At 39.7% G+C, this 288,358-nt stretch overlaps 2 protein-coding genes and 1 long non-coding RNA gene across 8 annotated transcripts; 1 reads left to right on the forward strand and 2 right to left on the reverse strand.

Moving 5' to 3' along the window:
• Nucleotides 1–13,868: 13,868 nt before the first annotated feature.
• On the reverse strand, nucleotides 13,869–38,224 carry LOC116897322. Of its 5 annotated transcripts, none has more exons than XR_004387414.1 (4): nucleotides 37,875–38,224; nucleotides 20,680–20,807; nucleotides 18,831–18,880; nucleotides 13,869–15,329 (listed from the first exon to the last, which is right to left on the reverse strand). XR_004387414.1 is itself a non-coding variant. In XM_032899076.1 (4 exons), the coding sequence occupies exons 1-4, from the start codon at nucleotides 31,823–31,825 to the stop codon at nucleotides 15,195–15,197; spliced, it is 351 nt and encodes a 116-aa protein (XP_032754967.1). In that variant the 5' UTR covers nucleotides 31,826–32,661; the 3' UTR covers nucleotides 13,869–15,194. The 5 variants fall into 5 exon arrangements, 2 of the variants coding, with proteins under 2 accessions (XP_032754967.1, XP_032754966.1); XR_004387415.1 differs by lacking the exon at nucleotides 37,875–38,224 and adding an exon at nucleotides 25,955–26,085; XR_004387416.1 differs by lacking the exon at nucleotides 37,875–38,224 and adding an exon at nucleotides 23,195–24,052.
• A 34,921-nt stretch (nucleotides 38,225–73,145) lies between these two features.
• Nucleotides 73,146–217,506, reverse strand: Mef2c (myocyte enhancer factor 2C). Of its 2 annotated transcripts, XM_032899079.1 has the most exons (12): nucleotides 217,018–217,506; nucleotides 166,681–166,873; nucleotides 149,570–149,773; nucleotides 116,027–116,086; nucleotides 115,746–115,883; nucleotides 108,357–108,543; nucleotides 106,119–106,166; nucleotides 87,054–87,226; nucleotides 85,462–85,485; nucleotides 84,442–84,571; nucleotides 83,749–83,884; nucleotides 73,146–77,944 (listed from the first exon to the last, which is right to left on the reverse strand). In XM_032899079.1, the coding sequence occupies exons 2-12, from the start codon at nucleotides 166,732–166,734 to the stop codon at nucleotides 77,623–77,625; spliced, it is 1,476 nt and encodes a 491-aa protein (XP_032754970.1). In that variant the 5' UTR covers nucleotides 166,735–166,873; nucleotides 217,018–217,506; the 3' UTR covers nucleotides 73,146–77,622. The 2 variants fall into 2 exon arrangements, with proteins under 2 accessions (XP_032754970.1, XP_032754969.1); XM_032899078.1 differs by lacking the exon at nucleotides 115,746–115,883 and having other exon boundaries at nucleotides 115,943–116,086; nucleotides 217,018–217,306.
• A 20,516-nt stretch (nucleotides 217,507–238,022) lies between these two features.
• LOC116895703 lies at nucleotides 238,023–274,571 on the forward strand. The gene is made up of 3 exons (XR_004387304.1): nucleotides 238,023–238,071; nucleotides 238,458–238,584; nucleotides 274,464–274,571. It is a non-coding gene; the product is annotated as an uncharacterized LOC116895703 (long non-coding RNA).
• Nucleotides 274,572–288,358: the final 13,787 nt, after the last annotated feature.

Consider the following 288,358-nt stretch of genomic DNA (forward strand, 5'->3'; position numbering starts at 1 on the left):
TGAGAAGTCAGTCTTGAAATATTTCTGGATAAAATATAGTCAATGACTTAAATTCTCCATATAGCTCTCTGACTGCAGGTTAGATACTCAGAAAGACTAATTGTTAAACCACGGGGGCACCATTTCCTAGCATATCTTTAACCGTAATTCCTAGTATTCTAAGGTAACCAATGAAGCCTTCAAAACTGCTCCTAGGGGCTCAGGACACAGCTCAGTGGGCAAAGCATTTGTCACACAACTGTCAGGGCTAGAGTTCACATCAGATCTCCTGAGCTAATGTAAAAGCTGGGCAGGCATATAGTGAGAGACCTTGCTTCAGTATGAGTTGTAGAGGGACAGAGGAAGAAACCCAGTGTCAGATTCTGGCCTCTATGTGTACCTCACACATGTGCACCCACACATGAAAACACACCACACAAATACATGCATACACACACATATATGCACCCTCACACATATGCATACACACGTGGGAATGCACCATACAAGCACATGCACACTTACATGCACCCACACATACATGCATACACACACACAAACACCTGAGAATGCACACACATGAGAATACAAAACACAAACACATGTACATTCACATTCACCCTCACTCATCTGTACCCACACATGAGAACACACTACACAAACACATGAATACACACATACACACACATGCACGCTCACACATCTGCATACACACATGAGAACACACCACACAAGCACATGCACACACACATGCACCTCACACATCTGCATACACACGCATGAGAACACATTACACACACATGTACCCTCCCACACATGCACCTACATATAAGAACACTTGCCACATGCAAGCGTCCAACACACAAGTGTACATGCACACACATGCACATGAACACACACACATAGATATATACACACATATGCATCACACACACTCACACATAGAGTGGCTGACCCTTGCCAAGTGAGCTAAAGGCTGTAAGTTGATGGGAGCACTACTAAATAAAATGTTAATTTAGTCAAGGAGCTTAGATCTAAAAGATACTGACCTTCCTTTATGTCATTGGTCAGAAATTAAATTTATAAGCATTTCAGTCACTGTCATGAGCAGTGAACTTCAGTGAATTAGATACTTTAATGAGGTTAAATAATACAGAAGATTCCCTCCAAATATTTTATTTGAAATCTTGTTGTGCAATTGTTTTACCATTCTGACGATTCAGTCCCAAGGTGTCCAGTTACTTTGGCTGACCCCCAGTGTGTGGTAACCAACGGCTGCTCATCTGCATCCCCCAGATCTCAAAGCTCGTCCTACAAACAGGTCTGAAAGCTTGCTCAGGGGCTCCATCGAGTCCCTCACTCCCAAAGAACTATTTTCTCTAGGAAACACCACCTCAGCAGCTTAAGAACTCTCCTGTGGAGAGAGCCATTCTCTCCCAACCAACCCCTTAGCCAGTATGGCCCGTGCTACTTCAGAAAAAGCAGTCTTTATTAAAACTTAATCCATTCACTCATCAACACGTAGCATGATTTATCCTGAGTGCCTGTGTCTGGGGGAAGGAATGTGGGGTATGATCAGTAAGTAAAAGATATGACTGGTTTAAGCTAGCTGTGGTGGTACATACCTGCAACCCCAGTCCTTGAGAGACTACGGTGGACAATTGGAAGCTTAAGGTCACTTTGGAATGTCAGGGCCTAGAGACCCTGTTGAGGAAAAGGGGGAGTGCTAGTTTTGAGGAGAATATAATAGGTAATTGAAGCAAAATTAAACAAATTAAACAGCTCTAAACCAGGCAATGGTGAAGCACGCCTTTAATCCCAGAACTTGGGAGACAGAGGCAAGCAAATCTCTGAGTTCAAAACCAATGTGGTTTATAGAGAGAGGTCCAGTGTCCAGAGCTACGCAAAGAAACTTTACCTTGGAAAACCAAATGGATAAATAAATAAATACAAGCTTTATAAATGGCACATAAGAAATACTTTCCACAAAAAAAACATATATATATATATAAAAAACATAGAAATAAATGTGTACATATAATATTCCATTGTGGAAAGTTATGTATATGTGTGTATGTACATATATATTTATTTAGCTGTCTGGCTATATATATGTATATGAGGATATACACATATATGTAAATATATATAAAATCTAGCTAACTAGTGAGATAGGCTAAATAAATTTATACCAATATAGTTAATCTAAGGCACATGCAATCTTTGTAGGTTCAAACATCTTATAATTCACTGGCCCATGAATGAGCAGAAGAAATAGTGTCACATTGACAAAATAACAAATTAACAATGAAATTAAATTTTTCCATGCATAATAAACAGATTATTTTTAAATTATAGATGTGCTTACAAGCCAATTATGAAAGATAATGAACAAGTAGGATCAGTGAAACATACATTCAAAGTTCACTTAAGAATGTATGTATGAGACCAGGCATAGTAACATAGCCCTCAGTTCTAGCACTCAGAAGCCAGAGGCAGGGGGGTCTCTTCAAGGCCAGCCTGCTATACACAGTGACATCGAGACAAGGCTACATGGTGGAATCCTGTCTTAAAACCAAGCAAAAAAAATGTGTATACTCATTCATCATCCCTGAATTGCATAAAGCTAAGAAGTTCATTAAGTACAAATCCTTACAATAGATTTAAAATTTACATTAATGTGCATTTCTATATATATATATATATATATATGCTTCACTTAGAATCATCAGTTGTTTTCTGGCTAATTGTCTGGGTGTTTGACAAAAATGCAGTAAGTAATACAAAAATCTAAAGCAAATAATTTATTATGGCAATATTAAATTTCAATTTGCGTTCAAAACAGAATGTCATCTTCCAAAGCGGTTGAAAAAAGCCCACTTCTCTATCACTGCCTCCTTGTACGTTTGTATATGTGCCTTCCTAAACACTCCTCCGTATTAGAAAAGCATGCCTTCTTAAAGGCATTTAAGTTGGCAGAAATGATTTTAAAGAAGCACACAATTAACTTGTGATAATGACAGGTATGTGTAGACTCAAGAATTAATGAAAGGCAAAAGCATCTTAAGCCAATAGGCTTTTAATGTTATCAGTTTGATTTTTTTTTTGCAGGAAATGTAAGTCATTTATTTTCAAATGGAGTGATTAAAAATACTTTCTGGGTATATCAGTAATATTTAAAATAAGATACTTGCAACTTTCAAATACTGCTTTGCTAGTCATTATTTGTCATTAAACAGAACTGTATATTTGAGAGCTTCCCAATAATAGCCTTTAATTAAACCAAGGACTGACTGTTGGAGGGCTTCCGTTGCCCTTTGAAGTTCTTAATTATTACTTGTATCTAGCCTTTTATGGTACACTTAAGGTTAAGTAATTTAAATATATCTTGAAAAGAAATATGAAGACTTTGCCTTTTTTAATTAAATATCTGAATTTCAGGATTTGAAAATAATAACATATGTTTTGATTTTTTTTCATGGCCGAATGGCAAAATGCTCACAATATTAAACAACAACAACAAAAAAAAATGGTGGCTTTTTATGGGACTAATCGCTAAGCAGATGCATGTAAATGAGCTATTTTCTATGCATGGCTTCCAAAAGTGCTAATTAAATAGTTGGTATTCAAGGCTATGCTCACTCATTGTTTAGTGACACACAAATCCAGCCATGTGTACCAGCAGACATTTTAAGTTGAATGTTTTCTCCTCTGCGGCCTTTGTCAGGAAATGGTGGGCACCATGATGCGAACGCTGGTGCAAGCAAAACATTGAAATATGCTTTAATAATGTTTTAACCATGTAGTGACACTAGTCTAGCTTTCTAATGAATTTTTAATTTCTTTTTTCTTATAGGGGTGGTATGAGTTATCGCTGATGCATATTAAATCATATACATGAGTCATTTTCTCTAAATTTGCATAAAATGGCTAAATGCTAATGTACCAAATGGAGCTTACTGTATGTGCTACAGCAAATATTCCCTTGAAGATTTCCTGCAATCAATCTCCTGTATTTCATTAGCAACCAGATAAGGTGTGGTCTGCAGAATGAAAAGGAAAAGTGTGTAGCTCATGAACTTGAGGCTTCTGATGATTTCTACATGGTGATTAGAGTGGATTCTGCAATTAGGATTTATGTAGGTAAAACACACACTTGCTTCCTTTAAAGGCACAGTGCAACCACAGTTCTGCGAGCAGCTTCGGAATAGTGAACAATGAAAAGACACCATTCAACTACAGTGATTTTGCATATCCAAAATTAAATGAAAGAAAGCTATACTTGAAATTTAGTACCATTTGATTGATAGAGCTCTTACTCAAATTTTACAATTTTTCCATTGTGATTATAAGAGAACTTTAAAAAATAACCATGGGGGGGGAACCTTTTCTTTCCTAATTTCCTCCTTTTCCTTTGTCTTCTAAGGATGAGGAATTTTGGCATTCATTCTTTAATTTTTCCCTTTTTTACCACCAAAATACCTTTTATTAAAACCACATTAAGATCACATGCTGTACAAATCACAGCAAGGTGGGAGTGTTATAGGCAAGACAAACAAACACATCTCCTTGAAGAATAAACTTCCCACTATTCCACTCACCAACCTTCTCTCTTATCCCCCATATTTTCACCATCTGGAATACATTTTAATCTGAAAAAATTGGGGAAGGGGGATGGCTATTTAAAAATAAATGTATGCTTTGCCCTACAGTTATTTTGAATTAGTCTTGATAAATAATTAAGGAATGCATAATATATTATTTAGAGTCCATGGTCTTAAGAATTTGAGTGGTATTTCAAGTACAATTATAGTCATTTATTTATCAGTAGAAAATTTACATAATCACACTTCAAAATCCAGTGGACTGGAGAGATATCAGAAAGACACCCATGAATGTGGTAATGACTCTGAGCACTACATTAGTTAATAATGTAGTGGCGCTCAGGATAGTCTAATATCTAGCACGGCTGCATTTGATCACTTGTAACAATAAAAGCATAAATATTTTCCCATTTCAAGTTGCATTTTCTGCAGAAGAGCTTTTTATTGTACTAAATGCAATTTGAAAATTCAAAATTGAATTAAACAATCTGTAATGAAATAGAGCTAGTTGAGTATTAACCTTTAATAAACAAAGCCAAATTTCTACTTCCAGCAGTAAGAAAATCATTTAGTCAATTGTAATTGGTTAATGTGAATACATTTTACTGCGTATATTCTACTGTAACGATATAGATCATGAGACTAAAGTCTACGAGGGCAGAAATGTAAGTTCTTTTCTTGTTCGTGAGCATAACTAATGGAGATGGGACTCCCTGTTGAAGAGGAAGCACACTTTCAGTTACCTCAGTCCTGGTGTGAATGCTTCCTTAGCAGGTAGTACCTCTGAGACAAATTGGTAGAAATAGTGCAGTGTTTGTTCCCTGCTGTTTGAGTCACTGGAATTCCATGTTATATCTGCAAACTGAGACTTCAGTTTGAAAACAGTTTGAGACTTCAGTAGGAAAACCGGCTACAGAGCAATTCCTAGTGTGATTCTGGAATAACTGAGCATTTCTTATATTAGCCTAATTATGTCCAAACTGTCCAGTCATTTTATAAGTCAATGCAAACGGTAATTTGTTAATTCCTATTTCCTTGCTGGGTAGCTATTTCCATGGTTAAAGCCATCCATGAGGCATCCACTATAAACTCTAAAGATCAAGATCTATTTGTTTGTTTGTTTGTTTGTTTGTTTGTTTTTGAGTTGGAAATGATGTCTTACACATGTAATCCCATTACTTCAAAGGCTGAGACAGGAGGATTTCTGTTAGAAGCCATGTTAGGCTCCATTTTGAATTGCAGGCATTCGTGCATTACAAAGTAAGATCTTGGTTCAAAAATAAATGTTTTTCTATTCTTTTCAGGGCCTCTTGTCATCAATTAGTCATGGCCATAGCTTTGTATTTAAAGCTCTTAAAGAGTTTTCAAGCTACCCCACATTCTGGTCTACACTTTCAACCTCACGTGCCTAGTGCTAGCTAGTGATAATTTAATATTGTACTACACTATGTGTTTTAAGGATGATGCAATAGATTAAAATCATTTTAAACAATGTCTATAAAATATATGCTTTTGAAAATGTAAAGTCTAAAACCTTTGAGGTGGGTTCTTCCTCAATACTCTTATATTAATGTAACTGTTTCACCTTCCTTCATAATACTCGCTGAATTAAAAATAAGAACTAAGTACACTTTTATTATTACTATACAAGAAATTTAGCCTTCACAGGAAGCTAGTTGGTAGAATCTGAATTTCAATGATATTAAATCTGTTATTGTCTTCATAGAGGCATTAATTCCAAATAGATTATAGAAGGTTTTTTTCATTAGAATGGACTTGATAAATATATAAACTTTGAATATTTATTCAGTGAAAATATTTCTTATCATATATGTCATTAATCCATAAAGTCTAATAAATTTTACTCTATGTGTTGATAGATTTTTTTTCTCTAAAAGACAAAGATTTAAAAGGCACTATGTTTAATATTGGCAATTTGTTTCATATAAAATAATTAGAAGATAGTATTTTTTTACCATTTTGTTGCTTTTCCACACAACCTTCCTTTCCATTAATTCCTTAGCCATCAATTTGCAAGTTTTACACCAGTTTTACAGTGATCAGTAACTACCTCACACAGCAATTAATAATAAAAGACAAACATTTTAACCTTGTCAAGTACGGGTTTACATTTTTTTAAATGCCCAAAACTAATCTGCAGTTAAAATTATCCTGATAACTTGTTTTCCCAAGGCAAATGACTATTAAAAGAAACTCATAAACACAAGAAATCTGCCAGATAGCTACTTAGTGACAGAAACAGATGGGTATTGTTGGCTGTTTTAATAACGCAGCATTTTTGAAGCATTTTCCCAGGCTTATTTCTAATTTGCCCTGCCATATAAAAGTCACAAACTCCTTTCAAACAATAATCAGTTTGAAACTTATGACAAGAGGTTGTTAGTAATACTCTGAAAATTTTACCTGTGAAATACTGCCATGGGCTACTTTTCCAAAGTAACTGACCTTGGCAACACAATAGACCGGCGACCAGAAAGCCACCGCCTTTGGGATTGGAAAGACTCCCCTGAACACACAACATCCTTCACACCTGTGTTTAATAAAACGAAAACTGCTCTACATGTTGGCCAATACCCTTCCATGAGTGTCATCATTATCGCATGTACATGCTAGGACTTCTCTTGGTGATCATTCATGCCCATCCCAACAGCAAGACCCAGCATAGCCTCCCAGAATGATTGACTGTCACCAAAAGCCACAACCAAAGATGTTCCCATTTTCTGTCTAGTTCACTCATCCAAGGCGCCCCTCCTTTTCAGGATCATTGAAGGGCCTAAGACCCGGACCTGAGCCAGGGGAGGTGGATTTAGGCCAGTTAAGAGTTAAGATGTATCATTAGCTGCGCACAGCATGACTTCCCCTTAATCCTGTCTGCAACTTACAACAAGTTTAAATGTCCATGCATGATGTTATTAACTGGCTTTAGTAAGTGCTTAAGACCCAGATTTTTTTAAGTAATCTCTGAGCAAGTTCTACTGTATCCATCCAACAAAGAGATAAATAATTGTAGCAAATCTGATAGAGTGAAGATGTCCCAAGTTCCCTTCGGTGAGTTGGTGCGACTCCTGGAGAGGATGTAAATAGGTGCTTCCTGAACCAAGTCCAGGACTACCCTGAACTAATTTTTCTGATGGGGATTGGGGTATACGTTTCTGTTAGCAGCAACTATCTTTAAAAAAAAAAAAAAAAGGAAAAAGGTATAAGGAGGTAGAGGGAACATCATCATTAAACATGAACTACTGGGAAGTGGGACAAGCAGAGGCAGTAGAAAAGCCCCTAAACCATAGAGAGCGGACCAGACAAGGAAGGAGCTCTGAGGAAGAAAACACCTGCCTGACAGAAACCCTTATCCAAACTAGACTAACTCCCAATGCCACCCCATCCGCAAACGCAACTCAGGGATTCCTAAGCAAATGCAGAGTGGGAGAGGCACATGCAAGGCCCGGTCCCTAATAACCCGCCAAGGGGCAAGCAAGTCACATTCAACATCCCCTGCGGATGCTCTCAGACCGCTCGGCAGGGGAAGGGCAGCCTGGACTGCACTGCCCGGCGAGGTCCTCAACCTCCCGGCGACAGGGTGCGAGCACCTGAGCTCCGCAAAATAAGGAGGCCTCCCACCCATCCACCGGAGCCCAGCACGCCCCTCGCCTCTCTCCCGTGCACCAGCCGGGAGCGCGCGCGCCGGCGCACTAGCTCCTGCAGCTAGGGCAGACGGTCTCCCGGGAAACACCAATCAGACGCTCGCTTTCTGTCGCCCGCCGCGAGTAGGGAGGACTCAGGCTGTTGGCCAGCGCCGACGGCCTTGTGATGCCCAGCGGCGCGGCGGACCCGCAGCCTCAGCCATTGCCACTGCCTGGCCCAGCCACTTCCGCAGTCAGTCACAGCCTGCTGTCTGCTCTGCACACCGCCCACACCAAGCACCTTGAGAGGCGAAGCCTGGCTATTTTTAGATCTCTAGACTGCGTTGTGCAGACTCTGAGCTAAAATCGAGTCAAACCATCAAACCCAGTGATGCACTTCTCTTTGAACCGATATGGTTCAGAACTCCCTATTTCTCTGAATAAAGTCGATTATCTGCACTTTTTAAACTCTACCCCCTGTGGTCTGGCAGTTGGCTGCAAAGCAGAAAGCCACATGCTTCTGCCTCAAACGACAGCCATCACCTTTCTAAGGGAGTCTACTAACTCCTGCCTATAGCCCTGTTTGAGAGCAAGCAAATATTCCTTAACAGCGATCATAACTATATGCTTTTCATTTCCATTCACTATTTTAAGTTAATTCCACAGGAAAGTCGAACAATTTCCAGAGGGGATGAAATAGGTTCTCTAGGCAAATAGGAATGGATGCTTCTGCAGCAGCTTGTTTAACTTGGAGAGGGGTGGGGGCTGGGGTGTGAACAGAATAACAAGATAACAAAGCCATCCATTAATCCGGAGACACTGAAGAACTGCCTTACACGCTCCATTGTTGTAAGATCTATTTAACACTCTCAAAGTACTGGTAAGACAATTGGCCTAGTATTACAAATATCTTCTACTCAACAACTTTAATTTTAGTTTTTAATCACAAGAGACATTTATCCTTTTGTCGTCCATTTCACCACCACCGCCCAGAATACAGCATAACATGGTGCGTTTTATTTTAGCAAATTTAGGAAAATGAAAGTCACAGAAAGATATAAAATGACCTCCAGGAATAGTTGCACATGCCTTTGGTGCCAGCACTCAAGAGGCAGGTAGATTTCTGATTTCAAGGCCAGCCAGAGCGACACAGAGAAATCCTGTCGAAGAAGAAGAAGAAGAAGAAGAAGAAGAAGAAGAAGAAGAAGAAGAAGAAGAAGAAGAAGAAGAAGAAGAAGAAGAAGAAGAAGAAGAAGAAGAAGGCGGCGAGGAGGAAGAGGAGGACGAGGAGGAGGAAGAGGAGGAGGAGGAGGGGAGAGGAGGAGGAAGGGGAGGAGGAAGAAAAGTAGGAGGAGAAAGGGAGGGAAAGGAAGAAGAAGAGGAAATAAGTATCAACATTCTGAAGACACAATGGTATTTCCACAGGTTACCCGTAGGAAAATACGTGCACATCTTTTCATTCTTTATCTAGCCATGTTGCACATTGGATTGGATTTTATGTGGATGGCCATTTTGCTTGCATGCTTGTCTGTGCACCACATCTGTGCCTGGTGCCCAAGGAAGCCAGAAGAAAGCATCAGATGTCCTGGAATTGGAGTTGCAGATGGTTGTGAGCTGCCATGTGGGTGCTAGGAATTGAACCTAGGTCCTCGGGAAGAGCAACAAGTACTCTTAACCAGGGAGTCATCTCTCCAGCCCCCTATCGAGCCACTTTTTAAAATAACACCTTTTTAATAATAAAAGTTCTTAAAATGATGAGCTACCTTAAAATGTTTATGTAGCCTATGAATAGAAAGTGGTTTTCCATTTGAAATGTAAGCATTCCCACCTCATTATTTAAATGATTTTTAAATTTTCATCAAACAACACAAAATCACATTAGAATTTTACATATTCTCAAGAAAATCATATTAATTCTTAAAATAAACATAAAAAACACTATAACACAAAATGTAATGCTTTAAGACCTAAAAAAAGCTATTTTGAAAAAAAAACATTTCATTTTTAATATAAATAGTGTAGTTATCTTATTATTTTGCATATTCATAGCAACTTGAGAGAAGGAAAGGCACTGAAAAATGTACTCATGCCTAGTTTGCCAAGATATTACAGAAGTTGTCTATGTATCTGTGTTTCGACTTCTATTCAACTTCCATTTTTGTTGCTGGGTTGGATTTTTATTTGTGTTTAATGTTATATCCTTTATAATTTGATTATTAAATGGCTTTTCATTCTTAATTTGCAGCCTTACAAAATAAAGCAAGGGAAATAAGTTGCCTGCAGCCCTGCATTTACTTTTAAAGGTATCACTTTGTCATTCTCTTTTTAAATATTTTACAAAATTATTCTAAATGTCAAAAACTGCAGTCGATGCTCCTATTTAGGAATACACAAAATAATACCTTTGGCATTGGCAACTCGGATGCATTATTCAGCAAAATAGCAATTACTCATTGTTTTGCACTTACACATGAAGAACCATGTGGCACTTGGTGACACAGGAACAAAACTGCAAAGTCAATTATATTTCAAATACACCTCTCAATAAAATATCAACTTCTTTTACTCTTTCTGAACTGTTTCGTTACTCTTTCTGTCTCCAGTCAAATAGATCATGTGTACACTAACCTGAAAGATAACTAATTGATAGACGTGTGGAAAACCACTTTAGAAACCATAAAAAGGAAGCATCCAGGGCACTACAGCACACCAGTATGCTCTTGTGTGTTTTGGGAAATATACCTCTACGGTGTTTGTTTACTGTGTCCATCCCAGTGTCCAACTTGGAAAGAGCACTATGCTGAAACTCAAGGCAAAATTTAAGTTGGAGTCACACTAACAGCTTCTAAGCAGAACTCCAGCAATAAAATTCAATTGGAGTCCATTCATGCTCAATCAGAGTTTCAGATTGAAGCGAGTTTTTGTTTTTAATCTATTTTAATGGCACCAGAAGCATTTTTGGAACTTCAAAATCCAAGTAATGAACTCTACTCTTCAACTAGACATGTGTCCTGAACGTCTCAACAGCAAATTAAAATGTTTGTCTAGATAAAATAACTTCGTAATGAATTCTCTTATTTCTTCTCATTTCTTTTGTATTTTCTGCAATGTAACCCCTTGCAATGATATTAGTTCTAGTGTGGGAAAATATTATAATTGAGATCTGGTAAGTTATTTGCAGACTTCAAGTTTTTCTTTACACTGTGCTGACATTTAGTACAGCCCTGGTGAGGAAAACAATACAGCCATTCATAGCCCTAGACGTAGATTTCAATCGACTTAGACAGGCACAATGAAACTTGGTCATTCACTGGTTACCCATATTGTGTTCTCAAATTTTCTCTCAGCAAAAGTATAATGACTCAGTATTGTATGGTGGCATAGACAAGGGCTCGGAACAAGAGACACTAGTTTTGTCTGACGGTGTGAGAAAGTCGTGAAGGGACCTTTTCTTCCAGATGGTGTTAAATTCAGCTGCCTTTTTAACATTGGCCTTGCACAGCAATCTGCTGCTCGCCTTTCACAAAGACTGCCTTGGTTCCCACTAGTTAACATGCATACTCACGCAACCTGCAACTTCACTCCAACTGGTTTACAATGCAGTGGTATGCTAAATAAACTTGATCCGGTTTCTGCCAATGTTAAAACTGGCTTTCAAAGAACTACTTAACTGATATTTACACTTCTTTTGACTTAAATGTGCATGCCTTTGGAATATTTTGGATTTCAAAGAAATATCACCTTATGATAAGGTCACTGTAGAGATTATCTTGGACACCGTTAGACTCATGCTCAGATATGGTACCTCCTTCCACACATACAAATAAAACAAAATGTCAGAAGTTTGATGTGTAATAGAAAAAAAGAAAATTTGGGACATGTTGCAGCAGGAGCAGTGGAACAGCAAAAAGTAAAATGAAAATAACATTGAAATGTATTTTTATTGATCGATAAGTTATGTAACATTAGTATGATACAAAGCAAGTTGGATATGACAATGGCGAACACATAATTTTAATATTGTTTATTTTCCTTAGATGTTATAGTTAACATATTTACATAAACAACCCAAGATGTAGGCAAAAACTTCAGTAATTTGACCCCATTGAGTGCTTTGAGTAAACAATAGGTTCCCCCAGCAAACATCTTATTGCCTTAATTGAACCTCCTTGAGAAAGAAAAGCACGCACTTTGTAATGTAAATGTTAATTGTAGTAGACAATGGTTCTAGGTAAATAGCACCCCTGGACATGAAGCAAATGAAAGGAACACAGGCACTTAACAATGAAAGCTTGTTTGCACAAACAGTGCTTTAAAGGTAAATAAACAAGGGTCTTCTCCACAGTCACTACAGCCGTAAAACTTTGGCACGTGCTCAGCAGCCAAATTGAGAATTTACGTTATTAAAGTCTCTTGGCTTTTCTAAATGGGAGTACCAGTGGCTTTACTGGTTCCTCTAGTCTCCACCCTGTAAGAGGTTGAAGCTGTAAAGAAAAATGTACTGTCCCTGAAGAAAAAGTATGCATTTGGGAGTCTCAGTAATTTAGGCCATGTGGAAGATAACAGGCAGTTTGGGGATTTTTTTTTTCATCGCCATCCTTATATTTATGTGCAAATGCCTACACAAATGTTTGCCTGATAAAATGTAACAGAATATGAGGAATTTCAAAAAAGGACTACCATGGTTCCTCAAAACCCCAAAGTTTATGCTGGGACTAGTTACTTTTGAAGAGGGGAGGAGGAGGAGGAGGAGGAGGAGGAGGAGGAGGAGGAGGAGGAGGAGGAGGAGGAGGAGGAGGAGGAGGAGGAGGAGGAGGAGGAAGAAAGAAAAAAAAGCACATTCTGCTAGGGGACTATTTTAAAACAAGTTCTTTAACATACTGTGGTTGCAACCAACTTTCTATAGACTGATGACTTTCCAGCTTTATTTTCAGAATGTAGATTAGCATCAGGAGGCCAAGTCCTTGTGTGTCACACAAGGAAGTAAACAACCCAATGAAGTAAGTCATAGTAAGGAGGGCTATGAGATGTGGCTTTTAAATATAACACAGCCAAAACAAAAGCCAAAGGTGGTCACAGGCCCTAACCACATACTGAGGACTTCTCTGAGGAGGGCATGCAGTCCTGGGATGGTCTTGGCACTTGCTTTCCTTAAATAATGAAAATTTCAACCAAAGGAGAAAACCAAATTTAATCATGGCCAGATTAAACAGAGGTTTAAAAAAAAAATAACAGAGACAGTATGCGTAGCAGTCACCAAGCAGTTGGTGTTGCCATTTGGAAGGCTGCAGATGGCTGTGGGTGGGAAATGCCTTTACTTTCTTAAGGATGGAGATGAGTATGGTGTGTGTGCGCTTGATGTTTTTTTCATCCCCCTACCCCCCAACAGGGCTGTCTGTCATAGGCTGCCGGCCAGGCTTTACCACTTGCCCCCGAGCGTGGGAATCGGAGCGTCCTGCCGTTCACATCTCCTGCTTTCCGTTTAGCGGAATCAATTAGGCAAGACAGACCCTCAGATTCCCCACCCCCTTCCATTTTTGTCAGGTCTATATACGTCCTAATTATTTCAGTTTGGGATGCCAGAGCTGTTTCCTGGATAGACCTGATCATCCTTAAACAAAAAGAGAGGAGGCGCACACGTGGGTTGTGGCGTAAATGTCACTTTCATTTCCAATGCTAGGCGCAGAGTAAGACAGAACATTTTTTTAACACTTTGACAAGAGGGGAGGCGATCTCGTCTCCATCATGTCTTTCTGCTTCAGTAGCTTCCTCAAGGAAACCCTCTTGGAACAGAGAAGCATCTGTCCTTGTATTTTGAATAGAAGAATAAAAATCAGCCTTTGCCCCCACCCCTTTTCCCTGCTAGCTCTAAGTCCTCGGTAGAGATAAATTATTAACCTCCCAGTATAAGCTTTCTGAAAGTCTAACTTCACAGAATTTGATGTACACACCAAATACATAGAAAGTTTCCAGGCACAAGCTTCATTCAAACTTGGGGGAGGAGCCTCAGATGGGAACTGCCCAATCTACATAATTATGAAATCATTTTTTAAAACGAGGTACCAGGCATCGCTATAACAGCTTTCTAAGAAAAAAAAAAATCCCATAAGTAAACGTTTGCTTCAAAATGGAACAATATAGAAAATACATGCATCTTCGCCCATAAAAATACCACACAATTTTCCTCTCCAGTTGTACAACCCCCTCAAAACCTGGCCCCTTAGGATTTCAGTATGTGTGTCACTTAAGTTTCCTTGCATCCCACTTTCAACCATAAGAAAAAAAAAGTTAGATTCAATAAGCATTCCTGACCTTTCTGGTTTTTACTGTCTCTTGGCTGTAGTCTTTCTTTCCGGAGCACTCCTCGGTGATCTTGAAGGAGTTTTTACTTTCGGTTATCTAGCTTTATGAAGACCAATACACTCATACAGCTAGATAACCAAAGATAACAACTCGCTTCCCTCACAGGCTGTCTTCCTCTGGCTGGACTCCAGATCCGGATCCTCGTTGGTTTGGGGGGAAGCATAGTCCTCAGGGAAGGATATTCGCCGCGTTTAAGATTCTCCTTTCATGTAAACATGACCTGGTTTCTGTCTGGGTGTATGCGGCTAGAACATCCAAATGAGATCTGTTGCATTCAGAGTTTATTCCAAACTTTTTCTTTCCCCTTCCAGCAAGTAATCTCCAGCATCGTTAGCCAACAATTCGTCTATTAGTATCGGAAAATAAGACCAGCGACTAAGGTGCAGCAAGCTGTTGGGGGTTGAGCAGCAGCGTCCAGCTCTTCGCAGGCCTCTATTTGCATTGTAAATTGCTTCATTCTCACGTAAGATTCTTTAGCCTTCCTCTACTGAGATGTGTAAAGCCATAGGCAGTTTCCAACGCCGGTTAAAGAGGAAGAAGGGGAAAATCCCATTCTATAGAAGTGACAGCTGATTCAAAGATCTGCTCCGGATCACTGGGTTAGGCATCATGAGCTTTGTACCAAGTGCTGGCAGCTTGATTGCACATATCTTGTATATGAATGTTTTAGGGGAGATCCTCGATTTCTCAGGACTTCTAGGCGGGGAGAAGATGCGTCTTGCTGGCGTACTGCTGCCCCGGCCTGAAAGAAGGAGAAAAGGGCCATCATTGGAGGGGCTTTCACCGCCAAATTGTGGACCAGCCCGGCAAGGTCAAAGGTTTCGAGACCGCGGGAGACCAAGGTAATGATGATGTCATGAGAAATCTCAAGTACATGGTTATTGATATGCATCAGTGGTCAGCCAACTGCCCCACGCCTGCTGCTGGGAGTAGCACAGGCGGCGGCGGTGGCGGCGGCGGCAGCGGCGGCGGTGGCGGCGACGGCAGCAGCAGCTTTGCAACAATCCCTATATTCTCAATCAACATTTCATCCACTAGCACTACGGACTGCTCCTTGAAAAGCAACCCGCGGCCTTTTACCTCCTCGGCGCTAGTGTAGATCGCTCTAATATCCAAAGACTGGAGAAAATCTCTCTCTAAGGACAGATAAAAGCATTTCAGGTCTGGGGAACTTCTTTGCCTGCATTTCTCTTCTGGCAGATTGCATAGGCAGGCAGATGGAAGGCACTTTACTATTGCTTAAAGCAGGGCCTCGCTTTCTGGGGCTGGGAATCAGCTCTGTTATTACGCAGTGAGTCGATGTGTGGTTACATTGACAATTTGCTTTGGTGTTATGTTTTTAATGGCTTCACAGCTCAGCCATGCTTTGTATCTGTGTACCGTGGCGATGGGGCAGCGTATTTTGTTCTGTAAGTTCAGACTGCACGATCTAAGCAGTGAAGCTTCCCTTTTTATAATGATTTGCATATATAGGGTGTGTGGGTGTGCATGCAGCACAGGTAAACATCGCAGCAATAGTTTCAATGTACACAACTCTGCTGTAGTAAAATGCTCAGCCTTTGTCTACTGTTTTAAACATCACTTTCACACTGGACAATAATGCACTAGATTTGCTTATAAAATTACAACAAAAGTATTGTCTCCTGAACATGCAGATCCAACACCTGGATGGGAAGAGAGGGGAGCTACCACACCCCCTTACCCTACCCACTCATATTCTTCTATCTAGAAGCAGAAGGTTCATTAATGAATTAACTTCATTCATTGTCTTGGAAGTTTTTAAAGTGTGACTTTAAAATCACTTCAAAGAGTCCTTTTCTTTTGCATTCTTTATAACAGATAATCTGTCTAGCACATCTAACATCCAATATCTAAGATGCCGATGCCTTTCGACAACACATTTGTGGTAGTCTACATAAGAAGCTATTTTTAGTAGGCTTGCTTTTCTTTAAGTTGGATGCTAAAGGCGAATTAATAATTCTACATGTGCATTGCACGTATCACGTACCACGAGTGTCTCACAATGCTCTTGCTTCCACAATGTCTCTATTTTCCCCAGTGGCTAAAACACTTTTAGATTTCCATTTTTGGGAACATACATTTTTCTCAGTAATTCACTAATTTATTCATTTAAGATGTGAATAAGAACCTGCTTATTGAATCACATACAGAGCCCGAAAATATAAACCCTGTAAAGAAGAGACTGACAAATTCTTTTTTTTAATGCTAGGTAAAATCTCCAATGAAGAGTTTAAACACAATATCACGCCATTAAGATATGGCTTACAGTTCAGCAACAGAAATGCCAATTTGTCCTTAGATTAATTTGTTTACTTTTATGATAAGCATTCTTTAGCTGGTTATTGAGAAAAGGCTAAGATGTGGAAAGAGCTCATCTATATTTCTTATCAAATTATAAACAAGACTTCAGGAATTAAAAAGCACCACAATCCCATTCTAAAAGCGTGTTCATGTGAACCCTATGGTCATAACATAAACAAGTCCCTGAACGAATGCCACTTCTGACGCCATGTAAAAATCCTAGTGAACTTTGCAGCGTGGAAGATTACAGAGCACCGTGGCCTTGCTTTCCAAGAACTAGCAGCAGAGCAATTAATGATTTGGCTTGTATTACATAAAGCAAGCATGTGATCAGATAGTCAACTGTGTAAGCCAAAGCCCAAGAAATCAGAAACAGTTTTAAAATATCTCTTTGCTTCATGTGTATCTAGGTGTGAGAGGGCAAGTTATACATACATATATATATATATATATATATATATATATATGTGTGTGTGTGTGTGTGTGTGTGTGTGTGTGTGTGTGTGTGTGTCTGTGTATATAGTATTATCCTCATATTTCCTGAGTTTGAAAATTATTATGTCTCTATTCCCATACTTAACAATACAATGTGTTTTTAGAAACAGTATCTACAATGTGTTAGCACACTGCATATCTGATCACTTCTCCCACTAGAGTCTGTAGAAGATGCTGTAATAAACACCACATTCTTAGGGCAACACTAGTCATGCCAACTTACTACAAGACTGGTCTCCATGCTTGGTGTTCAGCATGGGAACTCCAATGAGTGAAATGAGCCAAGATCAGGATTATGGGAAGTCTGTTCATTAACCGTGTAGTCAATTAAATATGTTACTTCTTTATCAACCTCTCAGGCACACAGAAGAAAATTAAATATACTAAGATTTAATATCAAGTGCCTTCTTATTTATAATATTGCCAAGGTCTATGACATGGTTTATCATATGTATTATACATATATACACCCCACAGTACATTACAATTACATATCTCCAAGGAGTCCTAGCAATGTCATGTGTGAAGAGCGGCTCTTAGCAACTATACTTTAAACTTGGATTTTTTTGCTTTTAAAAGATTATCTAGCTGAACTACAGAATATCCACTTGAAAATCATTGTAGTGAAGGATATACTGAATTCAAGCGGCCTGCCTGCTTATTCTCCAATAAATTCCCACTAGTAACTAGTAGATTAGAGTGTGGCAGTGGTGCTTGCTTTCAGGTCTTTTATGGGTCTCCAAATGGCTGAAACATGACTTGAAACATTCTGGTTTACTTGGGAACAAAACAACCTCTCCTGGTTTAAAGTAAAAAAAAATATATATATATATATATATATATATATATATATATATATGGTTTTCCTCATATGTGGGTCAGAAGGATGCTATTTAATTAATTCGTATATGCTCGGTTTATGAACAATCCTTAGAACATCTCTGAATCCTATAGACATACATGCAGAATGCATAAAGGACTGGCCTAGCATCAATGCATTTAAAATATTTGCTTTGTAAGAATTACAAGTGTGCAAACTGTAGTTCTCTGTCAATGCTATTGTCTTTTTTTTTTTTAAGCCATTTTATTTACACCAGTGTCCATGGTCCAGTGATGAACTCAACTGGCTTTCATTATAATAAAAGTATCTTAACGATTTCTTCTAAGTACGAGCTTCTTTCTTAAGGCTGTCTCAGGCTTTATTTGTGTTCTGCTTTATGCACATACATATATGTGTATATCACATGCATACAAAGGTTCCTCCAGGAGAAATAACTGCACACACTGAAACTTAGATGTTTCTGGAATTCTATCTGCTGCAGGAGGAGATGTGTGAGAGATTGCAGACCTGTCTTCCAGTAAACAATATTCTATTTTCACTTCATTCATCAGTCAAATTTTATCAAATAAAAAAATTTTAAATTACCTTTGTTTGATTGAATAGCTTGTTCAGGATATGCTTCTTTGAAGTCTCATCTGAAAAATAGGCAATAAAACAAATAATCATAGTTTTTATAAATATGTATATATCATTATATAGGGATATGACTTAATTTAAAAGATCACAATTACTTTTTTTTTAAATGCCAATAGATTATATAAAACACCAGCACTGTGTATCTTGGGCCTCAGCACCTACAGGGTTAAATATGCTAATTTGCATTTAAATGGAGACATGCATGATAATGGGGATGCAAAATATGCAGGATCTAGAGGGGTTTGGGAAATTAATTTTTCTTTCTCCTTTTATTTTTAGCTTGGAAAGAAGAGAGACTTAAGAAACATTAGGGATTTGAACCTTGTAACCTCCCATACAAAAGAGAAGGGAGAGCCCCACCATGCAAGGATTTTAAGTCTGGAACCAAGTCTTGTTTTCTAAATGTTTAAGGGACTGGATTTCTTGGCCTTTCAAACAATGAGAATCCCACGATAAATGGCTAATCCATTAGAAAGATGCAAATAGTTTACTGTAAGGCCACAGTACAGTGAGATGTGCATTCATATCTATGGCTCCTGATTGGCTCTTTCCTTCAGTAAATCAATGAATAATGTACAACCTGATTGCTGTAAAGTAGTGGATTTTTGAACCCTTCCCCCACACCCCGCGATCCAATATTCGGAAGTCTTAGATACTCCCGAAAATAGGTTGAGTTTTTTAAAAAATAATTCTTTGATGCTTACTATTATTTTGGACTGGAGGGGTGGAGCTGTTGTTTTGCAAAATGAAAGTACTACACCGGTTCAATTATGCTGACTACAGTGGCTTGTTCCTACCAGCGCCCTAGTTACTGGTGCCAAGGGAGAGGAAGGGTGGTGGGCAGGTGTGGGCGCCAAGAGAGAGGGAAAACGATCTGACTCCATCCTTGTGGGCCCAAGACAGCCGCAGCTTTAGCCCCCACCCCCACCCCACGGCCGTGGCCATGACAGGGCCTGGGGTCTAACTTCTGATCAATTCTACTGAATTGCCCTGACCCCTCCAGACAGTGTTGTATTCAAGCACCGCCCGCACATTTGCAAGAGAAAAACGCTGCAGATCCTAATGGGGAAAAAAAAAAAAAAAGCTAGGTACTCCTTACTCAGGATTTTCTGCACATCACCGAGGTCTTTCCTTCAGTTGTTTCTGGGCTCTTAAGCAAAAAGCTGCGCTCCGATTCCAGAGGCATTTGAAATTGAATACTTCCAAGTCCCAATAACTAACCAGGAAGGTCGCATTAAAGCTAAACTTGGGCTAACCCTATAAAGCAGTCTCTCACCTACAAAATCCAAAAGGCGGAAGAAAAAAGGGGGGAGGAGAATCTACCAGATGCAGTGAGCTATTTTACGTAAGTTTTTCCACCAGGATCTAATCAGAAGGTGGCTTCAGTGCCAGGTACCTGAAACTTTGGGCGATTCAAAAATAGCACATTATTCAAAATGAGAATATAGCATTCAAAAATGCAAAACCCAATTTCGCTTAGCACGGCATCTAAAAGAAGGTCCCGCCACCAACACCATAAATTACGTACAATTTTTTTTTTCCCTGTGCGATTTTTTTCCTGGCATCTTTCTACGATTAAGGGTCAGCCCAAAGGATAATTATGAGTCCTGGCTCGGACAACTCACGAGATCAACAGGTTTGGCTTTGGAGACATACAATCAATTAGCTGAAGCAAAGCCCCGGACTGGCCCTCGGAGCGGCCCTCACCAGGCTCTTGGTGGGGTGCGGGACAACCACCGGCACTGCCGGCCTGGAGCAGCCCGGGAGCTTACAGTCTTCACGCCGCCAAGATACTCACTTGATCTGTCTGCGCCAAGCAGTGTTGTCCCCAAATTCAGCCGGACGGAAATCGAGGAGCCAGGCAGAAGACAAGATCCAGTCACAGCAGAACGTGGCCACAGCACACAAACAGGCTCCTTTAGGCGTCTCCAAAAAAGAAAGGAAAAAAAATTTTTTTTCTAGACCAGTCTTCTCTTAGTATATTTAAAACTGCCGCTCAATTCCACATGGTGGGCGATTCTTTCTTGATTGCATCTAAAATAGTTTCTCTTCTGTGGGGGAGAAAAGGGCTCTAAAGACCAAGGAGGGGGGGAAAGCCAACTTTCCCCCCCACTCCAAGCACTTGCTCCCTGAGCCTCGGAGTGCAGAGTGAAGTGGTGTGTGAGGCTCGGCAAGTTTTTGGGGGGGCTGTCCAAGGTCTAGTCCAGCCCCCTCTGCCGAGGAGGACGTGCTCTGAAACTCAACCAATTTCCCCACTGCTTTTGTTACTGATGAACTGAAGCCCTATTGTTCATCCATTGCCACGGTCTTTTTCAGTCCCCACACTATGTTCTGCGTTGCCAGAGATAATGAATTTGCACCCAAACCTCTCATAGTTCCCTCCTGACAGACGGAACAAATTAGAAATGTCTCGTCTAAAGAAGGGCAATGGCTACATTTTTCTAGGATGCAAAGCACACGTTTCTTTGGAAACTTATTTTGCCTCTTCTTTTTTCTTACCCTAGCTTTTCTCCTCTTGGTTTCTTAAAACTATATATTTTTTAAAAAGAATTCCCCTGTCTTGTTTTCCCAGTGCTACATTTTATTAACTTGTGGGCCGGCCTGCCTTCCTTCCTTCCTTCCTTCCTTCCTTCCTTCCTTCCTTCCTCCCTCCCTCCTTCCCTCCCTCCCTCTTTTTCTTTCCTTTCTTTAGAGGTTCCCTTTACAATATTATTTACAAACTTGGAGAATGACCTTTTGACTTGCAGACTTTTTTTTTTTAAGAAAGGTCCTTTGGTTCAAGTCCCCCCCCCCAACACCCGGCCTTCTGATTGTTAATGTGTTTCGCTAAAGACAAGAAATACATTATAGGAATACATTATAAGGATTTTTTTCTACCCTAACCTCCAGTTTTATTCAAAAGGTACCAGGCATGATAAAGGTTGAGAAGAAAAAGCCCGTGTGTGTGTGTGTGTGTGTGTGTGTGTGTGTGTGTGTGTGTGTCAGAGAAGACGCTAAGATGTGGGAGGAGGGGCTGAAGTGTGTAGAGGGGAAGGTGGGGGCTTTCAGGGAAGGTGGGTATCCTGCAACACCAGCAGGAGGCTGTCAGGGGTGCGGGGCGTAGGGGGAGGGGGCGGTGCAGGAATCTGTCCGGAGGAGGGCCGTGTGCTCCCTTGGGCCTGTTTGCGCGCCCGAAGCTGGAGGGAGCCTCCGCGGGCTACCTAGGAGCCCAGGGCTGTAGTTAGAGCCCGCGCACGCTTGCGACCCAGGGCGAGGAGTGGGTGGTGCTCTGTAAAAATTCGACGACCCCCAGTATGTAAATGCGGCCCAGGGAGGAGAAGGGAGGCTGTCCCGAGAGCAGCGGGCGCGCCGCCCCGCCGCCGGCCTCCGGCTTTCCCGCCAAGTGCAGCCGGAGGACAGCCAGCCAAGCCTGCCCTTGGCCGAAGGGTCCCCGCCCGCCGCGCGCGCCCCCGGCCTCCGCGCACACGCACAGGCACGGCCCCGGCGCACGCGCACACGCACGGACACCCGCACACACTCCCCTTCTAGGCGTGCGGCCCAGTCGCCGCGAGCAGGTCAGGAAAACAAAGCTGGGACTGCGCGCTAGGAGCAGCCGCGGCCGCCCGGAGACGCGGACACTGCGGCCTCTGGCGCCCCTTCCTAGCCGGCGGGCGGTTTCGTGCCCCTAACTTTGCGGTGGCGGAGGACCAACCCTCGCAGCCGGGAGCCGGTGGCAAGGGCAGGCGAGGGCGGCTGGGCTCAAGGAGGTGCCAGCGGCCCCCGCCCGGTGCGCGGGCACAGGCGAGCGGGCGCGGGGGGAGAAGGGAGCCTGCAGGCTTCCCCGCTGAGTCTCCCAGCGCCGCTCCCTGCTCGCCGAGGTGGCTGAGCCCTTAGAAGAAAACACCAGGCCCCTAATCCAAGCTATAGCCAAGGAGATGGCTCCCATCTCTTGTCCTCTTTCTTCAGACAATGCGATCTGAAGGGCCTAACAGTTCAAGGGAAGCCTTTTTCAGGTTTATCTCTTCAAAGGGGGAGACTCAAGCCCTAGCCCGGCTGGCTTGGCCGGCTAAGTACCCAGATTTGGCCATTCAAACACTAGTAACAGTCTCAAGTCGCCTTCCTCTTTGCTGACCAATCTAAGCACCCTCCAGCACACACACACACACACACACACACACACACACACACACACACACACACACACACACACACTCCCACTACAGTAAAATTTGCGCCCCCGGCACTACTGTTAATGAAGCTGACACGCATAATTTGCTCACAGGTAAAGAGGTACCAAAAAAGAGAAGCCCTCGCCATTTGGTTGGGCAATTTACCTGTCCCTACTGGGAACATGTGTAGCATATCGTGTTTTAGGAATGCTTTGCTGGTGTCTGTTGTCTCCCTCTCCTCTTCTTGTGGAGACAAGAAAAAATAATGTCCCATTGTCAATCTTCTTTCTGACAAGCGACCCAAGCGTTGTTCTAAGACGCTTGGGATTCGTTTATTTTGTTATCTGTTGTTTTCGGCTTGTTGTTTTAGGTGTGTGTTTGTTTCTTTTCTATTTTCTTTCTTTATCCCCCACCCCCGGGAGAGAAAAAAGAACCTGTATTTGGTGGGGCTGGAGGAGCAGAACCTGAGTCTGCGTACGTGGCAAGGCTGGCAACTGCCGCGGGGCAGAAACCAGGCAGCCGCTCGTCCTCCCCTGGGGCTGGTCGGGCCGCCCTTGGCAGCTCCGGCTGGGGCTCCGCCACTGAAAATACAGCCACACAGGCTTTCGGGCTCCACCGGCTGCCGCTCCGTGTTTTCCCCCATCCCGGCTTCACGTTCAAGGTTTAGCTGCGAGGTCACGTCCATTGACGTCAGCTCCCTGTCTCCCTCTACGTCCGGCTACATTTACATACATCAAGGAAATTAGGGCATTAAAAAAATATGCAAATCCTGCACGAAGAGGAGCGGTGCATTCCTGGAGCGATCGCCTTTTATTGAAGCTTTTTAATTAAAGGGGCCAGTTGGCTAGCCCCTGAAACAACCGCCAAAATTCCCCAAAAGAGAAAAATAAATGCTGTAGCCTTCGGAAACGGTTGTTTCGGCTCCTGTTCTGTGGGCGGCTGAGGACCGCCGGCTGCCCTGCTCCGAGAACAGGTTAGAGGAGGCAGCTCCGGCCCATGCATAATCAGGGTTCCGCGGCGCCTCCATTCCACCACCACCACCACCTTTCCTCCTCCTCCTGCTCCAACTCCCCTTGGGTCCAGCGTGTATTATTTTTAATACTGATGCATATGTAAAAGATATATTTGCATTTTAAAAATTCCTTGAAATTTTCTGGTTCTACGTTGTTGTTGATTCCCCTCCCCCTCCTTTTTTTCTTCCTGTTTTATTCTGTCTATCTGTGTCCGTTGTCCTCTCTATCTGTCCTTCTCTGCTTTCTTTTTGGCTAAGTGTCTGCTGCTATCTCTCGCTAGATTATCCACACCGTTGCCTCCCTTCTGTTTACTTAAGCTTACAGATGTGTATATGTGTTTTGTATCCAGTGCCAACTGGAGATCCTAGTTTGATCATAAAAGAAACACATGCCTTTTTGTCTTTCTTTACATACCCCTCCATAATGCCTACTGGTTAGAGGCTCAAAGTTTGATTGTCTGATTAACTTCATATTAGTAGAAACACAGGTTGGAGCCAATATATTTGAGAAAAGTGTGTGTGAGTGAAGGGATTCCAAAGATTACTAAAGAATTGCATGGATTAACTGAGGGAATGCGGTATTCACCACCTATTGCTTTCTAACGTCTCTTGCAAAACAAAAATCTATTTTAAAATGTGTAGGCACAGCTATGGACAGCCATCTGAAAGGAAGACATTTTCAACCATGTTGTATGTTGTATCACGTCTGCATGATTTAAAATGTACTGAGTTTTATTTTAACCTCAATCCGGATGGAAGCACATTATCTCGATTGCAAAACATCCTTAATTCCAGACTTTGAAGTGAAACCACACAAACAAAACAGCTAACTCCATTAAAGCAGGCGATCTGCTTTAAAAACATACAGGCCTTGAGCTGGATTCCAAGTAATAGGAATCTTGTTTATAGGATATGGTTTTTTCCTTCTTGGCAATATAGCTATTCGGCCCAAGGACTATTGAATATATGTATATTTAAATTACATATTAACATTCCCTAAAGCTATCATGTAAAAAAAGACAATGCACAATTGCATAACCACAAAGAACAGAAAATGTGCACACACATGCAGCCTTTTCAATGAAACAAGTCCGAGTACATGCACAGGTAATTAGTTTTCTTCTGAATGACTTACCTGCACAGATACTCAAGGCAAGCCTCAGCCCTCCCCAATGGCTTTTGTGTATAAATATTCACATATATCTCCTCCCATTTCAAACCTACAGCTGTATGCCATCTTTCTTGATGGACACTCTCAGCATCCATTTTCAGCACCCTTAATTCTTATGGCATTTTCTAGCCTTACCTCTGGCTATAGTTTTTCCAAGCCTACACGAAAGTGCTCATATGATATGTCACCCAATAAAAAGTGGTCAGATGGCTCTGCGTAAAACATTAAAAAATGGAAACACATCCACCCTTCAGCTTCACCCTTACCTTGCTATATATAGCAAGATTACGTTTCTTGAGGTGAAATTTCGGCACATTTTATGAATAATTGCAGAATTCCTCAACTGGTTACAGAATTCCGGCTGGGGTCGGGGAAACCTGGCCGAATGAATCAGTTGAGCAGGCTGAATGCCTGAGTTTGGCTGCAATTCAATTGTGCGTGGCTGTTTATTCTTGCCTGGGCTCTGGCATGTACCTGCCCGCTTTTATGCAGGCTCAGGACAAACACACTGGCCACGTTGCAGTGCATAGAGTGTCAGTGCATGTATTTAGAGGGAAGTAGCAAAGAATGTGGACCGTATTGCTGTATGAGCATGCATGTTTGTACAAATGCATGTGCACGCGCGCTGTGTGACAAGGGACAGAGAGAGGTACACCTCTTATCTCTGATCTCTCTGTAATCTTTTCTGTTTCTAATCTCCCTCTTTGGAGTCACCATCGCTGGTGTGCACACTGAGGCTTACCCCGAGGGCCCATGGCTTGGTGGCTTCCTGGCTCGAAGAGTGATGCGAAGGAGGGTGGGTAGCGCCGCTGCCGCCGCTGCCGCGGGTCCCGGTGCTCTGTCCCAGCACAGCAGCAGAGCGCGCGGTGTCGGAGCCCCCTCCCTCCCGCCCTCAACCCCATCCTCTCCTCCCCTCCCCTCTGTGCCTCCCTCCACCCCACCCCACCCCCGCCCCGCATTACCATATGGAGGCCGAGTCCCTGCGAATCACAGCAGCAGCAGGCGGTATTTGAATAAGCCCCGCAACCCTAGGCGGACCCCAACTCCTCCACCAGCAGCGTGCTCTGCACCTAGGGCCAGCGCGCTGGTCTATAACCTGGTAGTACGGACACCTCCCTAAAGTCCCTAATGCCTAATGCGTAGGGGAGAGGCCAGATTAAGGTGCTGGGCCTCCCACTTGCTATTTTCATATTAACTTGACTGATAGAATCAAACAATAAGTTATACAAGAAAGAGAGCGGGAGAGAGAAAGAAGCAGGAGACAGAAGAAGCGAAGGAAGTGGAAGAGGCGCTCTAGAGGGAGGAAGGAAGACAGGCGAGAAAGAGGAAAATGAAAGAGTTGAGTGAAACGGAAAACGGACAGGATGAGACAGGGAAAATATAAAAAGACACGAATCTGAGCATTTCGAGCTAAAAATACCATCTCATTGAACTTCACAACCTCCAATTAGAAACGTGTCCGTCCTACCCCACCCCCAGAGATGAATCTGCTGTCTCGATCAGAAATGATTTTTTAAAAATTGTGTAAAAAGACATGACTTTAAAGAAAAGAGCCGACTGTAAGAAGCATAGCAAAAGGCATGACGTTTAATGAAGATATTTATGAACTCTTGCTAAAAAGTCAGCCTCTCTGTGAATTTGCAACCTCTTGCGCTGCGGGTCCAGAAGTGATAAGGCCTCAATCTTGACACCAGAACAAAATTATTCGAACATACTTGGAATTTTAAATGAGATTTTCCCCTATCTACTAGTTTTATATTTGTTAGAGTTTTCCTCTCTACGAATGTTTAACTTTTACACAAAAATGCAGTAGTATAAGTCTATTTTTTTCCAGTCACACAGCAACCTCTCGAAGGAAGATATTGTTTTACAATCAAATTAAATGGAGAGTTAGTTCTATCTCCACACTACCTCTTGCGAATGCACAAGATTGTGAATTTAGGGTGTTTCTTGCCATTTTCCCTTGCCACCTTTTAACCAGAGGATTTCCCTATGCAAAGAAATCCTAATCTCAATAAAACCAGCTGTCTATAGGATGTAACCATTGTAAATGTCCCGTGGAATCTGCAAGCCAAATACACCCCTCCACACACACTCACAAAAAGAATGCCTCTGTTTAATAATCGCTTACGCGGCATATTGAACCAAAGACAGGGGACCACAGACATCAGAGAAAGGAACACAATTTTCAATACCTAGAATTTTAGTACCGATTCCAAAGATGAGCTAATACCATCCAATGGAGATTAATACTTAGCAAGCAATGCTTCGGGGAGGATGGTGAGGAAGACTAGTGTAGTTCAAAATTTCCTTTCTGGACCAGAGCAAAAAGGGAGGCCCTGCAATCACATTCTGCATACAGATATGTGGGTAAGACCATAGGTAACTCAAAGTCCAGGCCTAGCTTGTTCTCTCTCTCTCTCTCTCTCTCTCTCTCTCTCTCTCTCTCTCTCTCTCTCTCTCTCTCTTCCTCCCTCCCTCCCTCCCTCTCTCCCTCCATCCTTGTCTTTTGAGATAAGGAATATTAAAACTCTGTGAGCAATTCCTGCGAAGCTAGATTTTGAACCTCTTATTTTTTCTTAATTTTCTAATTCGAAGTACAACCGTGTCTGAATTCCTTAATTTAGGGTTTGATCAAGCTGCGCCCGATAGCTCCGATGCCACTCTAGGCTTGTGAAGGGAAAGGAGGGAACGAGCGGGTGAAGCGGGCTTTCAGTTTTTTCCATTAGGGCGGCCTTTGGGCCCCACCAAATTCGTCTCTCCTGTCTCTCTCCATAGACCGACCACTGGTGCTGTGGTCCCAGCCAAGAGGACTAGACAAGGGTTCTAGAAACAAAATAAGGGAACTGCCACAATCCCAGAGCTGAAAGGCGTCTAGGAAATCGCCCGGGCCAGAAAACTGAGTGGTGCTAGGGGCCAACGTCGGGCTCCAGGCTCCTGCCAGCAGGGAAACAGCGACACCTACTGGCCCCTTGAGCACCACGCTTGGGGTCGTCGGAGCGGCCCTGGCCTGGGAGAACCAGAATTCTCTGGACATGGGGGGCTTCAAGAGCTTTATGTTAAAGACTCTCGGGACTTCTATAGCCATTACTGTACAAAGAAAGGAAAAGCTATATAGCTTCAAGATGGCCCTAGGGGGCCTACAGAAGGGACCTGATTGCACAGGCAACACACAAAACCTCTAGTCGAAAATCCTTTCTTCTGGAAGCCTAGGGACCTGCAAAAGCTGTTGACCACAGCCTAAGGGAGACCCAGGTGAATGTCGAAATCCTAGTTTGCTTGGGTTTATATTACAGTCCCCTTCACCCTCATATCTTTCCAGCGACAAGTGAAGACTGTATCTTTGCAGATGCCTGGCACTGCAGGCCTGCCAATTGCTTAAGTCCTTCTGGATGGCATGTGCACCTTTATTGTACCTCGCTTCACCCAGAAATTGACAGCCTTTCTTTCATTAAGAACTATGATATTATTAATTCCCCAAGTTAGGGCAAACTTAGAGAGAGGGTGATGTTTTGAGATCTACACACACACACACACACACACACACACACACACACACACACACACACACAGCGTGTATAGCAAAGTAGATACGTTAAAGAATATGCACTTTGTGTAATGTATGTCTGACTGCAATGTGTGTGTGCTAGACTTTGTCTTATGGGTTTTCCCCATAAAACCAAATGGCCATTTCCTTTGAGAAGATGTGGTGGGTGCAGGTGGTCCTGGCAGTGAGTAGAGGAGGGAGGGGACCCAGCATCCCCTCCCACTCCGTGTTTCCTTTTCACGTACCAGGTTCTGAGGAGGCAGGGGCCTCTGAAACCTTACTATGGTCCAGATACTAACCAGTTCAAATATTAGGGCAGATGCCTTCCTTGTAGAACACTGGAGCATTTGAACTAGCTGAATTCTTTGAGGTTTCAACTTAAAATATCACTTATTAACAAATCCCGGTTTTTAATACAATAAATGCACCTGTTAATCAAAGGTCGAGACTTCCTATCAAATGCTCTTGTCTGTAGAGTACTGAATGGAACAAGGGTCTAACACATCTAACACACGTGGGGGAGAAGCCTTGGTATAGTCAAGTTATGGTCTTTATTTTGAACAATTGCAAAAGTTTCCCAATTTCATTTTTCTTTAAATAAAACAGGAAACTCTTAGTTTCCCTAAAAGCAGAAGATTAAAAATTTTCTATGTTCTTTTTATTTAAAAATGTCTCTCAAACGTTCAAGAAGCCTAGCTCTGTTTTATAAATGCGGTTTTTGTTCTAATTTTCTCGAAAGTGGATAGGAGCCTGTTCGGTGACATATACATATGCTTGTGTGACCAGGACTAAAGTAACGCTGCTGATGCTGACTAGGACAGAGCCCTATTCTTATGTCATTCCTTCTCAATGAGCCTTATATCTTGCTGTGTATTAAAGTTTCTTCTTGAGAAATGAAAGCCTTCCTAGGAAAGAGGAGGAAAGAAAAATGACTGCACTGGACAATTAGGCTGCACTGAGCATACAAACACCCATCAACCAAACCCAGTCCACAGGCTTCTTTAGGTCTTTCAAGCATCCTGGAAATGGCAGTGTTTCTTTTCCTTTCTGTGTGTGGGATTTTAGAATCTATCTTATTTGTGATCCCCAAATCATAGCTAGAATGGATTCTGGTTTCTTCGTCTTTGGTATAACTCTAAACATTATTTAGCTCTGATGTGAACAGAAAAGTGGATCGTGTGTGCTTTAAAATGGTGGAATTTCTCTGTGTCAGCATGCCAACTGGTACCAAGAACTCAGCATATTATACCCTGGGCCGTTGAAAGTTGCTTGATTTAGAGCAGAAAATTAGGTCAGTATAGTAGTTTATTTCATAAGAAACATGAAAACGTTTGCTATAAAAACATAGATATGAGTGGTTATTGTGACTTGTGCGAAGGGTGGAGACGGAGTCCTGGTGTGTTTTGGTCTCCCTTGATATAGCCCTCCCTTTAGTATAGAATTAAACAAATGACAACAGACTGAACTCCTAGATTGGGTCTGTGCCCTTTGTCACATGTGTCCATGGTCTAGTGTCTCCAGGAGAGGTTCGCTTATCCCATCCCCTTCGTGTTGAGAACACGAAGGAACGGGTACAAGGGTGGCAATGTTGATCAGAAAACATTATGTGAAAATGAGATGGGTACATTTGAAGTCTGCTCACATCCATAGTTGGTTGTCTAGGGCGGGAGCCTTGGTGTGTGTAAGTTGGCAGTCTGAGGTGAATGAAGCTCTTGGGAAGAGAGGGGGCTTCCTGAATTTTGAGTGGCTTTCCCTTCAGCTCCACGGAACTCCAAGAACACCTGTGTGCATCTACTTGAAGTGTGTGTGTGTGTGTGTGTGTGTGTGTGTGTGTGTGTATGTGGTGTATGTGTGTGTAAAACATTTGATCAAAAATACATTTGTCAAAATCGGTCTCATTATCTGTTGGAACCAGGTATCACGTCATTAACTGCCCAGGATAACTCAAGAGAGGAAGCAGCATCGTTAGCTCTGATAGCTTCTTTCATTTCTCTGGCCCTTTACAGAACTCCTTTTGAGTAGGGCGAGGCTGAATTTTCTCCTCTTCCTTTCTTGATTCTGGCATACAAAACCATTCTCCCACTTGAGCCATCTGCCGCAGGTGTAATGGATGGCAGGGGGCCCGACCTAACTACACTCCAGTCTCTTCCAGATCCTCCCCGCTCGGCACCAAACAAATGAGTCCTGTTCCGCCGCTAGGGTGCCGAGGTGGAAGGTAGATGCTGGCTCCAGCCTTTGGAAACACTCGATGCTTAGAAACCAGAACCAGCTGACAAAACAGGCAACACACGGCGCCCCCCACCCCTGCTCCCCAATCTACACACAAATGGAAGATACATACGTAACACTTAAAAGCCCTTTTGATTCTCTCTTAATTCTTGGTAACTTCGAGCTGTCTTACTGATTACTTATAACCCCCCCCCACACACACCCCACCCAGTGTGTTTGCGTGTACGGGGCACGCATGAATGTGCGTGTGTATTAAAAAACCGCTTATTGGTAGGTCAGCAGCAGCTGATCAGTCATGGAGATCCAATAATCTTTTTGATTACATACGAATTTTCGTTAAAGTCATTCTTTATAAAAGGAAAATAACACTATTCTGTACAATCTAGGGATCCCAGGTTAGGATCGAGGGGATGGTAGAACCAAAGAGCGCCCACCTTGCCAAACTTTCCCTTTTAAAGATCTGAGAGCAGAATACTTTCTCACTTCCAGAGGCCAAAGCGTCCCTCGAGCCAGGGTATGGAAGGAGGGGAGCTACAGATAGTTAGGGAGAGGGCTTTAGAAGTTACGGCCGTCGCGGATTCCCTACGCAGGTTGGGAAGCAGCCCTGTGCGGCAGCCTGTGTTAGGAACTACGAGGAGGGCGAACGACACCCATTTGTTCCGGGACCCTTGTATTGTGGCCCTTCGCGACCTTCAGTCGATCCCAGTTTTAACCGCTGTTGACTACCACCAGACTCAAAGATTTGGGCGGGGTCTGGACCCTTCCAAGTGGGAGCTCCTCCGGCCCCCAGAGTACTCACCTTTGGCGAGGCCTTGGCAAATCACCGCCCAGAAGCATCAAGTTTCCACTCCCAGATGTACCAGATCCAGATTCCTTCCTGTCTTCCAGTCACCGCAGGCCTCTCTCTCTCTCTCTCTCTCTCTCTCTCTCTCTCTCTCTCTCTCTCTCTCTCTCTCTCTCTCTCTCTCTCCTTTCGGAGGCAAAACAGCTTGGTTATTCAGAAGAGGGGGAGGGGAAGGGAGAAAAGAAAAGAAGGGAGAGAGGGAGAGTGGAGGGTGAGGAGGAGAAGAACCAGAAGACAGTGCGGGCGTTGGTAGAAAAGGAGGAGGAAGAGGTGGAGGGGTGGGAGGGGTAGGGTGGAGTAACAGAAGATGGGGTGGGATGTGACCGCCAGGAATAAATTGCTCCCCACCCAGCTGCAGTGCGACGCCCCCAGCGTCTCTGGGGAGCTGGTGCGTCAGCTCCGGACTGGCCTAGGCGGGGCGGTACAAAAGCTAGAGCCGTAGGACCCCCTGCGAGGGCTTCCACCCAGTCCAGCCAGCCCTCGAGGCCGCTTCCCCAGACAGCCTCCGTGCACGGGCAAGGTGGCTATCCACGGCCTTCACGCCACCGGGAACTTTTACTTCACCACCGGAGCCTAGCCATTCTGTTTGGTGTCAGAGTAGTGCGAAAGCCCGCAGGGCATCCTCACCCTCTCACCCTGGCGCCCTAACGCCCTAGCCAGAGCGGCTGCGGTCGGCTGAGTCGTGTTCCACCTCCAGCCCCCCTCCCCAAATGCCTGGGTTAAGCCCGACCCCCGACTCTCTGCTTTTCACCGGGCATCCCTGCCTCTTCTAAGCACCTTCCTCTTTTTTTGCTTTCTTACTCTCTCTCTCTCTCTCTCTCTCTCTCTCTCTCTCTCTCTCTCTCTCTCTCTCTCTCTTCCCCCCCCGTATGTGTGTGCGTGTGTGTGTGTGTGTGTGTGTGTGTGTGTGTGTGTGTGTTTGTGCTCACGCATGAGCGCAGCGCGTGTGTGTATTTACGCGCGCAGCGCACGTTCTGGGCAAGAAAGAAGGTAAAATCCAGCACAAAAGTAGCTTTGGTCTCCAGTTTCTTGGAGATACGAGCAAGTTAAACGTATCGAGTATTTGACATAACATTTCGAAGTAAAAAGAAAAAACGACACAGGAGCTCCCCGGATCATTTAAACTAAGGTTTTACACTGCAAGGGTCATTTATTATTGTTAAGTAAGACGAAAATAAGCTGAAAATAAAAAGCGATCGGTAGTGCAGAAAGCAGGATATTTTGGCACCCGTCCGAAGCTGGGAGCGTTTGGATTTTCTTCAGTAGGAACTACCAGGATGGATAAAGGTGGAAGCCACAGATCCACACAAAACCGCTTCAGTACGTGATGGGATTAGAAATAGGACCTTGCTTTCCCCGACACAGACAACCCATTAGTTCTCTGTTAAACGCATTAAACCAGCCCCGTACAATGATTTCATGGACGCCTTTAATGCACAGACACGGGGGTACCACGGAGGGTGCACGCGATCGGTTTGAAAAATTGTGACGCATTCATAAAGAGAAAAAGTTTAAACATCGATATCTAAACACGCGAGTGCGTTTTCCCAGACAACCATCCCTAAATACAGTGAGCTCCCCATCTTCATTTCCTTGCTGGTCTCTAGATCCGACCTTGTACAGTAGGCCGCAGGTTCCACATAATTCTACGTACACTCATCTGAATGGCACATCATAAAATGTCAGAGTGGGGGAGGGAACCCTTAAGGGGCGTGGAGAAGAAGCCTTTTATTAGCAATTATATTCTCCCAAAGCTGTTTAATTTCAATAATAGCAATGGTGTCGCGGTAACCATCTCGTTTCTGCCATTACAGTGAGACTACCAAATGGATCGCAGCACTGAGGGGTTTGCACACTTAGTTGACGGACTACTGTTGTACTTTATGCACCTATGCTAGGGCAGGAAGAACTTCCTGGACATTATTTTGTTCAGCATCTGGTATAAGGACTCACTTGCCTCCAAACTTCATTTCAGAATAACAATGACAAGATGTGGCTAATTTATGCCTACCATGGACTTAAAGTAAAATGGAAAACGAAGTTGTTCTTTGAAAAATTATGTTAATCGAAGGCAAATAAAAATATTTCCCTTGAGCAGAATGAGCTGACTAGGAACTCTATAAAGCAGAGGTCGTATTTCACCGCTCTGACTGGGATTTCCAAGATTCTGTGGAGAGCAGCAATAGGAAAACAAACGAAGAGCAAAGAGCCCAGCCTGTGCCCTTGCATCACGGTGCCAAGAACAAACATCCCGGCCACAGCGGTGCCCCCCAGATGCTTCATAATGCTGCACTGATATGGATCCGGTGTCTGTGGATAAAAGTTCTGCATCCCACAGCATCTCCTAAACATTGTGAAGTGAGTGTTTGTATAAGGACAACATTCAGACTACAGTACAATGACAGGCCAGAGAGAGCCTTTATTGTGTGTCATTTAACAGTTGAGCAATAATTAACCACCCTTGCTTGTTGAATACTAATTGTAGATGTTTGGCTGTCTTTGTTTGAAATTATGAGACACTCACACAGGAGGTAAAAGGGTGTGACAATCACAGGTTTAGATTGCAGATGTTTAAGTCATAGAGAAAGCCCACAGGTGCCTTCGGCTGGGTTTAAGAAAGTCCCCACAGCTTGCAAAACTTCTCCTTATACCTGAGATAGACAACTTCATAAATTGCACTCCAGTTCTTCTATTCAACTGGTATACATTGTCAGAGTTGCTTGTGCACACTCCCAAAATGGGCCAGACAGCTTACAGTAGACACCAGATAGCGGCTGACATCTCAGAGTCACACAACCCGCCTGTTGGCAAGCTGCAGAACTGTTTGTGAGGAAGTCAGTAAAGCCCCAAGGTATGTCTGGCAGTGTGCTGCTGGCGCTGGGAGCATGGCTTCCATGAGAGACTTGGAAATGTGACCTGATTCTGTGAGGAAGAGGGGGAAGAAGAGGAAAAGGGTTTCTCTCTCCAAATCCTGTCACTGACCAGACAGTTTTTATGTTAGACTGTTCTCCCCTGTCGCTACAGAATATTCCACTGGCCTAAAAGACCTACAGTTGAGGTTCATGTAGAGAGTCAAGCTTGCCCCCAAATAGAGATAGCTATGGAGTGCTGCTGTCTATTCTTCTCACTGATGGCTCCTGTAAAAAACAATGGCTTTCGCCACAGCCAGGAAAGTCAGAACATTCACTACCAAGCATCACTGATTATGGCATAGCAATGGCGCCAGTTGAACCTTTACCACCACAAGAAACGCTTTTCCTGCCAATCTCTCAGAGACTTGTAAGAAAAGTAGTTTACAAGTAGTCACTGCTGATAGTTCTTACAATAATTAACACAGAGCTCAAGGGCGTTCTGAGGTCATAGAAATATCAACAGAGAGAGATTGCCTGTTTTCTAGCGGCAACTCTGTAAGTGGGCATAGTCTACAGAGATGGGACTTCATTCGTGTGATGGAACCAAGCCTTTCTAACCCGTGAGTTTTTGCCTAAATTCACCAATCTGAATTAAGGAGCCAGGATTCACAGCCCCCCTGTGTATTGCCACTGCGTACCCAACTCTGTGCCCTGTGTGCCCTGTGGTCACCATGTGGATATTCTGCCACAATTCTCTTAGTGTTAATTTTTTTAATCTGCCATTTTGATCACCTTGAATGAATATTCCTTTCAGAAATCAATGGGGAAGTTCAAATTTAGGCCTCATGTTCACCAGTTAAAAGCTATTCTATTTTATCATAAAAAAAAAATTAAGGCCACTCCCCTAATTCAGCATGTGACTTTTTAAGGCTCAAATAATTCCTTTGGTTATCTAAGGTTTCAATATCTGTGGGTGTCAAATTTCAGAATGGCAACAAAGTGGTGTCCGAAGGGATTGGTGATTGTGGGGTGGGGTCATTATTCTTCAAGTCTTCTACCTTTCTGCCTAATGAAACACCGGTTGGCCCTGTTGGAAACCTTCTCTAGTCACCAAAATTGGTGTAATATATTCCACTCAGGGCTGTGCCTGCCACTTTACCTCTTAGAAAAGGTCCTGACTCAGTTCTTGCATTTAAATGTAGAGACTTCTCTCTGCACAGATTATTAAAGTTATAATACTCTTAAAGGAGTACACACATCTTACATCACTTTGGATGCTACACACACACACACACACACACACACACACACACAATTTAACTTTTTATCTACACTCACACTCATGCTCACGAGAGGAGGGGTTCAGTAAGCTAACACAACGCATCAGGATAGAACCCCCACAGCTTCTAACAAGGAGGGCAGCACTCCACACCCCCCATTTGCTTATCCTGCTTGGAATCCAGGGCACCTGCAAGGTCCTCAGGTGAGCGGCTGAGGAGGAGATGGCAGGCTGTCTGGCCGCTTTCCAGAGCACTTTGAGCTTGGCCGCCATTTCCCGTGTACTTTTCCTTCAAATCACACCTGCTTGCCACAAATCCCGTATACCTGACACCAGATGTAGTCGAAAGGAAAAGAAAAGAGAAAGCCTCGCCCTCTCTAATTCCCTTTGGTAGGAACCCAGGCCACCAAATCCATTACATAATTCCAGCTCAGGCTGACACCTGTGCCCGCACCAGAGCGGGGTCCGGTTGCAACGCCTGCGCTGGGGACCCTGTCTTGGCCACAACACCGCCCAAAGCAAGCCGTGGCTGAATCAAGTTTGGGGTAGACTTTTTTGAAGGCTGGGCTGGATCCTAGAAGGGGATGTTTCAAGAACCCCCACCCCAATTTAGAGTTATGATACAAAAAAATGATGTTTCAAAACCCCGGTGTCCGAAATCCCTCAGTGTTCCAGCTTCGACGAATTTCGGGATCTCTCCCTCCCACCTCAAGAAAAGTGGACTTTTTATCTGCTGCGGGGGGGGGAGACTTCTCCCGCGTCTCCTCATCTGCCTTTTTTACTCCCCCCCCTCCATACTAAGGATGTGCACTTTGTTGGCGCTCACGGCCTAGCACGTAGATGCGGTTAGTAGCCCGACTGGGGCTCCCCTTCCTCGCGCCGCCCCCCGCACCCCCCGAAGACGGACAATGCCATTATCTGCCATTATTAACCAGTTCAAGGGAAGCCTTAGTCCAACCACAAACGCTCATCGTTTTGTCCGCCCGTGCCTGACCGGTTTCTGGGAAAGGTAGTTTAGTGAGCACTCGCGAGCCCATTCTCTCACAGGTCGAAGGCCCAAGTCTTTGGGGGACCAGATAAAGAAACTCCAGTTCCCAAGTTCACAGTCCGCCTCCCCATGCCTTCTCAAAAAGATTTCAAGTGAGCTAACTCTTGAGATCGGAATTAAAATTTCCATATCACCCCCCCCAAGGAAATTAAGAATACTTGCGATGACCCACCGACTGAACACCGCGTCAAAGAAGCACATTGTGAGGATTTACAAATACGACCAAGTTGGACAGTTATGCTGAAATACACTCGGGTTTCGTTTTATACAGTTCTTAGGAATTTCGTTGAGGCCTGGAGCTATGGCTCAGTCTCCCCAGTTCATAGGAGGAAATCTTTTGGGGGACTTCGGTTGAAAATAATATAAAATTATAGCTAGACCTTAGATTTTCCGAGAACCTCACTCAAAAGGTAAAAATGTGCACTCAGCAAGAGTCAGAGAACTTCCCAGGACACCTCAGGCCGTCTCCTGCACACGCTGAAAACAGGGTCGATTCGTGCTGTTCATTACCGGCTTCTTTTCCCGGTCTGTATGAAAAGACATGAGAAACGCTGTCGCGTATATCCTTTTCTTCTAGCAATTTCAAATACCTCTCGGAAGGTCCCTGCACTCTACGCCCTTTAATAAACAATCTGCCCCGTGAGCCTAGAACATTGTAGACCAGCGACCTTCTGGCACAGCGACAGGCGCTGGTGAAATTCCCTAAGCACCGGGATGCTGGCGGGGCCAGAAAGCACGCTGCCCAGCCTGGGAGAGCTAAGAAGTAAAGCCGGTCCGCAGAACCTGTGTTCTAGACGAACGCTGGCTTCACAGCAATTTTGCAAGCCCCACCCAACAAAAGTTAAAGCATGATGGCACTATACCTTGCCCCGTGTTACTCTGGCGCCTGTTTCCCAGTTTGGACATGCTGGAAGTGTTGGGTTTGGGGAGGTTTGCTTTGGCTGGGTGTGAGTTGTCTATATAAGCCCTGCTGCAAGTACTGTACGGAGGAACCCGCCTTGATGGACTCGGGTGTTAATTAACGCGAAGCTAATTTGAGCTCCAGGAGCTGGAGGCAGCAGGTCGAGAGGCGAGCCGCGAGGGTCCAGTGACCTCTAGTGGACAAGATAGGATATGCAGCACGAGCGAGTCGGCGCACCATCCCCGATGGAAGAGAGGACCGAGCTGCTTTCTCCCAATCTAATGTCAGCGGGCAACACAAATGCTCGATTTAAGGGGCAAAGAGAAGTCCGAAAGAGATGGAAAACCTCTTCTGAAGAATCTAAAACAAGTGAAACACACACACACACACACACACACACACACACACACACACACACACACAGGACTTCACCCTTCTTTAAGGCAAGCGACAGAATGTGTGCAGAAAAGGTTTGGAAAATAAGTATAAAAACTTTGCTTTCTTAACATAGAGGAAAACAGTTCCCAAAGCGTCTATGAGAGAAAGTGGTCAGACCTGGATAGAGTTTGTCACACCTGTTCTTGTTTTCAGAAAATGTTCCGGGAGGCTTCCCTAGATCTATAAGAGGAAAGCAAACGATGCATGATTTTTTTTTTCTAACTTCATATTCCTCGGTCAAGCAAGGCTGGGCAAGGTTGGAGCAACCGAAGCACGAACAGCCTCTTGGCTTAAAAATAATTTAAACCCACCAATCACGCGGTTTATCAGTTAGCTAAATCAGTGTCCTTAGTTATTTTGAAAAAAATATTGTCCTGGAATCGCACAAGTTGAAATCAAACCATGAACCTTGATAATTTAGGCTGAATTCTTGTAAAGAAAAAAAAAATCTGATCTTGCAGTTAAGCCCCCTCCTCAGTTGTGGAACTTTTGAGAACTCCCAGTTTTCCTTCCTTGGGCATTCTTCCCACTCCCTAAGCTGAGGTATGAATTAGTCTTCATTCCAGGACACTAGGAGCCTGGAAAGTCCTGTGAACAACCAAGTCGGTGAGCAACAGGACGAGAACACCACATGCGAGCTTTCCTCTTCCTAGACGGTTACACATGCCCACCAAGGAGGAGAGCCTGGAGCACAATCGTCCTGCTGCGCTCGCTCGCTCGCTCACTCACTCGCTCGAATCTACCTCCAGAATATTGTCTGGGGTCCTATCTGAGAACAACCATGAATGGGGGACATCTTTGGTGGAGAGTACAGAGTTTGGTCACTGCAGAAGGAAGAGTTATCGGTAGCTGAGGCTGTTCCCCTGAACTTACCTTTGCTTTGACTGAGTTGCAAAGGCCAAAGGAGCGGAAGGTCGCCCAGCCAGTTAGTTGACTTAGAACACCTCTAAGGAAAGGAGTAGGGGAAGGGCTGAATTTGGGAGATTAGGCGCTCCCACACCCGGATCGATGGGCGCCTCAGCAAAAGTCCAAAGTGTAGCCTACACTAGCGGATGGGTGTCACATCTTAATGAGGGCCAAACTGAGAAAGGCAGGATAAAGATGAGCCCACAGACACAGAATGTTTTAAAGAGTCCTATTTCTTTGCGGACCAAAGAAGACGGATTGAAAGCTGTTGAAGTGAAACATCGCATCCCACCGTTAAATCTATGTCACAACAAAACACAGCGTTAACAGATTAAACTGAATTGTTAAAAAAAAATCACCAGTAAATTAACCAATAAACAACCCGATTTCAAAACACACATACGTACTTTTATGTCTGATCGTGCCAACGGTACCCAGAAATACTATGTAGAACTAGAGTTAGGCAAACCTACAGACTTCCGACTCAAACAACTATGATAACAAAAAACCCGAGGCAGAAATAGATCGCAAGAGTTCCGCTTCTTATTTTAACCTCTGTGCCCAGAGGAGGAAAGGAACTGAATTGCCTTTGGCACCACTTGGGGGCACATAGGGTGGGTCTCCCTGAGTTGGCAATCCAGGAGACTAGAGAATCAACTATGCCCTCCTTAATAGCCTGTAAAATGGAGTCCACAGGGTTGGGCTCTCAAGACTTTAGGGTTTCGTCATTTATCGTGGCTGTCAGGCTGCCCTTTCTACCCGCTCTACCCGAAGCTCAGTGAGTACTCTTTTCTGTATAAGTTAGATCTGGGCAAAGCCAAACCTTACTGAACAGACCCCAAAGAACTCTTATCTCAGACCAGAACACAACAGGAGTGCTGACTGCACCTACAGCTATCTATCGGGTGGCACTGACCAATGGCACAAGCAGGCAGCTGTGAGAGTTCCTTCACAGCAGCCCTCTGGTCTGGGTTGTTATCCCCGGGGCTGAGTAAAGGTCATAGGGTTTACCTCTCAGTTTGCAACACTTAGGAAAGCCATTTAGGGGCTGCCTTCTCAAACGGTTGTGCTGAGAACATCCCCAGCCTAGAAAGACTTAGAAAGTCTTGTATATTTAACTCCCCAAAATTCAAAACAGTGCAACTGTCCGCCCTACCAATTTCCGGAGATCCTCCATTTGTGAACCAATGATTCCCGAACATGTTCCTTGGAAAATTAGCTTAAAAAAAATCTGAAGTCCAGGATAGTAAGACATGGGGTAGTCATAGGACTACTTGGTGAGCCAGAGCCAGGTAAGGCCCTGCCGGCCAGGTACTCAGAAGGGCGACACTGCCTTACTCTGTCTCTTAGCTATTGGGTTTTCTTTCTTTCTTTCTTTCTTTCTTTCTTTCTTTCTTTCTTTCTTTCTTTCTTTCTTTCTTTCTTTCTTTCTTTCCTTTCTTTCTTTCTTTCCTTCCTTCCTTCCTTCCTTCCTTCCTTCTTTCTTTCTTTCTTTCTTTCTTTCTTTCTTTCTTCTTTCTTTCTTTCCTTTCTTTTTCCTTTCTTTCTTTCTTTGGAACTTGAGTTACAGATTTTATGTGTATGGAGATTTAAAAAACACATTGAAAAAGTCTTGTGCTCTCTTTCTCTTTGGACTTGTACTTACACCCCCACTCCAGCATTACCCCAGTGAGGGAGTCCTCCACTCAAGCCTCAGAAGGTAAAACTTGCACTCAGCTTTACCCTTTACTCTTATTCCACCTTGAACAGAGACGAAGATCTCAGCACAATAGTTTTTTGATTCCTTCTTAAGTGCAACTTGGAAGTTAAACCCACAGTTGGCTTAGATTGCGGGTCCCAAAATTTTGATAGAGCGAGAGGATGTCACGTACTTCTCACAGTCTTTGAGAACAAAACTTTAGTAAGCAGAGTGAAGGAGAGAGAAGGAGGAGACAGAAAGAGAGCTGGGAGATGGTGGGGACAAGAGGGAGAGGGAGAGGGAGGGAGGGGGAGGGAGACAGAGAGGCAGAAGGGAACTGCCCTAGACTGTGTCCCTTTGGCGCACTCCCTGACAGCGGCAGGGATCTTCCCACTTCCCCAGGCTGCATTCCATCTCTGCAAGCCCATCTCTGGGTCGCTCTGAGGAGAATATTGAGTGTATTCCACAGTGAAGTTCCAAGACACATTTAGGATGCTGAGCTTTGGGCTAGGACTGTAGAGTGACTCACTGGCTGGGATGGCTGGGTTTTTACTCTTCTCCACCAAGGGCCCTAAGAAGGTGTCCAGCAAAGTGGAGGACCTGAGACCACTGGCCACCATCCTTGTGAGCTAAGAGAGTGACAATATCCTGCTAGACCTCTACTCTAAGTGATTTCCCCCTCACATACCCTGCCTCCCCCAGAACCACAAACCATGCATAAAGCAGAATTTACTTGCTTGTATATTCCTACTGTTAGGAAAAAACTGCTTTGACTTTATTTTTATTCCATTTAGTTTAAAGAAATCAGATCGGTATCTGACTTATAAACTAAGCAGCCCATTTGTCATCTATTTAAAACTTTTAACTACTACTCATTGAATTAAATGCTTTTGTTTTTCTCACCAAGTTTTACACTAATTTCAGAACCGCTCCTCTGCCAGACTGTCCTCATTTCTTTATGTAGCAGCTGGTCTTGAACTCTTGATCCTCCTGTCTCCAATTGGTGGGACTGCAGGTGTACATTACCATGGTCCTCTATATTCTTGCCAAACTTTAAACCTGAGGCACAGAACGTGGAATTTCTTACAAGTAGAGAGCTAGTCAGTGAACACATCTATTGTACCCTTAAGTGGATGCTCAGATGAGGACAGAAACTCATGTTTGCCTTTTAGAAAAGAAAGTTTCAGTTAATAAACTAGGTCAGATGGATACTATAAGTAGATTGGATTGAGCAAACCACCAGCATGGAAGCCGTGGCACAGATTTGTATTTGCAAGGAAGCCAAAGGTCTTGTCAGGGGCCAAGTGATTCCCTGAGGTACCATTAATAAAGTCTGGTTACTCATGCCTTCGTGCATTTAGAAGAAATCCAAGCTGGGTGTGGTGATACACACCCTTAATTCCAGCAGTCAGAATGCAGAATCATGTGGAATTCTAGTTCAGCCTTGTCTACACAGGGAGTTCCATGTCAGCCAGAGCGACAGACACAGTGAGACTCCACCCAGCACCCCCCAAAGAAAAGATATCCAAACCATTACTTTGCTATGCTTATTGTTTTGTGGTTTTTTTTTAAATAAGACTTTAGGATTTTGGAAAACAGTAGAATAGTGTTAAGAGTGAAATAAAATACCAGAACTAAATATTACAAAGATATTTTTTTCTAAAGTTATTGATACCAATAATTGAAGCCAATGATGCCATGACACATTCACAAAAGAAAAGGAAGAGGAGGAGGAGGAGGAGGAGGAGGAGGAGGAGGAGGAAGAGGAAAAGGAAGAGGAAGAGGAAGAGGAGGAAGAAGAGGAGGAGGAAGAGGAGGAGGAGGAAGCACCTTGGGACCCTGGTGTATACTTATAACCCACAGATGCTAAGTCAGACAGCCTGAAGTCAAAGGACAGCCTAGGTTGGATGGGTAAATTCTAAGCCAGCCTGAGTTAAGAGTGAGAAGTCTTAAACTTAGTGTAATAGCATTTTATTTTGAAAATGAATCTGGTAAGGTTTTATAAGAAGAGTGTTTCATTTAAGACAAAAGAGATAATATTGAAAAGAAAAATCTATCCTCCAGTTATACATCATGAAATGATAATAAAGTAAAAATTTAAATTTTAAATAAACGTGTTGATATATGCAAAGTATTCATCTGGACAACTATGAGCTTATTTGAATAAAGTCATTTGCAACAATATATTTGGATTCTTTTTCTATGCCTTTCTCTTTTTTTCTCTTTCTTGTGCTTCTATTTTGCCATCTACTTCCTGTTCCCCTTTTGTTCCTTGTGATCTATTTATTTCTGAAACATAGGAAAATGAACTTCATTTGTCTATTTTTTCTCACATAATGTTAATTTTGAAAAACAAAACAAAACCATAAGAGATGTATTCTTTTCCCATTTTCTTTTTTTCTTTTTTCTTTTTTTCTAGACATGGTTTCTCTGTGTAGTCCTGATGTCCTGGAACTCACTCTATAGACCAGGCCAGTCTTGATCTCCATAGAGAGACCAAAAAAAAAAAAAAATCTCCTGGTGGTGTATTGTGGCTTTCTCAGACTTGGAGTGAGTGGCAGAGTGGTGTCAGCTGAGACAGACTCGTGTGTTGAGACAAAACATGGGATGAGGCAAGACCCATGGAGGACACGTGTTGGAGATTTGGAAGACTGTGAGAGGGACGTGGGGCTTGCCTACAGACCTATCTATAGAAGATTTCTTGTCTCATACCTCTGTTGATCTTCATACTTTGCTGAGAGAGGCCCAGCTGAGAACTTTTCCTGGCATTCCTGTTGGCCATATCCTTCTTCCTTCCATTTGGCTGAGGTCTGATTTCCTGTTAGGTCATGTCACCACGGCTGCTACCCAGATTCTACCAAACTGGACTACTTATAAAACATTTACAAGTGAATCGAGCCACTGTTGACCTATGAACTGAACTGCTGATTTCCTGACAAGACAGTTGACATGTGCTCCATTTTTTTTTTTTTTAAACAGATCCACTTCTCCCATATCCTTTCTTCTCACTACCTCTAGTAGGTAATGGGCTAAAAGGGAGGTTAAAGCATTTAAGAATCATCATTAAAAACAAGTTTAAAAAATTTAAAATTATACATACACATCAAAATTAAATTAAAGATGACATTCTTTCCGAAGGTAATGCGCCTTTAATCACATTGTCTAAACATTGCCTCTCGGTATTTCTTCATCTCACAGACTTTGAGAACTTCATATTGAACAACTAAAAGGATTTTTCTTATGATATAATTGTCAAGACTCCGTTGTCACTTCTAAAATCGAGTAAAAAATTCTTTAAGCCTTTTAACATTTAGAGAGAGGACACTTTCTCTCATGTCACCTTTGATCCTTTATTTTTTTTTGTCAACTTTTACTTCCCTTTCTTGTGTTGCGACCCCCACCCCTTCTTTTATTTGTTCATTCTTGCTGTTTCCCATGTTGCTAGAAATCAAGAAAATGCCAAGAAATGGCAGCAAAAGGAAGAAAGGGAGACTGTGTTTCAGGCTTCAATCTGACACTAAAAAAATAGCTTGTAAGGGGTAGGTCAGTCTGGGGTCTGTTCAGTTTCTAACCTCTCTTTATTCTGACTAAGGAACTAGTGGCAACAGGGTTGGCCCTAAGGTTATGGATCTCAATTATTCATTAGTCACTAGAACTAAATTATCATTCAGAGGCAGATGACACACATGTTTTCTTGAACAATTATTATCACTAATCATCTTTTCCTATAGTAATTTATATGCTCTCATTATTAACCCTTGATTTCTATGTAAATCCTCTTCAGATTTTTTTAAATTGATATGTTTACCTTTGATATGTTTCTTTGTGTTTTCGGACTCTTAATATGGCTCTTGGTGGTTGGGTTTTCAGACTGGGCTGAATGTTGACATGCCCACACAAGACATCTCACACCAAGTGTATTCTGTATTTGCAGAGTGGACCACCTTCTCCCACCTTCGGCCATATTGTATCCATATTTTTTATGTCATTGTCCAAACATTGACTCTCATGCTTACCCTTGCTTAGTTTTTATCCTGTGCTACATTTGGCACTTTAAATACTTTTATTGGTTGTTTGTGCCTTGTCACAGGGACTGTCACTAACACAAGCTTTGCCTAAATAGTGGCCTGGAATACATTTATTTGCTGTATGGATGATTTTTCCAGATCTTGTAGACACCTTGGTTATTTTCCTGTTAATATTTTATTATAACTATATGGGTTCTAGGTTTTTGTTAGTTGAAGAATACTACTCTTCCAGGAGGTTATTATTTTTTTTTTAAAGATTTCGTTTGTTTTCATATGCATTGGTGTCTTGTCCATATATATGTTGGTGTGAGGATGTCAGATTCAGTGGAACTGAAGTTACAGACAGCTGTGAGTGGCCATGTGGGTGCTGGGAATTGAACCCAGGTCCTCTGGAAGAGCAGTCAGTGCTGTTAACTGCTGAGCTATCTCTCCAGCCCAAGGCAGTTATTTTTTTATAAAGCCAGTTTTTAAGTAAACTTCATAAAGAGTTCTTGAGATTAGCTCGTTCGTGGGAGATGCAGCTTGGTTGGAGACTGACTTGTAATTCTACTAGTTTGAAATATTCCTACTCTGATCTAACAGCTACAGAACAAACTGTGTTACAAGATGAGGAGAGAGAGACAGGTATCTTAGAAAACAAGCATTCATACGTAAGGGGTTATGGACTGAACCGCTTCATTCAAATTCTGGCTCTCTGCTTTACCAGCAGATTCATGGCAAATTACTTTACTCCTCCATGCCTCAGTTTCCTCTCACGTATAAAATGGGTATAATGATTGTGTCTACCTCATAATGTTGGTTGTGGAGAGTCCACAGTTAATACAGGAAAAGCACTTAGTACTTGCAACGAGAGGGCCAATGTCAGCAGCTATAATGATGATGGCATTCACTTATTTCTTCGAGCACCGGAGTCTTGATGCTGTTGGCTATGAATAGCCTAAAAGGGCTTTAACAAAGCTGATTTTCATTAACTCCATGGTTACACATTATATACAGATGTTTGCAATTGTTCTCTTACCTTTACAAAACAGCTTCTCTAAGTCAGGTTTGTGAAAATTCTGATTACACCAGGCTCCTTTCTAAAATGTTCAGTCTGTATTTGATTCTGGTCAGAAAGTGTAAGGGGAGCAGTTGTCCTGAGTCTTTAAGAAGCAAGAAAGGTAGGTTCAGGGTTAATCTTTATCAAGGTGATAAAGATGATGATTGAACATCAAGACGAAGACATCACCATTTATGCCAGCATGCACATATATAGACTTCAGAAGTAAAGGCAGAGAAAAAACACAAGGAAAAATTTCTACATTGTTATGAGCTCCAGAGACCAGAAGCCAAGGGATTCAATTCCCTATTGTATCATTGGAGAATGAATCATAATATCACACCATCTCTTCTTCATTTTGACATTTCTGCAGGAAAGGAGACCTTGATGTTGACTCTAAGCTGAGGGAGATGAGGATATACCTGGAGACCCAAGTGATTTCACACTCAAAGTTGCATTTGGATAACCCATAGGCCTCCACTCCAGAGGTTTCTTTTGTCAGGCCAGGTGTGGTGTCGTATGCCTTTAATCTCAGAGGGCAGAGGCAGAGGTGGAGGAAGGGGTGGAGGTGGAGGCAGAGTCAGAGGCAGACAGACTTTTGTGAGTTCAAGGTCAGTCTGATATAACATATACATAGCAAGTTCTAGGACAATCAGAACTACATGTAGAGACATTGTCTCAAAGAAACAATAACAAAACTTCCACTTTCCCCAGCTAAACACAGGAAAAAATACATTCCATTTCAAAAATGCATTTTTAATTAATGTCTAAATCAATACTGCAACAATTTACAATGTCATTATAGCATGCTAAATGAAAATTAAGTTAAAAGGGTATCTGTCTTAGTTAGGGTTTTACTGCTGTGAACAGACAGCATGTCCAAGGCAACTCTTATAAGGGCAACATTTAACTGGGCCTGGCTTACAGGTTCAGAGGTTCAGTGCATTATCATCAAGGCAGGAGCATGGCAGCATCCAGGCAGACATGGTGCAGGAGGAGCTGAGTTCTACATCGTCATCTGAAAGCTGCTAGCAGTATATTGGTTTCCAGGCACCTAGGACGAGAGTCTTAAAGCCCACAGTCACAGTGACACACCTATTCCAACAAGGCCATACCTACTCCAACATGGCCACACCTTCTAATAGTGCCAGTTCCTGGACTGAGCATATATAAGTTATCACAGTATCTAAATTCAAAATCTAAAATGTAAAAAAAAAAAAGACAAACCAACAAACATATAGGCCCTAGCAAATATAGCGTAGTAATATTTCCTTAGTTTTACATCATTTTCTTGAAAACTATGCTCAACATTTAATTGAAATAAATAATACAGCCTGCTGTGGTTTACATTGAAACTTTCAGTTCTTGTGGCCTTGATTTTTTCCTTTTTATTTGTTTGAAGTACATTTTCTCTTTACCCAGCATTCCACCTTGGTGATATTACTTAGGATAATGCTGCTCATAGGATAATGCCACCATACTGACTGCTCAGAAAGCAGAAGCCAGGACCAGGCCAGCAGAGGTATCTGGTTGGGCCTGCCCAACAGGAGCTGGAAACTCAGCTATTTGATGTGACCAATGACATTTTTGTTTCAAAGTGCCTCAATGGCTGTGCTTTATAAAGCATTGTTTGCCTTTCAGAGTTTAAGACCTATTTATTTACTGCAGAGATAGCAACAGCTCCAATGACCCTTCCATCTCCCTGAACAGACGGAGAACACGGTTTCTCTACAGTGCCCCTATCACTTTCTTCAGTGAAGAAAAACCGGCCTAGAGACATTTAAATACTTACTTACCTGAGGAAATAGTAAAAGCTTCCTCAACTCTGTGCATTAGTGGCATTCTCCATCTTGAATTTTGTGATGAAAAAATTGGAAAGTTATCAAGCTATTACTTAAAATCCTTAAAAAATAAAAAATAAATAATATAATAAATAATAAATATTAATCTAGAAGACTACAAATGAACACATGAGGATACACATTCATTTGTTTGCCGTTCTCATTTAATCTTTAGATATATTTGTGGTAATCATGCAGGCTAGCTAGTACCTGGCCTTCAGTTTCTCACAAGCGAACATGATAGGTATTTTTAAAAAATACACAGAGGAACCCTGAAGTGGAAAATTCTGGTTTCTTTGGAAATTCTGTTCTGTTAAATGATGTTTTGCAGGGGAACACAAGTGAAAGGATGTTTTGCCAAAGCAGCCATATGAAAGGACATGTGATGTTTCATAAGAGTAGAAGTGCAACCCCACAGACAATGGGAGCTCCAGCAATTGATTGGTTTGGTTGGCTTTGTTTTGCTACTCTTTGCTAACACTTTGCATGTGTTCTGTCACCTTACACGGCATTGCTGAGCTCAGCTTGTGGTGATGCCATGGGGAGAAACTTGCCAAACAACTTTATGTGAGGTTCCTTTGGCTATTTGCCACTTCCACAGCCTTGGGCCCGCTGAAGAGCCTTTCTGTTTCTTCTGCATTGAACTACCCGTGCTGGTTTGTGTGTGGTGGCTGCCGAAAGTACTGGACTGAAGCTGCTGATTCGTATTTAGTGTTTGTTACTGGAATGAACTGCTGATATCCTGAAAAAGATTGGACTCACCCCCAAAGACTTATTTCTAAACAGGTCTACTTCTTCTATGGCCTAATAACTCCTTTCCACTACCTCTGGTGGGTGGTGGACTAGAGGAGAGATTGAACGTTTATTAAAGTAGGTTGGAAAAAATATGCCCACAGAACCCTGTCTCTGAAAAAAAAAACAAACAAAAAAAATCAACAAACAACAACAAATGAACTTATGAACTCTGGCTGCATTCTGCTTGTATATTTGAATCCTTACGGCCATGGTATACAAACATTGTTAGACTGGCAGAGATTCCCTCAGAGAAGTTATGGAGGAGACTAGATAAAGCAAATTATTTGCATCTCTTTTAAAAGGTGATGTTGCACATGACTTTAATCTTCAATCCCAGTGTGTGTGCGTGCGTGCGTGCGTGCGTGCGTGCGTGCGTGTGTGTGTGTGTGTGTGTGTAGGGGGCAGAAGCAGTTGGACTCTGTGAAGTGGAAGTATTGTGCAGACTGAGAAATACAGGACTGGAAGATGGCTCAGCAGTTCAGAGGATTTGTCATTCTTATAGAGGACCCAGAAGCAGTTCACAGCATTTACATGGTGTCCTACAGCAATCCATAACTCCAGTTCCTGGGGATCGGCACCCTCTCTGACTTCCTTTGGCACCTGCATGCACACATTACGCATATGAATGTGCTGCCCAAACACTCATACACATAAAATAAAATAAACAAAAACCAAAATGCCCTGAGACATGGGCAAACCCTTACATGAGCTAACTTTAATTATATTTGTTCATATGGCCTATTTAGAAACTTATGCAAATTATAGAAGTGAACCATTATTAACTTCTCAAAGAATAGAGATGAGAAACTCTAACTTAAATTATCCATATGTTCACAGTACTACCAGTAAAATGTCAAAATTGGATCACTTCAGTTTCATTTTACTTTAGCATGTATAACCATGGAGTCTACAACATTTGAAATTATTGGAGTTGAGTATAAATGAAAAAGTAATGCTACTTTGCTAGGTTACTAGGTTGATGTGAAGTCTTAGTTTCCAGAAGAAGTCAAGGAGGTGGTTCAAATCTAGGTAATGATGCTGTAATTTAAAATTAGTTTTCAGCTTGGAGTATAAAACATTAAGGTATGCAAAATAGTAAGAAAAATAATAGAAATTCTTACAACCACCATTCATATGCAAAATATATTTGCTTCTTTTTTTAAAAAAAGTTAAAAACTATTGATGCCTGTGCCCTTGACCCTACTTGCCCTTGGAGGTTGGAGGTGAGGTATTGCAGAATCAATGGTACAGACTCCAGGAGTAGGTGAGAAACACCACAGCAAGCTCATCTGAACACCGCTGCAAGCTCCTTTAATTCCCTCCACCCACACCCCATTGGCCCAAGAAAGCACCTCTTCTAAACAGCAGTTCCCAATTGGCTGGCATTGTTTATGCCAACAATCCTTGGTCTCTCAGGAAGATCTCAATTAGATCCCCCCACCCCCAGGAGAAGTCACTGTGGCTGGGTGGCTCCCCAGCGTTTAGGTAGAGGAAGCTGCACTGTTCCTCCTACAAACTATGTCTTTCAGAAGTTACAACCTTTCAAAGGTGTAGACTTCTGTTTATTTTGAAAGTATTTTACTACATGTTTATGAATTTACTACTTATTTATGAATCTAGAAACTTTCGTTTTAAATATTTGTTTATTATTTAATTTCCTTTTTCTTTTCTTTTCTTTCTTTTTTTTTTTTTACACACCAGATTTTATTTCCCTCCCCCTCCTGGTCCACCCATTCACCTCGTCCCCCCACCTCCTTTGTTTCTGTTAAGTCTTCCTCCCTTTTGATTTCCGATTTTGCTATTTTGGATACTGTCTCTGGGTCCTTTAGTTAGTTTAGCTAGGGGTTTATCTGTCTTGTTGACTCTCTCAAAGAACCAGCTTTTAGTTTTACTGATTCTTTGTATTGTTCTCTTTTTTCTATTTGGTTGATTTGGGTCCTGAGTGTGACTATTTCCTGACATCTATTCCTCTTGGATGAGTTTGCTTCTTTTTGTCCTAAAGCTTTCTTTCAGGTGTGCTGCTAAGTTCCTAGTGTAAGATCTCTCCAGTTTCTTTACCAGGGGACTTAGTGTTAGGGATTTTCCTCTTAGCACTACTTTCACTGTGTCCCATAAGTTTGGGTATAATGTGTCAACATTTTCATTAAATTCTAGTAAGTCTTTAATTTCTTTCTTTCTTCCATGACCAGGTTATCATTGAGTAGAGAGTCGTTCGGTTTCCACGTGTGTGTGGGCTTTCTGTTGTTTCTGCTGTTATTGAAGACCTGCCTCAGGTGGTCTGATAGGATGCATGGGGTTATTTGATTCTTCTTGTATCTGTTGAGGCTTATTTTGTGACCAATTATATGGTTGAATTTGGAGAAGGTACCATGAGGTGCTGAGAAGAAGGTGGATTCTTTCGTTATAAGGTGAACTGTTCTGAAGATATCTGTTAAATCCATCTGGTACATAACCTCTATTAGTTTCACTGTATCCCTGTTTAGTTTTTGTTTCAATGACCTGTCCATTGGTGAGAGTGAGGTGTTGAAGTCTCTCCCTATTATTTTATAGGGTTCAATGTGTGATTTGAACTTTAGTAAAGTTTCTTTTATGAGTGTGGGTGCTGTTGCATTTGGGGCATAGATGTTCAGAATTGAGACTCTCTCTTGGTGGATTTTTCTTTTTGATGAATATGAAGTGTCCTTCCTCATCACTTGATAACTTTTGGTTGAAAATCTATTTTATTGGATATTGGAATGGCAACTCCAGCTTGTTTCTTGGGAGCATTTGCCTGGAAGATCTTTTTTCGTCCTTTTACTCTGAGATAGTGTCTGTCTTTGTCATTGAAGTGTGTTTCTTATATGCAACAAAATTCTGGATCTTGTTTGCGTATCCAGTCTGTTAGTTTATGACTTTTATAAGTGAGGTGAGTCCATTAATATTGAGAGATATTAAAGACAGATGACTGTTGGTTCCTGTTATATCTGCTTTTGTAGGTGGGTTTATGTACTTGTGGTTCTCTCCTTTAGACTTTGTTGTGAGATGTTTAATATCTTGTCTTTTCTTTGGTGTAGTGACCTTGCTTGTGTCAGAGTTTTTCTTCTAGATCCTCTGTAGGGCTGGATTGGCAGATAGGTACTGTTTGAATTTGGTTTTGTCCTAAAATATTTTGGTTTCTACATCTATGTTGATTGAGGGTTTTGCTGGGTATAGTAGCCTGTGCTGTCATTTGTGTTCTCTTAGAGTCTGAATGACCTCTGGCCAGGCTCTTCTGGCTTTCATAATCTCTGTTGAGAAGTTTTGTGTAATTCTGATAGTATGGTACTTGGTCCCTTTCCCTTGCAGCATTTAATATGATTTCTTTGTTCTCTGTGTTTAGGGTTTTGATTATTATGTGATGAGAGGATTTTCTTTTCTGGTGCCATTTGTTTGGTGTTCTATAGGCTTTTTGTACCTCTATGGCCATCTCTGTTTTCAGGTTGGAAAAATTTTCTTCTAAGAGTTTGTTGAAGACATTTTCGGTTCCTTTGAGCTGGTAATCTTCTTTCTCTTCTATTCCAATTATTACTAGATTCCCTGGATGTTTTGAGTTAGTAGCTTTTTTTATGTTTTGAATTTTCTTTGACAGTTGTGTCAATCTTTCTACAGTGTCTTCTACACCTGAGATTCTCTTCTGTATCTCTTCTATTATGTTGGTGATACTTACTTACATCTGTAATTCCTGACCTCTTTCCTAGGTTTTCCATTTCCAGATTTGCCTCCATTTGTGTTTTCTTTATTGTTTCTACTTCCACTTTTAGTTCTTGTATCACTTTATGCAATTTCTTCACTTGCTTGATTGTGTTAGCCTGTATTTCTTTAAGGGATTTATTTGTTTCCTCTTTTAAGGGCTTCTACCTGTTTACCTGTGTTTTCCAGTGTTTCTTTCAGTGATTATATATATCCTACTTAAAGGACCCTATTATGGTCATAAGATAGAATTTTAGGTCAGCTTCCAGATTTTTTGGTGTGTTGGTGTATACAGGGCTTGCAGTGCTGTGTGAAAAAGGGTTTTTTTTCTTTTTTATTGGCTATTTTTTATTTACATTTCAAATGTTACTCCCTTTCCTGGTTTCCTGTCCATAAGCCCACTATCCCATGCCCTCCCCCTTTTTCTATGAGAGTCCCCCCCCCCAAGCAAGCTTCTTCCCGCCCTGACATTCCCTCACACTGGGGGTTTCAGCATTGGCAGGACCAAGGACTTCTCCTCCTATTGGTGCCCAACAAGGCCATCCTCTGCTACATATGCAGCTAGAGCCATGGGTCTGTCACTGTGTACTCTTTGGGTAGTGGCTTAAGTCCTTGGGCGCTCTGGTTGGTTGGTATTGTTGTTCTTATGGGGTTGCAAACCCCTTCAGCTCCTTCAAACCTTTCTCTAACTCCTCAGTGGTGACCACATTCTTAGTTCAACGGTTAGCTGTTAGCATTTGCCTCTGTATTTGTCATGCTCTGGCATAGCCTCTCAGGAGACAGCTATATTAGCCTTCTGTCAGCATGCACTTCTTGGCTTCATCAATGTTGTCTAGGTTTGGTGACTGAATATACATACATATACATATACATATACATATACATATACATATACATACATACATACATACATACATACATACATACATACATACATACATACATATATATATATATATATATATATATATATATATATATATATATTGGATACCAAGGTAGGACAGGCTCTGAATGGGTGTTCCTTCTGTCTCTGTTTTAATATTTGCCTCTCTATTCCCTGCCAAGGGTATTCTTGTTCCCCTTTTAAAGAAGGAGTGAAGCATTCACATTTTGATCATCCGTCTTGAGTTTCATGTGTTCTAGGCATCTGGGGTAATTCAAGCATTTGGGCTAATAGCCACTTATCAATGAGTGCATACCATGTGTGTTGTTCTGTCATTGGGTTACCTCACTCAGCATGATATTTTCCAGTTCCAACCATTTGCCTATGAATTTCACAAAGTCATTGTTTTTGATAGCAGAGTAATATTCCATTGTGTAGATGTACCACATTTTCTGTATCCATTCCTCTGTTGAAGGGCATCTGGGTTCTTTCCAGCTTCTGGCTATTATAAATAAGGCTGCTATGAACATAGTGGAGTACCTGTCTTTTTTTATATGTTGGGGCATCTTTGGGTATATGCCCAAGAGAGGTATAGCTGGATCCTCAGGCAGTTCAATGTCCAATTTTCTGAGGAACCTCCAGACTGATTTCCAGAATGGTTGTACCAGTCTGCAATCCCACCAACAATGGAGGAGTGTTCCTCTTTCTCCCATCCTCGCCAGCATCTGTTGTCACCTGAGTTTTTGATCGTAGCCATTCTCACTGGTGTGAGGTGAAATCTCAGGGTTGTTTTGATTTGCATTTTCCTTATGACATTTCTTTAGGTGTTTCTCAGCCATTCGGCATTCCTCAGCTGTGAATTCTTTGTTTAGCTCTGAACCCCATTTTTAATAGGGTTATTTGTCTCCCTGCAGTCTAACTTCTTGAGTTCTTTGTATATTTTGGATATAAGGCCTCTATCTGTTGTAGGATTGGTAAAGATCTTTTCCCAATCTGTTGGTTGCCGTTTTGTCCTAACCACAGTGTCCTTTGCCTTACAGAAGCTTTGCAGTTTTATGAGATCCCATTTGTCGATTCTTGATCTTAGAGCATAAGCCATTGGTGTTTTGTTCAGGAAATTTTTTCCAGTGCCCATGTGTTCCAGATGCTTCCCTAGTTTTTCTTCTATTAGTTTGAGTGTGTCTGGTTTGATGTGGAGGTCCTTGATCCACTTGAACTTAAGCTTTGTACAGGGTGATAAGCATGGATCGATCTGCATTCTTCTACATGTTGACCTCCAGTTGAACCAGCACCATATGCTGAAAATGCTATCTTTTTTTCCATTGGATGGTTTTGGCTCCTTTGTCAAAAATCAAGTGACCATAGGTGTGTGGGTTCATTTCTGTGTCTTCAATTCTGTTCCATTGGTCTATCTGTCTGTCTCTGTACCAATACCATGCAGTTTTTATCACTATTGCTCTGTAATACTGCTTGAGTTCAGGGATAGTGATTCCCCCTGAAGTCCTTTTATTGTTGAGAATAGTTTTAGCTATCCTGGGTTTTTTGTTATTCCAGATGAATTTGCAAATTGTTCTGTCTAACTCTTTGAAGAAATGGATTGGTATTTTGATGGGGATTGCATTGAATCTGTAGATTGCTTTTGGTAAAATGGCCATTTTTACTATATTAATCCTGCCAATCCATGAGCATGGGAGATCTTTCCATCTTCTGAGGTCTTCTTCAATTTCTTTCTTCAGAGTCTTGAAGTTCTTATTGTACAGATCTTTAACTTGCTTGGTTAAAGTCACACCGAGGTACTTTTTATATTATTTGGGTCTATTATGAAGGGTGTCGTTTCCCTAATTTCTTTCGGCTTGTTTCTCTTTTGTGTAGAGGAAGGCTACTGATTTATTTGAGTTAATTTTATACCCAGCCACTTTGCTGAAGTTGTTTATCAGCTTTAGTAGTTCTCTGGTGGAACTTTTGGGATCTTAAATATACTATCATATCATCTGCAAATAGTGATATTTTGACTTCTTCTTTTCCTATCTATATCCCTTGACCTCCTTTTTGTTGTCTGATTGCTCTGGCTAGAACTTCCAAGAACTATATTGAATAAGTAGGGGGAGAGTGGGCAGCCTTGTCTAGTCCCTGATTTTTGTGGGGTTGCTTCAAGTTTCTCTCCATTTAGTTTAATGTTAGCAACTGGTTTGCTGTATATGGCTTTTACTATGTTTAGGTATGGGCCTTGAATTCCTATTCTTTCCAGGACTTTTATCATGAAGGGGTGTTGAATTTTGTCAAATGCTTTCTCAGTATCTAATGAAATGATCATGTGGTTTTGTTCTTTCAGTTTGTTTATATACTGGATCACGTTGATGGTTTTCCGTATATTAAACCATCCCTGCATGCCTGGGATGAAGCCTACTTGATCATGGTGGATGATTGTTTTGATGTGCTCTTGGATTCGGTTTGCCAGAATTTTATTGAGTATTTTTGCGTCGATATTCATAAGGGAAATTGGTCTGAAGTTCTTTCTTTGTTGGGTCTTTGTGTAGTTTAGGTATAAGAGTAATTGTGGCTTCATAGAAGGAATTCGGTAGTGCTCCATCCGTTTCAATTTTGTGGAATAGTTTGGATAATATTGCTATGAGGTCTTCTATGAAGGTCTGATAGAATTCTGCACTAAACCCGTCTGGACCTGGGCTCTTTTTGGTTGGGAGACCTTAATGACTGCTTCTATTTCCTTAGGAGTTATGGGGTTGTTTAACTGGTTTATCTGTTCCTGAGTTAACTTTGGTACCTGGTATCTGTCTAGGAAATTGTCCATTTCCTGTAGATTTTCACGTTTTGTTGAATATAGGCTTTTATAGTAAGATCTGATGATTTTTTGAATTTCCTCTGAATCTGTAGTTATGTCTCCCTTTTCATTTCTGATTTTGTTAATTTGGACACACTCTCTGTGTCCTCTCGTTAGTCTGGCTAAGGGTTTATCTATCTTGTTGATTTTCTCAAAGAACCAACTTTTGGTTCTGTTGATTCTTTCTATGGTCTTTTTTGTTTCTACTTGGTTGATTTCAGCTCTGAGTTTGATTATTTCCTGCCTTCTACTCCTCCTGGGTGTATTTGCTTCTTTTTGTTCTAGAGCTTTTAGGGTGTTGTCAAGCTGCTGACATATGCTCTCTCCTGTTTCTTTCTGCAAGCACTCAGAGCTATGAGTTTTCCCCTTAGCACAGCTTTCATTGTGTCCCATAAGTTTGGGTATGTTGTACCTTCATTTTCATTAAGTTCTAAGAAGTCTTTAATTTCTTTCTTTATTTCTTCCTTGACCAGGTTATCGTTGAGTAGAGCATTGTTCAATTTCCACGTATATGTGGGCATACTTCCCTTATTGTTATTGAAGACCAGTTTTAGGCTGTGGTGGTCTGATAGGAAGCATGGGATTATTTCTATCTTTCTGTACCTGTTGAGGCCCATTTTTTTACCAATTATATGGTCAATTTTGGAGAAAGTACCATGAGGAGCTGAGAAGAAGGTATATCCTTTTGCTTTAGGATAGAATATTCTATAAATATCTGTTAAGTCCATTTGGTTCATGACTTCTCTTAGTCTGTCTACGTCTCTGTTTAATTTCTGTTTCCATGATCTGTCCATTGATGAGAGTGGGGTATTGAAATCTCCTACTATTATTGTGTGAGGTGCAATGTGTGTTTTGAGCTTTAGTAAGGTTTCTTTTACGTATGTAGGTGCCCTTGTATTTGGGGCATAGATATTTAGGATTGAGAGTTCATCTTGGTGGATGTTTCCTTTGATGAATATGAAATGTCCTTCCTTATCTTTTTTGATGACTTTTAGTTGAAAATTGATTTTATTTGATATTAGAATGGCTATTCCAGCTTGCTTCTTCCAACCATTTGCTTGGAAAGTTGTTTTCCAGCCTTTCACTCTGAGGTAGTGTCTGTCTTTGTCTCTGAGGTGTGTTTCCTGTAGGCAGCAGAATGCAGGGTCCTCGTTGCGTATCCAGTTTGTTAATCTGTGTCTTTTTATTGGGGAGTTGAGGCCATTGATGTTGAGAGATATTAAGGAATAGTGATTACTGCTTCCTGTTATATTCATATTTGGATATGAGGTTATGTTTGTGTGCTTTTCTTCTCTTTGTTTTGTTGCCACGACGATTAGTTTCTTGCCTCTTCTAAGGTATAGCTTGCCTCCTTATGTTGGGCTTTACCATTTATTATCCTTTGTAGTGCTGGATTTGGAGAATGATATTGTGTAAATTTGGTTTTGTCATGGAATATCTTGGTTTCTCCATCTATGCTAATTGAGAGTTTTGCAAGATACAGTAACCTGGGCTGGCATTTGTGTTCTCTTAGGGTCTGTATGACATCTGTCCAGGATCTTCTGACTTTCATAGTCTCTGGCGAAAAGTCTGGTGTGATTCTGATAGGTCTGCCTTTATATGTTACTTGAACTTTTCCCCTTACTGCTTTTAATATTCTTTCTTTATTTTGTGCATTTGGTGTTTTGACTATTATGTGATGGGAGGAGTTTCTTTTCTGGTCCAATCTATTTGGAGTTCTGTAGGCTTCTTGTATGCTTATGGGTATCTCTTTCTTTAGGTTAGGGAAGTTTTCTTCTATGATTTTGTTTATGATATTTACTGGTCCTTTGAGCTGGGAGTCTTCACTCTCTTCTATACCTATTATCCTTAGGTTTGATCTTCTCATTGAGTCCTGGATTTCCTGTATGTTTTGGACCAGTAGCTTTTTCCGTTTTACATTATCTTTGACAGTTGAGTCGATGATTTCTATGGAATCTTGTGCTCCTGAGATTCTCTCTTCTATCTCTTGTATTCTGTTGGTGAAGCTTGTATCTATGGCTCCTTTTCTCTTCCTTTGGTTTTCTATATCCAGGGTTGTTTCCATGTGTTCTTTCTTGATTTCTTCTATTTCCATTTTTAATTCCGTCAACTGTTTGATTGTGTTTTCCTGGAATTCTTTCAGGGACTTTTATAATTCCTCTCTGTAGGCTTCTACTTGTTTATTTATGTTTTCCTGTGTTTCTCTAAGGGAGTTCTTCACATCTTTCTTGAAGTCCTCCAGCATCATGATCAAATATGATTTTGAAACTAGATCTTGCTTTTTTGGTATGTTTGGATATTACGTGTTTGCTTTGGTGGGAGAATTGGGCTCCAATGATGCCATGTAGTCTTGGTTTCTGTTGCTTGGATTCCTGTGTTTGCCTCTCGCCATCAGATTATCTCTAGTGTTACTTTGTTCTTCTATTTCTGACAGTGGCTAGACTGTCCTATAAAGCCTGTGTGTCAGGGGTGCTGTAGACCTGTTTTCCTGTTTTCTTTCTGCCAGTTATGTGAACAGAGTGTTCTGCTTTCGGGCATGTAGTTTTTTCTATCTACAGGTCTTCAGCTGTTCCTGTGGGCCTGTGTCCTGAGTTCACTAGGCAGGTCACTTGGAGTAGGAAGGTTTGTCTTACCTGTGGTCCCGAGGCTCAAGTTTGCTCGTGGGGTGTTGCTTATGAGCTCTCCGTGGGAGCAGCAACCAGGAAGATCTGCGCCGCCCTCTCCGGGAGCTTCTGTGCACCAGGGTTCCAGATGGCGTTTGGTGTTTTCCTCTGGAATCAGTAATGTGGGCAGAGTGCAGTCTCTTCTGGTTTCCCAGGTGTGTCTGCCTCTCTGAAGGTTTAGCTCTCCCTCCCACGGGATTTGGGTGCAGAGAACTGTTTATCTGGTCGGTCCCTTCAGGTTCCGGCGGTGTCTCAGAAGCAGGGGACCTGCTGCTGCTGTGCCTTTATCCAAGGGAACCCAGAGACCGTATACAGTTTCCTCTTGGGCCAGGGATGTGGGCAGGGGTGGGCAGTGTTGGTGGTCTCTTCTGCTCTGCAGTCTCAGGAGTGCCCACCTGTCCAGGCGGCAAGGTCTCTCTCCCACGGGGTTTGGGAGCAGTGAGCTGCTGTGGGCAGGAATCCGAGGGTTTGGTGTACCTCATTTTTAATAGGGTCATTTGACTCTCAGGAGTCTAATTTCTTGAGTTCTTTGTATATTTTGGATATTAGCCCTCTATTGCATGTCGAATTGGTAAAGATCTTTTCCCAATCTGTTAGTTGATGTTTGGTCCTAATGACAGTGTCCTATGCCTTACAGAACCTTTGCAATTTTATGAGGTCCCATTTGTCGATTCTTGACCTTAGAGCATTGGTATTTTGTTCAGGAAAATTTCCCCAGCGTCCATGTGTTCAAGATTCTTCCTCACTTTTTCTTCCATTAGTTTGAGTGTATCTGGTTTGATGTGGAGGTCCTTGATCCACTTGTACTTTGTACAGGGTAACAAGAATCGATCAATTTGCATTCTTCTACATGCTAACCTCAGGTTGAACCAGCACCATTTGTTGAAAATGCTATCTTTTTTCCACTGGAAGGTTTTAGCTCCTTTTTCAAAGATCAAGTGACAAAGGTATGGGTGTTCATTTCAGGGTCTTCAATTCTATTCCATTGATCTATGTATGTACCAATACCATACAGTTTTTATCACTATTACTCTGTAGTACAGCTTGAAGTCAGGGATGGTGATTCCCCCAGAAGTACTTTTATTGTTGAAAATAGTTTTCAATATCCTGGGTTTTCTGTTATTCCAGATAAATTTTCAAATTGCTCTTTCTAACTCTATGAAGAATCGAATTGGAATTTTGGTGGGGATTGCACTGAAACTGTAGATTGCTTTTGGCAAGGTGACCATGTTTTACAATATTAATCCTGCCAATCAATGAGCATGGGAGATCTTTCAGTCTTCTGAGATTTTCAATTTCTTTCTTCAGAGACTTGAAGTTCTTGTCATACAGATCTTTCACTTGCTTGGTTAGTCACACTGAGGAATTTATGTTATTCATGACTATTGTGAAGGATTCATTTCCATAATTTCTTTCTCAGCCTGTTTGTTCTTTGAGTAGAGGAAGGCTACTGATTTGTTTGAGTTAATATTATATCCAGCTACTTTGCTAAAGTTGTTCACCAGGCTTAGGAGTTTTCTGATGGAATTTTTGGGATTGCTTAAGTATATTATCATATCATCTGCAAATAGTCATATTTTGACTTATTCCTTTCCAATTTGTATTCCTTTGACCTCCTTTTGTTGTCTGAGTGCTCTGGCTAGGACTTTGAGTACTATATTGAATAAGTAGGGAGAGAGTGGGCAGCCTTGTTCTAGACCCTGATTTTAGTGGAAGTGCTTCAAGTTTATCTCCATTTTGTTTGATATTGGCTGCTGGTTTGCTATATATTACTTTTACTATGTTTAGGTATGGGCCTTCAATTCCTGATCTTTCTAAAACTGTTAGCATGAAGGGGTGTTGAATTTTGTCAAACACTTTCTCAGCATCTAATGAGATGATCATGTGTTTTTTTTCTTTGAGTTTGTTTCCATAGTGGATTAAGTTGGTGGATTTCTGTATATTGAGCCTTCCCTGCATACGTGGGATGAAGCCTACTTGATCATGATGGATCATCATTTTTTATGTGTTCTTGGATTCAGTTTGCCAGAATTTTATAGAGTATTTTTGCGTCAATATTCATTAGGGAAATTGGTCTGAAGTTCTCTTTCTTTGTTGGGTCTTTGTGTGGCTTAGGTATAAGTGTAACTGTGGCTTTATAGAAGGAGTTGGGTAGTGTTCCTTCTGTTACTATTTTGTGGAATAGTTTGGACAATATTGGTATGAACTCTTCTATGAAGGCTTTATAGAATTCTGCACTAAACCCATTTAGACCTGGGCTTTTTTTGGTTGGGAGACTTTTAATAACTGCTTCTATTTCTTTCTTTTTTTTTTTTATTATTAACTTGAGTATTTCTTATATACATTTCGAGTGTTATTCCCTTTCCCGGTTTCCGGGCAAACATCCCCCTCCCCCCTCCCCTTCCTTATGGGTGTTCCCCTCCCAACCCTCCCCCCATTGCCGCCCTCCCCCCCCACAGTTTCTTAAGAGTTATGGGACTGTTTAGATGGTTTATCTGATCCTGATTTAACTTTGGTACCTGGTATCTGTCTAGAAAATTGTCCATTTCATCCATATTTTCTAGTTTCATTGTATATAGGCTTTTAGAGTAGGATCTGATAATTTTTTTTAATTTCCTGAGATTCTGTTGTTATCTCTCCCATTTTATTTCTGATTTTGTTAATTTGGACACACTTTCTGTGCCCTCTGTTTAGTCTGGCTAAGGGTTTGTCTATGTTTTTTATTTTCTCACATAACCAGCTCCTGTTTTTATTGATTCTTTGTATAGTTCTTTTTGTTTCTACTTGGTTGGTTTCAGCCTTGAGTTTGATTATTTCCTGTCTTCTACTCCTCTTGGGTGTATTTGCTTCTTTTTGTTCTGGAGCTTTTAAGTGTGCTGTCAAGTTGCTAATGTATACTCTCTCCTGCTTCTATTTGGAGGCACTCACAGCTATGAGTTTTCATCTTAGCATTGCTTTCCTTGTGTCCCATAAGTTTGGCTATGTTGTGCCCTCATTTTCATTAAATTCTAAAAAGTCTTTAATTTCTTTATTTCTTTCTTCACCAAGTTATCATTGAGTAGAGTGTTGTTCAGTTTCCATGTGTGTGTGGGATTTCTGTCGTTTCTGTTTGAAGACCAGTCTTAGTCCATGGTGATATGATAGAATGCATGAGATTATTTCAATATCCTTGTATCTGTTGAGGTCTGTTTTGTGACCAGATATATGATCAGTTTTGGAGAAGGTACCATGAGGTACTGAGAAGTAGGTATATTCTTTTGTTTTAGAACGGAATATTCTATTGATATCTGTTAAATTCATGTGGTTCATAACTTCTGTTAGTTTCACTGTTTCTGTTTAGTTTCTGTTTCCATGATCTGTTTATTGATGAGAATGGTGTGTTGAAGTCAAATTCTTTTATTTTTGACTGTGGTGCAATGTGCGCTTTGAGCTTTAGTAAAGTTTCTCTTATGAATGTGGATACCCTTGCATTTGGAACATAGGTACTCAGGATTGAGAATTCATCTTGGTAGACTTTTTTTTTTATGAGCATGAAGTATACTTTATCATCTTATTTGAAAACTTTTGTTGGAAAGTCGATTTTATTCAATATTAGAATGGTTTCTTCAGCTTGTTTCTTGGGACCGTTTTCTTGGAAAAATTTTTTCCAGCCTTTTAGTCTGAGATAGTGTCTATCTTTGTCACTGAGGTGCATTTTTCTGTATGCAGCAAATGCTGGGGTCTGTTTACATGGTCAGTTTGCTAGTTTATGTCTTTTTATTGATGAATTGAGTCCATTGATGTTAAGACATATTAAGGAATAGTGATTGTGTTTCCTTTTATTTTCATTGTTAGAAGTGGAATTATGTTTGTGTGGCTCTCTTCTTTTGGGTTTGTTGAAAGATTACTTTCTTGCTTTTTCTAGGGAGTAGTTTCCCTTCTTGTGTTGGAGATTTCCATCTACTATCCTTTATATGGCTGGATTTGTGGAAAGATATTGTGTAAGTTTGTTTTTGTAATGGAATATCTTGGTTTCTCCATCTATGCTAATTGAGAGTTTTGCTGGATAGAGGGAGAGCGAGAGGGAGAGGGAGAGGGAGAGGGAGTGAGTTGGGTGTGTGCAGGATCTAGTGTTTGTGTAGAGGTTAGCTCTGTGGCATTTCTTCTTGCTTTTTCCTTGAGGCAGGTTCTTCTTGTATTTGGGTTGTGTTATCTTCAGATAGCTGAAGTATGAACTTCCAGGGGACTTGCCCAGCTTTGCCTGCCAACAAACATGCAGATATGCTCTACATGAAAGTTTTTAAAAAATAAGTTTTTCAAATTTGTCATAAAGAAATTGACTCTTTTTTTTTTCTTTTTTTTTTTTCAAACCCTTGTGTCGAGGGCTGACTTTCAATAGATCGCAGCGAGGGAGCTGCTCAGAAATTGACTTTTGTAGATGAAATATAAGTTGATTTGCTCCTTTGGTGAGTCATACCAGGTGTTAATGTGAATAGATACAAATACAGTAACATTCTAAAATCACATAAAAGGACTCAAAAATTACAATATATTTTAATTTGCTCTTGTCACTCATTGATTAACTGAAAGACATTATTTGGTGAAAATTTATTTTATTCCATTCTAGCAGCTAGTGTTCTGCAGCGAACATAATAGAGGAAGCTTGGTTTGGGGTCAATTACCTGTCAGGTATGCACATTAGGTCAGTGCATAGAGTTGTTAACTCAAGGACAGGAGTTTCTTGCTCAGTAACAGCAGTGGAGACTTTAAAGTCCCAGATTAGGCATCTATGATCCATCATCTTTTTTTTATTATTAGCCAAAAACCAACCTGTAATGAAATGGACCAACTTTGGCCTTTGTTATGGTATCTGTATCGGACTTGTGTTACCTCAGTCCATGCTGGTGGATGTGGTGCCTTGCGAGACCCCATCTCCCTGGAGATGTGGACTATCTTAGCAATGATCATAATTTCTTTTTCCTTTTCAGTTCGTCACCTTGCGTTTATTCTTGGAAGTTGTTGTCTCTCATGAAGGTTGGATACTTAGGTTATTGACACAGACCGAGAGCCAGGAAAAGCACATGTCACCTGGGGTTTAGAACTCTTGTCTAAGGGAAGGATAATAGCTTCCAGTGCAGCTCATTGTGGTGATGGGTCCTAAGTAGAAGCTCCCAGGCTTTCATTGAAAACAAATAATTGCTCCTTCCCATTGGGTACCATTGTCTCCTAATGTAGCTAGTACATTTTGGGAAAGCTGTGTGAAGAAGGTTCTATGAGTTATTGATTTTGCTTCTTGTGGCAGAGTTAAAGATAACAAGGCATCCAAAAGGTGACTGCTACATTTCTCATGTAAAGTCAGATGATATTTTATTCTTGAAAGTTGAATAATTTATATAATGTATATCGACCATGTTCAACTACCAATGCTATTGGTCATATTCATCTACCCATACCTCCTTTGTCTGTGCTCCTGCACCATATTCCCACCAACTTCCCTTTTTTCCTTGTTTTATTTTATGTTTTGAGGGAGAGTCTCACTATGTAGTCCTTACTATCCTGGAACTTACTATAAAGACCAGGTTGGTTTGGAACTCACAGAGACCTGCTTGCCACTGTTTCCTAAGGGCTGGGATTATGTTTTTTGTCCTCTAAAGTATTTTTTAATAATAACCACAAGCCCAGTTAATGCTGCCCATATGCATATGGGAATATGCAGCAATCCTCTGGTTCAGGTTAGGATTAGTTAGCCTCTGGGGCCTGAGTTATTGACCAGTGGTCATTTTCCTAAGGGGAGTGACCTCTTAGCCAGTTTCCAGCATCCTATAACTCTTCCAGTATGGGTAGGACCTCTTTGTAGATCCATTCTGGAATTTTGACTGGTTTTTGTCTTGATCAGGTTTGGTGCAGGCAACGGCATCTAATGTCTACAAGCCAGCATTTCAGAGCTCTCTTCCTATTGACTTTTATATTCTTTCTGCTCCCTTCTTCCACATGTATTTGCCTAACTGAGCAAAATCCCCATTACACAGATTTCAAATACTAATCTTCTGATGGAATCATGATTTTACTTTACATACTATAAATGACACTGTCAAAATTTGTGACATATCCTTTTCTCTTTAAAATTTCTTATTCATAGAATTTGGCATTTATAAACTTTTACATACATTTTATATACACTATACATACATTCTCCAAGTGTATGTGTACACAATGCTTATTGACCACTCTTTCTCCCTACTACTTCTCTCTAACTTTCCTCTTCCTCCAAATTCCTTTCTCTCACTCATTTCTGTTTTGTGACTTGCTGTGTTTAACCGGGTTTCTCTAATTTTGAACCCATAGTTCCTTAGAAACTCCTGATAGGGGTGTTAATACTTTATAAAAATAGTGCATAACATAATTTAAAAAATAATTAAAAAATTTAAATGTCAACTCCCCCTAACTCAAGTATATTTCCCTATTGATCATGTGTACTTTCCCCCTGAAGTTCGTATGTACATGAAATTCAGAGTGGTTTCAGAGTACTTAAGTAGGTAGATCTTGGACTTAATTTCACTAAGTGAAATTTCCCTCAATCTGCCCTTTATTTTCATCGATGCTATCCTCTAACCCTCATGGAAAGGTGGAAGGATGACCAGTTTTGTAAGAAAGTGGTTTGATGTAACTGGCTGCAATGACTGTCACTTTTGCTATTGCACATATTGAAGCTTTTACCCAGGAAGGAAAATAAGTTCCCCTCTCTTTTCTTGGATAATCTATAAGCAAAAATAAGTATTCTCACTTTCATATTCTCTTTTTATATTTTGAAGTTTAATATCATATTGCATAAGAGTTGATAAGAATATGGTCTAAGGGCTTTGCTAGTACTCATTACTTATTCAGTATCCTGGAGCAAATAGTACCATTGTTCTTGAAGTAGTCGATTTATTTGATGTGTGTCACCGCATGACGCATCAGTCTTAATGTAATTGTACTAATTCACTTATGTTAGTGTGTCTGATAATTTGACTGGGAATAAATTGACATACTTTATTTGTGGTAAAATAATAAGGCAGCATTGGGATGGGAATATTTCTAAAGCATTTAGGAAAACTAATGCTTTTCAGAGAATGTTTTTTATTGGGGCATATGAACTGTGTAAAAAGTTTCACTATGACATTTCTATACATTCATATAATACACTATGATATCAACCACCCTGATTGTTATTCTGTCTTGTATTCTTCTCTCCACAGGTTTGTAGGTCTCCTTTTAATTTCTTGTCATTCTTTTTTCTTTCTCCCTAACTTCCACACATGAGTGAAGACATGTGCTACTGTTGGGGAACGTGGAGCAGGCTTGTGGTGGCTTACTTCATATAACATGATGATCCCCATTAACCCATCTGACACCAAGTAAGATCATTTCTTATCTTAAATTTATAAACTTTATCACTAAAAACTTGCAAATAGACAAAACTGAAATTAACCAGACTCAAGTCTACACAACTCAGCAAACTTCTATCCAGTTAGAGTTGGTGTTTAAAATGGATGCCGTGGCGCCTCATGTCAAAATTTACATTTTCAGGGTGGAATAGATTTTATTCCCTTAGCCAATACTTCTTCATGATTGCCTAAATCCCCACGCTGATTTAAATCAAGGAAGCTGTTCACCTTAACAAAACAAACAACTTCTTTTAGTTCGTGTCTGCTCTGGAAGAATAATGGTTAGTGTATCGAGGCAGGCTCTATTAACGTCAGCAGAAATCTCTTTTGAGTATTAGTCTCTAGCATTTCATATGCTGTTCTAAACCAGAGGGCTAGCTTCATAAGTGCTTCAGAATTATTCTCTAGATTTTGTTCTTTATGCAAATGGGTGTTTTGTCAGCGTGTATGTCTGTGCACCACATGTGTGCCTGGTGCCCACAGCGCCCAGGAGAAGATAGAATTCTCTGGAACCGAAACTAGACAACCAAAAGTCATGTAGGTGCTGAAAATCCAAACCCAGGACCTCTGGAAAAATAGTCAGTGGTTTTAGCTACTGAGCCATCTTTCCGGCCTTGTCAAGTTTTTAACTGAGGTAAATCATAGAAACAAACGCACAGATCTTAAATGTACAATTAACCCCACAGTTTCTTTTTGCATCTTCTGCACAATTCCTTGTCCACAGGCATCCACTACTCCAGTGACTGTAAACACAGATTAGATTTGTGTGCTCTGGAGCTTGAACAAAGGGAACCTTATAGTGCCTGGGTCCCTTCACACATCCACTGCACTTCTCATGTGAACTACGTGGGAGACTATTTTAAAAAAACAGTTTAAAAATTTATTTTACGTATATGAGTATGCTGTAGCTGTCTTCAGACACACCAGAAGAGGTCATCAGATCCCATTCCAGATGATTATGAGCCACCATGTGGTTGCTGAGAATTGAAGTCAGAACCCCTGGGAAGAACAGTCAGTGCTCTTAAGTGCTGATCTAGAGCTCAAGCCCCTAAATGGGTGACTTTCGGAAATTACAATCAGATTTGCACCCTCGTTGGTTGTATTCTGGATTATGCAACTATTCATATATAAATTTAAAATTCTAAATTCTATTCTTTTTATAATAGTTTTTAATTTTGTAGAATTATAAATCATAAGCACAATAAAACATGTCTCCTATCATTTGAATCTATATTGCAGAGTAACTTCTTGGTTAGAAAATGTATTTATTAATTTTGAGACAGGATATTCCTGTGTAGTCTTGGCTGTCCTGTGCAGATCAGGCTGGCCTCAACCTCACAGACATCAACTTGCTTCTGATTCCCAAGTGCTGGAGTTAAAGGCTTGTGTCACCACTGCCTGGCAACTTCTTCTTTCATAGTTCATAAAATGTGTTATTAAAGGAAAGAAAATCCTGGGCTTTAATAAATTAGGCAAGTTTAAGGCTTGGTGCACATATTAAAGTAGATACTGTAAAGAATATACCATTAGGAAAATGGAAAACATTTTTAGGACTTGTTTCTTAATAATCAAACTCAAAGGTAAATATGATAACCAGATGCTGAGTTCAGGGAAGAGAAGATAAATGTAAAATTCTGAAGCAAGCAAGGTATCTTTTGATTTGGTCAAGTAAGTTCTTTAGTATGTTCTAAAGGTCAAAATTTGTGCATGCAAAGTGCAGAAACCAGGATCAATCATCGAGAGGTCAGGACAATGCGTAAGAACCAAATACAAGCTTGAGCCTTCTAAACTTACTTTGAAAATGTAACGTACAAACTGTGAAGTATCAGAGGGCAGCACCGTCTCCCTACTATTTTAGCTGACAGCAAGGGCACATAAGTTGGAAAAGATGACATTTTCATGCTCAAATACTATAGCTCAGTGGATTACCTACAGGAGCAGGTTGCAGGGCCAACACAAAATGGCAGCTGTAAGTTCAACAGAAGCCTAGCTAAGGTCTGTGTGTCTTAAACTCTTGATATTATATATCTAGATAGGGTGAATAGGTTCTTGAGTAGAGGGAGTAATTAGACCTCATAGGATGAGTTCTGAATGCAGGTTTTAAAAACACAGACAGGTGACTGGGAATTGTGATTTCATCAGAAGAGGCTGATTAACTGATGCTCTTGGGCCAACTCGTGTAGTCAGTGAAGGATCAAACCCCCAGTCCTATGGTTAGGGGTCCGTCCTCTGAGATGACAGCTGAAGCCTTTGTCGTGGGAGATCTCAGGAGACAAACAAGCTTTGCCCCAAGCATGGCACTTCTCAAAGCCCTTTCCAGCGAGGAGAGCTTTTACTGGATGAGATCATTTGTGGTTTTGGGAAAAGTTTTTTCTCCCTCAAACTGGAAGGCTTTTCTGAAAATAGGCAGCAAGATGGAAATATAAAGGTGCCGTTTAATGGTACACATCATCAGTCTTTCTCTCAGTCCACTTTCCCCACTCCATCCTGCCACTTTGGTAACTACTGCCTGGTCTCCTTCTGTATCTCCCTAATGATTTTCCGTGTAATAGTTCCCTTCCCACATTTCTTGTCTAAATGCAACATAAGCTAAATACTGGTTTTGTCGGCCAGCTCTGCTGCAGCATATTTTCTCCCCAGCACTGGGGAGGCAGAGGCAGGAGAGTCTCTAAGTTCGAGGCCAGTTTTGATGTACAAATGGAGTTGTAGGACAACCAGGGCTACATAGAGAAACCCTGTCTTATAAAACAAAAAAATAAACAAACACATCTAGCCATGCGTTTTGGTAATTTTTTTTCATGTCAACATATAGGAGTTTCATCTTTCTTTCCTACTGTGGATTATTCCATCATCTAGATACATCATAATTTACATCAATATTTCTCAGTAGAATGGCCCTTTCCTTATAGCCTAATCAAAATTAGTACACACTTAAACTTTAAAATACAAAGTGGCTTGCATCTGCAGCAAAACTCATAGGATATCTATGTAATAAATGCCCAAGGAAGCATTTTCTTTCTAAGAGTTTGCTTCTAGAGATGATCGTGTGTGATGCAGACAGCACACTGGCAGAGAAGGGCAGGACACTCCAGACACAGCATAACCTTTTCCTTGAGCATAAGAACCACGTTTTGAGCATCACTATCGCAGGGCCTACCAAATTGTAGAATGAATACAGTGTCCCCAAGGGAGTAAGAAGAGCAAACTGTAGTCATCACAGGGAAGTTCTGACTGTGCTCTCTGCTGGGCTTTGGAGTATGATTAAGCAATATATAGGAAGAGGAGAGACCCTGAACGTATAGTAATTAGCTCCTATCATCTTACTTGAGCTTCAGAGTGAGTCACGTGAGTCAGCGACAGGGAATCAACATAGTAATCGATTGTATTAATTTAGTATGATTCCACTTGTCAGGAGCAAAGTCAGTCTAACTTTCAATCAGGGTGTGGGGATATTGCACAGTATAACTGCATACCAAGGGAAATTCTGGTCGAGTCCAATGCACGGAAAACAGTTAGTACATGTAAGTAACTTCTTGCTACCCACTAGCTTCTCTTCTGTTTTCCCAGGTTGCCTCTGCAACTGTAACTGTGAAGACAGTCTTGTTTTCTTTTTGTAGAGGAGGGCCAGACATGGGATATGACAAGGGTCCTATGCCCTCACTGACTTCATAGGGTCTGAACAAGCTTACTCCTAGTTACTATTCATCTGGGAATTGTCCTTCTGCTCCTTATGTTCCTTCCCTTTCAATCTGGTGTTTGCAATGAAGGTTATTCTCATCCCCATTTGGCCAAGGACAGAAGTTAGCTGCTAGGAATGGGCACATCAGGGCTGTGGGTTATGTCTGGGGATGTTATGGAACTGACGATGACCTGAGGCCAAGGTTGTGTCAAAACCAGAAACTATGTGTTGGGCCCCCAACTATGACCTTCATGCTTTTTCTTAACCCTTACGTCTCAATCAAAGGTCCAGGAAAGCACCTCTAATGGGAAGATTAAAGAGTAGCCTTGTTTTGGGAAGTAGAGAGACAGTCCTGAGAAATACAGAATGAGACTGTGAGATCACCTTAGTTCTTTTACCATCACACCTGGATTACAAGTCCTTTTGTAAGGTTAACCCTTAAGAAAATGACACAGTAATTTTTGAATGAAATTTGAAAAAAATAATATTTTAAATTTACAAAGTAAAAATTCATATATTCTGCTGGATAGATTTCCATGGACAATACTAATAACTGTATTTAACCAAAATACTCCAAACTATTGGCCGAGAGAAACCACATCCTATTTGGGCTTTGGGGCACACAAGCTTCTAGGCCTTGGTGAGGATGGCTCCTGTTCGTCTTCTGCTCTCTGTCTCCTGTGCTCTACAGTGCAGAGACACCATTTGATGTAAAAAGGCCTTCCTTTGGTCCTTGAGTTTGCTAGCGACTCAAGCTATCTTTCTGTTTTGGTTTGTTTTTTAGACAGGGTTTCGCTTTGTAACACTGTGCTGGAATTTGCTATATAGACCAGGCTAGTATCGAACTACTATAGAACCACCTGCTTCTGCCTTGTGAGTGCTGGGATTAAAGCTGTGCCTTATCACATCTAGTATTCAAGCTAGCTTTTACTTTAGCTACTAAAACTTTTGAGTTTAATTCCTATTTGCTGCTTCAAATTTGGTAATACCAGCCAGATAATCTCTTTTGGTCTCTCTTCTCTCTCAAAACAGTTTGTCAAAATGGCTGTCTGAGCTATTCCTTTCAGCAAGCAAAGTGCTTATCTTCTTTCTCTCTGCCACAGTCAAGTCCTTGACATTGCTGTGTGGGTAATATTTTCTTGTGTCCTCTTGGACCTTGGCAGCCTCGGTTTCCCTTTTGTCTGATTGTTTATTCTTGAGGTGTTCACTGTTTATTTTCATCTCTGCAGATCTTGTCCTTTCTACTTCCTCTCCTAGGCTCTCCCATTCCTCTCCTTTCTCCTTGAAAAGGTCACTTAAAGGTATTGCTTTACTATTATCTTTGCTAGTAACAACCAAAACGTCATCTTCAACATTAACTGAGTTTAAGCTTGTGTTTATAATATTCTCGTGGGTGGGTATGAATCAATGTTAACATGCTGGAATAACTATAGTCTCATGACGCGGTGACTCTATTTGTAGTTTCAAGATCATTAGTATTCTAGTCATTGAAAGCTTGCTACTGTAAACTTTTATAATTCCTGTGTAATATGGACCAACTAGTAATCTAACCATTTGCTGACAATTTTTTTTTTTTTTTTTTACAAATTAACTGATTTTCTTTTTTGAGGCAGGGTCTTACTATGTAGCCCTGGCTGGCTGGCCTGGAAATAACTAAGTAGATCAGGCTGGCCCCAAACTCACATCAGTTCATCTGGTTCTGCCTCTTGGAGCGTTGTACTTTAAAGGCAGAGACATCCACACTGCTAGTTAACTGGTTTCTTAAATCCACAGATATGATCTAATCAAGTCCTCACCCAATTCTTCCACTATTATTTCTCATATCTGTTTTTATTCGTGGCTCCCCTTTATTGAAATAGTCTGGGCTAGAATTCTTGTGTTTTTGCATCCTGGTCTTTCATTGGAGTGTCTTTGTATCTGCTGCTCCTTCTTAAAGGATTTCCTTACTTGGCAGTAGCACCATAACAGCAGAGACCAGTGGAAAGTGAAAAAGTGGGGATCCTTATCATAGAAGCAGAAAAAGGTATCTTTCCTTAAAGGTATTAAGGCAAAGGCCTTCTTCCCCTTTTCCAATGTGTCCTTTTGCTTACACAAATATTTACAGTGTCACTACACTTTACCTACAGAACACAAGCTCACAGTAGCATTATTAACACTAGTGTCAAGCCAAGGCAGGGCCGTGGGCTATGAAGTCAGCCTGCTTGGTCCTTCTGAGCCTTTCTTAACCCTGACCGTCTTCCAAAAAGCAAGGCGAGGCTGCACAAGCCAAGCAGATTTTAAAGTGCTTCCTCTCCGAAGACTCTTCTGACAACTTTCAATGTCACCTTAGTCCATGAGTTTCCTGAGAGCAGGGACTACATAATCATGCACCCTGGAAGTTACCACAGAAGTCACAGATAATTATTGCTTAATAAACCTTTGCTCGAAATCAATTAAGAGAGTGATTCTAAATTCAAAGCCATGTGCAAAGTTTCCATGAGGCCCTTGCATTGTTTAGACCAAGAATCACCGCTAATGCATAAGTCCAAATTGTCTAACTGTGGGGCTGCACCTCCCTTTTAGCTTCTGTATCAACTCATATTGATCTCTTCAAGGACGCTCATTTTAGAAATTATAATTGGATTATGGTAATGTATATAATGTGTAGTTTTAACAATGTCTGTATGAATCTGCTGTTTTAAATTTCAAATATTTAGATATAAGCTTATGTTTCCAATATTAAAAACAGATTTATTTATTTATTTTTTATTTAATGTATGTGAGTAACTGTAGCTGTCTTCAGACACACCAGAAGAGGGCATCAGATCCCACCACAGATGGTTGTGAGCCATCATGTGGTTTCTGGGAATTGAACTCAGGGTCTCTGGAAGAACTTCTAATCAACGAGCCATCTCTCCAGCCCCTGTTTCCAACTTTTTTTTTTTTAAACATTTTGATTAAAAAAAGAAAGGCTTCTAAAAACACATTCTATACATTTTAGTTAAACAATGATTTATTTCACTCGAGTGCTTATCGTGAAGAACCTGGCAAGTTCTGTCAACAGACAAGCAAAGATCTTCAGGGAACTACTTTGAGAAAGAAGCTGAACTAGTCTGTAAAAAGCTTCAAGTTCCCACACTGGCTGAATATTGCGTTATCTTAAGAACTGTTACCCAATTCACACCTTCCCACACATACCCATCTTTCCATACATTTTGAGCTGAAAACTGAGAAAGCTCATTTGTACTTGGGGGAAAGGCTGCTTTAAAAAAAAAAAAACACGATAAAGTGGAATAAATTTAAACAGCAAAACATTAATTAAAAAAAAAACGCACCACAGACACTGTATCACTAAGAAAGCCAGTAACTTTACTGAATTGTCTGCAAAATACAAATTATACCTTATTTCCAGCAGGAGAAACTTTTGAACATTTCCCACTTGAATTCACTACAGACAGCTGAATTTAAGTCCCTTGAGATACACGCGTGTGGTTAGCTTAGGTATGCCATCTTGTCATCCAGTGGCGACAAAGTCCAGCTTATGCCGCTGTGAGCCTCTATTGGAATACTTGTTGCAAATGCTTGTATGCCCTCATTTACAAGCTATTTTAATTATTGTCATTGAATGGAAACAAGTCCCCAGAAAAGGAAAAAGAAGAAAAACGGTACGGCAAACCATCTGAAGCAATCCAAGCTCGATGCCTACGGTGACCCTTGTCTGCTTACTCTAAGAGTGCACTGACGCATTCAAACCACAGCCAGAATCCACCGCTTAGCCAACCTCTCTGAATTAAATTGAGGTATCAATCAATTTGAGGTATGAACAGGGAAGGCAAAATGCAATACCCGATTATGAATAACCAAGATGGACAAATTTAATGCAGAAGATAATGCGGCTTGGATGGCTCCACATCTTTGGTTAAAACATAGTAAGAAAAGCCTTTAATTACATCTGTAAGTCTGAAGGATTCTAACAGACACCAGCATTTAAGCAATCTTCAAAAGATCTGTAGTGGCAGGAAATTAACGCCATGTAACCGACGACACCATAGCAGATGGCACAGACAAGAACAGACGAAGTATGCCCTGCTTAGGCAACAGCCTTTACTGGAGGTTCAAGTGGCTTCTTTTAAACAATTTTTTTTAAAGAACGAAATACAACGCTTTTACTCTCTGAAGGGGCGGAAAAAAAAAGAAACCCAAAACAAAACAAAAAGCAAAAAACAAAACAAGGGGGATCAAGGGAGCAAAATGCTATCTCAAAAAGGGTGAGTGTGTCCAAAACCAAATACATAGACGTGTGAGAGGGCAGACACGCTTTTCAAAAGTGTATTGAAATTTGTTTTGAAATTCTCACGTTAGTTAACCTTTAAATGATCTAAAGATGACAGGCATTTTCATATTCATCATTACAAAACATTAAATCCCACCTTCGGGAAAAAATAAGCGTTTTTTACTAAAAACCACAATTTTAAAAAAGGTTGAATTCAACAGCCTCCACACGCCAATGTGCACAATCCACAGACTGAATGGCTTGCTTGCGCGCGATGTGTACACCACACGGGCCGTGCGACTTGCACAGGCTGCGACACCGTCACCAGTATTTCTCAGCTTACTGCTACCGAAACTGTTTTAAAGTAGGATCCGGTATGACAACACTTGCAGCCATGTAAAATGCCACCTACGCTCCCTCCTACTTGCAATGATGACTGTTGGCTAAAATGCTACTCTCGGCCAGGTAATGCAAAATTATAATCCCCCAGCGCTCTGCCCCAGACTTCTGGATCCAAAGAAGTTTGTGTGATCAAAATCTACACTAGATTTGCAAATACAGTAAGTGGCCAAGTTACAGAAAAGGCAAGGGCAAAGGTAGACAGTGACTGTTTCTGGAACATGACTGGTCACAATAAAAATTGTGCTTCTCGTTAAATCACCTTTACAGATCTTAGAGTATCCCTTTGCTATCTGCTGCTGCTTTGAAGGCAGCGGTGGGAACCAGGTGACTGGCATCCACTTTTCAAGTGAATCTGTTCTTCTTGAGTTTGTAAAAAAAAAAAAAAAAAAAAAACTATTGTCAGAGCTGCTATAAATAGAGGATGCTTCTGCTGGTACAGAGCTCGCTCTATCTTTAGCCTTAGAAACGTACGCTCGCTTTGTTTGCTGAGGCAAATGGCAGGTAGAAATTTAATATGGCTATTTCTTCATATTTTTATATGACCCTTTCCCTACCCACTGGTAAGATTCCATTGATGGTGATGAACAAGTGCATTTCGAAACGACAAGGGACATTTGTGATTATGCTTGCATATTTAACACACGGCAAGTTATAAACATGGATTCTCGGGATGGGATCACGTCCAGAACGGGAACAATGTCGGGTTTGCTCTTTCACTTTACCTGCGTGTTTGCGTGTACATGTGACCATGCAAACGGGTGTGCAGGTAAAATCGTGTTTGTCAGGATGATTTCCTGTTTCGCTTCTGCATAAACACTAGTCTTCATGTTCCATGGATACCTTTAGTAGTGGAATATATATGAAATGGTTGATGTCTTTATTTTGTTTTTAATATATAAAACATTACTACAAGGCAGGCTAGCATCCTATACGGACACAACCGAAGGTGCATTGTGGTCTAATTCTGGATTGCAGATCAAGGTAAGAAAAATAGAGCCTCGTTAATAAGGTCTTTCAGCTTCTGCCACCCAGCGGCAGCCTTTTACAGTGAGAAACACGTAGCAATTATGCAGGTAAAAGGGAAAAAACTGGATAAGCACGTCCTACACGTGACCTACATGTGACTGATACTAGTGCATTCTTTGTTCTGCATGTCAGTATTGACGACAGGATGAATAGACAGATCTTCACATTCCAAGAGAAGGGGGTCATCCCTAGCCTGAAATATCACTTCCACACTATATATTGACTCTTTATGGCACTCTCTTTTTTTTAAGGGGTCTGAAAATTAATCCCTTACACATGAATATTAGACAAGAGTTAAATTATCTTGAAATCGAAAAACGGGACATAGAGAAAGTGTTTTTTTTTTTTTAAATGGGATTTCTTGAAATGGCTGTTGAATCTCTTTATTGAAGAAAAAATAGGTGACATACATGCTTTACGCAGAAGTGACATTGGGGGTACTGACAGTCCTACACTGCTGACAAGATTGTTATGGGTCAGTTAAAGTCATGAAGGGGAACACCAAGTAACTATCCTTTAACTGTTTCCTTCCTCTCCAGCACCCAGTCTTTTCACATTGTTCTCAGGAACTCTGTAACTTAGCCATCAAGTAAAGCACATTGGTTGTTCCTAGGGCCCCGGCTTGCAGGACTTATGCTCCAACACAGCTTCTTACTCTGGGCATATTTCTAAGAAACATCAAATTCAAGGCTGAAAATGAACTATGTGAATTTAGAATATGGGCAAGTTAGCATACGAACTTACAGAATTCCAAGATGTGTGGTGAAATGGAGAGATCTGAAAGGGGCCCTGCTTTTGATAAAATGAAAAGAAAAAAAAATAACAAAACAAAACAAAAAAAATAGTTGGAAAGAAACCAATCAGTATATACAATGGATGTCAGTTGACCCGATAGTTTGCTGACGTTTTAAAAACAATTCAGGATGTTACAATGTAGTATGTTCTAACCCCACAGCTTATCCTTTTGACAGCTGACCTCAAACTTATAAAATGTATGCAGAGTAAAAGAAATCAGAAAGAAAATAGTTACTCAAATGTGCAACTGCACAGATATACCCCCCTCCCGCTATTAAGAAAACAAAACTTCTGCCATTACCATAATATTATATATATTAGAAAGCTATACACAAGCATGTTAATTTCACAGATTTTTAAAAGATTCTTAATATTTTATATAATTAGAAATACACATTTCAAAAACAAAACTTCTACAAAGAGAAAACAGTTATGTTGGTTAGCAAAGCATGGAGTTCCTCATGGCTTAGGGTAGTGCTTTCTATACAAAAAGTCCTTGGTGGGGTTTACAGGACTGTTTAAAATAGTAGCGAAGCTATTGAGGGGAAAAACACATTTTGGCTTAAGTAAACTACAAAAAGCCACAAATGCTTTGCAAACTCTTTCTTACCTTTTATATGAAAATAAGCAAAATGTAATGTACATATTTTTATATTTTTATTTAATAAGAGATGCAGACCCAGATTTATTTATTTAATTAAATACGTTAGCTCTCAAACACCACACTTTTTTTTTTTCCTTTTCTTTTAAAGTGGGTATGGTCCTCTTTGAATGGTTTCTGATCCTTTTGCATGAGTGCCATACGCCAATGATATATGCCTGCAGGTTTGTGAGCGTGCTCAGATGTTAGGTGACCGGCATGTTCCTAACATTAACCAGTGGCCACCCCTTGCCGGGTCTGTCCGAACGTCTATACATTTTTCTATATGTTGCATAACAGCTGCTCTCTCTTTCAGTAAAGATCTGCCGCTTTTGGCAAATGTTTCCTTTTGTCTATTTACATGTAAATAACGTTGAACCTGCAACATGACACTATCTATTGTAACATACATTTTGCAAAGGGTCACAACAGTGAAAAGAAGTTAGCCTTAAAATCTATTTTGTACAAGTGTTCTGTTGTACAACTCAAGTGCTAAGCGTATCTCAGCATTTCTGTTTATCTTTATACTGTATCACTGAGGCAATTTAAAAGTACTTTTACAAAACAGAGTACCTGACTTTTTTTTTTCCACACACGGCACATATAATGCATATCGACCCCCCTTCCCCATTAAGGTATAGCACACACACACACTGCAAGAAAAAAAAAACTATTAAGTAATAATGGGATCATGTCGCCCATCCTTCAGAGAGCCGCATGCGCTTGACTGAGGGACTTTCCCTTTCGTCCGGCGAAGGTCTGGTGAGTCCAATGGGGGAGTGGAATTCGTTGCGGTGATCCTCCCGGTCGCTCCCGTCGTAGGAACTGCTGCAGCTGCTCAGGCTGTCAACAGGAGACCTCCCCGCCTCGTGGCGCGTGTGCTGTGGGTATCTCGATGGGGTGGTGGTGCGGTCTCTAGGAGGAGAAATAGGTTCTGACTTGATGCTGAGGCTTTGAGTAGAAGGCAGGGAGAGATTGGAACTCTGAGATAAATGAGTGCTAGTGCAAGCTCTGTAGGAGGAAAGGAAACCCAGTTACAGATGGAGGAGGCCTGCAGGCCCCAGGAACTCACATTACAAACACAGCAGCTTAAAAGACTTGCATAGACTCCAGTGCGTGCCCACAGTGCAGCGAGGCACGGCGGGGCGGCACCGCCTAGAGACGAGAATGCTCCTGCCTGGTGGTAAATACACCACTTAGCTGGCCCAGGCTTCGGGGTCATCTCCAGCTCCTAAAATACTCTGTAACTGTATAGATAAATACTCTGTAACTGTATAGATAAATACTCTGTAACTGTATAGATAAATACTCTGTAACTGTATAGATAAATACTCTGTAACTGTATAGATAAATACTCTGTAACTGTATAGGCTACCCTTTCATAAAGGATTAAGACACGGTACAAAAGTCATTCTGCGTTCATGGACTTTCCCCCTAGACTAGTTCCGTTCTTTTCTGAACCTTGGGAGACAGTGTTTGACTTTGAATGGCACTCTCTTGGTTTATCAATGTCTGTGTATTTGAGATTATTTTAAAAAAAAAATCCATTACTGATAAGAATTTCTCTCCCACTGATATGCCCATATAACTGGAGATATATATTACTAAGGGAAAACGAACAGTAAGAATCTCAAATGAACAGAACACATCAAACGCCGTATAATTATATATAACTGATGTCAGGCTTGGGGGGGAAGGAGGGAGAAAGATTGAATATTATATGCAGAAAATTTAAAAACTGGTTCAAAAATCTTCTCCCTAAAACTGATACCTAGCTGGACTTTATCATTTGCAGCTGTCTAGGATGAAAATCCTGTCTGTAGTTCCCAATTCCTTTAATCTTAACAGGGCTAAGCAGCAGTGACGATGGGTGCTTAAGGTAACGCTTGTCTTATTTATAATAATGTTAACTGGTGGATCTGTTGTTTGTGAAGGAAAGCATGTGGAGAAGAAGGAGGAGTGTGCCATCACTATGGCTCTAATCATCACTGATTTGCAGACAGTGCATTCTGGGAGACTCTGGACAACAGTTAGCCTCAGAGAAAAGCTTTAAGTCTTAAGTGTGGACTGGGGATCGGTGACTGAGCAGGCCGAACCGTGCTCACTGTGGCATCAGCATTACAATTTTTGTTTGTTTCTCTGTTTTGCTTTGTTCTTGGTTCATGACATGCACATCCAGAGTCAATCTGATCCAGCTACACCATCAAGAAGGTACTGCAGTCTCTTTAATTGCGGGATACTCGCGGAAAATAATTATATGTACAGAGACACCGGTTTTAAACAAAAGGAAGCAAGCCTACCTATTAATGCATGCAAGTATGCTGCTCCCTAACGGAGAGAACTACGTGTGGGCTAGTGTCTTTCTGAACAGCGAGTGCATTTCAGAGACTGCAGTGGGATAACATGGGGCTGGACTTTGGGGGATGTGACACAGGGTTAAGATGTACAGAGATAGAAAATTAGTCAGAAACGAATTTATCTTTGAGTAATGTTTTATACAAAAGCACCACCTACTGGCAAGGGATGACTTTCCCCTTCTTATTAGTAAATGAGCTAACATGGAGGACATTATCAAGGGGGCTCTTTGCTGCTTTAACGAGGCCTTCTGGTTTAGGCAGTCTGCACACTCAGATACAGATGCCAATCCCAGTGCACACAGTTTTCAATCTCTGTCTATCCGTGGAACTACTTATCTGAAGCTTATTATTTTAGTCTATATTAGTTCTCTGATTTTCTAAGACTTTTAATTAAATTGTCTTTAAATCAAAGCCGTATTAAGGTGGGAGACAGGAGAACACCTGTATTTCAAAGGCTCCATAATAGTGAACTATTTTATACTGGCTCAAAGTTACTTCACAACTCATTTTGATGTTTGAGGAAATCCTCTTTTGACTTTTAGAAGAGTTTTCCTGCTCTGGGTAAGAAAAGCCATTTCACTAACATTTAACTAAATGCTTCTGCCGTGGATCACACCAGCGCTTAATAATGAATGCCAATAAGGAGCTTCGAAGTGACACAGCTTATCAATAAATACTTTCCTTCACTCTGGGACATTCAGCTTACACTCCTCTAAACACAACAGAGTGGGAACCTCCTAAAAGTTCAGTGAGTAGGGTTCCATAGGTAACTCGTCTATATAAATTAGGTTGAAAGTAATAAGAATGAGATGACGTGTCTTTGATGTCATCACAACCTCTCCTTTGTCCCCGTTCCCAATATCAGTGGCCACGCAGAAGTTTCACAGTGTCTTGCTCCCCACAAAAGACGGAGCGTCTATTTGTTGGTAATTCTTTACCATGACTGGAACACCTTCTCTGGTGGCGGGATTTCATTTACACCTAAACACAGACTTATTCTGAGCTGGGTAGCTACTGGAACTAAGTCTGCAGCCCAGAGCTCTACACGGTGCCTTCATCTCAAATTCACTTCACTGTGGCATGGACTGCAACAGATTGGCCATCTCTGCTACCAGAGCTACTTTCTTGCCAAGAGTAGGCAGCATTAATATCACTTAACTGTAATACGGTAGCTTGTTCTCGCGAACGAAATACAGCCACAGATAATTGTGAGACTTGAGACTACAGGTGCGAGTGAGAATGAGGTAGGGGGAGGGCGGGTCAGGCACGTCGGTACCTTGTCACGTCCTCTGAGCTACTTCTGACCCCGCTATGTAGCGTTTTAATCTGAGAAAGCTACCGTTCCTTCAGATTGCTCAGAGATAAAATGTGGATAGCTTTATTTAAGTTCCTCTCACTCTGACACCCCAATAAAATTAGGTTTTCTTACTCTATTTAGCTTTCCCCTCCCTGTGAGGCAGTCTCATTACATATGCCAGCCTGGGCTCAAACGTTTCATCCTCCTGTCTCAGCCTCCTAAGTGCTGGGATTATAGGTGTGCATGCATCACTCAGCCTAATTTTTTTTTAAAAAGATTCATTTGTTTTTATTGATGTGCATATGTGTATGTCTCTGTGTGAGTTTGGGCACATGTGTGCAGGTCCCTGAGGAGGATAGGAGAGGGTGTTGGATTCTGACATGGCTGTTCTGAATCTTCTGCTAGCCTTGTAAATACCTGTGGTTGCTGAGGCATCATCTGACCAGGCTCTGCAGCCCTGGCTGGCCTAGTACAGGCTGAATAGACACTAACTGGGGACCACACCCAGTCCTCGCGCCTAACCTTTAAGAGTAGTATTTACTCAATCTCCCCTCTGCCCCCAGCTCCTTTCTCAGTATGGGTTGAGTCTTGTCATCATCAACAAGAACAAAAAATGTTGTCCCTTTTCTGGAAAATACTGTCCAGAAAGTGGGTTGTCCTTTTCTAGACAGCAATCAAAAAGCATCTGAAAGTCAAGGGTTGTTCCTGTAAAATGTTGAGTTCCTCTCCAGGCACGTATCTTTCTACATGAAATTAGTGTGTACTCATCGTGTAAGTTCAATGCATAAAACGCATGCTCCATAGTTTATAAAGCTTTGCCTTGTGGGTAGTGCTGTAAAGGATGAAGTGAACTTCTTTCCACAGACAAACATAAAGAGTTCTATTCTACTTGTGCAGTTTGGAGAGAGAATTTTAGTGGCCATTTTAGGTTTCTGGGAGTACTGACTTTAGTGGAGCTAAAATTGATTCCATTCTTTGCTGAAAATATAGTTCCTATGCAGAGAATGAGCACGAAGCGCACGTCCCTGGGATGCTTTGACTCGGGAAACATCAATCCCTTTAACCTTGACTGATTCATTCTCTTGGAAACTAAAACAGTTTATATACTTTATTTTACAGAAACGTTAGAACTTGGGGTTTTCTACAGTTTGCATGGAGACGAGACCGTGTCTGAGGACACCTTTCAAAAGCCATTGGTAGGGAGAACAGGTACAGTGACAGAAGAGGGGGTGGTGTTGACGGTGAGGTCATGCTCTTACTCTGAGGTGTAGGGAAGGGATTAAGAGCACGTGCACATCATACACTAAAGTCAAGCTATGCAGGCGATTTGGTTCAGAAAGAAACGGTAGGGATGGAGTCCTTGGCTGCTTCAACCCAGCTTTCCTTGGGTGTTGGGCTCCATCGCTCCCTCTTCATTTAAACCTAGCAGAAATATTTCCTCCATGTGATAGGTTTTTAAATTGTGGGTTTGGTCAAAATAACAAATATATGTATAATTCATAATTAAAAATTATCTGGTGTTACAAGCAAAAGAAAAGCGGTGTTCTAACGAAGTGGCGTGGCTTAAGTGTTTATTGTGTATTTCTTTATTCTGTGTATGGGAGTGCAATTGTATGGACACCTACAGTACACAGTTCTTCTACCACGTGGATCCAAGCAAACGTGTTTCAGGGTTGTTACGTGAGGTTTGGTGCTTGTCACCAATGGCTAACATTGAGCCATCTGGTTGATCATTATGGGCTTTTGACATGGATAATATCTTGCAGGATGATGGAATTTAGTACTATGATAGGTGAATTTTGTGAAAGAAGAGAAATGAACAATTCATTTTATTACTGACAAGAAGTTGACCAGTGTAATGCTATGAATACCTATAGAAACTTGTGTGGATGGTATTACGTACTCAATGGCAATTTCCAGAAAAAAAAGCTATTGCAACCAGAACCTACTTACATAATTAGCACTGGAGGGAAATTTTAAATGTCTTAAAAAGAGAAACTCATTGCAAAAATGTAACATGTGAAACATGTTAAGAACATTCATATATCCTTAATGTTCACACGACTCCAGCGATCCGTCAGAGGGATGGCCATAGCAAGCAGTGACTGTCCAGTGGTGTCTCTGGACTCTGATCTATGTTATATCAATATTGAATGATGCTCAGTGGGGGAGGGGAGCCAAGAAGGGACAGGAACAATGAAGTTATAGTAACACTGACGCCTCTTTGCATTCCTGCCTCCCTAGGCATTCAGATACAAGACTAGTAGTCAATATTACTAATCGGTCACTAAAATGGCTTAGTATGAAACTGAAAGTGGGGTGTGTATGTAGGATCTTTCTAAAATAACACAATTTATTTTTAAATTGCTCTATCCCACTTTCTTTTGAAGATTAACTGAGTTATGGAATTATTAGCTCAAATTAAACTGAGATGTCAGGTATAACTCTTATATGAAGGGGTGCAAATTGTGAATTCAGGGCACTTTTGAGTTTGAACTTCTCTACAGAAAAATGACAGAAGTCATCTATGACAAAGATATATCTCAAAGCAACCACAAGGGGGCAGAAAGATACATACTTTGACCAGAAAACATCAGAAGTTATTTTTATGCCCAATATTCAGTAATTAGTATTGCATGTGCTAATTAGTATTTGTGCATACATTTTAACACAATGGCTACAGCTAGACAACTATGCTATTATATATGTTACACATATTTAAAGCCCATATAGAAATTCAACAGCTGATTCTATGAACTGTCCACATGAGAGGAAATCATGTACTTTGTACTAAATGAGAACCCTAGCCCAAAAAATGTAAAGAATTATAACTATAAACACCTTCAAATTTTCCACAAAAACTTCAGAAATCTAACCCAAACCGCCACTGCTGACAGAAGTAGAAGGAAACAGACCCTCGACCGTTAAGGAAAGACTACATTGGTTGTGCCTCACTGTTAGCGCTTGCCCTTCACTGACAAACAGGGGAAGGAGTATTTAAGCTACTTGAAATAGGTGACTGGAAAGTGGCTTTCCCAGAAATAAAATGTTATACCCCTTAATGGACACGAAAGCACATTGCTAAAGACAGGCCTTTGTCATTTAAAAGACAGTCTCTGGTTATGATATAAGTATTGCTTAAAAGCATAACTGTTGCTTACCCCAACTGACTGAGGGCAGATGGCGGCATGTTATGTAGGTGCTGCTGCTGCCAGCCAGTGACGGAGCCGAGGTGGAGCGCACTGGCAGTATTGAAGCCAGACAGAGATGACAGATCTGCGCTGCTCAGAGAGTACTCTAGACGGGGAGCAGAGAGGAGGCAGGCAAGGAGAGACACTTAGTGTGGAGACTGTCGAACGGTAAGCAAAATTAAACAGTTTCAACTTCTAAAACATACTCGAGTCAAAGTTCTCAATCTGAGAAAAGCAGGAAATAAAACACCGGGGATAATTTGAATTTAAGAAGAAAAAAATATTATCCATCCGAGTAAGAATGCCACAATAGATTCAAACGTTAGTGTATTACACTAACTGTGCTTAACAGGGTAAAGCATTTATATATTTTATGGTCTAGAAATAGGCTTTACATTAAAAATCCTCAAGAAAGTGAGCTTTTTGCTACATTAAAGAAGTAGTAGCTCAGTTTCCTCAAAATATTGAACTCAATTTGGGTAAATAAAACTTCCCAGCACTTATAAAGGAGCACTGTGGAAAACTACATAAGACAGAGGTGCTGGTACCATGCATTCTGGACACGGGCACCACATGATGTCCCAACAGGGCAAGGAAAATTACTTTTAAAATATGCTTTATAAAGTGTTTACCGTAATACTTGCACATAGCAAAGCTACTCACCGGTACCATATGTTGTTGAAATGGCTGACGGATATCCTCCCATTCCTTGTCCTGGTAAAGTAGGAGTTGCTACAGAAACCACTGGGGTAGCCAATGACTGGGCCGACTGGGAGTTATTTATCCTTTGATTCTTTTAAAGTAATAAAAGGACATTATTGGTGGCAGATTTTAAAAAGTTAAAAACATTAGGTCTCACTATTAGTTTTTCACATAAAGAAATAAGTTGGTACAAAGCTCATGAAATTAATCATTTAACATGTGTCTCTATGAACTCTGCCAACCCCTATCATTTACAATCCTTCAAGAGACCAGCTGTTGCCATAGTAACCCATTACATCAGTATCTCCTAGGCAACTGAACTAGTAACAAGTACCATAGCTTTATTATGGGTAAAAACAGACTATGTTGAGAACTGATGAAATATGTATACTGTACTGCTATTGTTTCAGTTTTTATTCAAATGCAAATTAAAAAATTAAAATCAACCACGGTGGGTTTTATGATCGGTTCTACGTACAGCAGAGCTGACAGATATGGTTTCATGCTATCTTATTACCAGCAGGTGGCGCTATGACCACTTTCTTCCGCTTCTAAACTTCCTTACAAAAAGATGGCCAAGTAGCTAATGCCAGTATTTAACTCCTGATAGCCAGGAGGTAAAAGATGCAGGCGCTTAAAATAATGCTATTTTAAATCTTGAAAAAATAAGCGTTTTACTGTTTAATAACTAAAGACACATTTTTGTGTCTGGATTTTAGAGTAAGTTCAGTCTTACTATTTAAAATATGGCCTCTAGTTAAAAGGTGGAGACAGAGGAAAAAGGCCCAGAGAAACCAGGTATGCTTTTCCACAGGCCGTCAGTGATCCTAGAATCTAGTGGTGTTTAAGCATAATCAATACCCTCTTTCAGTGAGGTAAGCTGTAAAATCTTTGCATTTGATCACAGCTAGCACCTTTCACTGAATGAGTTTTGTCGTCTTCCCGAACATGCCCTTCGAGGGACACCTCCTTCCCACTTACCAACAGCAAGTCCACATCCTCAGACTGAGAGCATGGGGAAGGAGGGAAGGAGTTTATTAATTAGTGTCTGTAAATATTTATAACTGTGAAAATCTTTCCAGTAAAAGGAAAAGCATTTTCTGACAGACACAACAGTTTAAACAGCTTTGCAAACCGGATGCCAAAGACAACTCCTTAACAAAGACATTCTTTGTTCTGTAGGGAGGTGTTCCTCTCATACCTGACGATGGTCTATCTGGTTCTATCTATGTGCTTGTAGCACAGGTCAGTGTCTCCCTGTTTCCTGTTGTGCATCGTATTTGATAAAAGGATAACAGGAATGTACTTTAAACCCTACTTGCTAGAGGGAAAGGGAGTTATACCTGACAGTCAGAGATAGATAGATAGATAGATAGATAGATAGATAGATAGATAGATAGAGAGAGATAGATAGAGAACGAGCTGATCTGTCACTTAGAAAATCCATGGGAACATGTCAGTTTAAGGAATGTGGGATAAATTTGCTGACAGACACTGCTTGGCACGCCTGCCCCACACTGACTGCATCACTTGGGAGGTTTTGTTTCTTAGTCCCAGCCTCTTCTAAGGGGAATGTTATTTGATTTTAGCTAGATACACAAAATGAATATAGTAATAAACCAATCAATTCATAGGGCTATTTTACTCCTGAGCATGGCACAAAGCAAAGAATTCTAAAAAAGCAATACAAAACAGAAAGAAAGAAATGTTTGTGGAATAATTTAAATCTATCTGCTTAAGTCTTTGTTATACATGTTCTCATTGTTAAGTTTTGCTGACTGGGAGAACATTCTGTCGTCCCCCCCCCTTACCCCCTCTCTCCCTGTCTCATCTATGTGCCTACCTACCTTTGTTTTTGAATTTGATACCATAATATTCTTTTCATCTTAAGCATGAGTCTCAGAGCAAGAAATGATACAGCATGAGATTTTATACATGCTTAAATTTATATTTTCTATCTCTATATTTTGACTGAAAAGCATGCTACTACGTTTTTTTTTTATTTTGGTTTAAAATGTAACATTGGTTCTCAAAATTTCTTGGCTTCTGAGAGTAATTTTCATAAAATAAAAGAGGCAAAGATTTACTGAGACAATGCAAAGACATATGATATATTAGATATTAAAGAAGTGATATTTAAGAAAGGATTTCCAATGAATGTAAGATATTTCATCTAGAAATCAGGGAAAGTATTTTTGACTGTCAGCCAGCATCCTGAGAACATAAATAGCCCAATAATGTAAAAATTCTTTCATGAAACGTCTCATAATTACTCTTCCTATAGAATATGATTTGATCAGGGCTAGAATTATTTTTCTAAGCATAAACAGACAGCCTAGGAAGAAAGGCTTATCCTTATTTCAGAAAGACAATTCTGAAGAAGAGTTTATTGGAATTTTTAGTATAGGAAAGGAAAATGCAAAATTAGTGACTACGACCCCATCAATACGATTAAAAACACCCTCAGTCCGTAGTGCTAATTGTCTGGGATGTCATACAAAGTTCATATTTAGACAATTAGTAGATACAGTTAGATACTATCAGCATGTATTAAGAACAGAATTGTGCATTACCACTGATGGCATTGTGTTCTTGCTGCCAGGGGGGATGAGGACGCGGAGATCTGGCTTACGATTATTCATTCCTAGATTCATAGGGGGAGGAGATTTGGCTTGTATATTCTTGTTCAGGTTACCAGGTGAGACCAGCAGGCCTGGTGAGTTCCGGGGGTTGCCGTATCCATTCCCTGTCAACACAAGCAATGACAGAGCTCAGGGAGAAATCGAGGCTCACATGTTTTTTTTTAAAGAACAGCCTATATGAGGATAAAAGGGTAAGCTTAGCTGTCATACAAATCAACACATGAAGGCTGACTGATTTAACCTCGTCATGAAAGGCAGCTCCCCCTTACCAGTTAATTGTTTCTTATACCTCTGAAAGAATATTACAAACTTTTTTAATAAGAAAGCAAATCTTTGTTAACTTGATCAGAAATCTGAATATCATATGCTTTTAAAATTTATTATTATTATTATTGTTATTATTGTTATTACTATTATTTCTGTCCCCCCGGAAGAAAGTGAGACAGCCAGTTCAGGATCTAAGAAAAGCGCAGAAGCAGTCCTCCCCTTAATTGACGAGTTTGGCGGAGGCTGCTAGAGTGACTCACTCTTTCAGTTCTTTGGTTTGGGTTTTATTCTGTGTGTCTGTGTGTCCTTAGATGAAGAAGGGACAAGGCACCAAGGCTGTAATTTCTAGGGCGGGCGGGAGGAGGCAAAACTGTACACACATTTTCCTCTTTACTCTCCTCCACTCTGAAGTGATCTCTCTCTCTCTCTCTCTCTCTCTCTCTCTCTCTCTCTCTCTCTCTCTCTCTCCATGGTCTTTCTTGGAGTTTGCCCCTCCTCACCAAGTTCATTCAGCGCACAGCCTGAAGCCTTGCTCGATTTCCTGCTCATGAAAATCTTCCAAAGTGACAGTCTTCAGGCCCTGGAGCTTTGGTGCCTCCGGGGAAGTGCTGACTCATTCAGACACAGGGAGAGTCACTAATTGTGACGACTTAAGGTTCTTTTAGAATCTGATATTTAGCCTCCTCCTAACAAAGTGGGTATTTGAGAGCCTCCATTTCCCACAGTTAACACACGCTACCCCCGATAGAAGGAGCTAAGGAATTGGTAGGAAAGGCATCTTGAAGGGGAGTAAGAGCCAACCTGGAAAGCTGTTGGTTTCCTGAGGGAGAAGAGGAGAAACCCACTGCTGGATTCAATAAAGCTTCCTCGAAGACTCGCCAGTTGTCTTCCAAGGATCATTAAAGGAGACGGTTAAATTTTCTTACTACAGCCATCATTATCCTCACTGTGAAACACACCTATCTATCGCTCTCAGAAGAATGAGACCATGTGCTATGAAACTTCTGTGCACTTAAGCAATGAATACTGGTGGAACATGTACAAACATACACGAACATCGAGGGCTGGTCCCTGAATGGTTGGACATCTACAGGCACTGGAGGAGGTGGTCTTGGGAAAGCCTAGGTATGTGGATGATTCTTGAGACTATAGCAGTGATGTCAGAAAGAAAACAAGGAATTGGGAAGGGAAAGCACAAGAATGTTTCAAGGAGATATGTATGGACACATTTTGCTACGTGAATATTAATTGTAAAAGTCATGGTTTCATTATGGCATGGTCAAACATTTAGACAACATACTTTGATATAGTCACCCTCTCTTGTTCCTTCTACCCCATGTTGGCTCCTTTCTCCTCAAACTGTCCCTCTGGGGATGCTGAATTAAAATATATTTGGGTCACGTGGTCCCAAACACTCGTGTTCTTCAGACCCCATCAATTTATCTGCCTTGACTCGTGAGTGAGTGCGCTGAATGTATAAAAACTCTGTAAGGTTCAATCTTGCAATTGGATTATGGATAAAAATTAACAAGTATCTTGAGGCAAAATGAAAATAAAACAAATGAAGCTCCCACAAAACACGTGCCAACTACAAAGTTGTTGTTTAAGAAATTTGTACCGAATTCGAATACAAATTAGTCTTCTATAATAAAACGTCAAGAAAAGTTGCTAAATTATAGCTAGTTAAATATGTCAAACCCCAAATTATCTGTTACAGTTAATTTGGACAGTGTTTGATGGTAAAAGTCCTTATATGAAACAATACATTTACCCTTTCTCACTAAGAGAAATATAAACAAATTATATTGTCTAAGAAAAATAATGGATGAGCTAGGAAGCCCAAAGGAGTTGTGTGTTTAATGGGTTCCTGGAACATTACTCTGTGTTAGGGCCTTTGACCGAATTGTAGAGTCGCCTACGTGACAAAGAAAGGGGAAGACAGAGACATCTGTGGTATGCATTGCTGCCTGCTCCAGTACACACACACACACACACACACACACACACACACCCACACACCACACACACACACCACCTCACACACACACACACTCCACACACTCACACACACTCACACACATACACTCACCCACACACACACACACACACACACACACACACACACACACACACACACACTCACACACACACACACACACACACACACACACACACAAATATACACACACACACAGACACACACACAACACACACACACACAAACACACACACACAAATACACACACATAGACACACACACACACACACACACACACACACACACACACACACAGACACACACACACACACACACACACACACACACACACACACACACACACACACACAGACACACACACACACACACACACACACACACACACACACACAGACACACACACACACACACACAAACACACACACACAAACACACACACAACACACACACACACACACACACACACACACACACACACACACACACACACACACACATACACACACAGACACACACATAGACACACACAGACACACACATAGATACACACACACAGACACAGACACACACACACACATAGACACACACATAGACGCACACACAGACACACACATAGACACACACAGACACACACACACAGACACACGCACACAGGCACATGCACATGCACGCGCAGAGTGTCACGTGTCACGTACATGTTAACCCTCTGTGCAATCTCGTTTAAATAAACAATCAAATGGAAAATTAGCCAAGTAATTTCAAAAGAAGAAGAAGAAATGTCAGTTAAGCAGTGCAGTGAAGCCTGAACGGATGAGAAGAGACTAAAAGCCTGCCCGGGTAGATGCTGATGCTGGTTTGCATGGAGGAGTAATTCTGCTAAAAGGAAGTAAAACCACTTCATGACATGTGCTGTCCTAAGATAGGACAAACATGGGGCCAGTGTGAGAATGTGGAAAGCTTCACAGAGACTGCAAATGTCTCTTCAAAAACATTGTCTATGGTAAACTCAGAGACAGTCCAGAAAAAGCCCCAGTCTTTCTACCCACATTTTAAAGCAGCGATTTGGAGCAGCAGTCAGGAGGGAAAAAGGAAGCACACATATATGGTTTTCCACTCAGTAAACACCTCAGAAGTCAAAAAACCGAGTCGTTCTTGAAATATGTACTGCTATTTGGAAATTACACCATTTTAGAAGATTGGTTACATAGTTTTAAGGTGTCACATGCAGGTTAACCCTGTGTGAGATCTGGTTTAAATAAACAATCAAATGGAAAATTAACCAAGTCCTTTCAAAAGAAGAAGGATAAATGGCAGTTAAGCAGCTAAGCACGACACTTTTTACACTTGTATTTTTGGAGCATAAAGTTATTTTTTATGGACAAATAAATGCTATTTTTTATGAGTGAATTTCTGCTATTTTTAGAATATTGTGCCAGCTAGCATTTTGGAGCAGTATAATAACCATTTCTGTTTCCAGCCACCAAATTGTTATTCTTTTGGCATAATATAGATTCAGGAATGTGAGACTGCGGACCCTAGACCAGTGATATTGAAACCTATCATTTGGAAGTCAATGATGAATACATGTGTGTGGTTTATGCTAAGAAGAGGCTGCATTTAAGTTGGCTGGGAAACCACAACCTCCTTCTTACTCAGAAAGCTTTGGCGTGTGTGGAGGCCGCTGTCCCACCTTAAGATAAATTCACCAGAGAGCACGGTCACATTTAACTGCAGGGGCCCAGGAGGTGGGAAACACCACCTCCCAACAACCTTCTAATATACAGATTCAACTTTCTTGATGCTATGTTTTAAAATTATACTCCACTTGGACAATTATCAATTTAGACATGACCATATGCAGATGTCACATTCTCCTGACCACTTAAAAGGACAAAAATTATAACGTATGGTAAATGGATTTCCTGATTATAGATTATAGGAAAATGAGGTACAGACTGACTTTAGAGTCCAATGAAGCTTTTATAGTTCATTTGATTAAAAATATTGTTTCTTACGAAACAATTTAGGCTTTCACGATGTAGTCACACGAAGGATGACAGATTCCACCTCTGCTTCTACAAGTATGTAATAAACAACAAAACCAGCGTACATATTCAAGATTTGAAATATAGTGGCAATTTTTCCCCGCAGTTTGGTTTTACTCACTGCTACTTTAGGAAGCTGTAAATTCAGAGCAAGCGCTCCTGGCCGCACACATTATAAGGCAGGTACTTGGCTTTGCTCGCACAGCCGAGCGTGCTGAGCTGAGCCCACAGTTCTACAGCTTTCGTATATTTGGACATTACGAGCCGTGCCATTTTCTTTGCTTGCTTTTTTTGTTTTTTGTTTTGTTTTGTTTTAACTTTCAATTATATGCACTAATAATTGAAAAGTTGAAACTAATATTTGGGCCCATGGCTAATTCTTACTCTCTTCCTTCCATCTCTAAATCCTACCGGATATGAAATCTTGTCCAATTCTCTTAAGAAATAAAAAGGCCTGTTTGCATTTTTATTGTTATCATTTTTATATTGGCTTCAATCCCCATTTGGCCAAGCCTTTCAAAGTCTTCCACCCATCCTTTTATTTTCCAGTTGAAGGGTTTCTCTCCACATGCTAAGTTGAGCTTCAGGAAAGTCTGCCTGTATGCAAACTTCCGTGTAAGTGTGTGATGTTGACCAGCACACTTGGGGACATCCTTCTAAACTGGCTTTTCTGTCCAATTCTTCCTTTCATAGATGCTTGGCACAGTTGAATCAGATTACTGCCTGTATCTCAGGGCTTTCTATATTCAACTTGCTCTGACTAACCTAATTTCCAATGGCCACAGTCAGGTTCACAGCCTCCGAAGATGCCTAAGTCTTTGCTCTGTTAGTTCAAGGATTGGCAGTGTTCACCCTTCCTGTGTCACTTGGATTTGTCTTTTAAGGATTGGCTACAGTGGCAGCTCTCTCAGGGTGCCTTTCAGAACCTCTGTCTACATCGCACTGACCCTTCTCTAACTTTCTGCTGCAACTAGAGGCAGTGATCCTACGTAACTGCTAGTTTGTGTAATGTTTCATATGTTGGAGAAACATGCAAAGGAAGCTAGAGGGTTAGGAATTACTCAGAAATGGCACCCAGAGATAAGTTACTAGGGAACAGGAGGTGACAACTGAAAATGCAGCCATAACATGTTAAACTTAGTCACCTAGGGTTTCTCCTCTGTCTGCTACTTGCAAAACTTTTCTATTTGGATCATCTTTCCATGTTGGTGGCCAACTGTACCAATAAAACAAACTATCAGCTCATCTACCGAGTTTGTTTATAGGAGGTAACTGTCTGTCATGCCCATCTGCCACTCTGTCGTGCATGGCAACGTGCTACTTGGGACAGGGTGATGTAAGGTAGGCATTTCCTTTAAGGAAACAGAGACTTTAAGAGGACTCTGAGCTTTCCTGTGACAAGCGTTTTTACTGCCATGGATTCTCTCTTGATGTAAGTCTCAGAAATTTACTTAAGCAAAACTTTGTTGAAAATGGTGGACAGTGCCCACTAAGAAGAAATAGGGCTCTGTTAGAAGGTTAAGAAAGACTTTTCAGAGACAGGGAGTACAAAACCATGAGGTTGCTGGATCCTGACAATTTGAGAAGGAAAATATTCTGGGAAGGCAAAATACTGGCTGTTTTAGAACATGGAGTTTTCATGAAAAAATGGGATTAGTCAATGCAGTATCATGGAACATGTTAACTTTATACTAAACTCTTACCGTCCTGTAGAAAGTGCACAGCCTATGAAAGCGTCTGAGTGCTTAGCACTGGTGTGTTATGAAACAAATTCTTAAAAGGGGTTAGGCTACCCTCAGGGAAGCTGAGTAGGATGCACAGAACTCACTAAGCGTGAGGTCCAGATGAGACAGCAGAGACAAGGAGTTTACTGGCAGTCAGGAGCTGGCCATGAAGAGGGCTAAAGCAGATCAACTCAGGTTCTAATGCTGCTTCTATCAAAGTTCCCTCAACTGGAGGGAGCTTTTGCCTTCTCAGTATTGGGTTAGGCAAGAGAAGCCTCAGTGGGACTCGAGGCAGAGGCACACTTTGTCAACTGACCGTATAACAATAGCAACTGTAGCAAACACCTGGAAGCTTTGTCTGTCAACCCTCTGACATCGAGCATACACATTATCTCCCCACAGCAGTGCCAGGTACCTCATAACATGAGACTGGTATCAAACATGGACAGACGGAAAAGACCTTTAATCCTCACAGGAGTAATGCTGTGACATATTAAAAGTACCTCATTATTTGCATAATGAAAGAAGAGCAAAGAACAGGGAGGCCTAGTGACCCACTCAGCATCAAAGAACCATACCCTTACGGAGGCATGACGTCAGCTCGAGCAGTGTGTCTAGGACCTGCGTATGCTGCCTTGTTCCCTGAAGATCAGGCTCTAGAGTCAAGGCTTTTACATAGTGTCTCACTCTGAAGGATTACAAAGGAAGAGAACTGTGAGACTGGGGACAAGGGACTTAGCTAAAGGAGAGGTGGAATTTTGAAGGCCACATTACTGGGCACCACAGATAGTAAGAATGATACTGTGGAGGGTAGCCTAGGAACAGAACTCCTGCCTGGGAATGGAGAAGCCCTGGGTTCAACCCTTAGCATCACAAGCTAAAATCAAGCAAGGCAAAATAAGGCAAACCAAACCCAGACAAATTAAGACTGGTTTGGGAGACAATTTATATAGAAAGGCAGAGAATGACGACGCAGAAAGCTGCATTTCTGGTCTCCCTGAGAATACTTGCAATAGACAGGGTATGATGGGTTTAGATGTACGATGCAGTGGAACAGCTACTTAGTGCATTGTGTTGGGTGGATGACTGAATATACATTACGACATTTCGTAAAATTTTTATCAAGAGTAAAGATATTTACCAATTTACTGTCAATCAAAAGGAGCAGCTTCTATTAGAGCCACTTAACAAAACATAAAAGTGCCTAGTATCTCAGGGTACCCATTATTAGCTCTTTTGAAAACAATTTCTAACTTAGAGGTGTTATCAGAATTTAGAATCCCCTTGTGTGGTGACTCGTCAGTAGCATCTGATTTGGGGGAGTTTGGGGGAATCTGCCACAGGGAGACATTAAGGTGAACACACAGCTAAACATCTCACGTATCGATTTGTTGTGCTCTCCTCTGCTAAGTGTTTGACCCACTTAGACTTCTTGTAATTTTAATTTGTTTGATGCTGGTGATTGAATCCAAGACCTTACATATGCTAAGCACATGCTCTTATGAGTTATGCCTATAGCTCCTTAATTTTTCTTTTATTAGAATCAGTTTGAAAATACTTTCCATACATTGCCTAGTTAAATAGGAGCTGCCGTATTTATGTAAACACTGTCACCACCATCATTGAATTTTACATTCGACTTTTAAAAGTTTTAAGACTGCAAGTTAGCTTCTTAACAAAAGGTGTTAGCTTTTGTCTCAAACCTGAATACATCTTTAAATGATGACCTCAAACTGTATATAGTCAACTTGGAAAGACTACCCCATACTTTACTGAAAAGACATTCTTGAACAAATTCTGGAGGAGGATTTGGCTTTCTAGATTGCAGTCTTATATTACTGTGTACTGAATGCCTGAACCCCATTAAGAATTTTAAAAAAATGTGTTTTTCAGCTGTTGTAAATCAAAATAAGGGGTTTTATTTTAATTTTTTAAAACAGAATTCATTTTTGTGGATGGCTCTAAGAGAAGAAGCAACCATGTGACATTTTAGGACTGAGGTCTGGAAATGATGAAGGTCTCAGCATGCTTGCTGTAGATGGATTAAATCAGATCTCTGGTTCTTGTCCTCCTAAAGATTCCTGATTACAGATTCCTATCCTCAGAATCCCGTTTCTCCTCTTTCTGGGGCTTCTCAATGAAAGTAGAATAACATATAACTGTTATTATATTTTATATTATATGTTAGAATATTTATATATTACAAGTTAGGGAGAACGAGACAGACGAGAAGGAACAATGACTTGTGTGTGCATGTGTGTTGTGTGTGTGTGTCTGTGTGTGTCTGTGTGTCTGTGTCTGTGTTTAAGACGCAGAGGCTAACATCATGCTTCTCTCCTTGTTTTAAGAGAGCGACTCTCACTGAGCCTGGAGACCACCGAGTTGGGTAGATTGCCTAGGCAGGGATCTTCCTGTCTCTGTCGCCCAAACCCTGGGGTTACAGGCCTGCCCGCCCTTCACCTTAGTTCTCGAGATCTGTCTTGGCTCCTCTTGTGCCAGACATTATGGACTGAGCCTTTTCCCCAGCGTAGCACAGTGTTTTGCTAGAAGATATTCTGTGAAATTCATGATGCTGAAGCGAGTGGGTTCCCCAAAGAAGGGGAACCCACGTTAAAGATGCCTATGCTCTCTTTTGTCCTAATCATCACGAGGGTCTTGCTCTGCCACCCAACTTTTAATGATTGAGGAAACTGAAGCTAAGGAGGCGTCTGTGATCCCTGGGCAGCGAATACGAGAGCTTTGATATAAATCCAAACGCCGGCCTCCGCTGCTTCACTACAAAGGCCAGATGTTTGAAATTTAGCATGCTCTGTGTAGTTGCCTCATCTCTGCAAAGGCCTTCATTCGTAAGGTGGAAAGAAGAGAACAATCTGACTTTCCCATACGCTGAGGCTCTCAGAATATCCTCATGCTTTGGGTACTGACTTACTTAAAGGGTAGTTTTTAATGGCGCCACAAAAATGGCATCAAACTTCACTATCTTCAAAAAAAAATTCCATTTAACCGTGAATGATAGATTTATGACTCATTTAACTGTTCACTTCTTGAGATTTTTTTGGGACTGTCTCTTTGATAAAAATGAGGGGGTGTTTTCATTATTGACACAATCATTCATTCTTTCAGTCATTTTTTCTAAACAAAAATATTGAGACAGTGTAAATTAGGGAGAATGTGACAGAAGAGAAGGCATAATGACTTGTGGTTTTAACATTTACACAACTGCTTTGAACACATCCGAAGTTCATAACGTTCAAAGAGAAACGCGTGGCACTGCTCGCTGCACTCGCACGCTGTCTCAGAGTTAATATTGTACTCGCTTCACCCACACTTCCAAGGATGCAGCTTAGACCTGGCATTGTGTGAAGACAGTTCCTGTGCTCCTACTGTGTACTGTGACTTAACGAAGCCCCACTTTTTCTCAGTAAGAAAACCAAGGATGTGGGTATTTGTGACACTAAGAAAAGCCAACTTTTACTCACAAGCACATACTCTAGGGAAGGAACTGTGTTGGTGCTTTTGCTTCCTATCTCATGCAATTGACTCCTGCATCAATTTCAACTTTAAAGAAGCTTCAATATCAGGAGGCCGTGGTTCAAAAGAACCTCTCATGAATCAGTGCCTTACCTTCTATGGGCTTTGGGTTATTTTATTATTTTCAATGTATGCCAATGTATGCATATTTTCCCAAAGCAAGTAATTTCCAAGGCAAAACTCCACTTTATGACCTTATTGTTTTCATTAAACTTAATATTAGTGCTAACTAAAAACCGTTTTTTTCATATTTGCTATGCAAATGAGCACTATCATATTTGAATATGTAAATCAGCCACAGACAGACTTGCTCCTGCTGCTGTAACAACTGTGTTAATCCATCAGGTTCCCCTTCTGGTTCAGAAAAAAACAGAGTCCATTCTTTGGCATAATGTGGATGAAAAATTGTGAAGGGATGACATCGTGCTTAGGAAGTCATTTGAACATCAATACTTGAGTTCAAACAATTGAAACGGTGCCATCATAAGTAAACCTTGTGAATCCTTAGCGTCCACGGACACGTTTATGCAAACTAAGACTGTTGCTCAAGACTTTAGTATCTCCAGTTCTACTTCTTCAAAATAACCAATGTCTTCCAAACAGGAGGTGCCATGATGGCATACTCATTGAGTCGAAATCAGCTGAAATATATTATGTAAGTCTAACTACAAAATTTAAGTCCTTGGAAAAATAAACTTTCCAAATTTAGAAAACTATGCTCTCGGCTGTCTCATGGTGGCAAATGCAGAAGCCCATAGAAGGTAAGGCACTGATTCATGAGAGGTCCTTTTGAACCACATCCTCCTTCAGCAGCTGCTGTCTACTTATGCATAATGTAAATTCCTCAGGGTCATATATGCATATATATATATATGTGTGTGTGTGTGTGTGTGTGTGTGTGTGTGTGTGTATGTTATCTACAAATACAATCTCAGGGTGAGATGGTTCACTGGGTAAAGTTGCCTACTACTAAGCTGGCCAACCTCAGTTTAGTCCCTGAGATCCACAACTCTTTTCAGTTGTCCTCTGTAAACCAGGCAAGTGCCATGGCCTTCCCCCTAATGCACAAGTAAATAAATAGTTGTAACAAAATTTATATAAAAACTAAATATAAGCTATGGGAAGCAAAATAAATAAATAAATAAATAAATAAATACACAAGTACATAAACCTTACGGTGATGTCATAATAGGACAGAGAGAACCAGAAAGATAGAGTAGTGGACCAGGTAATTTAAAAGGCATTCATAAGAAAGGGAGACTCAGATTTTAAGGAGAACTAATATTTTGGGGGCATATTAACCGTTTAAACCTAAAACAAAATTACCAAAGTTTTATTAGTAGTCACACTCTTATATTAAATTCATAGGATATCTATGAAGATGTAACTTTTCATAATGCTTTACTAAACGTAAATGATAGGCAGGTAACTAAAAAATACTGTGAAAGCTGGGCACAGTGGTACACATACATCTGTAGCCACAGCGAAACAGAAAGATCAGAGGTGGGAATCACTTTAGTTCGTGAGCTGTGAGTAGCCTGGGCCACAGGAAAACACTGTTATAAGCAAACAAACATAGTTTGGGAATGCAGAACTACTGATCAAAGAAGGTATCCCAACATCTGCTTGAAGATGCTAGAGCAATGGTTCTCAACTTGTGGGTCACAACCCTTGGGAGGGGCTATCAACCCTTTCACAGGGGTAGCCTAAGACCGTCAGAAAACACAGATATTTATAGCATGATTTATAGCAGTATGATTCATAGCATTACTGTTACGATGTTGTAAGTATGGTTGATGGTCATAGCATTAGGAAGGTTGAGAACCGCTGCTCTAGGAAGCTATGACCTGAGATTTTCCTTTCTTTCTATGGAAATCGAACTCCTTAGGTGCTAAAGCAGAACCCAGCAGTTCAGGTGGGCCGTATGTGCTGAGCTAGCTGTGGTGTTTTCCCTTAAGTCTCCCTTTAGACTTGCCTTCCCCAGACTAGCATCAACCCCTGGAGAAGGGTGGCAGGGCTCCGCTTTATCTACACCCTGTCAGGTCTTGTACATGGAAAGTGGACACTGATTTTCCTGGCAGGGATTGTGTATCGTGTGCTCTAGATTATTCAATCAGAAGACCAAGTGTGCCACCCCCTTAGTAAATCTTGCTAACCTTGATTTAGGTTAATAACAAAAAACCCAGGATAGCTAAAACTATCCTCAACAATAAAAGGACTTCAGGGGGAATCACTATCCCTGAACTCAAGCAGTATTACAGAGCAATAGTGATAAAAACTGCATGGTATTGGTACAGAGACAGACAGATAGACCAATGGAACAGAATTGAAGACCCAGAAATGAACCCACACACCTATGGTCACTTGATTTTTGACAAAGGAGCCAAATCCATCCAATGGAAAAAAGATAGCATTTTCAGCAAATGGTGCTGGTTCAACTGGAGGTCAACATGTAGAAGAATGCAGATCGATCCATGCTTATCACCCTGTACAAAGCTTAAGTCCAAGTGGATCAAGGACCTCCACATCAAACCAGACACACTCAAACTAATAGAAGAAAAACTAGGGAAGCATCTGGAACACATGGGCACTGGAAAAAATTTCCTGAACAAAACACCAATGGCTTATGCTCTAAGATCAAGAATCGACAAATGGGATCTCATAAAACTGCAAAGCTTCTGTAAGGCAAAGGACACTGTGGTTAGGACAAAACGGCAACCAACAGATTGGGAAAAGATCTTTACCAATCCTACAACAGATAGAGGGCTTATATCCAAAATATACAAAGAACTGAAGAAGTTAGACAGCAAGGAGACAAATAACCCTATTAAAAAATGGGGTTCAGAGCTAAACAGAGAATTCACAGCTGAGGAATGCCGAATGGCTGAGAAACACCTAAAGAAATGTTCAACATCGTTAGTCATAAGGAAATGCAAATCAAAACAACCCTGAGATTTCACCTCACACCAGTGAGAATGGCTAAGATCAAAAACTCAGGTGACAGCAAATGCTGGCGAGGATGTGGAGAAAGGGAACACTCCTCCATTGTTGGTGGGGTTGCAGACTGCTACAACCATTCTGGAAATCAGTCTGGAGGTTCCTCAGAAAATTGGACATTGAACTGCCTGAGGATCCAGCTATACCTCTCCTGGGCATATACCCAAAAGATGCCCCAACATATAAAAAAGACACGTGCTCCACTATGTTCATCGCAGCCTTATTTATAATAGCCAGAAGCTGGAAAGAACCCAGATGCCCTTCAACAGAGGAATGGATACAGAAAATGTGGTACATCTACACAATGGAATATTACTCAGCTATCAAAAACAATGACTTTATGAAATTGTAGGCAAATGGTTGGAACTGGAAAATATCATCCTGAGTGAGCTAACCTAATCACAGAAAGACATACATGGTATGTACTCATTGATAAGTGGCTATTAGCCCAAATGCTTGAGTTACCCTAGATGCCTAGAACAAATGAAACTCAAGACGGATGATCAAAATGTGAGTGCAGATCGCTCATGAGAGACACAGCCAGAATACAGCAAATACAGAGGCGTATGCCAGCAGGAAACCACTGAACTGAGAACGGGACCCCTGTTGAAGGAATCAGAGAAAGAACTGGAAGAGCTTGAAGGAGCTCGTGACCCCATATGTACAGCAATGCCAACCAACCAGAGCTTCCAGGGACTAAGCCACTACCCAAAGACTATACATGGACTGACCCTGGACTCTGACCTCGAGGGTTGCAATGAATATCCTAGTAAGAGCACCAGTGGAAGGGGAAGCCCTGGGTCCTGCTAAGACTGAACCCTAGTGAACTAGACTGTTGGGGAGAGGGGCAGCAAGGGGGGGAGGGTTGAGGGGAACACCCATAAGGAAGGGGAGGGGGGAGGGGATGTTTGCCCGAAACCGGGAAAGGGAATAACATTGAAATGTATATAAGAAATACTCAAGTTAATAATAATAAAAAAAAATATCATTGGTATTTAGTTTCTTAGATAATAATTAAAGCAAGGCTGTAGGATCTTTATTTACATTTTGGAAACTTGCAAGGTAAAACTGAAAGTAAATTTTGAGTTTCTTTTTCTTTCTCTTCCGAATAATATAAGCTAACAGAATAATACTTTTACAGCAGAACATAACAATTAGCCCATCTTCCCTCATATGCTACCTAATGATATTTTTAAGATAAAAAATATGGTTGGTAATACACCTCAACCCTCAAAATAAATTGAAATTTAAACTATATTTTTATACTAAGATTATTTTTCTTATTGGAGAGCAATCAATTGGTATATTTCTCTTCTGGAACACAGCAATTTGAATTTTGTTGTTGATTTTTTAAAAGCAAAATGCCAACATATTAAGCCATCGTTGTAGGATGAAATTTTAATCACTTTATCAATTTTTAAAAATCATTGAGTAAGAATGTATAGACGTGTTTGGGGAGATAAAAGGCCACCTCAGAACTCTGTAAGCATTCCACATTCATGACTCTTCTAAGTCCATTCTACGTTGCAGTATTAGTTTTTTTCTTTTCGCTGCCATGTGAAAAACTGCTTTTCAAGAGAGTTTCTCTGTGCAGTCAGTCCTGGCTGTCCTGGAGCTTTCTCTGTATATAGACCAGGCTGGCCTCAAACTCAGAGATCTGCCTGCCTCTCTGCTACATGAATTTTAAGAAGTATAAACTTTCGCGATCATGCTAGCACAATGCATTGTCTGTAAATGGATTAGAACGGTAATTGTGTCTTAGCTTCATTGTGAGTACTCAGCTCAAGGTATTATGAGGGAAGCTCTTCCTAGGCCTGCCTCCAGTCTGGAAAGCGGTCTCTGTTATTTATCTCTCTGTGTATCCATGGCAGTTCTTTGCCATCCATATATCTCCACCTACTTAGCTGATGTAAATTAAGCATTCCAGAAGTGGCAATGCTTGACAGCCAAACTCGTAAAACAGTAAACAATTGACAATCAAAATAAGGAAACAGCTGTTGGTTTCTTTTTTTTTCTTTACAAAAAATGATATGTAATTTACAATGAATGCCAATTAAAATTATTAACCAATATACATAAATTTTCTTTGTCTTATTGTCAAATAGCTATGTGAATTACCACAGTTTCTTAATTTTTCCAAAGGATTTCTGAAGCTCCCCCTGACCCAGATTAAATCCTAATCGTGAATCATAAGTATGTGAGACTTCTGCACTGTAAAAGGTAAGCATATCGACAACATAAAACCAGAAGGTATTCGTGTGATAGTGCTCGATCCAGCACAAGGGATTGCTGTCCTGATGGTTATTTCCATTAAATGTAATGATTACAACCAAACCCCAATGGAACTGGATCTTACAATCATCAATAACCACTTAGATTAACATATTAAGAGCTTTAATGTACAGATACATGACAAAATGTAATTTTAAAAGCAGTGATGTCTCACTTTGGTTGTGGAGAGGAAAGGGGTAAGTCGTGGATGAGTAGCTGTCAACTGAGAGCTCGAACAGTTAGTCGCTGTTACTAATGTACTATAATGACTTGCTGTACATGTCCCTTGCAGGAAGAGCACAAGCCCATTTCATTACTGCTTCAGTATGGCTTCCCTGCCTCTTGGTAATTATTTCAGGATAAGTGATAAGGGGCTCGTTGTTTCAAGCAGTGATCTGTGACGGTATGAGATACCAATCCACTTTTTCACTCTCTGCTCTATATTAGCTATTTCGTCCTCCCCCAACCAAAGTGTCAAAGAATGAAGTAAACCCTAGCTCTATCAGCCAATGGGGGCTCAGGCATTTTATCAACGTTCACTTTATATTAAATGAATAAAAAACAGATCGAGGGTTTTCATTTTGAAAGTCAGAGTTTCTTTGAAATTCTTACTTTCAGCATTTATATTGTAGTTTTAGATCTCCGAGATTGGTGCTTTAGGCAATGAGCAAACATTTACGGAGCACCGTCTGTGGGTAACATTTATGCATTGAGCAAAGACACAAGCTAAGCCTGGTCTGCCCCAGATAGCAGTGTCCAGGAGAGATGAGTGCAGAGACTGTAATCATGGCGCAAAGAGAGACAGTTAATGTCAGTGCAGGCTGTGGGGCAGTCACAGAGGGGAGGTGCAGGACTCTGAATGGCTGGACTGGATTCTGACTGACAGTGCTCAGGAGATCCAAGCAAAGGACAGGAGGAAGAGTTAGAAATGTGTGGTGTGTTGAGGATGTTACTGCCTAGGAAGTGACAGCACAGTGAGGCAGTTAGAAAAATAGTTTCTGGGGATGGACTTCTTGGGCTCTACCTTAGACCGTTAACTAGCTTCCCCATGCCTTGCCTTACCCATCTGTACAGAGGGCACAATGGGAGCATCTACTTAAAAAAGACAGCTATGAGGTTGACTGTTACATTTTTCGTTTTGTAGAAATGCCCACTATGAATTATTCAAATGCTTGTTATTAGTAAATTTAGAGTACAAGATGCTTTCAATGGCAGTGCCAGAAAAGGATGCAAGCTCTGAAAGTAGGAGGGGTCAGACAGAGATAAATGGCTCATGGTTGATCCTGAGAGTTTAGCACATGGAAATGTTGACATATATCTAGTTTGAGGCATGGAGAAAGTCTGATTAGACACAGGGAGACGAGTGAGGAATGTTACACGGACCAGAAAGATGGAGACAGTCTGAGAGCGGTGCTGTGAGTCTGAACCAGGACACTAGGATGGGAATGGAGAGAGAAGGGTTGTCCTAAGAAGTGTCCTGGAAATAGAGTTAACAGGACTAGGTGGACTACAGAGTAATGGCACAATGACTCAGAGACTAGGTGGGAAAATGTCTCCATGTAACCAAGCTGAGACAAGAAAGAGAATGCTTATCTACTTGATTGGGATTTTTTAAGGCACACAATAAATGTTACTTCTACTCCTTGTGAAACTATATCTCTTTTTTTTACTTGATTTTGAAAAACTAACAACAGAGGGTAAGAAGTATATAGTTTGGCTGCAGTCTGTCATTGGCTTTGCAGTTTCTAAGTCTGAGACCTTGAGTAGAAGTGACAATGTTAAACCTTTGGACAATATCTTTTGGTAATTTCGCTTTAATTTTCTTCACTGGGAATGCAGACTTTCTGGCTGGCCTTGCTTCCCCTTGGTGCTATGTGATTCTCTGACACCAGCACAGATATATTCGGTCTTGACATATGACACTGGCTGGCATCAAAAAGAAGGTGGCGATGAGTGAGCTTACAAGCAGGACATGGCTATGCTCAAGACTAAATGGCATCTGCCACAGGTGTTCCTTGGAACCAGGCTCAGAAAGGGCTGCTTGCTCTGTCTAAAAGAAATTAAGTAGTTTTTATTTAGTGATGTAGAGACTGAAAATTATACATGTGTGACCATGACATACCAGAAAATCCTATCTAGTAACGGGGTACACCCACAGATTTTCCTTTGGATCCCTTGTGTTTCTGTATCTATATGTATGTTTTTGTGTAGGCGTCGTCATGGGGTCAGTGCCACAGTCAATGTCCAGGAAACAACCTTGAGCATTGGTCTTTGCCTGAAACATGGACCTCATCTATTGCCCACTGTTCTATGTGTCTGACTAGCTGGCCCGTGGGCTTCTGCACATTGTCCTGTGTCTGCCTCCCACTTCTTTACAGGAACATGATATCATTACAGACACCTCAATGCTGAGACTGCCAGGCATGCTTTGCCAGCAGTTTGCCCCCTGAGCCGTACCCTAGCCTGAGTCACTCTATTTTTAGATATAAGGAGTCTCATGCCTGTGGCACAGGTTCGGAGGCAGTAGGATGAATTTCCTTAACTCCTGAGACCTTTTGAATGATCCTACACTCTGTGTAGGGCAATTTTTATATTTAGAATACTGAATATCTCCTTTATTCTTGGAGAATGGTTACATCTAGTAAGATGTCTGACAACTAACAATAAGAGCAAAACTGAACAACCAACCACCTTTTATTTTCCACATCAGATTCGAAAGTAGCATTGCTATTTATAGTAAAAGACCATTTGCACCCAAGTTTAGTAACCCATTGCTCCCACTACTGGCTGTTCCTTTAATAGTAATCAAGCTGGCTTCCTGAACTACCGGACACAGTCAACGCATGGAGACTACTCTTGGGTTATGTTCTGGTCCTACCCAACCAGTATGTGACTGCTAGTCTCACCACTGATCATAACCAGTGTTTGGCTAGGACTTCATTCCTGGAAACACCTGACTGAACCTGGTCTGGTTCTTGAACTTTGAGCTTACTCTTTGAAAAGTATTTTCTGTGGAGAAAAAATTGAATATGACAAATTCATTGCCTAGAAAAATACTATTGAATCTATTTACTAGTTTGGCTGCATCTAATTTTTTTATAAGCTATGTAAAATACGAAGCTACTGCTATTCATCCTTTCTATCTACTTTCTGTGTAGTTCTGGAACTTTTTCTGTACCACTCACGGAAGCAGTAAAAACCTAATACCCAGAAGAGATACCACCTCCAACAGATGTATGTATAAAAATGTTTTTGTATGCCAATTTTCCTTATCTTCTTTCTTATAATTAGCAGGCTATTATATTTGACCCGAGCAAAATGTTTTAATTAGGCTGTCCATGCATATTTCAATAAACTTGATTTTTTTGACACTTCAAACATAACCTTGTGTCATTCATGCCTGCCTCCTCCTATTTTAGATTTATAGCATGTTCCAGCTGCAGAATTACCATGGTTACTTCTATGCCTCATACTAAACTAGAGATGGCACTTAAAAGTCCTGTGCTACATTATGTATTTGCACTGAAAAGGAAATCGACATCTCAATAATTCCAATATTATAAATTTCTTTGCAAATATGAAGACACATGACAATGAGATAACTGGTCATTGTTGATGATATTCCTAAGAGCTGAAGTGTATTTGAGGGGTTTTGTGGTAGTGTAGTCTACTGATATTCTGTTATTGCCAAATGTGATTTGATTACCAGTATTGTTGAATGACTGCAATCTTTCTTCTGTTATTTCTTTATGTATCCTTCTTTAGAAATATATAGAATATCAGTTCGTTGTGTGGACATAATTGATTCAATTAGGGACTGATTAACAGAGAACATAAGAACTATGGCCTCTATAAGGTACTATTGTCTAACAGTGGTATCAGGGATTGAGGTGATCTGATTAGAACCTACACTTCTCTGCAGACCAGCTGAAGTTATTTGATTATTAGACTTCTTTAAAATATTCTTTTACTGCATAAGTAACACAAGTAAATTCTCTTCATTAACAAATTGGATATAACAGTTCTGCTTGGCTTCCGTTGAAGTTTTATTAAGGAAGACTCTAGTTAGTAACTAGTCCTTTAGTAAGAAACTAGTATTTCTTGGAAATAACCCAACAGACTGGCCCATAACACATGCTGCAGCACTGAGGTCTATGCTCACCTGCACTGGTGCCTGCACCGGATGTGAGGTCTCCACCCATCAGACCACCTATGGAGAAGAGAGAAAGATCAAAAGGAGAAAGGCTAGGGGCCAACAGGACGAAGCACAGAGTCTTCACACTCAGTATTTGTCCTCTTCTGAGACACTAGCGTAAACCGTGCTACCTTAGTCACGGGGCTGACATTTGTTTTATTGTGACATGCTGTGTTCAAATGTTAAAAATACATTCACTTACTGACATTTTGAAGAGCTTTTCTCCACCCCCGCCCCCCAGGAAAGATTACATTAGAAAAATACAGCCTTATAACAGTCTCCTCATTTTTACTATTTCCAAGTCTGATTTTCTCAAGAGATACTTCACAGAAAAATTCCACTTCATTTCTACCATGCCTTGATATCCACATATCTGATGTCTAATTTTTCTATATATTTTCTAACATTATTTTTGGTGCAAAATTAATTGACTAGAATTTTTATTTTCTCATAATTGGCTAATATACCTAGCTGAATTTCACTTAATGGCACAACAAACAAGTTTTCTTTGCTACAGGTTTGCAATATACTAACTAATTGCTTATTTAAGAACAACACAAAAACTTGCACTAGCAGGATGACTCAGCAAATCTTGGCAGTTACCATAGCCAAGCCTGAAGGCCTGAGTTCCATCCAGGTCCTGCATGGTGGAAGAGAACTGGCTCCTTCTCAGTGACCTCTGATTACCACACAAGGGCTGTGGCTCCCAAGTCCCAGTGACAAAGAGATAAACGAATAGATACATACAAAATGACAATGTTTCTTTATAAGAGTTGTGAACTTTCAGTAAGATTGAAGATAATCATTTGAGAAATTAGAAAGAACAAGATCCAGGAAAAGTAGTTGAGATTATCATCTATTGTGATTTCTAAGTTGTTTGGAAGCCACACTTCATAGCTATCAATTGTTTCCAGCTATTGAAATCACAGAAGATGTTTCTAATATTTTAAGGACATGTTTCCTATTTCCCGGCAAATACAGTTTTGAAGACAAAATACCAAAATAGTGAATGAACACGAGTTATCAAATAGGATATTCAAAAGTCTAAATACGAACTGAAAGGAATCTATATGACAATTAAATGTATATAAAAATTCAGTCATATTATAAAGGAGAGAATGGCACAGCAAAGCCCTTTGTAGATATTTCCCTGGTTCAAGATTTATAAAATCTTCTAGAGGAAAATGTCCTTCTGTCAATAAGCCGCTCTTAGTACAGTTAAATGTGCCTAAGCTATTGAAAGCACCCCGTAGAGTACTTTCTTAAAACCAGAATGTAAATACACAATAGACTGCTGTATGAGATTTAGAAATACAATTATTTTTGATGCTGCTTCTGGAACTCTGAAGGAAGGGCTTAGTTATATTCAGTACACACTGAATTAGCTCCCACTGTGAGCTTGGCAAATCAAATGGGCATTCTTCCTTTCAAGATTCTTCAAGTCCAGTGGAGAAAAGACATGTATTCAATACAGTACATCATAACATATTTAGCTGGATTCACATACTAAGAGTGTCTGGCTTTTTTCCTAGCAATAATTTCTTGTCTCTAGGCCATTGAGAATTGGGCAGTGATAAGGATATTTTATAATGTTGAGGCAAATCTGTGGCAAGTGGACTTGAGCGTGATGTGCTAGTGGCTGCACTTCTGATTTAGCTGTGTTTTAATGTCATACAACTTACACATTTCATACATGCTAGGCTACCAGGAGCACACGTCTTTTCTGATGTATATTCTTACTGGGATAAGGTACCTCAAAATAAATAAATAAATAAACAAACAAACAAATAAATAAATATTGACACAAATGATTACATACAGGGATAAAATGCTACTAGATAACACAGAGGGCAGTCTCACAGTGACACTTTAGTAGGAAGAAGAGAGAAAAGATTCTTTATGCAGAGGGGACTACAACGAAAGTGTGTAGACTAGATATTTGACACGCTGTTCGAGAAAGGGTGAGCTTAGATAGCAACTGGAGGAGAAAACTGACAGCCAGAAAAGACAAAGTGTGGGTTATGTGATACACTGAAAGACAGTCAAGAACTTGTGCTGTGTCACAGAGAGTATTTAGTAAGGGGTGGATGTTGAGCAACAAAAGAATACAAACAGGAAGACAGCGCACTTTCTAAGTAAGAAAGCTCTCAGTACACGTGGTTCCTTCCAATGCCTCGGGAACGTTGTGTCCTCCTAAGGACCTACCTGTGTTACCTGCACTTGGAGGTCTATGTGTCACACCAGGAGACATACTATTCCTCTGCAGAGAAGGGTGGGCCAGTGGCAGGAGATTAGGGTTTCCCAGTGAGCTGACAGGGTTGCTGTATACCAAACTGTTATGGCTGGACACTGGGATGGTAACTGGCATCTCAAAGTTGGGCGGTGGAACAGCCTGAGGGGAACACAGGAAAACCATGTAAGTAAGACAGAAGGACTCGAGCACAGACAGCATTAACCTGGCCAAGGAGAATTCCAAATCCCAAATCATGCAGTGTGGAGATTACTCCCAGGAAGGGGGGAGGGTTGTCTCAAGATGTGCAACCATAGATTGATTTCTTCCCTGTGCTTAGAGCTCTTTCTCTGCAACCGTTAGGAAGCGTTTCACTTTTCTGTGAAACAAAGCCCTATTTCATTAGACGCCATTGTCTTTGAATTCCATTCTATGAAGTAATAATTATTCATTTGTGATATCTGAATCGGGTGCCAGAAATGACGGTAAGATCAAAGGTACGTGACTGTGATGACTTCACAGAGAAAAGGGGGATTAAAATGCAAAGCTGATCCTTTGCTTTAATTGCTTATTGAAGCATATTTATGCAGAAGTTTAATGATATAAAATCATCTTCAGGCATGTGAATAGCACATATAGTTTAATTATTATTTTTAAAAATCTGTCTGTTAATAGCGAGTCAGGAGATAATAGCCATTTTATGGTACAGGTTTCAGGGAGTGTGTATCACTTAGTAGCTCACATTTTAAAGTGATATCTCAGGAAACAGGCAGTGCCTCACATTTTGCTGTATAGGTACTGCCCCTGCCTCATGGCAAGATCTATATCCCAAATGAGAGAGCTGGCAAATGTTTAGCGAGCTGAAGCTGTGCGGATGTCTAATTAGAGTGATCCAGGCTCCAATTATTGATTTTTTGCTATTATTTTGGCAACTTAAGCAAAACTATGTTTCTGTTTCTGCCTTCAGTAACTCATCATAGTGGTAAACACTCTTGTCTTTCTCCTTTTGTCAGCACTACGAGTGAAAATACTGTTCAAAGACATGCCAGAGGACTCGTGGTATCACGGCATATAGCCTTTATCATGAAAAACTGGGCTTGTGTGTGTACACACACAAAAGATTCCTAGGAGCCCTCTGAGGTTTTCGGTAAGAGGTTGTCCAAGTTTAAATGTGTGTTTGTTTGTAGCTCACATCTAGTTTGTTCTTGTTGCCTTCATTATTACCAGTTGTTTTCTTTAGTATTTCCTGCAGCTATCTGTAACTGGTCGATTGGCTGGCCTGAATCATACATGTGTCTGCAGTAACACTGTGCTTATGTTGTGTTAACTATACTATGTTCTCTGTTTATATTTATGCCCTCATAGTCTTCATTTCATGCTTTGACTTCCTTCTGTGTTATGGATACTATAATATTGGTAAAAGCAAATGTTTTACAACTTTCAAATGACTTTGACTTTTCCTCATTTTTAAGGGAAATAAAAATGCTCATGTACCGTCCTTTAGGTCATTTGTGGATTGTATACAAGATAATAGAAAGTGACTTTTGGATAAACCCTATAATCATGGAGTATAAATGCATGGTGATATATCAAAGTGTGGATATATGCCCACATATCCAAAGCCCTGTTAAACAATAAAAATTATTAATATATGCTGCAAGCATCTGTAGAGATAAATATATCCTTTCACTGACATGTCATGTGAGAATGGAAGCCAACTATGAAGACAGTACAGTACTAGGGCTCATCAGCTTCCACCATCAGCAGCCTGCACCATCAAATCTCTTTCTCCTTGCCCTGAGCTCCAAATACATCAACTAGGCCTTCCAGCCACTGGTACAGGCAGCAACAGCAACACAAGTGGAGTAGAGAGGCCAAGGGCTGTCTTGCAGCAGCATCTTTCTTACTGGATGTTTGCCGGGGCTCCATTCACCTACAGATATACTTTGAATAGCTCTCTCTTGCTGAAACAGGGCTTTCCCTCCTCTAGGGATTTCTTGTTCCTCTTGTGTCCTTAGGCCTGCAGATAATAGCGACTTCCAGGCTCCAAACGCCAACATACTTTGTTACTCCCTCAGGTTTCCTTTAACCCTATCTACATGTAGCCCTTTTAACAAGCTTTCTTCGGGTACATTTTGAGTTTGGCAACTGCTTCTGGCTATGACTTTAGACCACAATATTAACTCTGCAGATTTTGAATGAGGACATTTTGAAATTCTGGGTGGGCGTGTGAACACCCTCATTCCTAGCTACATCATGGTGATTCCTACAGTTGCCCTCTGATAGACCAACCTACTCTGGGCTTTACCTTTCTGCTTTTTACTTTCAACAGGCACCACTCAGGACCTTGATCTGTTAAAATCACACGTTAGATGACAACAGCCCTCTCTCAAGTCCCCACGAGGGTACCCATTTTACCTAAAGGAAAAGTGCCACTTCCTCCGCATTTGGGCCTTTACCGACCTCCACTACTTACGCCTACCAGCCTGCCCTTGCCTCTTTTCTTACTCTTAACCAGATACCCTGATTAATTCCAGCACGACGTCTAAACCTTTGCTCAAAATCTGGTCGTGCGGAGAATGTCCACCTTGACTGTCCTATTATCCTGCTCATCCTTACACCCATCTTTAGATCTCTTTCTCTTTTATTCAAGTCAAAGACAGTTTTGATGTTGGTTGGTAATAGTTCTCCCTCAAAGTACTCAAGGTCTGTTGCTACCAACAATTCGAAATACATTCTCATATTATTTGGATATTTTTTTCTTTAAAGGAGAAGTTTTGGAGTATATACCCCATTCATATAAAAGTGTAAGATTATCACTTTCTGCATATTTTTTCTATTGAACAGGCACTAGGGTGTAATTTATTTACTTGATATAATTTAACACTGTCATTATCCCTTCATTGTGTATAATTTTTCCTTTTTCAAAATAGTAAAGTTTAAAAATGGCCAAACATCATTAAACTAGTGACTGAATCTGGTTTTGCTCTTAGTTCACTGTGCAGTACAGGTGATTATTTTGGTGCAAATCTTGTAGTTAGTGATCATACAGTTCACATCTATTAGGTAATAGTAAACTACCATCTGTGGTCCACATGACTAACAGTTGACTACTACATCTGAGGCTGTGGGGAAAAGTCAACTTTAAAAACTTTCTTCCATATTGATTTAAAAGTCCATACTTTAAAACTACCTTTGGGTTGCAAACATTAATCTGCACTCATTGTTCCTACCCAGGCATCCTCTACTCTCATTGGGTCATTGCTACAGAGCTCAGTATCTCCTCATATTGAATAGAATGTTGCCTGGGCCTCACTAGAGGGCCAAGCCCTTCTCTCCTCCCCTAAGAGATTAGAGGCACTTTCACAACATAGAAGATATTAATTATTATGCAATGAATGAATAACCAGTTCAGTGCAAGTCAGTAGACTCTTTTTTCCTTCTAAGCATTATCCTGAAGAATGAATGAGTTCTAGCACATTGAACCGTAACAACTTGAGGAGGATTGCTAAAAAATTCATTTCTGATTAGTTAAATGGGAGTCAGATATATTCTGATACCAGAGCATATCAAAGAGTTTTGAATTCATAATATACAGCAGCGTCTTGGCGTCCTCCGTCCTTTGTGTCACTGCTGCTAGTCATATCTGGGATTATCTACAGCGCCTTGAACGTACACTACAAGCTTAAAATGACCACACTGAGATGCTATTCTAGAAATTCAAGATTAGCCTTTCCCCAAGAAATCAGCCATAGCCTCAATCACTAATACCTTGTTACTAAATCAGGAAGCCATTTAAAGTTCCCTGACCCTAATCTTCTTATCCACGGAAAAAGATGGCTGCGTAGACAAAGGCCCTAAGCGTCCCTAAGTACTTGGGAAGCAATGTGAAGACAGAGTAACATATTTTGAAGAAATTTGCATTATTCTTTTTCTTTTTGGCTTTTAAAATTAGGAAGCTTTAAAAGATCTATTTAAAAAAATTTTTTTTTTGCCTCAAAAACAGAAGCCACCCCTAAAGTTAGTCGTCGTGTGCCGGTCTCTAAATGTTTAGAACACTCGACTCTGGGAAGTAGAGTTTGGAGTGATCACATGAAGTGCTGTGGGAAGGGATGGCCATCAGGAAGACAAGGGGCTGAGCTCTTGTTTTCAGAGGGCGAAATACTTGGTGACAGCAGGACATAGTCCCAAGCTCCTCTCAGGGACAGGATGCAGGTGGCCCATGTCCTAAGCAATGTAGGAACGATGGCTGAGAAGCTTGTAGCTGCTGTCTCTGAACCCTGGTTCTTGAATGATATATGAGTCAGGGGGACATATGAACCCTTGATTTCCCCCAAACTTTCCATGAAGAAAAGTCAATAAAATCAAATAGTACGTTTTTGATAAAATACTACTTTTAGTGAATGCTCCTTCTTTTGTCCATGTAAACAACTGAACTGAATCAATCCTCTGCTTTATTGTTTTGCCACTAATTGGACTACCAAGCGGCAGAGCTCCTGGTAGAGGAAAAATATTATAGAGTTGTGATGACAAGTGACTACCGACTGCCCTTATCTCGGTTTCTTCATGGCTTCCTCGTGGCTGTAGCATGTATCACATCTGTCCCTCCCTGTACGTCCTCAGTGTCTGGACTTTCATCCCTGCCTGAGCTCTGCTGAGCACCTGCTCTCCCTTTCCCTGTATTCAATGCCTACACAATTACGGTCAAGTGAGAGCGTGTCCATCCTGACCTAATTTCACTACCCACTTGGGTGCTCATCCAGTCTGCTACTTCGTCATCTCTGATCATCTCCACCCACTATATGGTCCTCCAGACCTATGCAGCCAATCATTTCCCTTTCTTCAAGCGTTCTTCCTTTGCATATAAATCAAGTGATTTTCAAATTCATTCCACAGTTAATTCTGGGTACAGCAATGCCGCTGTCTTCATAGTCCACCATTTCTGAAGAAAATACAGATGTCTCTGTCTATTTGCTCTCTCCTCATTTCCTCTTTCTACTTCTCATCCACTCGGGTCTTTTTGCTAATCCCCGGCTCCTCCAAATGGGGCTGTTTTTGCTTGCCACGATGCCCAGCATGAACTGTAGCAGAGCCAGCAGGAGGAAATGCTGGTCAACAAGACTCCAAACCACCCATGAATTATTACATGTAATTGAGGAATAGGGGCATAAATTATATTACCCCAACAGGTGACTTCAGTATTAAAAGTTCTATATTAAAAGGGAAACATTTCACATTGGTTCTTTGAAAGGAAAAAAACAGTCTTGTAATGTTTTTGAAAGGGTTGGAAACACTCTCTGCACACAAAGGGCAGAGTGTCCTTGCATTGCTGTAAATGTTTTAGCAGCTGTGGAAACGGTCAACAGAATGAACTCCCAGCAAGAGAGAGCAATGTGCAAAACCTGGGCTTCTCGCTGTGGACACCGAGACACTCAGGAAGACCTGGAGACTCCATGGCCCAGCGAGAGGTCGTGCGGCTCCTTTTCCATGCTGTGCCCACAGACTCTCTTGTGTGTTTCACCTCCCGCCACACATTCTTTTAACACGTCATGTATCTTGACTTTGGACATTTTGCATGACACAGGGAAATGTCTCAGGGAATCTAGATGAGTAGCCCATCTTCTTTCCCCTTAAAACACAGGGACCTGATCTGTGGATCCATGATCCACACATTCTGACACTTTGGGGGTTCAGCTTTTCTCCACATTTAGGCTCCCCTATGCTGACAGTTACCAGCAATATGGCAGGCGCGTGCTGCTTTCTGAACTGTGCAGAGGAGTCCTGTGGTCCGTGGGTGGGCACTGAAGGTGTTGCCTTGCAGTAGCCCCTACCTTTAAACCTTTGCGCACACAGCTTTCTAACAGTTTTTTTCTGTATATAGCAAGAAAACTCAGGCTATGAGAACTACAAGTTCAACCAAAGAAGCAGTTTGTTTCTCTTTTCTGAGTAAAATCAATTCTGATGGCTATTTCATCTTTTAAGAATTTTGCATACAGTCCGTAAGCACGTATGGAGTTCTCTGATGAGGGAAACGCTGTGAACATGTCGTGTAGAACACTGAAGGGTAACGACCTTTAAGACTGGGAGGGGTGCATAAGAGGGTTTTGAGGAAGGAAAAGGAAGAGAGAAATGATGTAATTATATTATAATCTCAAAAAAGTATTTAAGGCATGAAACTTTGAAATAAGTTGTCCTCTGACAGTATTTCATTTAGCAAAAGAAAAACTAAGCATTCATAAAGACAGAGTTTCTAATCAGCACTATAGTTTGCAAATACATTTTAAAGGGTTCATTTCAACCAGCGAAGGCTGACTGTGGCCTGACTGTGGCAATGTTTAATTTACTTTGCGAGTGCAGTGTGGATATGGTTTACAGCTTTTGGCCTTAAACATCTACATGTATAATCAACAAAGCCCAATTTCATGGCAGATCTGCTCATAGTACTCAGGATTGGGCTGCTCTGCTAACTTACCAGAAGTGTGCTTTTTCTGACAAGGAATTATAGTGAGATGCTTGTGTACACATTAGGGTTCAGGTACTAATATTATTAAAAGCATTTGAACCTTGAGTGTAATCTTTTATGCCATAGAATTAACATTGTTTGTTTGATTGTTGACTAAATGTAACAATGAGGCGGGCATCTTCTCCCTATACATCTGAACCAAAAACAATAATGCATGCATAGTTATTTTTCTTAACCATCTGGCAAGGCATATGATTGATTGTTAGAAAATGTCTTAATTGGTTAAGAGAAAATTGAGCCACATGTTAAAGCATGGAAACTGCCGGTATAGGCAAAGCACATAATACCCTGAGAAGAGCTTTCAAATCACACAGACGTTGAAGTCTTACCGTTAGCTTTCATGCAGTCTGTTCCCCGCAGCGCATTAGCTTTAGCCCTTCAGTGCTGTAGGTGAATGTCGTGTGTGTGGGGAGGGGCTGATGGATCATTCCGAGACTAGCCTTTACTTAGTGATGTCTGTCGGTGTACATGATGGAACAGCAGTTCCACTCCTGTATCCGGTCTCTGCACACAACATGTATGCGGAAAGCGATTCTCATGTTTTAGTGTCCTGTGATGACCTGCATGAGGCCGTGTAAATTCAGGGCACAGCACATGGATCTTTCTCTTCTTCCTGTGAACTCTTCTACCTCTGAGTGAACTTCTCCATGGCAACTCTTTGAGTTGATGCAATTTCAGTATCCCACAGGGGTTGCTTTCTAAATGCGCTGCCTGTGGGATGAGATGGCTACTTCATCTGTCTGACTTTGCGATGCTTCTTAAAGCAAGCCACCACTGAGGGGGTTAAGGGATGTTACTGCAGCGGTTATCAGCAGACCGGCCATCTACCTTGGGTACTTACAGGAATTTTATGACTCTTGATCATATTATCAAATTCTTCATTAATTTTTTTGTATTTTTCTTCAGTGCGTGGGGTGAGTGCATAAGAGGAGTCAGGATCAGGGCTTTCAGAGCCTTTGTTTTCTTTCTTGTTCAATGCCTGCCAGGTTCAGAGAGATATCAAGAGTAAAAACAATGAAGGGTGTTCCGAGTACTTACACACAATCTTTGCCTGCTGATCATTAGATCAATATCTTCGTTAATTTTCCTGTACTTGTCCTCAGACTCAGGGCTGTGACCTACTGAATCGTCTGCATCGGGATCTGGGCTGTCACAGCCATTAAGGCCCTTCTTTCTCAATGTCTGAAATACATAATGTGCAAAGTTCAAACCTAGACAAAGGCTGTAAGAGACATTTAGCGATGTTACAGAAATTCAAGCTCTCCAGCATTTCAGACTATTATATACGCTAGACTACGTTTGGGGAGAGAAATCATGAGGAGAGAACGAGCCATTTCCACAGAGTACTCATCACTACCTTAACAAAAGGAACAAGGAACTGTTTTGTTTGCAGCTAAATTCAGTCAAGGAACAAAGAAAGGTAAAATATCTTGATACAGCACGCAGATAGAAGTATGTAATGAAAAGTAATTACAAGATGCAAAGTGTAATGTGATACAATACTCTTTCCCACAGAAATACAAGCAGTCAGGATGCTGCAAAATCATTTCAGAATCTATGCCAAAACCAGAAGAAATAGCGCAAATGTTATCTCTTGATTTAACATAGTGGTTGGAGTTGCTATCCTGTCTTGCCCCTGGTGCTTGACAGCAAAAGGGCATTAAAGAAGCCAGCTAACCACCAAGCACTTGTGAGGAGGACGCTCATTTGGGAGAATTATTTTTGCTTGTTAGAGTTCTGTGTATCTGTAAGATGCTGTACTGAAATTTCTAATATTGAGAAATTATCTCCCTAAGCAAGAGTAGGAAGCAGCACCGGGTGGCTGAGCTTAGGGCTTCATTATCCTGAGCTGGGTAAGGACAACAGCACTGTATATAGACAACCAAGTCAGGAGTTATCAAACAGCACGCATTCCTCCTGGTTTCAGCAGAGTACGAATCAGCCTGAGACTCTCCTGACACATGAAAGTGAAGTCAGTGGCTTCTCGCCAGCCTCCTGTCTCCCGATGTAGGTCTGCTCTAGTTTTAGCTGTCACTAAGGGATAAATACCAATAAAACAGTGTAACAGTTTGGAAAACTATGAGTCAGGAGTCCTGAATTTTACTCTTTTTAAAAAACCCGTTTTTCAACCAACTATGTACAATCAATCCAGTGGACAGAAATAATGTGGTTTTGGAGCTCATAAAACCTCTGATTAACCATATAACTTGACATGTTACTAATTAAGAGACTCACACACCATTTCTTATTTTTCCTGGTACTACCAAGGTTGGTTACATAGAGATGGACCGCTGTCTCTCACTAATGGAAAGTCCTCAGAGCTGATCCACATTGGATAGAGGACTCAGATACAAATAAAGCAAAAGCTGAAACACCCAGCCAAGGGTCTGAAAGCTGAGGTAACACTGCATCCTTGATTTATGCATTTGAGGACAATAAAATGATGTCATTTTCAAGGGAGTATCCAGTTTAAAATCCAAATCCATTGATTTTTATCACCATGCAACAAATATAATACTGCTTAAAATTACTTTCAGAGGCAGTGAAGGCTTGTACTTAAAACCAAACTGGGAGCTATCATTTCTCAGCATCTAGGACATAGTGCAGCTCTGTAAATATTTATTAATGTTATAGTGGTATTATATAACAAACATATGGTTACAGCTTATTATGTGGTAAGATGTTTGAATATTAAAATGAATATTTTGACACAAGATGATGAAATATACATTTATAATCTTGAGGAATTTTTAATTGGTGGGGCCACCTGTCCCCCTCTCATGAATTTACAACCATGTATTTTGGTCTAGAACAAGTACTCATTGAGGTCTCCCACAATAACATTAGAACGGACATCACAAAACACTAGGCTGCTAATTCTAGTTACTAAGTTCTTACATTTTAAACTCTTTCATTAGCATTATTTCAAGCACAAGAGCATTCCACTTGGGGTATTGTATGTTTTTGCATTGGCCTCTATAGATTCTTGAGCTTTTAAGGGAACTGAATGTCTTGCATTACAGTCAACATATCTATATCTAATCTACTTCTAATCTATAAAATGAAGAATTCACTCACAGGGCTGGTGAAATGTCACTGCCACATAAGCATGAGGATTTAGTTCCTCTATTACAGACTAATATAAAAAGCTGGGCTCAGTGTGTGTGTCTACAACTCCTAGACTTGGGACAAAGGGTGCTGGAGACATATAGATCCTTGGAGTTAACTGGCTAGCTAGTTTATCTGAACAGGTTAGCTTCAAACTCAGTGAGGGAACCTACCTCCAAAATCAAAGGTGGGAGGATATCCTACATCAACCTGTGGCATTTACATGCTCAAACACACACACACACACACACACACACACACACACACAACTCAACAACACCTCTACATGTGTTCATTCATATACCTTCCCCTAACAAGCACTAAACACACACACACACACACACACACACACACACCACACCCCTCTACATGTGTCCATTCATATCCTATCCCTCCCCTCACAAACACTTAACACAGACACACACACACACACACACACACACACACACAAGATATAGAACACATATAATACCTCACATATACAATTTAAAAAAGAATTAATGTTCATAGAGAAAAGTAGGTAAGATCAAGAAAATATTTAGTAGTGTTCAAAAGTAACATTTATATTTCCATAAGGCGCATTAAGATAGCCTTATAAAAAACCTTTAACTTAAAACCCTCATATGATGTTAATTTAGTCTTAATAGACGGTAGATTTTTTTCAATGTGTATTTTACCCAACAAATCTTATTGTAAAAAATATCGTTGTTTTGATATGCAGATTTCTGACAACAGAACGCAAGGGTTAGGAGAGGCCTATCAACTGTCATGACAATCCATCTGGCACATGCATGTGTGCTAAATATTCTCACAAAGCTTTTGGGTGGGCAGATACCGCGGCTTACAAAAATTAAAACCCTGCTTATATTTCACTGAAATACCTCTACAAATGTTAACTCATTCTCTCTCACAAGTGTTTCACTGAGAGTTTAGGAAACCTTAGGACTAGTCTCAGACCGTACTGCCAAGCACTGTAGCTGGAGCTTGGTCACTGCTTGGGGACAAACTGTGGCTTTTCTTTCCCTGTCCAAATATTTGATTTTTAAGGAACCAGGAACGCAGACTTCGTCTCTTGCATTCACGTTCACCTGCAGAAGTCTACTCAATGCTATATAAATTAAATTGAAATGTTAAGGACTTAAGTTTGGGGAAATTCTTAGGATGAAAATATGAAGAAAAATCTATACTTCTAGAAATATTTTTTTTAGACAAGGTTTCATGTAGTCAAGGATGACCCTGAACTTGCTCCATCATAGCAATGATCTTGAATTTCTTATCCTTCTGCCTCTGCCTTCCAAATGCTAGAAGGTACGCATGATTGCTTTTGGTTTGTACTATGCTATGGATCAAACTCCGAGCTTTGTGCTTGGCAGACAAGACCTTTACCAACCCAGCTACACTCTCATCCCTTTGGTCAAGAGTGGGAAGGTTTGCTGGTCAACAAAACTCAGTTCATAGAGTAAGAAACCAAACAACAACAACAAAAATCACTAGTCACTTTGTACTTGGGGCAAGATGTGAACTATTGAAAGCAAACAAAGCTGCAGGCATGGCACTGTAAGGAGGGGAAAGCAGTCACTGATTCTCTCCCAGTGAATTCTTCTTGTGTCGGGTGACATTATCTGGCAATAAATATGACTGGTGTGGAAGCAATGATTTAAGCTAAAAAATTGTGTTATTTAAAAAGGCTTTTTTTGAGACCCAGAAACACAAAATCCGAGAGTGAATTAATACTGAGTTCTAAATTCCCATAATCACATAACCAGAACACTGGAAAAATTGTTCAAAAATATTATCCTCAGCTGAGTGCTTGCATAACATATTTCTGCCAAGAACAAATGATTATGGTGGAATTATAAAGCTTGGAAAATGGAAGTGGTGGCACCGACTTGCATGCCATAGTGTGAATGCAGAACCAGAGGAACAGTTTTATCTTTATTATATTAAAATCTACAGCTGTTTAATGATGACAAAGGAACTACTGTTAACTCCAGCCAAGTCTGTCTATTCACAGTAATGAATAGTCAATATGAAGTAAGGGGCTTACTAAATGGATCCGAAGCATATTCCTTTAGGGCTTTTCTAGCAAAATCATATTCTCTGCTGTTGGCCTTGAAAATGTCTCTGATATTTTTATCTCTGGAATCTCTGGTCAGGTCATGCGTATGTTCATTCTATAGATGAGTCGTATATATGGTATCCCTCAGATGAGGGAAACAAGATTTTGAAGCAATCTTTTCCTGTGTTCAAAGAGAAGGCAAGGTATGTCCTAAAACCACCAACTTCTCTCACGACATATCTAAAGAGACTTTACCCCCAGAGAACTCTGCAAATCTTCAGCGACACTGTATACTGGAGCTGGCTTGCCACAGAATGACACCTTTGGGATAGATCAATTGACTGCAGAGGCTTCTGGGGGTATATTCACATAGTGGCAACTGTCACACTGTGAGCAGAGAGCAGGCGCTCTTAGAGAACTGATTAGATTGACAGAAGGTGTCATACGCTGCACAAGAGAAGGGAGAATCCAGGCAGGTAATCCAAGCCTCATTTGGAATCTCTGCTCCCAGACATGCGGACATATGGACACACATTACTGCTTCTGTCCATCAGGAGAGCCTGGAATATGCACAAACTGATGATGGTAGATGACAGGTGCTTCAAAAACTCTAATGAAATCGATGTAGGGTAACAGATTCTATTCCATTACCAAAAGGAATATAAATGAAAAGGAACGCCACATGGAGTCTTATGCCTTGTCTTACACATTATGTTATCAACTGGGCAATCTCTTTCCTATGTAATAATTGAGCTATGTATTTTTTTTTTTAGTCTTAGTTTTTTTTTTGTTTTTTTTTTAACAAAATCTCTTCTCAGTATAAAAGAGGTAACTTAAATTCTTGGTCCTTTTCAATTCTACGACACCATATATCTCTCATCTTAAGGCTATTTAATTAAAATTCAACATTTTTCCCTCAAAGAATTACTATCTTATATTAAAAGCTTTAAACTAGCCAATTTCTCTCGTTGTATGTAGTTTCAGTCCTGAACAACGTATGTTTTCATTGTCTTTTTACTTTTATCTGCGCCTAACTATACAGACGGAATTTAATACCCTTTTGTGAAAGCCTCCAAATTAGTCCCATTAACCTTTGTTAAAATCCAAAGACTCATGCTTTCTTGCATAACGGTACTTTCTGTCTTCGGAGGGTTCATGTGTCAAGAACACATGCAGGAATCATTACTGTTAGCTGCATGCATGTTGCATTCACACAAAGAGCAAGGAAGAAAATCCATCCACTAAGGGAAGACAGCTTTCTTTCTCCTAGTTTTAAATCCTCTGGGCTTGACTTCAGAGCTGAGGAGGGAAAGCACTTGTGGGACAAACTCAGTGGGCTCCTGCACAGGAAACCTTGTCAGTAGGTGGAGCAGTGGGAAGGAAATGGCCACTGTGTGCAGGGCCTCCTAACACTGGTCCAGGACACGGCGTCATCTGGGACTGGTTACCCTAAGATGTTCCTTTAAATACAGAATTAGGAATATAAATTCTGAACAGAAGTATAGTGTGTATCTCATTTTATGATTTCTAACAGAGCTCTTCTACGGGCAAGACTAAGAGCCGAGGAATTTCTCTCCTATAAACAAGGTTTTAATAATCAAATCAAATGGAGTTTTAATAATCAAATCTGTAAGCATTGTCTATACTGCATTTCTGTATATCACAATTCTCTTTTGTTATTATTCTGGAAATGGAAAAGATACAACAATATACTGGGAGTTTATTAAATCAGCATTTTTGTCTTTATTAGGCAAGTGAATCATGTATAAAAATTAACTCATAAAGTATCTATTTGTATTAAAAATCTAAAAGAAGTTGAAAATATAAAACTATTACACAGTTTATGTCTAGATTAATATTCGTTTTAAGCATATCTTCCCTTCTACTGATGAAGTGTGTGTGTGTGTAGGTGTGTGCACAAAAACATAAATACAATCTGCTGCCAGTGTATTTGTTGTCTGGGTCTATATTGGTTTCTGACCTGAACAGTTTGTTTTGGATGACCAATAAGGGCCTCATCCCCAGGAGAAGCAAATTCTTGTACTCCCACTAGTCACTAGTTGCCTAGAGTTCTTTGTCTCGGGGTGGAAGCCCGTGAGAGTCTTCTCTCTTCCACAGTAGCATGCTGTTACTGCCGTTCTTCTTGATTGTTTACACTGCCATTTTTAGGAGAGACAGTTACAGTAAACTCCCTGCACTCTCGCATTTACAGTGCTTCAGCTCTCAATTCTATGATGCTCTCTGAGCCGTAAATGCAGGAGCTGTGCGGTAGATGTATCCACTGGGGCTGGACTCTCCTGTCCATTGATCTTCACATCGTTCTTAGTTGCAGAGGAACACGTAACACTGAGGTTATTTGGTCATGTCTCAAGGAGTCATGTCATTTTATATTTACCCAAATTATACACAATACAGAAGTACACATGTGTGCATATATATATATATATATATATATATATATATGAATGATATATGTGATACTATATATGAAACTTATGCCACTCAGGCTGACAATACTCCTCATAAGAACCATAGACTAATGAAGACCCCAGTACCATGTGTGAGATCCCCCCTTCTATACTTGGTCAAGGGGGTACATTATAGACTATGATGCAGTCCTTCAGGTTGAAGGTAAGCCTGTATTCTTGAAGACTCCTCACCCTTAGGCAAAGGACTTGGCTGATTCAAGGTAGATCTAACCAGAGAACCTTTTTACTCGGATTTAGCATCCATGATTTCAGAAAATGCTGTGCAAGCTGCCAAGAGAGGAAGCAGCGACAGCCCTACAGAGCTGCAGCACCCATGAATTATAACAATGACCATCAAGGCAAGATCTGAGCGAAGGTGCAATATGTGGCCCTTATATGGTTGGGGTAACCCACAACTGTCTCATTGGACTTAAGGTCCTTTCAAAAGGACGGAAGTTATACCTAGTAGTAGAAACCTCCCAAATTTCATAGGCTAGTGAACTAGTGAGGTCATGGACCTGGGTAAAGAATCTATTACCATCATTTTGCTAGACCAGCATAATTCCTTACTACATTCTAAGTCTCATCCTTACGTCCACAGATAAGTGTTAACTATCATGCCTCACCAAAGAAGCCTTTCTTAATCAAACTGCAGAGCTGTGGTGCTCAGTCCCAGTGGATGACTTATTAAAAAAACTCCTTCATGTAAGCCGCAGGAAGCATTTGAGAAGAGGGACAGACAGATTATAGAAGCTAGAGGATCACGAAGTTTGCTATGAGACTGTGACTCCTAGAGATGTGAGAAGCTCCTCGTATAAAATCTCACCAACATGACTGCTTAAACATGAGCCTAACACGGCCAACAACAATAGACATGTCCAAGTGGACAGAAAAATGCCCATAATGATCAGCCTACACTACAGGCAACTACAGAATTCTGAGAGTGGGAGAGATAGTCTTCCCTAGGGAAGAGCACATCCACTGGTACAATATTAAATGGTCAGCCCTGAAAACGTACAGACAGGTAACACTCTAGAGACTGAGCAGGTTATACTTAGAAACATGCATGTATATTAAAATACATATATGAGGCAATGACTTTGAAAGAGAGCAAGAGGGTTTGGAGGGAGTAGAGGAGAGGGAGACAGGATGCATTATAACCTCAAAAGTAAAATAAATAAAAGTCAGTTTGTCTTTATAACAAATGGAGACTACTGTAGATTTTATTTTTGGTTTATGTATATTTCTCAGTGTGGGTTTGAGCATGTGAAGTGGGTTAAGTGCCTGTGAAGCCAGGAAAAGGTGTTGGCTCTCTTGGAGCTGAACTTGGAGCCATTAAAAAGAACAGGATGCGTCTAGCCCTGCGGCGACTTGATGTGCAGATGATACCTCAGGGGGGATGGGGGAGCTTCTCCTTCTCAGAATAAGGGGAGCAGGGAATTGGGGAAGAATCTATGTGTGGGGTGACTGGGAGGAGAGGCTGATGTTGGGATGTAAACTGAATAAACAAATTCATGAAAACAAAAGCCAAACATTTTTTAAATGACAGTGTTAGAGGGAATAGACAGATGGGTCAGCAGGCAAGAGTGTTCGTTGCTCTTCCAGAAGACCTGAGTTTGGTTTTCAGGACCCGTGTTGGACTAACAGCCCTGTAACTTCAGTCCTCTAGCACTGGCCTCTGCTGGACCCCACACGCAAATGCACGCATCTCATGGCTCCATGTAAAACTAAAAAATAAAGCCTAAAAGAGATATTGGCATTGAAGGTTTTCTTTTTTTCAGTAAACTATTTTTCAGTAATACAGAGGACATCAATTAAAATTTGAATGGCTCTAAGGTATCAAAATATTACCCCCCCTTTTTTCCCTATTGGTCACAGATTATTTCACGTAAGCATTCAAATATGACAGCTCATAGAATTATTTGGACTGCAGTGTAGGTGAGTCCAGGGGTCATCTGGGTTTCCTCCTGTTTCCATAAGGTGGGATATCTTGGTGCAGAAACAGTGGCTGAGCCATCCCTCCAGTGGGGCTCGAGGAGTAAGCCCGCAGCCTGTTCCTCCTTCAAAGCACAGCAGGCATGACGTCATGCCTGCACTGTGAACCCTTCCCATTACTCAGCTCAAGCAACTTTTTTTTTTTTTTTTACCACTCATGCATGGGCTTTATTATACACATTTCCTGTTATATCCTTAATCACTCGTTATCCATCATTTATGAGTTTGTCTCCTTGGGTGCATTAAGGGGCTTAAGAGGCCCTTAACAAAAGCTTTTCCTGGTTTTGTTTGTTTTGTTTTGTTTTTAAATTCAGCACACAACAGTCTGATATATTTTAGTGCTCAACTCAACAAGTGCTTCAGAGCTGAAGGAAAGATCCCTTTCCTTTTTCCTGTTAACTTTTGCTGGGGTCTCCCAACTGAACTGAAGCTGTCTGACTGTGAGGCAGAGACACCGGTGGGATCCAGACCACTTAATGTCCACTTGCTAACTGCTACTCTGTCTTAGGTGTTGCCTCTGCTCCTCCAGATGCAAAATGGCTGTCTGATTATAGTGTTCACATTGTTGCATTCTTTCTTGCTATTTCTGGGAACTTCTTAAAGCATAGGCCTGTTAACTTGTTATCCTTTATTTCCTATGGCATGGGACCTAGGACATGGCAAAAGCCAGATGGTTGGGAAGTAATTGAGAGACTGAAGTGTATACAGAGAGCAGGAAAGAACCTACAAGCATCTGTCAGAAGGGGGAAGCGCAGTGCTTTCCTTATGAGAATTTGCCTCTTCTCACTACTTTATTAACTACGTCATACAAGTTTTAAAACTTGCCATCTTAGTATCTTTTAAGTAATTGTTACAAAGTTGTTATTTTTTGTAATGTTTAGTTTTTAAGTCAGAAAACAGCATGGGGCTGCTCATAATTTGTGATTTGAAGTTCCTTACAATTAAGGAATTTAATTGCATAGCTTGATGATTAGTGGGTTGATATAAATTTAAATCTCAGGATAGGTGACCATGCTACAGTGGTGAGTGAAGGATGTTGTGAGTATATAATTTCTAGAAGGCAGAAGGAAAGTGAGAATGAATTCATCATAGCAAAGAAAGAAAGGGACAGGTATTTTAAGCAGAATGGAAATTATAGAAGAAACAAAAACCAATCAAAGGGAAGAGCAGGGGGAAAGGTTTGTGAATGTGTACAGTACACAAGGCCAGTGAGCATGTTTCCACACTCTTGAATATAGTCCGTCTTCCTCCAGAGGGGACAAAAACTGCTGGGTAGTCCCCTGTTGTTCTGTGCTCTGGGATTAGCCTTATTCTGAAAACAACTTAAGCTGGGGAGAATTTGCAAATATGAGTAATTCCAGAGCAAATCAGGTAGTGTAGACTTCTGGACTAACTGGGCAGTGGCTTAGAGCCCTCAGGGTTTCTCCACCACAACCCTTCTGGAACTCAGACCCCTTGTGGCTGGGATAGAAGAGTACTGAGTTGGGAACTCGGGCACACTTCAGCCGAGAAGCTCTCTGACATCCTGAATCCAGCACCATTGTGAAGCTAAATACAGGAAATACGCTATGTGTCAAAGAATGTTCATAAAGCAAGTCAAATTCAACAAGGACCTGAAGAATAGCTGATGCTGACAATTTCTCAAAAAGGGAAGAAGAAGGGGGAAGAGGGGTAGGAGGAGGGTGTGGAAGGAGGAGGATTAGGAGGAACAGGACTAGGAAGAGGGGGGAGGAGGAGAAGGAAGAAGAAGAAGAAGAAGAAGAAGAAGAAGAAGAAGAAGAAGAAGAAGAAGAAGAAGAAGAAGAAGAAGAAGAAAGCCACAATGAATTCAACAATTAAGAAAGAGAGGAAAGGAATAAATTAACAAAGATCAGGAAGCAGGTTTTGTGAGAGTCTGAAACGTGATTGTAATTTCACGTATGAATCTTTTTAGACTGTGGCACTTCCGCTGCAAATCTGTTACAGGGGAAAAGGCTGAATCCAAAGTCATTGGGAGCTTTAAAAATAATTCTTCAGAGCATCTTCTCATATAAACTATTCACATTTCGTACTAGAAAAAGTAGATGCATATGCTATCTTCAGTAACTGCATTAATTTTCAACGTTCACTTTCGTTTCTTTGTAGTTTCTTGTCTAGTGTGCGTCTTCCATTCGGAAGTAGGGTTGCTGCATGACGTCATTTGAGAGGACAGTGGCCTACACCCTACTCTCTCTTACCTGGCAGTGCGACACTTCTGTCAGTCACTATTGGTCCCACTTTCTCCTAGACTGAGGAGATCTCTATTTATTTCTCCTTCCATTTTATTCCTTGATTCCAGCTCGTCCCTTATCCAGTCCCCTCTCAGAAAATGTTACAACTTAGCTGTCTGAGCCAGAATCCCAGAAATCATCCCCCATGTTTTAATCACCTACTCTCATCTGTTGTTCATCTTGTTCTTCTGTCACCTGTCCCCACTCTGCTTGGTTTCTGACCCCACTTTCCACACAAGCACCCGTTATACATCAGGCAGGGTCTAATTAAAATGAAAACCCAATTGCATCATTGCTGCTTTTTATAAACCATGGAGGCCACCAACAGCCGCGTCCCACACAAGCATGTACAGCACCGTCTCTGGCAGCCTCTCGCTGTGAGTTCTTCCCTTGCTTTCTAGAACACTGTGTTTTCACCAAAGGGGAATCATTTCCCACACCTGTAGGTATTCCCAAACACCCTTGATCCATGCCCTTCATCCCTGTCTGCGATTTACTTGCTTAATTTTCCCCCTCTGTTTTGAGGGCCTTAGTCAACTTAGAAGAGCTGATCCCTAGAGTTTGGATATTTCTTGCTCCTGAGATTGATTGATTGATTGATTGATTGATTGACTTTCTGTGGCTGCTATTCCCGGAAGTTACCACAAGGAGAATAAAAACAGTCTGAAAAAAAAACAAAGTATTGCAACAGGTGTTTCTGTACCTTTATTTTTGGTTTCCCTGGGAAAACTCTTGATATACAGTGAAAACTCTCTGTTGGTTGAATTTCTGGTCTACTTCTAGCTTATCAGAAAGGCAGAGGATAAATAGATTTTTCTTTGAAGCAAAAAATAAAGATGTGAGGCTAGCGATGGGTTCACTGATATCTGAGGACATTTGCTAATACTTCAGAAGGAGTATTCTATTCCTAAGGCGTTGAGAGAGTCCTATGACGTAGAAGCTACATCTTTTCCTTGCCAAAAACGCTTCTACCGCCAGCCTCTTTGAAGGCCAAAGAGAAGTAAGAGCTCTAATGGGCTTGACTCTGGCCCATTTTCCCTCACCCAATGGGAAATCCCTCTCCTTGCCCTTCATTTATAATATAGTTTTTAGGACTCCGGTTACAGGCTCAACATAAGCTGGTAATAGACCTCAATCTGGGAAAGACATGAATTATTTCCCCAATTTCTTTTCCATTCCTTGAGTTCTTCCCTGGTAGGCATGGAAGAGTCAATGCCAGTTCGCAGGCAAGCTTCACTTACGACATCATCACTCTCTTCCTCCTGCCACACGGGCAGTTATCACTCAGAAAGCAGCCTGTTTCCATCAAATGCTGGCATTCCATCCCTGTAGAATGGTTTTGGTTATTCTACAGTAATTTGACAGCAAAAGTAGGGAAGGGCTATTTATATAACACCTCTCCAGTAAGTATAGCATGAAGACTTTGCAGGTCCTGAATTCTAACATTCCAGAGACTTGCATTAATGACTGTAAGCACAAACTAGCAATAGCAGCCCCCGTCTCTGACATGTTAGAAAGTAACGAAGGTCTGAGGAATATATAGTGCCACTGGGGTGGTTTAAGGACAACCTGTCAGTCATCCACTGTGGATATCCAAGGAAGGAAATCTGCTTGTGTGAGAACAAGCTTCCATGTCAGAGAAAACTCCTTGCCACTGCACCCTGGTTTTGTCCAGCACATGGATGCAGTTTAACTAACACCGTTGTTAATAAAAGAACAATGGCATTTAAGACTTCTGTAAGCATGGCTCTTTTCTAAAGTGGAATTACAGCGGGACCCGAAAGCCCATAGGGAGCAGCTGTTAGATGTGAATGCAGGGAAGGCACTGTTTGTATACCTCTAGCAATGGCCACTGCAGAACTCTGGGATCCCCATTCTCATGTAAAAGATAAAATAGAAAAAGGAAGAACAGAGCATGGGGGGCGTAATGGAGGGCATGGGATGTAGGTCAGTGGTGGAGTAGTTGACTAGCTTTACAGGGTCCCTGGAAAGGCAGTTAATATATCTCTTTTACGTGTCTCTAGAATTGTATACTTAGCATTTACTTCATGTCTGTATGCTATGTCTGTTATTGCTCTTATCTCATCTTTTATTTTTTAGATTGTAAGATGAATGCAGACAGGACGTCTCTGGAGGGCTTTCTGGTCTTGGCAATTAGCAGAGTATCTGACAGTAGGATGTTACAACAAATCAGTTAACTCTTCTAGACAGGAGTTGTACAGAAGAAAAGTGCTAATGACAGCTTATGAATACAGCAAGGAGCCTCAGACAGGCTAAGAAGCTGCTAATGGCTAGAAGCCCAGCTTCCTTCCCCTACATGTGGAGCTTTCCTTACAAAAGTTATGTTACATGTCAAAGGTCAGCAACCTTATGTTCTGGGTGCACCACTATCACCACCACCACCACAACCATCACCACAACCATCACCACCACCACCACCACCATCACTACCACCACCACCACCACCACCACCACCACCATCACCACCACCACCACCACCACCACCACCACCACCACCACCACCACCATCACCATCACCACCACCACCATCACCACCATCAACACCACCACCACCACCATCACCACCCCCACCACCAGCCCCACTCCCACCATCACCACTACCACCATTTTCAACATAAAAATCTTTCCTGGGACTTTGTTAATGTAATATTAGTTTTCTCATCTAACACTGTTCAACTTGTAATGGGTTGTTAGTGGTTGGTTAGCCAGGCCAGCTAGCTAGGTAGACCAAATCCACTGGACCGCAGCAGACCTATCTATGAGCATGGAATCAGAGAGGTCAGACATCGGAAAAGGCTATGCACAGGCTCAGGTTCAGAGGGTTGGCTTGGAAACAGAGATTTTGGTTTACAGGGTGTTGTCAATGGTGAGTGAATAGAACTCCATTCCATTCATCCACACGGATTGCAGCAAGCAGTTCCTACACACGGGACCTCTGGAAAGCAAAGGCTCCCTTCTTTCTCACAGTAACTTTATACTGGCATCTATATCTTACTTCCCCAATCACAATGTAAAACACAGTGTCTGGACTCACAGGGGTGTCAGAGTCAAGTCTTTACCACACAGCTCTTTCTCATCACCACTAACTATGTGGACCAAGAATAGGTGTTGGGTTTTCTTCAACGGTCTTGAGTAGATATCTCGTAGAAAGAAGTGTCACATGCTTCTACTATTTAATGGTCAAGGGACATTGGGTAAAAAATAAGGTGCTTTAAAATAAACATGCTGCAAATCCTTCCAAGATATGCTTAGTTGCAGACTCCCTTATGGAGCTGCACGTGCCAAGCACGGTCCCCATTTCTTTCTTCATGTTCTCCCTGCAATCCTATTATGACTCTTCCCACTGTACCGCCACCTACTTCCTACCAAGGCCTCGTTCCAAACACAGCTTCCAGGGAGCACAGCTGTGCCTTTTAACTGACTTTCTTCATACCTGGGAAAGAACAGATCCTGTAGAATTTCATGAGTTAATGTAGATTTTGAGTCCATTAATCAAAGGGTCACTATTTGCTTTCTTAACAATATAATTCTTTCCATCTGGCACTAGCTAAATAACTGAACAGTGCTTCTAGGACCAAGATCAAAAGTGCCAGTAGCGATTCTGAATTAGGACTCGCAGCTCAGCTTTCCAGAGGGACTTGCCCTGAGGTTGGTTGGATCATTTGTTATTTGGAGGCTCCTGTCTCTTAGGTTCATACTCCAGTTCCTGTTGTTTTTACAGTATTAATGTGGAGAGACAGTTTTTATTAGCACAGGCAATTATAAATTGAGCATACGGATTAGAATAAATAGGATGCGATAATAGAACAAAAGAGCCTGAAAACATCTAATGCATTCATTGTAGAAACTTGCAATTTTTCTTGTAGATAAAATACTTACAAATGAAGCACACTTCCTAGAAAAGTGATTTGGAAAGCCTGGTAGTATTACTAATATATTCTGAGCAAGACCTATACAGACTAAATCACTAAATTTATGAACAAGTTTAAGGTTTTTTGAGTTTATACTTTCAAGTATCAAGATCTCTCTCTCTCTCTCTCTCTCTCTCTCTCTCATCTATCTATCTATCTATCTATCTATCTATCTCCATATCTATCTATCTACTATCTATCTATCTATCTATCTATCTATCTATCTATCTATCTATCTATCTATCTCAAGATCTCTTTCTCTTTCTTATGAGAGAGAGAGGTTCCAAAACTTTTGACAAGTCACGGTTCATAAAATTACATTTCATGATTTCGTATTTTATACAAACAGTAAGGCTAAGGTTCTATTCAGTTACTCTCATCTTGAAAGGATGCTACAAAAGCCAGAAAGAACACTGAAGACTTCCTAGGAGAAAGGAGTAGAGAGAGAATGTTCAAGAAAAGGGATAACGACAGTGGAGTTTATACAGAACTTGACGATAGACACGGCAGTAGGCAGACAGACTTTGGGTGGGAGAAATAAAGAATGAATAACAGTGTTGGAGTATTGTCAAAGGCAGGGAAGGACAAGATAATAAGGTGAGGCCACAAAGCACTGGTCAGTCTGTCAGCTGGCCTCTTGTCCTGTTAGCTTTGCACATTATGATCTGATGTACAGCTTTATCACAAGCCGCCATGACCTTCACCACGGGCAGGCTCAGTCGTTCTCTAACTCACAGCAATCAAATGGAGTCTGTCAGCCACAGCCTACTCTGACCTCTGGCCCTACATGGCCTTCTTTGAGGAGTTTCCAGGAATTAGGATTCTTGTCCTCCTCGGCTTCAGTTGCTTGTTTTCATCACAATGGCTTCAGTTGTCCATAGAAATGTTCTACATCCTGATTTTTAAGCTTGATATTTCAACTTTATAGTGTATGAAATCTTAGTGATTTTTTTTACTAGTTTATCAGTGAATTTAGAAATTTTCATTTGCACAATCATTTCTTCCACTTACTTTACCAGGTAATTATGAAAATATTTCTCCTTCTATGAATGAGTCAAAATTTAACTAGTCTTTTTTCACTATCAAAAAATTAATTTTCTTATTATTTTAATTGAATATATTTAGCAGCAATAAAACCTACCATTTGTGGAGCACTTATCTGTGTCAAGAGTTGAGTCTGCATCCTTGCATGGATATATATATTGTATATAACCACATATCTACGAAGATGCCCATGTCATGGATGCCAATATGTAGTTTAGGAAAAAAATCTGAGCAAGTAGTTACTGTAGAAGTAAGCTTACAGGCTGTGTGTGCACTGCACTGTTTACTTCCAAGGATTTAGTAAGGTATTTGCTTTAGAACTGTGTGACTCTGCCAGTTTGTCTCATAATAAAGATTTCCTAGGGGTAGAGGACATAGCTCAACAGCAGAGTGTAGTCCTAACATGTGCAAGGACCTACCTGGCTTGGATCCTTCAACCAAGCACATAAAAAATATGAAAATCATATCTGTGTAACTTTTGACCAATTTGCCTGGTATTTTTTCCACCAAGGGGGAATCTATATATAATAAGGTGGAATCCATCTATAATAAAATTGTATTTCTGACAAGTAATCCCATCTATAGTATTTTCCCACTGATGCTCCAATGACTCCTGGATAGAGAGAGGAAAGCCCCTTCTATGGCATCTAGGTAATATCTGTCTGGTTAAAATGAAGGGAGAGAAAGACTCTATTTCTTTCAGCTCCTAAGGCTGAGTGGAAGTCTGGCCTAAGACAAGTAGGCTGACCTTCTGGGGGCATACGAGTGCAGAATTACTTCAATTAGTAAGGTGTTCCTTGTAAGAGTCCCAAGTCTCCGTTACTAAGAAAAACACATTTCAGTTGTTTATTTTGGGAGAATCTATACTTTTGAGATTAAACCAACTGCTCAGGCCTCTGTTTCTGTTTGCCTGGACAGGTGAGGGGTGGAAAGGCATGGCATGGGTGGGGAAGTGTATACTTTTAAGAACAAGTGATTGATGGTCTCTGTGTAGTGCTGTGTGTCTTGCGGAAATCTTGCATGCATCTTAAGGGGTCCTCTCCTACTCATAGCTACATAAGCCGTTTCTTTCCCCCACTTTAACACAGACACAGATAATGCTGTTTTACTTTATAGGCTGGATGATCGGAAACCTGAAGAATTCCGGTGTAAAACTTCTCAATTTTCTTCAACAGCTATGAGGAAGACAGGGGAAAAAAATACAATCTTAAGTGAAAATTTCCCAAAGTTGCAAGGAAAAGGGGAAAATTACAGAAGAGCTTCGAAAACCACAGACTTGGGTTTTCACATCTTGTCAGAAAATCTGCACTGTGGGTAAAGCCTGGAGCCCTGACTCAGCAGAGAAATGCCACCCACAGTCACCGCCTGTCTCTGCAGTGTCAACTCCCCTGTTTTCTCTGGAGTCTTCCCACGGCTCAGTCAATACCCATGCCTCTCAGATGGAAAACCGGATTTTGTGAAAACAGAAATAAAATCGCGTATAATATTTAAAGGCATTTCTGGTAGCCATGCTTAAGTTCTGCACGGGCTTAACATCCGTTTTCTGTTGGACCAATAGTCCTAACTAACCACTTAGCAGTTTCAAAATGCTCAAACCTGCCGTCACCAGTGCTTTGAATAGCATCTCGCTTCTTTTTAAAGATCACAGTTGAAAGATGAGGGGAAACAGCACCATCAAAAGAGGAAGTAAAAACGCAGTTCAAAGCCTGTTTCCATGAGGTAATGTGTGTTATTGACCAATCATCAAAGAGGCCCTGTCTATACTGAAATGAAGCATGAGGTGGAAGCAGGTGGCTGGGGGCAGTCAGAAACCTCTTCCCAGCCCTCTTCTCTAACTTACTGCTGAAGCCAGAGGGTTAGATAAAGATCAATGAAGGTTTGTTGATCCGACACAGGAACGTGTGCTTAGGGAAATGGAAGCTATGCATCTGAGTTCATCTGCAGGAACTGCAGGTCTCATCCCTTTATGAAAGCTACAGCAGCAGCAGCTTCTCTCTCTCTCTCTCTCTCCCCTCTCCCTCTCCTCTCCTCTCCCTCTCCCTCTCCCTCTCCCTCTCTCTCTCTCTCTCCTCTCTCTCTCTCTCTCTCTCTCTCTCTCTCCTCCATTTATCTCTGTCTCTGTCTCTTTTCTCCTCCCCGCTCTCCATCTTAATCTCTGTCTTTTTGTCTCTCTGTGTCTTTGTCTCTCTCTCTCTCTCTCTCTCTCTCTCTCTCTCTCTCTCTCTCTCTGTGTGTGTGTGTGTGTGTGTGTGCATCTAGCAGGGAGATAAAATTTTTGAAATAATTTTCTGAATTATGTCTGCGTAGATGTATTTCCACACAGTTATTATTGCCTTTTTTTCCTCTAAAAGGAAATAGTTCAATTTAGTAATTAGAACCCCAGGAAAGTCAGGGTTTTTTTCACATTAGTTTGCTTGCAAACTGAATGGTGGATTCTAATGACACACAGATTTCTTCCCCTAATCAGAACCTACCAATTTATTATCATACAATTTACCACTATTTTCTCTAATATAAGTAGAATTTCTCCTATTTGTGGGGACTCGCTTATGGAAAGTGTTGAACCGTTTCTCTGGGTTTTGATCGCTTGCTTTCTGATTAATAACAACTTTTCTGGGAGCCAGTGGTCAAGTGTAGACTTCAGAATGACTTGTTTGCTGCACCTCCAATCAAAGAAAGGTCCCTTCCCCATCACGGTTCAGCCATGCTGTTCTGGTAGAGCAAAATAGGTGTGGTTCAAAGCTAACATCAGTGGTTCAGAAATGCTATTTTTCCCCCAGTGGCAATATACATTGTGGGTGTGTGACTGGAATATTTAAAACACCTGCTGTCCTGGCACGGAGCCAAATGTATAATACATTAGCAAACGCTTGGCTCCCTTCCAGCAGCGTGTATCATCCTGCCATCAAAATACCGAGGGAGCTGGCACAGAGATACCTAAAAGTTTCACTAGAAGGAATTTAGGACATGCATGTATTTTTATCATTAACAGGATCACCACACTAAACACCACTGACTGGTTAGTCTTATGATGAAATTAATTATTTTTGAGTCAGAAAGGAACCGACTGTACAGGAGGGGCACTCTTTGTCTTAGCTTTGCTGATTCCCCTCACAGTCTTTTGAAGCTCGGTCAGTCTCTTTGCCCTCCACCCCTCTCGCAGACAATGCTCCAGTCTGACGCTGCTCGTTCTCAGAGACACTCAGTTAAGAAAGCAACCACGGACTGAATTCTATCTCTAACGAAGTTTGCTAACAGAAATCGCAATAAGCGTCCTCTCTGATGAAGTCCTTCTTATTTCTTTTTCAACGTTATTTTGATGTTCCTTAACAGAATTAGTTTTTCCTTTGTGCATTTTGTCTTAGTTTAAAAATTAGTAGACTTCCTGAAGACTTTCATTAAATATCATTTTCCCCTCCATTATGTAAAGTACTTCGCAAGACGACTTCACTTGCTGTGCTGGGGATTCATTCCACTTTGGTCCCTGCACACAGTAGGGCAGACACGCTAGGATCAAACTACACCTTACTCGCAAAATGATTTTTAAGATATAAAAACAAAATATACTGCAGATTTCAGTATTTAAAAGGTGTGTGTGTCTGTGTCTGTGTGTGTGTGTGTGTGTGTGTGTGTGTTTGTGTGTGTGTGTGTGTGTGTGTGTGTGTTTGGGTGCGTAAAATGTTTTAAAACTTGACTAAGCATGAATGAGGAGGAACAGCAAGGAAAGAAATGGCAATGTCATGCCTGAAGACCATGTGCCCTACTTGTGCTAAGGGCCAGGTACAACGCTTGTTAGTGTTCACAATAAGACCAAACACGAGGTTACAATTTTAAAAAGCTGAATTTCAGTGGAGGTTTCGAAGCATACCCAAGGTCACAGTCTATGTAAGTATAGAAACATGGTTTGTGTGACTGTCCCGTTTGTGTCTGCCTCTTGTACCGCATTAGCCAGTGTCGTCGTGAGAGAGCTGGGCTTTTAGGCTTCCGACTTTCTATAGCACACAGAAAGCTTAAGTAAGATAATGTGTGTGGGCAGGATCCTGACCTGTTTATACAGTCATTAAAGTTGCACATTTGTAGGAAACTCAAAGTTCTTCAATTTTATGTACAGATGCTTATATTGCTTTAAATATGTGACCTATAGTTTCTATAACTTTTTAGCATAGTGTATATGACAAATATTCCTCAGAGAAATCCACGTGCCCATTATCAGTGTAAACTGAAATCATATGCATTTTAAAATGTCTTACATACAATGACAGATATTTACAAGGTCACTGAACCTGCTTGCCATGTACACACACACACATACACACACACACACACATATACACGCACGCACACAGACACACAGACACACAGACACAGAAACCTTTTAGGTTTTCTAACATGCATAACACATACACTAAACAAATTATAATAGTTTAGCACTTTTAAAAAGAATTCTAATGTTTCTATTTTGACATAGCTAATTTTACTCAACCTTTCCCCAGGTTTTCTTTACTGCTATTCTCCTGCTTGAGTCCACAGTGTCTTTTCTCAGACATTTTTTGCTTTGTTTTTATCACCTATCACTCCACGTTAGGCAGTTAGTGTTTCCTGAGTCTGACTCTTCTGTCTTAACTACCTCACACCTATTTTCCTGCCCCCTCCTGCATGTGCACCCTGTAGTATTATCATACTAACACTGCTCATGCTTTCCCCCTCCTCACAATGCTCTGAATCACCCATGTTTTGAAAGATTTTCCCTTCAGTCTTTATAGCTCCTTTCTGAATTTTACGTTTTTGAATCTACAATGATAATACACAATATTTTTAGGTTTGAATATTCTGCTTCGTATGAGGCATTAGTCTGTCCCATATATAACCATCCCTATGATCATCTTCAATATGAATTTTAACAACTGTTCCAAGCATTCAAAATGTTGTCACAGAAGTTAGGCACCAGTTATCATTACCAATCCCATTTGCAAACAATGACCTTGAGACACAGCACATAAATAATGTCAGGGACAAAGTGTCAGTCAGACAGCAGAGAAGCAGACAAGTGAGGCGAGCTTCAGATCTGATGCTCTCTGACATGCGCTGTGCTGCCCTTGTAAGATACCCCACTGTCCCGTTGGTTTCTACGTGCATTTTCTATATTAGCTAGATGGTTTGGGAGAGTCACAGACCATGGTGTACAAAGTTTTCTCTCCTGGTATTGCTGATTTTGGTACATATTTGGAATTTAATAATGCTTTAATAAAAATAACCTACAGTCAAAAGTAAAAATTTAAACATAAAGACCAAAAAGTCATTTTTAGATTTGATGGTACAATATAATTAACATCCTGAGTGCATTAGACATAGCTAATTTTACTCAAACTTACTTAAACCCAATTTAATCTATTGTCCTCAATCAACATGGCTCTATTGCTTTCTTTACTACTGTGGTTAACATACCTTATTGCCAATATAAGCATCTGATGCACACACAGACACGCAAATGGAATTTCTCTTGTTTAAACCAACCTGCTTGATTTATTTTGACTTCTATTATAGATAAATAGTCCTGAAGTTGTTTCATGTCTCTACAGATTAGGAGGTAGTCAAATCGATAACAACTACATAATACATAAAGGATGGATACAAATTTTATAGCAAAGAAATTAATAATTAATTTGTATCTGTTTACTGTAACAAAAATTTGTTGTCAGCTCTTTCTAGTTTAACAATGCTTGAGTTAAGATTGATAAATTATATATGAAAATATGACTGTTTAAGGGCAAAATGAGTCTAACATAATTATACTTTGAGAAGTTTATGAATGTTATATAACCTATTGTCTGTAGAAACTCGGGCATGGTTCTTTCTGTAATCTAGCTTAGTGAATATAGCTAATATCGCTATGTTATCTAGCAATATTAAATTTTTATGTCAACAATTAAAAACACAATATTTTGCATTGTGAAGACTCTTAGAGTGAAAAAGAAAGAGACTATAGTGTCAAGGACAGCCATTGCGGAAGTTGACTGAGTAATGACAATTGTGTTTCAAAGTGTACATGTCAAAGGCTTTGTCCCTACAACACAGCTCTGAGTGGCTCACTATCTAGGTTGAAAACGGTTATGCAGGGTTGTGTGTCCTATTTTTCCATGCCTGCAGTAAAGATACAATATGGGAATTCAGCTTGGTAATTACTAATACACCACACAGACACAATTACACCCTGTGTGCTGCATAAAGGAATCACTTGTGGTCTGCATCCATTACAAAGAGCGGTAGGGGGCCAACATGCAAAAACTGACAAAATGCTTTACAGGACGGAAGGAGACCAGAAGAGTCGATGTACAGGGATACAAGGACCTTGATTCTTCTAGCAATGATTTAAGTCTCTTTGCATCCATTAGTTTCCTTTGTCTCAGGAGTCCTTCGCAGCATTACAGGAACTGAAAGTACAGTGCTCAGACGTACAACCCCTGACCTGGGCTGACATTTCCACACCCTGTCGCTATGTTGACCTGGTTATTCAGATTACTTAAGCAAAAGAAAATGGCGTGGGGGGTATTACCACAGCAAAAGCTGTCTATGTATTTGTTTAAAAAACGGCTTAGTCAGAATGCCATTTTTTTTTTTAAAACGTAAAGCCATTTTCTTCTAAAGGATTTTTTTTTTTTTGAGATGGTTTTAATTCCGTTTTAAGAATTAAAAGAAAAAAAATTCCCGCTTGGGTGAAGACAGCTTTAAGAAAGTGGTTAAATAGGGTCATCAGGGGATCTATTCCTCCAAGAACATCCTACCACTGAAGGCCTAAAGCCGATGACTCAGCTGCGCTCTCCAGCTACAGTGAGTCACACAAGTCATCGCTCTCTGTGAAACTTGAAAGTTAAGTTTAATTGCAAGCAGTAAGTGGGGTTTTTATTGTAACAGAGTTTCCTGTTAATTATTACATGATGCACATTATTTTCCAACATTTTCACTTAAGAATCCTTTTTCTTGAAAAAAAAAAAAGGCCTTACAATTATGAAATTTTAAGACCTTACCAAAGTTACTTATGGCAGTGTGTCAGGTTCTGTGAAACAAAGCCTTGTCTTTCAGAAAATGTTTACAATCTATGAAGGGGAAAAAAGTATCCTGGGGCTAAAATGTTTACTGGCACCTCGAAGTCTGAAGAGAGAGTCCGGCCTGTGGTTTCTGGAGGGCACTTTATCATGGCCTGTGTTCTCAAAGGTTTCTCTGAATGAATAGGACTGGATTACTCAGGCTTCTATTCCACGCCTATTCCTCTCCATTTTCTTTGGCACGACTGAGAGCCAGGCTATTTTTAGTTAAGCAGTTTTCTATTTTTAGACAACTGCCAGTTAGAAGACATTTGTTAGGAAAAAATTTAAACACACACACACACACACACACACACACACACACACACACACAGAGGAGGGAACGAAGCCTCTCCCCACATATTGTGAAGCAGCCTTCAACCTGTAACTCCAGGCATTTCAGCTGCTTTCAATCTTGGAAAAATAAAGAAAAATTCAGAGTTCAGGGTTTTAAAAATAAACCTACCCTCTGGCTAACAGACCGTAATACAACAAGCTGTTACTATGTGAAGCAGTGACTACAGAAATAAAGAACATTCTCCAATGATTAAACTGAGAGAAAAAGTTGAAGAGCATTAGCTTATAGGAATGTTACACAAGTGTGTAACAATTTTCCAGCCCCTCAGCCAACATATCCTGTTTTAGAATTAGGGGGTGGAGACTCCTCTGTCAAGCTAAAACAGGGCTGTGGGATAGACGTGCAAACTGGAACTTTTAAATCAAACTTTAGGAAGATATCTGCCGCACTTTGCTAATGAATTCTATGTTTCTTTTTCCCCTTAAATTATAACCACCTGTTTACAAAGAAACTCTATATTTAAAAAATCGAACCCAAAGGGAAATCAGACTCCATCATTTCCGTATCATAGATAAACTTGGTCATTTTATGTCTCTGCATCACTGCATTTATATATTCTTTAACATTTAAATATATTGAAATATATAGATAATTAATATAATTAATCTTTTACATGTGAATAAATGCTTATACACATCAACGTATTCCACTCATCATTCAAGGCCGCTCTTTCATCTACAAATGTACCATGAGGGTCTGGGAAGATGGGTCAGCCAACAATTAAGAGCACGTACTGCTTTTGTAGGGACTCATGTTTGCTTTCCAGCTGCCATTATCTGGTGGCTCAGAACTTCCTGTAACTCCTGTCGTGGGATCCATCGTATGCATACCACACCACAGCATAGTACCAACAAGTGATCAAGAAAATAAAAACCTTTCAAGTTCACCGGGACGTGCCTTTGGGTGCTCCCAGCTGTAATTTCTTTTCCCTCGGGTAACCCACACTGCATGTTGTGATGCTTCCTTAGAGTGTGGACTGCTGGCCTTCAGGGTTGTCACAACTGCATGTCCAGCAGCCAGCAAGATGCTGGGTGTGCAGGCTCAGTGTTGCCATGATCCGCTGATTGAAACAGCAAAACCTGTATATGTTTTGTGCACCTAGACTAGCTGTCCTGGGGAGGCAACTGTGATCATGGTGCAGCCATCTCATTTCTCAGGGCATTTGGCACCATGTCTTGCACAATTATTTTGTAAATATTTGTAAAAAAAAATAAACAATACATTGACTTTTGTTTAGATCTCTTAATTTATGTGAAATGCTAGTTACTTATGTTAAATGTGTTATTTATTAAATGATACATTTATTGGCATATATATATATACATATCTTTAAGTTAAGAACTTGTTTTTCCTTGCTATCTTTTCTTTTTCATTTTCTGAACTTTCTCCTTAGCTTTCAAAGTATAAACAACTTTTATAACTAAATAGTTTACAATAGGCTCTAACATCCTTTATAGCCCATAATCCTAATTATAGGCCCAGGAGAGACTTTGATGGAAACAATGCTAACTCAAGGGAAGAACCTGCAGGCTAGAAGTTACCATAATTTGTCTGCAGTCAGACAATGAGTGTGTTATGTTACTGTAACAGTGTTTGGCATCCTGGAAATGAAACCCACCACCTCCTATGGTAGTTATATGTTCTAACACTGAATAAATTAATTTGAAATTAATTTTAAACTTTTATCTTTAATCCCAATTTGTGGGGCTTTAGATTTTATATTTCAGAAAGTTAAAATTAAATGATGAATTTTCATTAAAATGCCCCAATACAAAAATCTAGCTTTTGCTTCTTTTTTAAATGTGAAATGAACTTTGCACAATCACAGCTAAGAAGAACCAATCACTGCAGTCTGGCTCTATGTCCTTCAATAGGTGGTGTCCAATCACCACAATGCTAGCTATTGCAATGGACAAGAGCGTTAGACTCACCAGTACACTTCTTACTGTCTGTATACAGCCTTGACAATGCACTGCTATGTATGAGGGTACAGCTGCACTGGGCTCTTTTTTTTTTTTTTTTCGGAGCTGGGGATCGAACCCAGGGCCTTGCGCTTGCTAGGCAAGCGCCCTACCACTGAGCTAAATCCCCAACCCCTGCACTGGGCTCTAAAACACATTGAAATACATCCGCATAGTGAGAGAGAAGAGCTGAACCTTCATTCAGTGTCAATGCATATTCGTGTATACGGTTAGTGACTTCACTTACTGATCAATGCTGACTTATCTCAGCTTCTGTAAAATGTGGTTCTACAATCCAGGACAATTCATGTGACAAGAATGACTACATCATCATATCATAGAAGCTAAATATAGACTTTATTAAAAATATATACATTAGAACAGAAGCTATAACTCAGGAAGAGATTACTTTTCTAGAAAAATCAAAACTTGGTGATGGATTTTCACCACCACCACCACCACCACCACCACCACCACCACCACCACCACCACCACACACACACACACACACACACACACACACACACACAAACACACTATCTATCCATCTATATCTATATATCTATATCTATATATATAATTGGGTTTCAGAAACTGAAAGAATAACATGGATTTCTTTTCAGTTAGTAGCTATTCCTATAACCTCAGTTTTCCTCTCTGTGAAATGGTCTCCTTGCTATTATAGGGATATGGCATTTGTTTCTAAATAAGGGGAAACTTGCACGTTGTTTTGAAAAATACAGCACACAATTCAGAAACTGAGGAGGTATCATAATTAGCTCATATATGTACTTTTTGTAGTATTTTTGTAAGAATAAACAAACACTCATTTACAGATGCTGTTGATAATGCTTCCTCCCTTAGAACAGCAGCCCTGAGTAGCTACTGAGTTTATTTACTGAAACACAGAGATAAGAGATTTAATTGATATGAAGAGGCTTTCAGAATCTAATTAACCTCCCAGTTAGTCATTAACTCTATGACCTTTACAGATAATTGACAGAAAGTTTCTTTTCCTTACTCGGTCCTTCTATGAAGTGGCTGAATTTCAGGGTAACAGAAAGCATGTTGTGAACAGCCATGAGATGTAACTGGATAATGTGTCAAGAAGGTAGCTACTGGGTCAGACATATTGTGTCAAGTAGGTAGCTAGGATCAGAAATCCATAGCGGTTTTGTATCATGATCTGTCCATCTACTCTGTTCTGTGTACATGCACCATTAGTGTAATTAGAATTCTTTTAGCGATTGAGCTTCATGGCCTTTTTTGGACTGTTCTAAGGATTCTCATGACCATGAGGATAGTAAAATCAGTTGCACATGCTGCCCTTCTGACTCACCCCAAGAACATTACACTTCCCCAGCAGGTTTGAACTTGGGCCCAGAAACTTCCTTCTCACCTGCTCTAGGAAGCCACTACCAAATGATGGGTCACAGAGGAAGGGGCCTAACTTGATGACCAAATGCCCTGCTTGCCCCAAGTGTGGCTTGCCTGCTGAGTCATAATGGGCGTTAACAATGGCACTTCCTAAAAAAGCCAACTCTTGCTTGGAAGAACTAGTTTCGTCGACTAGCAGTTTAAAGAAATATTACTGGTATTATGCTAAGAATCAATTTTACAATATGGCCCTGACTAGTAAAATTACAAAGAAGCAATAAAACACAGGTGAACTTTCAAACTCCATTTGGGAGACAGCAAGTGGTCACAAAGACCAGCATGAACTAGAAGCATGTCAGGAATACACAGTCCTATGACACACGCAGACCCACCACACTGGAATCAGGAACACACAGTCCTGTGTCACACACAGACCCACCACACTGGAATCAGGAACACACAGTCCTATATCATACACAAACCCACCACACTGGAATCAGGAACACACAGTCCTATATCATACACAAACCCACCACACTGGAATCAGGAACACACAGTTCTATATCATACACAAACCCACCACACTGGAATCAGGAACACACAGTCCTATATCATACACAAACCCACCACACTGGAATCAGGAACACACAGTCCTATATCATACACAAACCCACCACACTGGAATCAGAAACACACGGTCCTATATCATACACAAACCCACCACACTGGAATCAGGAACACACAGTCCTATATCATACACAAACCCACCACACTGGAATCAGGAACACATGGTCCTATATTATACACAAACCCACCACACTGGAATCAGGAACACAGAGCCCTGTGTTGCACACAAATCCAGCACACTGGAATCAACATTTTAGGAAGTCATTTTCAGGAATATAGTCAACCCTTTGACCCTTTATCCTCAATCCAGGTGAGGGCCCTGAAATGTATTCTTCCCTAGGAATCAATGGACCTTTGCCTAGAAGGCATTTTATTTTTGCCAGGACCAGAAACAATATTCCTTTTACATTTCCTGTACCTTTGACACTTTAGTATATATCTACATCTATATCTACCTATCTCTTTGTGTATGCACACATATCTGAGTGTACGTTTGTGTTCAATGACTGCATGTCTGTGCATAGGGTGTACATGTATGACATATATGTGAAGGAGAGAAATATGTCTCACCTGTTGTTTCCCAAGATCCAACCTGTTTTTGGAACAGGATTTTACACTGGGCTTTGGGGCTGGCTGATTAAAGTGGTTTCGTTAGGCAGAAGCTCCAGGGATCCGAGCTAGTTTTGTACGTCACAGTGTGGGAATGTGCACATGTAGGGATTGATCATGGGTGCACATTCTTGCACAGCAGATGGGGCCTCCTTCTCAGCCTAAGCTTTGTTTTCTGATGGAACAATGATATTTCTTCACTTCTAGTTCACTTGGAAAGTCACTTTCATTATTAGAGCAGATGAAACTAAAACCAAAAGGAAGTCTCCATACATTATAATTATACTATAATGAGCGTCAATAAGTTGATGTATGTTGAGTGCCTACAGTGTCCTATTGTTACATCCTTCAGTCAAATAAAAACTAGTTGTGATAAAAAAACCAAACCAAACCAAACAAACAGAAACTCCACAACCTCTCCAGCAACACAATGCATGTACTAGAATAAACCATTCAGTTTTTGAGAAGCACCGTTATCTTTTATTCTAGCTCTTGACAGGACTGAGAAATGTTCCAAAAACCTCACTTGTGAATTTTGATATAGATTGACTAATATATCTGAGAAAAATGTTCTACCCTTTTACCCTATTTTATATGATAGTTTTGAAATTCAAGTAATGAAGAACTTATGTGTCTGTTATCAACAGCTAGCCTGCTGTCTTTGGTTCAAACAGGTTGTAATCATCAAGTCCTACCTGCTACAAAGTGGGCAGATATCACCAAAATGGATCTAGGCTTAGTGTTTTTCTCCCTCTTTGCTTCTAGTTGTTAAGAGACAAAAGATAGGAGGACTTTGGTTTGCTGTGGTTCAATAATGCTCAGTTGAAAAGGTAATAACGAGAACTAGCAATGACTAATCCTGATGAAGTGAGTCCTGGCAAAAGGCTGGGCTTTCAAACGCATGGTCCTTTCCGCTCTTACTTGCTAACGACTCTCTAATGACCCTGTCCATAGTATTGATGCTGTAAAGCACCAGAGCTAGGAAGTAAGGGAGAGCACAAGAAACCCAGTTTTACTGCCTTAAGCAATCTAACGTGTACATTTTTCTTGTTCAACAATGATTATTTTGTTAATAAATGAGATGCAAAGCAGATTTTTATGTTTATAAAATATATGCAAATGAAACAAAAGCACCATTTTAGGAAGAAATGGCTTTTAAAATTCGGTGTGTAAAATCCATTGTAGTATAGTTTTGAGAAATATGAATATATCAAAAATTGTAGTCTGACTTATTAGGACACATGCAAATACAATTTACAGGTTTAGTGAAGGTTTTAAAGCTACATAAAAAACTCAAGTGAAAATCTGCAAAATCTTTTACAAAATACAGTTTATTTCTTTGTCCTTGGAAAGCTCAACATAGAAGGTTTAAATATTTATGAGATATGCTAATATTTTGTTAATAATTCAAATAATCTATTGAAAACAAGTCTATACCTGACTTAACATAGGGCAGCAGAGGCTTCCCGAGTCATTAGCTATTATGCTTTATGGTAAGTATTTCTAATGTAAATCACAGATATTATTTCTTTAAATTTCTTCCTAAAGAGGACTTTTTCAACAGAAATTACTAATCATTAAGTTAGGCACAGGTCCAATGTTGCATCGAAAATATTTAAAATATCGTGGAAGATCTACCACCTCTCCCTGACCAGCTTCAAGATGGAAGACAAAGATTTACTCAGCCCCACAACCCCAGTCACATGGTTAGCGCCTTTCTATGGCCCAGACCGCTTGCAGGTGTGTTTTAGCCAGACAGCGAGGTTACTGATTGTCTGTGGTTACTGGCCTGAGGTAAGAGGTGCGTTTAGTTTTTACTAAGTACTGAGTTCCTAACTTGGGTCTTTTTAAAAAGACATTTATACTTCGTATTTTAAAATCATAATGCTAGTGAGTTCGCCTCTTCTGAAATGTACCCCTCACATTTCAACCTGAAGAATGGAATCATGATGAGTTAAGGGATTTATCTTGGTGTTACTTCGAGGGAACAATCAGTTAAGACACTCCCTCTTCACATCGGTTCAGACCAGTGTGGTCTCACTGACCTTCTGTGAGAAGCAAGGGGCGGGAGATCCTTCCCTGCTCAATGAGTAGCCACTCGCCCACGTATAGCCACGGAACACCCAGAATGTGGCTACTGCTGTTGAGGAAATGATTCAGAAATTTCACCATGTGCTATTTCATTTCAATGTGAAGAACCCCATGTGTCTCATGGTTGACACAAAGGAGGTGACAGATCTAGAGAGTGCTTTTTAAAATTAAGTAATTAACTTTGAGACTTTCGTATAGGAGACTGTATTTATATTATGCATCTCCTCTTTTTCCTCGCTCTATCTCATCCTATGTCACCCTCCCCCTTGTAAAATTTACGGCAAATTGTGTGTGTGAGGTGGATATATGTTGAGTCTGAAGCACAGGAAAATGTCAGGGCGAGGCCAACTGAGTTACAAGCAAAAGCAGAATGGACATAAATGACAGGGTCACCTGGCTTGGTGAGCCACCTTCAGAACTAGGAGTTCTTCAGGTACTTTGGTCAGAGTTGCACTTCCCAGATTCCATGGCATGTAGCACACAGCAGGAATTCAACAAATCTTTGTTAGGTGAATGATTGAAGAAACAGAAGTTCAGAAACTACTAAACAAGTCAGGAAACGGGCGTTTCCTGCTAAGTACCTGTGTGTAATATAAACCCACGGCACATGCAAAGTGATTTTATAAATCTATATTTTATAATTACAGGTTATATCGGTTTGGCTGCAATAGAGTCAAGTGAATAAGTAGTTTTTGCATTTGACACCAAATCTCAAATTCTGTAATACTTCTCTGTAAAGAGGTCCGCTTCTACTTCTTTTGCATTTCTTCAACAAACATTGCACTTGCTGATCTTCGCCACGCTCCCAGAGCACTTAGACTGTGTATAACCTTCCAGTAGCGCTCTGAGGCAACGAAGGTTAAAAGCTATTTTAAGGCCTTGTGAGTCCTAATTTAGGCCTTAACACTTACTGCACTTAATGGGCAAGGAAACATTTTTTATGCAACAGTGGCTTCTAGGTTATCTTGAAACCCAACAGGACTCGGGTGACAGAAAAATTTCAGGTAAATTTTCCCTCTCTTTGTCTCTCTGTTGCACTCACATATTGGGGGGTAGGGGTGGGGAGAGAGAGAGAGAGAGAGAGAGAGAGAGAGAGAGAGAGAGAGAGAGAGACTGACTATCTTATACTGATACATTTGTGTTTGTGACAACAGGATTTCTTTTACATTTTGTTTCTGTTTACACATAATAGCCCGACTTCTGGCCCAGACTGGATGACCATTGCACAGACTGTCTGAGTGGTGAGTAGCTGTATGTTGGCCAGCTGCTCAGGATAGCCACCCCTGGGCTTCATGTTTAGTAGATGTGAAGTGGATATGGAAGAATGGTTAGTCTTGGTCTCTGTTTCCAGGGACCACTTGACCTATGCTGCAGAAGCCATGTGCTGTCATGTAGTGAGGTGGAACTGTTAGTGTCCACACCTTCCTGTCAGTAGCATGTGTGGTATTCATGGGCTATTGCTCCTTTGTCTTCCAGTAGTTTGCAAGTTTTTGTAACCACGTTTTACAACTTTAGCAGGACGGCCTGATTCTGCTCAGAAGGCAGGCACCATCTTCCTGGACACTAGCCCTGTAGGATCTGGATCCTTCAGGCGGTTCTCAAACATTTAACAAAGCATTCTTCAGGAACACAGCCAGAGAGAAACTTCCAGAGTTTCTTCTGTTAGGGGACAAGTGGTAGTGGTGACGGGGTAGCTCCTTTATACCACCTGAATTTTAGAGCCCTGGAAGCTAGCACTTGGGTAAATATCTAGTTGTATGCTACAGAGCCAAACAAAATGGACTTTCTTCAAAGGAAGTATTTTAAAGACAATAGCTGTTTTTGTTTCTTTTTAAACAATGGATTACAATTTTAACACATTTACTAAATCTGGCATATTTATATAGTGTATCTAAACAGATATTCAAGCTGCATTATGGTACAATGGAGGAAAAAACCCTATTTGAGCCTATCTGTGAAGCCTTTGTGTGTCTCTGTGCTATTGTAACAGTAGTGCTAATTATCAAGCAAAGACATGGTAATTACACAGAGCTTTCTGCTGAAAGGAGAAATCTCTTTTCAACACCCACGCACCCACCGCGCAGACTTTCCTGTGACCCTATAACTCTACTCTGGCGCGGTCCAGGATTCTGCACTCCAGTTTCTATGTTAGCAATCCTAACATTCTCTCTCTCTCCCCAACCTTTTCTTCCTGTGAGCAAACTGTTGGTAGAGGGTTAAGGGAGAGAGGCAATGGTCCAAATGGGAAATGTAAAACTAATGACCCTTTATGGAACATATTATGCTCCTCATTAAACTTACTCAGTTAAATGTATTCCGTTAAATTAAAATAAATAGGATTCAAAATTTCACCCAAGAGTAGCAAACTATCTCCACTTTAAGCTTTCTGTTAGACCTATTCTAGAAGGAAATTCTTCCAACTCCAGATTCTTAGTGCCTATTGTAATTGACACAGCACTACAATGATTTGAAACCTAGTGTATCTAATTACTTGAGGGAGCAGGTCATATATACACTTACCACTCAAATTTCTTACCTCAAGAACTCTTATTTTAATGCTTCGTATTTTTTAAAATGGTACATATGAGAGTGATATAAAACCTTTTCTGTTAGAGACTCTGCTTAACAATTTTCTCCATCAACTGTTAGTTCTAAAATGTAGGAATGTTCCAGAGATGATCACCCTGGGCACACCTAGAATGTGTTAGAGTTATTTACTGTATGCGCTCAAAATATTGAGTCACAAACTCTAGATTTTTTTCCAGAGAGTTAGAAGCCTAGAGCAATTCATTACTTTAATATATTTGTATCAAATATAAGATAGTGGAGAGAGCTTTACTGTGGTTTTTGAATGATTCTTTCTATAAATTATATTGTCACGTAAGATTTTTCAAGGTTTTGTGGAGTGTAGAATCGAGACTCATGCAGAAGCTATAACACTGATTGTAGTCCTCAGCTCTCCTTATTTTTTGAGATGAGAAACCTTCAGTTGGAGAGAAAGTCATCTTGCCACATACCATGATACCACAAATCTCTAACTCTTGGCCCAGTGTTCATATCACAGCCTTTAAAGAAATCTAACTCTCAGACGTGCCTCCATACAAGACTATGAAAATATCATATGAGACGCCAAGTTTGAAGTCACCCTTAAGTCATATCCACCCTCCTCTGCAAAACTCTGCATACGATTCTTCAAGATTATAAACCTTGAAAGCAAAACTTAGAAGTCAACACATTTTTCTAATTCATGTAATACACTTCTACTGTTTCAGATCATATGAAGGACTAACTAGTCCAAGGACATCAAGTGAAATGGGAGATTTTAACTCAGTTTGTTTCCTTGGCAGATTTGCTGTTATTGCTGTAGCACCAGTCAAGGTTTTAAGCATATGGCACATGTACACAAAAGCCCTTGGAGCGCCGCAACTAACTAATTCCTTCATGCTTGGTTTTTGTACTCATAAAAGAGGAAGCCACTGGTCTGACCCTGGACCTTGAGTTCTAGATCCCATATGGGTCATCACTTTACCATCTTTGACTCCTGTTTTGGGAGGAGTGACCAGAATGTTGCAGTCGTAGGTGAGTAAACATTTCGAGAACAGGTACAGGACTAGGAACATAGGAGAAGAAGGCACTGGGCCCACAGCACACGGCTCTACAGCACATGGCTCCGCGGAAAGCCCGGCCCACACCGTGCTCGCTCACCTCCACAATGTCTGAGTTTGTCCGGCTCTCGTGCGGCTCGTTGTACTCGGTGTACTTGAGCAGCACCTTGTCCATGTCGGTGCTGGCGTACTGGAACAGCTTGTTGGTGCTGTTGAAGATGATCAGGGCAATCTCACAGTCGCACAGCACGCTCAGCTCATAAGCCTTCTTCATCAGTCCGAATTTCCTCTTTGTAAAAGTCACCTGGAGAAAGAACGCGTCTTTTAAAGAAAAATCGTACTCCTGTGTGGTGAATCTTTTCACGCTGCCTTTTTTTTTTTTCCTTTGCAGAACAATGGTGTAGAGCTGCGGGAGCCTTGGGTGCTAACACGTTCAAGGGCAAAGCAAATAATCTAAAACTTATTTCTGCCTACAATTTGAAAACGTGTGATTTCTAGCTAGTGGTAGACTGGGAAACTGGAAATGGGAGGTTTAATTCAGGGCATTCAAATGAAGGTGATGGAAGAAACGGTTTTGTTTCTTTGAAATTTCAAATTCAGCGTCTTCAACTTCAGCATGTTTAACAGTTTTCTCACTTATAAATCTAGAGTTTGACTGGCTTTTTAATCATTTGAAGACTGTCCATGAACCTGATATTTTATATCTGTGTTAAAACAACACACACATAAAACTGGTTACTCTCGTGCCACTTCATTAACAATTCTTGGAGGCAACTCTCAGGCGTGTACTCTCTCTAGAAACCTAGCTGGGCATCGGGAAGCACTGTTAGGATTTTGGTTTCTTTCTCCTGTTTCTGATTTTCCTCCCTCAGGTCAGTAACTGTTATCTTTGACCTTTTTCCTTCTACTCCAATCTATGACCAAGTCTCCATAATCCCTTCTCTACAACTATTTGTCAAGTTCACACTTGTCTATTTCCCAGGCAGCCCAATCATTCACATCCTTATCATGTCACCACGGACAGCCTAGCAGTTTCCTGGCCTGGATGCTCTCCCTGCCTCCGATCATTGTCTCCTCGATTCATCTTATTCTGCGAATCCCCACTCTGCACTCTTTTCTTTCAGTAACTGCCCCCTATGGCTGGGCTCCTGCTTCCTGTTCTGCACTGTCCCAGTCAATACACATATCCCACTCTTGCAATGACAGCATCATTGAAATGTTAGCTTGTTCTTCTGGCCTATCCACCCAGCAGCGTGAACATCATTAACTACAAGCCCATATATGGTCTTGTGTTTCCAAGCAGGCATTGTGTAGTGCATCATTCCCAGAAAAGACTTCCAAGACGTGTCCTATTGTTTCACAGATTGGTAGCAAGGCAGTCTGGTGTATGCAAGGCTCAGAAACCCTTTAAGCTACAATGGCTTCCCCAATTAATGGCTAGCCGTGTCATGTGGTGATTTATTTATTTTAAGAAAGACATATAAATTTTTGAGGCTCATACCTTGGGAGTCTGACCGGTTTATTCAGCATATATTTTCTTTAAACACAATGGGTCTTGCACAGGTCAGCTTGCTTTTTACTGACACTTAATTGTAACTGGATCCCCGGTTTTTCTTTGATTCCAGAAAGCCATTGAATGATCTCCAGTGACTACAGAAAGGGCCAGTGCCTAGCTCCAGGGTCCACTCTAACCTTTATCTGCATTGCCCAGCTTGTCATAAGCTCGGCTTCCCTACAACTGAGAACTAATAAAATCTGTGTCTTGGTGTCATAAAGACTCTCCAAACTGTTTGAGAACATTGCTCCTCCTGGTGAGAGGACAAGGATGAGCTAGCTATTGGCACTAGCTGACTGTCCCCTCAGAGTACAAAGCCCTTTACTACAGCCCACACTAACCCACACAACCTCTATTTCCATGTTATTTACATTTTAGCTTGGGCAATTTTGCTTCACAGTAGACCTCACTGCCTTATTGTTGTTGTTGTTGCTGTTGTTGTTATTGTTGTGGGTCTTTAATTTTTTTCTAAAATGCTTTTGATAAAATAAATTAGCATTTTATTTTCCTATCTGGTCATCATATGACTTCAGGAACTTCTATTCCGGTTCATTCGGATGAGTTATGACCGATTCTAAGGATGGGCTGGAGACTTTCTTATTAGAACAGATAAATAACTATATCATTAATTATAGTGAACTATTCATGGTACAATTTTAACCTTTCTTTGAGATGCAATTTAAACATGAATCTAACTGCATACTTGTCTTACTTAGTGAAATAGACTAAAATGTACTAAATGCAGAAACTGATATAAAATAGCCTCACATAGACGGAAGCACTTTTAATCAGATTTCAGGACCACAAACTGTAGGTGTGTGTCTCAATGCGTATAGTTCCTGTGGTACTCGAGCCTCAGAATGTAGCACATTTTGACAGTCATCGTTAAGTCTAGGTAGGACTGCAATATCTCTAAAACGACTATTTCTGTTTACTCTTAGATGCTCTCCAACTTTTGTGTAACCAAACAGGTTGCTGGAAAACGCATGCTTGCTTAATAATGCCTGCCAAGAAAGTCAGTGCAGATAGCTTCTTTTCATAAAACTGCATCTGAAATGATGACTGTATTAACACCGTCAAGAAAATACCTTCAAACCTCCTCTTAATTGCTCTAAATTTAATTCAGTATTATGTTCATATTCTTCATGCATACTGAAAATGTATTTTATAATGCTTTTTATCATTGTTCATGGTTAGATAAAATTGTTTTTAGGCATTAAGCTTTCCAAAGAGATCGGAGATATTACTCTTCATTTAAAATATGCCACTCAATGACAAAGATTGCAATTCAGAGCTCTTATGCTTAAATATAATAATGTATTGTAATGATTACATTTTTCATAACCTGACAATAGTGTGTAATGGGGACAAGTCCATACTTCTATTTCAATAGCATATTTTGAACCTTAGGTGATACAGAACACTGTTTTTACTGCAGTTTAGTAAAGGATGTTCTTTCCGAGGGTTTACTTCAGTCGAGAGAAGAATAAAGCCAGTATTATTTGAGTGGGCGCTGTAATTCCACACCTAATTTTCAGAATTAAAGAGGTTTGCTAAATACATTTGCATTGAAAGAAGAAATACACTGTAAGTACTGACCCTTTTATTTTCCCATTGGCGCTATCCATAGTCCTTCATTCAATGATGATGATGTATGAAAGTATTTCAACATTAGGTTTAATCATAACCCTAAATTTTAAGTCCTAGAAAATGTACATATATCACATATTTTATGACAACCCTATTACAGAGAGATGAGAAATTGAAGTTGGAATCTAAAATGAAAAAGAGTCATATTTGCTGAACACAACTTTATATAATCCAATTGCAAAGAAATGAATGAAAGTCTTGAGAGAGTTTTCCCTGAAGACTTTCTACAATCCAGTGATGTGAGGTGCAAGATCTCCTGAGTATTCTTTTTCATGTTACTCAGTTGTGCTGGACGCTATTGAGACCGTTACGTAGAATAATGTTTCTTTAGTTCATTTTACTTCACTGTAGCTGTGAAGAAAGTCAGCAAATGCTTAACAGAACCTTCTTTCTTAAGAACAGCAACCAGTATTTGAGGAATAAATTTCTTCCCCCACCATGTCTAATAATTTGGAGTGGCATTATTATCTAATTGTTGTAATTTAGCTTTTGTCTTCAGACCAACACTGAAAAAGACTGAAAAAGAAAAATGCTAGACGTTAACTCAATTGAAGTGATTATGAACTAAAGTTTACTTCCCTGGAATTACTTCTTACATTCTAGTTGGTCAGCACTGCTTATGGTGTTAAGATCTTTCCCTTTCTTTATGGTCACTAGCAGCCTCTCACCAGGTAAGGCTTAGTTTAAATCATAACTTCCAAGATGTTTTCATGGTGATACTCAGAAGTCAGTCCCTCCTCATTTTAGCTTTCGGTGTTGTTTTAGTGACTGACGGATGAGACATGGTCTCTCTATGTATCCCATGTTGGCACTGGGCCCTCTTTCTCAGCCTCTCAGTTGTTGGGATTACAAGTGCGTGTATCACCACACACTGGTTCCTCCAATAACTTGTATAAGCCTTTATTTCCTACTCTGATGTCACAGAGTCTGTCTTTCTTGCTGCTTTTTAATTCTGTAAGATCCCAAATCAGCCTTCACCCAACTAACTTGTGGGTGCAGTATGACTAGTTGTTGAATATAGATTACAGAATAAAAATACTCTATTTAAAAAACGTTGACCTTCTCAGTATAATTTTCTGTTAAATTAAATGAAAGTAGAGACTTTCTTTACTTGCCTTTTGGTAATTTAAGCTTTTATACTATGGAAAGCAGAGAATGTCCAGGACAGTGTGTGTGTGTGTGTGTGTGTGTGTGTGTGTGTGTGTGCGTGCTCCAGACTTCAAGAAAAGTTCAATGAAAAGTATTTTTGAATCTGTGCCTGGATGATGCATCATGAGGGGTGGAGAAGTGTGAAGATAGAAGTTTATTTTTATAGTTTCAGACACACAGGGAGAAAAAAGAGGATCGAAAGATGGGGTAGAGGGAGGTGACTCAGTTCATAAATTGCCCACTGCGCAAACATAAGAACCTAAGTTTGGGTCCCCAGCACAGCACCCACTTAAAGGCAGATGTGGTACTCATTTATGACCAGGGCTAGGGATTGAGGATAGAGTCAAGTGGATCCCTGGAGCTTACTGTCCAGACAACCTAACTAACCACTGAGTTACAGGTTCAGTGAGAGATGCTGCCTTAAGAAAATGAAGTGGAGAGGGACATAGGAAGACAAAGAAAAAAGACCTAGACCCTCCATGTGCATGAACACATGTATCCACATGCATGCATATACATATACGTACAAACACACATTTCCCCATACATAGAGGAAGCTCAGTGTTTCAGGTGACTGCGTTTGTCAACCAAATGTTCTTTTCACCTTTTGATGAGTTCTGACTTTTTTTAAAAGAAGGAATTTCATTCCTTAAAAATTTATTTATTGATTGATTGATTGATTGGTTGATTAATTGATTGATTGCATATGGATACACTATAGCTGTCTTCAGACACGCCCTAAGAAGGGGTCAGATTCCATTACAGATGGTTGTGAGCTACCACGTGGTTGCTGAGAATTGAATTCAGGACCTCTGGAAGAGCAGTTAGTGCTCTAAACTGCTGAGCCATCTCTCCAGCCCTGAGTTCTGACTTTAATACATACGCATTTGTGCATTGGAGGATGCTTGACAGTAACTGACTGAGGAAACATCCTGAAGAGATGAACCCATTAAAGGCAACCAAGTCTGAAGGAAGCTCTAGAAGGCACTGCACTGTGGAACTCGGTTACTTTCTGCTCCCAGGAAACACTTTTAACATGGGTTTAGGGGAAAATGCAAGGCATGCTGGTTACTTCTGCACGTCGCATAAATCTGAAGAGCAGAGCTATGAAGGTGTCAGAGCCTGTAGCTTCTGCAGACTTTAGGAAGTTGGATCATCCATAAGCTGAATCAAACAGGGGATTTTGAAATTCACATTCATAATTTTATTTTTAAAACAAACTCTAAGCTTAAGTATGGTAGATGGTTTGGTGGAAAGGATCTAACTTTAAGATGTCCCACAGTGGGAATACATTATCTTTATGGATTCTCTGTTAGTCAGAGTAATCTTTGGTGACTATACCAGGTGCCATAAATTATTCTGTAGGAAGATGCAGCAGAATCAGACCATTGATAGATGACAGAGAAACTGATATGGGGTCTGAGAATAACTCAGGGGGAAAAGCCATTGAAGAAATTTGCTACTTTTAACCCTTCCATACTCAGGATGTTAAAAGTCACATGCTAAGCGTTTTCTGAGGTCTGAAGCTTCAGCCACATATGCTGAGGCATGTGCAGTATGTATGATTCTAGAATGTATTCTAGTGTACGACAAATATCATCCATGGAAGAAAAGGAAACATGATAGTGAGAGAGAAGAATGGAGGTCACCCTACTGCCCTTATTCTGGAACTTGATCTACAGCTGGATGTTGAGGTCAACAGAACGTGTTTCTAAGGTCATAAAGAACTTGGCCTACAAGTCTCTCTCCAGTTTTTACACCTTCACCCTCTATGCATAGGTGGTATTGACTTTTAGATAGAGAAGAACATGATTCATTAGTAATAAAGCTCAAATCAAGTATCTTCTCCTACAGTTTTACACTATACATACATACTTACATACATACACACATACAGATATACAATATCTTATGATTTAGTAATTCAACTTCATCGTTTCATCACAATTATCACCTATAAATTCCATATACTGAGAAGTAAACCATCACTGTGATTTTGTGGTTAGGGCCCATCCACTTGTGTTAACACTACCCACATACGGTTAGGTAAACTGCATCACAGCTTTCCTTGAAAGCTGGAACCCTCTTCTATTCATCGTTGTAATTTAAAGTTCAAAAATAATAACTGGTAGTATTATTAGTATAATAATATTGCCTGAATGGACAGACGAATGAAGAAATTGTTCATGTTCTCTTTATAAAGTGGAGGTTTCAAAAAAATTATTATATATGCTCACACTAAGTTAAAAGAAATCTACCACCGACAGGGGACATGTTCACATATTGAATCTATGCTTTTGTCATTTTAACTGATAGTGAAAATACACACTCCACGAGGTTGAGCTGAAGAGAAAAACTGAATGGTGTCATAACCTGTTTGAGTTTGCTGATAAAATTAGAAAATATTGTTTATCATGTAATTGCTTTAGGCAGAAACAATGGCTTTGGTAAGTTTTTTAGGATAGCCAAAGACTGTCTACTAAGCTGTTTTATGACACCTACTAGTAACTCTACAGGCTGTAATTGGTAGTCTCTCACCCCCTTTCCCAGATAAATACTATACATAGAGGTTACGTAAAGCTATACAACTAGTCCCTAGATGAGCCAGAAATAATTCCCTTTTCACACACAATGCATGCTTTCTCTCTTGTAACTGTCCCCTGAGCAGAAGCTCAGGCACGGGCCAGTGTTAGCTGAGGTGTACGTGTACTGTTATTTATTTTTATTTATTTGCTTTTGTAGTCATGTCACACTCTCCTAAGAACAGCACCCTAAGGGAGAGCATTAATTTATGTAAAGGTGGCTTCTTAGGTTAAAGTAAATAAAATAATGCTACCAAGATTCAATTGAGAGTCAGTGGTTTCTACTTCCACCAACAAACCAGTGATGTTTTTGTGTGGTTCTGTAGCCCCGGCTGCCCTTAGACACTCAAGCCATTCCCACGAAAGCTAGTGGGAACCACACACAAGCATGAGTAGGCACACACTACATCTATATTTATAGATGTTTCAGTTTCCCAAAATGGGAAGTACTTTGGCTGGCAGCAGACACAGGTCTCCTCACAGCTAGAATAAAAATAATGGAACTCCAATTTCCACATAGACATTGCTACATAGGCAGTTTAAACACCAAGTTTTAAAATCCGAGGCCAGGCCCTGTGTAGTTCCTTTCATGGCAGGGAAATTAGTTTGGCTTACTGGGTCATGAAAAGGGTATTTTGGAATCTGTTTCCATCCATACTCTTGCTCCACATTCTTTACATTCCTAGCCACCCCTGAAGAACCTACCTCTCTGTATGAACAATGGGGATCCTTGCTACCTACAGGGAAGAATTCTAAAGAAATGAAAGTGATGAACCTTTCAAACAGTAGCTACTACACCAGGAAGAACTGGGAGGCTGAAACCTTGAAGATTTCTGACTACCTCTGAGGGAACCCACGTTAGGTTTTTTTTAGAGTCTGAAATCACTGTATTTGAGGCCTAATTTTAATGAATTGTTTTTGTATTTACTGAATGGAGTGATTCTTAACCTACTTACCCTCCCCATCCTATTTTTCTTCCTCCTGCTCCTCTCCCTCTTTTCTCTCCTCCTCTCCTCTCTTTACCTCCCTTCCCTCTCCCTTCCTCCTCTTTCTCCATCCCTATCCTCCCTCTCTCTCCCTCTTTTTTTCCCTTTCTCTCTTCCTCCTCTCTCTATTCCTTTCTTTTTGGTCTCTCTGTCTCTCTGTCTCTTTGTCTCTCTCTCTCTCTCTCTCTCTCTCTTTCTCTCTGTCTCTGTCTCTCTTTTTCTTTTCTGTTTGTCTTCTATTTTTCCAGAAGTGGCAGAAAAAAAAGTTTCTGTAGATGCTTAAGCATTCTGTGTCTGAGTAACTTGACCTAAAGCCATACTTTAACAATAAAGTAATTGTCATTTCTTTTAAACTATGTTGAAACTTATACACCCAACTAACTCTATTTTCAATGATCTTCCATTCTCTCACCTAGAATTACTAATATAACGTCTTTATGTGGAAGCATCTTAAACCCTCTCCTCTTCCCTCTCTGCTACCAAGATGATCTCCAGTCTTCTAAGTTAAGGGAGGTGACCGAGTAAGGAGTGAAAGGAGGAGCAGCTCCTGGACACAATGTGCTCTGTAATAATCCATGAGCCACTGGGTCTTCCCATGTGTTTAACCAGTTAGGGATGGAGTCAAGAGTCTGTAACGACAATCTCTAATTGTAGAAAGGGAAATGGCCTTCTAAATGCTCCAGGATGCCTCCCTTGTTCCTGTCAGTAAGTAAAGGCACAACTGTTCTGAGGATTCCTCTTCAGTTTTATTTTGTTTAATTCAGTCTGTCATTAGAAAGGCTACGAGCTCTAGGCCTGATGATTACTCTCAGCGGGAGGAGGCTGCCACGACAGACTTGTGTTCTAGACAAGCACTCCTTTATACAATGAAGGGGCCTGCCATCCTAAATGAAAGGCTCTTTAAAGAGCCGTGAGGGGCTCTTTTAAGCAGACTGCTACCATGTGCTTGTAACCCTCCAGCACAACTTGCGACCAAGAGACAGCAGTGTGTGCTGTTGCAAAGGAAACCATTGTCCTCCTTAGCCTCCAGCAAACTGGGCTGTGTTTCAGCGAAATGCAGGAGCACTTCCACAGGATGTGTAAGCAGTGGTCCCTAACTGTCTCAACACAATAAACTGATTAAAACGAGGGCCTCGGGGAAAAGAATTCTATGAGCCCCTTACCCTAAGTCAACATACACGATTCCTAAATACAAATTTAAATCTTGTGCATTGCATGGTATTTTGAGGGTGGATAATAAATGAGATTGGATACCAAACAAGGGAGTGTCCGTTGAAGAGTTTGGGCTTTAAAAGTTGTTTCTGTGGATTTCTGATACAGGGGATTATGTGAGGACAGGGCAGGGGCCAGTATCTGTCATTGAGTTTGTCAGAGTTTAAGAGTGGGCCTTGCAAATTCTGGTAATGCTTTATATTCTAAAGGAGAATTCTATCCTTAATGTTTTAAACTCGATTGTATGGGCTGTTCAGGTCTGATTGGTCTCTTAAAAAGCTCACTTCTCTTGTAAGTACAATCTCTAGAGTGGTTACAGGTTGCACTTCAGCTACTAAAGATACCAATTTCACGTGGAAAAGAATCAGATAAGACAGATTACTATCCGGAGGGCCAAAGCCTGTTTACTAGTTCAACACAGTCAAAATATACCTAAGTTAAAGGTCAAAGAATCCTGCATTCCCTGCTGAGCTAACTCAGGAAACACATTTGTCTACGCTTTCCTGTCATAACAGGAAGAGAGTAACTTCTTCCTTCCCACAGTGGCTTCAGTTTTACCTCCCAACTCCAATATTTTCTCCCTCAGGGCCTTCCAAATCAATCCTTGCAAGACAGAAGGCAGGAGGCTGCCTCAGCTGTAGTTTCCAAACAGTTACATTTGTTGAAATGTTATTTAAATGTTAGTGATTTCTTAAGCTAAACTGTTCCAATTTGAAATTAAGAGTCGAATTTCCAAACATCTAAATTGGTTTCTCTTATTCCCATTAATGGTCTAACATATTTCAAGAGAAACACATACGCACTGCGGATGGGGAATTCTTAATCCTCTGTTTAATTACGTTATTTATTTGAAGTTTTAGTCTTGCTATCATTTTTGGAAAAATATAGCTTCCAAATGTTTTTCAAAAAGTACAGTGGGTCATAAACTTTAGAATAATGCTTTCACCATGACTTTGAAACTATTCCATTTTAAATGAATAGCATACTGCTAAAGGGAGTTTTGACTGCAAAGGGCATGGCTTTGAAAACATTTGCCAGTGTTTCTTTTAATTCAGAGTATGGGAAACGCTCTTACTTTACGTCGTGTACTTGTAATGCTCATATCTAACTGTCGGTCCTCAGGAAAGCTACCTCACATTTGATGTGTGCTTGTACACTTGAGGGGAGAAATGTTGGGAGCATGTGTTCACAGAGACAAATAGGGCATTTTCTGTCAGCTTTCTTCAAAAAAATGTTGAAAGTTTTGAGGTATAGGAAAATATCCTTTCAACTTTGAGGTTGTTTATCTCTGAATAGAAATTATGTCAGAATCATAAATTAGGACAGAGCCAAGAAAGCAACCTAAACATGTAGAAAAAGCACTTATTCCTTAGATGAAAGAATCTTAACCTCTCTTAGATTTCCTATCAGAGGAAACCTAGTGAATGTGCTTAAGAGTTGGGGCAATACTTTTCTGACTACAGGGAGCAGATCTAGCTGACATGAATGTATAAAGCACACCCATATGGGATGGATATGTGGATGCTGCATGTTAACTCCATGATTTGGAAACCACTTGTCAACGATTTCTTAATTGCTAAAACAAAGGAACTAACCTGGCATCCTTTTGATCACATGTGAGCACCTTCACAACTCCTTCTTACTTTTGCTCTTTATTAAGAAGTTTCCAAATATCACAAACAACATTTCCCTGCTTCAGGTTTTCCTTGCTAATCTCTCCAAGAATAAATAATTTACTGTTTCCATCATGATTTTAAGGTTAGTTAGTAAAGAATGGGGATGCACAGGGGGAACTCTCCATTAGATATTCCCAGTATGCATCAGTGTAGCTTTGAATCATCTCTGAGCAATATGTTTCTTAATAACACCAGGATGCTCCCATATTTCATTCATATAAAATGACCTGAATGTAACTTTTATACAAGTTCAGGGGAAATTAAATCTCTTAAAATATGTTATTAAGGAAAAAAGTAAAACGACCAACATTATGAGGTAATATACAAACTCACTTGAAGACAGACAAATCAGCTTTTCTTCTTTTCTTTTCTTTTTTTTTTTCATTGAACATGCTATTCACAAGGTCTGCAGCAGGGAGGGTCAGGATTCCTCCATCAAGGAAGGGTAGTTCAGTGGTACTGTCTCAGCTAAAACTGGCAAGTATGGAGATGCTGTTTCTGTCGATGCGGAAGGAAGTGCCTTGACAATGGGACTGCAGAACTCTGCTCTCCATAGCGGACGACAGAATTCGCCAAGAGCCTATTTTGTCAAAGCAAGTAGTTTGCAGTTCTCAAGTATCTAGTTTTCTACAGTTGAAGACTGAATTGGTCACAACTTCATCAAACTTTATTTAAGTAATTAGATATAAGCTTAGACTTGTAACCAGCCCTTTTAATTTGTTCAAATTCTGGGTACCATCTTGACAGGAAGTTGCACTTAAAAATACCTGTGAAACTAGAGCCAAAATGTAAAGAGATGAGTATAGGCAAATAAAGAGAAAAGAAAGCCTGTTTTTTGAGTCATTTGAGGGAATTGCAATAATTTTTTATTCTTTAATGCAGCACAAAATATACCTGATTTAGCTGATAAAAATGTCACTGTGTACAAACTATTCGGGATAGCATCTACACTGAACACACTGTCATGGGCCTTCCCTTAGCTGTTGCATGCAAAGAAACATCTAGAAGCCCAGGAAGAGGGAATGATAGAAAGTTTAATTGCAATGAACTCTGAATTATTTTAATTTTAGGAGGATTCTCTTGACTTACTAAACGGGGAATGTTAATGATTGTCCTAATTTGTGTTCAAGTTATTGAACTGATAAGTGCATAGAATTTTCTTTGCTGGTAAAAGCAAATGGCCAGATCTGAAGGAAGAAAGGAAAACTACAGGCGAGTGTGTGTGTGTGTGTGTGTGTGTGTGTGTGTGTGTGTATGTGTGTATGTGTGTGTGTGAGTGTACATGTGTGTATGTGTATGTGTGTATGTGTATGTGAGTGTGTATGTGTGTATGCGTGTATATATGTGTGTATGCCTGTTTATGTGCATATGTGAGTGTGTATCTCTGTGTGTGTGTGTGTCTGTGTGTGTCTGTGTGTGTGTGTGTGTGTGTGTGAAGGTGTAGGTTTAGGACTGGGTATATGTGCTGTTTTAGGCCCTAGATCCTAAATGTACTCTCTGTAAATACATCTCACTTGTAGTTATTAATTTATTTAGATTTTTTGTAACAAGTTGCATGAATGTAATGGAATTTAATTATGTTAGCCATTTCAAAATAGGGAAGATGAAGAATTCAGTCTAAACATCTGAACAAATAGGTTTAGGATTGCTTAGTACTCTGAATACACACACACACACACACAAATACATTATGAATATAATATATATATATATAATATATATTGTTTTTCCTGATGGAACAGGCTTCTAATTATATTTTGTTTATAAGAATGAATCATGTAATAAACTAATTAAAAGTCCAATTGTCTCAAGCACTAACAGAAGAATGTGTAACATATGAAAGAGGCCAAGGCTCTATGATTGCCTAATCATCAAGGGTCAAGGGGAAACAAGAAGATAGAGATTGGAGATTGACATAATAGTTATCATGAGCTTGAGGGTAGAAGAACTAAAGTGGCGGAAAGTATTTTAAAAAGAATTTGGTCAGTCCCACACATTTGAAAGTCATCCCACCTGCACAGGATCTTGGACACCATTGCCACCTGGCCTTGCTGTAAGGCGTGCATTACACAGGACTTGAATGCTCTTCCGTCCCTGTCCCAGGGCCACCCTCTCCACAGCAGCACTGTTCTGGGTGATTCTCTAGCTGGTTCTCAGCAAGGGAGCTTCTTTGTGTCCCTGCTCTACTCTGCCACACCCCCTCCTGACAGTCTTTTATGGTAGAACGCCTCAGAGTAAAAGCCAAGGGACTTTTGATAGAAATCACGGTGACCTAAGAAACAAGGGCTCAAGGAGTGTGGCTCGAGGTGGGAGAAGTCGGTTTGTGCATTTTTTGAGCGCTTATATCCTGGGCACTTCATACCTTAGCACTGCAATGTGGGGGCGACCATTTTCAATTTTCACTCTGCCAAGGAGGTTCAGAGAGGCTAAATAATTTGCCGAAGATTTATCCTATTTTTTGGAGTGTAATGTACTATAGTGTCTATTAAACCCAGGTAACTGGAGAGTAATATTACTACATATAGAGCTGGAACTAGAAACAGGCTTGTATATTTCTAAAGAGCGAACTCTTATCCATTATGTCTTTTTTATTTATTTATTTTTCCACAGCTGTCTGTGCTGGAGGATCTTTGTTTATTTTTCTGGGTGGGGAATAGTGAAACTGAGGCAGACAGGATGTGCAGATGGCTCCAGGCTCCACAGTCATTCAGAGCAGCGTCCGGGCACTGAGGGACAGTCCTCACTTGAAGCTGAGATGTCCTTATTTCGGCTCCCCCTCCCCTGTGGCCCTGGAGTTTTCAGAGAGCCTGAGAGGTGTAAGCAGGCCTGAGCTGGTGCAGATCTGGGGCGGACTGCTGGACAAGCTGCATTTTCATTCTTGCCATTATCTAGTATCTCTTATGGGATCCAGTGATCTGACTGGGAAAGCAGAGGAAGTAAACGCTTGGTCTTTTAGCCACAAAGTTATGCTAGATGCAGCGCAGCATCATGTTTTTGTTTTGAAAAAGGAAAAATCTGAGACTAGATCTTTGGCATTTTCTGCTCTTTGCTATAGAGTCTTGAGCAGTTGTTAGGAGCTGAAGCACACACTCTAAGCCTTTTAGGAGGTTGCTAGTACACTATGGAATCCTTTGTAACGCTGAAGTAACACGTCAGGCTCAAGTCCTATTGCGTGGGATCCGAATCCTCAGCCAAGCTTTTATCTAGCTCAAGCCTTAGAAATTATGTTTCCTCTAGAATGCTGTAGATCCCATATTTGTGGAGAGGCCATTCTGCAAGCTTGTGTGGTGAATACAGCACCCCCTGGCTGTTCTTTTATAGTGTTTTAATAGTTTCATTCTCACACCTAAATGACATTTTTTTTTGTTCTGTATTTCCATGGTTCATGTCTATTTCAGTCCACCAGAGGTCTATAAACTGTGGTCCACTAGACAATTGAAACTCATGTCCATCTTGTCAGTAAAGCATTCTTACTGAATATGGACACAGATACATTGTCTCTGGCTGCACTTGGAGCGAGAGGCCCTAGGAAGCTCTAGCTCTGTGGCTGGGTCAGAGACAGCACAGCACATAATGCAAACAGAATTTGCTACCTGGTTGTTTACAGAAGAACACTTTGCTCATCCAGGAATGAGACGGCTATTCACTAGTAAGTGTTTTCTTTGGGGCAGGGTGCAGTCAAATAATACTTGTTGATTTAATAAATAAATAACCTCCAGCTATAAAATAGAATCCTATTTTAAGGACTAAATGGAATAATTTACATGCCATCATTGGGAAATAGTTGGTAATGACTTTCATCAAGCTGTCTGAGTGTGTCTGTAAGATAAATTGGCAATTCATGAGTTTGTTGTACATATTAACTATACTTAATGAAGGCTAAAGAAATTTGGCTTTATAAAATTAGAAACTGAAAAAATGTAAAGTAAAAAGAGATGCGAATTTTTATCCTTGTCACACTGTTGTATGTTTCTAACTTGGGGCTTTAGCCATTGTCTCCTTGTTACATAGGAGACAATGAAGGTAGAACTCAGCACAAACCACCATTCTGCCTTCTCCTTGTGTATCTTTCTGAAACACAATGGATTAGTAAGTTCTGTGGTATTTCAGGGCTCACTTTGGGTTAGCATTTCTTTTTCTGCACAAGCCCACATTATTCTGTATGTGGCCACGTACACATGCAAAGGCAGGAAAAACTGTGCTCCCTGCTTTCAAGAAGAAACAGCAGTGAACCTCTGTGAGAGGTCCTACTAGACCACCCCAGTGGAGCAGCAGCTTCAGAAAGAGCGGACATGCTTCTTTTCAACATGTGAACACATAATTTAAAGGATGCCCAGGTTAGCAGCTCCTCCATACACTCGCTGGGTTTGATTATCAGAAGTGACCTATATACTCCATGTTCTAGTGGTTTTTGGGACCATTCGCACAGAAGATAAGAGAGCAAGACAAACACTGTCATAAATGACAGCTCTTTCAAACTGTCAATAGTCATCTTAGGCAACCAGTGAAACAGAGCTTAAGCCCCGGCAAGATTATTGTTACTAATTTTCTTCAATGGTATTGAGTTAAAAGGCCTATTGTTCACACAGACTGAGGAAAATAATAAATTGCCTCTAGATCCTATATAATAAAATGAAGGAAACAATCCTTGGTACTTTTTAAAAGGTGAAAATAAGCTGAATTTAAATACTTTTCCCACTTCTTAAAATTATGGTAACTTTTCATATAGAGAAGAGTGTCTACAAGCATAGATCAAGACAACTGCACGCAAACATTTAAACTTGCTCTGTCAGGAGTTCAATGAGACAACTCTTATATTTCTAGATGCTTCATTTTCCTTAAAAAGCAATAGTCCACACAATTCAACCCCCCAAATTTTTCTTCTGTCTTTATTAGTAAAATAGATATATGAATCTCATGAAGCTAAAAAATAGATCATATTATTAATAAATTACAAACATTAATTCATGTATTTTTTACCCTAACAGATTGTGTTTCAAATAACAAGGCCCCCACAGGCAATGGTATGTTAAGTTCAGTATTTCAGTCTTAATTTCAGATACCAGATTTAAATGAATGAAAATAGTGGAATCCCTCGTGAATCTTATAATTTTTCATCATTTAACCCAAAATTAAGGTCAAAGCAATTCAAGTCCTGTGGACCTTAGAAGATGCGCTCCTTTCTGAAAACATATAATCTTAAAAAAATCAAAACAAACAAACAAACAAACACAGGCAAATCTTCTTAGTTCTTAGAAGCTCACAGGCTTTTGTAAAAAACCATCAATAAACATGATGAAATAAATAATTGATTGCTCTTCATCCTGATTTCTGAGTGTAAAAACACTGTGTTTAAATGGAAATCTCTTTCCATGTCACAGAAGGGCAAATGGGCCAAATAGGAGGTGACTGCTTTTATTTTGGAGACTTAAGAGTGTGGGGAGCCAATCCCAAGGCGAGGTTTAATATTCTGGACCATAAATGTTGTGGTGGTGGTGGTGGTGGTGGTGGTGGTGTGTGTGTGTGTGTGTGTGTGTGTGTGTGTGTGTGTGTGTGTGTGTGTGTCTGTCCTCTCCTTGGGCGAGGAACAGGTTCCATAGTCTGCATGCTACTGAGTGTTGCAGGTAGACTGAGTCCTCTCAGCAATTGTCACCTGATATTCAATGGGAGGATGTGCTAAACCTCCTAGCCACCCTCCCGTGGCCCAGCTACTCTTCCTAGAATAAGGACAGTGACTACGAATGAAGGCACTCGTGATACACAGGTCCACATGCAGGACTAAACATTTGATATTTGAGGTCTTCAAAACTGGTCGTGTCTTACAGATATTATCACGGGAGTCGTAGAAAGGGAAAGATAGTACCATGTTTATAAAATTCAGGACTTAGAGAAAAACACGTGTTGGTGAGAAGCTTTCTGCTCTAGGTCTCATGTGAACATTCTGCTGTTGTTGTCAGGAGAGTCTGGCAATGTTTGGCTTTACTTCAAACTCTCCTTTGTGATGAGAAGAGAGCTGGGCACTTCTCAGAGAGAGGATATTTAAGCTATATTATAAACTTGTAAATGGATGACCACAAAAGGCCCAGTTCCCATGCATGTAAGACTATCTTTGTTTGATGATGCGTGCAGTGCAGCAATTCTACGCTTATTAACTCCTACTTATTAAGCTATTCATGTCATACAAATGCGGCTTCCACTTAAAAATCTTGAGGCGGTGGAGAGTGAACAATCATGAGTCTTGAAAACATACTCGTAACAGTTAAAAGCTCTCTTCCCTGCTTTGTTCCAAAGTGATGAAAATCAACAGTTCAACTGAAAACACTGAGCTCTCAGAGTGCAACATGTTTTTAGTGCCTTGACTACATGTGTGGTAAGGATATGAAGGGATAGCCCACACTCACCTGTCTGTTACGCTCATCCATAATCCTCGTGATCTGAATCTTTTTTCTCCCCATAGTCCCCGTGTTTCTTCTCTCTCTCGTCCCTGAAATTATGTATTTTTTCCTTCCTTTTCTTTCTCTTTCCTGTTTCCTTCAAACGAGTTTCCTTCTTCAGCACGTGCACAGCTCAGTTCCCAGTTCCCCGCATTCGTTCCTGTTGAACAAAAATGAAAAGTTAAACAATTCTTCTACAGCAAGCCAGTTTCCAAGGTTCATCAGGGAAATAAACTTCATAAAACAATAAAATGAATAAAAATAACTCTTTGTAAAGGCACATGGCACACCACACTCTGGAGCATACCTCGCAGGGTGGTTTGCTTTTATAATTAAAATAACCTTATAAGTAATTTAAGAAGTCATTTAAGTGATGAAAACTGTGTTTTAAAACCCAACACTTGAAATGAACTGTATTTTTGTAAAGAGCTTCTTAATATGTTTTAATGAAATTAGGTGACAATTTTCACCCTTCTGTTATGAAAAATTACCCAAATCAGAGAGTTAATGAACCTTTATATACCTGTGTATGCTAAGTAGGGCATCTAATTCATTTCTGAATGGGAAACAATCTCGTGTTTTGACAGCAGAAGTGATACCGCCCCTAGTTATGCAAATAAGATGGACGATTATGGAAGTGCTCTTTGATATATGTAAATGTCAACTAATTTAAAACTAAAGCCTTTAATCTTATTTTAAGAAGATCACTGCTAGGAGAACACAGGAAAAGTAATATGGGTGTTTCATCTTATGTTCAAGCATCAGTTAGCAGTGAGAGCATGTCCTCCTGGAAGCTCCTACACTGTCCATTAAAACAATCCTCAAAAATGATGGTCACTGATAGGAAAGGAGGGGTGCAAAAAACTAAGGTGGTTCTTCCATTTGTAACTATATGCTTTTTAATAATAGACCACAGCCCTCTAAATTTAAATGTTTAAATGAGACATATCATTTCTCCTTAGGGAGTCAGACACAAAATTACAGAACCTTGATATTATATACCAGAGAGCTCTAGGTCATGAATTAAAATTAAAATAATGATTATCAATTACATGGCAAACCCATAGAGCACAGAATATTAAAAGTCTATATTTTGCTCTGTTTAAAATTATATCTAAAAATATTTTGCACATAATGAAAGCGAATTGCTATGAATTGGAAGTTAACTAGGTAGGAAACATCCCGCATGCTTGTTTCATTTGCAAGCAGCGGTTTCAATTATTTTGTCTCCTCTGATGTCAGAGGATATAACTACTTCACACACTGCTCAGAATTTCCCTGTTGACTCTAGTTAGTCTGTGACAGTGGGCCTGAAAAATTCCCACATGTATTATGTAACGCTAAGCCACTGTCCTGACTACTTAATAGATGATTTGGCTCTAGTTCAAGGTTCTTGGAGCAGAAAAGACTGTTAGATACTTGGTCTGATCCTCAGCTGCCTTTCAATTTTCCTTATTCTTCGTCACCTTGAGTAAATTTTTAAAAATATAAGTTTAGGTAATTATCTAATTGCAGAGGCTATTATGATATAATTAGTTCTGGTGGATTAAGCACTGCTTAATCACTAAGACTATTCACCCTCCTTTACCCAACGTCCTTCTCCTAAACTGCAGCTCAGTTTGGCCTCCCGGCATACACACGTGAGTTACACCAAGATTACAGTATGCCTGTCAAAGATTATGACTCCAGCCACAGTTTCCCATGCTCGCAGCAGTCGAAATGTTTTTAAGTTGTATGAACAATACACACAGACTAAGTCAGACACTCACAGTCTAAAGACAGTACTGTAAGACACCAAGCTCACAAAGATAAAGAATTTGCAAAGCCCAACGCATCATGTATTCAACCTTGTTAAACAGTCCACCCATTTAGTCTTAGAAACGGTTTTAGACAGCACACAACTGGGAATCTTCTCTGCGTTTTCTATAGTCTTACCCAAGGAGCGAGCAGCAGCCCAGAATGGTATTTCCCGTGCATGTGCAAGACCCCAGGCTTCCTCCACCACAGAAAAAAACAACCCATGAATCTCAAGTCAGAGCATATGGGAGCATCTCCCCTTCCTTTCTCTTAGCCGAGGAGGCTGGTGGCACAATCGGCTCACCGGACTATGCCTGCCTAAGCGCTTACTCACTTTAGGTGGAAGGTCAGGGTGAACAGATTAGACTAGTGGCTCAGCCGGGAGGAGGTCACTGTCTACAGACCTTGATTCAAAATACAAGTAACAAAGCAAATAGGGAGACACCCCCTGAAGAAGAGCATCCTTAGAGACCAAGAGCTCCTGGCCACTAAATGCAAAAGGACCCCCATGAGACACCCCCCCCACACACACACCTCATCACCATCCGGTATTTCTGAACTTTGAAATTAGGCACTGTGTTTAGAAGAAGCCAAGGAAAGCATTTGTTTTTTTTTTTTTTTCATTCTTAAAACACAATGAGAAAAAATTTTTTTAGAACTACATATGCAAATATATTAGCATGCTTGTATGCATAAGGACAATGCTCAACTCAGTAACTGAAGTGTGGCTTTCTGAACATTCATAAAATACAGAATTGTAGAAAGTCCAAGCAAGTTGGATAGCAACAGAGCAGTGATGTCCTCACATTTCAAGGCCATCAGGAAAAATTCAAAGAATTAGGAAGGTCAGCACCAGTGCATAACTTTTGCTTAATTTCTATTTTTTAGTATAAATATTTATTCACCTAATTTTTTATACAAACCTATACTGTAAGGTTTCCTTCAAGTATTTCTTTTCCTGAGGCCCAGAGAGACAGATAATTATTATTTGTGACCTGTTGGCTTTGCAGTATCTGAGAAGAAGATTATTAGTAATTAAACTGCATATAGTAGCGTTCAGTCACACTGAGAACTTTCATTATGTATAACCAACCACAGGCTTCGCCTGGACACTCCAGTTCTCACATGAAGGAACCATTCTTGGAAAATGACAGCTACACGTAAACAATCCAAACTTTGAACAAGAAGGGAAGAAAAAGAACACTGTATGGAGTTACAGTCGTCTGCACTTTTCTTCCTTTGCCAACCTAAATAAAAAAGTAGTCAGTCTGCTTACTAAAAGGGGAACTGCAGTAGGGCAGGCTTCTGTGCACTCTGGGTTTGGCATAAGCGGACAGGCGAAGGCAAAGTGTTCCGAGACCTGCTCGAAGAATGTCTCTGGACAGCTAAAGATCCTTCTCCTGCAGGCTCCCTCATTTGCAAACAAGCTGCTTTGATTGACATACACCTCCCCTCCCTTCCCTTCAGCAAATCCCTCCCTGTAACGGAGAAGAATCTTCACAGAATGGCAGGAAACACGCACAGACTGGCCAGGGAAGGATGTGACGTCAGCAACCGCGAACAATAAAAGGTGTAAAGGTGCTTCCTTCCCTAAACTGCTCCACAAGTGTAAAATGGGAACCAAAACTCTCCACTTCCTTCTCAGAGCCGAGCGAGCGGGCTGAGTGTGCTGTACAGCACACCCCACACGCAGGCCTTGGAGCACTGGTTCAGATAAAGGACAGGGAGGGGAAGGGCAGACAGAAAGGCACACAGGAGGCACACAGTTTCTAATTTCTGTCTTCCAAGCACCTGAGAAAACGCCATTCTGGTTCCGGATACTGTTTCGTTAATGATCACTTTAAGATATAAATGTGAGAAAACAAAACAGATCACAATTGACTTGGGTGAAGCAACAGACACCTCTCCCTTCTCAGCTCCCTTGCCTTACCAAAATGACATTATCCAGTAACTGGCACCACATATTTCACATTTATATTTTGAAGCAAAGGAAGATTTCTGTACAGAGAAAACAAGTGAATTATAACTTCTGGGAGAGAATGCAATCAGGAGAGCAGTAAATAAATGTTTTTAAGTAATATGCATTGATTACTCATTTCATCCCTCATTGCAAAGGAAAGAGCAAGTAGTGAGAAAATAATTCTTCTTATTGGGGCTCTCGGGGTTCCTTAAAAAATTCAATTATAAATCAAAGTAACTAACACAAACTTCCAGCCGATGGCGAAACTATTTCCATCTCCTCCCCGCTCGTCTCCTCTCACATGGTAATGGAAGTCTACCCTAAAGTTTCTGTAGGAAGAAAACCACATAGCAACTGGGCTGAGTCATCCACAATTTCAATCGTCTTCCCACAACACTTTGATTTAGAAATTAAACATAACCTTCAGTTACATGTTTTGATCGTAGAGTGAGACTCCATGCCACATTAAAAGATGTGGGAAGAAATTAATTCTCTGCTGCTAAAATTACCTTTGCAAGACATGTATTTTGTTTCAATGAGTACAGTGCAGTCACTTAAATAAAAACAGCCCAACGGACGCTAAAACATTAGAATATGCAATGTCAATCTTCAAGGAAAGAATTCTTTATTTCTTTTATTCAGATTGGTGAATAATGTTTCCTCTGGGTCACATTTACATCACCGTGAGCATCCTCAGAAAACCTTGTTTGTAAAACTCAAGGCTGCAGATTAGGCACACTTTATTACCCAAGAAATAGTATTATTAAGTAAATGAAAGCCCCATACAACAAGAGGCCAAAGTGATACATGCCCTGTTTCTGAAAGCCTGTGTCTGTCACTGCTTCAAGCGATTCAGTGATTCACTACCATTTCAAGGGAAAGCTGCGCTCATTACTTGCATTTAGATACATTAAACTTTCTACTTTATGGTTTGTTTGAAAGACATATGAGGCGTGCAATTATGCTTTGGTTAAAAAGAACTAGCAGAACATACCTATTTTCCCTTAAGAGCTTCAAATGAAATAACCCAATTATTATTCTTAGCAGTGCTTGACTCTGTGATGAGAAATATTTCTCTGGTCCTGAAAATCACTCCATTTTTCTCAAAGTTTATCCTATATTTTACAGAATAGAGAGCAGTAGGTTTTAAAGCCACACAGCTGAGGTTCATTGTGAGAGTACAAAAGGGCTATTCCCTTCCTCTAGATAAATACCACTGTGACAAACATTTCCCAATTGATCAAATTTAGTATCAATATGATGAAGGCTGAATCACCTTCAAGCCGCAGTACTATAATGTTACACAGGCAAAAAGCAAATAGAATTCCTTAAAAAAAACTTACTCCATTGTCCTTCTTCCTACCACAGGGCATTTGCATATGCAGTTCCTTCTGTCTGGAATATTCTCCCCTTCTGTGTGCTCAACTTCTTCTGTCTCAGTTGCAGTTTCCTCAGGAAGCATGTCCCCTAGATAACTCTCAAAGCTCCAAGTCCCTTTTCCTTATAGACTCACCCTGGGGCTCTATCCTGGCCTCAGGTGAACAGTGGGACTAGTGGATTAACTCAACTCTTTTTGTCAAGGTTCAAATCTCTCCTCTGAGGTATTTACTAGCTACTTTTTAATAACTAGTACTAAGGACCTTTTCTCATAGTTTGCTTATACAGAAACAAGTTGGTAACCTTGGTTAATCCTTTATCATGGTGTACAGTGTCTCCGTAGGTAGAATAAAAATAATTCATGCGGAAGTGAAAATTGAGTGAGTCTGTGCATTAGGAAGTGGGTACTTCAGGTAACTGCTGCCCGATGAGCAAACCTCACTTAGAGTTTTCATGTCTTACCCAGAACTGCAAATACATTTGCCTTTGCAAGACGGTTGGTTCTGGCCTCACTACATATGATACTACAGGAAGGGTAGTGTGTGTGGTGGTGCAAGAATGCAGACTAGCTACACTCGTATGTTGGTTTTCATGAATACATTATGGAGTAAGGTTAGTAGCAATAGACAAGGTCATGCCATGCCCATATACACAACCTGGAGACCTCGCTTACATCGTTAACAACAAGCATTAGATGAAGGAACTTGTCACACAGATTAAGGACTTTCTCTTCGGTATCGATAAGCCACAGAAGAGCTTCAGGCTGCAAGAGGAGAAATAACTAGGGAAATCCATCAATTTCCCAGTGACCACAGCTGCTGGAAACTCATGCGAGTGTTTCTAGTCCTACTTTAGGATCTTTCCCCAAGGACAAAAGGAGATGAAATGTATGTCAGAAATATAATAAGGCTAAAATGGAGCTCATTTTGAAAACCCTTGCAATTAATTTAATAAGTGGGCCTAACCTGCCGCTATCATTTAAATAAATCACTGTATTTACACAACTCCGGAGTTCAGGAGCAACATACCTCCAGACAACTGCTCAGAATTACAAACAATTTGACAAACATAAGGAATCACAGATTTCCTGTCACAGTTACCCATGCCATAGTCTGCCTTGGACATTTTCCCCCACTGCAGTTAAAACGGCATCCTGCATTCTCCAAGCCAAAATAAACTCCAAATGGTCTAAATATGTCAGAAGCCTCATGCTCCTCAGCGGCATGACAGAGTTCAGCATTTCCATAGCAGGTTCTATAGGTGATGCAGGCTTCTATCATGTCTTTGTTCTCCTCGCATCCCTAGCACTCGCCACCACACGTTTGCTGGGGCCAGTCGGAGCTGGGGTAAGGTTTTCCATGAAGGTAAAGCTGGTTTGTATTGAGCACATAGCCAGAGCCACTATGGAGCGTCACACGTTAGCTTCTGCATTGCAGCTGGAAGCGTTCACAAGCACAGGCAGCTGGAGGTCTTTTGCTGCTGTTGCTAAACAAAGCAAGTTAAGCACCGTACCTCACCAGCAGTGAGACTAAATTGTCAGCTTCCAAAGTAAGGTCGGCTCAAAGGGACACACGTTGCTAACATACAGTTTCATCTTATTGGGTTAAAAATCAAATTCCAAAGCATATTATGTTCTTTTAAAAATTATTTTCTCAATCTTTAGTATATATATATATATATATATATATATATCCCATATATATATTTAATGCTTAAAATGGAAATATTCTATAAATGTTTTCTTCTTGTGATCCTGTATGTGTTGGGTACATTTTTCAGATTTATTGGTATGCGTGTGTGTGTATGTGTGTGTGTGTGTGTGTGTGTGCGTGCGCGCGCGCATGAATATGTTTGTGTAGAATGTGGAAAAACACAAGTTAGTCTTTTAGAAGATGTAGATAAAACAGTGAGTGAATTTTAAGACACCTGCGTAATCCCACCAGTAAGGAACCAGTAAATAATCAGACATCAATGGTTGCTAACAAGGTATTCTAAGTGAAGATCATATTTCCTTATATTTCCTTACATTAAGTAATCAAAATTATGTCCTTAAGAATAATTTGCTATTCCTATTACTTACTTTCTCAAATTGTTCAACACTTAAAGATGACCTTACAAAGTGAAGTCACACTATCCTTCTGTGGACATCCCAGTTGTTTATTAAGTAAGAAATACTTGGTAAATCCTCTGGTATTAAAATTGAACCTTACCTATTTTTAATTTGTAATTAAACCTTAGACAATTATTAAAGTTTACAGGCTAATACGTATGGTTTTGAAACTTCCATAAAGGTCCTATAAAATATAAATGATATTTGTGGAAATATTATATATTGCTCAATGTGGAATTTAGTGATCCATCATTTCTTTCTCTGTCTCTTTATCTCCTTTACAGCATTCTAATCAACCTAATTAAGGTTTGGCTCATCTGAAATGCCCGATGACAATTTGTTTAACTCTACCCCACTGTGGTCTTCTATTAAATCTGATCTTCTGACAGCAATCATTAAATGATCCCAACTGGCCCCAATTAAGCCACATGGCCCACGGGCTTCCTCACAGCCAAGCCCTCTGTTTCCTTTACACATTGTTCTTTACCTTGCTTTATTTTCTTAAAGCCAATTAAGTGTGTGTCTTATCAAGTGGAACTAAATTTCCGTGTGTAAGCCGGCTCAAGAAGGAGTGTGTAGATTGACTTTGCGGTCCCACTATTGCAAGACCACACAGGGCTTGCAAAGCCAGCTTCACTTAGTGTGACAGCCCTAATGACAGGCACTGAAATGATTTACTTGTACTGAAGATGACTCTCCACTCATATTCTCAAAATAATGCCACCTTTCTACAAGTCTAAGTAATATTAGCCAATGATAGCTTGGGGTTGGTTCTCTTATTTTTAATCACTTAAAGTATCAATTTTTACTTCTTTTTTTTTTTAAAGCAGTAACAAACCCTTCTGAAATTAACCTTTCCTACCCTTAATTTCAGCTCTAATTTTTTCACATATGCTCGGTGTAATCCTTGCAATGATGTTCCCAGGCCTTCCTCTGAGAACAGGTAGCCTCAGGATTTAGAGCTCATTGGCTGTGTATTACCCCAGGGAAATAGCTGATTAAAAACAGCCTCCTGAGGAGATCAGCGCCTAGTCACATCTGGCTCTGTTAACATCTGGCTCATCTTATCTAAACTCCCGATGCCTATATGGAAATCGACCTCTGGCTTTGGCTTGGAGAACTGCAGTTCATCGAGAGCCCTTCACATGACATGTTGAGGCAGAAAACACTTAAATGAATCCCAATACTACTGATATTCGATGCAGGCACTGAAGACCTTAATCAATTACCTTGACTAATTTCCCATGATTATAGACAAATGCACTGCGTTTTTGTATCTGTTCTAATTATAGCTATCACTGATCATCTGTTGGTATTTGATACAAGCTATCTGTCACAGCTCTCAGAGCAGATGGATTAGAACATTTCTGTTCATCTGAATCATACATTAAGGTTGACACTAGGACAGAGAAATGGAAAGGCTGTTATACATCTTATGTGATGCTGACCTCCATGAACGTGTCTCTTTTCATTACTTGACTGATAATGTAAGATTGAAGAAGAAAAAGAATATAAGGAACAACAGAATTTTTAACATCCCAACACATTTGTCTACACCTAGAAAAGCACTTAACATCCAGTTTCTTTATAACAGCTGACTCTCTACCTCCTCATCCTCTCAGATAACTTGCTTCCCTCACAGAGGAACATTCAAAATGTCTGCTGCAACATGCTGATGATGTCGAAAGTGCTAGTCGGATTTACAACTGACTGACTTAAAATGTGGAATAAATGTTCTGAAATCCCAGTAAAGCAAAGCAGACGCTGGGACGTTGTATTATGAAATATTCTTCACTGTATTATAGTAATCTCCAATAAGATTTGATGTTAATTTTAGAGCATGTGTCTGCTAAAAAGGGCAAACCCTGCAACAGATTTAGTACAAAGAAGCTGAAAATATCCTGTGGAAAAAAATCTGTAGCAAAATCAGCCAGCCCCAATCCTGCCATTACTCAGCACTGCAGTGCCGTGCGGATGTTTGTAGTGGTTTGAGTTGCCAGCAGGGGGTGGAAACTTGACGTACTCAACTCCAACATGATTGCAATTGAACCTCATCAACGTAAGAGCTCATAATTTGTCACAGAAAACAGCCAATTAACATATGTTAGAAAAAGGCTTCATAAAGATAATATATGATTAAAGACCCAGCACAGCTGTTGAAACTCAAAACTATGCATTTAAAAAAGAAATCTCAGCCCAAGCTTCCGTATGGTTAAACTGATAATGGCTACTATAATTTTTTTTCCAAGTAGAAAAATATAATTACAGTGCTTCTTATAAGTTTGGGGTTGTGGCAAGGGAGAACTGGGTACGGTGGCGGTATTTACCACGCCTTACTCAGTTCTATAAATAGTTGGAGCCCTTGCCAACACTCTGTAGTTACTTTGTTATAGAGCTATTTTAAAACACAGACCTTCATTGTGAGCTAAACGGCCTTCAGGATGCACTTTGTAGTCAGTGCATTCCTCTCGGAACTGTATCCTTCCTTTATCTGTGCGAAACTCCAGGACAACCAGACTCTCCGCACTGCAAAACATGCCAGGGCTGTGTAGCACACAGATTTAACACTACAGAACGCTTGTCGGGGGTGGGGTGAGGTCAGCAAGGGCACCAGCAAACTTCAGCAATGAGATTAAAGTACAGCAGGCTCTTCAGGAGGATAGAGTTGCAGCCTCAGCCATCGATTTGGAGACGGCTCATCGCTGACACACATTAGGTGCACCCTGATAGCACATTTTAAACAAGGTTTGGGCTTGGATTACAAAAAAGAACCATATTCTAACGTAGTTGTCATCATGCACAGCATACCATGGGTCAAACTCATGGTGCTTAAAAATACAGGAAAATGTCTGATTGTTAGTCACAGAGAGCAACAGGCATGAATCAAGATAGCTCAATGCCAGGGACATCACTGGGAATGTAACAGAGAGGGTCTGGGCTCTGTGAAACTTACATATGCTTGCTTTCTGCGACAAGTGTCAATGCAGGAGCTCAAACACTCTCGATGATTTAGATAGTGAACCTCTATGGAGAAAATACTATAGAACAGCAGGACAAGGGGTACATTGCTACGAAATGGAGGAGGTGGGCTTTTACTCAACAGCCTAATAAGGCAGTGTTACTTTAGAAGACACCAAGAAGATGTAGGGTAACCGTAGAGAGGTGTTATGACAACAAACACTCCTGCCCTCTCCTGTCACAGGTGTTGCAAACCTAGTTAAATTAGGTTTAACCTTTGGTATCCTCATTGGAAAAGTGGAAATAATATGCAAAATATGTAAATAATATGTAAAATAGAGCCATAATTTTTTTTTATAAAAAAACATCAGTTTAGTAAATTTGTTGTTTAAATTTCTTTTTAAATCATGGTGGTATATAATTTAAAAAAAAATACTTTTAAAGCACAGACAAAACAGTAGGAATTCAAAGGCCTCTAAATTGACCTCAATTGGATTCAATGATACTTCTTGCTTCGATATACAGTTATTGTATGGAAACACGGTCAACTGGTTGAAATTGTTCCCAGGAACGTTGTTCCTTTTTCAGTTGTAAGTACGGATAGCACCATGACCATATGACAATAGACTCAAGATTACTACAAACTCAAATCACAGTATTGTATAGAGACCTGTTTTCCTTTGTGCGTAACTTCTCTTGCACATCGCTGGTGTAACTCAGTCATTTGCTCAGTTGATCCATTCTCTTTCCCAAAAGACCTAACATGGATGTAATCTTCAGTTTTGATTGTGATCTCAGTAACACCTGAAAATCCCAGTGTTTCCTGTATCTGAAATACTCGTGTACCTAAGGAGAGGTGTTACATAGCCTAAAGCCAACAGATTAATTTCCAACTGAAAATGAAAGGATAAATTGAATTGTCCACTACTTTTTAAGTTGAAGCATTTGAATAGGGGGAAAACGAGTTGAAGGATTATGTCTTGATAAGTATGGAGTTAACGCAATTCACTTTAATTTAAAAAAATCGTGACGCAGAAATGCCCCCAAAAGGACAGTATACTTTTAAGGGATGGAGATAAAATTTTCCTTTGCAATATAACGTCAAAGAAAGTAAAGTCCACATTTTTATCGTTCCCTTGCTCTCACTTTTTAGAAGTAGTTATACAAACTTGATCCTTTATAGTAGGCCTCTTTCTTTTTTCTTATTTCATGAACATAACGAGTTTCAAAGTAAGTTGTACGATTTGCCATACAGCCTAAATTAATACTCATGTATAGGAAGGGTCTAAAGAAGAATCACAAACTTAGAAGTATTTACACGACAGAACTGTGGTCTTTCTCCCCCCAAATCATGAAATACTTTATTTTTTAATCTTAAAACATTGAACATTATCCTTAATGCTAACCAGTATTTTACATGGCGTCTTCTCCTCTCTTCCCTAAGTACTAAGATACCCTTCATGCTACATCTACATCACCCCACAACCAGGTCTCCACTGTAGGACAGTCGTGTAAGGAGTGTCTTCTCTACTGTAGTGGCCCTGTTCTAGGCTCCTCTCATTTCACCACCTTTCTTTATCTCCCTTTGCACGTGTTTAGAACTGAGGGGATATGGCGAGTGAAACTGTCAAAGAGCTAGGAATAGAGGTGTCCTCAGACAAGCAAAATGCTTCCTTTATAATATCCAGGCAGGGTACGGCAAGCACGTTGCAGTGGAAAGGCGCCTGGACCAGAGCTGAGCTGAGACAGCTCCTGGAGCCCAAGGCCTGGCGGAGGCTCCTTATCTCTGTGTGTCTACACATTCTGTCCTGGGCCGTTTTCAAGGATAGATCAAGTCATCCTTGGCAGATAGTATTAAATGGAAAGTATGACGGTACTTCCCCCCGTAGAAAAGGATCTGTTAGTAGAGATCAGAAATTACCAAGTGGAGCTGCTATTTCAGCCTGATTCTTTCTAATCTGGAATTTAAGAGAAACTCCTCAGAGGTGTAGGCAAAGTCATGACTGTCCCTGGAGATCCCTGCAAATTCGCATACACTTCTCAGAGTGGATTCCAAAGGCGGCTATCCAGTAGCTCCATGCCCTGTCAAATCTCTCTGCCCTGAATCCCAGAGTCCAGAGCATTTTCCAATGTATTTGGGCGATCCTCTGATAACAGTCTCTATAGTAAGGGCAAGCTTCTAGCCTCTGAGAGGTGAGTAGTTCAAGGATAACACAGTCTGAAGAAATACAAAAGGAAAGGGGGAGTCTTTCTTCTGGTTTTACAAAAAAGCACATGTTTGAGATAGGTATAGGAAATAGCTGCTCATTTAAGCCAAACGTACAAATAGATAATTAGCAAGCAAAGAACGTAACTTGTCCCCGAGGGCCAAAGAACTTCAGTAGACATGCGCAGGAAGACAGAACTACCGAGAGTTCCTGTGCCCTCGCTTCTCACCAGCTGCAGGCCTGGGAGCCCGCTGGGTAGCAACTTCAACTCTCTTTCTGAACAGGCACACAGGCCAAGCTAAGTTCAGTTTCTAAGGTGCCTTTCAAGTTCCTAATATGGTACAAAGTCAAGGGCAGTGTAAACTCTGAGGTTGCTGTGCCTTCTAAAAGGGTCGAGGTCATAGGCTGATAGTAAGTTTTAGTTTCTGGGCAAATCCCTGTTACCTCACCTTCATCTCTTCCGAGCGCTGTTGGCTACCAGCTAGAACGCTCTCCTACTTGCAAGTTGTTACCTCAGAATTCATACATTTATCAACTTCTTTGGGATTCTGTGTGTTTCAGTGCTCAGAGTCCAATTATGCACTTCTAGCACTTTTAATTAACATTATTTTAGAAGTAATTTTATGGCTATCAGCTTTATCATATATGTAATATACGTAGCATATATGCAGTATAAATATTAACTGAAAACAGTTGGCATATGGAATACACACATATACATAGACACAGGTATAGATGTATAATACCATATATATTCACGTCAGGGTTTCTCTGTGTATCTCTGGCTGCCCTGCTGTTCTGGAACTCACTATGTAGACCAGGCCTGCCTCTGCCTTTTAAGTGCTGGAGTTAAATACATATAATAAAATAAAACATACTCCTGGCGGTGATGCAGTTATGTTACTGAAATTTCACGTGCTCTGGTGCCTTATACACGTTCACTGCAGACGGTGTACTATGCAGTCTTGTGTTTTCAAGGCCTGTAGAGAAGGAGGCAGCAAGATTTTGTAGATTTTCAGAAGGGGTCAGGCTATTTTCACAGGCAGACCACTACGCAGGGTAATAGGATAAACAAATGGATACTCATTCATATATTTGCATGTGATATTGTACTAATTAAAGACAACAGTGGGGTCAGGGCCATTGGAAACTCTATAGGTAGTATTGGTATATCATATCCAAGACTAAATTTAATGTAAGATGTCTCTTGAAAGATCAAAATGCCAACTTGTTTATTCCATGCAATCTAAAGGCGCTTTCACTGAACAAAAATATCTTTATTTTTAGGTTGGAACGAATGGCCGAGGTGGCAAATACTGCCTTCAAAATAAAAGAAACCTTGCAATAATACGTCACTGTCTCTGGCCTATGGATGCGTTTAGAAAAAGAGGTGTTTCAGAAGGAGAAACACTGGTAAATTAATTACCCCTAGATATTAGGAAAATGGACATTGACATTAAGTAACTAGTTGACATAGTAGTTAGTTGGTCACATCCCTGAGGTTTCCAAAATTCAAGATTATATAAAAGTTTATCTTTTCTATGCTATAAACTAGAGAAATAATGCAGTAACACTTAGAAATTCCTCTGTAAAAATCAGTTGATATCAGGATTTCTAAATCACTGGCGAGAATTTCAAGACAGGCTCCAACATTTCTCTTGTCTTAAAATTGAGTTTTACATAAAAGAATAATTTACCAAGCAAGAAAATTTTTAAAAAAGGAGGGGGTGCTCTTTCTTGATAGTGGGAATGCATAGACCTATATTTCTATTAAACTCAAGTGAGCATTGACACTCTGGGTCAATATTGGCAATGGCTGGACTCAGTCATATCGTCTTTCCCACTTTTAGATAATGCCATGGAGAAATTATTTCACAAGGATTCCGCCTCTCCTATTTTAAGGGCTTCCGGAAAAAGAGCACCACAAGCTTCCTCAGTAAACTATTTTGATATTTCACAGCTCTGACCCAGGAAATTCTTCCCCTCAGTTAATCCCTCACAGAATACCTTGTCTTTGCTCACTCCTCTTTCCTGTCCCCTGTACTGAGAGCAACACTTGGCAGACAGGTCGTCCTTCCCTACACTTAAAGTCTGCGTTGAATTTCACGCATTCTTTTAATCTTTTCTTACTTTAGTTCTCCCCCACCTCCCACCCCCACCCCCCAGTCAAAGCTCTTCGTTTCAAATTATATTCTTGTTTTTAGCTCTAGAATCCAAAAATATACATAGTCATAAAGAGTAAAAGCCTAACCTGGGTGTGGTAGTGCATGCTTGCAATTCCAGCATTTCAGGGGGTGGAGGCATGAAGTATGAGGCCAACTGAGGCTATAGGGCAGCAGTCTCAACACTCCTCCAACTCTCACGCACAAACTTAAAGCACCCAGTTTTCTCTCCCCTCTTTTAAGTTTGCACCTTTTCTCTTGCCACCCTGCTGTCTTCTCCCTTCCTACTTTTCCAAACACTCTAATTGCACAGAAGACTCTTTAACCATTTAATGTTACCCCTGAAGGTATTGATTTCACTATTCTGTAGCTCCTATTAAAATTAGTATGTTTGGGAGGGTATTTTCCACACTGATGGATGACTTTGCCATCCTGGACAAAATTAAGAATCTTGGAGAACTGAGATTATACCTATCACCTTTTCTTTATACGCTATAAGGAGAAGACTCTTCCCATTGGCCAGGTATTGTTACTAAATGATGCTGCATTCATTTGTGCTCGTGGAGTGAGCGCCCTAGGATGGAAACCACCCAGACTGGATCCCAGAGTCATCTCTCAATCTCTTGACAGAAAATAAGATGTGCTTGTGCTCTGTTAGTCACCTGCTAGATTTTATTAAACTTATTTCCTAAGCCAGTAGCTTGTGGACTTGCAATAGGCCTAATGGCAAATTCCAGCAATAGGATAACCTTAAGGAAACGTGTCTGGGAGGGAGGGATTTTGTGAGATCTTCATTTCTTCATGTCAACTTGCTTCTGAACCCTTCTCACACTTCTGTGAGATTTTATGTGGCCACAGACACAAGTCCCTATTACTGATAAATAAAGGTTAAAAAAATCCCAAAAAACAAAAAAAGCCATAGCAACGCTTAATCCATTCCTTAATTCAGTGTTATTTTAAAAACAATAGCTATTCCAGGGATAGTTCTGTGTGATATGTGGACAACCGGGAAAGGCAAAGTTTTCTGCTCTCACGTAATTGTAATTAATTCAGTCTCTGCATTAACTATGCATATCCTCCCTACATGGTAAAGGCGGTAACACTTTGTATTGTTGGTACCTGGGAAGAAAGTTAGTACACACACACACACACACACACACACACACACACACACCACACGTGCATATATGTGTATGCCTGTGTGTGTCTATCTCCATTTCCCTTCTCTTTAACAGAACTTAATCCTTTATCATTTTTTAAAACATTAATTTTCCATCCATTTTAATCTGCCTTTCTTGCAATTCTTTTTAGCTCTACTCTCCATTGAGACTTATCTCCAGTCAGCCCTACAGCTTGCTCCTTTGTACTGCTTCTGATATAAGAAGTAGTGTCCTCTGTTTTCCTGTGGCGTCCTTTTATGTTCCAAACTAGCTTTTCTAAGGGTATCTTGCAATATTCCTAAATTGTATGAAGTTTCTTCTGGTAAAATGCACCCTTTTGTAATTAAATTCTTCTTTACATCTTTAATTTGTGCCTGAATTTGGAGCCCACAATATTATGAATCCTTGGCCAATCACCAGGTTTAATAAAAACAAAACAAAACTTTGCTAATGAAAACTTTTGTTTCAAATTCATTGAAAGAGAGGAAGAACTAATCCTTAAGAAAGATGATACGATATGTTTTCTTGTGCCATGTAGCTGAGTGATCTGTGACAGTAATATTTAGATATTTCTATTACATTCAGATGAGATTTAGTGATCAATGACTATCACAGAATAAAAGACAGTGGATTGCAACAGAGTGCAATTTCAGACATCAATCATATAAAAAATAAAGTAAAAGATACACAATGAGAAAAATCCTTTCTTTAGAATTTATGAATACGGAATAAGCAGTGAAATTACAGTAAATAAAGAAGTGGGAAATACAGTGATGATTTCTTTGTCACAATTTCAGTTTTCATTAAATATGTTGGAAAAATTCTCAGGAGGATAAAACAGTGAGATAAAACAGAAAATATCTGTGTAGCTAGGTGTTTGTCAGAATGTCGGATGTCTAGGTAAAATTTCCATGTTATGTATGGAAATCTAAATACTAGCAATCATTTCAGAGCAGGTGATATTCCAAGTTAGAATTTCAACCGAATCCAATAAGGAAGGTTACCTTCTTAAATCAGTGAAATGCCCTCATTTCTTGTGGCTACATGCATGCAAGAACGTGAGTGTTTGAACTCTATGGAATCAAATGACAGAATTTCCTGGACTCTTTAAGAGAATGGTATGGAATTAAGTGATAAAATTTCTTGATTTATTAAAGATCATTTCCCTTTTCTAGAAAATTCCTTGAAATTACTGCTGTGTACAATTGATGCCGTGAAGTATCCAGACTGGAGTGCACACTGACTGTGCTTCCATGGAACACAGTGTCCTTCTGTCTTGCCCAGGGGAAGGGCTATGGACATACAGCTTCACCTGTCCTGCCTAGAGGAAGGGTGATGAGACAGAGCATAGCAGATTTCACAAGCTCCCAGCCTTCATGGTGTTGAGGAGATACTGTACAACTCATATAGTTCTACCCTCAACTTATTAACATTTGTATGTAATATTTTACAAAATATCTCGTTTGTTCTCTCTCTCTCTCTCTCTCTCTCTCTCTCTCTCTCTCTCTCTCTCTCTCTCTCACTACAGTTTACAGTTTCCTAGTATCCCTAGCCTTTAAGTTTATTCTGTGTTCACAGAGCCAAACACAAACAGGTTCACTACCCTTTCGAACACGGCATATGTATATACAATCTAACTTTTATAACAACCTTCTCTTTCCCAAGAAAATCCCTCTATTTTGGAATTAAACTAATCAAGGAAGCAAGTCTATTTTGTGAATTCCATTGACATGCTGTAAGAAAATCAATTATCAGGCAGGAATTTAAGTTACACAATCACGTAAAAGCTTTGATTTTCATAATTCTGAAATTCAGCTTGGGAATCGAATGTTTTTCTAAGACTCCATTTCTCTATTACCAGCTAAGAGATCTTCACTGGGTAATATGTATGTTTCTAAGCAAAGATGTCATGATTTATGACCTGTTGCCAAATAGCCACATCTTTCAGCTTCAGACAATTATGTTAAGAAATCCAACTTCAGATTAAAATCACGGCAAGGAAAGATTGCCATTTGGCATCCCCCTGCCCCTAATTTGTGCCTGACAGTTTATTTCTGTAAAACAGTTGTTCCTCATCATGGTTGTAGTGTTCACACCGCATGAGCATGCCCTTGGGAAACTCTTTTTATTATTTCCATTAGATACGATATCTGGGTAAATTCATACTGTCATCTCATATTATTTAGAATATTTCTGTTGAGGAAATAGAAGCATGGGAAAACATACACGACCTATCTAACTTTTCACCACAAGAAACACTGAAACCTGCCTCTTGCGGAGACAGAGGCTGACGGGCTGACCCCTGGCTCTCAGTTCTTACTTCTGCTGGGCTGCCACAGTTGAAGAATATGCATTGTTCTGAAGAAAAATTTACACAACTTAAATGTTGCTTAAAAGTTATGTGTCAAAGGCCCTTGTCAGGTGAAAGTAAAGGATATAAAATTAAAGTAAATCTATAGCCTGCACTTCTATCTGAAAGGAAAACCTCAAGCTTGATTCACAGTTGAAGAGAGACTTCTATTTAGTTTTCCTTTTGACATATTTTTGAAATTGGATTCAACTCCTGTCTTATTTGTATTTTAAATAGAACACACCAAAAATACAAGCAAATGCAGCTTTTTCTGCTTTAAATGGAGCTCCTTAACCCAATACAGACCATTCAGGGTCTCCTTTTTCCGGGGTTATGGTTTCCTTGGCTCCTTTTCTTTTAAAGGCAGGGTCATGCTCTGCAGTTCAGATTAGCCTTAAAATCACTGTGCAAACTAAGCTGGTCTCCACCTGCTTTTGTCTCCTGAGTGCTGGAATTACACCATGCACATTCACTCCAGCTAGTGTCACAGACTTTTAATCATCATTTAAATGCAATTAATATCCAGGTATAAAACACTTCCAACATTCAGTGTATTTCATACCAATTTAAACATAAAAAGAAACTCTACATATAGAGACCAGCTTTACGGAGGACAATGACCAAGAGCTATATCCATTCATACACTTCTTCCTCTGCCTTAACCAATAACTCTTGAGGGAACTCTGCATGAAAATAATTTGCATGGTTCACTTGAAATGACCCACTAATTGGGACCATCACTCTGATACATAAAATACTAAAATATGTCCATGACTAATAACTCTGCTTTACTTGTGCCAATTGGTTAATTTGGAAAGCGTGTCAATTGGTTAATTGGGAAACCATGCCAAAGTCTGGAGTGAAAAATCATCTTCTTCTCCAGGGCAGTGGCACTGTAAGTGTTGGCAATAGCTGGTTCTAAGTACCAGAAGACCACCACAGCTCAGGAAGAAGTAATTTTTAAATGGACCTGAACTAGTGGGAAATGTGCTCCCTTCTTAGTCACTGATTATTTCCTGTACAGACATATGATTCATAAACAATTATATGCAAGAAACCATAACCTGCTCAGTCTGTTTACTTAAATCAACATTAAAATGTAGATCTTTCAGTAGTGACCTATTACTAAGGTGTATATTATAGACAATTTAAAATGATTACGTCATTGTTTGAAGATTTCATGCATCATAGTTCTCTGCCTATGTGATAAATTCATTGGAAACAAAAACTATGTAATGATGAATTTATATATTTTATTTCAAATACCTCAGAAGTTGTGAGAAAAAATACATTTCACGCCATTTAAATCCTGTACTGGTAATTTATGTTGTTATGATGTGTGTGCATCTGTACCTATCTATATACAGGTAAATGCACATGTACATGTTATCCTCAGAAAAATTTGCACCAGTTTTGAAAGAGGGGCTCTGCTGCCCTGGAGCCCAGCCTGATTGTCCAGCAGACACAAGATCTGCCTGCTACATTTGTATCCCAGGACTAGGTTTTCAAACTACAGCTAGTTTACCTGTGTGCTGTGGTTCAAACGCAGGTCTTCAGGATTGTGACGGATAGAGCTTCACTGGGTGGTCCGTCTTCCCAGTCCTTGGTGTTGAGAATTTTTATCATGTAAAGCTAAATTTTTAATAATAATTGCTTTATTAGACCAAATTATGAGTCTATGACCTCTGTGTGTGCTTCTGGTCTTTAGAACGTTGATTCTCATCGACATAATGATATTTGGCTGCAGACACATAACTATGATAAAAATAATATTAGCCTTGACTCTTTCTGAAAGTGCTATCGAATACAGATGGCAGTTCCCCACGAGACGGACTGTCATTTGAGAGGGCAAAGGGAAATAGGAAAAACGTATGAGGATAACTATAAATATTTGTGTTAGAACTAAAGCACACAGTTAAGCAGCAAAGTTCTTCGGAGCACACACTTGGCCCTCAGCACAGGAGAAGTATCATTCAAATATAGTTTATCCCCCACAAGGAGACTGCAATGCCGCCAAGGTCACTGCCAACTTGTATTAATGGCCATGTTGGGTGCGTGTCAGTCACATGAGTTAAAGCTGCCGTCCTCTTTCTCTCCTGCATGATGACCAGCTCCATAATGCACAGTGACAAATTGAGGTGAACGAAGGTGTCTTTTAAAACTATGGATAGAGCGTGTCTTTTTAAACTATCCATCACTCTTCTATTTTAATTGTAACAAACACATGCAATGTATGTAGTCTGGCAGAAAAGACAATTTTAAATACTATTATTTTAAAGATATGAACTATTTTTGAAAAGGGCAATTTGATTCCGAAAGGGAATTCTATGTGAATGCATTGTGAACTTTCCTTCAAATGCACATTCGCTTACATTGCTGCAAAGGCACAAAATATTTTTAAATATGGAATGAATTTTTTTATCTAGAAAATGTCATTGGAACACAGAGTTAGCAACAGAATGGTTTACTACTCAGTACTTAGGCTCTATTGCATATTTGTAATTTTCATTTATCAATATTATTCATCATTTACAGAAGAAATTTGAGCATGTAGGCATATTGGCTTGTGAATTCATTTACCAACTAGAGTGTAACAGACATATTTATATTCTTAGAGTAAAAATAGATGAACACATCCCCTTTTCAGGGCTTGTATTTGAGTTGAGTAAATGACTCCATCAAAGAATAAATGGTATTCTAGTATGTTATGATATGACATCTTAGTTGAAAAAGCTAGTTTCAGCCCTGAAATACCAACTTAGGCCTGGTCTTGAGATTAGTAATTTATTAAAAATATTTGGAGGATTGGCACCTTTCACTCACTCTCCATTTGATATTGGGACTCAGAGGCTTTGATCCATACACATTCATTAAGGCCGTGATGGAGATGATGAGGAAGGGAAGCAGTGGTGAGAGGTGCACACACCAGCTGACCTGGATGTTGTTTTATAACTAGATTTAGAAGACAAGATGGAGCGAGCTAAGTGAGGCGACAGTTCTCCATGCCAACTCTCTCTGTTACTGCTTTCCTTTTTCTCATCGAGCAGCCCTTTTCTAAAACAAACATGCTTAAAACAATCATCTCAGGACCTCTAGATAGAACTTTCTAGCAGGCTTCTGAGAGATCCAATCAGTTAGCAGACATGACTAGATAGCATCTGCAGCTCATGTAAGCTCGCCATTTCTACTGTGCTTATGGTGTACATTCAGGCGGTCTGGTTTTCCTTCTTTTTTTTGGTAAAGACTTGGATCACACATGCAGTAGGAAAGAGTTCTTCAAATTTGGTTTGAATACACATGATTATTATCCAAATAATTATAATTTAAACAAATAAATATGTAATTATAATCTAATTACAAAACTGAGATTCAAGTAAATTCCATTTTCAAAGTACACGGGTAAGAACTCCTCCCGCTGATATCCCCCATTTTACAAACTTAGAATTATTGACCAGGATAAGCCACAGAGGGGAGCATGTAAAGTCCACATGGAAGACCTCACGAAAGATTTTCACTCCTCTAGCATCAAACTTTTACAAAGATAGAATAATTTGCCTTTAACATCGAAGAGGTGGCTGACAGGATCTGACTGAGCCAATGATCTGTGTTTGGTGGCCAAACTTCTGTTTTTAAAGGCAGGGTAGAGAAGGGCGGTTCAGGACGACCACAGTTCACAGTCTCCCCTTCGCGCGCTCCAGAGTGAACCAAATCTGCCTTAATACAAAAGAAAAAGATGTCTAGGAATTTAGCAGATTGCTTTCTACGTTTGTAATAGCTCTTGCCATGTGGAATGCAGAGTGACCTTAAGTGAACGAAAAGCTACATTTAATGTAAAAGACAACATGTCCACCTCTCCACGTGGTAAGGAAAATTGCTACTGTTGGATGGTCATCTGGAACTAGGGCATGTATGCTTTTAGACCTGAAAGGTGAATCCATCATCCACTGGTGAAGGGCACAGGCTGATGACAAATACAAGATTCGATTCTGACGAAAAGTTGACATTACTGGGGATCAAAATCCAGCTCATTGTGTCAATATCTGTGAGAAAGACTTGTCTAAGAGACTCTCAGTGTCAATGTAAAAGTTCTGTATAGCCATCAGGAGTGTTATACTTTCTTGACTGACACAAAATTATTTACTGTCAGAAAACACTTTTTATCAAGCAATCATGATAAACATGAAGAATTTTCAATACATTTATTTCAAAATCAAGTAATTTGTATACAAGCTATTCACAAACCCACATGCTCTGTCTAAAGGGTAAGATTCATATTTACAAAGCCATCCACCGCACATAATTTTGGTGACTCTTGTGCATCTTAATTAAAATACTTACTGTGTGCACAGCAAAGACTGTAAGACTTTTTTGATAAAAATCTATACATAATGGGATCGTGTGTACATAGTAAATATTCTAAGATGGTTATCAGAGACGTTAATACAGAATCATTTCCAAGTTCAAATCTATAATGATAAATACATTCATATTACTTAATACAGATGTAATTGTTTAATTTTATGTCAGTAAACTTCAAGGCTGACCCCTCTCATTCAAGTTTTGTTTTGATGTTCCAGTGAGATGAATCTAAAATCTCCTTCAAGAAATTGCTTATCAATGGGTCCATTGCAGTGTGTGCTGTTTGTCATTATAAAGAAAATTCAGCATTAACTCTCTATCGATTTTTGTACACAGCTGAAGAAGGTAAGAATGTGCCTGGAGATACAGCTCAATGATTAAGAGCACTGGCCGTTCTTCTAGAGGACCCTGGCTGAGTCCTGTGTAGCCACATAGCAGCTCTAACTGTATCTCCAGTTTCAGATACTTTCTTCTGCTCTCTGCATTCTCTGCATGCATGCGGTCCAGAGTATGCATGCAGCCAGAACATCTATGCACATAAAATAAAAATAAATAACGTCTCAAAATCAAAAAGAATCAGGAAAGGCTTGGTAATGGAGCAGCCTTTGGTGCTGTGGGTCCTCCTGGCCTCGTGGACACCCTATGGTGTTATGAAACTCTACAGACACTTATCTTCTGTTCAACATGGAGACTCTAGGCCTCATGCACACTCTGTGACATTAGTGGTGTTCACTGTTTCAAAACAAAGATGTATATGTACAAGGAAGAGCTTATGTAAAGCACTTGCCCACTAAGAAGTCATTTCTTCGTCCTGCTGCTATGATGTGCCATGGATTTGTTTTGTCTTCTATGATGTCCATCAGCCTCAGCCGGTACTCAATACAAGTTCCATAACCTCACTCTGGGCAAAGAATTTATGCTGGATTTTTACAGATTTTATAAATTTCCTTGGTGTAAACAACTACTGCTCAGCTTGCTTAAATTTATCTATTGTAAATGCTATCTGCTAATCAATTATTGTTTGAAAATGTGAAGCATTTCTAAGAGCCATTATTTTTAAAAAAGATTCCCATCCTGGATGACCACCTGGAAAGTTTAAAGTATAAAACCTAAATATTGAGCAGTATAAACATTTATATTTCATTCTTTAAAATAACAAGAATTTACATTTATGTGAATAGAATGTAATATTTGCCACAAGTACCTGAAATTGTGAAATCTATTTTAGGCATATTAAAAAGACTAAAGCATTAATTACACTAAAATGTACTGATGATTAGTTCACTAAAATGTACTGATGATTATTTCTTGAAGCTTTGTAATGCAATTGATACAATCAGTCTCAGCCCATAAATGCTATAAGTGTCATTAATAAAAGCAAGTTATCAAAATACAGTCACAGTTTAGATTGTATCATTCCATAATATCAAGTGGGAATTAAATCACTGAAAGTGAAGTATGGGCGCATATATATATATATATATATATATATATATATATATATGGAATGTTCTACATTTCTGAGCCTTAGGAAGATAAAAATAGCTTAAACTGCTATCATCTTTGATACAAAATTATGACTAAAACAATCTTAGATCAATATAGTAAAGTGTATGCTCGATAATTGGTTAACAGTTAAAAACTACATCCCTTTCCTTAAATTATTTCTGCACAGAATGATAACTTTAAATCCTATTTTTAACAGACAAGAAAACACAGGTTCAATGCATCTGTAGCTGAGATGTAAAAGCTGAAATATAGAACATGAATGAGCAGTTAATGAAAGTAGAATCATACTCAAAGGTTTTATTTCTGCACAAGATAGTTCAAGGCAATATTCAATGGGCTGAATTCTAGATTTAAAGTGTTCAACAAAGAATTTAATGTAATCATTTAATTTCCCAAATGATAATGAGCATATGTGGGGTTCTTAAGTAGTAGACAGCAATATCTGCTGGGTAACAGCTTTTCTAGGATGGACTTGTTCCTAGTGAAGAAAAGACAATTACTGAGCACTTCTATGTGGTAACTAACTTATCTCCCATTAGGAGTACTAAGAAGAAATGTGCTGTGAGCAACGTAATACCTAGCTATGCCAGCCAATGCTTTCAAAACAGTAGTAAGGAAGTAAAATGAAAGCAGGTTATTGGAGAGTGCCTGAACAAATGAGATTTATGAAAATGCAAGTAACGGTAATTTTAGGGAACAATATCATTAAAACAAATGTGTCATGAAGATGTGAAGATTTCTAGTGAAGTAAGTCTTCGTGATTTAATTATCATTTTGAGTTTTTTTCTCACCATCTGCTGATGCTAACTGTGGAATACATAAAAGGCATGTTTTACAAAGGTTTTATAAGAGACACAAGCCCTTTCTCTAGGTATTGGAATTTTTTTGTTTTTACAGGAATAATTTAGATGATTATCACAGTGACAAAGTTTAAACTCCCAGTGGAGCAATGGGCATGCCTTCAAATGAATTTATCTATGTACCTATCTGTACATCTATATATTCCAGTGTATGTATGTATGTATGTATGTATGTATGTATGTATGTTTGTATCTCTATCACCTATCTATCATCAATCTATATATCTATCATCTATCATAGATCTACCTATCTATCATCTGTCTATCTATCATCTGTCTGTCTATCTACCTATCTATCTATCTATCTATATATCTGTCTGTCTATCTATCTATTGAATGACTTATTCAATAATCTCATGACTTTTATTAGTGACATAATCAAGGGTCATGGTAATTTACACTTTTTAAACAGAGGAAATTCTGAGAAAGGTAAAATTCAAGAAATGTATAGAAGCATCATCTTCCCACTACGTGATAATAAATTAATTAGCAGCATTTCATAGGCAGAAGAGAACCACATTTTGTTGTAGTCAATGAATGATTTTTAAAGCTCTACTCTCTATGTGTCACATGATATGACATAGACTTATAGCTACAAGTTCATAGAGCAATTATGATAAAAATCCTTTAGCCTGTCAGGTATTTAAAGATGGTGCAAAAGGTAACTTATTAATTGAGAGATTACTAATTCACCAGTCTGTATAACCCAAACAGAAAAATGAATAAAACTCTGTACTCCAAAGAGCTGACATTTTGTCATACCGAGAAAGACACTTTAAATACTAATTTTAATACTAGTTAAAGACCAATAAACACCACATATACACAAGATATTGCAGAAGTTAGATGTGGGGAAGCCAACATCACATGTAAAAAGCTCATGGAGGGGTGACTTCAACTACTCTTTCAGGCTTCTCTATTTTGAAATAGAACAATTCTTCTTCTTCATTCATTTGCTTCAACAATTATGGAAAAACTATTATGCATAACAGACTTGAAGATGAATAAGGTATACTTGCCAAGCTCAAAAGGCCTGCAATACAATATGGGTTAAGAACAGGGTTCATTATACTGTATTTTCATTTTACAGTGCTACTGTACACACACCATTTCACTAAATGCTTTAGTATCGTGATTTCTGAAGTTACAAATCTTGACTTTATTTCTATTGTAATATGAAAATGGGTTTGCAATGAATCACAACTGTCTTCAGGGTTTTACCTTTGTGTTGTAGGGAACTGAGAGTCATTCTAATTTTAGTATCTACGTGAATAGACTGAAGCATTCTGGAATAGTTATGAACTGTTCCCCCAAGTGGCTCAAGGAGCAGGAAGGAACTGAACCGGGTGGGAGGCTCTTGGGAAGAATTGTGGCCCAGTGCTGCCCTTGTTGAGGAATTCCGGAGACCCCATGAATTAAAATGAACCCTTGGAACTCTTCTTCAGACTTCTAACCCATTTTAATGTATATTTAAAAATGCAATATAGAATACTTTAGAGGAGTTTAAAATACTTCCAGTCTCCAGGTTTTTTTTCTTAATAATCTGAAAGTATTTCATTTCAGATATGAATTACTTCATGTTTCAGAAAAACATCATCACCATTGTTAGGATAAAGGTTCATATGGTTATAATTATAAAATTATACATTTCATTTTTTATAATTCTGGGTTTTTACACTAGCGTTTCATAGTTTTCAGTACAGAAGCATATCTTGGTGTGATAAGCACCCTAAAATCCTGTAAATACTAAAGTGCTTCCACCACATGCATGTCCATCCCTGTCAGTCAGACTCCCTGTGAAATAGCTGAGCTCGCGTTTGTATGGTTCAGTCAACATAGCACAGAGAAAGATGTCTCAAAGACTCATTAAAAATAAGTTAATTAAACACTAATACGAATATTTTGGTTAAATACATGGAATGCTGTTTTTAGACTCATAACCTATCCAACAAAATACTCTTCTCCTATTAACTTAATTTCAGAAAATGGAGAGATTTTTCTTGATAAAACCTAAATGTGAGTAACTAATTCAAGTCAACTCAATATATACGTATCTACACCCCTGGCAAGGCAGGCTAATCTCAGTCTTCCAGCCACTGTTCTATATATGCAAATAACACTATACATACTAGAATTACTCCATACACACACAAATCACTACACACACACACACACACACACACACACACACACACACACCAATCACTTCATCCTAACGTCTCACAAGAGTTTCTAAATTGAAGCTCCCCATAGCTTGTTTTCTCTCATTTGGTTCAGTTCACTGGTAGGAACTATCTCTGTAGCCGAGTTACCTTTAAGTTATTTCTAGAGACCAAGATGAACAAGAACCCACAGATCTTAGAAGGAGGGGGTTGTAATTCATTTGCTCACTTATTTATTACATATCTATTACCCATGTGCATGGAAGAGTTTAAATGGAACTACAGGCAATGGGTCCTAAAACGTGTCTGGGACATTATGAAAATGAATGCCAGGAAATGTTACTTGGGTCACAGGCAAGGCAGGAGAGTTTAGCAGAGAAGGGAGTCAATCTGAAGGTGCTTGACTACAAGTCTGTTCCCTCCTGCCTAGCACGGCTCACCCCATTGCTAGTCTTCCTCTCATCACCTCTTTAATTTCTGCTTAGTTAGCTCTCAGGAAAGGCCTCCCCATCATGTGTCCGTCATGTCAAGTGAAGATAGGTAGTAAACATTAAGGTGACACACACTGCACATTTGCACTGAGAAACAGGAATGGCTCCGTGTGACAACACCGTAGAGCAGAAAACTGATCCCTCAGCAGACATGCTCAGATTCCTGCACGCTGGCATTGGTGCTACCTGAACACGAGACAGGATGCTCCCCTGGGAATGTGACGTTAGGAGGTATCTTCTCTGAATGGGGAGCTGCCTTCTGAGTTTGGGGTACCATGGAGTATACTTCAGAAATCTAGAAACTGATCTCTTTCTAGCCATTCACTTGTCCATCAGAGATCTCTGGCTAACAGCACCAAGGAAAGCAAACTCAAACAATATACACTCAGCTACTTGCATTACTAAACTAGTATGACCTTCTACTAATCTTTAAACTTTTATCTGAGGTATACCATAGGTTTCTATGGGCACATGTAAGTTCATATCATCCGTTGAAAAGTTGTCCCCAAAGAGCTGTCTCAGTCTCTCTGTTCCCTGCCATTGGATCCTCTTTCCCCCACCTGGACTTCCTGGTTGGACTTCAGTAGGAGAGGATGTGTGTAGTCCTGCTGGAACTAGATGTCCCAGGGTGTGGTGACACCCAAGGGAGCTTCTCTTCTGTGAGCAGAAGAGGAGGGAGCAATGATCGGGGAATTTGTAAGGGTGGGTCTGTTAGGAGTAGGTTGTGATTGGGAGGTAAAGTGAATGAAAATAATACTCAATTTAAAAAGTTGTTCCCAAGGAAAATAAAGTCTACACTTCCTACATTAATTGTAACACACTTTTAGACACAATATATTTGTCATTTTAGCTGTGCTGGTATTACTGGGCACAAAGTGACACAATACAGTCCATGCACTGTACTAGGGACACCAAAACGACAGCACAAGACATGCTCATGTACCGCTTAGACCTGCCTTCAGTGTGTACCGCTGGGCGAAGTGCTTCCAGAAATCTTCACGCGAGTACAGACTAGGCTTTTAATTTCTGATTATCAAGAATATAGAACTGGCATATAGGGAGGCCAGGGGATAATGTTGTTTACACATTTAGCTCCTGCTCTAAATAACTGTGACTTCTGTGTTCTCTCCTGCCATGCTGAAGCTCACTTTTTCAGTCTCCTGCCCAATGCCTCAGCTCATCGAACAGCAGGTGGAAGGCTACATAACTATGGATACCGCATTCTAAGAAAAGCCAGTGATGGAAACTTCCCTGACCAATCATATACGTTGGAAATTTGTCTTCAGGGAGGAAAACTCTCGGCTGTTATGCCACAGATATAAGTTAGCTACTAGGTATCTATAAACAAGGCCTTCGGGTGCAAAGGTATCTATCTGCTTCTTTCGGAATAAGTCCAAAAAAAAAAAAAACCCCAAAACAATAACAACAAAAAAACATTCTGTGAGGCAATGCTATGATATAGTTTTGTAAGCCATATATAGGTCTTAGAATTTTGTTAAAAATCTTCTGCAAGTAGAACAAAATTATGAGTTCCTTGAATATAATGGAAATATAGTTTTCAATTATGGCCAAGGCAACATTATAACGATGACTAAAATACCAGTGGAATGCTGTGTTCTGTAGGTAGGAAATGAGGGAAACAGTTCCTTTTGCAAAAAGGACAAAACCTTGCATTTTATGGTGGATCCGGCATTCCCATGCCGTGAGTGCTTGTTAGGTGAATGGTGAATTTGCTGACTGTCTTCAGTGGACTACGATGGTGTTTCCATTTCCTTTTCCTTTGGGGGTAAGATGAGTCTTTGCCAGAGTTGTCCTTCAGAGCAATATTGCCTGTGGTTTGCTGTGCTGCACTACCTGTCCCTTAGTTCCCTTAACATTTTGTCACTCTAGCAGCATAAAGCAGAATGAAATTCGTTTTGTTGTTTTGTTTTTAGAAAATGCCAAAATACAGGATGTTTTATTTGTAATTTTCAAATGCTGTGGTGGTCTACTGCATACCTTCCGGACACAGCCTCTGGTCATGTCTGTGCAGCTAGGCTGGGCAGTCAGGTTAAGACAGCAGGACAGGCCTGCCCAGCAGAACCAGCAGCCCACGATCTGGAGACATCAGTCTCACCATGTGCGTGCCATCGAGAAGATCCACAGCAACAAGTCGAAGATTTAAGTAGAGTTTCCAATTTGCTGTGGTTGGCATGACCTAATTTTGGCTTTTAAAATCCCCACCCCCTTTCTGGGTTTTACTTACTGTACAATGAAGAGAAAAAAACATTTTCTTAAAGGGATTCTTAGTCTATTTCTTAAGGAAATTTAGGGAATTCAACAACTGTTGGCCTCTGGCTAATCCCAAGCTAAAGTCTCTTTCCAGCTTCGCCTACATCTTGACCCCTCATGGCAAATATTTTAGGCAGTCTATTTATAAAGTTCATCACTTCCCCTGTTACTTCATCTTCAGAAATGCCAATAATTTAGAATCTAGAATGGTGCAGCTGGTCTCATAAACTTGGGAAGGGAAGAGTCTAAGGAAGAGATAATTCTGTTATAAATTAAGAAGTCATTTTATTTTCCTCCAATTCTGCAGTTAGAGGGAAGTAATACTGTTGTCCCAATTTACCACTTAACTGTTCAAAGTTGCTTCAACATTTTAGTGTTTTTGAAAGCTACGTTAACAATAGCTCTTAAATCTGGCTTTATATTTTAAGTTCTTTGGTCATTTTTAAAAATAGTGATTTATCAATCACTGTCTTATCGATCAGAATTGTAATTGCTGGTTTCTAGGTACTGATAGAAACAGTAAGCATTCTTAAGCATTCTGAGATATTCAAACATGAAGTTAGATCTGAAATATTTTGTATTAAACTTGCTCAGGAAGGTAACACCTAAAGACACATATGTTTTTTCAGTATCTCACTTGGACTGAGAAAGTTATTAGTTTCTTCATTTGTGAGCAGATATACCTGGAATAGTTACTCAGCTTTTCCATGAGATAAGAGAGCGTCCATCTGAAGAGTCTCATCAATTCTCAATGGACGTGTAAATATCTCATGGAAAGCCTTGACTGTCCTAACTCTAAGCATGTCTGTTGTATAGTAAAGCTTTCTATAAAAGAATAAAATACTTTCCCGGTTATCCGCTTCCCGGTTTCCCGTCCATAACCCTCTTATCACATATATATTTTTATTGTCATGTCTTCTCATTCTATATATGCAGTATTATTATGTTTGTGTGTATATGTGTGTGTATATACTTTGTATTTATATTTCTAATGTGTACTAAGCAAGTCTAGTTCCCACTATTCTTCGTATCTTTTAAGGCCATAATTTGCTCTTAAAGATTGATTCCTAACTAAGAAGTCCATCATCACTGCCTAGACAGCACACTACCAACGTTGGCACCAATAGACAAGCTAACACAGAGAGGGAAATTTCATGAGGTCTTAACCCAAGACGAAAGACTGTAGGTAACTAAGGAATGCTGAGAGCAAGAGATGGGGTTTTCAGCAAGAAAGAACAATTAATTATTTGATATCATATGGACAGCCCTGAGAACACATAAGTCACAATTTTGTAGAGTGAACACAATGTATTTACATATTTAGGAATGTATAGTATATTAAGAACAATATAGCATATGTTGATAAGGGAAGACAGAAGAAGCCATGAATTAGAAAGATAGAAAGAGGAACTGCATGAGAGATTTTAGAGGAAAAAAAAGGAAAGGGAATTATATAATTATATTATAATCTCCAAACAATTAAAAAATATCTAAAAGTCAGAGATTGAACTAGCTATCAAAAGACATATTCTCTCCTACTAGCATATCTTTAAGGGTTCCTTTAACATATACAAGATTCTTTTTCTGAAGATAAGATATCTTTTAGTACTTTATTTTACTTTTTTTTTAGAACAAGAAGAAAAAGGAAAATGTTGATAAAAAGTTTTTTTTTTTTTTTAAATTACTTTTTGTATGAGATAAAAGTTGAGTTCCTTTGTATGAGGGATTCTTGGGGCATCTCTCTGTTGGTGCTTTTCTCTCTTGTTCATAAGCTGCTCTATATCCTTTGACAAAGCAGGGGATTGCAGAGGAGGACCAGGCTCAGGCACCCTTCCTTTCAGCTGTGTCTAGGAACTAGGGCATGAGTGGGAGGACAGGAGCCAGTCCTCCAAGTTATCTCCAGATCCCCAGCAGGGAGGGTTTTGTGGCATACCATAGAATAGAAAGGGATTAGCCATGCTTGTCCTACTTCCGGCCCATCTTCCCAGCCTCTTTAGTTCCCTGAAACTCAGGAGAAACGAAAGTCGTAGGCAAGGCCCAAGCAGTTTTTTTCTTTTTGTTTTTTAATTGGATATTTTTTATTTATATTTCAAATGTTATCCACTTTCCCGGTTTCCCGTCCAACTCCCCCATCCCATCTTCCTCCCCCTTCTTCTATGAGATGTTCCCTCATCCAACTAACCACTCTTTCCCCCTCCCCACTCCTGACATTCCCCTCACTGGGGGGTGTCCAGCCCTCGGCAGAACCAAGGGCTTTCCTCATATTAGTGCTCAACAAGGCCATCTTCTGCTACATATGCAGCTGGAGCCATGGGTCTGTCCATGTGTATTCTTTGGGTAGTGGTTTAGTCCCTGGGAGCTCTGTTGGTTGGTTTAGTTGTTCTTTTTTTTTTTTTTAAAGATTTATTCATTTATTATATATAAGTACACTGTAGCTATCTTCAGATACATCAGAAGAGGGCATCAGATCTCTTTATAGATGGTTGTGAGCCACCATGTGGTTGCTGGGAATTGAACTCATGACCTCTGGAAGAGCAGTCGGGTGCTCTTAACCACTGAGCCATCTCTCCAGCCCGGTTTAGTTGTTCTTATGGGGTTGCAAACCTCTTCAGCTCCTTCAAACCTTTCTCTAACTCCTCCAATTGGAACCCATTGTCAGTTCAATGGTTGGCTGTGAGCATCCACCTCTGTATTTGTCATGCTCTGGCAGAGCCTCTCAGGAGACAGCTATATCAGGCTCCTGTCAGCATGCGCTGTTTGGCATCAGCAATATTGTCTGGCTTTAGTGGCTGTATGTATATAGGCTGGACCCCCAGGTGGGGCAGGCTCTGAAAAGCCATTCTTTCAGAATGGAAAAGCATAACTGAGAATATGGCCTGTCATAAAAACCTTTGCTTTCTCAGGAGCACTGGCTGCCTAAACTCTCTTTTCCTGGCTGACACTGGGACTTGACTTGGTCATTTAAGAAGCATGTTATGTGTCCTGCCCTCTACCAAAGAATAACCTGAGCAGTTATATACAGAAAGAGTTGAGCACTGCATCACACAAGCTCTGAGTTCACTTTGGATATAACCTGTAGTCCATGGTTGAGTGTATGGGATTTCTAATTTCACTTGGCATTTTCATTTGCTCATGAGACTGATTTTCTCATGGCCGGAGTTGTCACCTTTCACCTCTGTACCTCTAATGCCCAGAAGTCACTCTCCACTGTCTTCTGTCAGCACTGACTCACTAAAAAGTTCATAGTTGGTGTTCATGAGTAAGTAGTGCTGGAGAATACAATGTAGGAACAGAGCCCAAAATACTGTTTATTTGTTTCTGTAACTTTCAGAATGGAGAGAGTTGCATGCCCAAGTTTAAACTCCATATTTATCATTTAACTAGGAAATCTTAATCCAGTCTTTACATAAAAACCACCCAAGCAGCTTAAAAAAAACACAATGCCCAGATGGCAGCTCAACTTAATCCAAATCTGGAGGTGGGATCTGGGTATCATGTTTTTGAAAAGCTTCTCATCTAGTCAGGATTGAGACCTTATTGCCTCAACTAACTATACAAAGACAACTTAATGCTCTACCCTTCTTTCTTAACATGCACCCAAGATCAACTCTGTCACACAGATTTTGAATGACTCTGTTTATGAGAAATCATTTGTTGATTTTAGTTTTCAGATGATTAAATATTTGGAGAGCTCTTAAAAGGCAGTAACCCCTATCAGTCTTACTCTGGAACTATTACTAATAACTTTAATGTAACTATCTTTTATACAATTATCCAATAAGTATGACTGCCTCCTTAAGCTTTCATTATTATAAAATCCTTTATGATAAATTACCCTTTCCCATATATTTGAAATAAAATAAATTCTAAAAATAAGTTTAATGGTCCATGGCATCTTACGAGTGTGTGTTATAGTTGGAAGATTCTAAAAGAGGAAGTCAAAGCATTTAGTCTGAATTATGTTAGGAAACAGAGGCAGCTACTTGCCTTAGTGGTTTTGTTGTGAGAGTGAGTGTTGACCATTACTAATGACTGACACAGAGAAGACCAAATCCCCTGCCAGCAGGCACCGGAGTGATGGAGGAGGCCACTTAGTGCTGTAGCACATTGATCCCAGATAACACGCAACACCAAAATTTTCAAAAGACACTAATAATAAAAGCATTTTTAAAATATAGAGAATCTAGGTCTTTTTCCCTCCCTGTTTTCTTGGTAAGACAAACTATCACTTCTTTCTCTTCAAAACAGGAAGAAAAGCAGAGGCAAATGTAGGTATTCATGTGAGCTGTGAAAACCTAACAGGCAACCCATGACATTAAAAATATTGTAGCTATTAATTCTGAAGTCTTAAGCTTATATGCTGGGTAATTCAGAAATATCTGAGTTCCACTTGACCTCACCAGACTGTCCTCACTTCTAGACTAGAAGTATTACTATGGTAATACTTTTGTGATAAAAGAAACTGTTTCTTAGAGAAAAAAAAAAAAGGTCATACTGTTTCTAACAGTAAAAAATTGTTGAAAAAAAATGCTACATTTCTACTTTCAAAGCTCCTTTACTCCACCCAGCAATACTTCATTTAAAACTTAATGGCCACATTTGATGAATAACAATGTATATTAATTTTAAATATAAAAACTCCCGAGATGTCACTATTTGTTTCAAATCTACTACTCGTTTCAGGATTTTTGTTTTTGTTTTTGTTTTTTTAAACTACAAAGAAACACTTAGAACGTGCATTTGAATTTGAACTTTTCAGAATTTGCACCACATTAATTCAATTAACTAATTCCTGAAATTTATTTAATATCCAGTATAGACTTTGTCTAATAACTCAAATCCTTCAATAAGTAAAAAATATTAAATTACAATAATTGTTGCAAGTGACGTTTAGGCAGGGAACAGCTCAAGAGATGAAAAGCAAAGTAGAAATGGTAGACGATGATGAAGAGTCAGTTTCCACGTCAGTCAGCCTCACACTGTGACTGCAGAGTACGTGTCACAGCAGTAATGACATACTGCTTGTAAAAAGAGGTCTGTCAAACGGTCAGTCAAAATGTTCTTCCTTCAGTTTATCAATATAGAACTCCATGTCAGACAAATATTTGTTTCTCTTCTGTTTAGAAAGATCACGAACATATGTGGCATGATTTTTTTTCTGGAATTACTGAATAGTTTTTCCTAACTAGCCATGAATAGGTCAGACGTAATAGATGAATCCTTCTTTCCTACCTAGCAGGTATGATGTATGTAGGATCTTGCTTAGCTCAGTATGTAAGATAATGGGCTCAGGAGACTCCATGGTTGGAGATTTATATACTGCCCTTCCTAGGTACCTTAGGTAAATAACTTTAAAAGGTTTTGGATCAGTTTCTTTACCCATAATATGATAAAGGCAGTAATATAGAAGAATGCATTAAGTTTTGGAGAATAAATAGAGCAATGAACTTACAGAGTTTTAAGATCTTAGTACAGTACTTAAGAGTAAGTTCTCCAAAACCATTAGCTACCGTATTTACTACCAACAACAACTGCAATCTATGGTTCCTGTAAATTAACAATGCCAACTGCTGACACAGCCTGAACGTTACAGGAGTTATTAGATGACGTTGGCTAGTGACAGGGAAAAAGTAGAGTCAGAATTCCTAAGTCAGAGTTGAAAGTATCAATTACATTTATAGATCAGTCTTACTTCAGACAACCAAGCCAACAAGTACTGAAAACCAACTGGGCAGCATATGCAGTGCAGATGGAAGAAGAATACAGCCGTCTTAGAATTCTGTAAAGGAAGCTTAGGGGAGCTCTTTCTGGTCACTGCTGTCCAGCCTTTTATTCCAACAGCAAGAGTCTTTGATGTGTTTGTGCAGCGAGAGAGTGAAGGCTTTCTTATTCTATGAATAATACATATTATGGGGACAGTTTTACAAAATGATCTATCTTTGCTCTAAAAAGACACATGACTAAGCAAATGCAAATAGAGTATCACATCCTAACCACAAAGAAAGGTGTCCTTACATGTGCTGGCAGGACCATCTTCCCACCCTTGTTAAACAGCTGAATACCCGTCCTTGCTGGAATCTGAAACAAACTCACAAAACTCTAAGTGTTTTTAAGATGAAATATTTCTGAAGCTCATCTCAGTAAACCAAAAGTAATTTACATGGGAAAGTATACTTGCTTTAGTTTTTGAAAAATCAAGTTAGATTGAAAATCGGCTTACTTCTTTAGAAGGAAGGCATTAATTTTTTTAAAGGCTTATTATTTTTTTTTTTTGGAGAATCCAGTGTTTCACTAGGCAAAACCTATTTGTGAATATTCAACTTTGTGAATCCTGCTAAAATGAGTAAACTTCTTTCTCTATAATGACATTTAAGATTGTTTCTATGCTGTGAGTTATGTATAGAAGATTTTAGGATTAACAATTCAGGATGCCTAAATTCACACATGGAGTTTTGTCTTGAAATCTTGTTTTTCATACAAGATTAACAACTGTAGTTACCCTGTGTCCACATGAACCCTTCCTCAACACCAGCGGTGGTTAGCCTAAGTCTGTCCCCAAACTGACAACAGTTCTCCAACGAACTTCTGACAAGTAAAGAGAGAGGACAGGAGGGTAGGGCCACCCCAAGAAATACAAGTACCTACACATTAGAATGTGAGATCATATGACATGTAAAATTATGAATACATTAAAATGTTGGAAATAAACAGAATAAAGCCTAGAATTAATTGCTCTTTATTCTCCTCTCTCTCCTCCCCTTTCCCTCCTCTCATCAGCAATCTTGCTATGTAACCCAGGCTGTTCTTGAACTTGATTCTTTACCTCTGAATAGCACACAAGTGTTGCTGTGCCCAGCCTTTTACGGTTCACCTTAAATATGTGTGCTATGCTCATCAAAAACATCATAAAATCTCTGATAGGCATGCATAAATCAACATTTAAATATAGAATACTAGGATTCCTTTTACTTTAAGAATTAAGAAAACGTAACAGTTGTCTGCTTTAATTCTATAGAGATAATTTAGCAATTAATTTATATGCTGTAATAGCAGTGCCAATGAGTTCCAACTGTAAGTTATTTTCTTGTTAAAATATGCAGAACTGTTTTAAAACATTATAATTTATTCTGCAAGAGTTTTCTATGGAATGGTATCAACTTTTTAATATAAGGACTTCTGACACCTGAAATGTACTTCATAAAATTTCCTGTTGAAGAAATCCAAAGCTAGGTTTTCTAAATATGTATTTTATCAACAATCATTTATATTATCATTTCTTTATACTGTTTTGAATCTATATTTTAGGTCATGTGACTCTTAAACTTTGAGTAAGAAAATTTGAGTTCCCTGAGATTTAAGTTGTTATCCAAGTCAGAAATTAGTTTTAATAACTTAAAATTAGCATTCAAGTAATGTTTGAGACTTTAATTATGAAAGATATTTAATACCACAAAATCTGAAAATATGAATATGTCCAGTAACTATTTATGTATGAATATACATGCAGTATATATACATAAATCTTAAAATACTGCTATATAATTAAGTTTATTAATTTAGGGAGGTATGCACTATCCATTATTACTTCATATAAAAGCAGAAAAATTATTTCCACCGAAGACAATATGAACCTAAAATTTTTATTGAGAATAGTCAATGAGGATAAAGAAACCTTAATGAGCAGGAAATGCACTCAGGAAAAAATTACTTATTATATTTAAAATGTGAACGTATGTAAAACAGAATATCTCAATGTTCCTTGGAAGGTGACTGTCTTTCTGAACCATGGGGATGTGTTTGGCATTAACATAATAATGTCTATTAGACTAAATAGTTGGCATTTATGGCCATCTCTTTATTATTCTATCAGAGAATAATTTAAACTGCTTAGTAGAATAGCAGGCTCAAGTCTAGTATGAGAGTAGATTTGTATTTAATTATGCAGGAAATATCATATTTGGGAATTTGATAATTTTATCAAAACCATCTTTGGTTTATTTAAAACACTCTCATAAAAATCTGCTCTTAAATTTAACCACTAAAGACATTTTTTGAACTTCTAAGATTTTATTTTTAATAAAAAGTAAATATTTAGTCAAGAATGTCTAAAAGCAAGCTTTTGGTCTAGTATAAAAGTTTCTTGGAGATCTTAGGGAGGAGGACGAAGAAAGTAGGGCAATGCATATATTCTCAGTTACTCTGTAAAAACCTGTAAAAGTGACTACAGTGGCATGTTCTGACACATTCTTTTCATAAACCGAACCCTGTCAGTGACAGCAGAACAGATTGTGTGCATCTGCTGGGAAGGAGCCAGATGACAGTGGAAAAACGCACATGGATACCTTGGCACAGCAAATAAAAAATGGAGAAAAAAAGAGCTGGAAGAGAAAGTACTCAACTTTAATTGAAACATTCTTTCCAGCATGATGAACATCGTCCAACCACTTCTTGTAGCCTGTCAATTTTACATGTAAGAATGCGTTTTAAAAGAATCTTTTGTAAGTCAGTGCTGTTGTGTCCTTTCTTAGCACTAAATGTTGACTCTGACAGTGGATTATTTATTAAAATAATGTCAAATGTAATAAGCACAAGTGTTGACAAAGACACCTAGTGGTTTGGTACAAGCTCACTAAACTTCAAAAAATTCTTTAAGGTTCAAGTGAAAATTTAAATATCTGAGTGAAGTTTTCAAATTGTGTATTATTCTGCCAAGTGCCAAGGAGGCCTCAATTCCAACTCTGCTAATGTGACTATTTTAAGTGGCACTTGTGTTCAATAATGCTGTAATATTTCATTTTATGCTGATCACTCACAGTATTGTTCAGACAGTTGGCTCAATAGGAAGAGAGGTCTATACATACGAACAAATGTGTTGCTATAAATCATATCTGGAAGTTCTCTTGGATGCTCTGATTACAATGAAAATTTATTCTATACAGTATACAATGCAAATTTTAAACTGGAGACAAAGTTGTTTAATAGATTAGGAGTCTGACTGAAGCAGCTGCAGTCAAAAAAAAAAATCCTGGTGATTAACAGCCATTTTCCAGTAATCATAACCCTGGAAAGGGCTACTGAGCAGGGGGAGGGGGTTGCAGATGGGAATAATTCTCTAAGCCCATATGCCTTAGAGGGCTCCATCATCTTCATGCAGACTTATTATTATTATTATTATTTTTAAATTAAAGCTTTTAGAAGCATCCCTGATTGCAGTGTTGGGAGCTGTCCATGCTGTTTTACCACAGGGAAGTCCACTCGGCAAGTATTCCTTGCGCTGAGCACTATTTTATGTGGGCATTAAAACAAGGTTAGAAAAGAAAGCTGAAATGCAAGGTGCATGCCAGAGGGTTTATTCAAAAGCAGGAGAACTATTTCAAGCAGACATAACTCCCCAGGTTGCATACGCTGGGAAAGCTTTGTCAACATTACCTGCTATCAAAATATGATTTTTTTGAGAAATTAAGTGGATACAAAAACAATAAAAAGAACAAAACTAGTTTCTTGCACCAGAAATAGTCCAAGTTTTATCAAATTTTCCTGAATGTGTCTTTTATATGTCAAATGCTAACGTCCTAAGTAAAATTCTGCATTTTCTATGATTTATATTTCTTCTCACATGAATGAAAAAACCTAAATTTTGTTCACCGCTCAAGGTAGGTGAACTATAGTTAGAGTTAATAATTACTCAACTAAGGATAGTAAACATGTATTACTTATTTTCTAACTCTTTAAAGAAAAGTGCCCTTTACTTTATGATTAAACACCTCGCACGCTAATTCAGCAGGCTCCGCAGATAGCTGTTGTAGGTAAGCATGCCCGTACACAAACACACAGATGACTACAATGCCACTCATTATTCACAAGTCATTCGATCACCACCTATAACCAAACTGTGAAATAAAAGCAAACAAGATGGGCTGATAGAGCTTTCAAAGGGGAGTACTGATTTAAATGAACGAAAGACTTCAAAAGTTCTTAGAGCCTGTTGTCACAAAGCCCTCCTAATTCCGTGCATCTGTCTCTTTACCAGAACTGAAGTCCCAATGAAATCACTCTTGTTAAACAATAATCCATCTAAAGTAAAAACTTACAGTAAATGACTTTTAAAAGTCAAGGATGCAATTATTTTTATTTCTGTGGCCCCATTTCTAATTCTGAAAGCAACATCTGATCTATGAAGGTTTTGCTTTTCTTGGAGAAAGATATATTGTATTTAGTAATCATTAAAATTGACCTAACAGCATCCAGATCTGAGATTTGACCTGATGGTGAACCAATTTTAATGGTCTAAATATATTAAAGAAAAAATTATTTATCCAAGCACTGCTAAGTGATCATCATTAGCCAGAAACAAATTGTTAAAATTGAGTGGTATTACAGCAATTTAATAATTACTAGACATTCATCAGATGCCTGCATAACGCTTTTTTATGTGCTTAACCTTCAGAAAAACTTGAGTAAGTGGACAGTATCACCCCCATTTTACAGATGCTGGTCTGAGGTTTTCTGGAGGTTAGATAGCCTGTCTTTGACCACCGGTCAATAAACTTCTGGTTAGGTTTGGAACCCAGTTGGACTTGTTTCCCCCATGATCACGCTGCACAGCTTATAGGCCCACCATGTATATAATACCATTAGCATGTATGATCAAGACATAGCAAATGCATGTGGCAATAGGTCCTTTAAACTCTTTGTGTTTGCTGAAATGATTTTCTCTTCTTTCAGATGCCATTCTCACCCTTTCATGTATTCTGATATTTTCATCTCCACTCACCACTCCATAAACACATGTGCACATGTGTGAACACACAGACACATACATACACACATGTGCACTATGCATGCACATACGTCATAGAGTTGGACAGAAGCCATAATTTCATTCAGCGTATTCCATAAATGTACCATCTTCTGAGAGCTCATGAAGTTGTTCCTGTTGTCGTGGCTGTGCTGTCCACTGAGTTTAAAGTCTCAGCAGCTCCTTACAAAGACACTATCTGTAGTCACTATACTTTCAAGATCAGTGCTAGGAGCCCTTTGGTGACATGATAGTAATTTATGTTGAACCACATAGATCTCTCACATGTAAGCAAATAACTTAACACTTGAAACAATTCTAAAGTCACCGAAGTGCAGACAAAGAAAATTAGAAGTGCATGCTTTCAAAATACCAAATCACTTATACTAATATATGCCTATATACCAATATATAAATCAATCAATCTGTATCTATGTCTATCTATCTATCTATCTATCTATCTATCTATCTATCTATCTATCTATCTATCCATCATCTATCTATCATCTATCTTTCTACACACACATATATATATATACATATATATACATACACACATATATATATGAAGGAAGGTCAGATGGGAGTATGAAGTAAATGTTTTTAAAAGGGAAAAAGATGAAGTCAAGAATCCTTAGGCCTGTTTCTTTTGAGTTATTGAATGAAAGAACAGAGGAGGATGGCTCAAAGAGTGCTAACTCTTACTCCATCCAGATAGAGCAACATTGCCAATCTGGACCAATAAGCCATAAGGAGCTAGTGTTGGGGACAGAGGAACTCAGGCGGGCCCTTCCTAGTCTACTCAAGTAACTGTGGAAGTTGCTTTTAGTTTGCGAAAAGGGAGAAAAACACACATGTGCAAGGAAGATGTAGGCAACAGTGTTCCCTTAACCACTAACCTAAACCAACTTCAAATGGCTGTCAATAAATCCAGTGAGCGGAGTCATGCACACGCACTTTTCACACTGCTCGTTTGCTGCTTTCACTTAGGAAAGGTAATCCAGACGGAATGAGGTCTGGATTCATATAGTTTGACTTATTCACAGCTAGCAAAGCAGGGAGAGAAGAGCTCCGTCCTTGATCACAGAAACTTTTACTAAAAGACTGACAACCCGCTAAGTTTCCTCTCACATAGAGAAATCACACACCTCAAAGAAGTTATTAGTTAATGAAGTTTAAAATGTCTAAAACGCTTGATAGGGCAAACTACCTACTAGGAGCAATCCTAGGAGAATCAAGTTTAAAATGAAGAATAATTAGTATACTATTTAATTGTCAGGATAGTGTATTATCTATTTAAAATCCTCACACATGACAGTGGTTTGAACAATGTCTACCAGAAGTATGGTCTAGGCTCTTACCATTTTGGACTATCCCAAGAAAACAAAGAAATCTCATTCTACATTTTAAATTAAAGCAAAATCTATGTTTCACACAATATATAATGGAATGTCTAAATTTTATTCCTGTTTATATTTACAGCATATACATCAAAGTTCAATATTTTTTCTCTCTTGCTAGATGGCTCTGGCCCACAGATGTCTCGTGACGTCCCCTTTTCATTTTCTAAAGAGATATGTCACATTTCTGCTTTAATACTGTGTTACAAAAATGGATGTATTGGTACTGACAGATAAATAGTTGTCCCTGACATTGAAATAAAATTAAAAATAATCCAATTATCTATTTTAAAGGAACATAAAGTTATATTTACTTATTGCGGTGCTTAGTAAATGTTATTTAGGTAATTAATAATTGGTTTAGTTTGTTACTGACTAAGACTTACACTCTGGTAGAACATTGTGAAAGCAATAATTTAGTTTAAAAATAAAGGTGGAACAAATATTTATTATGTAGTAGCACTTTCTCCTGAAGGGTCCCATTTAATACATTTCCAAAGGTGAAGGCTAGTTTTAGAAAGGTGTGTTGGCAATAATCAGACCCCACCTCTCACAAATGAGTGCTCACTGCCCTGCCAGCCAGAAATTATTTTTAATAGGATTTAAAGAAAAGAAGCCCATTGGTAAAGGTTCAAAGTGTAACTAGCAATTACAAGCTACTTTTAAACATTTGTTACTTTATGTGCCGAAGAGAAGTAGCTGTTTCAGACTGCAATTCCAAGTGCAAGGATAAAAATGCAGATGTTGAAACACCAACTTACTTAACATTACTTATACATGTTTTCTCTCTTTGTACTCTGTATTTTGACCTAATAATTATTAAATATGTGAATTTTTAATCAATAAAAAATCATAGTAGCATCACATGTTGTGCTGGAGCAGCTATTTCCTATAATAGGCAGGATAAAAAAGCCCACCTTTGATGTTAATTTGAGTCGCAAAACAATCTGGCCTATCGTCAATATAATGCATAAGTTTCAGTGAAAAGAAAGCATTATATTTTTTCTTTGTGCAACAACACAAAGCCCCATAGGTCAGGCCTTCATGTACTACATAGGTGGGAGGGGGCAGTCCAACTTTATAACTCACACCTATTGTTTGCTTTCTTCTCAACCGCTCTATAGGAAGAAAAAGGAAACATACTGAATCCAGCTTGCAGTTTGTGCCTTAGTGATTTAAGAGGCAGAGTTTTCTAAGTTGTGCCTTTCCTTCCCCAAAGCCTCTGCTCAGGAAGGAGGCCCTCTGCTGCTCAGCCTACGCTGAAGGAGAAGGACATTGCTTAGGGCTGAAGTCACTCGGAGACAGGGAGGAAGTTTATGATGTGATGCTCTGCACTGTGTCTGCTTGGCAGCCAGCAAGTTTGAGTTTTTGTAGCCCGGCTGCCTGTACCTGCCCTGAATACACAGGAATAAAAATCAGCTCTACCCCAGCAACTGTGAGGATGTTAAAAAATATTAAAAGAGTTTATTTCTCTTTCTTTATCCTGAGTGTAATTACCGGATTTTTTTCTCTTTTAAAGAAAGAGCTGAAACTACAGTAACTGAAAGCTTCCCTTTTAAATTCACCAAACCACCTTCCCACCAAGCCATTTAAGTCAAATTGTACATTTACAGACTCACCTACATGAAAGATATAACTTAAAACATCTGCTTAGACACATATGTTTTGTTCTGATATAAAAAGTGTGGCAATTTAAAAAAAATATAGGGCCATTATAATCTTAAACTGTGTGTTCTCCTGTGTGCATTCATTCATTAAAGAGATCGTTGACTGCAATTAAGTAGTCAGTCCTATAAAGCCTTCCTTGTGTGACCATGATTTCTAAAAATAAAATGGTCCAGTGAATATTTCAGCTAAATAACCACATCTTCAAAATTACTATAAAGAGATCCCAAACCTTCAAGTTCCATAAAAATTCAACTTTCCAGAATGGCTTGTCATATACCTTATGGAGGGTCAACAATGAATTAGTATCTGAAAATGAAATTCAACTTTATTACCCTACTAGGCAGATTTCCTTATATTTATATTGTCAAATCTACTGCCTAATTTCATAAAAACTGAGCCCATTTAAGCCAAAGATGCCAATATTTGGGATTTGTAGGATAGATGTGCTCTCTTGATAGCATTTTAACTTACTGAAAAGGTGACAGATATATTTTTAAAGAGCGTGCCGTTTCTGGTTGTTTTTTTTTTCCTTTAAGCAGTTTACATCCTCTAACAAAGAACCATATCTAACACTTTAAAAATTCAACAGGCTAGAAGCACACAGTATCTGTAAACAACGTCCATACACATCTCCATATGTATCTATCTATCTATCCCAAAGTGCAGGAAGCAAACCAAGGGACTCTCAGGATGCAGTGTGGAAAGACCAGGTTCCCACTAGGGACTGCTTGCTTCCTCCAGCCACTCACATAAGGTGAAGGGGCTTTATTTAAATCATCGCATGGCCATTCAGTAAGCAGGCTGAGCACCACTGCTTCATTCATTTCAAATGTTCTGCTTTAAGAATTAATAAAGTCTTCCAAAGGTATCCGTTATTAAAGAGTACCGAGTCCTGCAGATTTCCTTTGTAACAAGTTTACTGCCTTTATCTCCTGTAAAAGGCCCTCAGAAAAATGATTTTCATGTGTACTCTGAATTTTGCTTACAATGATTATATTTTTAAAATAAAACAAGTAACAGAGATCGGAGTGTTGTGATGCAATAGGAATGTATGGCAGATACATTGTAGTGCAAGCAAATGTCACTTGTTTTGCCATTGAAACCAACCATGGGTTTATGTAACAGGTAACATAAACTCCTTTCTTAGCAGGGAAATGCCTTCTCTTTGTGCAGTGAGAGCCAGAGAGTACAGATAATATTATGTCAGATTGTCCCTTTGATATACTTATATTTTACTGTAGTATTCTTTGTCATAGACATTATTATTTTTTAAACAGACAAGGAAGTAGGATCCTAGGGCTACCTGCACAGCCTCATAATGGGGCTGGAAAATGTATGTCTGAAGCGCCTTTGATTTCTATGCCTCAGTACTATATCCAACGCGAAGATGTCAAAATTATTTCAATGTACCTTATAGCTGTGAGCTCAGACACTAAAAATGTTAATTTCTTTGTTTCTTTGCTCTGTTTTGTTTTATGGTCCTTTTTTTAGCACTGAGTATTAAGCGGCAGAAAGGAGCTGCTTTTCAGGGGAAAAAAAAAATCTTTCTGGTTGTCTTTGCTCCCTAACTAGAACAGATCATTACAAATCACTCTGTTTCTCATGGGCCAGTCCCTTCCACACTACAGATTTGCTTCAACTCTCCAGGGGAAGAAATGCGGCTCCTGTGGGAAAGGCCCACCCCTTCCTAGATGTTTGCTTCCTTAAATGAAAGAAACACACCCCTTACATTCTTTGAAATTTGTCCAACAGGCAAAGAATTGTAATGGTACTGCAGCACTGACTAACTTAGGACAAAATAATAGACAAATTGTGCTAATATTCTGTGTACTTTTTAGTCAGGACTCTTTCCTTCTGTCTCTCCCCCCTCTCTCTGTCTCTGTCTCTGTCTCTGTCTCTGTCTCTGTCTCTGCTCTCTCTCTCTCTCTCTCTCTCTCTCTCTCTCTCTCTCTCTCTCTCTCTCCGCCCCCCTCCTACTACCCTCCTCTCTCTGCTCCTCACCCATGCAAGTGCAACAACTAGTTAAGCTCAGGTCTAGCATATGCACTTGGGTACTCAGAATACTGTCTTAGTGAAAGTCAAGAATGTGGTGTGCACATGTGCACTGTGACAGCCCAGGAGGCCCAGAGATGTTACAAGCTTTTGAACTTGAATTTAGAACTATTAGGGGGAATATCCCCTTTCATAACTGCACTAAAGAAAAAATCATAAATTCAAATGGCAATTGTCTTAGGTAGAATTAGAGTTGCTAGAAGTCATAGATATGCAACCATGTCATGCGTGTCTACTATGGGCCTAAGGATAGAAACCTTGCACTAAAATTGATGTCCACTAGTGTGTACCTCATGATAATGCCCTCTGATTGCTGAGAAATTACGTTCTAGTAAACCTCTTTCCACTACACCATAGAGACATGTACTCCCTAATCAAGCTTTTCTTTTGCTATTTTATGAGAAACATGTGCACTTTTCCTTCCTCTTATTTTTTTAACTTTTCAAATGCGATATTCACATAGAAATTTGCATGTGTGAAGACGCAGAGTTAACAAAAGTTGTTATCTCTTGAGGGTTTTCTTAAATGAAACGATGGGTTCTTTTACCATCTTTTTATCTGCCATGCGGTGATGAACTCAACTATCTCATTTCCAGGTCTACAAAATGGAAGACCTGCTATTTTCTCATTTGCAATAATAGAGAAGACAGGGAAGGAGTGCATGAATTTCAACTGGAGCTCTACACTTACTGCATGTAGCGGAATACTGTTAAAAGTCGAAGTAAACCTACACGTGTCATAAATCCACAGATGAAACATCTCATTCACTAAAGTATCCTCCTACCTTATTATAGTAACGCACAGAAAATTAAACACATAAATATTAATTTTATGTATCACAGAAGACGTAGGCAATGAAAGTGCAATGTTTACATTTATGGATGACTCATTAGTGCTTTATTGTGGGAGACACTAGGAGGCACAGTAGGGTAAAAAAGGACTTCAATTTTAAAAGAAGCAAGAAATTACTGCGGTGTTGGACGGGTAGGAAGTTTGAGTTTTTAAAATGCTACAGGTAAAACAAAACTATTCTCTAACAAAAACTATTCTCTGCATTTTTCATAAAGAATGAAGTTTATATAACATTCATAAAATAGAGATATATATTATTCACCAGTAACACCTATCATGATATGTTTTCAATGTATTGAATCATTGCGATGTAGCTACTCATCTTGATGAAGAATATATGTGGTAACAGAACAACACGCAGGATATTGTCAATTATGTGTTTTCTTGTTCAAATTTTCAATACTATGGCGATATAGTAATTTTGGCAAATTCTACTCTGCATTGTACACAACACTTGTGAAAAAGCCTAATGCCTTTAAGCTCTATGGTAAACACTTCACACAAACAGACAAGTTGATATCTGTCCATAGAGAGTTGATGAAACTTAAAATTTAAACCATGAAAAGGAACTACTGAGTGCCTATTAATTGAAAGAACGGAGTTTCCTCCTGTTTGAATGGCTCTCTATAATGACGAAGCAACAGGGTTGTGGCATACTTATCTAGCAATCACTTTGAATCAGAGCGTCTTGCCGTTCCTCAGTAACCAGCTTTTATCTTTAGCCTATCAGAATAACACGTGAACTGTGTAATCTGCCTTTTGTAAGGTGGACAGAGCACTGTTGCTTCAGTTTTGTGACTTGCCTCCGTAATCTGGTTTGATTTCTTAAAGGTGACAAATCCCAGTGAAGAGCCAAGCTTTACTGAACGCAGGAGCAACCATGAGTTCGTGAATTAAAGCACAGGGCTGAGAATGGTATCCCAGTCAGCTCTCCTTCCCCATGTGCTACAGACTGAGCATCCAAGATAAAGCCTTTCCTTTGGTCCAAACCATCACTATATATGGGTAAAAGGAATATGCGTGCTTTATAAGTTTAGATAGTCTTTGGGAGGCATTACTCTAAAAGCTGTTATTTTAAAAAGTTAAAAAAAAATAATTAGCAATCCTTCTGCAGTCCATGTTGTAAGTTTGTGACCTTTAATTATACACTAAATTTCTCCATGTTGTTTTGAATCATGTCCTGAAAACCTTGACTCTCTGTTTAATAACTATTTTTTTGTTATATAGTACAGTTATTACTGTAAAGATTTTTTCGTCCCTTTCTGAGATTTCATAGACTCAAATAAATTGCACAAAGAGTTGGGAAATAAAACCCACAAAATATACTATAATAATCAGAAGAAAGTTTTAAAAGACAATGCTTACATTTACCAAAGTGTTATTTAGCATAGTTCTCTATTAAAGACATTTAAATACAATGAATAATTGTCACTTAGTCACTGAGTAAGGTGAAGGCCAGAGAAAAACTAAAAATATTTGAAAACTATAGAATATGTTGTTCTCTTAAAGGATTCAATTTTCAGGAATCATTAGATAGTTACTTTTTTTTATTAGAATCAGTTAATTTTCTAAAATTCTACAAAATTAACCTGCTTATAGAGCAAGAAATAAGGCAAGTTATAGCTACTCTTTGTTATTGAAGTTTCCTGTAGTAATTTGTATCTCTGCCCGGGGAAAGTTAATGCCCATGATTTCATACATGCTTTAAAAATATGACTAGCTTTGAAAAGGTGGAAAGTTACTTAGAATGATAAGGTCATTTGCTAACTTCCACCAATATCAAAAGCATTATATTAAATTAATAGCACACCTTAACATTACCCTTCAATGCATTCTCATGCACAGCAACTAAGATGCAAAGAGCGTACGGGATGAATGAGGTAGAATACTGCTTCTGATGAGGAGTGAGAGCTATACAGCACATCCCCAAACTGTGGGAACCATAGTCATAGGAACAGCATTGTAAAGAGTTCAGCATGACTCGAAGGAAAGAGATAACTGACAGCGATTGGCCCTTTAACCTGCCTAGGGTACCACATTTTAAACAAAAATTATTATATTGAATATGCTTCAGTGAATACTTTCAGAATAAAGATTGGAATTTGATACAGGATTAAATCCTTCAAATAGTAGAAAAACTCATAGATTGAAGGAATTTTTTTTCCCATTTGAGATGGGACATAGGGACAACTCATCTTACCGACCACGCACTTGCTTTAGGACTACTTTCAAACTCAGTAATTAATATCATGCTTGTAGTAGATGACAATGTGGTTTACTGCCTGCATTTTTGTAACTGAATCAACAGCTACACAAACATACCATTTGTGCCATCCTCATAAATACTGAACTACTTTTAAGACTGGGCAAACTGACGTTATTTTTAAAATTAAATGATTTTTTTAGCTATAGATTGAAAATTGCTGATCCACTTAAAGCTAAAGTCGGTATGGCTGCAAGGTTAAGTGCAGCTCACAGGTGGTCACATCTGATGTCCTACCTAGTAAGTCTCTAGGGGAGGTGGATTATTATGCACCACACAAACATTTTTACTCTGCAACACAATTCCATTGCAAGGTGCCAGTGGAAGGGAGCTGGGTCACTCTTCTGGAAAGGCATGGAAAGGCAACTAGAGTTTTCTTTACAGCACTTAGAGAACACATACAGTCACTACAGATTTCATAAGGCAGTTACCGTTAGAGTTACTATCACATTAACAATAGTAAAATGCACTTTGTGTCAAAGCAATTCTCCTCCGAGGACCAGTTAAAGAATTGGCAAAGAGCCTGATTCTACATACACTGTCAGCATTTACATACCAAGTATTTCATACAGAAGACATCCATTTCAAAAATGTGAGGGAAAAGGTTCATAACTATAGCATCTAGAACAGTTCAAAATGGCTCAGATAGAACATTTTCCTTAAGAATTGGTAGCCTTGTTCTGGAAAGGAAATCACATTAGCGTTGCACTCATGCACTTGCATAATACGCAATAATACAATAAGAAATGTGTCCCATCTCTATAGACTTTCTTTATGGCCAACTTTGTCACTTAGTTTCGTAACTTTCATCCAAAGTCCAAACAGAAGGCGGGCTAAGTGACTTAGCCTTGTTTGTTTTTAAATGGCTTAATATTTCCCTTGATCTAAACAACAATGCACATGCTGGAATACAAACATGAACTGTGCAGTGCACGGGCTCCCATGGCCAGGGCAACTGCTTCTGGTCCCCACCAATTAAACTCTCACAAGCCTGCACTTTGGTGAAAGAAGAGGATGCACAAAAGGTGGCCTCTGGCAGACAGCCCTGCTGTAGCTTAAAGTCATTCCAAGGACTAGTGGTTCAGAATCCAAACCCAGGGCAAATCAGTCTTCTTTGGGGGCAACTCATAGGAACATCTTTCCATAGTGAACTAACAGCTAAATTTTAAGACAGCTACTTCAAGGTCACAGAACAGTCTGTGAAATAGTAAAGTCCACCAGGATCCACATTCTCCACCCTACTGAACACGCTAATGACGTGAACTAACTTCTTGAAACTTTAAACAAACTGATGTGACAGGAACAGTCAGATGTGATTTCAATAGCAGATGGTAAACGGATGCTACCATCTAAAAAGTTACTTTCAGCCACACACAAGGAAATCGTAGAATCTAAAGAAAAGAATGCACAACAAGCCTTAACTTAAGCCTTCCAGAAAGGAGTTGGATAGACCCCGTGTCTGGAAGAGAGCCGTGCAGATTTCAGAGACAATACACAGACTATTTCTATTCTTTTGGTGAAATGTCAGAGGTACTTACATGAAGGAAGACCCGACCAGATTAGTCCTTGGAATATTTTCCTTTCTTAAAAGAGAGGAAGAGAAAGAAAAAAAAATAACAATAATCTTTACTTCGTCCAGCCTTGAAGTACTTCTCCACCTGATTCAAAGCTGCAGGCACGGCGACCCACACAGAACCTTCAAAGTCAATCCAATAGCAGCCCGAAGATGTCTGGGTGTACGCGTGTGCTCAAGTGTCTGTGACTGCGAGGCGAGCGAGCTGAGAGCTGGAGACGAAGTGTGCGTGTGTGCGCGCTCGAGGGGGGGGGAAGGGGAGGGCGCGCGCGGGATTGCGCATTCGCGCGCGCACCGAAGCCGCTGGAAGAGGAGGAGAAAGAGGAGGAGGAGGAAGGTGGAGGAAGAGAAGGAGGAGGTGGAAGAGGAGGAGAAAGTGGCTCTCTGTGGCCGGTGGGATTAAAAGTAGCCAGACTTGTCCAGAAAACTGAGTCCAGGAAGGAAGTGACAGGAGACGAATGGGAAAAGGAGAGCAGCTCCCAGCCTTAGATACGTCCTGTGAAAGAGCGGGGGGTGGGGGGGGGGGGGGAATGTAAGGATACTGGGAGGGGACGCGGGGGCGGCAAGCAAGACTGAGCACATGGGGGTTCTAAGCAGCACGTACGCGCCAGTGCTCCCCCCGTCCCCCAATTCATTTTATTCTTGCCTTTTCCTGGCGCTGCCTTTTCCTTTCCGTTTTTCTATCCCTACCAGCCCAAACCGTTGACTCTCCTCTCGAGCTGGGGAAATCATCAGTTTCACTCTTGCAAAAGGGGGGCGGGACTAGAACCTCGCAGCATTTTAATAAAACAAACATACTGCAGCTCCCTCCTCACCCCTCCAGTCTCAACTAGATTGATAAATTACTCCACTACACTACTTTAATTATGTATATGGTATGCAGAATAAATCACTGAACATCAGTACCTCAATCAAGCACTTTTAAATGATAATTGCATCTTGGTGAATCAATCTTTCCATTCCTGACATTTTGCTAATTTTAGTTTTACGGTGGGGTAATGGCACATGCCATACGCAAACCTAATGACAATTCTTTATTGCATGAAAGGGAAGACAACACGGGGAGCGGCGGCTCCCTGCATCTCTCCCTGTTGCTAAAGAGGACGCTCGGAGGGGACGCTGGGCTGCCGCGCGCTCGCTCTCCCGGGAGGCTGCAAGGCAGCTAACAGGAAAGTCCTTCTGAAGTCGAGATCTTCCCTCTGACCAATAGGAGCGCGACCCTAAGAGCTGCTCTAGTGACTCCCCCCCACCCCCTCCTTTGGATTCGCAGTAGCCACTTCATCCTTGCTCCGGTCCGCGCGCGCCTCCGTTACTCACGCGTAAAAGCCACGATCCAGGATGTCTGCAAGCCTCGATCCCAGCGTGCGCTTCCTGCCCGCCCAGAATGTACAAAGCTTTTGGCCTTGAGAGCCAGGAGGGCTAGGCTAGAACGTGAGCCGAAAGGAACCTCCAATGTTAGTAATAAAATAATTACAAGTTTTTGAAATCTCGACTTTATCCCGGGGCCATTAACTTTCGAGTCAATCTGGACAAATTTACCAAGGGGACAGCTTTCTCGAGAATACCCCCTCCTTCCCTCCAGGGTCTCCTCCACACCTTACTGGACTTTATCCAGGTCATTAGCAAGTAAACCAAAAACAACTTCCCAAATGCATTAGGCTCCCCTGACCGATAGCGGGTGACTTCACTTATCCTGAAGAGTTTCAGCTGCACAGGAAGCAAGAGCAGAGACTGATAAGGATACTTAGGTTAAGGTTTGAGCCTCTAGAATACTTTTCCATAGTAAAAATATAGGTTAACAAAGAATTGATACTTAGGGGAAAAGGTACTAGATATTGGGACCACACCCAAAAAGCTAAAGAATAAATGTATCAACTAGTTATACACATCACCCCTATGTCTCCCCAAAATATTGAAAGATTGCATGGCCAGGAGTACTGTAGATCATGTAAAACATAAAAAAAAAAATAAATTTTAATATTATGACTGGAGGAAGAGAAAGTTCACAGAGTACCATAACATAGAGGATACAGTGTAGACAATAGCAGCCTAATGAAATATCTAGCTAATTAAAGATACTTCCTCACACACAAAAATAAACTCCTTTCAAAAGTGTATGTTTAACCCATAACTGGCGGCATTTTTCTGGTAAGTTCTTCAGTACAGCAGCAGAGAACTATTCTAATGCAAAAGGGCACCGTGGTTCAAAAAGCCTCCATCTCACTGTGCTGTTTGAGGTTGGAAGCTCCTGGAGGAGCAGTGGACTTAACATTTAAGCACCCTCCACAGGCTTCCCTTGAAAGCAGAAAGTTGATTTTCCAGGCAAGTTAAACTACATCAGAAGGATCTTCAAACCTCTGGCTCCTTACATGGAGACTATTAATTAGTACTGCGACTTCATTACAGGAAAGCATGACAAACTGTCACAAAGCACAAGCTTTGTGACATAGTAAGTGTTTTTGTTCTACTTTTGAAAATTAGTATCTATGCTATACTGTGTTCGCCTCTCTTTCACATAGCAAGTGTGACTACCATGGGTTTATAATAAAAACAGAATGGCATTCTCAGAGATACGAGCTCTGAGGCTTAGACATGCCGCATGCTAAGGTATATCTAGACTTGGTGATATAAATTTAGATTACTTTTGAGGTTTACAAAGATCCCCACAGAGCAAGCATTAAGAAGGACCAATGGAGCTTACTGTCATAGTGCTTTAAATTAATGGAATGAACTGTAATGGCCTATGTCACATGACAGAGTAGATATAGCCAATACAAGAATTCAATTATGCTCTTGTCGTTAATTATGGAGGATATTTCTACTTACCATAGTACACTTCGGTTTTTATTTATTTTCCTTCGAAAGGAAACTTTTATTTTACCCCTTCAGGTGTCAAAGAATTATTTAATAATAGATACTGTAACAAATCCATATTTATCAACAATACTATAAACACTTAAAAGTATGTTCAGTACAGGTAAGAATGATTTGAAACTTTGGGTCTGGAATGTGTTATAGCTGGCCTTTGAAAAGATAAGGTTTTTTTCCCCCTTTGTAATTTAGTTTCTTAATTATATGTGAGCTAAGTTAATATTACCATCAGTTGTCCTCACATAAACCTTGTAGCTGACACGGAAGGAAAATATAAATAAATAAATAAATAAATAAATAAATAAATAAATAAATAAATAAATAAAATTAATGATAATCCATGAGGTTGTAAATCCAGGTGCCTTTTGTATTTGCCTTTAAACAATGTCAGACCTGCATTATTTGTTTTTGTCACTTTACCCAAACTGGTAATTCTTGTAGCTAACATTACTTGGTGAGCAGCAGAGTATTTTCCTGTGTAGGAAGCAGTTTGCTCTAGGTATGAAGCCACTTAGAACTCTCCCTCCAGCTTAGGATTTCTGATTGTGGATGTGACTCTGGAGCAGAGCGCTAACTTCCTTAGCTTATGGTTTGGTAGCCAACATTGAAAACGCCAAGTGTGCCTTACAAATTAGATGAATACTTTCTAGGCCTCAGTTTGCTAGTTTGCATTTACCCAATTTAGTTCTATGCTTGAAAATGAACCTAATTATTATACCCTGTATATCAGTGGGGAGGGAAGCTAAGGATTTAATAAAAGGAAACTTTCTTTTAAGAAAAGAGGATGGAGTGATGGCTAGAATTGATCTGCCACTAAACTCTCTCTCTCTCTCTCTCTCTCTCTCTCTCTCTCTCTCTCTCTCTCCCTCTCCCTCTCTCTCATCACAAATATTCCCTTCATTAATTATTATAAGGGCCTAATGTTAAATATAGATCAACACCAGCTATCCCCTCCAAGGATTTATTTCGCAATGCATTTAAACACCTACGTTACAGAGACTATGGTGACTGATTGTCTCAGCTCAAAGCTAACATTCCAATTTCTGTTTTGAGCCATCTTACTTCAGCTTCCTTTCCTCTGCCTCCCTACATTAAAGCAGCAGTCTACGAAAGCCCTATGCACTGGTCTGCCTGCTTTTAAGCCTGGCCCACGCTGGGTGTAGCTCTTGAAGTGAGCTTTAAAAAATTATTTTAAAGTGAGCTGGGGCGGTTGCCACAGCAACCTGCCCTGAGATGAAGAAAGGATATAGATTAATCTACCCCTCAAGATTATTCAAGTGTATAGTATTTGTTCTTCAGCCAGAATACTTTCAACATAAATATAATTGAACATGAAAATTTAGAGGAAAAAAAAAACCTGAGAAACATGGTAAGATTCAAATTCCACAACATAAAAGATGTTTTAACCTCTTTGCAGTCCTGTGAAGATGTACACGGCCACCCAGGAAACAGCTTAATTACAGTAGACACTTGCAAAGGTGGGCCTCGAAAGGTGCTGGGAGCTTTTAGCAACATGCCACAGCGCTCCTCAGATTATGAGGAAGAGAATGACCATTTAACGGTGTCACTGTCACACGTGTCAACATTTGGAATACTTCGAGACAAAGAGACCGGTGGCCCTCCTTTCACGGTAAGTTTGTGGTAGATGATAGCTGTGACACTCACCTTCTACACTTTACTGCTGCAGCCATTGGCCTTCCATGATTCACTTCATCTCTCCAGAGGTTACTTCACAGTTTCCAAGGCTTTTTTGGCACCTTAAAAAATGTGTAAGTATACATATAAAAAAAGTAGTTATTTTCTTTAAAGCTGACATTAAAGTAGATTTGGTTCAAAACTTCTAAGGTAATCACACTTATCATTTTAAAACCCAAATAATGGTCAATTGTACCAGTGACCCTGCCTTTCAATAGTGCACAGTTCCGTATCTCACAGCCTCACGCAGTACAGCTTGTCCCAAGCTGATCATACAGCATGCACACTGAATTGCTAAAGCATTTGTACTGTACAATGGATTTGTTTTTTATATCTGAATTAGAATTACAAGGAGAAAAGTAAAAAATTCATCATTTCCCATGCTAGTGAAATTTGTCAAACAGGGAGATATTTGTAATAGCATCCAAATAATAATTTGTAATAATGCCTAAACCTTTTCCGTAAAAGACGCATTTTATACATTGTTTAAAGGCCCACTTAAAATACTTTGGGATTAATGATGTGGCCTCACTAGTGTTTATGAATTCTATTAGGAACTATACCTTATCTTTCCAAGCAGTCTTTAGCTGTGTAGAGCACACACGCACGCCTGAGTTCTAATCTCTGTCTCAGGCTAGGTTTCTGTGACTTTGGTACACAAATGAATCTTTCCTTGGCTTTAAAATGGAACCAATCCCCCACCCACCCTCCAAGGCACAGCCATGGCCCAGCAGAACGAGGGCCAATATCAGTTTCCCCATTTATCTTAACAGGACTTTTCTTAGTGAGGAGTCATTTAGAAAACCTGTTCGTCTGGGTGGCCATCCATATGGTAAATTTGTAATTATACTGTGTCAGTGTCAGAGAAATGAAGGATCTGGGCAGCATTGTTTTAGGGGTAGGGTAATTGAAGTTATATCCTTCAAGCTCAGGCCCACTAGGCCCAAATCTCAACTTGGTCTGCTAGTCAGACCCAAGTTTTCTGAGCTATCCCCTTTCCCTCAGTTCTTGCTTGGCTTTAATGTATGTTAACAAGCTGGAATCATGATACATCTCCCAGGATCTCTTACCCTTCCTCTTCATGAAATAAAGTCTGAAATTATGTTTTACCCCCCCCCCAAATTTTTCTCTTCAAAGTATGATACATTTGTTCTTCTTTCCTTCTATCAGTAAGTCCAAATAACACTTGATTGGTAATTTACTTAGAAGTGTGTGGCTGACTCGAAAGCATCTATGGGGACAGCTAAATTTAATGGGACTTTACATCTCCTCTCCCCATTGTTAAATGCTTATTGAAACACTGGTTCTACTCCATTTCTTGAAATATCACAGGAGACCTGCAATTTAAGGCGTCGATTTCCCCCTTTTAACCCTTTCTTCTAGAGACCTTACTGGGTCTGTGCTCTCTTCATTTTAAAAGATCTCAACGAGGGGCTGCCGTGGACGTTTGGGGTTAAATTTTTTCTTCTGGCATTTTGGTACCCACTTCTTTGTTTGGGAAGCAGAGGGGCTGGGATTCAGTCCGCAGGGCCCCTTAAAGAGCAGACAAGGGACGCCTCTGGTTTCAGCAGCTCACTCGGCTGAGTTATTGATTGCAGGCAGAAGCAATCCCTCTGGCTGATTTGTGTTGAAAGCTGACCCGCTGGCTGGGCGGACTGGAGAGGCGCAACGGCCGCAACGCCACCCAATTACTGCTGGTCCTCCCCTCCGACATGGCTCTCCCCTCCTATCTGCTCTTCTGCGCGGGTCGCTACTTCCTCCCACCCACTTTTCTCGGGGCAACGGAGCTGAGGGGGTGGGGACTCTTTCCCCGGCTAGTTTCTAGAGCTCCCAGTCTGCTTGTGTGTGTGTGTGTGTGTGTGTGTGTGTGTGTGTGTGTGTGTGTGTGTGTGTGTGTGTGTGTGTGTGTGTGTGTGTGTGTGTGTGTTGGGGGGGACGTTGCGTGTGCCACGTGAATGAACCTCGGGATGGGCGGAGGAGACCAGGCCCTGCGACAGACCTACGGGGCCTGGGTGCGCAGAGGGTTGGGCATGCTGTCTGCCGCGGGACAGGAAAGGGTGTGCCGCCTTTCGGGTGGCGAGGAGGAGGAGATGTCTTGGCTTGAGGGGAAAGAGACCGGGGCTGTGCTGATAAAGATGATAAAGCGACATGGGCTCCAGGGAATGGAGGAGGGCGCCAAAGGCAGTGGGTGTGCTTTGGAAACGCGCGGTGGCGGCGCTGGTGGAGTTTCTAGGCAGGTCTGGATTTTAGGTCCCCAAGAACATTTCATCCCAGAAACTGGAGATGAGCTCTGAACAATCTCCATAAACACCGGGGGTCCGGAAAAGGAACCCACCATCTACCCACTGCTCACAAAGTGCTGGCCAGAGGTCTGCATTTCTGGCTACCTGGTGCGTTCCAAGCACTTTGAAATCAGGAAGAAAAAAAGAGCTTCCGGCAGGTCCAGCCTCCCTGTCCTATAGCATCAGCATTTGTAACAAATGTAATAGACTAATAGGAAAGGATCATGGCCCCAAATTAGCTTTAAACCCTAATTAAGCACCTGGGTTCTTCAGAAGTATTTTTAAAAACTAAAAGCCAACCACTAACTCTGGCAGATGAGTTACCTCTTTGAATATATGCAGGTCTTGGTAAGGTAAAGGTCACAAAGCAGAAAGAGAACTGGGGTGCTAAGGAAATTTCACAGCAAACCCAAATAAGAAAACTTCCTTTCCTCTTGCACAACTTTCTTTTGTTACCACTTGGAAACTGTTGGGATAGTCTGAAAATATGCAGAATCGTGTGACGTTCTTTGCTTGTCTACGGTGCTGTACCAAAGACAGCAAGTGTGGTAGAGAGGCTACATCAATGGTTTAGAGCACAGGGCTCTACACCTCACACTCAAAAGTGTGTGTTCCCTACAAACAGGATAGAGGCTGGACTAGCACGTGAAGTTTCAAGTTAATTAAAACTAAAACGAAAATGCATCCCTTCGATCACATTGTCCATATTTTAACTGCTAAGTAGGCCTGTGTGGCTAGTGGGACCTTTGAGGTAGGGAGACATTAAATATACCTTTTATTACATAGAGTCATACTGGAGAGTACGTCAGTAAAGTTTTAAGCGCAAATATTTGCTTATGTTATGTTGCTGCAGGCAGATTACTAGGATAGCCCGCATTTCTATGGCACTACACTGCAACCCATTGGTAGCAACGTAAAAAGTTTTCAAAGTCTGAATTTTAGTGTCTTGCACTCTGAGAAAGATACTGAGAAACACCCAGTGCATGCCCTTTTCTGTTGCTTTTAAATAAGGAAGGTGGGTCAAATGCAGAAGGCCTAAGTGATGAACCTCTGTAAATTTGGAAAGAAGCTTAAGTCCTCTGGTGGGTCCAGTATCTCTTCTATTGACCAGGGTATCTTGGCTGGCTTGGCTAGGCAAACTGACTGCACAAGAAGGTATCTTGACAGATTTTAAATAGAATTATATTTTTCTTTCTACCAGAGAGAATGCCTCTAAGCATTAACCCCAGAGAAAATTCCATTTAATAAAGAACGAGATGCATGAGAAATACTACTGTCTCCCAACTTAACCTGCATGATTGATAGTATCAGGCAGCCGTGGAATGCTCTTGCAAAGAGAACAGCTGAGATATAATACTGTGTTTACTTGTACTTAAAACTTATGAAGACCTAGCATCGTGCTGTTAAAAGCAATAAGAAGCAATAGTAAAGTAAAAGAAAAAGGTGTTAATCTGAGGTGAGACTTGCTAGCCTCATATTTGATAAAATATCTAATTCACTGACTTCACAAGGGAGGGATTTGCTCAGAAATGTTAATAATGTAAACAGAATGAAATTACAACTGATACTATGTAAGACGAGTAATAAACAGCCAGTGCTCTCAGGTTTTAGATTGAGCATAAACTTTGGGACGTCAGTAGATTGCTAGGGGATTCACATTTGCTGCACTTGTTCTTTACGATTTTCATTGTTAGTCGACGGTAATGTGGATATTAATTCTGCCCATTTATGGTACATTTATGGTAATTAATCCTTAATGAAAACGATCTCCGTTCACATCAGCATATTCATAGATAAAAATAATAATAACATGATAATTCTTTTGAACATTGGACTGATCCACACTTGAGTGATTATGTGTTTCTCCAGTCAGTTTACCATTTGCTCATGTTTGAGAGGATTCTTGTCCTACTTCCTGAAATCTAAGATGCTACATGAACGTGTCTCAGTTCTCTGCAGACCAGGGCCTCAGCTTTTCCACAGCTGACAGAGGAAAAGGCCGATGGAACTCTGAATAGAATATAGCCAAAGGACAACTGAGAGGACACGGGGTAACCGATGGCTGGCATCCTGAGATTCTTGGTGACTCGGTTTCCTCAGGTGTGACGTGGGCCCCACTGTGATGTCATCCATGCTTTGCTACAAGGAAGGAATGAGCTGCTCGACAAGGGACAGGGCTGAGAAGACAAACTGCAGTGAGTCTGTGAGAACAAGTCCCTACTCACTCCCACAGTGACTGTCATAGAAAAAGAAATGGGTCATCAGACTTGAGGATTGATTCAGGATGAGAACAGGTCCAGAATTTTACCTTTGAAGAAGTGGAAATCTCTTAAAATTCTGTGTTTTACTGGGTCAGTTGACTTTTTCACAGGTGTGTCGTTTCCAGGCTACTTTTAGCCCTCAGTGTGGCTGCCTTCTGCTTGTTAGCTGCCTGGTTGCTGAAAAGGCACCAGACACTCCAAGTCCATCCTCTTTTCACCCCAGTTGACCTTTGGAATGCAGTTGTCGGCCAAGAAGACATTGATATCCCCAGTCTCCTGTTAGCAGATTCCTTAGGGCAGTGGCTGCTCAGATAGTCTCCTGATGTCATTGCAAATGTCTGATGGCCATCTATGGCAACTAGACTGGGCCCAGGCCTCCTGGGAAGGGGGGACTTGTGGAATGCCTAATGGAGCATTCCGTTCAAGAGGGATCTAGGGGCAGAGCTCTGTTCTGATGCCTGTGTGGTAGATATCACTTCTGCATTGTGCTATATAATATGAAAAACATGGTCACTCTGGACTGTTACTAATGTCTGGAATGGGATACTCATTTGTCAATTGGTATAAGTATACATTACAGAAAAAAAACAGAATAATGACATTAAAGACTTTTTATGTAGTGTTGATGGTAACATTATTTATTAAGACAAAAGGAGTCTAGAAAGAAGAGGATAGAATGATAAAATTAACAGTGTTCCTTCTGTCGATGTAATTTTCAATGATTGTTGTTGTATTTATAAATGAGAATTTATTATTTTAAAATATCTTATTTATAACTTAAAAATTTAGGTTAAGCAAGTAATTTAAACAACTTAAATTATTTGTTAAGATGGAATGAAATGAACAAAATAATGCTTCCAATATGTGATAATTCTATGTAGACTTTAAATAATAATAAGAAGAAGGACATTTTCATTGTTTTGGATGAAAGTTTCCTACATTTTTTAGAATAGGGTTATAATGAAAACTAAAATGCAAACAATAGAGAGAAAATAAATGTAAATCAGTAGCTAAAAGCAGTCTGCTTGTCGACTTCTTTGAGTCAAAGACTCAAACCAATGAACTTGACTGCCTTTGCTATATTTATATGAGTCTTTCAAGTCAATAGTATTTATAATCTAAGTGTAATACTTGAGATACATATGCAAAAATAATTTAATATTTTTAGTAAGCATATAAAAGTATGTTCAAAATACTTCTCATTTCATGACCACTTGCTACATTTAAGATTATACCAATTACTCTATAACTGTTATTACTTTCATCCAGGCTACAGCCTTTTAGAGGGTTTTTATTTAATAAAAAAATCTCTATTTGATAGATTTTAAGAATGAAAATGTAGAGTGAAGACTTACTCTGCTCAGATAGCCCATAAATGTCAAAGGACAGGAAACCAGATTTATTCATTTTCAAAACTCTGTTCTTCGTTATGATACTTTTTTACAATCAAATTCAGCAGGAATTGATATAATCACACAACTGGAATAAACGTCAGAAAAATACATCCTACTTGCAGGTTAGCTCCTTCCTAGTGGCTACTCCCCGGCACTAGCCACTCACAGATGTTTTTGCTTGACTGCCTTAGAAGAAGCCCGACAATTTTGCCGCACATTCTTAAGAAGCATCTCCATGCTGAGGAATCAGTATTGTTACTGCTGATTGTTTTTGCTTTTGTTAAAAGTAAATGCAAAGCACATGCAGTAAACAATGTGAAAACTAAGATCTGATTATAATGCCTCAAGTGTTTGATATTTGGACAATAAGCAGACGTGGAAGCACAGATAGAAAAGCACAATTTCGAGTTTCTTTCTGGAAGGAAGGTAAAGCCTTTGAAGACCAAGTTTTGATGTAGAGCGTTGGCGAAGTCTGGAAGTCAGTGCTCCTAATCCGTAGGGATATATTATGGCAAATATATGGCAAAGGTTAACCCAACACGATATTAGAACCCAGGTTTTCGGAGAAGATAGGCCTACCCTCAACAGTTTGCTGGATGAAGGATGTGAAATTTTACTTTTGCCCGGCCTATAGAAAATGTCCAGTATAGTATTCTACTTTTTTATTTCACTTTCAACTATCTCTCATGCCCCTGAGAAATATATCATTACCAGGTACTTAATGATATTTAAAATCATGTATTCTTTTCTCTCAGGTTTTGTACTTCAACCATGTCATTTTATGATCAAGTATTTGATATTTAAAATAAAATATATTTGTGCTAGTATATTGATTAAATCAGTATAATAATTTAATACTAGTAAATTGATTAATTGATTAAATTAATATATTATACTATGATAATTCACATTTATGGGTCGTAATTTATATTAGCCTTGTCAGTGTTCTGGAGAATATAATTTTCAGAGAAAATTTTCTTTTGTATTCATACCAGATTTTACCAGATACATGAATGTGAGGATATGCTTGCCTAGAGTAAGGATCTGATTGTATATTTAGATTGTCTCAGAAATTTAAGGAGTCTGAACATAAGTGCATAGAATGAATCACTTTCCACAAATCAAAGTTTTCTGACTCCTATGGTATCGGAGACCTCACCTGTGTCCCAGTAGCCATGTGACGTCAGCGGGATTTACTCGGCAGCCGTGTGATGTCACCAAGGCTTGTCCATTTATACCCTTCCCTTCACCCACGTTCAACTCGCCCTTCTTTCACCTTGGCACGCTCAACTCACCCAGCAGCAATTTTAAAATCAATAACAGCTCCGTCGTGAGTGCCTCTACTTCCTCTCGCCTTCTACTGATGTGACTTACAAGGTCCTTTCATCCCCCAGCAGCCGGGTAAACAGCAGAATTCCCGTGGATAATATTTTATCAGAATCTGCTGCTTCCACTGCCTTATCCATACCGTACTATCAAAGTATTGCCTCTTTAAGTGAATATTTTTAAACTTTTAAGAGGAAAAAAAGTTTATAATGCAAAGGGTCTCGAGCAGTCCATAAATTTCCTGCTGTGTTTCTAAAGGGCTTTTACTGCCTCAAGTCCATTCCATTGCCCGCCACATAACAGTACACATGGAAGTAAGGGCAAATGCACAGGAAGGCTGGCTCTGACTTGAGGGAAAAAAATTATTGCTTCTGAAAAGGTTGGGTTGGAAGCTGAGCTCTCTGCCAGCTCCTTGAAAATCCACGTGCATGCCCTCCTGATAAATTCCCATTTCTTTTGCTTTTTTTTACCTTTTTTTCCTTTGCACACAAGTGACATACCAACTAAATAAAAATATGCATGTCCTTTGTGTTATAGCTTCCGTGCTATCATTTAGTGGATATACACTCCCTTATATTAAAAGTCGTTAGGTGTAAAATTATAAGTTACTCAGTAGTGTCTTGAAGGGAGTTGAAGAACTGTCTGTAATAAGCACTTTTCTTGAAAGGAGGGCACACTATGTGGGTGTGTTGTAGGATCAGAGGGCAGCGTTTGCTACACTTTATCCCAATCCCTATCTCCTCTATAAAGATCACAAATGGAAGTCTTTTGGTTAAAATAAAATAGAAATAAAATAAAAATTAACAAAACATCCCCCAACTTCGTGTGGCCATATAACAGAAGTGACAGAAGCGATCTTTACCAGACAAGTGGGTTTGTAGTAATAGTCATCTTTCTGAAGAGATTCGGAAAGAAGACGGCTCGTCTTGTGTCTGAGATTCTGAGCACGACGTGAGAAACTTTTTGCACCATTGTTTTTTGTTTCCCTTGACCTCTTTAGCAATAGTCACCTGACAATTTCTGTCTTTTCTCTTGTCTCTTCTCTTTCCTTTCCTTCTCCACTTCGTCCCTTCTATTCTTTTTAATTCATCCTTCATTTTCAGTTATAAATTTCTTCTTAGTTGCCAATACAGCAAAGGTCCTTTCGTATTAATGACTAATTGTCACTTCTGTGTAAAATTATTTTTATTTTAGAACTGTGGGATACTTCTATTAATATTTTTTCCAGTGTTTTAAAACTACCACAAAATAAATTTCCCCAACAAAGATCTTAACCTGAAAATATGGTCATATAATTTATATAATATTTTTCTTACTCATAGCTATAGTGATGATTCATGACGCACAAAATGGTGTTTGTTTCATTTATTGTCTGTGAAGGATTTATATTTACCATCCACATGTTCCTAACTCAACCTCGCCTCTCTGTAAGGGTCTAGTCTGTGTAGCTTATGGCCATAAAACAGCTCATCCAGAGGAGAGTTAAGCCTTCGGCTTCTCCAGAGAAGCAGTGATTGAGCATTCTATTGGTTACTGAAAGCACGCATTCATTCTTAGAGTAATCACTGTCTGTCATATTTTCCTAAAATACCTTTCCTGAAGAGTTAGTTGAAGCCATTTTGTCATACTTAAAACTATATTATTTAGTGTCTTAAACAAGTATAAGACTTGAATAAGATCAGGACTTTGCCCATTTTTGGTGGGGGGATATTTATCATTTGCCAATTAAAATAAAAAGATAAATGAATTACATAAGCACTATAGTATTCAATATACTGGACAATGGCTAAAAGCAAAAGGAACATTTCTAGCTGTAGCCATATGTTGCTGATGGCCTCTCAGGAGATGGGCTCACAGTACATGGATTTTGTAACTCTTTGGACCCTGAGAACTGATCCTGAACTGAGAAGGTTTGAGAGGATAATGGTGAGCATGGGTGACCGTCCTCAGAATCAGCAAGGGTTAAAACCTGACTGTCTGAATCACTCCTTGTCCATATACCCACCATGTCAGAAAGATGCACTTCAAAATTTATTTAATTTCTAAAACAACAACAAATAAACAAACCAAAAGAACAAAACCAAAAACAAATTTGAGAGAGTCTCGTTGTGTAGTCATGGCTGGCTTGTAACTTGCTATGCACAGATTGTTCTCATACTTGTAGAGCTCTGCCTCAGCCGTCAGTGTTCTGAGTGCAACTGGGAACTGCTATGCATGGCTTAGGCATCTTCATTTTAAAAGGCTCCGCAGAAATCAGGTATGATGGCCTTTGTCTATAATCCAAGCAGTTGGAAGGCTGAGGCATGAGTATTGCCTGGTGTTTGAGGTCAGCCTGGATTGCATTGGAAGATCCTTTCTCAACAAGAAAGGAAAAATGGAAGAAAGGGAGGGCTAGAGGGAGGGAGGGAAAAGACTCAGCAGATATTCACTTACATTTTGTTGTATGCTTTTGCTTTCTGGTAAGAGTAATATAAGATCTGTGAAGTCCTTCAAATGCTAGAACCCTTCCTTCTCTCTGATACTTTTTTTTTCTTTCAAGAAATCCCAAGTGTATGATCTCCTTTTAACATAGAAAGGATGATGGTTCAAGATAAAAAGAATTGTTCCAAGATCCGCTTTTGTTCAGACTGTGCACAAACAAAAAGACACTACACATAACATTCTCATTGAAGAGTGTTCATTAAAAAGCTGATTAAGTGACATGGGGGCCTTATGTTCTGACTTTTATATGTATTATTTTTATTTTCTGAAATAAAATTACTTCCTTTTTCCTCTTCCTTTTTTCCCCTTCAACTCTTCCATGGACTCTCTTGCTCTGTCTGTATTTCATGGCTTCTTTTTCTTTAATTATTGTTGCATGACTACACACATGTACACACATACACACACACACACACACACACACACCACTGCCTTTCTAAACATAACCTGCCTCGGTCTATAAGATGTGACTTGTGTCTCAGGGATGACCTCTTGGTACCATCTGGGGACCTAATTATTTAATTTGGGATTCATTCTTTTTTAATTTAAACCTGTAAAGTGGGCATTGAACAGGGGGACATTTAACATTAGTGATGAAACAAAGATGTGCTTTCTTTGGTGACTGCCAGTTTCTCATGAGCCTGGACTCCCTGCAGGTAAGACCAGCACTTGTCAAAGTGAGTTGAGTAGAGGGACCTGTCAGGAAGGAGACTTTCAGATGTTCTTAGGAATTTGGTAACTGTTTTTGCCTATCCAGAAATCAGAAAAGACAACTTAACCATCTCTTGGAATAGGTCGATGAAGCCTTCATACTTCCTCCATGCGTAACTGCTGTCTCTCCAGAGCCCCTTCATACCTAACAGCTGCTGTTAGCTCAGATAGCTTTAATGTTTCAGAATGGGACTTCTTTGACAAAATGTCTGTCTGTCTGTCTGTTTGATTTTGTCTGACAAAGCAAGCATTATCATGTTGGCTTCTGACAATTATGTGTTATAACTATTTTAAACTTAAATTGCTCCTTCCATTTCACAAAACTGAAAATACTAAATATTCATTGAATTTTCATCCAGTTCAGCTATGGAAATACATACTGAACTTCAGAGTTACACGTAATAGTGTAATGTTGAGGTATGACCTTTCCTGTAATGAAACCAAGGTGCTCTCCTATGTGCTTAGTAATGCTCTGCAGAATGATTTTGTTTCACCATTTAATTCCCTAGCTCTACACTGGTCTGAGATTTTCCTTATTTGGAGTACTCCCAGAAACGGAGAAGACGGGACAGGCTATTGCAGAAAGAAATCCAGCAATGGTCCAGAGTCCTTTTGGGACACCTTCCATGAAGCAGAGGGAATACTCTCTTGGTTAGCTGAAATCTCTTTCCTTGGGGTTTGTATATTACTAACTCCAAGGCCCCAATCCCTTTAGCTATGTCACAGAGATTAAGTGATTGATTTTTAGTCACAATAGTACATAGCAGAAACAGAGGCCAGACCACCGGTCCTTGCACTCCTGCCAGGGTGTTCTTTGAACCATATTCATCAGCTCTAGAGAGAAATACTTGTTACCCTTTAGAAGCAGACAAGGGATGACTCGCTTTCCTTAAAACTCTTTGAGATGGAAGAGAATGACTTGATTTCCTTGTCTTTCTTGTAATTTTGTGTGTTTTTTGATACCCCTATTTGCTAGCAAAGTTGGAAATAGATATTATTTACTTCTCTGATGATTAATTTGCTTTGTAATTGATTTGTACGCTACTACTGCATATTGTTAAATAATCTGCTACTCAATGTCTGATGTTGCTTTGGACTAAATGTAATATGATAAGCAAATGACATTTATAAGTTTAGGGATGAAATTTAGTTGTTAAATGGCAATATTAGTCATACAAGTATTGATTACTTTAAAACAATCTTTCGCAGAGAAGAGTAGCCACCATTTTTATCGAGATCTCATATCAATATTTTTTAAGTTTCTCCCTTTTTATTGGCAATTTGTCTATGTATTAAAGTTTCACTTCTTACCTGCAAGATCTGCTCTAAAGTTCAAGGATAAGATATATTCCTTGAAAATCAGAAAGATGTAGTTTAATCTGAACAATTTCTTTTCTAGAGGGTAGAAAATGAGCATTTATTTGAATATTGATAGTCTCAATCTTGATTGAACCAGTTTTTTAATACAGCACCACCAACTAGTATGTCAATAGTAACGATATAATCAAAGCATTTGACTTGATGTCAAACACTTAGATTAATAAAGTGCCACTTAATACTATGAGTTCTGAGCTTGCTAGGACACACAAATGAAGCCTTTGGGCTACACCTTGGTTTGTTTATTAGCACACACACATATCAAATTAGTTAATGGTTTAATCAGCCTTATAGTATATTCTGCATTACACACACACACACACACACACACACACACGTATATATATATATATGCTTATGTTCTGGTATATTTAGTGCTTTTAATTGTTCCCCAGTCTTTCAGAAAGCTAAGGCTATGTTTTGATGTCTACATTTATTTTTCGAAGCGTATGACTGTGATTTAAAAAAACTTCTTTTATTTCAAACACATTTGTATTTTCACTCTATAAATCCATTTAAATGATACAGAAGTTATGAAACAGTTGAAAGTGGGCGCATTTCAATTACTCGTAGTGTTCTTGCATCGTCTAGTATGCTCTGGTAAGCAGACGTATATATTCCATAGGTATTGCTTAGGCACAAGCCGTTCTACTCATGCCACTTCCCCACGTGATCCTTTTTGTTTGTCAGTTTGACTGCCCATAGTTTTTGAAGTCAAAGCAAACTGAATAGGGACCTGAGAAAGCCCAAATCTGGGCCTCCCTCCTCCCAGCAGAGACTTTGAGTTAGCTTCACTTTTATTCTTTTTTGGAAAATCTTTAAAATGAGAAGTTGGAGCTTCAGAGCCTTCCCCACCCCCCCATGTGGCTTTTAAGGATTTCATAAACTCAAAATTAATCTGATTCACAGATAGCTACCTGTCTTTGATGGACGTCATTACTTGGGTGCTTAGCGTTTTAATCAGTGTGTGTACATCTCTGACAGTTCCTTTAAGGAAATTAACTCTCTCAACTTATGAAACGTGTGTAGACGCGAAAAGGAATTAGACACTTAAGGAGTAATAAGTCCAGGGTGGAGGAGGGTGGCTAGGCAGAAGCCACTGCTCCCCTTTTATTTGTCTTGTCCATAGTCTTGGTATTCTGATTTGTGAACTTACTGGCACCAGGTATTATCAACAGGGATGAGTAATATGCAATTTTTATCTTTATTAAGTTACATCTGGCCCAAGGACAGATGACAGTTGTCAGTCAGGTGTCTGGTCAATGAGGAGGTCCATGTAAAGCTGCCAAAGTATTTTTGTTTCTTTAAATATTTACTATTTTACACTGAAACTCTGTTTCTTTAGAGTGAATAGGGGATTAGTTACCATGCAGTTCATTAATTATTGTTAATTACTAGAAGAATCAACAGCTTTCTTATGAACACAGAAAAGGAATAAACAAATCTTTTGAGTGGCTCTCTGAAGCAGGAAAATGATTAATTTTCCACCGCTGAAATAATTATCTTTATGTTGTGAAGATGTATTTCAAAAGTAATCTTTTAAATGCGTAGGGCAGGTATGAGTCAGTGTCATTTTAAGCTGAGATTGCTCACTAAGACTTATTAAAGAAACTGGTTTGTATACATTGAAAGATTCGGAGTGGGTATTTTGTGACCTAGGGTTGAAGATTTATTAGGAAGGACAAACATGTCATTGCGTGGTAAAGTGAATTAAGGCTTCTGATAATTCAAAGAAAGTGTGCAATTTTCAGACTATGTCTGAACTCCTGGCACAATGAAAATGATAACGTTTTAGATATTCCTTATAGCTGGACTGTTCCTAACATTTTAAAAGAGGTCCACTTCCCGTAAGAAGCAGACAGCATAGCCAACAGTTGGCAGAACCTTTCACATCACTGATTTGCCTCTTCAGTGTTTATTAATGAGAGGGCAATATATTTAGCCAACACGAATACACATGAAAACTTAGTAGGCGTAATTCCAAAATAGACCCAAGAGCTTATGATTTATAATAAACAGCGTTTGTCTTCAAAGGCAAGTGTGCTGGTCCTTTAAGAACGTAGGCTTTAACAAACCAGAAAAAAAAATCTTGCTTCACGTGTCTCATTCTGTAAGAGTCTGATGAATGGTTTAAAACATTTGGTAGATCTGGTGATTTCTGTCTTAGAATCAACAGTAAGTCTGAGAAAGCATCCATGAAAAGAGTGATAGAAACCACTATGTACTTAAGTAAATATTTTTGATGATCTGAAGAACATTATACTTGCCACCCTTTATAATAAAAAGTAAATTGGAGTTTCAGTGTTTTAAAAACATGTATCTCAGAAAGGCTTGTAGATGAGATTACTATTTTGAGTGTTAGATTTAAGGCTCAAGAGACCATTTTTCGTCACTTAAAAATGTTTTTTCACATTTTCAAAGAGAAATTAGGTCTGTTTAAGAAAATATCCTTAGGTTTATATCATGCTCAAAACATACCTAGCTAAAAAATATTTTAGATAAGATGATCATTAACAAAAGTCAGATTTCATATTTTTTCCACTTTACAAATATGTATTAAACATGTAGATTGGAAATTATTTATGGCGCCATCAGAGTAAAACATTTGCTTCATCGTCTTAGTAATTTATTTTTGTAGAAGCTTTTCTCTTCTTAAATACCAATCCTACCCCCCACAGCCCAGAAAATTGATTTTAATGCATAATAATTTATAGCATTCTTGATCAATGTATGCTGTTGTGTCTTTTACATTCATTAGCCCATGTTGCTTGTGAATATGGAATTTACTTATTAAAATGGTTTCATATGTTTGCTATGTATAGTCCCTAGCTTTGAGCTGCTTCTTTGCTTAAATAAATGTTTTCAATTTGCTATAATACAACAATTTGTAGAGAAATGCTGTGAAGCATAGTTAAAAGAATGAGTCCTTGAAATAGAATAACTTTTTAAAAATATGTCCTAACATGTGGTCTCATTTTTCCTTCTTTTGCATTAATTAAAATCCTGTTCGGAAAAAATATTTTTACCCAACTTTTGAATTCACAAAATAAAAAAAAATACCAAAATATGTAAATGCACTAATTTTGGAAAGAAATGATGTAAAAACATACTTTATTACTCCCTTGATCATCTATTCTCAAGATTTTATTCTTTAGAAAAATTCTCTTGTAAAATAATGAGAAAATGTTGTTCCTTTTAATTATTAATTATTCTGTTCACTTAGATGTCTTAAATGCACATTAAATAAAATTAACATTGTATTCTAATCATCTTCTTATAACGTGCACTCTTAATAGCACATGGGATTTTTTTTTTTTAAAAAGCATGTACCGTATCACCATTTCATTTTGTAAATTCCTTGGAAAAATCACATTTTATTCAAAGAAGGTTAGAACCAGATTAAAATGAAACTAAAATGCTATTGTGTAGTCTCATGTAATATGTGTGATGAACTCGTTATTCTCACACATTTAAAACAGTAGTCAGAAAGCAATATTAAAACTATAAATAATATTTTACGAAATGCTCATTTTATAATCTCAGAAAACCGTCAAATGTTGTCGGCTCTGTTTTGTGCACCTAGCAACCCCACTGTTGGGCAAGTTGGCTCGGATTCCTGCGCTCTCATCAGCTTAGTGAACAGAGGTACCCCAGTAGTGTCTCCTCTAAGATAACGGGAAATCAACTTTTAGAGATTAAAAAAAGTACATATTTTTTTGGCAATTGAAACTCACCAGTGCCTTTCTGCTTCTCCAGGAAGTTGTTCCCGTCAGCACCTGCTGAGGGCTTTGTTGTCCAAACTCTGACAGGTAAAAAATTCCTGTAGAACAAAGCCAGACCAGCTGGCTTTGAAGAGAAACCCCCCAGTTTGGGCTGCGCTTGCCTCCTCTCCTTTTCTATGAAGACCGAGGCTTTGCCCCCTTGATCGTCAAGCGGTGAGATGCGTGATCCCTCTGCACAAGTGTCTGGCAGGCCGAGGTGCACCTGCTCATGTCACTCTGGAGTAAATTTAGCTGTAAAGGTATCATTGACAACCAGACCTTTGTCAGTGCTGGCAAAAGAACACAGAACTGCTCTCCCCCACCCCGAGCCTCTACACTGTTAGTTCCAATGGAAAATATCCAATCGGAAGTCTATCCAAAATCATTCCTAAAAAATGAAATTGCTTTCATATGGTATAAAAAAAGTTAAGTTTCCTCATTTCACACAGGCTTTAAAATTACATTTCCAAGAATAATCTTGGAACAAGACAAGTTTTTGTTCAATTAATTGTGGCTGGAAACTTTTTAATGGAAACATAGCACACACTTACTTCATTTCAGGTTATTAAACTGTGTAAAGCACTGTACTTATTTCCCATTCTTTGCCCCAGCTCATTTGCTTTTTTCAATCCAAAGAAATATTAGAAGGTTAAAACTTATCACATAGGGGGATTAATCATGCTCCCGAATTAGAAAGCTTGTAGCTCTAAGAGATCCAGTGTCAAAACTGGATGGTCATGGCACTTAAACTCTTGGGAATCCACAATGCCACAGTACCATTTAAAATGGAAACTCACATCTGTGGAGACCCTTGATTTGTGACCCTGACTATAGCTGGTATTCCTTAATGACTGGTTAAGGTAAGGACATTTACATTTATCAACAGGTGAATTCTTAGGCTTATTTCTTCTTTAGTTAAGTAAATTCAGTTGGAAAAAAAGAGAGTCAGGCAGTGTTCACTGAAGTATCTGGCACAAATGTAACAGTCCAACTCTAGAAAGCATGTTAAGGAGGACTATGTTAGGACGAAACCTTGTGAGATTCCACTTTGACAATCATGGTTTCTTATGTGGAGTTAACGGAGCTGGGAAAAGTACCTGTTTTACCATATCATTGCCATTTGCAATGCTTGGGTGTGATGAGAAAAAGAAACTGGGTCAAAATAAAAGTGCTTTGTAGAATAAACAAGGTTGCTATTTACTTACTATGTCTAAACAGCCACTCAACAAGCTTCGTTTCCCTGCAGGACTCCACTTTCAGATAAAACATAGACCTGAATGGCATCATCCAGTATCCAGGGAAACCATGTAAGGACCTCTCTCACTGTGTACTTCTCTTATTCAGAGTTTAAAAGCTAGCTGAGTACTGAATAAGTAAGTGTTTTTATTTAATAATTATACGGGTGGGACATTTTAGGAGCTTGCTAAAAAGAAACGGGTCTTTGATTGTTGTGTGCGTCATAACAAAACCCTTAGGTTTCCTCATATTTCATAAAATCGTGTGTTTAGTCCCGACCTCTCCGTCAGTTCTCAATCTTAGGTACAAAACAGCTACTCAAAATTTTAATGAACTGAGTTTCAAACTTCTGCGTGACCCACCAGTATTCCTTAAGCCACCTTTCAAAGGCCTGGTCAGGAGCAGTTGCCTAAGTGAAGTGAAACATTCTTACATTTTAAAATGAGAAAAGCTTATGGTAGTCTTTCCTTGGTGAACGTGAGTAGCTATTTAGTTGGCTTCAGTCTTGGCTGCAGAGTGAGCAAGCAAATGGAATGAGCTTATATTTTAACTGCAGCAAAGAATCTTGAAAAGTAGCGCCATTACCAAGACCCAACTTTGTATTTGGGGAAATAGCAGGAAGTTAGTACTATCTCCCTCCCTCCCTTTCCCCCTTTCCTCTCTCTCCCTCCCTCTCTCTCCCTTCCCCTCCCTCTCTTCCTCTTTCCCTCCCTCCCTCTCTCCACTCCCTTCTTCCCTCGCTGTCCCCCTCTCTTCCTCTGTTCTTCCCCTGCTCCTATTTCTCTCCCCAGTCTTCTCACCTTCCTCTCTTTCCTCACAGACACTTTTGTACATAACATACTGTATTAATTCATTTCTTTAGGAGCTGTGAAATCTAATGGGGAAATTTAATTCCCAAAAAATATGCACATTGTTATTCTGGAGAAAGAGCCATTCCTAAAATACCTGAAAAGAACATGAAAGTTCTACTAAACATTCCCTTATATGGGTTTCTCTTTGCAAAAAAATGTATTTAAATTTAAAATAATCACCAAAAAATAAGACAAGCAGTTTGCCTTAAAAATCAAGTCACTTTCAGTTTGACATACTATACATTTTGTTTATATAATGTTCATGAAAATACTTAAAACCTAAAACAACTTATAATTATAGAATCCTTTGTTGTTTCTTAGATACGACTTATCTAATTCTCTAAATACAGATATACTACTTTTGAATCAAGGCTTTTGGTTTAGCCTTATGGTTGAGACTTTCAAACTATTTTCATTTAGTTTTGAGAGGTATGTTTAGTTCATCCTATAATTATATCATCATACTATTTATGCAGTTTATCTTTTTATGCATAACAAAATTCAGCTTTCTGAATTAAGAGACACTGTGGCAGCAAAAGAAAGGTTTTGTAGAGACCTAAGAACTTGAACCTGTAAAAAAGGTGCTGGTAACTTATGCTAGTAACAAATTTTCAAGGACAAAGCCTGAGGTCTGAGGTTGATGTCTGAAAGAGAGAGTCCTGTTGTAAAACGAGCTTGGGCTACTGTTGAGTAAAGGGAGAGGCAGACAAAGCTCAGCCAAGATCATGGTACTGAGCAAAACCAACCGACTGAGCATTTGCTGATCCCATAGCTCATTTTCCAGAGGGGAAGGAACGTTCAAGATCCATTCCCAGGCAGACAAGTCACCAGCCCGGAGATACTGGGCATGTACCTTTAGCACTTGTGTCAGAATGCATGTATTCCTCAACTCCTATCTTACCAGTCAAGGAGACTCAGGAAAAGAGGACACATGGGGACTGTCCTGCTCCTCCGGAATGGTCTCACTATTGTCACCCCCCCTCCCCCCGTTCAACCAATCAATAGAAGCTTCTGTGATAGTGTAAATGCTTTGTATCCTCACTTTGTAACATGTAACCACCAGCCACAGGTGGCCACGGAACAGAGAAAATGAAACTTGAATTTAGTTTGCTGTAGTTATAAAACCCCATGACCAGTAGCCACAAAATTGGACAGTACAGTTCTGGTTCAGATCATGTACAATGCATGCCAACCACCAGGAACCATGACGAACATAAGTAAGGACTAAGGGAAAAATGTGCCCTGATATTTACTTAGTTGAATTTTAAGAAATGTTATCAAGTGAGTGGTTACAATTCAAAGGATTAGTCATTTTTCATCAGAAATTAAAATACCCATTTGTAAAGATTTTTAAAATCTATTCATGGTCTGTCATATAACAACAATTTGCCAATTAACTAAATATTTAGATCAGCATTTTAGTGCAACTTCTTTCACATTTATAACATTTTCTAGAGATGAATGTTTTTAATATTGTTGATGGAAAGACATGGTAATATTGCTTTATAAGCCTAGGGTAGCAGATTTTAAAAGGACCATAATGAACACTATTATATCAGAAGGATACTCTAATGAAAGTTCAAACAGTGGTGATAAACATTTAGAGAAGTTCAGTTACAATTTCTGCAATATATCCTTGCATAGAATTCCAAATATGTAACCAAAGGTGCCCCCTGACTAGTTCTGTAACTGATACTGCTCTCAGAGCACGCACCAAGGTTTAAATCTCCATGTTCTTTTTGGCATTCTGTGAAAATGAGATATACAAATATTTATTAATAATATTAATATTCTAAAATTATAGGCAAAGTAATTGCAAGCTTGTGTTTCATATCTGAAATTTGTATAGATGTAGATCTGCCAACTTACTGTCTGATTGCTTGCTATTTGTATGATCATAAAACATGTTTTAAAATTGTAGACTTAATAGTCATCCTTTCAAAAATCATGTGGTTTGCCTTGGACATGTGCTTTGGGATAGATGAGATCAGAAGAGAAACTTTTCAAACAGAAGCCAAGAGGCCTTTCCACCACAAAACAAACAGATTCTGTAGGAACCATACTTTCTAATGAACTGTTTGGTTTTGAAAACATTTTCTCCCCTCATTTTTGACTTCTGTCTTGTGTGCAGTGTGTGCACATGTATATGGAGGCCCAAACCAAAATCTTCTAGTTTTCACTTTACTTATAGAAGCTGGGTCATTCACGAAGATCGTCAGCTCAGGCATATCTGCACAGTGGCCAGGAGCCGATCTCTGCCTCTAGAGTAGTGAGTGCTATGACACGAGGCTGCCACACCTCCTGGCGTTTCTGTAGGTTCTGGAGATTTGAACTTTGAACCCATATAGAGGAATACAAAGGACCTTTAGGCCTTTCTGCCCGGGCAAGTGTTTTATCCATTAAGTCACCTTCCCAGCCCTCAAAACATTTGTGAATATTTCCAAAGCTCCTTCATCCTAATGTCAAAACCCAAAGTTAAAATGTGTGAGTTGAAAGTGAGGGGGAGACCAAGAAACTGTCAAGAAAGTCGAGAACGGAAAATTGATTTCTAGAAATAATATTTGAAGGGATCCTGTTGAATAGCATTCATATTCTCTATTAGACTTCTCAGAAATTAGGCCTTATTTAAAAAAAAATAAAGACTGCCAGCTACCATATTTACAGAAGCAGTTTTTATAATTGTGTCTTTGCATGGCCTTCAGTGTCCTCAGTAATGTAGCCATGTGCCTTATTGTTTTCCCCCAAAAAGGCCTGTTCTTATTGTAGTCATTATTTCGTGTGGAGAAACTATGGCTTCTTTGAAGAGAATCAGTATTCAAAATTCTAGTAAAATTTCTTATCTAATTCCAGAATGTCTCAAAGAGTTGTTTTCATAGAGAAAAATGTGCACCAGTGGCTTCTGATTTCTTAATGGACTCCCCGATTTGTCATGGATTGATTTACACAGGAATAACGTTTTCCGATTTATTACGGCAATCCCAAGAATACTAGCAATTAGAGATGTTGTGTAACGAGCTTGAGTAAACTGTGTCATCTGTCTTCATCAATTATCAGCCCATATTTTGTTTCATTATTCTAGGTTTAACATTCTACATCCACCATAAATTGTTTTGAAGCTGATCTCAGATATAACATATTTTCATCTGTTAACAATTTGGTAGGCAGCCCTTTAATGATTAACACCTTTTTAACTCTAAAAACTATACCTAAAAAGTGAAACTAGGAAAAGGAGTAACATTTGAAATGTAAATTAAAAATCCAGTGAACTAAAAGAGAAATTAAAAAAAAAGTAGTTCCACCTGAATTGTTATGTCTTTATTATTTTCAAATATGTTACAATAATTTACACATCTATCTTTGTCTCATGAGTTTTTTTTTTCTTTTTCACTACTTAAAACAGAGCTCAGAAAAGGTCCAGACCTTATTCCTAGTTGTTATGTCTCTTCTCCTTTCGTCCACGAATGTATACTTACCTTTATGGATAGGCCAAGAACACCTTGCTGTTTGCCACTATTGAGTACTTCACACTCTAACTTTGCTGATACGACTCTGCAAAGTCATTCAATGAGTTCTTTTGTCCTCCACTTTACCTTTTAAGCTCTGAAAATTTGATCGGTTTTGGGACAGATGAGAAAGAACATCGATTTCTTTTTTAAGTGCTATTGGTACATATTAATTATAGCAATGGGTTTTAGTCATAACATCTTCATACATGCATTTAACCTGCTTTTCTTCTGACTTTGTGATGTCAGACATTGATGGTCACTGCATTTGGACATGTATTCCTTAGGGTTTGCAGAATATTGATACAGTTCTTTCTGTTTCCGTTTAGTTTACTAGGAGGAATTCTTCCAGGAAGATAAGAAGGTTTTTCTTGGAGGTTTTAATGTTTAGAGAAAGAGTCAGTATAAATGTTTATTTTAGCCCTTTGTTCATCAGTTCTGCATGTAATGGACTGTGCTCAGTGTCCTCTTATGGTGACTAGTGTCTTAAAATGTCACTGGGGGCATTCCATCTATTGGTGCTGCACATCTCAGCTGTCACAGTTTCGGTCTGTCTAAGTTTGTTCATGTATGTCTTTGACAGAGCTTTCGAGGGCTTTTATAATACTCTAAAGGGTAAAATTTTACATGGGTATCTTGAATATCCCCCTTCTGAACTTGAAATTAATCAACAGTCCAAGAAGTTCTAATTACTTGTCTTGGAAAATGCCCCTGTAAATAATATACTTGAAGCACAGGGGGCCCTTTGCAGTTGGTGTGACACTTAATCTGGGTACACTCAAAGGACATAACTGGAATTCATATTCTTTTAAAGTTCTATTGTATCTTTGCAATGTTGGGGAAGGAAACTAGGTCCTCACAAATGCTTGGCAAACACAGTACCCCTGACCCACAGGGGTACTTAATAATTAATTAATTAATAAGAACTGAACACTTATTAACCTTTAAAATAAACACATTAGAAATTCACGGTACTTCTTAAGGTTAATAAGTATTAACCAACATGTTTTACTTTAGTACAGTGCTTGGGAAATAAACATATATGTGGAGAACATACTATTGGTCATTCTGGGCAAGGAAGAAGGAAGAAAATGGGATGAAATTAGAAGTGGATACAGGTAGAGAATTTGAAACAATGATGCAATTACATGGTTTGCTCAGGCCACCTGTTACCCAGAGTTATGCATGATCAGATTACACAAGCATACACATACATGCACCGTACAAGTAGGAGTGCATAGGACTGTAGAAGACTGAGTTTGCTTTGTGAATTATACCAGTTTTAAGTTCCAATTTGAATATTTGCAAGATGCTAACTTTGGAAACAGAGACTAGAATATACATTTGCTTTGTAGTTTAAAATTATGTCAAAGTGAACGTTAAATGGTGATTTTGTAGCAAATAGAACTGCATTGGCAGTAACAATGCATCCTGATAAGTTAAGGAGAAGTATACAGAATACCTATGTTGACTAATGTCTATGTTTTGTGTACCTATGACTAGGTACCTTATAATGGTGCTTCTATGGTTTATGATTTTGGTAGATGATAGATCAGGACAGTAAGCCTCTGGCATCTTGGCAACTAAACAAAGAAATAGGAAAAGACTGATGCATAAGGCAGGACATGTATGTGAAGGAGGAAAGCCAGAGAACAGGGAGGAATTGGCTCATTCTTTGCTAAGAACCCACACGTAAGTACTAACTAACTCTTGATCTTAGCTGCTTTCTACAAAACCACACTAATACATACAGAACATTGTATCCCTGTGAGATTATAGTGCACGGTAGCAGATCCAACATTTAAAAAAAAATATTGTATTTATTTACATTCCAGCCATTGACACCCCACATTTTCCTGGCCTCCCTCCCACAGTTCCTGATCACATTCTTTCTTCCTCTTGCCTCCGAGAGGGTGCTCCCCACCACATGAGGCTTCCTCCTTCCCTAGGGCCTTAAGTCTAAGATTAAGCGCATCTTCACCCACTGAGGTCAGACCACTCGGTCCTCTGCTATGTATGTGCATGGGGCTCTGGACCAAGCTGTGCATGCTGCTTGGTTGGTAAGTTAGTCTTTGGGAACTCTCTTGGGTCAGGGTCATTTGAGACTGCTGGCCTTCCTATGACCTTCCTATCCCCTTCGGCTTCTTCAATCCTTCCCCTAATTCAATTATAGGAGTCCCCGACATCAGTCTAATGGTTGGGTGTAGTTATCTGTGTCTGTCTCAGCTCCTGTCTGTAAGCACACCATAGCAACAGTAATAGTGTCAGGTCTTGGTGCCCCCCTCCTCCATGAGATGGAGTACAATTTGGGCTAGCCACTGAACCACCTTTCCTTTAGTCTTTTCTCCATCTTGTTCCTGCAGTTCTTTCAGGCAGGAGCAATACTGGGTGAGAAATGTTGACTGTGGGTTAATGAATCTATCCTCCACTTGAAGCCCTGTTCATCTACTGGAGGTGGTCTCTTCAAGTTCCCTCTCCCCTTTGTTGGGCATGTTTGAAAAGGTCATCCCCATTGAGTCCTGAGAGTATCTCACCTCCTTGGTCTCGGGTACTATTTAGAGGGTTCCCCTCCTTCCTGAATATTTTCATTCATTCTCCTGGCCCTCTGTGCCTCTCTTCTCCCCCCATACCTGATTGTGTTTCCCTTTTCCCTTCATCTTCCCCTCTCTCACCAAGATCCTTCCATCCCTCTGACTTCTGTGATTATTTCTTTCCCCCTTCAAAGTTGTATTGAAGCATTCTCACTCGGGTCTTTCTGTTTGTTTTATGTCTTACAGTGTGTGGGTTATATAATTGATATTCTACACTTTTTGGCTTATATCCATTCATCAGTGAGTAAATACCATGTATGTCTTTTAGAGTCTTGGTTACGTTACCCGGGATAATATTTTCTAGTTCCATTCATTTGCCTTCAAATTTCATGATGTTTTCATTTTAATAGCTGAATAGTATTCCACTGTGTGAATGAACCACAATTTTCTGTATCTGCTCTTTGGTTGAGAGACATTTGGGTTGCTGCCAGCTTCTGGCTCTTATAAATAAGGCTGCTATGAACATAGTAGAGCATGTGTCCTTGTGCTATGGTTGGGCATCTTTTGACCAAGAGTGATATAGCTGGGTAGAACTCTTTCCAATTTTCTGAGGAAGCATCAGACTGATTTCCAGAGTGGTTGTTCCAGTTTGCAATCCCACCAACAATGAAGGAGTGTTCCTCTTTCACCACATCCTCACTAGCATGTTCTGTTACATGAGTTTTTGCCATTCTGATTGGTGTTAGGTGGAATCTCAGAGTCCATTTGATTTGCATTTCCCTGATAATTAATGATGTTAAACGTTTTTTAAGTGCTTCTCAGCTATTTGAGATTCATCTGTTGTGAATTTTTTATTTAACTTTATACCCCATTTTTTAATTGGGTGATTTGCTTTTTGGAGGTTAATTTCCTGAGTCCTTTATATATTTTGGAGATTCGGACTCTGTCAGATGTACAGTTAGTGCAGATTTTTTCGCTCAATCTGTTGGTTGCCAATTTGTCCTATTAATGGTGTCTTTGGCCTTACAGAAGCTCTTCAGTTTCATGAAGTCCTATTTATCAATTGTTGCTTTTAGAGCCTGAGCCACTGGAGTTCTGTTCAGGAATTTTCCCACTGTGTCAATGCATTCGAGGCTATTTCTCACTTTCTCTCCTCTTAGACTCAGTACACCTGGTTTTATGTTGTGTTCCTTGATCCACGTGGGCTTAAGCTCTATACAAAGTGATAAGTATGAATCTATTTTCATTCTTCTCCATACAGACTGTCAGTTAGACAAGCATCATTTACTGTAGATACTTTCTTGTTTCCACTGTATGTTTTTGGCTTCTTATTCAAAGATCAAGTGTCTCTAGGTATCTGGGTTTACTTTTGGTTCTTCAATTCTATTCCATTGATCCACTGTCTCTGTACTAATATCATGCTGTCTTTATCAATATTGCTTTGTGGTTCAGCTTGAGGTCAGGGATTGTGATCCCCCTGGAAGATCTTTTATTGTTGTGAATCATTTTGCTATTCTGTATTTTTTTTAAACATGAAGTGGAAAATTGCTCTTTCCATGTCTGTGAAGAACTGTGTTCTTTGGTTTCTTTTTTCATTGATTCGAAGTTCTTGTCATACAGACCTTTAACTTGCTTGGTAAGAGTTACACTGAGATATTTTATACTATTTGTGGCTATCGTGAAGGGTATTGTTTCCCTAACGCCTTTCTCAGCCTGTTTATCATTTGTACATAGGAGGACTATTGATTTATGAGTTCATTTTATATCCAGTTTGCTGAGTTGTTGATCAGCTGTAGGAATTCAGTGGTGGGATTTTGAAGGCTGCTCATATATACTATCATATCATCTGCAAATACCGATACGTTGAATTTCTCCTTTCCAAATTGCATCCCCTTGATCACCTTTTGTTGTCTAATTGCTCTCTCTAGAACTTCAAGTACTATATTGGATAGGGAGAGAGTGGGCAACCTTATCTTGTTCCTGATTTTAGTGGAATTGCTTCTAATTTATCTCCATATAATTTGATGTTGGCTGTTGGTTTGCTGTATATGGCTTTTATTATCTTTAGGTATGTGCCATGAATTCCTGATCTCCCCAAGTCTTTTTTTTTTTTTTTTTTTTCGTTCAAGCCAGAGGAGGAAGAGAGAGAGAGAGAGAGAGAGAGAGAGAGAGAGAGAGAGAGAGAGAGGAAGGAGGAAGAGCAGAAGAGAGTCAGAGAGAGGAAGGAGGAAGAGAGGAAGAGAGAGAAAGGAGGAAGAGGAAGAGTCCCAAGTCTTTTAACATGAATGGATTCTGTATTTTGTTGAAGGCTTTTTCAGCATATAATAAGATGACCATGTGACATTTTTCTTTGAGTTTGTTTATATAGTGTATTTCCTTGATGGATTTTCTTATATAGAACCATCCCTGCATTCATGTTATGAAACCTTATTGATCATGGTGAATGATGGTTTTGATTTGTTCTTGGATTCAGTTTGTGAGAATTTTATTGAATATTTTTGCATCTGTATTCATAAGTGAAATTGGCCTGAAGTTCTTTTTCTTTGTTGGGTCTTTGTGTGGTTTATTTATCAGAGTATCCGTGGCTTCATAGAAAGAATTAGGTAGTGTTCCCTAAGTTTCTGTTTGGTGGAATAGTTTGAGGATTATTGCTCTTCTTTGAAAGTCTGGTCTAATTCCGCCCTAAAACCATCTGGCTCTGGGCTTCTTGTTGGTTGCGAGTCTCTCCCCCTTTTTTTATTGGATATTTTTTATTTACATTTCAAATGTTATCCCCTTTCCCAGTTTCCTGTACATAACCCCCTTATCCCATCCCTCCTCCCCCTTCTTCTATGAGAGTGTTCCCCCACCCATCCACCAACCCCTTCCCACCTCCCTGCCCTGACATTCTTCTACACTGGTGGAGGCGTTGAGCCTTGGCAGGACCAAGTGCTTCTCCTCCCATTGGTACCCAACAAGGCCATCCTCTGCTACATATGCAGCTGGAGTCATGGGTCTGTCCATGTGTACTCTTTGGATGGTGGTTTAGTCCCTGGGAGCTCTGGTTGGTTGGTATTGTTCTTATGGGGTTGCAAACCCCTTCAGCTTCTTCAATCCTTCTCTGATTCCTCCAAATGGGGACTCTGTTCTCAGTTCAATGGTTGGCTGTATTTCTCATGCTCTGGCAGAGCCTTTCAGAGCTAAATCCGGTTCCTGTCAGCATGTGCTTCTTGGCATAAGCAATAGTGTCTGGGTTTGGTGGCTGTATGTATGTAGGCTGGATCCCCAGGTGGGGCAGTCTCTGGATAGCCTTTCCTTCAGTCTCTGCTCTAAACTTTGTCTCTGTATTTCCTCCTATGAATATTTTAATGACTGTTTCTATTTCCTTAGGGATTACAGGACAGTTTATGTAGTTAACTTGATATTGATTTGGTACATGATGTCTGTCTAGAAAATCATCTATTTCATCTAGATTTTCTGGTTTTGTTGAGTACAGTCTTTTGTAGTAGGTTCTGATTGTTTTTGAGGTCCCCCAGTTTCTTTTGCTATGTCTCCCTTTTCATTTCCGATTTTGTTAATTTGGATTTTGTCTCTTTGCCCTTTATATAGTTTGGCTCAGGGTTTACCTATCTAATTTTTTTAAAAGAATCAGCTCTTGGTTGTGTTAATTCTTTGTATCATTTTATTTATTTCTAACTGGTTGATTTCAGCCACTAGCTTGACTACTTCCTTCTCTCTAATCCTCTTGGGTGGGTTTGCTTCTTTCTGTTCTAGAGCTTTCAGGTGTGCTGTTAAGTTGCTTTGTATGGGAATCTCTCCAATTTCTTTATGAAGGAACTTAGTGCTATGAATTTTTCTCTTAAGTTTGCTGTCATTGTGTCCCATAAGTTTGGGTATGTTGTATCTTCATTTCCACTGAAGTGTAGAAAGTCTTTGATTTCTTCCTTTATTTAATCCCTGACAAAGCTATCATTGAGTAGAGAGTTATTTATTTTCCATGGGTTTGTGGGCTTTCTGCTGTTTTTGTTGTCATGGAAGTCCAGCCTTATTCTCTGGTGATCTGATAGAATGCATGGGACTATTTCAATCTTCTTGTATCTGTTGAGTCTTGTTTTGGGTCCTCTTATATATGGTCAATTTTGGTGAAGTTTCCGTGAGGTGCTTAGAAGGTATATTTTCTTGTATGGGGTTGCATGTTCTGTAGATATCTGCTAAATTAATTTAGTTCATGACTTCTGCTTGTTTCACTGTGTCTCTGTTTAGTTTCTCTTTCAATGACGTACCCATTGGAGAGTGTGGGGTATTGAAGTCTCCCACGATTAATGTGTGAGGTTCAATGTGTGTTTTGAGCTTTAGTAAAAAATTTTTTATGAATGTGGGTGACCACATTTGAGGCATAGATATTCAGAATTGAGATTCCTCTTGGTGGATTTGTGTGTGTGTGTGTGTGTGTGTGTGTGTGTGTGTGTGTGTGTGTGTGTGGTGTGTGTATGTGTGATAAATATGCAGTGTCCTTCTCCATCTCATTTGATAACTTTTGGTTGAAAGTCTCATTTTTTAGATATTAGAATGGCAACTCAGCTTGTTTCTTGGCACTGTTTGCTTGCAAATCTTTTTGTCCAGCATTTTCTCTGAGGTAGTGTCTCTCTTTGTCACTGAAGTGTGTTTTTTGTATGTAAAAATTGCTGGATTCTGTTTATGTATCCAGTCTGTTAGCCTGTGTCTTTTTATTGGGGGAATTGAATCCCTTGATGTTGAGAGATATTAAAGACAGACAATTGTTAGTTTCTGTTATTTTTGTTGCTGGAGGTGGTATTCTCTCTCTCTCTCTCTCTCTCTCTCTCTCTCTCTCTCTCTGTGTGTGTGTGTGTGTTTCTCTTCTTTTGGTTTTGTTGTGAAATGATTAATTTCTTGTTTTCTCTTTGGTGTAAATACTCTGATTGTGTTGGCGTTTTCCTTCTACTATCATCTGTAGGGCTGGATTAGTAGAAAGATATTGTTTAAGTTTGGTTTGTCATAGAATATCTTGGTTTCTCCATCTTTGGTGATTGAGAGTTTTGCTGGGTATCATAACTTGGGCAGGCATTTGTGTTCTCTTAGGGTTTAAGGTTTAGAAGACAGGTCTGGCATTTTAAAACTTTCCACAACTTCAGTATTACCACACACGAGACAAGCTTCAGGTACTGGAATCTTCAGGAAAGAATGAATATAATAGAATAAATTTTTCTCTTTATTAAAAAAAACACTTTATCTTTTTTATTTTAAAATATTTGTCTGCTTTAGTTTTGACATAATATAATTGCATATTTTCTCTTTTCCCTTTCCTCCCTTCAAACCACCCCCATGTACCTCTTCTTGCTCTTTTTCAAATCCACAAACTCTTTTCATTATTTGCATATATACATTAAGAATACATAAGTATTTCTTATCTCCCTTAAATTATGTGTTTTTGTCTAAGAAAGCTGTAGTCTCAGCGACAGACTAGCAGAAAGTAGTGTATTCTCACTACAGAAAATGCTGGGCTCTGATTATCAATCTCTCAGAATACATTGAATCCTAAGAAAATATATAGTAAGTTTATAGGAGGCTTGTGTTCTCACAATATGATCAAGTCCAAGTGCAAAGAAGTGTGATCATTTGTGGTCCTGCTCTGCCACCAGCATGATCAGCCATACCTTGACCCTCTCCTGCTTAGCTTTCGTGTGTTAAGATGAACACATACATGACATGGGCTTTGTAATTACGTTACCATTGTACAGTAGCTGATTTTAATTAGCTGACAGAATGCCATGTAGTTTGAGTTTTCTTTAGTTACAAATTTTTCTTTTCTTTTCAGGAACTAAATAGAAAATATATTATTTCTCAATGCTGTAGGAGATGTTTATTTTGGTTTTGTTGGCATGAGTAGCAAGCAACAGAAAAGATACTCAATATAAATTATGCTCTTGTCAAACTGTGATAACTCAGTTGTGTTCCAGAATTTATTAGGCTTCATCTACCTTTCAAAGATCCACATGGGCTTATAACATGCAGGCTAATAATTGGAGCCTCATCTTTTCTTCCCCAAGTTACAGATACTATGGGGTTGGAGATGGTTTGGGAGTCTGTGCCTTTGTGAGGCTTGTCACCTAATTGATTGTTTTGTATATAGTTTGGATATGTTGGGGAAACTCGTGTCAGGCTAAAAGCTCTAAAATTATCTCCAATCATATCTAAACTGTCCAGCAGATGATGACTCTTACGCTACTGTTCATTCACAGCGGAATTCTGGAGTCTGTCTCCATAGCCTCTTTCTCCTTTTTGCTGTATTAGATCATGAGATTAAGTATAATAAATGCCATCACTTGCCTGTTCCCTGGGTTTCACTGATAGGTTTGATGCCTTATGACTTAGATTTGCTTGGTTAGAACCAATTCCTTCATACCCTTTGCATAGTCTTGTGCTTGCCAACTCTAGCTTTGGATGACAGCTATGGGTCATACCAGATCTGCATTTGTGATACCAAATGCATATGCTAGAATCACCCAGTAATCTGTCTTTCCTCTCACCTGTAACAAGGAGAAGGGTCCCAGACAAAATTAAGTCTTCAAACTCGGAAGCACAGTAGCTTAGCAGCTACAGTGTACAAAAGGCTCATTCATCCGGTAACCTACAGCTCACCAATCATTTCAGCTTTGCATTTTATACAACAATGCCATCAGAGTTAAGAGTCAAATCAAGAGATAGAAAACGAGAGAACGTGAACTGGAAGGCCAAGGCCATCCCAAAAGTCGAGCAGTTGCCTGACCTTTGAGCTCACACTTCATGCCAATCAGAGGAAAATGGTATACACAATGGTGTGTATTTTGCAGACCTATGCGTCGTAACAGATCCTAGTTTGCTTTGAACTTTGCTTTTGTTCTTCCTAACTTTGTGGCATCAAACATGAAGTGGCTTGTAACATAAAACTGTTCACCAGAGAATCACATTAAAACATCATTGTATGCTTTGAATATAATCATTACATTGTACAAGGATATACTTAAAAATTATTGTCCTTAGCAGTGCCTTCTGGCTATAACTGTCCAATAGAAATACAATGTGAGCCACAAATACAATTTAAAAATTCTAGTATTCACAGTGAAATGCAAAAGACATGGATAAAGTAATATAATATTTTCCATTCAATATATCAAAATACTATTAGATAAATCAGCAAATTAAATTTGTTAAAATTCTTTCAATAGCTCACTGCCTATCTGAAGCCCTGTATACATTTTACACTCGTGGCAGAGCTCAATTTGAACAGTCAAAATTTCAGTGGTCAATAATCTCAAGCGGCCTAGGCTGACTGCCTGGCAGAGCACAGTGGTCTTGAACAGTGTGGAGATAAGAAGGGCAACTCCCTTTTATCGTAATATCTCCTGGATATTTTTAGTCATGACAGTGTTTAACTATAATTCCTATCAAGAACCATGAAAGGAACATTTTTTCTTTGTTCCTTCTACTAGGAGGTCATTAATTCACAAATTATCATTTTGTATTACCAAAGCTAATTTGATGAGAACAAATGGACTATGCCATCCTCTAGAAAGCAAGCAACTCACCGTGGAGATGTTAGTGAATGCTCTAGTTCATGGCATCTGCGGAGATCTTGGGGTGTCTTCGTAACACCTGCTTTCTCCATGACCTTGTCGACTTTTCCCCTTGAGGTTCCAATGGGAAGTGGTTTGAGTGCTTTCATGGCCGTCGTGACTGTTTAACATACATGCATTTGATGTTCTTAGATCCTTGCCAAGGGCGAAGACTGTCCTTGCCTTTAGCTCTTCTGTGGGCATAAAGGAAAGTGTAGTTAGTAATGCTCACTAAAGCTGGTGCCTCTGGGTTCGGATCTGGAAATCAAGAACATGTTTTTTTAATCTTTTGGCAGTTTTCAAAATTGCCAATACATTGTGTGCTATTATTCAGTTGGTGCTTAACGAGTTCCTGGTGACTAGATCTGAGACTTAATGTCAACCACTCAGATCTTAATCCCAAACTATATTCAACAAACTGTTAACTTACAAACACGAAAAGGTATACTTTTCTGGAGGAGTACATTAAAATGTATCTACCAGTATACTTGCTTATCCTCAAGAAGCTCTAGAATTGATGAATGCCACTGCATTTTGTTTAATACCAAGAAAGCACAGTGAAAGCATGGTGTTATAGGTGCTAGATTCCAACTTCACAAAGACTTAGGTTGCACATGGATATCTGAATTATTTGATTTTTTTTCTTTCAGCACAATGGCCATGTCTGAGAATTAAGTCATTGTATCAGGCATTGTCTACAAATAGAAGCATGACTTCCAAGTTGTTTACATTTTTGCTAGAAAACTCCAGCCAAGCAGCTAAAGATTTAATAACCTCTGACTTTTAATATGTTTCCTTTCGAATGACCAGTAAGTCTATTTGGAGTAAATGTGTAGGTAGTGGCTTGCTGTTTTCTAAAAAGTTATGCTATTTGGCATTTATAACATTTTATTTATTTCCTTGATTGATTAATTGCAGTTAAATTGCCTTAGTCTGCTACAAGAGACTTTGACATAAGATGAAATGGCGTGCAGCATAAGTGATGTGCTCCAGTAGCAGGCTCTGTATTAAAGCATACAATTTAAACACACAATTCATCAGGAAAATTTCCAGTTACAGTGATTTAAAGATTTAAATATTGAAACCACCCTCATCTCCTGTGTTAGGGAGGGGCAGGAGCTTGATAATTGAGATTATTACTGCAGAATATGCTGACATAACTGATTGACTTTAGTGATGTGCCTTGAAAGTTCAAATTCAAGGTGTGCACTTATTTCAGTCAGCTTATTCTGAATGTTTAAATAAGAAATACTATTTCTGGGTATTCTGAATAGCTCCTGGTACATTTATTCCTAATAGTGAGCATTTGGACTAATGACGGATTACTAATGAGCATGTAAATGTACCACCTGATTACATTAATCTATGATCTTCCATGACGAGGTCTGAAACGAACATTCCTAATATGTATCTCTTTTCCCCAAACGGCGGTGTGGTGTATACTGAGCAGGACTGAGACAAGGGTGTTTTTAAGAGCCACTGATTTAGTCAATTATCAAAAATCACATTATAATAAATGCTATTCTAAGAATTTTGATTAACCTTTAAATAAATGTTACTTTGCAAAAAAAAAATCTGCCAAATGTGTTAATGATAAATTGTGAAGTGGTAGTAATTGCGAGTATGGTTTTATAGATAATATAGTTAATTGATACCATCCTCTCAAATATAGATAGCACATCAGCTGCTGTGTGATAGCAATGGTGTCTGTGGCAGTTTTGATGCATTGAGGATGGCATGAGTAAAGTGGGAACTTTGAGTGCCCTGCCAGGGTCGTTCTCTTACGGAGTTTGATGCCCATGGCCAAGTAAAATTTTAATGACACATAGTCACTACACACCTTTCAGCCTGCAGAAGAGGTAAGTGTCCATTGATCTGTCCGCATCGGCCTTGCACAGCACTTCAGACTTCCCTTCAGGAACACAATTATTTAATAAAACCACAGCCGCTTTTTTTTTTTTCCACAAGCTCAGCACTTGATCCGATGACTACATTGTTTTCTTCTGCCGCATTTTTCTTTAGTCAGGTCTCATGTCTCATGTTCATCGTTGTCTTTGTCTGAAAGTGTATTATCAGTGAAGCTGCATTAAAAGTAAGCAAAATTAAGGGATGGTCTGATTATGAAGTTCATTGCTATTCTAAGAAGCCCATGGCACTCCTATCCATTCTTTCCTAATGTATAGGGTGCTGACTCTACTATACAACTGCTTGGAAAGGCATTAAGGGTACATGAGCAATTCTGTTGAGGTGTGCAATGGAATGCATTTACGTTTGGCAATAAGGGTGACTCTGGAAAATCTGATTTGCAAAACCAGGTAGTCAAAATGACTTGAGATGAGAACATTCATGGATTGACACTTCTTTCATTTTGGCTTTAGCTCTGTTTTCAGAATTTCGTTTTAATCTGTGTCTAGGCTCCAGAATGAAGAGTTGGAACTTTTCACCATTGTAATACACCAAGTATTTTTTTTTGTAATATTGATACACTTTGGAGGTAGAGGCACTTTTCGAATATGGATGCTTATAAAAATGTGGAGTTACTCAGTTACAAGTAGGAAGCAGAACATATGGTCTTGAATCTTATCCCAGCCAGTGTTCTACAGCCAGAGCTGCTTGGAGGGACAAATATCTCTTGAGTGAAATGGACCACACGTTACTGAGTGCACTTACTGCTAAGGAAAGGAAACAAAAGCAGGTCCCCGGCGTGCCGTTGGTCTGGACATGGGCGGGACTATGTGAAGTTGCTCTGTTGTACAGAGCAATCAGGTTGTTGGATCCGCAAATGCCCACTGTGATCTTCAGTGTTGGGAAAATAGAGATTAATGTCTTTGGATATTGATATAGATATGAAACACCTCAGGAAATTGTAGTACTTTGAGCAAATATTATTGTTAGGACTTTGTGTGAATAGGTTTTAGCAACTCTTTCTGGGCAGCAGGTTTTGAATGTGGAGTAAACAGAAAAAGCAGAGAGAAACCTGCATCACTGGAGGCTAAGGTAATTATTGGGCAAGGAGGGAGACATTGCTGGAATGTTAGAAGACCACAAGGCAAGATTTATGTCCCTTGTAAGGCAGATGGTTATCCTGCTTGAGAAGTTACTCAGTTACAAGTAGGATACAGAACTTATGGTCTAAAACCCTACCCTGCTTATCAGAGCTAAACCAAGAGCTATACAGGAAATTTTGTTTAAAAAGTCCCACTTTGTAAATATGATTTTAAAATATCTTTCAGAGTTCTTGATTAAAACTGAACATATTTTCATTGCCCAGAGCAGGAGGGAGTCAAGGCGGTGGCAGTGTGACTTAGTTTTCCTTCCAGTTTGTTCTTGTGGACCCAACTTCATGGGTGGTTAGTAAGAAAGTAGTATCCAGTGAAAGAGGCATTTCCAATGTTTTCCTTGAAGGGGCAGAATATTTTCCTAGAAGTATCTTCAAACTTTTGAGGGCTTCAGTAACAACATAGTACAGGAGATAGGAGATGGATCATGTGTGCGTTTTTGAGTCTGGAAGCAGTGCTGGAAGAGAAAGAAGGTTTTTTTATTGTAGGGAGTGAATGTCCAGCTCACAAACATGAAAGTAAGATGTACACTTGCAAGAAACCAAGAGTTGTTCATGTCTAAAGGAAGCATAGGGACAAAGAAGTGGAGGAGAGACTGAAGGAAAGGCCATCCAGAGGCTGCCCCACCTAGGGATCCATCCCATCTGCGGACATCCAACCAGACACTATTGTTGATGCCAAGAAGCGCTTGCTGACAGGAGTCTGGTATAGCTGTCCCCTAAGAGGCTCTGCCAGAGCCTCACCAGTACAGATTCAGATGCATGCAGTCAAACATCAGACTGGAAGCAAGGACCCCAATGGAGAAGTTAGGGAAAGGACTGAAGGAGCTGAGGATTTTGCAACCCCATAGGAATAATAATAATAATATCAACCAACCAGACACCCCAGAGCTCCCAGGGACTAAACAACTAACCAAATAGTACACATGGAAGGACCCATGACTCCAGCTACATATGTAGCAGAGGATGACCTTATCTGGCATTAATGGGATGAGAGGCCTTTGGTCCTATGAAGGCTTGATGCCCCAGTGTATGGGGATGCTGGGTCAATGAGGCTGGAGTGGGTGGGTGGGTGGGGGAGCACCCTCATAGAGGCAGGTAGGGGTATGAAATGGGGGGCTTGAGGGGAAAATATTCGAAATGTAAATAAATAAAATAATCAAAAGAAAGAAAAAGCAAAGAAAAACAGCTGTCTTCTCTATGGCTATGGCCCAGCTCCACCCATGTCTCCACAGAGAGGTAACAAGTCCTTTCTCTGGTTTTCCTGTCCTGTGTACTCGCCACAGACCCACTCTTCTCAAGTCATTGTTGTTTATTCTCATCCATATTGCTTTCCAGGAGACCCTGTGACGGTCTGGCGTGTCTGCTTATTTCTTTATTTACAAACCTAATTAGATGATTGATATAAGTTAATTAAATTTATCAATGTAAGAGTGATCATGACTTTAATAGTGTTTGGGTCTGGTAATAAAGGAATGAAGATAACTCTGTAGCTCTGATTACACTTAGAAGTAATCATTGAATGTAGGTCATGAAACGGTTCTTCGATTCTCATATCAGTTTTTGTCTCATATCTGACCAACTCAGTTGAATATATTTTTTGAAGAATAAACATGTGTTTTCCTGTACTGTATAATCCCCGGAGTGGGAAGGGACACTGAAAGTCACCAGTACTTAGGTTGTTTGACTGTGTTTGTGTTTGCTAAAAGGACTTACTTTTTGTTCTTCACATTCTTTAAAGGATCAATACCATACTGAGAATGTTCAACTTATGTTCCTTTCTGATGTTTCATCGTGTTTTATGATCTTTGAACATTAGTTGCTTTTACAATGAAACAGATGAGTTATTTAAAGTACAATTTGTGGAGAACACACACACACACACACATATACACACACACACACTTAATTTAAGGGAGCAATATAGAGGAGTGATTTGAACTACTCCAAGGTATGCTCATTTGGGACATCTCATCTCCAGCTTTGCAAGCCCCTGAAGGAAAAGGAAGTAACATTTATAGAAAAGCACTTTGGGAATTCTACTGTTTGTAGTAGAATCACTGGGCAGGAAACAGATCTGGAGAAGGATCTTGTCCCTGCTAATCTACAAGGGACCTTGATCTTTTTGAGGTTCAGGATCTTTTCTGGAGTCGTGAGTGATGAGTCCACAGGGGCTACAGTGAGCTGGCCTGGGCGTGTCTCTTTATTTCCAGGGTTGAATGGGTTTGACAACTGAGTTTCTATTGCTATGACAAAACAGCATGGCCACAAAGCAAGTTGTCTTACCCTTCTGCACTGTAGTCCATCATTGAAGGAAACCAGGACAGGAACTCGAACAAGGCAGGACCTGGAGCCCGGAGCTGACGCAGAGGCCATGGAGGGTGCTGCTTACTGGTTTGCTCCTCATGCTTTGCTCAGCCATCTTTCCAATAGAACCCAGGACTACCAGTCCAGCACTGGCCCCACAATCGGCTGGGCCCTTTCTTATCAATTATTAATTGAGAAAATACCCTACAGCTGGATCTTATGGAAGCATTTTCTCAATTGAGAATCCTTCCTTTCAGATAACCCGAGCTTGTGTCAAGTTGACATAAAACTGTCCCTATAGCCACAGCGTCATGTTACTCTCTGGAAGTCTTCAATCCTTTTAATGAAACTTAACTTGATACAAGAAAAAATTTTCTTTGCATGGACTTATTTTCAAAAGTAATTGCAGAGGTCTTGTAGTGCAACAGGGAAGAAATTTAGTGACTTAAGAAAAATTAAGGATTTAGTTAAGCCCTCCACATACTAACTGCACTTGTAATTTAAAGAGACAAGCAGGCTTGTTCAGGAAACTTTCCCTAGCAGAGCTCACCAGCAGCCCAGGCAGCTCTCTTTAAGGACGCAGGTTGCGGTTGCTCCACCAGGCTGTGCATGGTGTTTTTCTTCTCCGTAAACTCGGGAGATTGGCATTACTTCGCGGTCGTGTCACAGCCTGCAGTCATTTAATGCCTCTTCTTGTGAGGCCAGGATTCCACGCCCAAGTGCATTTAGTAGGTCAGTACAGTAATTTTAAATGTCTTTCTTTCAATCTTTTGCCATCTTCAATTATACCTTTCCACCCTACTATTTGTGTAATTTTCTTCTGTCTGAAGTCTCTTTACTGTTGTTCTCTATTGCACAGCATGACAAATTACCCATCAAGCCATATCTTTTCAGCCCAGAAATGCGCAATAGCACGGAGTCATGGCATTATCGCATGTTGTGCACTTTATTTCCTCACAGTTCATTCAAGTGTGTCACTTTATTTTCCTGGCTTCCTTTTGTCATCGTGGAGATTAACCATTTTATCCTCCCTAAACTTTCGAAACAATTAGAATTTCATTAGAGTGGGAACCGCGAGTGAGCCCTTGCTCAGTCATATACAAGACTATACTTTTCACATTATCAGTGGCAAAATTAAAGCCATGAATCCTGCATCCTTTTTTGAAGGGGAGACTTTAGGCCTTATTATACAGCTGAGTAACCTTGGCTCTGGATGTGAGAGTTATTGGAGGCTGTGGCCACCAGGCACATTAACTGTAAGAAACCATTTAGTTTGACATTGAGTACCTGATTCCTAAGTTCTCCTGGGAATTAGGAAAACTCTCAGGGACTTCTGTGTTCTGTACACCAATTTTTCCCCTCTTATATTTGGCTAAATACCAATAGTGTACAGTGTGCAATGAGATACAATAGGCATTGCAAGTGCGTGCTCGAAAATCAATTGGTATTGATGCTCTAATCAGCTGCGCTGCAGCTGGGATGTAGACACACCACTGGAAATGGTGATTAAGATTGTATTCAAAAGCATTTTACAAACCCCATGACATTTAGAACTCCTTTCAAACAGATTGCTGTTTTGCCAAGATGGTAAGTGAGTTGGGTAGCCAGTGGTAAATGGAGATTCTGCAACACTAATCTACAGGATACTTCACACTAATACATTCTGCATCTATCTTATCTTTTCTTCTACATTGTGTAAGTATCAGGTGTGAGTTATGTGTCAGGAGAAGGATCTTCTATAGAAGAGCCGTGGTAAACATACATTTCACAGCTGTCTTGCCACAATCACCTGAAAGTCAGCCGTCTAGCGACGACAAGGAGAATAGGAATGAAAGGGAAGAGGAAGGAAGGGCTGGGTATAGATCAGCGTGGCCTGAAAGCTCATTGGGTGAAGAAGTGGAGGGAGCAAGAGCAGGGGAGAAGTGGGAAGGAAAGGGGGCAGGGAAGAATAGTCAGGAAGGAGAACGGCAGTCAGGATCATTGGCTATCAAAGAGGACTTTCAGTTTAAAGAATCCTACTTGGAGAATTAGCATTTCCTGCCCATCAGCAAGGACGTAGCTGAAAGCATTGGCAAGAGATTTGTTTCAGAAAAACTGAGGGTGGCGAAGAGGTTTAGGCACTGTGTTTAGGAGATCATTTCTAGTCGAGATTCAGGTGTGCTCTCCCCATTAGCATATTTGCAGTGTACTGAACGGCTACCTACTGAAAGGCAGACCATAGACCTGTGTGATCAGCTCTGCTCCCTTTTATACATAAGCCAGGCATTTAAGTCAGGACACAGAGATCTCTCTTCCTCATTTCTATGTATCTACTAAACACAACAATCCACAAACCTTGAACTAGTCTAGGAGAGCTAGAGGACGGGAGACCAAAACTACAGACGACAAGTGTCCTTAAGAACTAGACTGTCAAAGAAAAGTCAAGCTGCCGATATCCTGCCTACGGTTTTATCAAGGTCAATAGTCAGGCAGAAGAAGAAACACTGGAAGCATTCGACAACAATTTTTTAAGCCATAAACTCCATCATATTTTCTTATACATGGTTTTCACAAGTTTTAACAATTTTTAATCTTTTGTAAAAAAGGAAAGAATAAGAATTTTCAAGAATGAAAGAGGAATTAGGAGCAACAAGAAAAAGGGAGAAAGTACAGAGAACATTCTAAGCTTCAAACAACTTCTCTGTGAATTTTTCCATGTGATACAAGCCGCAGTTCAAATGGGACAGGAATTATTTCAATACTTGTATTAGGGAAGTGAGTCTCAAAAGTGGACGAAGTGGCTCTGGAGTTTTATGATTCCCGGGACTGTAATGCTCAGTCCAGCAGCAGCTGGCCACATCAGGCCATTAAGTTCTGGAAACGTTCCTAGTCCTATTTGCAATATGCTGCAAGTGTGAAAACCACACCAGATTTCAAAGATATAATGCAAATAAAAAGGAATGTAAACTATGTCATTACTACATTTTAAAACTAATTACATTATGGATATGTTGGGTTAAATAAGATACTTTGCTGAAATTAATTTCATCTGCTTCCATTTACTTTTTAACATGGTTACCAGGAGAATTAAAATGGCTTTTGCAGTTTGCATTTAGAGGTTGCATTTTATTTATACAGCTACATGGAGTGTGCCAGCTATTTTTCTTTTTCCAGAAAACAAATAAATAAAAAGAACAAAGGGAGATCTGGGTACTAAAAAGTTTGAAGCAAAGTATTTGAACATTCATGGTAAGGATGCCTCTTCATTTTATTATTTTCAATTCCATTAATAAAGCATCAAATGCCTACTAACCACCATTTATGAAGGTGGTTCTAGATGTTATGTGGAGCTGAGGTTTGAGCTTCAGAACAGAGAATTCTCGCACCAAATCCTCGTGGCCAGAGAAGCACTAAGACAAAGTCTTCTCGTTAGACACTGGCAATTCTCTAGGAACCACAACTCTTGAGGATGAGAACCTCAGACATTTTTTTGGGCTGGGTTCATATTTGGTGTCAAGCATTGAAAACACTTTGTCATCTGTACAGAAGAATTATTTGTGGGCTGTGATACAAACACGTTCAAAAGGACTCCATCCATGAGGGGAGGCCTTTGGCTGAGGACCTAGGAAGAAGTCATATTACGGGATAGTTGTATGACAGAAGTACCTTGAAGTAGGAACCAGGACAAAATGAAAAGGACATGGACAAGAACATCTGTGATTCTCACCCGAAAGGAACATTGCTCGACAACGCTCATATATGGTATCTTAGGGATAACTTACTAAAGCCACTTTTGTGAGCTCTGCGGAAATACAACTCCATTCTTGAGGAAACAACCGAAACTACTCTTTCACGGAGGACCCCTCTCATTAGTACTACAGATTTGTTTCAGGAAATAGTAATATTTCTTCAGTTACAACTTTGAAATTTCAAAAGAAACGAAGGAAAAATTGAGAGACGAGTGTAATTTTTTCATATTTGAGCCAAAATGTGCGTGGTGGAGGGGGGGGCACATTTGTATGGTGTATAAAATGAATTTTTCCTTGAAAAAATTCTAGTTCTAGTAGAAATGTGTCAGTTTGAAATTAATAACTGTTTTCCTTCGGTGCAGCCTGTGTAAAGAAACCTCTCCACTTCTGAACAGTCTCCCTTCCTGCCCAGATACATGGAAATTCACTACTGTTGCTGACAAACAAAATACCACAAGATTTGTCATACAAATCACATTATAAGAGGTTCCAAAATCTTGACAACGTTGACAGTTGTTTTCAGCAAATGGCTGCTTTCCTCTGCACTGTCAATGTTGATGTCCTTCTGCACATGTAAAAGAGCAGTGTGATTAAGGCAAGCTTGTCCACGCTCTATCTGAGCCAAGTTTCCCGTCTCCGCGCGGCACTGAGAGATTGCTCAGCTGCTGTCGATAAGGCAGGAATAGCTAGCAGATTTCTGCCATTTAAAAAAAAAAAAAAAAAAAGAAAGAAAGAAACCCAACATTCTCCGGGCATGCATTTCTGTAGGAATTCACCAACATCTGCTGCTGACCTAAAGTTTCCGATAGAAGTAGCATATTTAATTTGTATAAGCAATTCACAAATGATATTAGTCAAAATTCATTTTCTTACAAAACGAAATGATGAGATCTGTTCAACCTAAAGGTGGAAGCGGGGTAAGCGTATATTCTTGAAGTTGTCATTGGACTTTGGGCCTCATACTTTTTGGCCCTTCCTAAATTTATTTTCTGCGCATTCTCTAAATTATATTTCACAAGAGAAACTTTTTAGAGAAAGAATAAAGAGCTATGAGATCTTGGTGATTCCACAGAAGGCCTACATTTCACACTTATCTTTTTTTTATAGTCTCTCCGAAAATGTTTGATTTTTGGAAGCTAATTTATTCTGGAAGAATTTTGTAGTTGAATTTTAGTGTGACTTAAAATTGTCATATGTGCTATCCTCAAAAGAACATGCAAGATTTAGGTATTTCTTGTTGTCAGGGTAACTTTGATAATCTGTAATTTCTTTGATTTTTGGACAGTAGCTTGTCTACCATTTTGTTTACCGGGGCTGATGTAGAGAATCTATTCTCTGTCTGTATTTGACTTTGTTTCTTTTGAAATCTGAGCACTGTTCAGATAAAAATAAAGAACTGTAGTTATTCCAGAGGAGTTGAACCTGCCTTGTGGTAGCATTTGTTACTTGATTCATCTATTCTCACTCACGGTCACCATCTAGTACAGCTGCATGCATTAACTGTCTGGCTTCTCTTTGAAAATCTTAAGCCACATTCTTGAGAACAGTTGCTTCGTGTTGGTTGAAATTCTCAGTGGCACTTTTTTCCATTCACAGGAGCCAACAGCCTCCAAAGCAGACACATAGTTTCCAAGAACTCAGGCATAGTTCATGATTTCTGAATTTCAAATATTTCTTGTAGGAATCGGAATACCATGTACAATGTCTAAAACCTTTGCACTGGGAAGTATAATAAAAGTGCACATTTATACTGTCAAGTCAGCATACCTGATTTTAAATATTTTCATTCTTATATCTAGCAGAGGGACACTATTTGATAATTCACTCATAAGAAATTAATCCAATGGCTGTGAGCAAGCAATTCTTTAAAGACATTAGCTTTCAGAACCATCAGAAGGAAAGGAGTTGTGAATGGAATTATTGTGTGCTCTGACAGAACAGTTCTGTGTTGTCTCATCTAGATTCATAATTTCCTGTGCACCTTTAAGGTTGTACTAAAAATATAGCAATTGGAAGCTCAGATTTTAGGTCCCAAATTACTGCCTTTCAGATCCATTGAGACATCTTCAAAATGGGTCAAGGTAACAATGCATAATTGGTAAGTTAACAAAAGTAACTAATGGAAGTAAAACGAGTCGATATAATTGTGATAACCTCTAACACCTGTCTTTTCAGTGTCAACCACACCACAAGGACTGTGAGATATTTGCAAGAGCTCGCATCTTATTTTTATGTAGTTAGCAGGGAACAAGGGAGAGATTTCACATATAGTGTTCAGATCTACTGTTTAAAGCTACTGATTTAAAAAATGCAAAGCTTCTAATAAGAAAGACTCAAAGTAAATTTCAAAAGCAATCTCTGTCCTGGTAAAGGAGACTATTTGGTCATGAAAACATGCATGAACTCCGGTTTTCTTTCTGCTAATTTTTGTTTCACTAAGTTTCTCAAATTTTAATTTTGGAAAGTGTCATTAGGGCCATGTTGGCAAGACTGTTGTAATGGAAATACATTTGAATTTGGGTGTAATACCTAATTGGCAAAATTTATGAAGGTCTGGTCTCCATCTTTTTGCTGGTATTGTTTTCAATTCCAGAAGCGCAAAATCTACCTAAAACTCTGACCCTCCCTCCACCAGTATCTCCTTTAGGTCAATCCGTTTGTAGATAGTGTGTGTCACTGATACGCAAAAGCAGAGAATGAGAAAGTCACCTATTACTTGTATATTTAATTTTAAAAGAAATGTGTGTCTCTCAGAGCATAACCAGACTCTTCAATAAACATTTTGATTGCTCACACAATTACTCTCTATCAATGAGAATGGTTAAGTTGTCCCTCATAGAGTTTTGTGAAAATCAGAAATGTTATCTTGAAAACGGTTTAAAACAATACTATTTCTCTACAAGTCAAAATGACATTGAGATGCCACTTTACACTTGGTAGAATGGCTAAGATAAAAACCGCATGTGAGGACGGGGAGCAAGGAAAACACCCCTCCGTTTTCGGTGGGAATGCACACTTGTACAGCCAGTTTGGCAGTTTTTCAGGATAGTGGGAATAATAACTCTCCTGGGCATATACCTAAAGATGCTCAACCATTCCCAAATATATGTGCTCCACTGTGTTCATAGCAACTTTTTTTCACAATTGTTCGAAACTGGAAACAACAAAAGAATCGATTAAGAAGATTTATACAAACGGATACTACTTAGCAATTAAAGATAAAGACATCATGAAACTCGTAGGCAAATGGATGGAACTAGAAAATATCACCCTGAGTGAGTTAACTCAGATCCAGAAAGACAAACATGGTATGCACTTATGAGTAGAAATTAGCCATAAACTGCAGCTATAATCCACAGACCCAAAGAAGCTAAGAAACAAGGAGAACCTAAGGGAGGATACTTGAATCTCACTGAGCAAGGAAAATAAAATACACAAGGAGGAAAATGGAGGGAAGGACCTTAATTTTTTATGTATTCTGCAAAATGTTATTCTGGTTTGGAAATAAAACTCAATATGGTTCTATATGAACACATGGGCATGTTTATCTATAGTGCCCAAGTCCCCATTTTCAGCCTGAGTCCACTCCATGCTGACCACAATTCTGGATTTGGTAATATATAAAGAACTAGAAGAGATGTTGGAGTAATAAATAACTTAAAACTCTTAAAACTTGCATGCTTTAATCTTTTGACCAAATTGACAAGTATAATTCATAGTGGCTTGATATCTCCAAAACATGTAGTCTAATTTTCTTAGTGTGACACAAATATCACACTTTTTGTTTCATAAATTGTACCTTTTGTACTCTTCCATTTAACTACTTTCAGAATCTATCATTGAAGAATTAATGGATATTAATCACATTGTGCACATAACTGGAATGCTTTGTGTCAGGAAAGCAGTTCAGAATCGTGTCCCTCAGTCGCAAGCATTTACTCTTACCGGAAGTTGTCCAATTGGCATCTTCTGAGATATTCCTCAAAAAATATAATGAAGCATTTATGTCCATTACCTCATTCTCGTTCTGTATATTCATTACAGGCTATCACACTGTATAATTCCCAACCGCGACAGTGAAACCGTATGGTGAGTCCATCTTAGTCCTTTGTACTTTATTCCTTGGAATGTGTATGTATGTGGCTCCTGAGAAGTGCTATGTAAATATTTGTCGAAGGAGATGAGGCTATTTGTAATAACTCTGGCCCAGGTTTGGCTTTAGCAAAAGTCTCATTTCCAGTCAACTTTCAAGATAATATGCTAAGCAATATGTCTACAACTGAAATATTCTTTATTCATATCATTGACATTCAAAGGCCCTTACAAGGTTCATTTACTTTACATAGTGTGCTTGCTTTCATGTTACAGACAATATTGGAGCCATTATCATGGCCTATCACATCGCACTTCATAAAGAAAAGCTAATTCAAGTGCACCACAAGTCACAAAGGAGAGACAAAACCACATATCACAATTTTTTAAAACTGTAGTTGGAAAGAGAAACGTACACCACGCTGTGAAATACTGATGCCACATAGCAAATGGTCAGTATTTCACACAATCACTCCTTATGTGGGAACCAAGAAAGAGCCAAAGGAACCTTGAAAAACAAAGGGACAAAGTCCACAGTGTCAATATAGTAAATGAATCTGTCATCCTTGGATGTAGGCAAAGCTACTCCAGTTTTGTTTTGCATACAGTTCCAGAAAAATTTTGTTTACTTACATATTATCTGGAGATTGAAAGAAAAAAAAACTGCTCAAATTTGTAGTCACAGGACTGGAAGAAAATAAATAAGAAAACGAACAAAATAGCTAATGGCTTTATAATTTCAGAGGAAATATTACATTACAGGTGGCTTAATTTGTTTAAGATGGATTTCAATATATATAGCTAGTTGACTTATACTTTTGACATAGGTACCAGTCCTACCAGACAACCTTTCCATCCTTTTCTACCTCCTCAGATATCATCCAAGTCTCCACATTGATTCTTCCAACATTGATCCTTTGGTGCTTGTTATATTAAACATACCTGATACCATTCTCTCTCTCTCTCTCTCTCTCTCTCTCTCTCTCTCTCTCTCTCTCTCTCTCTCTCTCTCTCCCACTATGGCCTTTAAAGTGAACTCACACGAAGACCTAAGCACAGGACCAGTGGATAAGTTAGTAACTGAGTACATCTCTTCAAGATCTTCCCCGTAATGTCTGCCCCAAATGGCAAATGAAAACTGCCTGTGAATGCCAAGGGCACTCAATGGTTTCCCACATAGCTCCAAGTTAGATCCAATTTAACCCGACTTCTTTCTACACTCTCTGCTTAGTTGATTGCACTGTCTGCCTGGCCAGATAACTGTTTCTACCTGGTTTGGGACCAGAGGCATTTCCACCAGGAACTTTCTATCACTAACAAATTCTAGGAAATCTGTTCATGCAACTGCTAGAGTAGCCATGGCTTTAGGAGTTTCAGAGAGCATCCAAAACTGTCGCAGAAGGTAAGCAATTTTCACAGTGGTTTTGTCCTTCACTCTATGAACTACACAGACAAAATTTTCCCATCTAAAGAATGACTTTTCATTTAAGAAATATTGTGCTATGGCTTCTGTGATTTATCTCATGGATTGTCGTAACTCTCCACAAGCAGAGTTCTTCAGGGTGAAGTGCATTCCTCCATATTGGCTCTGCCATGCAAGCAAAGATTCTTCTTGAGCCCTTGGTTTGTGTTGTGTTTGTGGGTGTTTTGCTGACTATGATTTCTAAGTACTATTGCTACTAATCCCACTTTGTGACAATTTACTATTCTATTCCATATTTTTGCTTTAGATCAAGTTTTTATAGTACAGTTTAGGCACTTTTATGGACATTCCTGCTCGCTTAGACAAAATTAGAGCACGTTGCTTAATTAGTAAGATGTGCGTGGTCTTGAGAGAAGGCACACTTTCCATAATTTCTTTCTCCATTCCCAGAAAGTTGCATCATGAATGTTACTTTTGAAAAGTAATTGTGCTGTTCTTTGAGTATTATTTATTGTCATTTAACAACTTCATGAAGTAGGCAATTAAAAATTGATCCATCCTAATGGAACTCTATTGTTCATTTTGTTTGTAAGAACCACCTTGAAAGTCCAGCCATTTCTGTCATCGGGGCTGTCTTAAGAATCATGGCTAAAGAGATGGCACATTTGAAAGTCCTTGTGAATTAAACACTACTCTCATTATTTTCAAACTGTCTGAAATTCCTGTTGTTGTATTTTAGGGTCTTAGGGGCTTTTACTCTTCAATGAGGTTATAATATTTCCTGAGAAGATTTGAACAAGTATCTATTCACTCCAGACTGAGTCCTGGTTATAGGCCCAAATTTGCTTGCAGGAGCACAGGGACTCCAAGACTATTGTATAATTGAAATGTCTGTCACATCATGGTGCTGGCATTTGGAAGCTCAGGCCTGAATCTCTCTACAGGTTGCAGGAAGTTCAGTTCACCATTATTCCCAGCTATTGCCCACTTCATTTATAGGTTTGGAGAAGGATGTAGCAAATCATGTAATTTTCTGAACCTTAAAGGCATGATGTGTACCCTAGCCTTTTTTAGTTTTATTTATTTCCTGAGTCTTATGAACCTCCTTTCATCAAAACATTCTTCTTGTCTCCTGAACAGTTCCCTGAGCCTTGGAGTGGGTGGTGTGTCTGACCATTCTCTCCCATCTTTGCCTGAGCATCTATGCATTGGACCACCATGCTGTGTCAACAGCCACTTATTATCAGGAGCTTGACCCTTTTATGAGTCTTGTTGCTGTGCTTACCATTGAAAATAGAACTATGCCTTTAAGACTGCTGCTTTAAGACAGCAGAATAATGCCTGGGCACAAAAAGTGTTTAGACAGTAATTTGATGGACATACCATACATTGCCCATTTGACAAACAACAGAGATGGCCTGCCCACTGGGGCATATGACCTTCCAAATCACAGGCTTTTGTCCTGGCGTCTAGTATCCAATCTGAATTAATGTCTGTAAAGTTTGCTTTAAAGATGGCTAAAAGGCAATTTGATACACCTGAAGCTCTTGTGCTACAAATTGTGCCAGTGAACACACCTTGTCCATCATGTTCATATTGTAGCATATGAGGTCCATGTATGAGTAGGACTGTTTGGCTAAATTATCCTCTGGCATGTTGCCTTCTGACATTATGAAAGCCAGACGACAGGGAGTGAGCGTCCATCTCAGGTCCAGCTTGATTTCTCCATGTCCTGCAATCAAAAAATATTGCATTTTCAGCAAAAGGCACTTTACCATCTACTTCATACACGCAAGCCATGGAAATGGCAATACCCAATTGTTGGGTGATCTCAGGATCTTCCCTGTTTAACAAGTCATACTGGGTTAGTTCACCTCTGTTATTGGGATTTCCAACCAACTACCTTCTGGTTCCTAGGAGTGCCCTTTCGTATCCACAGAGTGTCTCTTTTAAATCCCTTAATTGCTCTCTTTACTGTGCTTCTATATGCTCAAAAATATTCAAGTGTTAGTATTGTATAAAGAAACCTTTTAACAGAGAGTGGCACTATCTCTCAAGGTCCACCACTGTCGTCTGCCAGCAAGGGTCTGTTTGTCTGAGATGATTAAAGGGATACTACAGAAGGTACTGACAAGATCCAATACCACATGAAAAGACCCCATAATTTGTTTCAACTGTCTCATTAAAAGAGTAATATTGGACAGAACAACATGGATGGGTGACCTTATGATGTGAAGTCCTTTATAACCCATGTTCATTTTCTGTGATTCATTCAGTCTCAGCCTAGGTGCTACTGCTCTCAAATGAATGGGAATCTGCCCATCCTTGCCACACTCTCGGTTGGGTAAGCTTGTGTTGCTTGGTCTAGGTTGGACTCAGGAGGAGTAAGAGCATGCGCTAACATATTGTGGCCACTGACTGTAGAGGTAATAGAGATTATAACAGATTCTCTAGATTTTATGTATGTTTGGAGACATTTTTGTACTTATATGCTGGACCTTATTTTTCAAGAAGGCATGTTACAGAGTAGAAGAAGGTGGATAATATGAATTCCCCTGAAGACATTCTCCTCTCAGAAGGCTTGGTACTGGCTGTATGTCCTAGGATTCATTTGAAGGAGCATCCATCCACACTACTTCAAGGAGGCATACCACTCCACACGAGGGAAGGGTGCCATACAAATATTACTCTTAAACACTGATCAACCTCAGTTTCCTGTGTTAGCACCCATTGCCTAGATCTTACACCCATCCCCTTTAACTATTAGATTGGTTCTATCTATATTCGTTCCAGTGGCAATTGTGTTTTGTGACTTCATGGGAAGGCTTGAACATGAATTCACCCAGGTAGGGGCACTGATCACTAAGGACATTAGTCTAGTTTAATGATCCGCTGAATTTATTAGGATTACTTTCAGGAGCATAAGTGAAGGTTTACCGACATGAACATGGAAGACTCAAACAGTTAAGCATTGAGAAGTGCAGCCTAGCATGAGTGATGGTTTATGAGACAAGCATCCCTGAGGCTACCTGAATAGTGTCCAGGAAGCTCAGCCTGTCAGAATGTCTCATTTTCATGGCCATTGTTTACTGCTTTTACAATCTTATGAGAGGGCCTATAATCTTGCCATTTGTCAAGGCTTTGAAAAGACTTCCTGAGACTTGCGACTTTGCTTACTTTTTGTTTCTTATGAGCCTCTTTCCTTCTTCCATGAAGGAATATTCATTTTGGGAGAATAGTTATACAGTCAGTGAAATACCAGCTTCAGAGATGGTGTACTTCCCTGCTGCAATTAGTGCTTTAACTACAACCAAACAGACGCCCTGAAGCAGGTTGCACATGTGTTGCCTGAAAGTGGTAACGAAAGGTAGAAAATAAAAATTTGAAAGTGAGGACTTGATAATCTAATGTTCATATTCCAAGCTATAAAAATGTCTAAAACCAAGTTTTATGATTAATTTACTGATTTTAAGTAGAGATAACTTTGATTTTAAAGTAGTAAGAAGATCAGTAATGAATAGGTTTAGAAGCAGTTGAAAAAAAATCATTCCTATCAAGGAAGGGTTCAGAGCATATGGATTTACTGAGTGTTACACTCAGGGTTGAAGTTTAATTGATACCAATTCTTCATAAACTATTTGAAAAACTTGAACCCCTCATTTCTAAAACAATTGCAACAGCAACGAAACAAAACACCAACTCAAAAAAATAAAATACACAAAAGCAGTGGGTTTTAAGATATGGGACATTACTCACCAAGGGAATGACAGTCATTCAGGACAGATGAGATCCACCATATGAGAATACTATGGTCACACAGCACATGTCATTGGTAGGTTCCCAACAACAGCACTGTCAGTCTTACTAACTGAAGTGAGGCAAAGTCCACAACCAGACTAAATAGAGTGGAAAAGGCAGAAAGATATAGTGTTCATACCATGCTGGACAGAACACCGGAGAAGACAGACACATGCACACAGGATAATTCTTGAGATCTAAAGTCAACTCAAGACTTGGGCATATGTCTGAAGAAGGCTCAAGGATGGAAAAGGAGCCTTTGAAGGAATTATAAAGAGATGGGTCCTGGGTCGCTTATTGGTCTGGAGATAGCTTTTTACGTGTCAATCAGAATTGACAGCAATTTTGAAAACTCCTGTGTAATATAGTCGGAAGTAATTCGTCCTACATTCTAGTCTACTCTGATCTCACCTAACATTATGGTTTGCTTGTTTTCTTGCCTTGATTCCATTATTTTTTGAAATAGGGTCTCACAGTGAAGCTGGTGCAGAACCAGAACTTACTATGTAGTCCGGGTTAGCTTTAAAGTCTTGACCCTCTTGTCCTTCCTGCATGGATACTGGGATTTCGGGCTTGTGCCATCATGTTCAGATTCTTCTAACTAGCATTTTAATCCCTATAAATATAGATTAAAAAGAGGCAAATGTGCCCAAGACATTCTATGAAACCAACAAGACCCTGTTACCAAAGCAGGCAAAGATGTAGCAGAAAAGGGGAATCATAGTTAATATCACTGATGAACATAGAAGCAAAAATCTTCAAAAAAAAAAAAAACCCTCTTAACAAACTAGAGGCAACATATTGGGAAGCATAGGAGAAACTGTTTATAATCAAAGGTATAGAAACACAGATTAAAGAAATTGGAAGAACTTTAGAATATAGAGTGAGGGCTAGATAGATGGCCAGTGGTTACAACAGCTCATTGTTCTTGTAGAAGACCTGAGTTTGTTCCCAGTATTTGTGTTGGATGGTTCATACTTAGTGGATTGGACAACCTCTTTTGACCTCCATGGGTAACTGTACCTATATGCATAAACACCCACATATACTTACATGTTAAAGAGTCTTTAGAATAGAATGTGAAATAATGTCTTGTATTCTTGAATTGCAAGCATAAATACTATTTGAATTTTTAAGCTACTGATTTTTTTTAATTCACTTTACATCCTAATTACTTCCCCCTACCATTTCCCCCAGAATTCCTGCCCCACCCCTCTGCCTTGCCTCTGACAGGAAGGAGCTCCCTGTGTCTCTCCAGACCTTGGCACATCAAATCTATGCAGGACTAGGTGCATCAGCAGCTCAGCTAAAAGAACATATTTCATAGTCAGCCAACAGCTTTTGGGGCAGCCCCAGTTCCAGTTGAAGACCATGCTACACATGTGCTACATATGTGTGCAGGCCTAGGTTCAGCCTTTGTGTGCTCTTCAGACGAGTTAGGGGAAGAACTGAGTGTCTGGAGTTGATAGGAACTGAAGAGGAACACTAACAGAGTTAACTAAAAGGGACCCTTGGAACTTAACCACCAACCAAAGAGTAAACAACTGAAATTTATCTACAGGTTCTCAGGTTCTCTTTAACTACCCCTGTTAAAATACCAATGACATTATTCAGAGACATAAAAAAAAGTATGAATCCAATGGAAAATATCCCCAATAGCCAAAGTAATCTTGAACAATGAGAAAATCAAACATGTAGGTGACCTTATATCTGATTTCAATATGCAATACAAAAGCTATTATCATAAAAGCTGACATAAAATAGGCACCTATAATAATGGAAAGCAGAGGGAGCCTAAAACTGGACCCATGCAGACCACTGACTTTCTACAAAGATGCTAAGAACACAGTAGAGAAAGAAGAGCATTCATTAAATGGTGCTGGGAATATTGAAAATAAACTGACTGAAGAATGAAATCAACACTTACATATACACAAGGGAAGACTGTTCTGTTACAAATGGAATAACAGAGGTAGAAATGGAAACAATTATGTAAGTAGTAAGCCAGGCTAAGAAATACAAATATGGCATAATCTCATTCACACATTGAACTTAAAATTTCATTTGTATAGAAATTTGAATGGTTGTTACCAGAGAGTGTGGTAGTGGGGGGAGAGAGTAGAGATGAAATAGCATGAGGTTGAGCAAAGACTATTGTTGTTGTAAAAATATAAACATAATAAAGATTTATTGTGGTCTTTTTACCCACTAGGTCCTCACCATAGTGCCCCAAGATATCTGCTAGATATCTTGGCGGAAACACATCCCAGCCACCCACTTTCCTACACTCAAACCCTCACATAAAAGAACACACAACACAATAATCTTTGACCCAATTGGTATGATATAATTGCCCACTTAAACATACAAAGCCCGGTACTATCCATCCCTTGAGAACATTAATAACAACCTGTAAATACACAGAGCAGAATCTTAACTTCACCTGCCATCTTGTCCTGCCACGGCTTCTCCCCTCTCTCCCTCCTGTCTCTTCCTCTCTCCCTAGTCTCCTCCTCTTCCTTCAAACTTTCTCCCACCCATCCTTTCTTCTCTCCAATGACAGGCCTCCTTCTATCCTGTACTGCCCTCACCAGTGCTTTACAAATTCAATGGGAGGTGGTTCTGGTGAAGTCACCTGAGCTCTGAGTCCTTGATTAGACAGCTGTCCTTGGGGCAGTAGAATTAGCATCAAAATACAGTAACTTCAGGGCAAACCACAACAGACTATAGATTATTTTTAGATGAATTAAGAATTTCTAATGTTGCCACATAGTAGGTTGACTACCGATAACAATGTACTGTGTGTTGCAAAGAGCTAGAAGAAAGAGTTCTGAATGTTTTCAGTCTAAGATATGATCAGTGTTTAACAAGATAAATGTATCTAACTCTATTAAAAAGCATATGTGTTTAAAACATCACAAAGCTACCAACAAATATTACATGTTTATTTTATTGTGTATTAGTTAAAAATTAGTTACTTAAATTTTTAAATGATTTTTTTTAATATTTGCAAGATGATTGCATGGATAAAGATTCTAGTCTCTAAGCCTGACATCTCTCTCTCTCTCTCTCTCTCTCTCTCTCTCTCTCTCTCTCTCTCTCTCTCTCTCTCCCCCCATTTCCCTCTCTTGAGCCACATGATGGATGGAAGAACCAGCTCCCTCAAGTTCTTCTTCGACTTCCACTGGCTTGCTTTGTCACACCCAACCAAATAAAGAAATATAAAAAATTGATGGCATGATAAATGTCTTCACCATGTCCTATAATGCTGCTTTCAGTCCTAGATTTTTCAGTTGCTATCTCTATTTCTTCCTTAGAAAATATCTCGGGACATTTGCTTCTGCCTCTTGTTAGATTGGTGGTATTGAATTGACAGCTTATCTCTGTGGTTGGCAGTGTGGTGGCCTCAATCAGAGAAGCTGATCCCATCAAGATAACCATGCAGAAGAGTGTGTTTTCATTTTGGCAGGAGTTTAAGATTTAATTATATTTGGCTCAGCATATGGCATTACACATAACACATATGCACATAACATGTCTTGCTTTTGTCTCTATTGTTATTTCTAAATTTTAAAATATGATTATTTCATATTTCTTAAATTCTGTGTCAGAAGATGGACTTCCTAGAACCTCAGTTGACTGGGGAGTATTAATTTTAAATAGCACTATATGTATTTGTATGTTTTTTTTAATGAAAGAGCAATTCTGTATCTCTAATAACTGTGTAATAGCTAAAAACACTGAGAAAATTAGAATTTCAATAAATAAAAAGTAAAATCTCTAACAAAATAAATTAATGTATAATTGTACTTAATGTCACTGATACAAAGTATTTGATGAAAAGTAAGTATTTTGCTATGTGCTTTGTGATGGGAAAGATATAGTTTAAGAAATTAATTATTAGACTTAAGTACTTTGCTCATAGATATCATAGAATATTAGAACTTGCAGCTCTTAACAAATTAATAACTACAATAGAATATAGAAAATACATATTAAAGAGGACCTATTATGTATTAACCTACTGATAAGACTTAGATGCTAATCAATAGCAATTTCATTTTCATAATGAATCTTCAACCAAGAATATTTGCTAAATAGTTAAAGAGTTGGCTCAGTCTGTGCAACGTCTTAAACATTGAAGGTTGCTGTTCTAGAATGCAAATACTTTGTTTTGGAATGTAAGCTTGGAGTAAGTCACGGCAATCAGCTTTGCTTTTTTGCACAAATGAAACAAACAAATAATCCAAGAGAGCAGCCCACTGAGGCAAATGTTAGCACATAGAAGTGAGATTTCAAGTGTTTCGGTCAAATTTTCTCCTGTGAATCTACCTATAGCTCCAACTTTACATGGAACTGAATTATGTCCACCCACTTGCTTTAAACAGAACATCTCAGGGCCATGTCTGGTTCATGACATGAAGTTTCTCTGTGTGCTTTCCCATCAGATGTTGGTGATTAAGGTTCCCTCGAAGGAAGTTTTCAAAGAAGGGAGTCTTTGCCTGTAGTGGCTTGAATGACTCACTCATGTTGCAGGGGATAATTTCCCTGCAAGCATTGAGAGTTTTGTTATTTTCCTTTTGGGAGAAGGAATAGAGGGGTTTATTTTCGGTCTTAGGAAAGGGATCATTAGTGGGAATTCAGCAAGAAAACTACCCAAGATGTGACCTGGACTCATTCATATTCTTTAGACGCTACTTCAAAATATAATTACCCTTGAAATCGTAGAGCTCTTTCTTCCCCTTCTCTTCTTCCTTTCTTTGAAGGTGAAGGAAACACTTAAAATAATGACTAGGGACAGTAGTATTTATAGGCTGCGACTGTCTTCCAGTCTTTCTTCTCATCTGAAAATAAACAGATGACCATATGTAAAGTCACCATCAAAATGCTCAGAGAATTCTCAATCTTAGAATGTTCATGCCATCATCCAAAAACAAAACAAAACAAAAATAAAAACAGATACAAAAAAACAACAATGCCCCTCCTCCAAACACACACACACACACACACACACACACACACACACACACACGCACTCAGCGTTACCACCCTCAGGCTCCCAAGTGAGTCCATGAAAGGTAGCCTAAAACCTAGGCTGCATTATATATTTCTGTCTTCCAGACAAGAAACTTACCCCTAGTGTTGGACACATGGAGAGTCAGGCTGTTTGGTGCCAAGATTGTACATAAACTACTTGGATCATTTGGAGCCCAACTGGCATCTCAGAACATTCCTAGGTTTACTGCCCCCTGAATAGCTCTGACCTGTTGCTGAGAGCCAGGCTCCATATCAAAAGCAGGGTCTTGCTTTTGACCTGTCTGTTCTGTTCTCTTTCCCTACCTCCACCGTGCAGCTTGGGCGTTGCTCTCTCACAGTGATACACTTGCAGCTGTCTAGGGCACTGCTTTATTGCCCATTGTGGAATGCATGCCGAATACAAACCATCATGATATGAAATAGGCAATCTTGTGCGCTTTTCAGGCTACGCAGACTTTCAAACACACATAACCAACCATCAATATACGAAATTCTCCTCTAAGCAGTTAGCCTATTACAGTTTGTGACTTTTCAACTTGGAGAATGATCCTCATTTCTGTCTCTGTCCCATTCAGAACAACTTCTCCTTTATTGCATTTAGAACGGTGTAGCTGAAAGGCAATAAGGACCGCAATATCATAGAGTGGTTCACATTACACTGAATTTTATTGTAGCCTGACATTGGGAGTGAACCTTTGGAATCTTTGAAGGCAGCATAAAGGCAAAGCCTGCTTTTTAATGGACTGGAGAAAAATATTCTGACATAGTGATAAGTGAGGTGACTTCTAGAAATCATGACTTGGAAACACTTTCTGAACAAGAGCTATTTCTGTTGTCCCAATTCGCAGGATGATATTAAAACAGCCTGCCATGGGCCAGAGCTCCTAAATCCCACCTCCTAAGGACAGGGATTCATTTTAAAAGAAATACTGTGATCTATAACCCAACTGAATTCCAGATGAAAACACTTGTCTTCCATTTCCTTTGGTTCTTCTCCCGAATGGTTACCTCAATGCTATTAACTATTTGGTGCTATTACTATATTCATTTTAATCTGTTTGCTTTCTAATTGTAAAATGAGCACACAAAATGGTTTTATAAATGTGTTAATTATCTTTATTTTCACAAACAACGCATCTTCTTATCCATAATTTTCTGCTCCAGATATCCTTAGTGTTGTATTTTCTTTTTTAAAAAATATTTTAAAGAATGAATGTATATGTATTTTTAAACTAGGATAAGAATATTGGATTGAATAGTGTGCCTCTCTTAGATGATTATGGGTTAAACTAGAAAGGAACACACTTGATGTGACTGAGGACTACTGTTTAATTAATACAAAGCAAACCATTTTTTCCCTCTTTTCTGTCTTCTTGGCCACTTCTGTGTCCTTTTCTACATGTTTCCCCAACTAACCTTTTCTGTTGTTATGCCTGGCACATAGTAGGTCCAGAGTCAATATTTGTGTGTGTAAATGAATGAATGAAAGACTCTTAGGCTCCAAGAGCTTCTTGGTTCACTTAAGTCCACTGGCCCTTAGCAGCATTCAGTGTATAAACTGGATGTGTTGTTGACAACTTTCTTCACTCTTTGTGTGCATAAGCTAAGAATAAACAGTGCTGAGGGGAAGGGAGTGCTTCCCTCGCTGGGTGACTTACACCATCATAAACTCACCAAAGTGTACCACACAGAGCCAGTGATCACAGAAGGCCGGCAGCCCAGGCCCTGTCATTAAATATAGAAGCCTGTCTTCACTGTTTTTGTCCAAACAGACTCTATGTATTTTGGAAATTTCCACCACACTTCCTTCTGAGTTGCTTCTTTTCTCGGGATACTTAGATGAGTGTTTCACAAGAGTCAACGTGGTCAGGAAGCCTGTAAAGTGATGCGCGTGTGCTCTGTGCTCTGAGGACTGCATAGTGTTAATGCTTTTCCATCATCCCTGTGCCCATGAACAGTTTTTTTTTTTCTGTAACAGTTATCCAGTGAGATTTCTGTTTGAAACCTTTAGGGTGTTTCTGATATGAACGTACCAAGTGCAAAGTATGCTCAGTTTGTACTCCCAGTGCAAAGAGATTACAAACTCTGACGTTTTTATTTAAGACTTGAGATCAGCAACCACATGATTGTTCTCTCTGGACTGACAAGAGTGGAGAACCTCCCATGCTCAGACTTTTGCTTGAATATCAGTGCCAGTCATGTAGTAGCTTATTAGAATAATACTACAAATTATTTGAAATGTTTCACATTCAAATTCCTGCTGAATCACCATGTTCATGCATGTACACGAGTGCACATACATGTACGTATCAGGTACTGCTTTGTTCTGAGTTGTTTAATGTATGAGATGAAACCATGTATCTAGTACTGAAATTTTTTCATTACTTCTATACTTTGAAATTCAGTATGTTGCTGTTGAAACCATAGCTTCCAAGGCAGAAACATGTTGAGATGCAATAGCAAAAGCTGGTTGTCATAAATCACTGTCTGAACAACCTTCCCATTTCTGAGTAACATTGCAAGCTTGGAGAATTTGTTGATGACATCCCTGGCTTCCCTACAGTAGAGTAGCCTAACTTAGCTGGGATAAACTTATCTTCTTTATTACGTGAAAGAGCTAAGCGTATGCAGGTTATTGCTGTTTCAGAAGACAGAAGAAGGCATGTGTGGAAGTTATCTGGGCTTTGTAAAATATAGTTTAATGTAAGGTTAAATTTCTAAAGCTTAAGATATAAACTAGTATCAAAACTGAAATGGTTTTCAATGGAAAATTCATTAGCCTGTCAATTTGAACTTCCGTTTCAATATGTATTTTTTGACTTTTGAAATAGCCTAGAGGTGGTCAGGCATGCTCTTTTTTTTTTTTTCTTTCTTTTTTTAGGAGCTGGGGATCAAACCCAGGGCCTTGCTCTTGCTAGGCAAGCGCTCTCCCACTGAGCTAAATTCCCAACCCCAGGCATGCTCTTTTTTAATAACCCCTTACTTGCCTGAGTACTGAAGTTTCCGAGTTGCAATTTTCTGGCAGAAAATGTAGGGGATGTAAGGCTGCTTTCCAGACTGAATCCTATTGATCCCTGTTAGTATAAACTCTTGCTAGATGTAGAACTCCATTTCTATCTCAGAGCAGATTGGAGAAGGAATGGGAAGTGCCACTGGACACAGACACAGCAATAGCAAATCTCTCTCAAGACCCCTGCATAGAGAGGAGGCGAGCAGGTGAGATACCGGTGTGTGTGCTACAGGACACCCACAGTAACGCAGGGTAGAAAAGGCGATTTTACCTTTTAAACCCTATCTTTGTAGAGGTGGGAATATCCACATTCTATAAACTAGAAGAAATGCTTAAATGAAAGCTTTTTATAATAGAAACTTCAGACCCAGGAATGGATCACTAAAGCGGTGGTTCTGTATTTCAGTTTAAGGCTGTGTTTAGCCATTCTGAAAAAACAATGGCCTTCTTCTTTTCTCTCTGCCATACAGTCTATGGCTTTTCAGACTGAATCCTAAGAGGTTTTAAACAAACAAATCAAAAGCATTGCTGGTAGTTTGTAAAGAACAAGAGCAGAAGGATGTACACATTGGGCATCTAGAAAAATAGATAATAAACACACATTGATGCTGTGGTCACTATGATACTGATGATGTAATACGGGTAAATTTTATTAAAATAATGCAACAGAAAAACGTAGTTTCTGAAGGGAGCGTTCAGCGACTCTGTAGGTATAGTTTAAGTCAGGATTTTCATGTTTCCTTGATAGAAGTTACTATGTAAATAATATTTTAAGTTATTTGGTTCATTTTATTCTCTCCGTATGACAAATGCCATCTATAGTTCTGATGTCGTTTGCATGAGGTGAGGAAGAAACTAGAATTGATCCAAGGTGAGCTACAATTCAGCAGTGGGACATTTTCACTCTTCTTTCAAACCTTTGCATTTTGGAAACTGCTAAGTACTTCAGCAAACAAGATGGCCCTCCCCGTTCCCAGAGCAGTGGACAACCAAGAGCTAGAAGGAACCACACGAGCCCCTTCCTTTCCCTCTCTTCAGATCTGGGCATACATTGCAGTAGTCAAAGTGTTGTTAAAAGGTTCAATTGAAACTACCTTATGTCTGCTTCCTCACGGAGATTTTGATTAATGTGAGCAGCGTCACTACATCCAAATAACTTGCGTTATAGAAAAATTTGGATAACCTGCAAAGGGTATCATGTGGAGAATACGCCAGGAATCATAAAAACCACTGACCATTGCATACTCAATCTCTCAAGTTTATCATCTTGGTAGCTCCAAATCAGACAAGTCACTAATCTTATGGACTGGGCAGAAACCAGTCATCAAGAGGGTTTCTTAAAGCAAGCTGATGCTGTCACGTCATGTCATTCAGTCTGTGTTTGAGTGCCCTGTCAAAAGGCATGCCATTTTTATATTTTTGAAAAAAAAAAAAGTCTATTGAGAAGGCAACTGCATAGTAAGTCACCCTCCCAGCTTGACCCCATCTTAAGGTTTTTATTGCCTGAACTGGCACCAAAGAAACTTCTTGAAAATAACACATTCCTTGTCCATTCAGTGGTTAATGATGCTTAAAAAAATCTGTGACTGCGACTGTGACTGAATTATGCCAGAAGCTATAAAGGCATGGGTTTCTTTAAGTTTGAGTAGGACCCACGTGCTTTATGCCACGACAGTGATCCCATAATATTGTTGATTAGTGTGTAAACACTCATGTGCCCTCACACACTCACATACATAACATACACACACACACACACACACACACACACACACACACACGAGCACGCTGGGCATTAAATGACTTGATAAAAGAAATGGTATTTTTCAGACTTCCATGTTAAAGAGAAGGTTCATGAAAGAGATGTAGTGAACTTTAAGCCAAACATTTGTTTGGCTTTGCTGCAGCAGGGTGAAGGAATGTAAACTTTTTTTTTTTCAATGACTTCAGCTCCTAATTTGAAAGCTAGGATTTTTAGGAGTGAGCAAGAGACTATATTTGGCCAAAAAATTCTGCTGGCTTTACTTAGCCAATCTGCACATTCAAAACAATACTTCTTTATCAAAAAAACAATAGTCTGTTTTATTCACAGCACATGTAGAAGTTGGAACATAGACCAAATTCCACTTTCTTTCTTCTCTTGCACTATGTCTGTAACCAGCTAATGAGCTGCAACAGAGCCTGCCCTTCATTTTCAGCAAATTAAGTTCATCCCCACAGGAATTGTGGTCTGGCTGTGGCACCAGTCCTAGGTATGGGTGGGATTTGTTTCTTCTACCAGTTGTAGGTTAGCCACATGGGTACGTGCTGTCGCACCACACAACAGAATCTTCTCTATAATAGCCAGCCTAAGTAGCCCTCTACCCCACAAAGCAGATCCCATTTAATTTACTTTGTGTTTATAGCACTCCCTCTCAAACCGCATCATTGGCATGGCCTGATGTTTATACAACTTTTTATTTTAAACTATTTATTTAGAGTCGAGGCCTCAGTAGTACACCCTGTCAGATCCGCTGAGCATGTCCAACTTCTGAATTCTGAATGCGAGTTGGAAAGAGTGATGTGGGTCTGTGGAACTTTTCCTTGGAGTGCATATATCCTGACAGCAGAATGATTAAAGGTGCAAAGGAGGGTTTTATGTGTGTTGGTAGAATCTGCAAGACAAGCCGCTGCTAGGGAATTTAATCCTCATGAACGGTGAACAGTCTCTGCCTATCACATCCCCACATGCTCTGACAAAAGATCTGAAAAATCAGTTTTGAAACTGATTAAAACTTTAATTCGGGGCTGGAAAAAGTGGTGTTGGCAACCCTTCTAACATAAAATGATTCCTCAATTGCAATGGAAGTTTATTGTCAAATAGATACTTGCTAAAGGAACACAGGAGAGGATTCACAATTTTGTACCTGAGTTCTGTTTTGGGGCCTTACTCCAGGTTTTGTTTTTCTTTTTTTTCGGAGCTGGGGACCGAACCCAGGGCCTTGCGCTTGCTAGGCAAGCGCTCTACCACTGAGCTAAATCCCCAACCCAGGTTTTGTTTTTCTTAACCTCACGGTATTTCTAACTTTTAGCACAAGAGGAATGATACAACATTTCAATAGGTTCTTTGTGTATATGCTACAGTTGTTTAGTGTTTTGGTGGGATGCCTAACAGTCAGACAGGGGTGTGTGTGTGTGTGTGTGTGTGTGTGTGTGTGTGTGTGTGTCTGAATCTTGGTTTGTGCTTGGGACTCCTTTTCTCCTGCTGAGTTGCCTTGTCCAGCCGTGATACGAGGGCTTTTGCCTTATCTTGTTGTATCTTTGTTTGTACTGTTTGGTTGTTGTCTTGTAGAGGCCTGCTCTTCTCTGAAGAGGAAATGGAGGGAGATTGGATCTGGCGGTGAGGGGATATTGTTGGAGGGAGTTGGGAGGAGTGCATCAGGATGTACGAGATAAGAATCTATTTTCAATAAAAAAATAAGTCACTTATCCATATAAGATGTAACTTTTCCCTGTTGTAGAGAAATGTCAATCCAGCGACATAGCTTCACATTCAAAGACCTAGGTCTCTGTGATCCTGCTGGAATTCAGGCAGACTCTGGTTTGAATACAGACATGCCCATAGGATAAGCCTTTAATTCCAAACAGGTAGAGGCAGCCATCTTTGAAAGTGACTTCTAATTGAGGGGCTGAAGAAAACAGGGGAAAGAGAGAGAGACAGAGAGAGAGAGAGAGAGAGAGACAGAGAGAGAGAGAGAGAGAGGCAGAGACTGAGAGAGAGAGAGACAGAGAGAGAGAGACAGAGAGAGACACAGAGAGAGAGAGAGAGAGAGAGAGAGAGAGAGAGAGACAGAGACAGAGACAGAGACAGAGACAGAGACAGAAGGGGGACGGAGGGTGGGAGGAGGAGGGGAAGGGGGAGGGGAGGGGAGGGGAGGTAGTGGCCACAGTTTCTACCTGGATGAATTTTACAGAGATAGAATGCAGACAGAACAAGGCAGATACAGGTGAAGATAGAATGAACCAGAGAATGAAAAGGAGCCAGAGGATGAGAACAGATTACAAGAGCTAGTTTGAGGCTAAACAGCAGTTCAGTGAGAAGGTGAGGGAAGCCAGTTTGAATCAGCCAGCTTAGAGAGAAGATTTATCTATAACAGCTGAGTTGATCCAGCCAGAAAGAGTTCAGAAAGAGAAAGGGTGAGCTTATTCATCAGTAAGCCTCCAAGCCTCCAAGACAATCACATCTGGGGAACAATAGTTAATTTTACACCTGTCTCAGTCCAGGGTTAGTAAAATTGTCATTGGTTCATAAAGTGGTAGCGTGCTGGGAAAGAAGAGAGTGTAGATGCTTGTAGCTGCTGGCCCAGGATCCAAGATAATGCATGGAACAACAAGGCAGCAAAGAAATGTCTGAGGATGCTGAAACCACACCTATGTGAGCACAGGACACACTTAACCACCAAGGAGGGCACATGGAGACGAGCACAAAATAAGTCAGAGTGCTGGTAGGTTGTTGATAAGTCGAGATTTCTCCTCTTCCATCCCCCTCTCATCCCTCTCCTTTCCCCTCCCCCCCTCCCCCCCTCTCCTCTCCTCTTCTCCCCCTCTCCTCTCTCCTGTCCTCTCCTTCCCTCCCCCCTCCCCTTTCCCCTCCTCTCCCCTCCTGTCTCCTCCCCTTCCCCTCCTGTCTCCTCTCCTCTCTCCTCTCCTCTCCTCTCCCTCTCCCTCTCCCTCCTCTTCTCTTCTTTCTCTTCTTTTCTCCTCTCCCCTTTTCCAAGTCCCTGGTACTTTAAGTCCCTGGAAATGAGAGGCAACCTATTGGAAAGCAGCATCAAAGGAGGCCCTATTTCTGCCACGATGTGAAGGGGGATTCCAAATAAACACACTGTTACAGGAGAAAAAAGGTAAAAACATCTATATTTGGACATCGGTGTCTGATGGCATTTTCTTTCATTACAGGACAGACTCATGCCCTCCTCTTCAGGTTCCAGTGTCATAGAATATGGCACATAGTAGGTATGCAGCGAACAATTGTCCACAGAATGAATCAATATTGGAGAATAAAGTTTCATACTGATGGCTCCGGATCTTTGATCTGGTTTCTCTGTTGGGTCACATTAAAAATGTCCTGCCTTACTGTTGCCTGTTGCATGCCAGCTTGGCTTGTTTAGCCTGTGGTTTCCCACATTCCAAACAGTGTGGATTGCTTGAAACTTTACTTCAGCATTTTCTGGAGTGTTTCTTCTGCCCACCCTTCTTGCAGCAACTCTGCTTCAGTTCCCTGTATGCCAGCTGCTGCAATAGCTTGCTGTCACTAAGCCTCGACATGCGTCCACCCCAGAGGAGTTAAGGGAGACCACATCAATGCTGGAGAGCTGGCTGTCTTCCAGCACTGCACTGTGGGTCATTCTAACTTGTGCTTTGGTGAGGTCTATTTTCCTCATTGCCTTTCAGTGGTGAGGGTGGAGGGGGGCTAAGATGGAGTACTACAAAACAGAAACAGAAAGCTCAGTGTGTGGGTAGAAAATTCCCCTTTCCTCTTGAGCAAAAGAGACCTGTTCAGAGGATGTTCCACTTATATATTCCCTTCTGGACTAATTTCTTCCCAAAGTTTTCTGGTGCTGACACCTGTAAACCAGATGGGTTATCCACTGACATACTGAGCTATATAGGACCAGAATAGGATTGTGTTTCCTTCTTCCAAAGACATCTGCTGTTGTGCACTGGTGAGACCACAGTATCCACTATTTGAAGGTAATATTTGGTATTTCTGAGATCTAAAAGTACGCATGTACTTTAACCTTAAACAATTTAAATAATAACAACATTTAAATGGCTTTGTACATACACTTGAAGTACATAAGGGAGTAAAAACTGCTTTCCTTCTTATTCTGTATTCTCCCATATATACATTCATATAATTTTGGTTGCCAGTTGCAAAAATATAATTCAAACTGGTTTAACAGGTGTGAAAATGCCTCGAGAATGACACGTTGTATAGTGGACAGGGAGCAATGGGATGGAACAGCGGAAACTCCGTTTTTTGCTCTCTACTTCCCAGAGCTTCCACCAAAATTACAAAACAATGGTGAACAGTTTATTCCCATTTCCTAAATGGGTTAAAAAGCTATTGTTATTACTAAAACTAAATTTTAGTAGAAATTGAATCACATCACTTTTCTTCTTTCTTTCCTCCAGCCCTTCCCATGGTCCCTCACTCTCAAATCAATACTTCTTTTACTTTGAATATATATATATATATATATATATATATATATATATATATATATATATATGTATATATATATATATCATACAAATGTATGTCTAACCTGCTTAATCTGGCTTTTTGTTGTTGTTGGTTTTGTTTATATGGATCAAGGCTCAGCATTCTTCACTGGACAATCAATTAGAGAACTCATCTTTGGGAGAGGCTAACTCTCTCCCATCACTCACCAGTTGCTTATAGTTCTCTGTTTTGTGCTGGAATTCCACAAAACCACCCCCACCCCATTTTAACTTATCCACTGTATTGCCACTGTTCCCATCTGGAGAGAACATTTTTTTCTGACTGATTTCAGGAAATTGAAAGAAAAATCGCTAATATGAAGTCAATGGCACTCGAGAGAAATGATGTGGATGTAAGGCTTCCTCCTCTCACAGAATTATCCCACGATTCACGTTCTAAGGTAGTGACTTCACACGCTGTAATGACATTGGTGTCAGGTCCATCTATGGGGAAAATGTGAGGCTGAGAACACCATGAAGATGCATGGCTTCTTGCCCATGGCAAATGCTGGACCAGACAGACACATGCGGGTCCCAGTTTTTATCTGCACCGTTAAGACTGAGTGGCTGAGTACAGTCTTTGGGAGGTGAAGGAAGGCGGCAGCACCATGGATTCTATGGAGCATTTTGGGTTCAGCCATGGCAAGGCCAGCAGGAAGATCACCATTTCCAACCGTGGGCTAATTCATTCCTTTGACTTATGGGTCTCTTGCCGACTAGATTATTCCTTCTGTAGCTCAGGAGAAGCCCCCATCTGCTAGCAATACTCTGTAACCTCTGCTATCACCGAATTCTTTGGATTCCATATTCTATCTCCTTCTTTCCAAGTGTAGCTGGATTGCAAAGTTGTTTATGTTTATTAATAAAAGCTAAATAAAAAAAATTAAAGTTCATGGTTTGAAATTTTTGGCTCAATGGCTACCAAAGCCAGTTCCTCTTTTCCATTTGTAGAACATAAAGCTTAAAGTTAAAAATTTAGCTGAAGATAGATTTATTCCATGTTCTTCTAACATTTATCTTTTTCTCTGTTTCATTCATCTTTATTCTAGTTTATTTTAAATCCATCATGATAGAGAGTGAAGTACTTTAAATTGTTTCATATTTCTTATAGAAGTTACTCAAAAGAGGAAGATAGGGAGGCAGAAAAGCAAATATATTGAAAAGCAGCTTAAAAGAGAAGTGTGTGTGTATGTGTGCGTGTGTCTGGTGTGTATGTGTGTATATGCATGTGTGGTGTGTGTATGTGTTTGTATATGTATATGTGTATATTTGTGTGTGTATGTGTGCATGTGTGTGTAGTGTGTATATATATGTGTATGTGTATATGTGTGTGTGTCTGGTGTGTGAATGCATGTGTGGTGTATGTATGTGTGTATGTTTATGTATGTGTGTGTGTGCATGTGCGTGTATTTGTGTGTGTGTGTTGCTTATGTGGTGGGATATGATATTTATGATGTGGACACGTGTGAGTGTGGTATATGTAGTCCGAAAGAGGATTTTGGATATCTTCTCTCCTTTTCTGCCTACTCCTTAAAACTAATAGTCCTTCTCTGACCTGGGGCTCACGTGATTACTTTTTGTTTCTGTGTTCTGCTTGCATGGCTGCACATCTCTTCTTGAGGTTGGAGTTAAAGGCATGCACAGTGCACTCTGCTTATTTTATGCATGTTGGGACCTGAACTCTGGTCCTTGTGCTTGCTATGTAAGTATTCTCAGCTGGTGAGCACTCTCCTGGCACAAGAGGCTTAGTTTTTATTCATTCTTCCAAGCATTTCAGGTCATGGTCTGTTGTTTTCACTTGAGGACAGGGCGAGGCATAACATCATGGTGGGTTCCTTGTACTTCAGCAAAGCTATGGAACCTACGGCAGCAGGAGCAGCACCAACACACACTTTGAGAGGACAGTACCGATTACTTATTTCCTCCAGTTTGACCCCACCTCCTGAAAATTTCGCCTCCCCCAAATGGTATCAGCTGGCAGCTGGCGGCCTTTGGGGGATCCAAAGAATAAAGTTGGGCATTAATCAGTTTATAAAATGCCCAAAACTTTAAACAATCTTATGTGTTTCCTCAAATAACTATAGGAGATAATAATTTCGTTATCTGCAGCCAAACCAAACCAAATCAAACTAAACTAAACCAACCAATCAATCAACCGAACAAAAACAAATTTAGAAAGAATAGAAGGAAATGGGAGAGACAGACACATGGGCAAAGTTCAGTGATATAAAAATGTATAAAATGTCATCAATTTTCTGTGCTAATTATAGCATAAAAGTATACTTCTACCTTTTACCTTTGAATGAAAAGGCAAAATAGAAAACCAAGTTGGACATTTGGCCTATTAACAGTCATCATATGTAGAAAATCTGAGTGGCAAAAGCTCATCCTGTTGTAGCCTGATGCCATGCAGTGATCTCACAGGGGAGTAAAATTTGTTTGAGGGATGGGGGTATTCTCACTGGAGAAACTTTTTCGCTATGCTGGTTGTGGAACATTGACTTCATGAACACAGCAACTTGGATGTCCCTGGAAAACAGTTCCATTATTTTGTCTATAACTATTCTGGTTCTTTTATAAATTTAGAGTCCCAAGCATTTTAAAATTCAATCCAATTCAATAATTAAAGCCATCCTTTTAGGTAATGCTGTCTGTTTAGGAAAACATGCTTAGTCTCCCAGATTTTTCAGCCTTCTGTCCACTTCTGGGCTCTC

The sequence above is a fragment of the Rattus rattus genome, chromosome 3, assembly GCF_011064425.1.
Source record: "Rattus rattus isolate New Zealand chromosome 3, Rrattus_CSIRO_v1, whole genome shotgun sequence".
Lineage (NCBI taxonomy): Eukaryota > Metazoa > Chordata > Mammalia > Rodentia > Muridae > Rattus > Rattus rattus.

Coding starts and splice junctions, on each gene's coding strand:
- Mef2c (XM_032899079.1), bottom strand. CDS start 166,734: ATGGGGAGAAAAAAGATTCAGATCACGAGGATTATGGATGAGCGTAAC. Junction 87,227..106,118: donor CGGTGCAGGCACCAGTGCAG/GTGAGCATAGAC, acceptor TTGTGTTGACAG/GGAATGGATACGGCAACCCC. Junction 84,572..85,461: donor AGGATGTGGACTTGCTGTTG/GTAAGTGGGAAG, acceptor TTACTTTAAAAG/AATCAAAGGATAAATAACTC.
- LOC116897322 (XM_032899075.1), bottom strand. CDS start 25,307: ATGGATGCTGAGAGTGTCCATCAAGAAAGATGGCATACAGCTGTAGGT. Junction 20,808..25,176: donor TGCCTTGAGTATCTGTGCAG/GTAAGTCATTCA, acceptor TCTTTTTTGGAG/ACGCCTAAAGGAGCCTGTTT. Junction 15,330..18,830: donor AGCTATTCAATCAAACAAAG/GTAATTTAAAAT, acceptor TCCTTCTTTCAG/GCCGGGGCAGCAGTACGCCA.